The sequence below is a fragment of the Saccoglossus kowalevskii genome, chromosome 8 (assembly GCF_978046115.1).
Source record: "Saccoglossus kowalevskii chromosome 8, keSacKowa6.1, whole genome shotgun sequence".
Lineage (NCBI taxonomy): Eukaryota > Metazoa > Hemichordata > Enteropneusta > Harrimaniidae > Saccoglossus > Saccoglossus kowalevskii.
In genome coordinates, this window is record NC_140648.1 from 454584 (window position 1) to 742941 (window position 288358).

At 36.1% G+C, this 288358-nt stretch overlaps 6 protein-coding genes and 1 long non-coding RNA gene across 9 annotated transcripts; 2 read left to right on the plus strand and 5 right to left on the minus strand.

The window, feature by feature from the left end:
* Positions 1-30672: 30672 nt before the first annotated feature.
* On the minus strand, positions 30673-84757 carry LOC102809310 (uncharacterized). Of its 3 annotated transcripts, none has more exons than XM_085502002.1 (6): positions 84666-84757; positions 52874-53005; positions 45676-45762; positions 38644-38734; positions 38277-38411; positions 30673-36446 (listed from the first exon to the last, which is right to left on the minus strand). In XM_085502002.1, exons 2-6 carry the CDS (start codon positions 52994-52996, stop codon positions 36010-36012), a joined length of 873 nt encoding a protein of 290 aa, XP_085358128.1. In that variant the 5' UTR covers positions 52997-53005; positions 84666-84757; the 3' UTR covers positions 30673-36009. The 3 variants fall into 3 exon arrangements, with proteins under 3 accessions (XP_085358128.1, XP_085358127.1, XP_085358129.1); XM_085502001.1 differs by having other exon boundaries at positions 84570-84734; XM_085502003.1 differs by lacking the exon at positions 84666-84757 and adding an exon at positions 60215-60357.
* A 4430-nt stretch (positions 84758-89187) lies between these two features.
* LOC102809421 (serine/threonine-protein kinase SMG1-like) lies at positions 89188-217925 on the plus strand. Its single transcript, XM_085502004.1, has 70 exons — positions 89188-89700; positions 98326-98462; positions 99250-99308; positions 99456-99615; positions 102173-102269; positions 102763-102839; positions 103434-103506; positions 104725-104822; positions 115113-115204; positions 115329-115413; positions 115594-115666; positions 116038-116189; positions 116515-116616; positions 116762-116838; positions 116967-117162; positions 117283-117413; positions 117623-117784; positions 118401-118516; positions 119906-119999; positions 120392-120493; positions 122495-122686; positions 122848-122956; positions 123693-123813; positions 125918-126001; positions 126188-126306; positions 126625-126789; positions 127116-127270; positions 128011-128269; positions 128683-128822; positions 131550-131777; positions 133097-133247; positions 136757-136889; positions 137233-137808; positions 138176-138329; positions 138831-138996; positions 140841-141029; positions 141419-141608; positions 142044-142214; positions 142559-142859; positions 143476-143590; positions 143985-144155; positions 144256-144390; positions 144998-145194; positions 147988-148144; positions 149832-149921; positions 150073-150173; positions 150376-150529; positions 150691-150810; positions 151117-151391; positions 155299-155472; positions 160227-160399; positions 168323-168495; positions 169984-170069; positions 170445-170671; positions 172841-172939; positions 173364-173482; positions 174896-174970; positions 175272-175457; positions 177796-178168; positions 181928-182109; positions 182397-182647; positions 191575-191917; positions 198563-198687; positions 198952-199156; positions 201552-201768; positions 203603-203684; positions 204064-204152; positions 208031-208207; positions 211614-211777; positions 213935-217925. The coding sequence occupies exons 1-70, from the start codon at positions 89325-89327 to the stop codon at positions 214010-214012; spliced, it is 11175 nt and encodes a 3724-aa protein (XP_085358130.1). The 5' UTR covers positions 89188-89324; the 3' UTR covers positions 214013-217925.
* On the minus strand, positions 91082-92324 carry LOC144359411 (uncharacterized). The gene is made up of 2 exons (XR_013422008.2): positions 91953-92324; positions 91082-91336 (listed from the first exon to the last, which is right to left on the minus strand). It is a non-coding gene; the product is annotated as an uncharacterized LOC144359411 (long non-coding RNA).
* Positions 217926-218741: 816 nt separating the features above from the next.
* Positions 218742-225814, minus strand: LOC100370273 (uncharacterized). Its single transcript, XM_002738624.4, has 5 exons — positions 225722-225814; positions 225227-225567; positions 222409-222558; positions 222093-222294; positions 218742-221696 (listed from the first exon to the last, which is right to left on the minus strand). The coding sequence occupies exons 2-5, from the start codon at positions 225461-225463 to the stop codon at positions 221587-221589; spliced, it is 699 nt and encodes a 232-aa protein (XP_002738670.1). The 5' UTR covers positions 225464-225567; positions 225722-225814; the 3' UTR covers positions 218742-221586.
* A 2964-nt stretch (positions 225815-228778) lies between these two features.
* Positions 228779-232802, plus strand: LOC144359414 (uncharacterized). Its single transcript, XM_078012560.2, has one exon. The coding sequence runs from the start codon at positions 229232-229234 to the stop codon at positions 230249-230251; it is 1020 nt and encodes a 339-aa protein (XP_077868686.1). The 5' UTR covers positions 228779-229231; the 3' UTR covers positions 230252-232802.
* A 27565-nt stretch (positions 232803-260367) lies between these two features.
* On the minus strand, positions 260368-261450 carry LOC102808602 (5-hydroxytryptamine receptor 4-like). The gene has a single exon (XM_006814447.1). It carries the CDS (start codon positions 261448-261450, stop codon positions 260368-260370), a length of 1083 nt encoding a protein of 360 aa, XP_006814510.1.
* A 25431-nt stretch (positions 261451-286881) lies between these two features.
* Positions 286882-287964, minus strand: LOC146739205 (5-hydroxytryptamine receptor 4-like). Its single transcript, XM_085502630.1, has one exon. The coding sequence runs from the start codon at positions 287962-287964 to the stop codon at positions 286882-286884; it is 1083 nt and encodes a 360-aa protein (XP_085358756.1).
* Positions 287965-288358: the final 394 nt, after the last annotated feature.

Here is a 288358-nt window from a genome sequence, read left to right on the forward strand (position 1 = left end):
TCAATTTGACAGGCACTGCCAAGTCATTTCTATTTAATTAAAATAAACCCTATCTATGCATTGTGGTACTATTATTACAATAACAAACTCGCAACAACTCTATATTGAATGAGAATTAAGCTGCGAGATAGCACACTATTGAGCGTAAAATAATGATATATAGTATTTGTATTTGTTAGGTGTTTTAATTCGTGGTTATATCTCTTATTTTGGCTTGTTTTATTGACAAAATCCAGGACCAGAACATGAATGTGCCCGTATCACATGAAACACGGCGTACCAAGCCAATCGTAAACAAATTTGTAAAGCTGATGCTTCATGTAATGTTATTTGGCCTTATTTGTTTGAGTTTGTTTGTATTGTTAATATGCCTTTATTTGTATGTCACATACTCCCCAACACCAGAATAGTTTAACGCCAAAAATGAAACGCAATAGAGTGGTACTCTATCATCACAATGTACACCAATAATGTAATGCAATATCCGAATATCAGGGCAATGGTATTCTATATAAAACATATCGCCAAAGTAGAGTATACCACTTGATATTGCACAATTATAACATATATGCACAAGCTATGAATTGAACAATAATGCCTTTGGCAGGGTTTATCACTCTTATCAGAATTATTTTCCCATTGATTTTAGCAAAATGAGAAAAGCAAAATGAAACTGCAATGCCACGTCCCTCCCCTCTGAAGGCTGGTACACCAGATATCCAAAAACAATGAGTTTGTGTCCATTTAATTGTTGGGCAAAACTATATTACATTTTGATCAATTTGGTTTTCAACGGCAAGTACTAAATGCATTGTATTATTAAATAATACACACATGTTCACTGCCTAAAATGATGTAAATAAAGCCACAATTGGATGAAAAGTCTGCATCTCAAACTCCTTTGTACAGGAAAAAAATGTGCTTCCTTGTCATTTTGTTATGGAATATTGTCTGTTGTCGATGGAACTGTGAAAACGTTTTATTTTTTTCAAACTGGTAAATATCTGACATTCTTACCTAAGGCACCAAACTGTTTACATAATACATGTAGTTTGGTTAATTTTGACAGGTGTTAAAGGATGCCCTCAAGTGCGAATAATTAGTCTGAAATAACTGTACTTGAACAAGGTTACACAGACACATTTGTCCAGGCCATGGGCTGATGTATATGAATATATACAGATTATTAATATGTAGTCTGACTCTTAACACTGAAGAGAAATAAATATATTTTTTGTTAGCTGCATGGACGATGCATTTAATACTAATATTTCCGTCTTGAAAACTAGAGGTTGTAATGACCGTAGATGCAAATTGCATGTGACTTTGTGGTAGTTGCGTCCTCGGAATTATATTTGAGCGTGCACTTGTACAAAACAGCAGAATAAAAAAAGCGTTCGAAATTTGGACAAGATTTCCGACAAGTAGGCAAGTACTAGGTCACGGTAATCGTTCTCCCGACCTCCCACCGTTAGACACTTAGGAAAAAACGATATTATTTCGAAAGAAGAGTGCTTTTGCTTTTTTTTTTTATACCTGGTTTGCCATAATGCCCGGCGCTATTTACCCGTAATTTGTGAATTTCACATAAGTGTCCGATAGTTTGGGTCAGGGAGTTGTCTGCATTTGTGTTAGTTAGTAATACGTATATGAAAGATGTACAGCCACAAGACTGCCAGGCTTTACGCCGAGAGACTGACCCCAAACCAAAAAAAAAACAGTTTGTTATACTCAAATTATTAGTTTGTTTACGTTAGTGTATGTTTATATAAAAATCCCTGAGTGAGTACGATTAAGATATCATATTATATCAGAAGTACATTACTTGGGGTTTGCAACGCACATAGTACCTAAACTTTTGTCGTTTAGTTTTAGGAGTCGGGAAGAACACATCAATCTTGGGTATTTATGGGGAACTGGGAAAATACCCACTCGACGTATTCATCAAAAAACAATTAATTAAATATTTCAACAGAGTAATGAATACATCGAATGAATTGGTAAGGAAGGCAGCAATTATGAACAAACAATTAAACAGCAAATGGTACAGTGCCATAACTACACTGTTAACTGAAATAAACCAACCATAATATATCGAAACAACAACTATACGGAACGACAGAGAAACCAAGAAATTAGGTTTGGAAATTGAAAAAATATATAAATTATACTGGAAAAGGGAAATTAACATAGGGACTGATGACAACCAAAATAACAATAACAGAAGGAATAAACTCAGAACGTACAAAAATTGCAAAAATGAATTATAAACTTCACGAATATGAGTGACTACAACAAATTTTTAAAATTAATGGGTGATACAAACCTGAATGTACAAATACCAGTTGCCCAATTTATCAAAAATAACTCGAACCTTAGACAGCAACATCTTCTGGCAAATTCAACATAAATACTTTTCTCCTTTAATACCTTTTTTCTCATTTCCATCTTTCAGTGATTTACTGTTTATTGCTTTTTTATTATTATCTCATCTATTTTTTTTTCAATATTATTACCTACATATATCAATTGTTTTTTGGTAATTGTAGTTTGTTGATTTTTTAAAAACCATTGTTGTGCTTTAGACAGTAATTCTTGTAAAATTTGTATGTTTTATATATGTGTTTTAGCAGTTAGTGTAACCATTTTAATTCCTTCTGAGGAATTTTAAGTGTTTCAATAAACCTATGAGTATGGTGACATCATGTCAAGATCCCATTCAAGTCTCATCTCGTAGATAGCGAGACGGATGCTACTATCTTCTGACATAACATAGGCGGTTTGTAATAAAACTTGTATTACCATATTCATAGCGAAAAAATGTAATACGTCGAAAATGTACAGAAAATATAGTTCTCGTAATCCGTCATATCGTGAGCAGCTATTTTGATCCACCTGGATATCCCAGTATCCTAGTTACCTCGGGCATGCGCATTCGCATTTTTCTGAGTTGGAACGCTTATGCGAGAGCGAGATTGTGACGGGATCTTGGTATCCTGTCACCGTAGTTGCAAACCCCAAGTAATGTACCTCTGATTGTATTAATATAAACATGTATATGTAGCAACCATCTCACATCTCTATGCCGTGAAAGCTAGCATATGAGGCTCATAAGCTACACATACTCACTAGGCCAAGTCAAATGAATCATTTAGGACATCAATTGTATACATATATACATCACGTGACCCGAATATATCCATCGATGATCATGATCAAGCTTTTGATATAATCTTTGTTTTTATAAACTATTTATAGTTCAGATTGGCATACTATAAAGATAACACACTTCGATTTCGCTATTCGTTATCGAACACTGCAGTCTATATATAGACTCGGTAATTGATATAATGATAAGATAAACACGTTATCCTGTCTCTACGAGATGCCCTTTTACCCACATATATACAAGGCTGGAAAATATATATGGAACGAGGTCGGCCATTTATAAATGAATAAAGTTTTTTTTTCTAAATGTCTTTATATTTTTATCGGGATGAGTGGAATCCGAGTCATTTAAATATTTTGTATTGTGTTTACACCAATTAAATGTGTTGAAAGCGGTGCGTAATCTAAACATATGAACAATGTGATCCGGTTAGTGGAATCTTGATTTTGTACTGTGTCAATAATTGAGTGTAGGAAAGTTCATTTCTATCTATTGACGATGTGTTGATGAATATCTTAACTACAGATATAAGTGGCACAAGTAAGGTTTGGGATTCAGTGAACCGAACGGTTGCATTGTCTCATGGTTACTTTATCTTATTTAGTCAGTATTTATTGAATTTAAGATAATTAAATTACCCTCATACTACCATGTCCTGTAAAAGGGCTACATACTCTGAAATAGGGGACAGCATAGACTGTCGACAGACGAGGGACAGCACAACTCAAGCATATACACGCGCATTTGGACCACGAAAACCGATGGTATTTTCGACAAGAACAGGCACAGGAATAGTTCACGGGACTGACAGTTTTACTCCTTCTTTCGAAGGAGTTTGACAGGTGGGCACAATTGTACTCTATTCGATTGTGCAGCCGACTAAAGGAGTCGAACCCACAGTCTCCCTGATGTTGAGCGAACACATTATGCCCGGGTCGTAATGCCTGGGCCATTAAGCAACACATTACTGAGAACCGCCTGGAAAACTTCCACATTCGTTGTCTCCGACGTATTGGCATCACGTGGCAGGACAGGGTCACTGACGTCGCAGTGCTGGAGAAAGCTGGCTTTCTCAGTATGCATCTCTTGCTCTGTCAGCGCCGTTTGCGATGGATTGGACATGTACACAGAGTGGATGACGGCCGTATACCAAATGGTGTCATGTACGGCGAGCTGGCTTCAGGCCGGTGACCAACAGGACGTCCAGTTCTGTGTTTTAAGGAAGTCTGCAAGCGTGACTTGAAACTGACAGGCATCTATCCAAATTCTTGGGAATCGCTTGCGGACGATCGCAGTGGTTGGAGACAGGCAGTGAAAGGCGAGGAAAAGAGAAAGCAACAGTTGGAGGAGAGAAGAGCAAGAAGGAAAGACAGGCAGCAGAACCAAGTTTAAAGTCCACCTTCAAACTATGTGTGCGGCAACTGCGGCAGAGACTGTCACGCAAGGATCGCGCTGCTGAGTCACACCCGCCCCCTGGGCGCCCGCCGCTGCTCGCAACAAGAGTGAGCGAGCGACTCACTGGACGCAAATCCATCGTCTCCCGAGACGGAAGGATGTCTACTACTGGCATACTGCCAAGATTTGTCGCCGACAGTTCCGACATCGCGACAGTGACGAATAGTCGCAATTGCACACAGATTTATTCTAATATGCATATGTTAGCTCATTCATGTTTGAATGATATTTTGTCAGCGAGAGTCTTGTTCAGAGGAGACGTACTCTAGTGCCTGGTCTTCAGTGGCGGATCCGGGGGGGGCATGCCCCCCCCCCCCCCAAACGCATGACCATTTATATTATCTGGATTACGCATAGCTTCTCTGCGATTTACGCTCCGTAAATTTTAAGCGAAGCTTGGAACCCCCCCCCCCCCCAATACATTTTGTTGGATCCGCCCCTGCTCAGATCCATATATACATCAACCCAGAAATTAAACAAGGTTAAACGGAGATTTAACACGGAATAGAAGAGGGCGCACATTCCTTAGTGAAACCTGTTGGCTTACATGTGCTTCTATTAGAGATGCTCTTCTAATAGAGCAAATACGGTAATAAACAGTGATGACAGAAATGGTATAAATATGGGTATAGATTCTGCCACTATCCGGGTATAAAAATGGTCACACGTTTGAGCACTCAGGGGCACCTCCCTACCCAGCTATGTATCAACTGCCCCCGCCGACGAGGTTTTCGGTGCATCAAGGTGTGTATTCAGGCTTAAAGCGGGTCGTGACCGTGATACGCTTTATATGTAATGCCTCTCCAATTAACGACACCCGTAGTACAAATCACGTGGATTAATGTACATATTGTGACCATCCTTTAACTCGTACATCAAGATGTACAGCCAGAAAGTGACGTCAGGTGTTTCGAAATGTGTGTGTACATCTCAACTTGAATCCACACACGATATATTCATGAGTGAGACTGGTGCATTCATAGTTTGTTTTGTCTACAGTCTCATCTGTCAAAAATCTCTCTGATTTAATAGGTCTCTTTAAAAGGCGGTGTCCATATTGGACTCATAGCGACGTATACAACGCGTGTAAAATACATTGTTTGTTTACATGAAATTCGAACACGCGCTGCGCGACGACCACCGCCCCTTAAAATTGCACTCTGAGATTAATCATACAGCTTCATTGGGGATATTAGGACTATTATATGAAGTATGTGATGGTACCAATCAGCGTGAATTCCATTTGATTGATTGTTCAAATTTCATTAATCTTGTCAGACAAAATCTGACCGTGCGAACAGCAAAATATGATGTCCGTCAGGTTGTTCTCTTGAGATATCTGATAATATAATGTAACCATGGAAACCGCCTATACACTTTTAAATAGCATTCCGACGTGCTTAGAGTCGGAAAAAAAAACTCACCATCTCAGATTGCAAATTCAAGAACTCTGCTTATTGCTAGAGGCCTTAGCATAGTGAATGTGATGTATACCCTATATGCAATTTATAAATGATCATGAATGTATAATTGAAATCATCTCTTCCGCTATATAGTCCGGTAGAAAGCCCGTGAATGAAATTCAAGATATTAGAATATCTAGGTACAAAGCAGAATAATCTGAGGTTCAATTCGACATACTTAGAATAGAACTAAAATTAATAGGATTGTTAACCATCATTTGTGTTTATGAAGAACTTTTTTTTTTTTTTACAGTTTATCGTATTAGTCAGTGATGAACATATGTGCATTCAAGTGACACAGTTCATTAAAAAGAGCTTCCTCGCTCGTCATCAGACCCTGAACTAAGTCAAATTTGATTTTTTAATTTTTTTTGAGTGGTTGTTCTTTTCATTTTCAAGTGCTTAATTCAAGTGCTTATATTGTTGTTTGCTCGCTGACATTACTGTTCCTCTTTGGAATGCACAAGTGTTTCTTAATAAATAACTATTGCCCGAATAGAGAAATAAATGTAACCCTTACAGGAGCAAGAATTATTCCAATTGAATACTTGTTGATAAACATGTTCTACAAACTCTACATAATATGCTGTCAAGTACAAATCTTAATTCTAAACATTTTCAAAATATTTAAAACTGACATTACCTAGAAAGTTGTCTTCGTCTTGTCTGTATATATGCCCTGCATGTGTATGTGCTGCATTCGGGATGAAGAGTTGGCCTCGCCAAGTTGGACTCTAATTTATAGACGATGCGGTGTAGGGACATCTGCTGATTCGAGGCGATAACACCGATGAATTGAGCCAATCAGGGAAAGCCTTATGTCAGTTCAAATTGCACTGACGCATGATATGCATAATCTGGTGATTCGTAAATCTCATCATCGCACGAGTTTACAGAATTGTGGTTTTTCAAATAATCAATCATGTAAGGGAGATTGAACTCTGGCTCAGAGAATTATTTGCGTTTCTAGTCGTATTTTATGCTTTAATGTCATCCTGTCTTGCCCATATTTGGAAATTCGTTTGAATACAATGCACCCTGCTTTCTAGTGTTGATGGTTAGTTAGAATGACGTAAGAAGATAATTAAGATATTTAACACTTATAAAGTAATGATATTCTGAAATAAACAATAAATACATGTATAACATTTTATTGTGAGGAATTATACAAATTTAATTAGTTAACTTGTCTTGGCAACTGATGTATTAAGTCTGAGCGTTGCCTCTAAATCCACTGTTGTACATTTCTGAGTGAACAAGTATTGTATTACAAAGTTGAAAAATGATGGAATATTGTTATCAGTCAAGTATATCAGGATGAGCAAACTGGCGTGTGATGGCTCGTGATCACGCATGACCCTGAGAGCACTAGAGACGTCGCCATGGTCGCCTCATGCTAGTACGAGTAATCGGGCGTGAGCTGGACATTTACACTCCATCAACGAGCGTCTTCCACGCTGTCCAACCATCACCTGTACGTGGACGAAATTCAGTCAATTTAAATAGGTAATATTTATTGTGGAGAATTGCAACTCCTTGTAGAATCATTTGTTCTGAATAGTTCTATTTAGTGAAATAAATATATAATTGATTCTAGTAATATACCCCCTTGTAAACAAAAATCGCTTGGATACAAAATGTCTGGGAAAATAACAATTGTAATTTCTTAACTTTATGTGTATGTATTAAATTGGTATATTGCATATACAGAACATAGCATTTGTGATGAACATCTCGTCATGTGACTATGATGCACGTATTGATCTGCTTTGTAACATACTAACATAATATATTGTTTTATATTATGTTCTAATAATAAAACGATAATAATTATAACCACAAAGTGTACACTGTATATTTTTAATTTCATTCATGTTGAACACATGCAAGACTTTAATTACCGAATTTATAACAAAACTAACAAGCGGTTTGACACAGATTATAAAGTATGCATACGATAAGGATGCCATTATCAATCAGATAAATCCACATATCTGCACTGGCGTGTGACTCATCTTTGATACTTGCATACATGGGCGCAATAGAGATGTACATGCGTCCATGCTGTGACTGAGCATTCAACAATTTCAAGGGAAATCGAAGACGAGCTTTTTCAGTGAATTTATGACAAGAAATACCAAAACGAACAACAGCACTCCGCCCCTTGACCTACTTATATTTGAAGATGTCTGTGCCCAGTCAATACGTTGGCTGGCTGAATCAATATTTGTCAGTGAACTTTAAACTACATTTGTTGCCAATAAACTGGTCAGAATAACAACATGCAGATGCAAGACGTGTAGTGTAAGAGAGTGTGGATGGCCGCTCGAATGGTTCGCGTTTATAGGCATTTCAGTCTACGCAATTTGGTTGACTTCAGCTTCTATAATAAGGTAGAGACCCAATATTTACCGAATTCTTAAAAACGCGAGCAGCCCTTGTCATTCAGGTGACACAGTTCATTCTCGCGCAAGAGGAAATCACCACCGACATTTATCAGTGAAGCAGATACATCCAACAACAACAACATCAACATCAATTCAGCCCTTTGACACATTCGTATTACCCATGGATGTATCACAGATGTCCATGGTTCAGCCACTAGTTACAATGGGTATGTCAGTGAAATGCAAACCTCATTGCAAGTAGATGTACATAACGACAAACATCAAAAAACAAAAAGATCATTTTGGCACCTTGACCTATACTACCCATGAAGTTATCAAAGATGTTTTCAACCAATAAAGCAATAGACAGATGACATTTGTCAATGAACTTTAAACTAAATCATAAGACAAACATTATCTAATCGTCGGCCCAGTTTATCAAGGAACGTACTAGAAATGTGGATGGTCGAACCAAGAAACAGAATTTGTCAGTGAACTTATATATAGAACGTAATCGTGGTCAAAACATGTACTAGACCATGAATTAAATTCATAATTAATAAAGCAGTGAATTTCATTACAGTTTAGATGATAAAATAAATGTATGCTTGCGATAACTAATTAAAGGATCATTAGCTGTAACGTTCAAAATGACGAAATAATTTTCTGTTTAACTGCAAATTGTATGAAAATGAAAGAAACCAGCTAAACACCGAGTCAAAAGATGAACAATAAGATAGTAGCCATACTATAGATCAATACTCCCAGAGTGGACAATAAGATATTAGTCATAATATATATCAATACTAACAGAGTAAACAATAGGATAGTAGTCATAATATATATCAATACTCCTAGAGTGAACAATAGGATAGTAGTCATAATATATATCAATACTCCTAGAGTGAACAATAGGATAGTAGTCATAATATATATCAATACTAACAGAGTAAGCAATAAGACAGTAGCCATAATATATATCAATACTCCCAGAGTGGACAATAAGATAGTAGTCATAATATAAATCAATATTCCCAGAGTGAACAATAAGATAGTAGTCATAATATATATCAATACTTTCAGAGTGGACAATAAGATATTAGTCATAATATATATCAATACTCCCAGAGTGGACAATAAGATAGTAGTCATAATATAAATCAATACTCCCAGAGTGAACAATAAGATAGTAGTCATAATATAAATCAATACTAACAGAGTAAACAATAAGACAGTAGCCATAATATATATCAATACTCCCAGAGTGGACAATAAGATAGTAGTCATAATATAAATCAATATTCCCGAGTGAACAATAAGATAGTAGTCATAATATATATCACTACTCACAGAATGGACAATAAGATAGTAGTCATAATATATATCAAATCTCCCAGAGTGAACAATAAGATATTAGTCATAATATCAATCAATATTCCCGAGTGAACAATAGGATAGTAGACATAATATAAATCAATACTCACAGAATGAACAATAAGATAGTAGTCATAATATAAATCAATATTCTCGAGTGAACAATAAGATAGTAGTCATAATATAAATCAATATTCCCGAGTGAACAATAAGATAGTACTAGTAGTCATAATATAAATCAATATTCCCAAGTGAACAATAAGATAGTAGTCATAATATATATCAATACTCTCAGAGTGGACAATAAGATAGTAGTCATAATATAAATCAATATTCCCAGAGTGGACAATAAGATATTAGTCATAATATAAATCAATATTCCCAAGTGAACAATAAGATAGTAGTCATAATATAAATCAATACTCCCAGAGTGAACAATAAGATAGTAGTCATAATATATATCAATACTTTCAGAGTGAACAATAAGATATTAGTCATAATATAAATCAATATTCCCAGAGTGGACAATAAGATATTAGTCATAATATAAATCAATATTCTCGAGTGAACAATAAGATAGTAGTCATAATATAAATCAATACTCACAGAATGAACAATAAGATATTAGTCATAATATAAATCAATATTCTCGAGTGAACAATAAGATAGTAGTCATAATATAAATCAATACTCTCAGAGTGAACAATAAGATATTAGTCATAATATAAATCAATATTCTCGAGTGAACAATAAGATAGTAGTCATAATATAAATCAATACTCACAGAATGAACAATAAGATAGTAGTCATAATATAAATCAATATTCCCAGAGTGAACAATAAGATATTAGTCATAATATAAATCAATATTCTCGAGTGAACAATAAGATAGTAGTCATAATATAAATCAATACTCACAGAATGAACAATAAGATAGTAGTCATAATATAAATCAATACTCTCAGAGTGAACAATAAGATATTAGTCATAATATAAATCAATATTCCCGAGTGAACAATAAGATAGTAGTCATAATATAAATCAATACTCACAGAATAAACAATAAGATAGTAGTCATAATATAAATCAATATTCTCGAGTGAACAATAAGATAGTAGTCATAATATAAATCAATATTCCCGAGTGAACAATAAGATAGTAGTCATAATATAAATCAATACTCACAGAATGAACAATAAGATAGTAGTCATAATATAAATCAATATTCTCGAGTGAACAATAAGATAGTAGTCATAATATAAATCAATATTCCCGAGTGAACAATAAGATAGTAGTCATAATATAAATCAATACTCACATAATGAACAATAAGATAGTAGTCATAATATAAATCAATATTCTCGAGTGAACAATAAGATAGTAGTCATAATATAAATCAATATTCCCGAGTGAACAATAAGATTGTAGTCATAATATAAATCAATATTCTCGAGTGAACAATAAGATATTAGTCATAATATAAATCAATATTCCCGAGTGAACAATAAGATATTAGTCATAAAATAAATCAATATTCTCGAGTGAACAATAAGATATTAGTCATAATATAAATCAATGCTCTCTGAGTCGACAATAACATATTGGAGAGATCTCAGTGAAGCACAAATACATTTTTATTTATTTTTCATTTACTTGGAATAAATCTATTTGTATATAAATGTATTTGTTTTTGAAACAGTACGACCCACAGAGTCGAGTAAATGGCACGACGACACTGGATACTTGTTCATCGATCACTCCATATAAAGGCGATAGCTGAGTAAACACACCTTGCCTGGCGACGATGCTATTTCTTATGGAATCATATGACTCATATCATGACAATCACGCCACATTGCGTCGTCTTTACGAGTGTTCGATCATTTTATTGAAAAAAGCACCGTATGCATATGCAATTTTAACACACACACTGTTTGGCGGTTTTCTTGTTGAACGTGTTTCGTACACCCTTTGTAGCCTTGGCATATCGTGTCGAAATCATGCAGGGGTGATTCGGGTCAAAGTTGAGAATGGACTTTTAATTGGATTTCACGTTTTTTGCGCATTGCGTTGTATGCTAATCTGTGGACATGGTGATGGTAACACAATATATTTTCCTCCATGCGTACCAAGCTGAAATAATATCGTGTAAAATTCAAGAACTCCTGGAAAATATCGAGTTTTGGCTTACATGTATACATGTTTTCGTATTTCTGAAGAAACTTTGTCTGTTTATATGGACGAAAACAATGCTACATGGATCTTGTATATACGTCGTACACGAGGTTTACATAACAAGCTGGGTCTCCCGGGAAGGTGTTCTCAAGTTTTTATCATCTTCTACCCTGTACGGACATCTCCAGATATAGGGGTTATGACCGTACAGAAGAGTTGAATCCTACATCAGTTTAATTCGTGCTGATGCACACTAATTGTTAACATGGTGATATTTAATGTTGAACTACAAAAATATAAAGGGGGATCACAGGTTAAGCAAATTTGTCTTTTGGACAGTACGTTTTTGCGAGAAGCACGGCCCATTTTGTTAAACGTTATACTTTGGCGTGTAATGTGTTTTGTCTTTCGTGTGCCGTAAATTAATATATTGAACATTTAAATACAGCCAAGTGAACCAAGTGTTAGAAGGATTATTTTTTCATCGTTATTTGTCGTGAAACTGATTCGGTTAATTATTTCACAAAAGTAATAATAATGATGTAAATAAGACCGTTATCAGTCAAGTATCATCACGATAAACGATTCGGCGTGTGATGGCGTGTGAGTGATTTATTACGTAGGCCTGACACTGGAGATATTGTCATGATCCTGTGTGACCTGGGACACTTCTATGGCTTCAAACTATTATCTGTATATGCACAATTCATTTCAATCTAATTTAGCATAGGGAATAAGCATTTTATGTTGGAGATGCGACTAGTAAGGTTTCTATTGAATAGTTAATTACTTGAAGAGATTTATATTGCAAGTTGTTTGAACTGACTAGTTTAAGCTGCTCATATAGCTCTGTAAAGGGTTATTTTCTTATCTGTGCTGAGTGTTAAAATGCCCCTCATGATGAAATGGGGTTGTTTAAAAGCGAAAATGTACATAATGGTTTCTCCCTTTTTACCGTGACCAATATTATCTTAATGAATTTATAATAAGAATTGTTCTCTTCATCTAAATTCTACTCAAATTTGGTGTGGTGTGAGTTTTAAATGTTGTATTAAATGTTTTGCATTTTATATTTATATTATATTTATTATTATTCATTTACCTGGCCTGGTTTTAAAGTGTGTAAAAAGGGAACATAATGCCTTGTTGTGGTGAATTACATCTGTGTGTAGATTATGACAAAACTCAAAATAGTTGCATCTATTACCCATTCCATACAAATAATAGTAAACTGAGGGGAGGCAAGGGGGTAGCTGGTACGGTTTTACGGGAAATAAAAAGGGCTTTTTACAATTTACAAGGAAAAAAAGACGTTTTTTTTACAGTTTACAATGTTAAAAAATGGAACATTGAATGGTCCAAAGAGCTCTCCGACTCAAATGCTCCGCCATTGCTGCGCCGTGTGTAGAGACGCATGCGCATATTATCCTCGTAATGCTCTTCATTCGGTTAGAGGGTCTTTTACGTCTTGGACATTCAATTTTGTAGTGAATTGTGTCATCTAGTCGTTTTACAGTTTCTGAAATGTAATTTCCCTAGATTTTTTTTACGATTTTTTTATTTGGATGTAAATTCTTGTACGTACCGAGAAAAATGACACATTTTTACAGTGTACGAAAAAAATATTTGATTGATTATGTTGTACGTCTAGCCTGTGATTACAGAATTACGGAATATATTTTTTCTATTTACGTTGTACGAACAAAAAAATATTGCAATTACGTTGAACGAAAATAACCCTTGCCCCCCTAAACTAATGGACATTTGGCGTGTGTGTGAGTCTTAAAGCCAAGTCGTGTTATAACAATTTCACTTGGCATAGGCTTTCAACATTTGCCTGGAATTGGTTGCACAGATTTCACCTCCACTGTCAGTTTGTGAACGCGATATTGTTGGGCTTAGAAATATAGCATGCTCGTCAGATTATTACACCTCATCCTTTATGGTGTTGGGACAGTTTCACATGGTTACGAAATCAAAATCGAATCATTTCATATATTAGGAGAATGCATAGCAGACTGACCGTTAACGGCGGTGAAGCAATTTTGCCGTGTCCTATAAAACCAATTGGCCTCTAAGGCACTTAGTAAAATGACATGCTCGTTTGTGTATTCAAACATATCATGCCAAACGTTTTTTACTACCTCCCCAAAGTAGAAAAAATGAATAGTCCTTAACTGAACATTTGCCACCTCCCCTCCAAAAATTATGTTACATTCCCCCTCCTTTCACATCTTTTTGAAAGTTTCCTATATCTGAAATTCCTGTGTGGTATCTCTGCTCTCCAAAATTGCTGTCTGTGACTCAGTTACAGTTAGATTTGAATTCATGTACAGTTTTTGTTATATATGAAACGCCTGATATGCTTATTATAGTTTCGAATTACATAAGAATAAAAACTTTAAAACTAGTTCCGGACACATAGTGCATTTTTAAAACAGAAGCGATATTCATGTTTGGGACCACATGACAGGGATGTGCGGCCATCACCCTATCAAATGGCAATTTTAATGTGCTATCCTGGCGTCAACCAGGCTAGGCCGAACCCGGGGTCGAACACAAGCACCGGCGGACCTTAATCAAGGTTCCCCCAAAGTCTCATTCGTTAGTAAATAAATCGCGGCCAGTGGAATTGGCCTTTCTATTGAGTTAGTGGTACACTCACCCAGGGTAGGGAACGACCCTTTTTGATGTTCAGTCTAAGGTAGGGTTTGAACTTGGGATACCGATCATAAGTCTGATGCGACAATCACTATGCCACCAATGATAGAGAACTAAAAATGCTATGAGAAAATGGACCAGGTCATGGAACGGTAACCATCGAAGAGATGGCAAAAAACTGTAAATAAGTATCTGACAGAAACATCAAGAATCAGACGCACTGTGCGTCTCTGTAACCGAAATAGTATTGACAAAGCTTCAAACTGAACAACAGTATGAAAAATGGGGAAAATAATAGAGTTGTAGCATGTAATTCTGGTAGGAATTGGCAAATATTTGCAAGTAATGCAAGATTAGCACTAACATTTCTACAAACTTACTTAAAGTGGTCCTTCCAACTAAGATTTGTATCCACAATAACACCGAGCATTTTTTTCAGACGTTGAGTGGTTTCTCATTAATTGTGACACTGAGAAAAAAACTGACTGTTTTATATGAACGAAAGCATGTCTAAGTGCCGTATACAGGCTTGATTAAACGTGTAGAATCTCCCTGGTGGGTCTTCTTAAGTTTGATACTAATTTATTATCTTCTACCCTGTACAGACATCTCCAGATATAGGGATGATGACCGCACTGATTTCCTACATCTATTGAAATGTTACTGATTGACACTAATTAATTTGGTGCCTTGTACAACAGAATGACTTTTCGTACTAAATTAACAATTAGCCAATAAAATTCAAAGTTCAAAGGTTGAAGACCGAGTACACCCCAGGTCATCAAATTATTGAGGGCGTGTGGTTAAAATGGGTCAAACAATCTTTTTCTTAGAAAGTACATTTGGTCGAGAGAAAAAAGAAGAAACACAATCAATCTCGTCGCTTGCTAGAAGTTGTTAAATTGGTATGTATGTTTGTTTGTTTGGTCTTTTAATGTGCTGTTGTACATTTAAATACAACTAAGTGAAAGTGGCAGTAGGATTATTTCTTCATCATTAGCATTTACCGTGAGATTAATTTGAGTGTTTTTAACAAAGTCAAGTAATGAATGAAATTGTTATCGGTCAAGTATCGTCACGATAAGCAGTATGTCGTGCGATGGCGTGATGATGCCTCGTCACGTAAGGGTGACTCGGTGAACTTTTAACGCTGTCCAACTATTACCTTTACATACATATTCACCTTCAATGTAATATCCAATAGCTCACAGCAGAAAAGCACAATTATCTGCAAAGCTATGTTGCCGAGGGTTTCAGTGGTTTTTCTTAAAATGGTTAATTGCTGGAAGGAATTCAATACATTTAATGTGTAGATGAAAATTAAAGATATGAATATACCCCTCTGAATAAAAGAATTACCATCTCTCAAAAAGATAATACTACACCCCCCACTTCCCATATAATTTTGGGGGCTGTTCGTTCCTGAAGATTCCTGTGTGCTACCCATGATCTCCAGAATTTCTGTAATTTCCCAGTGAGAAAAAACAAAATGCACGCGTTTTCTTTGATTACACGTCAGTGCATTTTTATCTATGTACAACACCATATACCAACAACGCCAGCCAATATTGAATATATTATTATTATTATAGTTCTGATTGGCATAGTAATGAAATAAAACATATTTTACATCTCGCTATATGTTCATCGACCACATTGCGCAGTTTTGCGAACCCGATGTCAAACCAATCGTAATGAAGTGATAGCTGAATAAACAGAAGTTGGCTTACGAAGATGATATTTGTTACTAAATATATGTACTTAGCCTATATTTATTTCTGATTATTGACATAGAGTCTGTATACATGGTGCTATTTGTTATGAAATCATACCGCTCATATAATGAAAATCACGTGACATTGTGTCGTATTTACGAGTGTCGATCACACCACTTTTGCGTGCATGATAGTGTTAACACGAGATTATTTTACCTCTATGTGTACCAGCCTTAAAATATCATCTTGTATCACCTGGTGTTATAGCTTGCTTTCTAGGCCGATGTCATGGGAAAATCTCGATTTTTTGTTCGGACTAAAACTATTAAACGTATTTATTAATTGCAAGGCCAGTCCTTTGTTTTAATCGTATTTCTGAACTAATTTATCATTTTCTGCTCTCCACGGACATCTCCAGATATAGGGGGTTATGACCGTATTGATGAGCTGAACCCTACATCAGTCTAACCTGGTGCATCAGTTAACATGGTGATATTTTATGTTGAATTGCAAATAACCAAAGATTGCAGATTTTGTATTTTCCAGAGCATCTAGTCTCAAATTTGTTTTACTTTAGTATGTGATTGTGTGTTTAGTATTTCGAATGCCATAAATTAATATATTGGACATTTAAATACAACCATGTGAATCACTATATGTGGAAGTGATAGGTTTATTTTAATCGTCGTAATTTATCGTGAGTCTAATTAGGTTGTATTCCTTAATAGAAATAGTAAATATGTAAATGAGACTGTTATCAGTCAAGTATCATCACGATAAACAGTATGGCGCGTGATGGCGCGTGATGGTGTGAGTGCTTTATCATGTAGGCCGGACGCACTAGAGATGTCGCCATTATCCCAATTGACCTAGAGCATTTTTAACGCTAACTATTACTTGCACAATATTGTACATTTATTTGGGGTAGAGTGCATTCATTCATTGTGTAGATTTCACATAGTAAAGTTTTCCAGTCAAACAAATATGCTGTTATAGCTTTCTAAACTCACTTTTGAAGGACAATACTTAACAAAGTTAAAGTCGTCATCGTCAGCCCTTGAAAAAAGTGTGCCTTCTAAAAAAGTCGAATAAAGCTATTCTGTTTTTCAACAATCATTAAAACATGATTGCAGGCAATTCCATTTACACTTTTGAAAATTCATGATGTAACTGAAAATGGTCCTGATATTATAGATGATTTCAAACACCATACAACCAAAGTAGTCATGACAACAACAACTTACCTAAGCGATATGCACGTGTATTAATCATCGCCTCCTAAAATTTGGAGTGACCATATTAAATTGGATGCTGGAATTGTAAAAAATATATCTGCTATGGTTGCCATATTGAGAATTGTCTACTCTATACAAACATGGTTCATATCATGTAATGGTGCTTACTTACGTACTGACTTGGTTAGCACCTCGGCTACATCGGTCTCGGGACCCCCCCCCCACTCCCTATATTTAGGGGGGGCCTATGCTTGTTCCCTAATTTTTTTGACCCGCCCTATCTAGGGAAAAGAAGAAAATTTAACCCCCCCCTTTCACGGGCTTTTCCGATGAATTTCACCCCCTATCTAGGGAACTTTTCAGTCTAGAACTCCTTTTAAACCCCCTTTTTTGTATATCTCGGGAAGTGTTTTGAAATACACCCCCTATTTTGAGAATCTCTGGAAAACAAGCAAAAAATACCCCCTTTTCTACGATTTTCTCGGGAAAATGTTCCCGAGACAGATCGTCAAAAAGTACCCTCTTTTCCGAGAAAATGGGAACGCGCATGCGGCCCCCTATGGATCCTGAGGGGGGGCGGGCGGGAAAAACAGTGATTTTTACCCAAATTTGGCGTTTAGTTATTCCTAAGCTACTCCGTGGTGAACAGGAAATATATGAGCTGTGTATCTGGATGATTTAGTACCGTGAAAAGGTGTGTACTAGCTTTATTGCTGTGATGTTGGTTCACGTGATTTTAAAGTTGGTGTCGGAATGTATACAAGATGGCGTCGCCCATTGTCTACATGTGTGGTTACTGATGTGGCTGAGCTCGCTCTTGTTAATGCTATCGGCGACGTAGAATTAAATCCAGGCCCTCCAAAAAAGTTTAAAAGAAGGATAACAAACTATAAAAGAAACTATGACTTTACGCAGTTCATCGGTATCTACCCGTCATGAACTTGACGACACCTTCGACAGCAATGGTGCTATTGTCCGTGAAAACCGTGATGTCATTTGTGAAGCCAATGCCCCCCCCCCACTCCCTATATTTAGAGGGGCTATGCTTGTTCCCTCATTTTTGTGACCCCCCCTATCTAGGTAAAAGAAGAAAATTTAACCCCCCTTTTCACGGGCTTTTCCGATGAATTTCACCCCCTATCTAGGGAACTTTTCAGTCTAGAACTCCTTTTAAACCCCCTTTTTTGTATATCTCGGGAAGTGTTTTGAAATACACCCCCTATTTTGAGAATCTCGGGAAAACAAGCAAAAAATACCCCCTTTTCTACGATTTTCTCGGGAAAATGTTCCCGAGACAGATCGTCAAAAAGTACCCTCTTTCCCGAGAAAATGGGAACGCGCATGCGGCCCCCTATGGATCCTGAGTGGGGGGGGGGGTAGCCAATGGTGGAACATTTACCTTACCGGATGTCATGGGTGAGATACGTAACCTGAGACATGAAATTACAGATAATATAACAAAAATGAATGATGGGATTAAGATTCTATCCAACGAAGTAATAGATGTGAGTAGCAAAGTGAATAACAATAGTGAACAGGTGTCATATTTACTGGGAGAGAACAAAAGACTCAGTGATCATTCGAGCTGGTTGGAATCGGAGCTTGATAAAATGAAGGCGCAAATGAAACGTAATAACCTTATTTTCTACGGAATAGAGCAAAGCAGCAAAGAAACGTGGGATGACACAGAGAAAGAGGTAAAAAAATTTCTTCAGGAGAAATTACGTATTGCAAACAATGAAATTGAATTCCAACGTGTCCATCGTCCGACGTATTCACGTACACAACCTCAGCCTATTATAGCAAATCTTCTCCGATATAAACAACGTATGATGGTCATCCGGGATGCAAGTAAGTTGAAGGGCACTAGTTTCCGTATTGGTGAAGATTATACGCTAATGGTGAGAGAGATTCGGAGGAAATTAGGAAAGCATGCTGATGAAGCAAGAGATTCGGGCAAAGCAGTGAAGTTTTTATATGATAAGATTAAAATTGATGATGAAATATTTATTTATGATGAAAATAAAGATACCATTCGTCCATTGCGTGTACGAAAGGAGAGAGAAGAACGAAATGGTGACAGATAAGACATTGGCCAAGGCCAAAACCAATATAACAATTCTGAGCAAGTAAATACATTTTTCAACAAAATATTTAGCTCCAGTTTATCTTTTTTAGCTTGGAATGTAATTGGGCTTCTTGAAAAGCTGGATAATGTAGAATTCTGCCAATACTTTGAGTCATTTGATATAGTGTGTTTTACTGAAACAATGTGACATAAAGTTAGATGGGTTTAAAAATATAAATATATTGGGTGTAAAAGATAACATTTACGGGAGAGCTTCAGGTGGGTTGTCAATGTTTTTTTCGTGAAAACAATGCTTGTAATTTTGATGTGAAATGTCTTTCCAGTCAAACACACAATATATGTTTGTGATTGTTAGCAAGTAATAACCAACCTATATTATTTATAGATAATGCTTATAGACCACCAGCGGGATCACGTTATGCTGATAAAGATTTCTTTGACACATTGGAAACAGAATTATTGTTTTACACTTCAAAATACAATTGTCAGTCAGTTATACTGGGTGATTTTAATGAGAGAACAGGTAATGAACAAGGTGGTATTGACTTAGATACTACTTACTTGCCAATTGGAAATATTGAAAGTAATGCGGAAAAAATAACTCGTATGTCAATGAACAACAAACTGAACTCGTATGGATTAGAATTACTTGATTTTTGTTCCACAACTGGGCTTTATATTGTAAATGGAAGTCTATATAAGAATAGAGGGAGTGAAAATTTTACATTCATTTCTGAGACTGGATTAAGTGTAAATGACTATGTTCTTGCAAGCACACAGTTTTTGGGAAAGATTACTGATTTTACAGTGGGATCACGTATTGAATCAGACCATATGCCAATAGAATTTATAGTAGCTTTTCAGAATGTTAATGGCAACAAAGAAGTACATCTTGCTACTCAACAACACAATATACCCGGTAAACTTAGATGGGATCAGGGCAAAAAACAGATTTCTATTCAGAGTCCATGAAAGTATTGAGCAGAGTGATGTGGCTAGCGTCAGTTTCCTTAAATGACATAATGTACTCCTGCTGTAATCATATGAAAGTTGATGTAACAATAACACAAAAAGAAAAAGTGATAACACATGGTTTGACAGGGAATGTGGTAAAATGAAAAACGAAGTCTACCCGGCCCTTAATCATTTTAGAAACTGTAGAATACGGCCAAAATTGGAATTCTATTTAGAACTGAAAAAAGAGATACAAAAGTTTGATTAATTAAGGAGTAAAAGTTAGCTTATTACCCAACATAACGCTAGGCAATTTTGGCCAAAACTACAGTGATAAAACAGAGAGTATATCAAATAATATTACACAAAATGAATGGTTTGATTATTTTAGCAAGTTTTTTTTAAAAAAGGTATTCTAGATGTGTTTCAGTTTTAATTTTGATAAAATTATGAGCCCAATGACTTTACAAAAGTAATAACTCTTCATTAACAAAAAAGGGAAAATTCACGAAAATAACTCTACCGCATCCTTCATCCAGAAATTACAACAGATGAGAGTATGGCAGACTTCCATTCATTGGTCCAAGAATATGTAAATGAATTGAATTTTGATGACTTGGATGATATTAACTTGGACTGTAGTGATTTAAACTGTCATATATCTATGGAAGAAATAAGAAAACATGTCACAAAAATGAAAAATAATAAAACGCCTGGTCAGGATGGAATACCGGTTGAATTTTGGAAACACGCCCCACAGGAAATATATAATATGTTACATACATGGACAGCGGTTTATTTCCCGTGGAATGGGCGTTAGGATTAATAACTCCCGCGTATAAGAAAAGGTCTAAAGGTGAACTGGGAAATTATCGTAGTATTATGCTATCACATACTATTAGTAAATTGTACACAAGTATTTTGACAGATAGACTTTCGGCATGGATCATTGAAGCACAAAGTGGCTTTCGGAAGGGAAGGAGTACCATGGATAATGTATTTGTTCTGTCCACACAGTCACTAATTGACAAATATGTATTTCATTTAAAAAGCCGTCTATACTGTGCATTTATAGACTACGAAAAAGCTTTTGACCGGGTTCATCATTATTCCCTGTTCTATAAATTAGCCAAGGCTGGTATAAAAGGAAGACTCTTATCATCCCTATTCTCAATGCATACACATGTTCAAGCTGCTGTCAAAACACCAATGGGGGTCACAGAATTTTTCAAAATAAACGTAGGTTTGCAACAAGGGTCAGTTATATCACCACTATTATTCTGTTTTTATGTTAACAATATTGAAAATGCACTTTCACAAGGGGTTGAGACTGTTGTATATTCCAATACTTTGAAACTAATGTATTTACTTTATGCAGAAGATCTCACGCTTTTTAGCAGTTCTCCTATTGGTTTACAGCGTTTGTTAGAAAAATTCACGATTGTGACTCTGAGAGATATAAGGCGGGTGCCACATGTGGAGCAGGATGTGCTCACTCTTTTCGAAACACCTGACATCACCTCTTGGCTTGTGCCTTGAGGACCATGTATCTCTCTCACCGATTTGACAGTGTGTTGTTTGTTTTGTTTGTGTGTCCCCTGTGTGTTCTCGGATTTGTAAATATTGCCTTTTGACATTGATTGTTTGGATTATAGTTGGGTATTGTTGCTTTGATTTTTTTAGATAGATTGGCTGATTATTGTAGTAGATGGAGATTGAATGTTAATCCGAATAAATCTAAAATTATTGTATTTCAGAAGGGAAGGAGATTAACACAAGTTTTGGAAAGGAGGAGAAATAGGAGTTGTCTCAAAGTACAATTATCTTGGTGCAATTTTCTGTAGTTCGGGTATCTGGTACCAAGCACAAAAACATATTGCAGATCAGGCAAGGAAAGCTTTATATTCCCTACAAAATATGCTTTATAAATTTGGGGTTACAACCACGTATTGCATTTAAAGTTTTTGATTGTAAAATTCTCTCAGTTCTCCTATATGGCAGCGCAATTTGGGTAGTTCATAAATGTAATGATATTGAAAAAAATCACCATAAATTTTGTAAATTTATTCTGGGGTAAATTTGAAAGCCACAGGGGTGGGGTAGACACCAAATACATAATTTTTTTTTGTATATTGAAGTGTGATGTAATAAATACAATGCACAGATTGTAATTAATCGTATATTAAAGTGTGATGTAATAAATACAATGCACAGATTTTAATTAATCGTATATTGAAGTGTGATGTAATAAATACAATGCACAGATTTTAATTAATCGTATATTGAAGTGTGATGTAATAAATACAATTTCATTCTGTAGGGATTGCGGACGTTAAACCATAATATTTAATAAAATCTGACTTGATATTGAATTTAGTCTGGAACTGATTGAATGACAAAACCTCCCCATTCTCATCAGTCAAATCACTTACGTACTTAACCCCGTGGTCAAACCACTTGCGGTAAAATATCGATTTTCCATCAATAAGTACGTACTTATTGTTCCATATTATATGCATCCCTGGCTTAGGTTCGGCAATCTTTTGTGATTTTTGGAACTCTGACCAGTGACTAAGAATTTCACGATAAAAAATAGGTATCTTGACTGAGAGCGAGTCAATCGAATATTTACAATTCATAAGCAAGGCCAGCCCTCCCAATTTATTAAAATAATGGTTTGGAAAATTAGACCATGATGACTGTGATTCTAATATTCTGTTTATCCATGTTAATTTTAATGCTTTATTCATTAGTTCAAGATCTAAACAGTTAACGCCACCTTGAGAAAAGTGGCCAAGCATGGTATTGTTCTTAATATGTTTTTTCCTTTCCACAGAAAGTTAAATAGATATGCGCCTGCTTCCTTAATACCATTAACTGGTACGGGTATACTATTCATAATGTAAATTAACTGTGAGGCTCCGAAGCATTTGCCCAGTAATGCTTTGCCTTGAAGGGTTAAATCTCTCGATTTCCATATCTGAAGTTTATCTTTCATTTTTTTAATTTTTGTCCAAAAATTTTTCATTTTCGTATTAATGTGACCTACATACACCCCAAGTACCCTAACGGAACCCAAAGATGGCGATAAGCCCTGTGGAAGCACCCATCCCTCATTCTGATCGCCTACTAGAATTAGTTCTGTCTTCTCTAAGTTTAAAGTCAAACCGGACTGATTACTAAAATCAGATAAGATGTTTAGGGAAATCTGAATGGATGAGCTGTCTTTAAGTATGAATGTCGTATCGTCTGCATAAGCAGATATTTTTCGCTGGTATCCAGAGGGTAATGTAATACCCCTAATACGTTCATTATTTCTAATATGAATTAAAAGTAGTTCTATCGAAACAACAAATAGAGCAGTGGACAAAGGACATCCTTGTCTGACCCCTCTGTGAACCTCAAACCACCCAGTGCTGGCACCTTTGTTCAAAACGCAACTTTGAATGTTTGTATAGAATGTGTGTACCCATTTTATTAATGAAGGCCCGAAATTAAATGCGTCTAAGGCTTTATACATAAATGACCATTCTAATGAATCGAATGCTTTAGTATTGTCTAGAAATAATAGTGCACCTTGGTTACCAGTTTCCTCGCACCATTCAATAATGTCACAAATTAGACGAATATTATCTGTAATACGTCTGCCTTTTATAAAGGCGGACTGATCTTCATGGATAATAATAGGTAATACTTTCTTTAGTCTTGCTGCTATACAGCGGCTTGCAAGCTTATAATCTGTATTTAGTAGTGAGATTGGTCTCCAGTTATGTACATGAAGTGGGTCTTTTTCGGGCTTTGGCAATAACGTAATCACAGCTTGTCTTTGTGTTGCGGAGAGAGAGACATTGTTGTATGCATAATTTATGCACGCCAGAAGACAATCACTGATATTTTTCCAAAATCGCAAATAGAATTCAGGCGGAATTCCATCACAGCCGGGGGTTTTATTCTTAGGACTACTTTTAAGAGCTTCAAATAACTCGTCTTTAGTAATTTCTCCTTCGCAGATATTTGATTGCTCATGATTGAGGCTTGGAATATGAGCAGTTTCAAGGAAGCTATAACTATTCTCATTAATTTCCAAATTTCGTTTGGAATATAAATTCTCGTAAAAATCTTGCAAGGTGTTCAATATTTCTTTGGAGTCTGTAATATCAGTTTCCCCATCCTTAAGTTTGTCAATGGACTTCTTTTTATAATTATTTTTTTCTAGGTTTAGGAAATATTTATTGCTCTTTTCTCCACATTGATACCAATTTACCCGTGACCGAATAATAGACCCCTGTATTTGTTGCGCAATCAACTTTTCCAGTTCATTTTTCACTTGCTCATATTGCAGCAAATTGTATTGATCAAGGGTTTCATCAATACGCTCTTCCAGTTGTTGTAATTTTCTATTTAAGTTGTTCTTGTTGTTACGCAGATTCCTTTGCTTGTTTTTACTATAAATAATGGTTTTCTCCCTGATTTTGAATTTTAAATATTCGAATGTTTGTTGAGCATTGTAACACAAACAGTTACACTCTCTCTGTACTTCAATGATCAAAGCATCAATTTGCACGACATAAATTTCATCGTTTAAAAGGCTATTATTAAACTTCCAAAATCCGGGACCTCTTCCACAATCAGGAATTTCAAAGGTTATAAGGATCATGCTATGGTCAGTACGAATGCTTGGCATAATATTACAACTTTTGACCGAGTTTTGTAACCGTTCGGGGACCAAAAAGTAATCTAATCGTGAACCCGAATTTCCACGCCTCCGAGTAAACTGATAATTTGATGGGTTAAATTTTCTATACAAATCAAGTAATGTCAAATCATTCATCAAGCTGTAAATTGTTCTTCTAGCAGGCCCTTTATTATCGATTCCGCTACCGTATTTATCTATAATCGGGTCGAGGGGGACATTAAAATCTCCTGCAGTAATGCAGTTAGAGTGAGGAAAGTTAACTTTAATTTCGTGACTAAGCTTAGTAAAAAAAAAATTCTGGTCTGTAGTTGCATTTGGAGCATAAATATTTGCAATAACGAACGTGTAATCCCCCTTGGACAACTCTAAAAGGATGTATCTACCTTGTAAATCTCTGCCAATATTCAGATCACTAGATTTGTTTATCAGAACGGTGGCACCAGCCCTGTGGGCTGAACCATGACATAAAAACAACTCGCCTCCCCAATCAGATTTCCAAACTTTTTCGACACATTGACTTGAATAAGTTTCCTGTAATAAAACAATATGTGCTTTTTGTTTACGTAAAAATTGAAATATTTCTTTCCGTTTATACTTTTCCCTAATACCTCTAACATTTAAAGACACTATTTTGACCTTTGACATAATACACACACAGAAAAAACAAAACGATCAATAGCAAAATAAGTAAAAAAAAAATTGATTAAGCAAAACAACCGTAAACGATTGCAGACGAAATACAGTGTTGAATGGGCTTAAGGGCCTCGAAAAGCTTTAACCTGCTAGTTTTATTTCAATACTGGATGTTTTGGTGCCATTTTTTCATAATTGCCTTAAATTCCCATTACCATGAACCAATATTGTCATTTAGACAAGCACTATGCAAATTAGGCGTTCAGATACATGCTTAATAGTTATATATTGTAGAATAAAGATTAATGAAACAATATATATATATATATATATATATATATATATATATATATATATATATATATATATATATATATAATAAATAACTCATTAATACTCATGATGTATATTAATTCATACAGTTAAGGATACACATGTAGAAATATGACCACTCAGACCAATTTCCATCTTTGATTCACCGCTATCTTCTAGATTCAGTTGGCATACATTTATTAACATTTAAATAATTCGTTTTTGGTTGAGAATGTATAAAAGTAGACCTCCGAGAAACTGTTAAAGATTGTTATCAACACCAGTATACTCGGGCAAACCAGGGGTTAAATTGTTGGGCACTGTACGTCAAAAACTTGTTAAATAAATATGGTTTTGGTGAAGTATGGGTAAAAAAACAGGTGGCTAACTATGACCTTTTTCTCTATGAATTTAAACTGCGAAGTTTTGATATTTCTGTGCAAGAATGGTTTACTGGGTTTGCTGTGTATCCCAAAAATGCGTACATACTGTAAATTTAAATATAATATGACATGTGAAAAGTATTTAGAATGTTACTTATAGAAGGTCACTGTCTTGTTTTAGAATTTCTACACATGACCTAAATATTGAGACTGGTAGAGGGACGGCGGTTCCACTGGAACTGAGGTTTTGTCCATTTTGTTATAATCAAATTGAAAATGAATATCATATGCTTCTAATTTGCCAACAATATGCCAATCTTAGGCTAAAATATATTCCACACTTTTTCTCCAGCAGCAGAATGGAAATTTATTTCCTTAATTAATTCAAGTAATTTAAATACATTAGTTGGGTACAGGAGCATATAGAAGTTTATAATTAAAATTGTTTTTCATAAGAAACATGAAACCATCATAAATGGCCTTATAAACAGCCTTTTACTTCATAGTGGGGTGGGTGCAGTAAAGCTGTGATTATTTTTATTACTTTCTGACCATCTAGTTTGCCATTTACCATGTTCATATAAACAAAAGCTCCAGCCAATATCAGATTTGACTACTTGTTTCAAGCTATGGCACTTGGAAATGAGTGTTGTGACATGTGGCAAATGTCCTGGGTAATAAGATTGGCTAAATTTCAACTAGAAACAGGTAAACCAGTATACCTGTATGTACGAAGCCAGTGAATGTTATTCAAGCCAAAGAAATTGCATCTATTTAAATAAATACACATGGACAGAGAATATTTTCTTGGAGCACTAAATGTGACAATTGCCCTACTGTCTGTGATAAATATACCACACCAGCTACATAGGAGCTGGGTAGGTAGTGAAGAAAAACATTGACTGAAGCCTTGCAGACAGTAGGGCATAATATACACATAATTTTTTAAAAACACACACGTCATTTTAATATACATATAATTTTTAAAACAGACACGTCATTTTAATATACACATAATTTTTTAAAAACACACACGTCATTTTAAAACACACACGTCATTTTAATATACACATAATTTTTAAAACAAACATGTCATTTTAATATACACATATTTTTTTAAAAACACACGTCATTTTAAAACACACACGTCATTTTAATACACACATCATTTTTAACACACACACTTCATTTTTTAAACATACACAATTTTTAAAACACACATATTTTTTTAAAATACACACGCCATTTAAAATACACACATCATTTTTTAATGCACATACATTTAATGGACACATACACACATCAGTCATTTTAAAACACACACCATTTAAACGCACAGTCACGCCGTTTTTAAAATGCACACATCATTTTAAAACACACACACCACGACCTCCAATACGTACGTAATTTTGAATTATTAGTATGTTTTCTTCTAGTATACACAAAATAATAAATTTACATTCCGCGCCTCGTAAATACATGTTATTGTTTTAAAGATGTGCAAGACGAGGCTGACACTTGTAAACAATACAATACAACAACTTAAGCATCGTGGGCAGGATTTCAAAAATCGCAGGCGAAACAAAAGCGATGCTGGCCCACGGTGCCTGAAAGGCTCAAGAACAACACTGTACATATAACCAGCACATTTGCAAATCAAGATTGGCAGAAAGTTGTACGGGATTCCACCTTCGATTTTGTCTATTGATGAATATGACGCACAAAGTGAAATTTAACTTGCGTTCATGAAAATCAGAAAGGGTCCTGCTTTTTCGTCAAACTGAAAAAATGGCTGCGTCACTCTTGTAACTGCGCATGCGTACTCCCCATACTCACATACATTTGATGTTTTTAGTTGCTGTATCTGCTCAAATAACATCCATCATGACATATTAAAACATTATATACTAAAACTCGCAAATTTTAAGACCTTCCAAATATTACCAGTATTTTTGCGACAGAATACGTTATCGCAATATGCAAATTAAGCTACTCACCCAAGTGAAATATTTGTTAGGAATTTCAAAGACCACTAAGTTATAAATTAATTAATGCAATAATTAGCTAATTAATATGCATGGAATTGCACCAAAATCTAATCAGCACATCTACTCATCATATATTAGCTGTGTGCAAAATTTCATTTGAATTGAAATTGTAGATCTTGAGTTATCAGTGGAACAAATTTTAGTCACAGAGTCACAGACACCGGTAACACATAAGCTCCGTTTCACATGAGCTAAAAATCGTATGAACACTGGTTCAAACACGATCTATCTGAACTCAGCGGATATTATGCATTGAATTACCTATATTCATGGGCAAATGACAATGCGCACAATATATCTTTTATATTGCTGAATCTTTCAATGTCATAATTTGTTCGTGGTACAGTCCAAAACACTCAAAAGTGTGGGTTAATATTCTTGTAAATAGCAATCTGGCTGGCACCTTCGAGTTTACTTTGACCAAAATAGTGGGTTTATATCTGTAATGCAGTGGAATTACAAAACTTGCTGAATATAGCAGATAAATTTGCAAAACAATGGAAACTAAGTTTTAACAAAACTTAATCTCAAATAATGTACTTTGGTAAGAAAATGCATAAAAAAGGCACACTTTGGAAATTAGGATTTTTTTTATTAGAAGAAACAAACACATATAAATATTTAGGCATTATTATTTCTAAAAATCTTAAAGACCATGCACAGTTCACTGAAGAAAGGGATAAAACTAATAGCGTATTGTAAATCAATTATAAATCAACATAATACCGGGGTAGTTATAATAGGTTTGAATATGGTGATGTATTGTGGCACAATATAATAATGCCATCTATTAGCTATGGGTGTGGTGTATGGTTTTTGGAAAGTAAGGAAGACATAAATAAGTTGAAGAACCTACAATACCAATTTGGCAAATTTCTTTTCAAAGTGAATAGAAATGTTGCAGACACAGCTGTATTAGGAGATTTAGGATGGGCAGATTTAGGCTATATTCTTGATAAATTTAGGATACAGTACTTAAATAGATTACAACATATGGACAATAGCAGGTGGACCAAAGTTGTTTTTATAGAGTTACATAAATCCCAGGAAAATAACTTTAAGCTTATCTGGAATTGGCCAAAATATATGAACAAAATTCTTGTTTCTGATGGATTAGATCATGTTTATGACTGAAACACAAACTAATGAAAAGTGGATCAAAAGCTTTCATAAAATAAGTGAAGAGAATGAACTGAAACATTTTACAGATAAAATAAATAACATGAAATCCCTTGAACACTATTGTTGGATCAAAAGAAATAACAAAAAAGAAAATTATATTAAGGATCCCTATGATCATTATGGCATATCATTAATGTTTATGTTTAGGTCTAACTCACTGGATTTAGAAGGTAAATTACAAAGGGAATGGCATTTGTAAGTTGTTACATGGTGGCATAGAAGATGTATATAATTTCCTATTTTTATGCAATGCAACATTCCCCTTAAGAAATATATTTTACTATGATTTGATCAAAATAGTCTTGAATATCGATGAAGGCTAAACACTAACAAATTGCCTTCTCTCAGAGGGGGGGGGGGGTGAATTTCAAGTTGATTTTGGTGACATTCCATGGAATATGAATTATGAGTTGGGGGACATTGTTTTTAAAGAGGTACGAAAATTTCTTAAACATCTTTGTAAACACAGAAATGAAAGTAATGTGAATTCACCATGAGATCTATTGTCAATTTTATTTTTATTCAGTCTCAGATATGTATGAATTTTTTTATTTTTTTTTTTATTTTGTTGCCGTCCCGAAGGCTCAATATTATTATTATTATTATATTAGGGACATGTTTTAAATATGGGCACCAACATGAAATTTATTTAAGGGTATCTCACTTGAAATTCATCTCAAGATGCAACACCTGAACGCATCGCCTGAACTCAAAGACCGTGAAGAGACTGCAGGCTCCAGGTTTGTGGTAATAATACTGATATTTATTGTAATCTCATCCAAATCATGATATCCCACAAAATACAAATAAATTTATCAAATTGACAAACATAATAATACTTTATTAATATCACAAACTAAAACAAGTCATTGAAAATGACACAGTCCCAGTTAAATTTTTGAAAGTTCTCTTCGTGCTCGTCATATTAAAGCGGAAGGGTTGTTGCGAGCGTGTCCTTGAAACTTGAGTTTCAAGTGGCGTATACAACAGATTGTTTATTTACATCAAAACATGTGTTCCTTGTAGTAGTAATATGGCCAAAAATAAAAACAGCCATTATTCGGCCATCTTTGATCTGATTATGAAACACACTGATATGTATGATGTATGTGCCAAATACAAATAAAAATGGTGCATAAATTGTGGAAATATAGTAGTAAGGCCAAAAAGTCAGATGGCTGTCAATCGGCCATCCTTGACCAGATTTTGAAACATTGTCATGGACATGCATCCTAACATGTATAAAGTACATGTATGTGTCAAATTTGAATGAAAACTGACAGAGCACATCCAAGATACTGCATAAAAAAACAAAAAACAAGATGCCTGCCAGTCGACCATCTTTGATCAAATTGCGAAATAAATCGTCATGGACATGTATCCTAACATGTATAATCTATGTACCAGGTTTGAATGACAACTGACAAAGCATGTCCAAAATACAACATTTTCAAAAAACAAGATGGCTGCTAGTCGTCCATTTTGAATCAAATTGCTAAACCACTGCATGTGCATATGTCCCACATAAAGTACTAGGCACATGCAAATAATGAACGGAATCGGTCCACAGGATTCTGAAATATGACTCTGGACAGACTGACGTACGGACGGACAGACAGACTCAGGAACTCACGGACGGTCGGGACATGTATCCTAACATGTATGATCTATGTACTAAATTTGAATGAAAACTGACAAAGCATGTCCAAAATACAACATTTTCAAAAAACAAGATGGCTGCTAGTTGGCCATTTTGAATCGAATTGCTAAACCACTCCATGTGCATATGTCCCACATAAAGTACTAGGCACATGCAAAGAATGAACAGAATCGGTCCAAGGGATTCTGAGATATGACTACGGACGAACGCACAGACGGAGACCGAATTACACGTCCCCGTTTTCAGACTTCGACCGAACGGGGACTAATTATGCAGACTTTGTATTATTTACATTTAGTCCCTTTTAATTATAATCAACAGATTTTTAGGTCTAACATGGCTGTCAATTACTGGATAGTTAAATTTAAATCATGAAACAACTAGACATGTATAAGACAAGACATGTCAAACATCTAATCCCGAAACAACTTGATGCGTATATGTATACCCAATATGACAAGTGTTTGACGTATTTCGATGCAGCATGCACACACCAAATTACACTCAAATTACAAGTTACACATTCTGTAATCTTACCTGAAAAATGAAACTCAAAAATCCTTGATGCCACTAGCAATATCATTTATTCAAAAACAACAATTTGCATAAATAGACAATCTATCTTTGTGCATGCATACTAACAGGGTTCTCCATGTATATCTATGACTTGTATGACGTGAAGTGCATAATATACAAATGCAACATACAATGGTGTAAATGCCAGTATATATTCATGTACTGAACACTGGGAAACAACACATCTTGTAAACATGTCAGCCTGACTTCTTTATATGCCCTCTACAAAATAAAACATCACAATAAACATTTTATATATTTGCAAAAGAATTGATTTTAAAATAAGTAGCAAACAGGAAATGATGGCCATTTGGTTCAAAATTAACAAAGAATTCAAGAAAAATACATAACACAGTCCCTCATCAGTTTAAATTTAAAAGTATATTGAAGAGCATGTGCAGATTCTTTGCATGGCCCATGATATAGATTTACGCAAGGTGAATGCAGTCACTTAAAATGTGGCACAGATTAAAGGCTTTTGCAAATTGTTTAGTTATGTACCAAATTTGAAAAAAATCAATCAATGAATTACTGAAATTCAGTAAAGGCTTGATTTTTTATTACCATGACTACAATATCTTAAATCAGAATTTAAAATAAATAATTGTCAGTGCGTGGCATGATGAATGCAATCAGAGCAAGCATGCAAGAGATATGGCCATGAAACTGCATTCGTCAAAAAGGCCACTGGTCGGCCATTTTAAATCAAACACGCAAAACAAAATGATGTGCATCAAGATCCCATGTTGTCAAATAATCAAGACCCAGTACTAGCATGGATGAAAATGATTTTGATGCATTTTTGGATGTATAACGGCCGCCAGCTGACCATCTTGAATTGGCTTGTGAAATAAGTATCATGCATATGCATGACATAATGTATGATGTATGGGTATGTGAAATTTATACTTCATTGCCAATGTCAGATATATGGATCTGGAAGCATATTAATTAAAACAAAATGGCCGCCAGCTCTGCAAAACAAAATGACATACATCAAGGTCGCAAGTTGTCCTGTCCAAAATGGCAGAAATGATGAATTTTGATGCATTTTTTAAATGCTAAAATGGCTGCCATTTGGCCATCTTGAATGAAAGCATATAACAAATGAACAAGCATTATGTATTCAAACATGTATTGTGTATGTGTGACCCTGATCAGTCCAGGATACAGATATAGACAGATGTGTTCACAGAGGTGAATCTGTAAGTTCCCGTTTTAGTCATCATACATAAAATTATGACAGCCAAAATTCTAAAGATATTTGATGAAAGTGACCCTGAATAATATGATCGCTGCTTTGAATATATAGTGTCTGTTTAAGAATATAGACTATTATATATCAATATATACAGAATATTTATCTGATGCTATTCATACAATTAATTACTATATTTTGTTATTTGAATACCAGCATGTCTTAATGTGGCACAAAATATAACTTACTCTGAGGATTGGTTGTTTGTGGCGCTGTTGTAAGATACGAAAACACATGGTGAAATACGAAGCGTTCCTTTCGCTTTCCTATATGCAACTCATATTGAACGTAATCGAAAAACAAATAATGTTTTCCCGTAGACTTGCAACTCCTCATTCAATAAGTCACTGAGCTCACGAATACAACAAAAATGGGAGGGGGGAGGGGTTATAACCAGTTTGCCTCAGTTTTTCACAACTTGAATAGCAATATGTTTTCAACCAGAGATATTTTACAAAAATATGATACAAAGATACAATTAATTATATTTTAATTATAATTGACTTTGTGTATGGAAGAGGAGAACAAAGTAACATGGCTATCCAGAATTAACATGTTCAGTAGAAAAACTGGAGTACACAAATATTTGATTAAAACTGTACATTCCTGCTGAATTCCCATTAGTCAATGTTGATCAACCTCTCCCCCTTCATCCACATGGTTGCTAAGTAACCGGAGTACCAGACACTTGTCTATTTTTGATGATTAGTGTAAACCACTTAATTTTTACTGAGTTCAGGAAAATTGCAGAAATTTTGAAATCCTTATTATACAGCTTATATTTTGTAGGATGTGTCTATTGCATGAATTTGACAAATAATTTTATAGTGCAAAATTGGAGTTATGCAATTGAACACCACCTTCCTCTTTTTCTTTTCTTGACTACTGCAACAAAGGATTTATTAGGTAAAGGTGTGACAGGTGATGAAGATGGTTTCTTATAAAACACACATTTCTCAAAATTGTAAATGCAAATGAGTGACAGAAATATTTACTATTTGCGTCTGGCTGATTTGGCTAGTATCCTTGAAAATTCAAAGAGTGTATATTATATGATTTTTTCCACCTTCAATAGGTCAATACTCCCCCAATAAGTCAATAACATTGCTGCCTTTAACAGATCAATAACATTGCTGCCTTTAACAAATCAATAACCTTGCTGCCTTTAACAGATCAATAACCTTGCTGCCTTTAATAGGTCAATAACCTTACTGCCTTTAAGGTAGAGATGCAGTTTACCTGACAGGTATTTTAATTAGTTAATTAGGAAACCAAGATGACCTCCCTTGTCCACAAAACTATATATTTTCAGAAAGCTTATTGTATGAATTTTAAAATTTTGTAAGTATTTTTTTTTTATGGACACTGTAGTTTGAAATATGCACAAAAATGTGCTTTTTTGGTCAAAAGTGATTTAAAAAAAATTAGCTTCTAAACCATGCTTCTGTTTCCTGTCAAAATTGGTTAACGGGTACACATTTTTACTATGAAGTAAATGCTGTCTTGAAAACTGTCTACTAGTTGTCAATTTTGCAGGGCAGCAGCTCAAATTTTACTACTTCAAGTTTATGCATAAATTAACACCTAGGCTAGTTGTCTGAATGATTGTTGTAACACTATTCAACAAGAAACAATGCTCCCACAGCGTTTTGAAGATAAACACATTGTCAATCATTTGTGAAAATTTCAAAACAAAAGGTCAAAGCGTCAAGGAGCTATTTTTTTTTAAAGTTCTGGGATGTGTACTAAAAAGAAGCTAAGATAATTGCTAATTTGCATAACAATTCACTCAGTAAGAAGTTTGCTAATGCTCATAATTAAAATGGCTGTAAAAGTTCCAAATTTAAATGTATCATCGTTTTGTAAAAAGTTAAATATAGTGCATAATATGGAGATTCCGTCATTTCTCTTTTTCACCATGTTTCTTTTTTATTATTTATGTACAGCCTTGCTAAATCTTGCTAAGCATTCAAAAGAGAGAATGTTTGCACCTGTTTTCTATATTTTAAAATCGTTTTTTGAGTATGTTCCACTATTCAAAATTCTACAAAATTTTAACAGTCTATAGCCAACCATTTTTAAATAAAAAGCAAAAAAAAAAATGTCACTCCCAAGTGCCCACAAACCTGCATCTCTACCTTAATAGGTTAATACTCTCTTCCATTTCTGTTTCCCAATCAAATCTTTCCAAGCATTCATGACATTCTCTGAGATGCATACAATTTTTTCAATGGCGAGAAACCAACATTTTGCTTATATATATATATATAATCTAAATCTTAAAAAATAAACTAGGTGAAACACATACACAATTTGTAGCTTCTACAGCATTCAGCCAACATCAAGCGAGATCTTGAGAGCCACACAGCTTTCTCAACAATTGCACATGGACCACCTAGAATTCATATAATAATATGAGTTGTGCTCCTAATAGAGTTTATAAATTTAGTTCTTTACAAACTTTTACGAGTAAAATATAAAACAATCTATGGAATGGAAAATAAAAATACATTAAATTGATACTGGACGATTATTCTTTCATCTAAAACAACTCAAATTTAAATACTGTAACAGTTGTTGTTGACTATGTATTTCCTGCAGTCACTATACTAATACCTTCTAGTTGTTGTAAAGTTGTGTTTTCAATACTTGCTTCTTGTTGACATGTATCAGTCCTCTCAAATCTCACATCAATCTTGCGACTTTCAAGTTGCTCATTTACTTTTTCGACTTCTTCTTCTTCGTTATCACCACGTGAGCAACATTCCTCCCTTGCTTCATCCATTACAAATTCAAATTTGAATTCTGCATCTGCAGGTTTGAAAACCACTTTGCCATCATTGTGACTCTCCCCATTTGTTGCTATGACAACAGTCTCTTCATCTTTTTTCTCCTCACCAAGATCTTTGAAGCAAGGGGTGACTGGATTTATTGATTTCTGTTGTGATGATGCTTTCTTGAAAAACTGTCCTTTTTTTTCTACTTCCTCTCCAGCAGGAAAGACTGAAGCATTTTTCATCGCTGAAAGAAGTCAAATATTATGCACAAGAAATTATTTAACTTGTGAGATGAAACAGTGAAATGCATTGAAAGACGTACATGTAGTATGTTCTATGCCCAACCACCAGATGAACTCACCAGTGAATGCAATAGAATTTCGAACTATGTAAGTTTCAATATATTGAGACAACCCAGTGTCAGTTACAACCAAGTCACCTATGCTTAATAATCACCAGGTTAATTCACCACTGAATTCAACAGTATGCATTATGTAAGTTTCAATGCATTGATATGACATAGTGTCAGTCAGATACAACCATGAACATCTCTGCTTAATCACCTGTCAATTCAACAGCATGCATTATGTAAGTTTCAATGCATTGATATGACATAGTGTCAGTCAGATACACCATGAACATCTCTGCTTAATCACCTGTCAATTCAACAGCATGCATTATGTAAGTTTCAATGCATTGATATGACATAGTGTCAGTCAGATACAACCATGAACATCTCTGCTTAATCACCTGTCAATTCAACAGCATGCATTATGTAAGTTTCAATGCATTGATATGACATAGTGTCAGTCAGATACAACCATGAACATCTCTGCTTAATCACCTGTCAATTCAACAGCATGCATTATGTAAGTTTCAATGCATTGATATGACATAGTGTCAGTCAGATACAACCATGAACATCTCTGCTTAATCACCTGTCAATTCAACAGCATGCATTATGTAAGTTTCAATGCATTGATATGACATAGTGTCAGTCAGATACAACCATGAACATCTCTGCTTAATCACCTGTCAAGTCAACAGCATGCATTATGTAAGTTTCAATGCATTGATATGACATAGTGTCAGTCAGATACAACCATGAACATCTCTGCTTAATCACCTGTCAATTCAACAGCATGCATTATGTAAGTTTCAATGCATTGATATGACATAGTGTTAGTCAGATACAACCATGAACATCTCTGCTTAATCACCTGTCAAGTCAACAGCATGCATTATGTAAGTTTCAATGCATTGATATGACATAGTGTCAGTCAGATACAACCATGAACATCTCTGCTTAATCACCTGTCAAGTCAACAGCATGCATTATGTAAGTTTCAATGCATTGATATGACATAGTGTCAGTCAGATACAACCATGAACATCTCTGCTTAATCACCTGTCAATTCAACAACATGCATGTCCTAACTATGTAAGTTTCAATGCATTGAGATAATTCAGTGAGAGATACAACCAAATTGACCTACAGACCTATATACATACAACTGTCCAAGTTTATAAAACTACTTATGGGCAGCACTGTCATAATAGATCAATAGCTTGTTTTGATTTCCTATGAGACATGCATATACAACCCTATTAGTCTGCACATTGGTATGACAGTAACGCACACCACTAAACTGTGATTTGCAATTTATTAATATTTATTATATATTATATTAATATTTAACCTAAATTTGCGAAGCTGAGGGTTATAGAAAGAGGTATAACAGTAATCTGTACCATACCTTACCCACAATCAAGTAACAATTTGTATGATAGTTATTTCTACTACTTTTCTACTACCAATTAAAACACAACCCTATATAGAGTGGCCATTTAATCAAGTTTAATTACATTTTAATTACATTAGATTCTCATATAGAATTGCAATTTAATTGAGTTTGATTAAATTACATTCCTATATAAGAGTGCAATTTAATTTAAAATTGTAAATCACTTTGTGGTGGTGGTTGACATTACCGCCAGTGTGAGCACACTGAATTATTATTATCATCACAATCAGAAATTGGTTCAATTTTCTAAATATTGCATAAAAGTTCACCTGCAGCAAGTTTCTTTTTTTCATCTTGCATCTTCACCCTGTAATCGCCAAATGATGAGTGCATCACTTGTCTCTTCTTGGCCATTGGTGCTCTTGATGACTTTAATGTCTTTAATATCCTTTCTGAATCTTGTTCTGAATAAAAAGTAGATTTTGTTTTGAACACAGCTTTTACCAGACAAGAGCATAGGAACGACTAAGTTTATTCTGTTAACCAACAGCTACTTATCAAATTCCCTATACAATGTCACCCACAACAGCTTGGATTATACTTGTAAACCCATTCCAAAGAGTACAACTACAATGTACTTACACACATATATATATATATCCATACTAATATAAGACATACAAATTGACATCTTACTTTGTTTCTGGGTTGCTTTAGGATTTACAAGACCTACTTCCAGTTGCTCTATACACCAACATAACTCTCTCTGGAACTTCTCAGCAACAGACTACAAGACAATGACAGAGCAAAAGGAGTGAATATGGAAACCTTTTGCCACCACTGCAATATCCATACATTACATCACCATCAGTGTAATATCCAGATATTAAATCACCATCAGTGTAATATCCAGATATTAAATCACCATCAGTGTAATATCCAGATATTACAGCACCATCAGTGTAATATCCATATATTACATCACCATCAGTGTAATATCCAGATATTACATCACCATCAGTGCAATATCTAGATATTACATCACCATCAGTGCAATATCCAGATATTACATCACCATCAGTGTAATATCCAGATATTACAGCACCATCAGTGCAATATCTAGATATTACATCACCATCAGTGCAATATCCAGATATTACAGCACCATCAGTGTAATATCCATATATTACATCACCATCAGTGTAATATCCAGATATTACATCACCATCAGTGCAATATCTAGATATTACATCACCATCAGTGCAATATCCAGATATTACAGCACCATCAGTGCAATATCTAGATATTACATCACCATCAGTGTAATATCCAGATATTACATCACCATCAGTGCAATATTTAGATATTACAGCACCATCAGTGCAATATCTAGATATTACAGCACCATCAGTGCAATATCTAGATATTACATCACCAACAGTGCAATATCCAGATATTACATCACCATCAGTGTAATATCCAGATATTACATCACCATCAGTGTAATATCCAGATATTACATCACCATCAGTGCAATATCTAGATATTACATCACCATCAGTGCAATATCTAGATATTACAGCACCATCAGTGCAATATCTAGATATTACATCACCAACAGTGCAATATCCAGATATTACATCACCATCAGTGTAATATCCAGATATTACATCACCAACAGTGCAATATCCAGATATTACAGCACCATCAGTGTAATATCCAAATATTACAGCACCATCAGTGCAATATCTAGATATTACATCACCATCAGTGTAATATCCAGATATTACAGCACCATCAGTGCAATATCCAGATATTACAGCACCATCAGTGTAATATCCAGATATTACAGCACCATCAGTGTAATATCCATATATTACATCACCATCAGTGTAATATCCAGATATTACAGCACCATCAGTGTAATATCCATATATTACATCACCATCAGTGTAATATCCAGATATTACATCACCATCAGTGCAATATCTAGATATTACATCACCATCAGTGCAATATCCAGATATTACATCACCATCAGTGTAATATCCAGATATTACAGCACCATCAGTGCAATATCTAGATATTACATCACCATCAGTGCAATATCCAGATATTACAGCACCATCAGTGTAATATCCATATATTACATCACCATCAGTGTAATATCCAGATATTACATCACCATCAGTGCAATATCTAGATATTACATCACCATCAGTGCAATATCCAGATATTACAGCACCATCAGTGCAATATCTAGATATTACATCACCATCAGTGTAATATCCAGATATTACATCACCATCAGTGCAATATTTAGATATTACAGCACCATCAGTGCAATATCTAGATATTACATCACCATCAGTGTAATATCCAGATATTACAGCACCATCAGTGCAATATCTAGATATTACATCACCAACAGTGCAATATCCAGATATTACATCACCATCAGTGTAATATCCAGATATTACATCACCATCAGTGTAATATCCAGATATTACATCACCATCAGTGCAATATCTAGATATTACATCACCATCAGTGCAATATCTAGATATTACAGCACCATCAGTGCAATATCTAGATATTACATCACCAACAGTGCAATATCCAGATATTACATCACCATCAGTGTAATATCCAGATATTACATCACCAACAGTGCAATATCTAGATATTACATCACCATCAGTGCAATATCTAGATATTACATCACCAACAGTGCAATATCCAGATATTACATCACCATCAGTGTAATATCCAGATATTACATCACCAACAGTGCAATATCCAGATATTACAGCACCATCAGTGTAATATCCAGATATTACAGCACCATCAGTGCAATATCTAGATATTACATCACCATCAGTGTAATATCCAGATATTACATCACCATCAGTGCAATATCTAGATATTACATCACCAACAGTGCAATATCCAGATATTACATCACCATCAGTGTAATATCCAGATATTACATCACCATCAGTGTAATATCCAGATATTACATCACCATCAGTGTAATATCCAGATATTACATCACCATCAGTGCAATATCTAGATATTACATCACCAACAGTGCAATATCCAGATATTACATCACCATCAGTGTAATATCCAGATATTACATCACCATCAGTGTAATATCCAGATATTACATCACCATCAGTGCAATATCTAGATATTACATCACCATCAGTGCAATATCTAGATATTACAGCACCATCAGTGCAATATCTAGATATTACATCACCAACAGTGCAATATCCAGATATTACATCACCATCAGTGTAATATCCAGATATTACATCACCAACAGTGCAATATCCAGATATTACAGCACCATCAGTGTAATATCCAGATATTACAGCACCATCAGTGCAATATCTAGATATTACATCACCATCAGTGTAATATCCAGATATTACAGCACCATCAGTGCAATATCCAGATATTACAGCACCATCAGTGTAATATCCAGATATTACAGCACCATCAGTGTAATATCCATATATTACATCACCATCAGTGTAATATCCAGATATTACAGCACCATCAGTGCAATATCTAGATATTACATCACCATCAGTGTAATATCCAGATATTACAGCACCATCAGTGCAATATCCAGATATTACAGCACCATCAGTGCAATATCTAGATATTACATCACCAACAGTGCAATATCCAGATATTACATCACCATAAGTGCAATATCCAGATATTACATCACCATCAGTGCAATATCCAGATATTACATCACCAACAGTGCAATATCCAGATATTACATCACCATCAGTGCAATATCCAGATATTACATCACCAACAGTGCAATATCCAGATATTACATCACCATCAGTGCAATATCCAGTGGTCGGATTTCGTACCGTGTCACATTCACTGTGTTGTAATAAATATTCATAAGCTGATTATGTAAATGAGTGTCAACAATCAAAACAAAACACATGTAAACATTAATATCAATACAATCATCAAAAACTATAAACTCCATGTTCAATTGGCAAAGGAGGGAGGTCCAGAATGTTATTTTCTTTACTTGTTACCAAACGCTTCAGCGTGGTATTAAGAGTTTGTTTTCAGGGGTGGGTGATACCAAGGTGGGAAATGGATGCACATATGGGGTTAATTCCTTGAATTGCAATATAGAGGGTTCAGGCTGAAATACAATATATAGTGTTTTCATGTTTCGTCTGATATTTCTGTGGTATTCTGCTGCTGTAAGTAATGCACGATTTGTTCCGAAATTCAGTATATTGTGTGTATTCCAGGGTTATTCGTTTTTTGCTGAAAACACCCCTATTTTTTAGTGGCAGAGTCGAATAGTCTCACTCCCACTGGGAAATCTGCATTGTTGCTTGAATGTGAGCTAATTAAACACATTTTCCAGACCGGCGAAAGAGTATGCAACAGCCAATTTTAATAGCCTGTCACATGATTTTACTCTGAATGTCAACATGAAAAGAGGCTAGTCCATTTTACGCAGGAGTAATAAGTAGAATATGTGATGGATAGTATCAACAGAGATGTGTATAGTGAAAAGTAATATCTATCCTTCATTTGCATCTCTGAGCATTTCTGTTTTAGTATATTGGTTTGAAAATGTTGAACTTGCATGATTTGCAATGTGTTTTATTTACTGGGACTCCCCTATTGATCGAATCACGGGTTTGAACGAGAACGGCACATCACGTGATTCGTTTGAATACAATACTGATGGCAAACATGCCGTGTTACTGCGGTACTCCACTGACTGGATGACTTACTAGTACTGCATGCTACAACTTCGCTTGTGATGTTGCTTGTTAGCCATGGATTATATGAATCTTGATTACCAGTCAAATGTTGCTCATTTGACGTTGGTAATTTTTATTTGGAACTGAGTAACTTCCTGGTACTTCGTACTATGATAAAAATCAGTCAACATACATCAAGTTCTCTCAATCGTAGTATTCCATGTGATGTACACCTAATATGCCAAAAATGTTGCTGAACGATTTGAACTGAATAAAAATAGCAGACGAAAATTTGTTTACAAAATAAAAATACTTCGGTTGCCAATGAAAACTGGTAAAAAACAAGCAATATGTTTTCGGCTGTTATCATGGAAGGACATGAACGTCTGTTTATAACTAAAACCGGGCACCTTATACGAGGTTCGCAAAATAACATGGCAGTCATTAGAAGTCACTTTATTTTATTGTTAGGACGTATTCAGCCGTTAAATGTATTATTTCCAACCGTTTTGCGATAGTATTTTCTAGATTGGAGGCAGCATTTACATTTTATTCAAAGTTCAAAGCTGCGTTGGGATTACGTTGACAGTGGTAACAATGTCGGCGCCGGTGATATCTTACCAGTGCGCAACGTAGCCAAAATAAAAGGCATGATCATTTGGGCACTGCTATTACAAGACTGGTAGGAGGCAATAAATTTGGCAAAAGTATTCAAAAAACAGATTTTGGCTGTTGCCATGGTAGCGGTGGGTCAGGATTGTTTTTCCAATTAGTGATGGTACGACCTGCCTGTCAAGTATGAACAAAATCAGCCAAGCCAAAAAAAATCACAGAAGAGTTAAAAAGCCATTCCTGCTGAACAGTTACTCTAACTTCGGGGTCAACTTTCTCATTAATGAAAAAAGATATCAAAAATTCAAATAGTAACTTTTTGCCCACACTCAAGCCGAGTACAATGAGCTATGTCTGAGGTGTTGTATCACAGGGAGTTGGACAAACTTATGTATTTTAATAAATTATTGAATAATAAAATGTTATATAACTTTTTTTTTACCCCCCCTCCCCTTCCTGGTATCTATTTCAAGTATTTTTGTCAGGTTTAAATCGTTCACCAGCATTTTTGGCATGTTAGATGTACATTACATAGAATACTAGGATTGGGAGAACTTAATGTTTATTGAACACCTGGAAACTGAGTTTTATAAATCTTGAAGGGCTCTCAGAAGATCCACCAGCAGCCTGGACCCGCAGTAAAATTAGCAATTACTATGAAGCCGCAACCCATCAACATCGAGATATCAGGAGGTTTTTGCTGGCGACGTTGCGGCGTTACTCAGTTCCTCCAAATAAAGATTACCAACGCCAAATTAGCAAAATTTAACCGGTAACCAAGACTCAGTCTATCCACGACCAGCAAGCAACATCACAAACGAGGTTGTAGTGTGCAGCTCACGAGTCAGCGACGACCGATTTCAACGAAAGTCATTCCGTCAGTGGAGTACCGCAGTTGCACGGCATGTTTGCCAATGTACAGATCTGTGGAGGAACTTTTAACTTCAACATCAACCGTGTATCGTCGTCGCCCAGTTTAAGTTCTGGTTCTGTAGTGGTCCCAACTAAAGGGCGACAGTCGTCGTGTCACGTCCTGTTCGATATGGGACTCATAGCGATGTATACAACGCGTGTAAAATACATTGTTTATTTACATGAAATTCGAACACGCGCTGCGCTACGACCACTGCGCTTAAACATCCACGAGTTATTTATTCGGACAATGACTCAAATTAGACGTCTGATTATTTTATTTTCACACGTACAGCGACACGCGTTCTACACTGACAAGCGTTGCTAGGTCGCAGCACTGTCTTGGAGCATATTAATGGGCAATTGGGTTCCCCGATCTAAATTTCTATCCCGGTTTGTTCCACGTTCTTTTTTTAATATGAAATAATCAAATATGGGACATATGTATAATAACAGAACACCACACCCTCCCCATGGCTTCGCTCGTGAAAGTACGGCAGCAGGATACACCGCATCACTCGTGAAAATAACTTCAGAAATCACGGGGAGGGTATCATAATACTTCATTATCACTGAAAACATTTTTCCCTGAAATAAATTCCAGTGAATATGCCATTTCACTCATACTCTATTGAGACACAGCGCAGTGAAAATTGGATTCACATGTAATGCTTGAAAACATGTCAGCAAAAATAAATAAGTGAAATTCTACGTGACTTCATAATAGTTGGAAATGAACACATTACACTCGACCCTACCACTCCAGAAACAATGTAAACTACACCCCAAAACATCCTTTCACCCACAGTTACTACCGTGTTTCACCAGTGTATTCTATTTGACGTCAGGAGAAATTGAAATATTAAACAAATTAATTATAATTTCAGCCTCTAGTTGACCACTGATTAAATAAACTACCTCGTCTTTATGTCAACTTGCAGTTATTCGTTTCCTACATCAGTGACTTCAAAATATATGTTTCAATCCCAGGAATTTCACTCGCTGTTAATTGCATGGGAGTGCCAGTCTTTAATGAATTTCTATTGTCATGTCAATTTCTTGCGATTACTCGGAACATTAAGCTGTAACCACATACCGCCTAGGTGCTGTAATTAAATCCTGGTGTAAGCACCATATGAACTATGAACTATGCATGTGAAGCCAGCTGTGGGGTATATTCAATCCTATAGATTTCTCATTGTTTGGTAACTATTTGCTGCAAATGCAACAAAAATCGATATAAAAAATATTACCCACACAGTATTCTACAGGTTACTTGTTTCTCCTTGAACTTCACTCAGACCTGTATTCTACACATGCATTATTCTACACATAATATGTATCAAACTGTTCAGCCATTTCAGAGAAAACTTTTATTTCATTTACAAATCACCAGTTCCCCCCCCCCCCTCCTTCCTAGTGAGAAGTTACCTCTTACCTCTTCTTCACTGCTTGGTTGGTGATCTTCTTCATTTTCATTCTCCTGTCCAACCATATAGCGCTGTCTTTCTCTTTCAGAAGCCTCCTATAACAAAGATACCAATGATAGCACTGTCACTGTGACCGTGTCAAGAAATTACATGTATTACACTCTTTTAGAATACTGTGAGCAGTACAGCGCATTGGTTGATCAATACAATATCAATGTTAATTTGACCATAGATACACCTCTGTCAATTACTTAGTATAAAGCATTAAATTGAAAACTGAATGTTTGACTGGTAAATAAATGTATACAAAAATATTACCGTACTTCCCCGAGTATAAGCCCAGAGGCCTGAACATGTAAAATCAGGAAAATTAGGGGGTGGGCTTATACTCGAGGACCACCTCAGAAAATATAATTTTTTGGGGGACTTAAATTTGTAACCCTCCTCCCAACCTCGAAAAATCATCAAAATTACATTTTTCTTTCACAGCACCAGTCTCGTAGAAATATTACGTCTTTTTGATTTCCACGACACTTTTTACAATGAAGAAACAAATATGTTCATAAAAATACACACATTTTATTACAATACGGTTTACATACCGTCTGAATTTACAGTGCAAAAATGGGTAGGGTCTGTGGGAAAACTGTTGAAGGTCAGATCTTTATCATTATCTTCGTTGTGGAATGTTTTTGATCACTTGCACTCTCTCAATACAAAGCAGTTTCTGCCATGGTGTTTTTCATCATGATTTGACCTGAACAACTTCTTTTGACCTAACAGGTCATGTCTTTTTTTAAACAATCAAAATGCTGTGTCGTACAGACGAAGTTTCCCGATTATTGACGAAGTAATTTTTTGAACGCAATGTGGAAGTGAATTACCGCGATGTTAAAATGCGATCTTATTTCGACATAAAAACGGTGATTTTTTTCGCTAAAGCTGTTGATTTGCAATTTTCGAAAAGTAAACTGAGGGTAGAGGAAATATTTAAACATTTCACGGTTGCCAACACGTCATGTCGAAGAATTAGGCAAGGGTTCTCCGAACCCGCCTATTCACATAGTTCATACCCACCATAGACTCCAGTCAGTCAAAATGACTATTTTGAACTGTAGGCATTAATCAGCGATTCTGCCGGTGACAGAGAGATAGAATCCAGGTCAGGGGAAGCCCCATGACCTCAAGATTCTTTTACCCCTTACGTCACGAACCCACGTGACCGAGGCCACCTGGCAGTGCCACAGGACCTGCCGTCCATCACTCTGGTTCCTTTCTTTCCGCCTCAAGGACTTAGACCAACGCGACGGAAAGAGTGGGGAGGTTGTGGGGGGGAGGACCCGGAGTCTATGGTGGGTATGAACTATGTGAATAGGCGGGTTCGGAGAACCCTCACCTAAATTCACTATGTTCAATTACCCACCATAGACTCCGGTCAGTCAAAATGACTATTTTGAGTCAGACACCGAAGTGCTAGTGGAACAGACAATCTGCCCGCATAAATGCCGAGACTGACTTATCGCCTATGCGCAGAGGCCTCTGCGGTCGTTCGGGCTGGGTCAGCAACGCTACGACGGGGCCTAACCTGAAGAGACCCTGCTCAATAGATTGGGTGTTTCTTAGGTAGTAGTTGATGAAGACGTTCTGGGTTCTCCAGAAGCCTGCCCTCAGAATGTGTTTGAGGGGGTCACCTGACGCTAGCGCTAGTAAGTTAGCAATCGCACGGACCTCATGTTCTCGTACTTGGTGTCTCTGCAAGGTCTGTGTTGAGGAGGATAGTGTATTATAGACCTCCAGTACAGTCGCAGTAATCCACCTGGAGACGGAAGTCGGGGAAGCCGGCTTATCATGTTTGCCAGGGCCGTAACAACTCAGCGCTCGGACCGGGCAGAGAAGCAATTCCTCCTGATCCTCCGGACCGACAATATTTGCCAGCCGGGGGAGGACGATCGGTTGAGGATCGTGTCCTGGGATTTGGTTCTTGGCGAGACACCCGATTTGTGTCTTTAGTACAACTTGATTGTCCATAAAAGCGGCACAACTGTCCGCGAAGGACAGTGTGCGCCTAGCTCTGACCGGCGCCTACCTGAGGCGAGGGCCAGTAGGAAGACTATTTTCCACGTCAAAAATTTGAGTGGTGTTGATTGGAGAGGCTCAAAGGGCGGTCTGCTTAGAGCAGACAACACAGCCGACGAGTCCCAGTTGGGCGGCTCCCTTGTATGGTCTTGACGTCTGGAAAGCAGTAAATAGTCTCCTAATAATAGGACAATCGGCTAGTCTTGTTCCCATACATTCTGAGTGGTGGGGGACAAGACCGACCTGTAGCCAACGCTCGCTCAGATAAGGCTTTCGTATGTGCGGGTCTACTGAGAGCCTCTATCATGTAAGTGATACCTGCTGGGCTCGTTGGTAGTGCGCCGTCTGGTTGGGACGGCAGGTCCGGTAAGTCCGAAAGCACTGCTGGCGCTTCGACTAGCATTTCCAACAGAAGTGGAAACTAGGCCTTGCTTGGCCAATTGGGTGCAACCCATGATAATATGCGGGTGTGCACCTGTCAAAGTTTTCTCCGGTGCCCGGTGAACTAGCGGGAAGGGAGGAAAGGCGTACACAACTAAGTGGGTCCACGGGGCTAGCAAAGTGACCCTGGCCCAGGCTCCTGGAATCAGCAGGAGTGCTACGTACATCGGGAGCTTGGTGTTCCGGGGTGCGGCAAAACGGTCCAACCTTGGATCGTCCCACAGCCGAAACAGCCTGGAGTCTACCCACTGGGGTATCAGTCACTCCGTGTTCTGGAGACGGAGCCGCCCTGAAAGGGCGTCGCCAGACTGTTCCTCACCCCTGGAAGGTGGTGTGCGGTTAGCTCCACATTGTATTCCAGGCACCAAAGGAGGATTTTGCCCCGCTAGGCCTGACAACGATGGGGAATGCGTCCCCCTCCTTCTTTAAGGAGACCACTGCTGCGTTGCCTGTGCGGAGCAGGACTCTGTGGTCTCGAACTACGGGTAGAAAGCGTGGCAGTGCTAAGTACACTGCTCTCAGTTCGAGCCGGTTGATATGGTAGTCTCGAAACTAATGTGGGGGCCATATCCTTGGGCTTGTTGGCCCAATAGATGCGCTCCCCAACCCTGGGGGGAGGTATCTGTTACCAGATTCATACCTGCGGCGAGCGGGTCCAAGGGGCTCCCCTGTTCGAGGTTGGCCAGTGACGACCACCAGGACAGGGCTTCCTTCACTATAACAAGCGTTATACCGGGCGGCTGCGTAGTGCGGCCTGGGGAACGACCCTTCGAACCGAGGTCATCATTTCGATGATCCGTATTAGTTCACGGAGGGACACAGAGGGAAAGCTGACTAGGCATTCGGCTAGGCTGCTTAGCGCTAAGCAATAAGCTTGAAATAGCTAAGCCAAGCTTACCTCTGTGTCAAAACTCCATGCCCAGGGACACCAACTGCGTGTTGGTTCGAGGTGGGACTTATTTACTAACGAGCCCAACTGGTGAAGTAAATCCCGTGTTAGCCTGACGCGTTTGGCTATTACCCCTTGCCCGGGTTGTTGGTAACCGGAAGCCTGGGTACGGATTGAGGTGTACCGACATCTGGTGAAGCAGCAGCACTACCTGTTTCATCACTCTAGTGAACACGTATGGCGCTGTGCCTAACCCGAACGGGGGGCACCCAAAATTCGAAAACTTGACCCAGCTGGGCGATTCGAAGGAGGTGGCAACTCGCTGGGTGCATCCGTACGTGCAGGTAGGCCCCGCTTAAGTCTAGCGGGGCTAGCCAGTCAAAACGGTGGATGAAGAGAAGAACCCTGAATGGTGTCTCCATGTGGAACCGATCGAGGAGCACGTACTGATTCAGTCTGCCTAGGTCCAAAACTGGACGCCTGCCACTTGTAGATTTGGTACTACGAACACATTTCTGTAGAAGCCTGGCTTTAGTTCCGGCTGATGTACCCTGTGTATGGCGTCTTTCCCCAGCAAACTGCTACTTCCTGTCTGATTGCTTCCGCCTTGCGGGAGTCCCCTGGCAGTGCCCAACAGGGGAGACACTGACGGGGGGGAAATGGAGATTTCAGCGGTATCCCGTAAACGGATGTCACCACCTGGGAAGGTCCAGGGGTCGGTCACTCGCCGTCTCCAAACCGGACTACACCGGCGCAATCTGTGTACGACAGGAATATGTGTCCATGTGTTCGGCAGTTGCGAGGGGGGGGGGGTGCGCTCCCTTCCCCATGAGGTGAGTTCCCCAAGGCCTGAAGTAGTCACTAAGTTGTGATCTGGCCATTCACCAAACACGTGCCCCCCTCCGTTGCAGAGGTGAGCGTCAAACATGCCTCCCCTGCTGTCGGGTAGATGTCCGCCCAGGGAGGGTGAGGAGCCACCACCTGGCTCTTACCCCCCTGGGGGCGCGCCACTACCCTCCCCTCCCATGGAAGGGTATAAGCGCTTGCCTCCTGGCTGACTCTGGCTAGCGGACGACACCCTAGGGCATTGTGTTTTCTGTGCTTGGGGTGACCTCTGTTTGCCCATGGCAGGACCAACTGGCTAGCGGATTCGATCTGAACCCTCTGGTTCATTGCACTCCGAAGCTCCGAGACTGTACCCACCATTCTCTGAACAAAGAGGGTGGAGGATGTCCAGTCTGCGTCACTGAGGTGGGGACGTACTCGGCTCGGGTAGCGTTTGGTCCAGTGGGAAGTGTTGCCTAATGTTATCCCCACCCGGGGGCCTTAAGCATTACATCCTCCGCGGCTGACCAACGCCGCCCATCAACACCGTTTGCGTGCTCTGCGCCCCACTCCGCACTCAGGCGGATGGGGTTGCTTTGGATCCCGACGCCTGTGATCCCATAAGCATTGAAGCAACCTTGGGTGGTCACTTTAGGATCAAGGGTGGGGGTATATACATTGTATCACTGGGATCGATGATACTCCGCCTCACCCCAAAAGCGTGGCTCACCGAGTCATACAGATGGAAGATTATGAAGAACCGCCCAGAGTACCGGCTGTATCCGTCGCGAGCGAACTGCATCTCCTTTCACTTTAAATATGTGAGAGGGAGCGTGTTCGACTGTGCGTCTCATGACAGGGTCGGTTCCCTCTGGGGACGCCTGTGGGTCGGTAAGAAAGGAGTCAAAACCCACAACGGGGACCGGACACAAGGAAAAATTCGTTACCGCTGTACCGTGTGAAAGTAGGGGGGGGGTCAACGTGTGCCCTGCCCTGAAAGCCCTGCCCCGAGATCGGAGACTTGGCTGCCAGCACCCCGTTGGCATTCAGTGCCCGAGGATCCAGAGAAGGGCCGGTGCAATTAGCCTGAGCCTCGGCCACCCCCCAAAATAGTGGTAGAGCCGTGCCTGGGAACGGGGGTTCCCCGGAAGAGACGTGTTTGAATGCAAACATGCTTTCGTGTCTCTTCCTGCTTGCCCACCGAGGGGACACAGTGGAGACAGCTCGCTCCGACTGCGTCTGATCTACCCGGCCTGCCAAGGACGCAATTGCCCCGACAGTCCTTCGACCAAAGCCCTCAACTCGGAGGCAAACCCGGCGCCGTGCGAGGAAAGGTCCACAAAGAGACCCGCAACGGGCCCCATAGGAGGAAAGCCCCCAGGGGCACAGCCTCGCTGCAGTCGGTAAAATCGGGTAAAACACCGCCTGAAAAAACTGACTGTGAGGATGCCCTCCGATCAGCGGGGGAGGCCGAGAAAAATATCGGTACCTCCACCGTCGGGCCTCTTACTCGACGTCCCGGTACATGAAGTACCGGTAGCCGAGCGTGAGGACTTTCCACTCATGCAAAACATGCAACTCACTTTAACCGATTTGTTTACTGGACGCGCGATCTTGCTGTGACGCGGTCAGTCTAAGCGATTTTGATGGCTCTGAAAGAAAATCTCAGGCCTCAGAACTCCAGTGAAAAAAACACGCTTCCACGCAAAAACCCCGAAACCTGCACATAGCTACGACAAAGTATCTCGGATGCGGGTTCTATGCTGGTAAATTCTGAATATAACCACTGCACGGTTGACTCGAAACACAAGGAGACCGGAAAGAAAACGGCAGCGAGCCCTGGTGCTGTCATTACATCTATATATTGATAAATACATTGAAAATAAAAGACGACATGCATGAGGGAAACAAATTACAGTTGTAAAAGGTGCCGCCACGAAAACCAACTGGTTGCGTAGTGGCGCCGGATTTTAATTTCTTTGTTGTGAAAAATACTACACACAAAGGGGAAAACGACACAAGGGTAAAAATGACAAGGAAAACTTATCCTACCAGCTACAATGTCGGATGCAGTGCAGCGGCAACAACCTAAGCTATAAATCCGGACAGGAAAAAAAAAGCAGGCGATCCAGCAGTGCTCGCTAGATTTCATCTCCACTCGAGGCGGAGAGAAATTAAGAGTGATGGACGATTACCTGTGGCGCTGCCAGGTGGCCTCGGTCATGTGGGTTTGTGACGTAGGGGGTAAAAGAATCTTGAGATCATGGGGCTTCCCCTGACCTGGATTCTATCTCTTCGTCACCGGCAGAATAGCTGATTAATGTCTACAGTTCAAAATAGTAATTTTGACTGACCGGAGTCTATGGTGGGTAATTGAACGTAGTGAATTAGTTTGCTCATTCACGAAGGTCTCAATGGACACGATTATTCGGAAAAGTAAAACGATGTTCAACGACCATTTTTGGCGTTTCTAAAACCACTACTCAAAGGGAATATGGATTAATTACTTCAGTATTGCAACATCGGGATTCATCGTGAGTAAATAACAGAATAGAATAGAAAAGGTGCGAACCATGTTCTGTACATTCGCCGGCCATGCACTCTGAAATTTTTTCTCGTAAAAGCAGGAACCAAACTACCGTACCAATCACGATTATTATGCAATGAAATACACTTTTTACTTGCATATTTTAATAAATGTCGTCAACGCCCGAAAAAAAACCTCTGGGCCGTAATCGGGGATGCGCTCATCTTGTTAAATGTCTAAAAACAGAGGGTGGGCTTATACTCGGGGAGGGGCTTATACTTGGGGAAGTACGGTATTTATATTATATAACAAGTTATAGTTGTAACATTGTAAATTCTTTAAATAGGTTTATACATTTCAGGAATGTCCAAGATAAAGGTGAGGATGCATTAATGCATGCATGGACGGATGCACGTAGATCACAGAGTCATTATGCAGTGCAACTTACTTGCTGTAGTTTAGTTTGTACTATTCTTTTAGTTTTAGCTGCTTCTCGTCGTCGTTGATTTCTTTTCTGCGTTTCAGATCTTGTTTTGCTCATCTCATGAGCCACTCGCCAAATGGGATTCATAATGGGTACCTAAATAATACAAATGGGATACATAAGGCATAGCATAAAAAAGAAAAGGTACAAATGGGATTCAAAATTCTTAGCTGAAATAAAAAAAGGTACAGACGAGATTGAAAATACTTAGCTGAAATAAAACATAGCAAAACTATTGAAACCTTGCCCGCAAGGGAATAGTTGATACAACTGGTTAAGTTGAGAATAAGAATTGCCTAAATTCTTGAAATAGTGAAATTTTATAACATAATTTTGATTTCTTACTACCAAATATCACTCTAAGCTATACATTTGGGGGAGGGGTGTTGATTTTGTGATGTTTTGCTTCCATTGATTTTGTTTAGCTTTCTCTGTGTCTCTATTTTATTCCCCAAATTTGAAAAACGTTTCAACTGTATAACAAAGTATGGTGGTAATACTTGATTGGTCACATTTTTTAACGCTGTCATGAACTTCGTTAAATAAATAATTAGGTACTTTTAATGTATTTCTGTAACCATGCTGCACTATTAAAATAGTTGTTACCCAAATACATCTGGATTATAAATGATTCCCATTCACATAACAAACAAGAAGGTGTTTTATTTTTTCTGCATTATGGGTTTTTGATTTGGTAAGAATGTAGCAAATACTGGAGTATGTATTAATACTTGTATAATAACATTTTGATAACATGTAAGTCCAAGGTTTGGTAAACCAGCATCAGGGAGTCTATTTATAACATCTATCCAATCAGTACTCACAATATTCATTTGATACAGGTAAAACTGATTTAGTAATTGCATTACATTTGAAGATACTTCACTTTGACTTGTTAGTCTGTTAAGTTTGTTTATTTATTTATTATCAACCTGAATGATATCATTTAAAAATGGATATGCACCGATATTCTAAGGCCTGTTATAAAATGGTTAAAAGGCTGGACTCGGCAGGGAGGGTTACGTGGGCAACAAAGATCAGAGAGTTACTGTATCGATATGGTTTTGGAATTGTGTGGATTGAACAACAAGTTGGAGACAGCAAAGTTTTCTTAGGTTTATTTCACGAAAGGTTATGTAATTGTTATCGTCAAGAATGGTTGGCAGCGATTGGTCAATCAGGTAGATTGCGTTGTTATGTTAACTTCAAGTTTTTGTTATGGCCAGAATTGTATTTATCATGTATTATGACCTTGAAGTTTAAATTTGCTTTGGCGAGACTTCGGTGTTCAAGTCATAAATTGACAATGGAGACAGGAAGGCATAGTAATCCAATAATTCCTCTCCCGCTGAGAATTTGTCTTTATTGTCAAAGTATAGAAAGATCAGTGGTTGAAGATGAATTTTATTCTATTTTGTCCATTGTATGAGCATTGTAGAGCTGACTTGATTCCTTGCATTTCAGGGTCTACAACCAATGAAAAATGTGTTGGTCTATTAAAATCACTAAACCCGGAACACAATATAAACTTTCAGTGTATGTACATAACTTTTTCAAAATCAATGACAACTTTCTGTCAATTTTGAACGAACAGTGATGTATTTGTTTAATTTTGTATTATAATGATTGATGTGATAGGCGGAGGCCCTGACATTTAAATAAATTATTATTATTATTGGAATGACACTTATATAATTGTGCAAAGTTAACTCAATAGTCTGGATATTAGCAAATACCGCTCAGTTAACAACTACTATATATGCCAACTTATAGTATAATTATCTTATGTGACTTAATAGGATATAACTGATTGTACAGTAATAACTTTAGAAAACTGATTGCAATGAAGAATACTGAATATGCTTTACAGCAACTTATAGTATAATTATCTTATGTGACTTAATAGGATATAACTGATTGTACAGTAATAACTTTAGAAAACTTATTGCACTGAAGAATACTGAATATGCTTTACAGCAACTTATAGTATAATTATCTTATGTGACTTAATAGGATATAACCCATTGTACAGTAATAACTTTAGAAAACTTATTGCACTGAAGAGTACTGAATATGCTTTACAGCAACTTATAGTATAATTATCTTATGTGACTTAATAGGATATAACCCATTGTACAGTAATAACTTTAGAAAACTTATTGCACTGAAGAGTACTGAATATGCTTTACAGCAACTTATAGTATAATTATCTTATGTGACTTAATAGGATATAACTGATTGTACAGTAATAACTTTAGAAAACTTATTGCACTGAAGAATACTGAATATGCTTTACAGCAACTTATAGTATAATTATCTTATGTGACTTAATAGGATATAACCCATTGTACAGTAATAACTTTAGAAAACTTATTGCACTGAAGAATACTGAATATGCTTTATAGCAACTTATAGTATAATTATTTTATGTGAACTCTAGGATATAACTTATTGTACATGTACAGTAGCAACTTTACAAAACTTATTGCACTTAGTTTGTAACTCACTGAACAATGAGGACTGCTTACACACATTCTTTTAGTTTACTTAGTTTGTTAAACCACAGTCGTGAGGGACTGTGGTTAAACATTATCACGGTTCACAGTCCCTCTGATAGAGGGACTGTGCACGGTATAAGATAGTATTCTACTGTTTGTACTGATGACAGTACCAAGCTCAAGCAATTGTTGATAACTGACGTATAAATAGAAGGCATCTTCTAATAATGAACTCCAGATGGCCCTGATTATAATAAGATGGAAAAACATACTCAAGTCACACAATGGAAATGAAATGACACACATAGTTGTACAAAGTTAACCCAATGCAGCTATTTGAGAAGATTACTGCTCACAGTATAAACTGACAAATGTGTTTGAAAATATACTTTGACCAGATCTAATTACCATACAGTGACTTCACACAAAGGTCAAATATTAACTAGAGTAAAAACAAAGGCGTTTTTCTATAATGAACTTAAGATGGCACTGGTCCCAATAAGATGAAAATGTATACATAATCACATAACAATGGAAAATTCCAAAGGATTTCAAAACAACTATTACACCATGGATTTTCTCATTAAATCCTGATACAGATTAGGATGATTGAATTTCAAAATATTAAAGTTACTTTTCTTTAACTTAAAAAAGCTTTCACAACAATTACGTTTTAACTGAAAAAATAATTACTACATACATGTATCTCATTAATTATGCATGTAAAGTGCACCAATATTAAAGTGCCTGTGCAATGCCCACCCTCACGTTTCCCATTTTAGATCTGTGTCCCACTGAAAAGGGTAGTTATTGATTTTTTTGCTGAAAATGATTACTCGTATCCAAGTAAATTTGGGATATTTCTCGTGTTGTAGCCACGCCCACCTATCATGAAACGGTCGACTGTTTCCGGATTTCCGACTCTCGCCGAAAGTGCACCACCAAATGACAAAAGTGAGAGGAAGTCATACCCCTGAGCCGTAATAACACTGGTCGTTCAGTATACTTTTAAACGATATACATTTTTCGGTCGGCGTTTTTTCTTTTTTTTTGTCTATTTTTTTTTTGAGAGAGAGACAGTTTTTAGATGCTTTTTTGTGTTGTGGGCAGTTGCAGTGAAACGTATAGCCATAGTGTATGTATTCACACGTTTCTAATCGATCCGAAGGTGCGACATCACTTAACCTTAGATTCATTCAACTGTCCTCGTCCATAAAAAAAACGACTAGGTTTAAAGAGAAACGCCGACAACGTAAACCTGGCGCAACACTTTTGAAAGAAATAGATTCTGGACCAGCCCATGATCACCGAGGCGGATTTCAGAAGAGAGAGAGACGTCCGGCAAGTGTTTCAAATGAGTTGACTTTTTTGCGATCGTGATTAGCAATAATTTTGACAGTGACACGAAAACGAAGCGTCGGACAAACAGGAAATTACATTTTCATTTTCGAAGGCTAAAAGTTTCTGAATTGTTTGGTGATTGGTGTTGAATGTCGAATTCACACCACTGTTCTTTTTTACCTCCATGCTTGCAGCTTGATCTGCGTAATAATTTATGAAATAAGAATCCGGGATTGGTCAATGTGTTTCCACCAAATAAAGTGTTAATACGATGTTATAATTATGACAATCACGCCATGGATCAAGCTAACTCGAATCCAGTCTGAATTTATCTGTATGTGTGTCGATCTCGATTATTTTTGTTATCCAATTAAACGCCGCTTTTAACGCACTTGCCCTCGCCGTGACCCTACGCGTTCTCCTATTTCAACAAAATGTCAATTCATTTCCACGCGGCTGTCATTTGTCGTTTTTTTAATTATTTTATAGTGATCACTATAGTCTAATGTTTAGAATGTCAAAATATGTTCTCTTTTATTTTAATTTTGAAAGTTTTACACAGACGATCGATGAAATAAAACAGTGTAGTGACGTGCCTAGTGACCTGCTAAATAACGAGATAATTCCGACGTCAATTTCTATTTTGTCCAGCAACAGTGTACAAATGTGCGCTGGTGTCGGTGACGATCACGGTGACCAGCTACACCAGAACGGACATATTTCGCATCTAACTCAATCTCATGCAACAAAAATTGATACTATGTGTTCATTATGGTCCATTCTTCCTCGACGAACAAGTACATAAGTGACAATATAGTCAAAGACGAGAAAACTGCACAAGAAATTTGCCTTATTTACACGTATCGGCAATGCAAGCTGCCATGCGACTTCCCCTTCTGACGTCACAAGGGGAATTTCTGTATGCAAATGAGAAGCTAATGAGGAGCCTCGTTTTAAAATATACAAAAATAAAGTTTAAAACACATTTTTTCACTTAAAAACGTAATTCATGCTTAGAAACATAAAAATTAATAATATTTATGTATCAATTGATAATTTTAGGCGTGAAAATAGCAGCCATTTCACAGGCACTTTAAACTTGGTTATCCTTACACCTTTGTTTATAACATATACTTAGCTGAAATAACAATAGGTACACATGGGATTCATACTGCATAACTGATAAAACATTAAGTACAAATGAGATTCATAATGGCAAGGTGAAATAACAATAATAAGTACTTGGTAAATGATTTATGACAATGCAACACAGCATGTGATTGTCCTTGGATACATGTGAGTTTAAAAAATACACTGTCAACAATAAACCTAATCAATAAACTGTAATTATCAGCTGTCATTTTCTCATCATACAGACAACTCAGTACTGACACAATTGTTATAGTGATACTCACTTCATAATTAAATAGATTTTGCTCACAGTCATAAAATATTTATACATGTATTATGCCCAGATTTCAGATTTCAGTGAAGTGAAGCATTAAATTGTGGAAGTCACTGTACAGTATTGACAAAATGACAGTATATAAAATATCTAACTTTTATCTCTAGAACAACGAACATGTCAATTTTTCATTTCACTCTTTTTTTTCAGTTTAAAAACTTATTAACATCTAATATGACAATAAACATCCGTGTCAGTTCAGACAGCTGAAAGACAACAATATAACCAGTAATTCCACACATGTAGAAAGAAGTTTTGCAATTTTCAATATTTATTATGGGTATTTCTAAAATGGTATGGCAGCAAATGTTATTCTAATATTAGATAATCCATGTCATGTACAATGTACATGTATGTACGTGCTCTCACAGATTCAATGATCATATCACACATCATATTTACTTGATTCAAAGAGCATCTCCAATACAAATGCACATATAAAACCCAAACCATTTGTTTTGCTGAGATTTTTAAAGTTGTATTTCTATATTTTGTTGAAGACCCTTGAAATAAAACAAGCCATGCACGACACGGTTCCTGTTAGTTATCAAACTTAAGATATATAGTTTTGTTTATAGTAATATAGTTGGAAAATACTAGTAAACACGTCAGCTAGATGAATCCAGAGGCTGATGCTTGATTATGATGATTTTTTTAACATTGAAATGATGACATTGAGTCATCTTGTGACTTGAGATATTTGGAGATATTGCTTAGGAACAGCATTAATTAAAACAAAATGGCCACTGGGCGGCCATTTCAAATACATCTGTATATCTATAACATGATGTATAATGAATATATAAAATTTGAACATAATCATGTCAGAAATACGGCTCTAAAACTGCATTCATTAAAACAAAATGGCCACCAGTCAGCCATTTTGAATCTGATTTGAAAAATAAAATGACATGCAACAAGGTCCCATAATGTTCAATGTATATACCAAGTTTGAACAAAATCCATCCCTAAATTCTAGATTTTGATGATTTTTAAGCAAAAAAAGGTTGCCATTCGGTCATTTTGAATCAGATACTACAAACCAATACCGTATTACCCCGGGCACGCGCCCAGGGGCCTGAACGTACAAAATCGGGAAAACTTGGGGGTGGGCGCTTACCCGAGGACCACCCCAAAAAAGATTTTAAAAAGTTGTTTTTGTGATCGTATGATAAGGTCAAATAAAGGAATGCTTTCGTACACTTTGTACACATACTTATTTCTTGATTTATGCAAGGTTTCAATAAACGTGAGCACTCGGTCAAGATCTGTGGGAACACTATGACACAGGGTCGAATTTCAAGAATAAAACTTGTTTTATGTCAGCGAATGAAGTTGTATTACTCACTGAAATTGACTACAAACTATGGTAAATATTGTAATCAATGCACGGTTACATTTTTAGTAACCGTGATCAGCGCAAGTCGAAACGGCCGGAAAAAACTACCGCTTGTAATCCAAGAAGGCGATGACCTCATTAGCATAATTTTGTTCACGCACGTATTGATACATCGCATCGTAATTACTGAAGAATAGCAGACAGGGTTATGAAACAAAAAAAACTTTTATTACTGATGTGAAATGTTTACAAACTATTGTGAATACATAAACATATCCAAATGGCGATACATGAAAAACAGACTGAAAATAAACTCTGGTCGACCTCATTAACATGATTTATTCACGCACCCACACACAAGACAAAATTATGATGCAACAAGTTCCCATCGTCGGCATGCCTCATTATGGTTATCGTAATGGACTTGAGGTCGGCAAAATGTGTTTTTCTTCAACGACAGAAAAATAATCCACATGACCGTAATGCCATAGCTGTGATGAGGGATGGAAAGAAAGTAGCAATGTCTCAAAAGTGCTAGCTCCCGTTCACAGTCAGCTGGCATCGGTGTCGCTGGGTGTATATGATAGAGGGAAGTTGTGCAACCAAATTTGCAGAGTTTGCAGTTTTTCGCCGATAAAAAAATAACTAAGACAAAAACTCACGGTTTTTCAGCATTTTTGTAATAAAGACATTATCCTCTATCAATAATCCGCCCCAAATAGAAACATTTCCACTAATTCTTGTGTTTTTTCGACGTTTTTCGAAAAACATGCGATTAGGCTGCGAAAGTAGAACATTCCGGAGGGGGTGAAACGGAAGAGCCAAACTTAACGCGTAAAAATAGAACGCGTATTTTGACCTCTACGTGGCCAACCAATGGCTGGACACGGATACGTTTTTGGTCGTTGCCAAAGAGCCCCGCGTCCATCGCCTGGCGATGCTCTTCCAATGAGTTTTTACGTAAAAACACAAACAAAACGGCCCTTTTCAGGGCCACCACACACTCCAAAAAGAGAACTACCGTAACGAACACACTATTTAAATAAATCAAACGCGTTCGTTTTTGACAAATACAACTTTATTGTTGACCTAATTCTTGGCTAAAAATAACCCTGGGCGTTTAACCGAGGATGTCCCCAACATGTAACTTTTGTGAAAACAGAGGGGTGGGCGCTTGCCCAGGGAGGGGCGCGTGTCCGGGGTAATACGGTATATCTGTATAGCTATGACATGATCTATAATGAAAATATAAAATTTCAACATAATCAGTCAAAGCATTGCAGAGATATGGAGCTAGAACTGCATTCAGTAAAACAAAATGGCCACCAGTTTTGTATGTACCAAGTTTGAACAAAATCGATCCATAAATTCTTGATTTTGATGATTTTTTAGCACAAAAATGGGTGCCATTCAGCCATCTTGAATCAGATCGTGAAAAAATTTGATGTGCATATGTAAAATATTATTTATGATGTATGTCTGAAGTTTGAATGTACTCGATTTAGGCATGTCTAAGATATAGGTCCGGACGCACACACAGATGCACAGAGGTCAATCCATAATAAATTAGGCCATGAACCAAATTCAGTAGCTACAGTTATGCAATGTGGAAGTCTGATTAATTGTAAACTCTACAACTACATGGTATTCTCATTTGCTAACAGAATCTAATGGTTCAATGTGTTTATGGTACAGGGTTTGAATGTAAGCAGAGCAGCATAGTATGAACATATCGTACTCGACCACGTTAGCGCCCAGGGACCCATAAAATCAGGATTTTTTAGGGGTGGGCGTTTACCATAGCACCCCCTTGGAAAAGTGTGCAAATGACAATTTTAATTCACCGTGTGACAGATTGAGGGGGAATATTACGTCTTTGAGAGAAAATAAAATAAAACAGAAATGGTCAAATATGCACATATTATTACAATAATAATTAGGTACCACCCGAATTTACGAGATTAAAAATATTAGAGTCTGTTGGAACACATTCAAAGGCAAAATCTTCATCATTATCGCCACTGACGAATGGGAATTCCCAAAGACTTTCTGGTAATGCAATGCAGAAGTGAATTATCAATGTCGAAGTACGATCTGTTGGAATTGATTTTGGTGAATAAACATGGTGGTTTTTTTTAAATGGTAACTAGCAATTTTTTATAGGTAAATTGAATATGGCATGAAATATTTACCGCATTTTACTTTTATTAACAGGTCATTGTCAAAGCGTAGTTTACACACGGTTACCGTGGTCTATGCATTCACAACATATTTACAGCGGTCGATATCAACACTGTATCATGATATATAAAAACAATTACCAGTATTCGTTAAGCAATGATCAAAGACCAACTTTTAATTTTAAGGGGTGGTTGCTTTGCTGATTGTGACCCTGAATATAAAAATTGCGCAAAAGTGGGGGTGGGCGCTAACGCGGCCTAGTACGGTAACTACAATCACAACATGACTTTAGGAGTGATGTGTGTCAGATGTTTGTTGGTTTTATCAGTTGACTAATTTTCTATGTAGATAACCTGAAATCCCATTAGTTTATACATTGTTTTGAATCCAGCTTCAGGTGCACTGTCCCTTAGGAGTAGAATCCAATAATTACGAAGAAACTAATTAAAAGTCTTATGGGCAATTCCTCACGACGAATTCCTAATTTGTGATTAGGTCATCTGCGACTCGTACGTCTGCGAATATACTTGACAGGACACCTTAAGATGCTAAAAACACAGGTTTTGGCACCTTAAAATGCTAAAAATGCTAAAAATACTAGAAATGGCAGCCAAAGATGCTAAAAATCCTAGATATTATACCATAAAATGCTAAAAATACTAGATATGGCATCCTAAAATGCTAAAAATACTAGATATGGCATCCTAAGATGCTAAAAATACTAGATATGGCATCCTAAGATGCTAAAAATACTAGATATGGCACCCTAAGATGCTAAAAATACTAGATATGGCACCCTAAGATGCTAAAAATACTAGATATGGCACTCTAAATGCTAAAAATACTAGATATGGCACCCTAAATGCTAAAAATACTAGATATGGCATCCTAAATGCTAGAAATACTAGATATGGCATCCTAAGATGCTGAAAATACTAGATATGGCACCCTAAATGCTAGAAATACTAGATATGGCATCCTAAGATGCTGAAAATACTACATGTAGTTATGGCACCCTAAATGCTAGAAATACTAAATACGATACCAGAAAATGCTAGAAATACTAGATATGGCACCCTAAGATGCTAAAAATACTAGATATGGCACTCTAAGATGCTAAAAATACTAGATATGGCACCCTAAATGCTAAAAATACTAGATATGGCACCCTAAATGCTAGAAATACTAGATATGGCATCCTAAATGCTAGAAATACTAGTTATGGCACCCTAAATGCTAGAAATACTAAATACGATACCAGAAAATGCTAGAAATACTAGATATGGCACCCTAAGATGCTAAAAATCCTAGATATGGTACCATAAAATGCTAGAAATACTAGATATGGCACCCGAAAATGCTAAAAATACTAGATATGGCATCCTAAGATGCTAAAAATACTAGATACGGTACCATAAAATGCTAGAAATACTAGTTATGGCACCCTAAAATGCTAGTTATGGCACCCTAAGATGCTAAAAATACTAGTTATGGCACCCTAGGATGCTAAAAATACTAGACATGGCATCCTAAAATGCTAAAAATATTAGATATGGCATCCTAAAATGCTAAAAATACTAGTTATGGCACCCTAAGATGCTACTAGATATGGCACCCTAAGATGCTAAAAATACTAGATATGGCACTCTAAATGCTAGAAATACTACATGTAAATACGGTACCATAAAATGCTAGAAATACTAGATATGGCACCCTAAGATGCTAGAAATACTAGATATGATACCATAAAATGCTAGAAATACTAGATATGGCACCCTAAGATGCTAGAAATACTAGATATGATACCATAAAATGCTAGAAATACTAGATATGGCACCCTAAGATGCTAGAAATACTAGATATGATACCATAAAATGCTAGAAATACTAGATATGGCACTCTAACATCTCGCACATATATATGTAGAACAAAGTGTACTTTCACCCATTATTGGTTGGCAAGTCATCCATTATTGTTAAAATGTCATGGCCTCTACCCTAATGCTTGTCAGGTATGAAAGTCATTTTCATTTGTTATGTGGTGTATCAATACTTTAATTGTAAAAATATGGCCACAGGATACAACACAATTATTACTCATGAAAATAACTTCTATACCAAACCAACATCAGAAGAAGGCCATGGCATTCTGTTATAATTACATTTTGTGATTTACTGCAGTACATGGTTATAAAAATAAGCTTTAATGACGTGTATTTCAATGCAAGGTGTTAATTGTTTTTCAGGATGGAAGTCATGGTTGAGCAGTTCCTACCCTTACAGCCATTAAATGGCATTCAAAACATGCTGAGCAGGCAAAAAATAGCCACCAATTGATCAATCTTTGATCATATGACATGCATCAATACTGGGTTGGGTTGGGTTGGCGACATACAATTGTTTATGTCTTAAATATGATCATGACATTGAATTAGGCAGAGGATTTTCAACCCACCAATTCACCTAGTCCACCATAGACTCCAGTCAGTCAAAATGACTATTTAGAACTGTAGGCATCAATCACGATTCAGCTAATGACGGAGAGAGAAATCTAAGTCAAAGGAAGCCCCATGACCTCATAGATTTTCTTCCATGTCACGTAACACGTGACTGAGGCAAAGAGGTCAGCGCCATCTTGCACCATCTTCACTCCCTTGTTTTCTTCGTATACGAAAACTGAAGCCAATCAAGGCTACGGAAAGTGGGGTGGTTGGGAAGGACCGAAAGTCTATGGCGGATATGAACTAGGTGAATTGACAGGTATGAACTAGGTGAATTGGCAGGTTGAAAACCCTCTGCCTAAATTCACTACGTTCAATTACCTACCATAGACTCCAGTCAGTCAAAATGACTATTTTGAACTGTAGGCAGAGTGAGATGCAGTGAGGTGGCAGGTTTCTGAGCAAAACAGAAAATAAAAGAATACTCGAAAGGATAAAATTACTTATAACTACCACCTACATGTACCTACGACCAGTGAAAAACGGTGTTGTACCTTACCTTACCTTGCCCCATTATAATAGTGTACTGCTGATCAGGTGATGGGGTCAGCATTGCCTGAGGACGCTAGACCCAAACCCAATTTCTAGGGGTAACTAGCATTCCAAAAGAAGAGGCCGAAACAGTTCTGCATGAGCAGGGTTCTCCCCAGAAAAAATGCATAGCGCCGGGGCTAATTTGCATAATAATTTGCATATCATTTACATATCTTTTCTTCATTGATTAACAGAACTTATTTACAATTATGAATATTAGTGAGCTCAGTCACAGGGCAAATATTTTTTTTAATGGAATCAACACATTATGTTTCACAATTTAGAAGAGTTTGAAACATTCTCGAAATACAAATGCTGCAGACTAAAAACAAATACATTATTGTTGCAATTTAATTGTTTTGTAAAACGTTGAAGGAAACGCATTCAAAACGTTAAGCCAGATTTATGTTTACGAATCTCATAATTTTATTCACTCCAAAAACATTCTCCTTCAAAAAATCGATCACGTAATTAATTGACGTATTGTTGTAATTTATTATTCGTACCATCAACTTCTAAAACGTTTACAATTACAGTAATGAGCGAACAAATAAAGCTTCAAAACGATCATCAAAGTTACGACGTGACATAACTTACTTGGCCATGTTATACACCAGTTATAGCAATAATTCCTCAACAAATTTTACTTCTTTTTTTTTGATATGAAATGTAAGTAAAATCCGACTTATTTTTATCGGGAGCGATTATTTTTGATCACTTGATCCTTCGGTAAAAGAAAACAGACCCGCCATGATGTTTGTGAAACATTAGCATGTGTCCTTTGACCCGATGGGTCAAGAATTCCATTAACCAATCAAAATGCCGCATGGTAATGCCGGTAGAACCCGAAGTTTTCCGAATGGTAGTGATCATAAAAATTACATTGCGGAAGTAAAGCGATGTCGTAGCACGATGTGTTGGCATTGATTTCAATTGAAAACTGCATGACAGCTTTCGAAAGAGGTGATTTGCAATTTTTAAAAGGTAAATTAGGTCTTGAAAGAAGAGTTTTTACATGATTCGAAATGATAACAGTTCAAATGTATTTTACCAAATCACGCAATAAACACGTTTTTTTCTTGAGTAGCGTGAACTGATCGTGAACTCCGATTTGACCATGTTATATCGAGATGGAATTGATTTTGAAATAATTTTAGCTTTCAATCTAAAGACTGTCTATCGCAGAAAGTATTTACTTACAAACAAAGAGGTGCTAATTCCACAAATTTGACTAGCCGCTACGTATCGTGCGACTAGGTCTATTGTTTATAAATTATAATCCACGACTGGCAGGATGCGTGTCGGTCGGTACGTAATTATACCAACAATCAGACAATAGTCCTCGTCGGAAGCATTTCCGTGGTGGTCACTAATTTTGAGTAACGGTCGGCGCCGACCGGCGTGGCGAACAAAGCTTTTTCACATCTGATATTGGCATGTCAAATATGAAATCAAGCGCCGAGGTGGGAACACATAGCGCCGAGGTCCCAAGTGAAGCGCCGAGATTCACAGGTATAGCGCCGCGGACCTCGGCGCTAAAAAGCCCTGGGGAGAACCCTGATGAGGGCATAGGCCGAAAACAAGATCTGGGATGTCCAAGGAGCACTGACGGGAAAAACTTCTAAGCACAAATCTGTAGCCGAGACTGCTCTATTGCCTATGCGCAGGGATCCCTGTGGTCGTTCGGGCTGGGTCAACAATCAAAGTTTTATCCCCAACAGCGGGACACACCCTAAAAAGACCTTTCTCAATGGATTATGTGTCTCTTAGGCAATAATCGATAAAGAAGTTTTGCGTTCTCCAAGGGCCTGCCCTCAGAACATATTCAAGGGTGGCACCTTACACAAGAACTAATGAGTTTACGATCACACGAACCTTATGCGCTTGTACTCTGAGTCTGTCGACCCTGTGCTGAGGACGCCAATCGGTCATAAACCTCAAACACTGTCAAAGTGATCCACCTAGAAATAGAAGTTGGGGAAGCTGGTCTGTTCTGCTTACCCTGGCCATATCACATAAACATGTGCTTGTTGCCCTGCTTCGACTCCCTAGTATGTCTCTCATAGCAACTCTAAGCTCGAATCGGGCATAGAAGCAACTCCTCCTGATCATCCGGACCAACAATATTGGCCAAACGGGGCTGACAATTGGCTGTGTATCGTGTCTTTAGCACAGCTTGATTGTCCATAAGGTGACACAATCGTTCGAAAGGGACAGAGCCCCTAACTCAGAATAACGTCTACCAGAGGCGAGAACTACAATGTAGTAGCTAGTTTTCCACATCAAATATTTCAGTGGTGCAGTTTCCAGTGGTTCAAAGGGTGGTCCGCTTAGAGCTGGCTAGTCTTGTCCTCAAAGGGTTCTCAATGGCGGGTGACAATGCTCGCACCAATGATAACCAATGATTGCTGCGTAGGATAAACCTAACTCGTCAAGCAGATGGACAGTTGGGCGCAGCCAGTTGGGTACCACCAGTGTCAAGATGCAGGTGTGCTTCTGTCGGGATTTCTCCAGTACCCGGTAAATCAGCGGGAAAGGAGGAAAGGCATATGCGTTCGCAAGCAGCTGCACAGTGCAGCTTGACTTGGGGAACTACCCTGTGAACTGACGTCATCCCAATGATGCGCGTCAGTTCGAGAGACACAGAGGGTACCCTGACTAGATGTTCGACTAGACTGCTTATTTACTAGAATGCCTAATTGGTGTAGTAAATCCTGTGTTAGCTTTACCTGCTCAGCCAACAACCCCTTGTTTTGGTTGTGTAGCAACCAGTCGTCTAGGTACGGGTTGATGTGTACTGACGACTGATGCAGCAGCACCACCACCTGTTTCAACACGTATATAGCTGTGCATAACCAGAAGGGGAGCATCCCAAATTTGAAAACATGGCCCAAAAGGGCGAGTCGGAGGAGTCAATGACTCGCTAGGTGCATCGGTATGTGCTGGTAAGCATCACTTAAATCGACTAACCAATCGAACTGTGCACGAAGAGTAAAACAGTGCTTGGCGTCTTAATGTGGAACCGATTGAGGAGCACATACTAATTTAGCTTGGACACCGGCCACCTGTAGCTTTGGAAACTGCAAACATGTGCGAATACAGGACCTACTGCTGAGTCTTCTACAATGTGTATAGCACCTTTGTGAGCTAACTGTCTACCTCCTGTCCCCCCCCCACCCCACCCCATTGAGGCACTGCCGAGGGATCTCCTCAAGGAGAGGAAAAGATAGCAGCAAAGTTTTGTAACCATGCATCACCACTTGGAATGTCCAGGGGTTGGTTACCCGCTGCTTCGACGCCAAAATACACCAGCTCAATCTGTGTGTGACATATGTGGCCATGGGTTTAGTGGTTCTACATTGGGGGCAAACTCTCCTAAGCCAAGGCGTAAGAGTCCAAAAATTCAGACTCTGCCCCCCCCGTCGAACACTTGCCCGTTCCCCTAGTCCCAGACAGATGCATCAACCTTGCTTCCCCGCGACCTTTGAGAGAATCCAAGGAAGGAAAGAATCCACCACCTGGTCCCTTCTTCCAAAGAGTAGGGGCGCTTGCCTGTTTGAACATTTCATGAAGACTAACCAGCGCTGGGTTTCCGCGAGCGAACGGTCTCAACGTGTAAAATGCGCCAATTCTACTATCTTGGTGGTGACTAGACTCCGTTCTTCGTACAACGAGCGCCGACATTCATTACGAACATAACTGCAAGTCGTATGAACATAACAGTGAGCCGCAGGCACCATGCACCCACACTTTCCGTTAGTCTACTAGTTGTCAAGTATAATATTTGTACCTTTTTGAAATGCATTTTGTATCTTTTATGATAATATATCTTGCATGCATGAATCGATTAAATAAGATAACTATTTTGGTATTCTATGTATTGAAACAGGGAATGCCGTATTACGTTGGGAAGTTGTGTATCTACAACATTATTAATATATTAATATAAAATTATTAACAGTTGGGCGCAGCCAGTTGGGTACCACCAGTGTCAAGATGCAGGTGTGCTTCTGTCGGGATTTCTCCAGTACCCGGTAAATCAGCGGGAAAGGAGGAAAGGCATATGCGTTCGCAAGCAGCTGCACAGTGCAGCTTGACTTGGGGAACTACCCTGTGAACTGACGTCATCCCAATGATGCGCGTCAGTTCGAGAGACACAGAGGGTACCCTGACTAGATGTTCGACTAGACTGCTTATTTACTAGAATGCCTAATTGGTGTAGTAAATCCTGTGTTAGCTTTACCTGCTCAGCCAACAACCCCTTGTTTTGGTTGTGTAGCAACCAGTCGTCTAGGTACGGGTTGATGTGTACTGACGACTGATGCAGCAGCACCACCACCTGTTTCAACACGTATATAGCTGTGCATAACCAGAAGGGGAGCATCCCGAATTTGAAAACATGGCCCAAAAGGGCGAGTCGGAGGAGTCAATGACTCGCTGGGTGCATCGGTATGTGCTGGTAAGCATCACTTAAATCGACTAACCAATCGAACTGTGCACGAAGAGTAAAACAGTGCTTGGCGTCTTAATGTGGAACCCATTGAGGAGCACATACTAATTTAGCTTGGACACCGGCCACCTGTAGCTTTGGAAACTGCAAACATGTGCGAATACAGGACCTACTGCTGAGTCTTCTACAATGTGTATAGCACCTTTGTGAGCTAACTGTCTACCTCCTGTACCCCCCCACCCCACCCCATTGAGGCACTGCCGAGGGATCTCCTCAAGGAGAGGAAAAGATAGCAGCAAAGTTTTGTAACCATGCATCACCACTTGGAATGTCCAGGGGTTGGTTACCCGCTGTTTCGACGCCAAAATACACCAGCTCAATCTGTGTGTGACATATGTGGCCATGGGTTTAGTGGTTCTACATTGGGGGCAAACTCTCCTAAGCCAAGGCGTAAGAGTCCAAAAATTCAGACTCTGCCCCCCCCCCCCCCCCCCCCCGTCGAACACTTGCACGTTCCCCTAGTCCCAGACAGATGCATCAACCTTGCTTCCCCGCGACCTTTGAGAGAATCCAAGGAAGGAAAGAATCCACCACCTGGTCCCTTCTTCCAAAGAGTAGGGGCGCTTGCCTGTTTGAACATTTCATGAAGACTAACCAGCGCTGGGTTTCCGCGAGCGAACGGTCTCAACGTGTAAAATGCGCCAATTCTACTATCTTGGTGGTGACTAGACTCCGTTCTTCGTACAACGAGCGCCGACATTCATTACGAACATAACTGCAAGTCGTATGAACATAACAGTGAGCCGCAGGCACCATGCACCCACACTTTCCGTTAGTCTACTAGTTGTCAAGTATAATATTTGTACCTTTTTGAAATGCATTTTGTATCTTTTATGATAATATATCTTGCATGCATGAATCGATTAAATAAGATAACTATTTTGGTATTCTATGTATTGAAACAGGGAATGCCGTATTACGTTGGGAAGTTGTGTATCTACAACATTATTAATACATGTATATCAGCAAGATGTATATATTTATTTCCCTTGTTTTGGGAGTGATTAATGATATTTGTAATGCATTTGTATTCCGTGATTAATTAAATTTCTTTTCTTTGTTTGTTTGTTAGTTTTCTCTAGTATGCTGTGTTGGTATGTTTGTATTCCCAAACATATTGCTGAACTGGTCACAACCACTCTATACAATTAGAGATATAAACAATTAATTTGGTCTGGAAAAAGAACTCCACAACACGAGTGATATTTGGAACCCAACATTTAGGCATTTGTATAATTTACCCAAATATTTAAATCAACCTTGTGACACACCCTTTGAACACGAACGTCACTTCCTGGGGTGCTTTCTCCTGTTTGCCGGCCAAGAGGTGTCTGCAGTCGAGGGAACACACTCCTGCTGCAGCTTGTTCACCCGGCCTGAAAGGAACAAAATTTGTCCTGACAGGCCCTCGAACATCGCCCGAATCTCGGAGACAAGCCCAGTACTCGGCAAGAACGGATCCACAACAGGCCCCATAGAAGCACTTGGCTCCAGGGGCAGGGCCTCGCCGTTGCCGGCACAATCGTTTTTTGGGGGGCACGACCCAGGAGGTGAGGAGCTCTTCTTGGAGTGCTTTCCTTCCTTCTAGTCCATTTTAACTACACTAAGAATTGAACGCAATTACAGTTGAAACTAACACAATGAAGCCCAACAAAAGAGGTCAAATGCATCATCTGAGTTAAATTTTGTATGCGGTATAAAAAGAACATGAGGCCTCTAATAAGAAAAATTTTATACTACAAGACATCACGTCTTACTGTTACTAACGGTCACACAAGGAGTACCTCAGAAAACTAATTCGAAAAACTGCTGACTGAGCTGCACTGTTTTGCTGCGATGCACCTCGGTGTGAAGAAAATAGGGAAGTGAAGATGGGGCAAGATGGCACTGGCCTTTTTGCTTCGGTCAAGTGTTACGCAGCGTGGAAGAAAATCTATGAGGTCTGGGGCTTCCCCTGACCTTGATTTCTCTCTCCATCATTGGCTGAATTGCAGATTAATGCCTACAGTTCAAAATAGTCATTTTGACTGATTGGAGTCTACGGTGGGTAATTGAATGTGGTGAATTGACATGCAATGTGTGGTCATATGAAAAACAATTCTCAAGTTCTAGTCAACAATCTGTCAAAGGAGGGATTTGAATACACCATATATTATGTGACATACTGTAAAATATTTTATTTTCGCTGAAGTAATGATTCAGTGAAAATAAATTCCAGGGAATATACCTTTTTTCCCATATTTTACATTCAACTTGTCAAAAATCAGGGAAAATAAAAAAACACCTACATCTTTTCAGCGAAAATTAATTCTAGCTAAAATAAAATATTATATCTGGCAATATTACACCATTTAAATATTTTCCCTCAGAGAATCTTAATATACCGGTAATCATTTGTATTTTTCCTGAATTTTATGCATTAATATTCAACAGAAGGAAATTACATGAAATGTAATACATGTATACAGATAATACATAATTCTATACCACATAGAAGCAAATTGGGTGCCAAAGAACAAACAAATATGACAATATTACAGGTCTTGAAGTTCTGGATTCCCAGTTTCAACATTTATAAAAATGCCTTAGGCTGATTGAATTGTGAAGGTTAATTATATCAGATTAATTAGAAGGACATAAAGGCATTCATGTCAGGCATTAACCTTTTCACCACCAGTTCCCTCTTTTTATAAAAAGTTCACAAAATAGTTTATAGTCTACACTTTTCTTTAGAAGAATGGAACAAAAGTAGCCAAATTGTTAAAGTAAGTAAAACTGAAAACTGGCTAAAATTGTGTCTGTTGGCTTCAAAATTAGGGTTCATTTCTAGAAATCTTCAAGAATACAAGAAAAAAGTATAGAAAAATGTTGGCGAGAAAGTCTGGTGGTGAAAAGGTTAAAGACACAGACTACATACAATTCCAAGTGATGTTATCAACATCAAAGATTCATTTCCCAACATACACATTAACATGAAATACATGCATTTTTTGTAACCATTTTAATTCCTCATGGGGAATTTTATGTGTCGCAATAACACTCAAGTGAAAATGGTGGTTTTGATATTAATGCATTGTATAACTCTAAAACAGGTACTGCTTTATCTGAGCCTTGACATAATACAGTAAACACATTAATTATTCAATAGGTTTGTTATTTTCGTTGATGAGTGAAATCTGATACATTAAATCCATGTGAACATGAAAAATTACAATTCAAAACTAAATGTTTAACTGGAAAATGTGTGAAATTAAGTTCCAGTGAAAATTAGGTATGTGCATGCATTTTTCATAGGTCATACCATTTAAATTCCATTTCGGAAGATCACATGTACATGAATAATGATGTTAAATAAATGATTACAGTAGACTATGCAACTATTACAGTATAGCTATAAATATTTTGAGGCCTGAGTGGAGGTAAGCTTGTCGGCGATGAAATATTAATTATATTTAGAAATATATGTATGATCAGTTGCAAAGCTAATGGTATATGTTTAGTAATTAGTAATTAGTTGGTTGCATATCAAATTTAAGGTAGCGAGAATGGTTTGATGACGTTTTTGAATAAAGCATTTTCTGTCTATTGTCTTATTCAGAGTCGTAATTTAGCATATATAATTCATAAGCCTAAGTATAGAGGGTCAAGTTCGCATAAACTGGACAACCATTGTTTATATAATTACCATGTGACAACAAAAATGGCAAACCTTGTAAAAATGACTAAATCCATAATTGTGACAGCACACTGCAGAATTTCCGGGTGAAATTTGCGCCATGCATTGTTCGTAATCATTGAAATGTGTCCCCGATAAGCAAAAGACATATTCTTCTGAATTTTACGCAGGTTTGTGTTTTTGTCTCTTAATTATTTCATACTTGGCACCTTTAACAGACTCTATGACAAAGCATTTTCTTATCTTGTGAACGATAAGTTCGAGTTTGAATGTCCTAGCCTAAACGAACTTTGACAAAATGAACAAAATGAACAAATCTGAGAGAGGTCCACATGTAGTACCTATATATGTAATATCAAAGCAATCAGACTTGTGGTTTTTAACAAGAAGTCGAAAATATCACTTTTTACCAAAAATAACAAAAATATTCACCAAAATTAGAGAATTGAAGATATCATTATAAAATGAATAAATCTGAGAGAGGTCCACATGTAGTATCTATATATGTAGTATCAAAGCAATTGGACTTGCGGTTTTTAACAAGAAGTCGAAAATATCACTTTTTACCCAAAATGATAAAAATATTCACCAAAATTAGAGAATTAAAGATATCATTACAAAATGAACAAATCTGAGAGAGGTCCACATGTAGTACCTATATATATATAATATCAAAGCAATTGCACTTGCGGTTTTCAACAAGAAGTCGAAAATATCACTTTTTACCAAAAATGACAAAAATATTCACCGAAATTAGAGAATTGAAGATATCAACATGAAATGAACAAACCTAAGAGAGGTCTACCCAAGGTACATATACACCAAGTATCAAAGCATTCAGGCTTGTAGTTTTCAAGAAGAAGTCAAAAAAGTAAAACATTGACATGGACGACAGACGACGACGACGGACAATCACTTATATGATAAGCTCTGCTCGACAAAGTCAACAGCGGAGCTAAAAATGAACAATATGTATAGTATCAAGCAATGGGACTTGCTGTTTTCAACAAGAATTCAAAAATATCACTTTTTACCAAAAATTACAAAAATATTCATCAAAATTAGAGAATTTAAAGATATCATTACAAAATGAACAAATCTGAGAGAGGTCTACATGTAGTACCTATATATATAATATCAAAGCAATTGGACTTACGCTTTTTTTTTTAACAAGAATTCGAAAATATTACTTTTTACCAAAAATGACAAAAATATTCACCAAAATTAGAGAATTGAAGATATCATTACAAAATGAACAAATCTGAGAGAGGTCCACATGTAGTACCTATATATGTAATATCAAAGCAATTGGACTTGCGGTTTTTAACAGGAAGTCAAAAAATATCACTTTTTACCAAAAATGACAAAAATATTCACCAAAATTAGAGAATTGAAGATATCAACATGAAATGAACAAACCTAAGAGAGGTCTACCCAAGGTACATATACATCAAGTATCAGAGAATTCAGGCTTGTAGTTTTCAAGAAGAAGTCGAAAAAGTAAAACATTGACACGGACGACGACGGACAACCACTCATATGATAAGCTCCGCTTGACAAAGTCGACAGCGGAGCTAAAAAAAAGGCAGCAAATGTCAGTTGCCCATGCCATGAGAGCTGGCCACAGAACCAAAACAATCTGTCAGCCTTTGCCGCCCACAGCATCGATATGATTTGACATTGCATAGAAACACTAAATGCAGCTATCCCGGCCAGCAATCGAATCATCAATTTTCATGAATGATGTAACTGGTATTTCCACCTATTTGCTTAGTGGTCCGTAAGTGAATGTTGTCAAGTTCGAGAGTGTGTTTCAATGTACAGCGACGTGAGCATTTTGCTTACCATACATTACCCACAGATAGTAATTGTTGAGTGATAAAGTTACAAGTCGGTAGGCTGGTTGGCGATCTGCTCCGCTCAAAAACAAGCAACATGTTTTTGGCTGTTTCCATGGTGTGACATAAACGTGAAGCTAACGTCGGTTTATAACTAATGCAAAGTTTGCAAACACCATTCAGTCTTTAGAAGTCACTTAGTTTATTACTAGGACCACAGTCACTCTACTAGTAGAGTGACTGTGCTCGGACATATTCTGCTGTTACATTTTTTATTTCCAACCGTTTTGCGATAGCATTTTCTAGAATGAAGCGTTTCCTGTAAATGCTGGAAAGCGAAATAACAAAATGGTAAATATTTACCTAAATTGCAGTGTGTTGACCTTCATAATAATATACTTCATAATGCAAAACACTAATCACGGTGAGTTATTTAAATATACGACTCCTAATCGAAAAATATGACCACAGTCCAGAATTTCAGACGGATATTAAGCAACCTAAGAGCATATCAGAAGCATTTACTCTCAAATATAAAAAAGAACTGCAGTCAAAAGTCAAGAATGCTAGCAAATAAAGGACTCTGTTCCACAATCCTTTGTGCGCGTTATTACGGACACGCGCAAAAAACTGTACCACGCTTGTAAAATCTGGGTCAAATATACAGTACGCTACTATCTTGCCACAGATTGTTTAGCAGTGGAGTGTTCGGTGACCATTGAATTAGCCCGTGATTCATATTTTATGTGTATTAATTTATTCATCAATTTTCGTGACTGACAGTACTGCCCAAATTTTAGTCAAAAAAACGCAACTGGTGAAACGGAAGAGCATAGCCAGGCGATGGACGCAGGGCTCTTTGGCAACGACCGCATAGAGGTCAAAATACGCGTTCTATTTTTACACGTTAAATTTGGCTCTTCCGTTTCGCCCCCTCCGGAATGTTCAACTTTCGCAGCCTAATCGCAGGTTTTTCGAAAAACGTTGAAAAAACACAAGAATTAGTAGAAATGTTCCTGTTTTGGGCGGATTATTGATGGAGAATAATGTCTTTATTACAAAAATGCTGAAAAACCGTGAGTTGTTGCCTTAGTTATCTTTTTATTGGCGAAAAACTGCGAACTCGGCAAATTTGATTGCACAACTTCCCTTTATCATATACACCCAGCGACACCAATGCCAGCTGACTGTGTACAGAACTGGTAGGAGGTAATACATTTGGGGCGAAAGTATTCAAAAATCAGTTTGTGGATGTTGCAATGACAGTGGTGGGCCAGGATTGTTTTCCAATTAGTGACGGCACGGCCTACCTGTGAAGTATGCACAAAACCAGCCGAGCCGAAAAAATCACAGAGGAGTTAAAAGCCGTTGTTGGTGAAAAGTTACCCCAACTTTGGGGTCAAATTTCTCGGTAATGAAAACAGATATCAAAAATTCAAATAGTAACTTTGTGCCCACACTCAAGCTGAGTAGAATGAGCTATGTCTGAAGTGTTTTATCCAAAATTTGTAGGAGGAGATACATTTGGCGCAAAGCTATCCAAAAATCAGTTTTTTGGCTGTTGCTATGGCAACGGTGGACCAAACTTTTTTTCCAGATTTTTCCTAATAACTAGGGTGAAGGTGTGACCTACCTGCCAAGTTTGAACGAAATCGGCCAAGCCAAAAAAATCACAGAAGAAATCATACGTGAAAACACAGGAAATGTACACACACAGACACACACACAAAACGACAAAAGTGATTATAAGGGCAATTCTAGCGGAGCGGATCGCCAATTATTGTTGCTACATTTTGGGCTTGAACATGTTCTATATTCACCCAAAACAACAACGACCCTGAAACAAAAGTAACTGTTCGATCTAAATGACCTGCGTCTATGAAAATCAAGTCTTATCTCCCTTTGTTTCTGATCGAGAGAAGGTCAGCGCCAATCTACCATGATTGTTTGCTTATCATCAATTCACAAAGGTCAAAAACATTTTCAAACGTGAATTTAACGACGAACGTTTTTGAAACGAATCAATGTTCTGGTTATCTCTGGTTCGACTGCAGTCTTTGGACTCTAAAACGCAATTTAATGCACGCGAGTTTCCCAACAAAGGTTTAAATGTTTTAGTTGTCTGTGGTGTGGCACTGGTGTGGAAAGCTGTCAAATAAAATGGCGACAACCTTCGAACACATTGTTATGCTAATTTGATTTCCGGCATGTTAGTTGACAAAGAAATGAAAGATTTCTTGAATTTTCTCGGCGATAGCAACGTGAATTTGAACCAAAATGTTATCGGCAAGACTCAGAATGCGACAGTGACAGCCACTGAAACGTAATTGAAGGGAAATGAACAAAAAAGCAAAAAAAAGCAAAAATTACTTTTTCCAGTGGCGTAAAATGGAGGCATATACCATTTTGACTCTTGAGCGGAATGGAAATCAGTTGATTTGAGGGTATCACAATAAGCGAGGGAGCAAATCGTTTTCATGCTACGAAAAATGGAGACCTTGAACATATTTTTTGGACTTTAGTACAACCTCATTTTTGTTTGATTACCTAACGTTTTTAGGTTCATGTGCTGCAAGTTACAAAGCACATACCTAAGCGGCTGTCCCTCAGCAAATTTCAAAGCAAAGGCATTTTCAATGTCGAAATCGTGAAACTCTCCCTTTTTACGCAAACTGGGAAGTTCGAAGTACAGGACGACGAAGCTTAGATATCTAAGAACCAACACATACGAAAAATTATATCTCAAAAGTGAATATTCGTGGTGTATTTTAAGTCTAAACGGGCCGGAAGTGGGAATTTGTTAGTACTCTAAATATCCAAACATATTTTAGTATAAGTAGTAATCAGTAAAAAAGTTATATTTCTCCCAATAACTTTATTTATTTATTTACTTATTGACTCTTATACAATTCCCGGAGGGAAAGAAAATGGTCACAAAGTACAAGAAAAAAAATATAAAAACAATGTACTAAATAACAAAAAACAATCACTAAATTACTAAATACCGGTAATACAAAATCTCCATAATACTAAATAATATAAAATTACTAAATTGACAGAAGGCATTAGGATGTCAAGTAAGACCCTGCTTCCTGACTTCAAAGCTTTTACTTATGAACTGTGCTACTGGTATAATAATGTTTTCATTCTGTAACAATTCAATGAATTTTTTTTCTGCAGGTTTATTTTCAAATGATGGGATCACCGACAGATAACCATCATTAACCACAAATGCAAATGTATAAAATTAGCATATGATTTATAAGCCTTTCATTTTCTCTGTCCTTTTGACAGTCTGAGTTTGTCATAAAAAGGTTATCACCTAATAATATCAATTATTCATAGAGCTGGTTGTTATGAATGATGTCATGGATGAAATGAGTGAATAAGTGATATTAGGTGATAACCTTATACTTCATTTTTGTCTTACAAAAAGTCAATAACAATTTTGAGACACAAGAACCATATGTTTCAAATCAATCTGGTTAATAGTTTGATTTCGGATAATCATCCAATAATAGTGACAGTCATAACATTAAAATCTTAGGATTACATCACTGATCTCATGTTTGTTGGATCATAACAACATGTTTCCTAAAAATTATACTTTTTAAAAAAAAACACTGTAAACTGAGTTGATGATTTTTGAAGGTGGTCAAGAGGACAAAATGTTGACTTTAGAACCCCATGAAAATTTTCACTACAGCAGTGTGTTACGCAACTCATGAAATTCACAAAAATTGCTCAAAAGATAGAGTTCAGATCCTAGATTAGGAGTTAGTATGGGAAAACACAGAGGCAGAAACAGGTAATCAAGTGTGACATGATGCACACAGTGATATATACTGTAAATTGGATCGTTATCAGCCTGTCATGCCACAAATTATTTCTCAACAACTCACCATGGCAATGATTTAAATATTACTAACAATAATGAACTACACATGTTACATTCCAAAATAACTATTGGACAGCTAGCTGTGTGAAGGAACAAACTGATGTCATTTATATTGACAGTTTATAAGAATTTGTCATTTGTAATTTGTGTATGAATTATTTACTTGGAAAACGATTGTAGATATATAACAAATTTTATGATTAAACCTGCCCTGATATTATATGATCTTATGTACTAACTGATCACAAAACAAAATGTATGTATGTGTGATTATAATTGACCTCTACATATCTGATAAAAGGATTTGAATGCACACACACACACACAGAGATAGAACTAAAATTAAATTTCTTAAAATCATATACTGCATAACATTTTTTTATAATAAAAAAAAAGACTTTTTCAAAGAAACATAATTGCCGCATAAATTATGTAATTATTCATTGTAAGTTCTAATAGATGTATGGTATTATTGAACAAAATTGTATTGGTTGTATTTGTACCTCAAGCTGGTTGTCCATATTGAATATGATGACAACCACCGTCTATCACTATTACATGTTTCACTTGTTAGTATTTTACCATTACTAACATATTCATTAACTAATTTCAACTAGATATCTGCCTGTTCCTTCAGGATAAATGTTTAGATTTTAAACTTATATGTAATTAGAGATTTGCTTTTACAATCGCATCCCCAACATATTCAGGATAAATGTTTAGATTTTAAACTTATGTGTAATTAGAGATTTGCTTTTACAATCGCATCCCCAACACATTCAGGATAAATGTTTAGATTTTAAACTTATGTGTAATTAGAGATTTGCTTTTACAGTCGCATCCCCAACACATTCAGGATAAATGTTTAGATTTTAAACTTATGTGTAATTAGAGATTTGCTTTTACAATCGCATCCCCAACACATTCAAGATAAATGTTTAGATTTTAAACTTATGTGTAATTAGAGATTTGCTTTTACAATCGCATCCCCAACACATTCAGGATAAATGTTTAGATTTTAAACTTATGTGTAATTAGAGATTTGCTTTTACAATCGCATCCCCAACACATCCAGGATAAATGTTTAGATTTTAAACTTATGTGTAATTAGAGATTTGCTTTTACAATCGCATCCCCAACACATTCAGGATAAATGTTTAGATTTTAAACTTGTGTATAATTAGAGATTTGCTTTCACAATCGCATTCCCAACACATTCAGAGTTCTGAAATGAAATCACAATTTGTTTTTTGATTCACAAAATAGTGTCATCCACCACAACTTGGTCGAAATTGTTGCAATAATTCTTGGAAAGGTAATTGCAATGTTATTTTTACTCCTTAAAATCTGATAATGACATTTAGAACATTTTTTTTTTACCTTACCTTTTATTACTTTCAGCCAAAAATAAATTTGTAATTTCATTACGGTGTAATAAAACTGTATTATTATTATATTATTATTATTATTTAGAATGCATCAGTTTTAGAAATTTTAGGAAGTGAAGGAAGTGACAGCATTTACTAACCATTAAGTGCATGAGTGAAATTCATACAAATGTGCTGTCGGTTTTGTCATAGGCACACCTCTGTCATTTATGTAAATGCAAACATGGTACATTGAATAGAAAAAAATAGGATACATATACATGTATATATAACTGTGCAAAGAGGAATGATGTTTAAAGAACTGAAAATAGAGGGATATTACCCCCGGTAAAAAAACAAGGCATTTCCTTTGTTGCAATGTACTTCTGCATGAATTAATTACGCTAATTGGCATTCACCCACTTAGGGTGCATTTTCTTTAACTTCATGTTTATTCCTAAACTCTTGCTAGTCACATAAATTGATATAATAAAAAAAAATAAAAATAATTTTAACATGCGGGTTATACTGTATATATTCATTTTGCACATAGCATGGATCATATACTGAGCTATATGGAGGTATTCACCTTAATTTATTTCAAAAACTGAGACAAAGTCTGCTGTTTGGCCATCATTCACATATTTTTACTGCCTCAAAGGAACATTAAACAAATACTATGACTAGCACACTCGTGGAGATTATAAAAGACAGGAAATAAACAAGATAGGGTTACTAGTCATTAGAATACATCAAAATCGAGTATACATAGAACCATGGAACTATAAACCCCAGGAAGAACAACAAAACTAAGAGGATTAAAAAAACCTTTGTCTTAGTTTATCTTACAGTGCTTTCGCTTTTGTTTCCACAACATTAGTCATACTCCATGTTAGTTGCCGCCGATACGCCCTTATCAACCACTTTGCTGGAAACAGAAAACTTGAAAAAAAAATTTTCATATCTGCGCAGTAAAATATTTCATTCACTACGCATGCGCAAACAAGTCGGTCTGCAGGGTGACCTTCAGTGTACCGGAAATCATGCAACGGGTTGGAGTTTTAGCGAGTTTTCATAATTTTCAATGTCATTTTTAGATTACTTCTTGTTTTTTTCAACCCTCGAAAAACTAAGGTTGCGAAAGTTTGCGAAACATGGGGTTTCGTATGCTGTTTGTTGTCGAGATATCCCGACTTATTTCGTGTTTCCCTTCGATCGCCAGAAGTGGCAATGTGTTTTTTTTTCACGTTGAATGTCGCTCATTTATCAGTATTTTTGTCTTGGCGCCATTGTTTTTTATGCTATAACCGAAACAACTCAATCATGTGATCTCCCGAAGTCACCCGATTGACTCCGAAAATGACCGATAGTCGGAGATAAACGATCAATTGCGTAAATCGGCTTATTTTTTAATGCGACGAAATACACAGTCAAAATAAACATTCGACATCGCGGCAACTATCATAGTTCAAAGGAAACGAAGTGGTTGTTCTTCCTGGGGTTTATAGTTCCATGATAGAACCAACAAAAATTCAAGATGTAACCAAACCATGCGACGCATCGAAATTATTTTATTTTTTTTGTCAAATTTAGGCATACATGCTACATGCCAAATATCAATTTGATTGGTTAAAGCACTCATGAGAAACATATTTTTTTGCCATTTTTGCTGAAACAAATCAGAACGATAACAATATGGGTCCCTAAAGATTGCTCTTTCAACAAAAGTTCAAAACAAAAAAAAGAAGAAGAAAATTAATTGGGGAACAAAATAATATTTAGACATACTCTCAGGAAAAAAAATCCTTGCCATAGAGGTGTGAAAAATAAATATGCAATTAACCAATTACCGGTACTTCCCCCAAATTTCAAATTGATCAACCCCTAAGTATCCTCACATTATTGTCTGAATCAAATTTGTTTGTGAATACTTAATAACATAGTACTGTGTGATGTCATTTGTGACATGATAACACAATTAAAGGAAGCTCCATGCTTCAGTAGCCTGGGAAACAAGACTACTGTTCCACTAGGTATGCTCTCTCCACTATAGGCACAGCAAGCAGGCAATGGTTAGCTTCCCAGACTCTCTTTTTATAGAGTGTTCATCTCATTTTCGTAAAAGAAGTGAGATGCATCATGGGAGTAGTGCCATTAATTAATTATTAAAGTTGTGTTAATTTTAGATCCACATATTAGATTTTTTTGAATTATTTTATGAGTACAATCAGAAACAGATAAATCTAAAACTATCACAGGCTGGACATTTTTAGTAACCCTAATAACCTAAAAGCAAAGGGCAAGACTTAAAGAATCCTTACTTCATTGATGCATGCACAGCTATAGTGCAAAGCAATTATCTTCAATAATTCAGTGTCAATACTGTGTAATGACCTGTTCTCTGCTATGCATTCTACATATCAAGGTCAACTCTAGATTGCCTTGAATATAGAGCACTCTCAGCTACAACAAATGCTATCATACATAAAGAAAAAAACAATTTGTGTAATAATATTATCAGTGATAAGTAATTTACCTAAATATGTATATGCCAAAGTGATGAAAAAATTAGATTATAATTAATGTGCTTTTCATAGATGCGATGAAAAAAACATGGTTACTTTGAAGGTGATACATTTTTACTTATTGCTCACATGTAAACATCATATCAGATGTAATTCGAGGTGCATTTTGTGAATATTGAATCAGCAATACTGGACAGTCTGAGTAAAAATTCACCAATTTTAATATCAGTAATTTCTCTAAATTACATGTTATCTAATAATATCTTGTTTTTGATTCTTTGTGTCTGTATTATTTGTACCCAAATTAATTACAACATGAACAAGAACAGAGGAATGAGGTTGATGACACCAGAAATAATCTTTAGATTTTTTTGTAGACTGTCATGATACACATACCCCTCGGAATTTGTTGATGCTAACAATTCTAAATTTACGAATACTACTGGTAATATTTTTTTTTTATTTCTTTGTTTCTAAGCAATTCTATTCCCTCAAGGCAATAAAAGAATAACAAGGAGTCCCTGTATGGTACATGTGAGTGAATATGTTACAAAGCAGTGATTGGCTAAAAGTCCACTGACCGAAACATGACCTGGGTCACAAGACTGTATTTGGCAATTTTACCCGTAGCTCCTCAGGCAAGAACCCTCTACTTTTCAACCATTTTAGCACTGACATTGTCAAAAACTGCTACAAAATTTTGTTTTGAATGACATTCTTAGTGTTTATTAATGTGTCCAAGTCCGTTATTATCTGTGATTTGGTGGGGTTTACCAAAACAGGGAGGTTGGGGTCTATGCACATGGCTGCATTTTAGTTGTGTAATTTTGTTTCACAAGTTTTTGTTGTATCATTTATCACATATGATCATAGTTATGTATCATATTATCGATTTTAGCATGGAAGGTAAAAAGAGAGGAGATAGGACGACTTTTAATTCGATTTATTTCTTTTGTTTCAAGCTGACAATATCGCCTTATTGCTATTGTTTATATTTCATTTTACCCCGTCACCATTACTGCTTATTTACTCAGCGAAATGGGATGAACTCACATTTTTCGTGACTGAAAAAAAATCACCGTCACAAGCGGATGATACGCTGCTCGGTCTCTGCACGTAAACTTGTTCCATTTTTAAAGACGAAAAAACTACACGCTCGATTGTCTCCCGAAGTATTTAAAAAGCTCAAGTGGGACTTTATGTCAGGCACTTTCGAGTAAGCTTTGTCTTGTTTGTATGCGGTGATATGCGATGGGGAAAAAAACAAGATTTTTTCGCAATAGTTTCGCCATTTTGTTACTGCCTCGACACAACAAATATACTTATAAATACGTTGTGTGTGTGATCATATGGAAGGTGGTGCGATGTTAGAACCCTGGTGTGATCACGAACAGTTATTGTTGTGTCAGTTTTCTGATATGAGCATATAAATACATATTTTTTATTTCATTTTAACGATTTTTACAGGTATTGTCCGCGATTGAAATACTCAAATAGGGAAAGATGTTGGGTTATGGTTATGTTGCTGTCTTGCTTGTTGTCATGTTTGAATTGAGCCGACCCGAATATTAATTATTCACGTAATCGCATTACGGAATTGTTTACCAAGTGAATAAATCGAAACGATCATCGAACAAGGGAGAACAATAGCGTCCTATCTCCTCTCTTTTTACCTTCCATGGTTTTAGTATCATACACACAATTCTACTTGGTGAGTAGTGTTATTGGGTAAACACAGTAGCATATTGTAACACTGTTAGTATATGTGAATTAAAGTGAAACTGTATCAGCGTTAGGTCAACAATATATGAAGTTACTGTTGACCACAGTGTCACGAACCATTATAAATACATTATTCACCATAAATATGGTCATGCTGAAGTAACGACTCCGTGTCAGGTCAATGTCATCATGTTATTGTCAGTGTCTAACGCACATATGTGACGGCCGTTATTTCAATGCACTATGAGCAATAATAATTAACTTACTTTGACTAACAGCGCAAATACCGGAACACAATTTCGTCAACCTGATCAATATGCAGCCATTTTGAGAAGAAATCAGAAATGAACTATTTAACTTACTGGAAATAGTGCTAATATACTCCTTAGGCTTATGGAACTAAACAATATAAAAACTGTTCTGTGTGCGTGTATAAGGGACTGGTCATTTCCCCCCAACTGGGATGCCGGGAAAAACAGGGGGGGGCAAGCTATTTTGAAATAGGGGATTTTCCGTACAATTGCGAGATCTCGCGAGATGTATGAAAAACGCGCGTCGAACGTCTACCGCAAAAATCGAACGATTTGATTTTGAACTAGAATTTCTTTCAATCTGATTAAAATCTGATGTAGTGTACGGGCTTTAATTATTTTGACTATAAACTTATTTTAATTTTATTTTTTATTATATTTTTTATTAATGCCCTTTTATTTTATTATTTTACTTTGATTTTGAGATTTTTTTTTTAATTCCGCCCGGCCGATCTTCGACAGAGGAATATTGCTTCCGAATACCCTTACTTAATCAAAATTGCCTATCATCAAACTATGGACAGCACATTATTAAGCATGGAAATGTCCCTCAAAATACTTCGCGTTTGTCGAATCCCACGCGATGTTTGACGCCACTACGACGCTATGACCCTGCTATGACCTTTGTTTGTCCTGTGTTTACGTTCGATTTCACGCATATTCTCGCAGTGAACGGAAAATGGTCTAATGGAGGTGCCTTTTTACCATTGCCTGGGAGGGGGCAATCAATTTTGTCATGTGCAGAAAAAATACAGAGTTTAAACAGACACAATAATTACATTAATGATTATTGTACAGTTTTTATTGCACAAAAATATACAAGTTCATTAACTTTCTTTTAACATTTTCAAAATTCAAACTTTTATTTTTATAATATAAAATGTATTGTATTTTTAAAATGCTAATAAACAACCAATGCATGCACTCAAATAGTTTTCTTCTGTGAATAACTCAACTCATCATAATGTATAAGTTTGAATAAATAAATTTACCAGCTGTCTCATAACAGAACCATAAAAAAATTGTTTTTTTTTTAAATAACATTTTCTTGTAATATTACCATCTGTGCAATGTATATATTTTACTTTTGTCTCAACTGAATTTTCGGTTTTTACTTTTTTATTATCGTGATTTTATTCTTTATTGTAATTTTATCCATATCTCAACAATGGTTAATTCGTATTTTGTAACAGTTTCGTGTGCTTCACATGTTCATTTTGACTTAAATAGCTTTTTGGGGTTCATCAATGCCGTCCCTGGAATCTTACCGATATCGATTTAGTCGCAATTACCATTAATTCACTTAAAAAACTTTGGGTGAAATAGTAATTAGTATAAACAGTAATTAGTAAGTAATTAGTACTTACAGTATGTCACTAAAGCAGTATAACAAAAATGCATGATGCAAAGCCCATTCTATGTTTAAATGTTCATTTAATTATTTATCTAATTCAATCGAAAAAAGCTACATAATTCTGAAAAAAAAAAGATATAGTATTACATGTAGCTCAAAACTAAGAAGAGAAAATGGGATTTTCCACCCGACAATAACTACCGACTGTTAGTTATCTGAATCTATGTCTACGGGCAACAGGTCAGCAAAAATTCCCAAGTTTGTTTTTTGTTTATGTTTGTTTATTTTATTATATCATACAATATAAATACATAAAAAAATACAAAACAATTTAGATCTGTACTTATAAAACAGTATATGTTGATTTGTGTTTATTACCTACTTCAAGTTCATTTGTCAATTGCATGCTGGGAATAGTTTACCAAGTATACAGGGTGATTTATTATTAAAAATTCTAACTGTTTATTTGTTTACAATTTTTGAATATTTGAGATATCTCACAAATATTTGAAAACAAATCTTGTATTAATTTTATGTTCTATTTTCAATGGGAGTATGCTAATTCTGAACTGAGATAAAAAAAGACCGCTTACTTCTGGTTAGACCGTGTAGAAGACACTTTTCTTTTCCGTAATTGTTTTTTCGAATGATAGTAAGTCAATCTATTAGCATATAATTTGTTTAAAATGTCATGTACCACCAAGATCAATGTTCGGGTTAGTAAATTTGTCAATCATTCTTATTTCAGAGAACAGTTTTAACACATTTTGCTACAGTTCTAGGTTTGTAATGAACCAGTAAAGCACATCTGTGGTGAGTCCACTGGCAGGTAAGTCCACAATCTCTATTCCACAACCTCAAATTATTACGCCTGGTGTGTGGGTAATGTCACGAGTACGAGTGTTCAAATATCATTCTGGTCTAATATCCAGTAGCCACAGAAGCTCATCACGTGCAGTACCAAGTGCAATGCGCCCTCCAGCCATCGAGTCGAACCAGTCGGTGATGACGCAACATACAACGAGCATGACCCCCCCTTCTGTTAGCATTTCAAATTCAATTCTGTACAATGACAGGATTCAGTGTATATAATTTTGAACGAAATTTTACTTAAATTTAATATATGATTTAAAACTGTGTTTTCATAGTGCTAGTAACAAATCCTTTTACGAAGTTAGGTCATAACTTTCCAGTGGAAAGTTATTATGCTGGCAAACACCTATAGGGATGAGATCGAAAATTTGTTACGTTTCTTTCGTTAAACGTCCATTGTGTAAGGTTGGTTTTTACTTGATTGCGATATTAATTAACCATTAACAAAAAGGTTGAGATTTCCGCTGTGATTTTTGACCAGAGGCAATACAGAAGGCCATAAATAACTGTTATTCATATATTTTTTCCGTTATATACAATAGAAGGTTACATACAATAATGCATTGTAAATATGTGCAGTATTCTGCTCAGTAGAAAAAATGTGGTTTTATGATGTGACAGAAGCTGGTAAATGTAATGGGTCTATAAGTGACTTTAATTATTTCGACACTGTTTCACATCCAATGGAAACAAATTTAAAGCGGTACAAGGAGGCAGTACTTAAAAAAAGTAAAACTATATTTCTTTCAAGCTACAAAGCTTATCTATTTTCAATACACGCCCTGCTGTGGCTATAAGAATAAGTCCAACCTCATCAAATTTCGTTTACAATGTTATTTGACTTATCCATCGCAAATTTTATAACTACATACACAACATAATAATATAATTTCGAGCGTTTCATCTGACTAGTCCCGTTACGCCCTCTGACGGCCCAAGTGGATTCTTCAAGTCGAGAAAGTACAGGTACTGTGGTATTTGTTTTAGGGTGTATGGTAATAGTTTTATTGCCACCCATTATCCCGTCCCACGTTATACACATAGTTAGTTTGACCGATGTACTATAATTAGAAATAATATCCCTAGACTAAAATAAATCGTCATAAATACTAGTATACTATGATGGTCGGAAGAGTAATCAATCGATTCTACTATATACTGTAGTATGTAAGTGACCACGTTGTTTTGAAATTAAGATAAAGGCCTGTAAACATACGAACAATTTTATTTTTGAAAAATTGTACTTCTGGTCAATATAATTTTTCGAGAGCCGGGTTGTAAAAAGTGACAAAATATGATATTTTGCTTTAACAATGCGTTCTATAGCAATTTTTGAATAATATTCGGAACAATATTCTTAAAATACAGTATTGTAACACATAACAAAACTTATTAACTTGTTGAACTTGAACTTGTTACGCATATCACCTGGAAATAAAGCTCTGTGATTGGACATACATGCACGATAAATCAATGAACTTGTTCATAAACTTGATTATATGTTATTGAGTAATCTTACAATGAGAATAAGCAATTGGAATGAGGCACAGACTCACAAATGTTTGAACTAGCTGAAAATTGCTGAAATTATTTTGTTTTGAGCATATATTCCCTATTAACATTATATATCCCTGGCCAGAATCAGGGTTCGAAATTAAATTATAAACTTAGCGGTCCATGCTAACCACTCAGTAATGTTATTGGTAGTCAAAATATCAAAATGGTAACATGTTTATTTTTGATATTATTCAGTATTAGAAATTAATATCCGTCCGCACGTCCAAGAGTAATTGCCAATTAATTATATTGTCTGCTGGTAATCGGTTGATATTATCACTTTTCTGTCGTATTCCAGCTGAGCTAGGCCTTATGTCACCAACGCATCGAGCCAAAATATGGCGTATCGTTCCCCAACGTGTCTATTTCCAGTGTACGTGGGTCGGTGGCTCGTGTATTATTTTCGGCGTTGGCTGACTGACCCAGGACTCGACTCCTATCCTCGGGGGCGGAGCTACGTCACAAGACGTTCCACGTTGCTACGACGCGCACCACTGTACATGCATTTCTATGGGCTCTGTGCGCTGCTGTGGAACGCTGGTCGAGCCGGTGAAAATTCGAGAAAACAACACAAACTCAACTTTGAAGTAATCCTGAACAACCAAATTTATATATGTTACACAAGTAGGGCTAATCTTGTTACACTGTTCAGAGGAGTCTCAACAATCATCCCAAAGTACCGTTTTCTGCGAGTTTTGGGCATTTATTTTCACCGCCGAGGGTTGCCAGGCGGTGAAAATGCCCGGATGTCCGCCCCCCCCCCCCGAGGATACATGTCACCACACGTACACCAGAGGGCGCTAATAAACCGAAACTTGAAAATTCATAAAATTCAAAATGGCGACTTGTAGTTTATTGTATTGCTCGCGGAGCTCGTGATTCAGACTTCGTTGAGTCGAAAGAAATGAGTTGTTTCATCGAAGGTGATGAGCGAGAGACTCTCCAGTAGCCGACCAAGGCGACCAAGAAGGGATAGAGCATCAAAAGAACCAACTGAAGCAAAAATCGAGGGCAAAAGGGATAAAACGTCAACGGGCAGTGTAGTTTTCCAGCCGTCGCAACAGCATGGTCGTCCCCGTCGAGTTAGACGGGAAAGAGAAAGAAAACCAAGTCTACCAGGTGACAAGCACAATTCCCCGAGAGATGCTACGACAGACAAAAAAGAACATAGACGCGGAAGCAACGATAAATCTGACCATTCTTCGACAGCGGAACTTTTGCTCGGAAAAAGCTTGATTCAATATGGTAGCAGGGGATTTTCCCGTGATGTCAACACAACAAGAGACATGAGACAAAATCATGGTAATTTTCTGATATTTCTAACACCTCTTGTCATTTTGCAGCAGCTGTTCTCATTTTCGCTAACCGAATTTGTTATTGTGTTGTCCAGAGCATAGCTAAATTCTATGTCAGAGTTTACTAAGAATCACTGGCTGTCTGCCAGTCTAGTCAGTGGGTTTATCATTTTAAAGTTGTACAAATTTGTTTTTTTACTTCAAATTTCCGATTTGTTTGTGGATCTATATCTATGCGCCGTGACCCAGTAGATAAGAACGCGGTTTGTTTTAGTCTCGGATCACTGAAAAGTGGTCTAACTTCCATTGCATTGAATTATTGTTTACCAACCGCAAAACTATGCGCTCATCCAGTAACGTAAGTTGGGTATAGGTCAAAGTTCGACGAAGGCTTCTACTTCTGTAATCGTTTGGAGTGTCTAATTTGGGGTACAGTTTTTGCTGACCCTTGCTCTTAGCATGGAACTATAAACCCCAGGAAGAACAACAAAACTAAGAGGATTAAAAAAACCTTTGTCTTAGTTTATCTTACAGTGCTTTCGCTTTTGTTTCCACAACATTAGTCATACTCCATGTTAGTTGCTGCCGATACGCCCGCATCAACCGCTTTGCTGGAAACGGAAAACTTGAAAAAAAAATTTCATATCTGCGCAGTAAAATATTTCGTTCACTACACATGCGCAAACAAGTCGGTCTGCAGGGTGACCTTCAGTGTACCGGAAATCATGCAACGGGGCGGCGTTTTAGCGAGTTTTCATAATTTTCAATGTCGTTTTTAGATTACTTCTTGTTTTTTTTCAACCCTTGAAAAAGGTTGCGCAAGTTTATGAAACATGAGGTTTGGTATGTTGTTTGTTGTCGAGATATCCCGACTTATTCCATGTTTCCCTTCGATCGCCAGAAGTGGCAATGTGTTTTTTTTCCCCGTTGAATGTCGCTCATTTATCAGTGTTTTTGTCTTGGCGCCATTGTTTTTTTTATGCTATAACCGAAACAACTTGATCACGTGATCTCCCGAAGTCGCACGATTGACTCCGAAAATGACCGATAGTCGGAGATAAACGTTCATTTGCGTAAATCGGCTTATTTTTTAATGCCACGAAATAAACAGTCAAAATAAACATTCGACATAGCGGCAACTATCATAGTTCAAAGGAAACAAAGTGGTTGTTCTTCCTTGGGTTTATAGTTTCATGCTCTTAGTGACCTCTGCTGTGGCCTACATGTACTAAGAATACATACACAACTGCTCTATATAATGAGCATTTAAGCAGTGTTCTCCCCAGGCTCAGAGGCAAGCATGGCGGTCTAATTTGCATGCTAATTTGCATACTAATTTGCATATTTTTCAGGATTCACTTGCACAAAAACAAACATACAAGACAGTATTAAAATGTATGAGAGACTTTATTTAAATTACATAATACATTACATAATATACCATAATTTGACAAGATCGTCATTTAATGTGAACTGTTCCATAAAACTTAGTCTAAACTACTCCTTCTGACTTTGTTGTGCTCCAAACATTGGCTGCCTTACTGTAGTTAAACTCGTCATAGACGTGCACGGGACTTTGTTCCATAAAGAAGATCCACTCTTTGCAATCATGTTGTGCTTTGAGCATTAACTGCACAACATTCCTAGTGGGAAAAAATGAAAAATAATAAAAAAAACAACAATGAGGATTGAGGTTCAAATAAATGTAAACATAACGATTGAATTGTGCCACGATCGGGAACCCAGTGTCGTATGGATAGCATTTCGTCTGCAAAACATGTTGTTTACATGTTGGTTTTGTCAGGTCAACGACAAGGAGACTCAGGAATTTCGGGGGAAAAACATGAGGTCACTATTCAATTAAAATTAAAACGTAACGATAGAATTATGTATACAAATCGGGATTCCATCGATCATAGTGCGTGATGATAGCAGCTGTCGTTCGCAAGACGTTGACAGGCCGCCATCTTGGAAATACCTACACAGGTCAACATGTGACCGGAAGATTACAAAATTCGATTTTTTTTTTGCTTGGACAAATTATAACATACGCGTACCCATTAATCTATGACGATATCCATAAATAATCTAAAAAAAGTTGACAGTAACGAGTGATGTTTTTTTTTCATGTCGTGTCTATACCAGCCTCGTGTCTAAGATGTTGATTGAAATCGGTGTAGGCCTACCATGTTCGGTGTTCTTACGATCGGCAAAACATACACACACTGGCATTTTATTTCTAAAATTACGAAATCTTACCTGAACAATTGACCTTAACCAGGGAAATGTCTTTTTCCACGACTCATCAAAACCAGCCTCACGCCGTTTCCGTGTTTCTACACGCTTCCGTTTCTGTGCTGTGCTAGCGGTGATTGTACGTTTTAGCCGGGCGGCATCACCTTTTTTTCCTTTACATGTTTTGTCATATAGCATCTCGGTGTTTGCAACTTGAGTGACAATTTGTTCCCCATTGACAGCGTCTGTACTTCACACGTGTTTAACAATGGGACTGTTTAATTTGTCCCAGCAAGTTCAAACCGCCGTGGCGTAGACGGTGATAATTTATGCAGTGCTACGTGTGAGCGGGTCAAATGGACGTAAACAATGCATCCTATTAGCATGGCGGTGAAGTTGTAAGCATGGCGGTCCGAGCCCAAGCATGGCGGTGCCGCCATGCTTTGTTCTATGTGGGGAGAACACTGTTAAGGTAATCTCCCCTCAAATGCTTGCGTAGGTTGTAGTGAGGATCTTCCATGATTTCCCCAATTCGCGTTACTTACAATGTGACTATATGGAAATTGGGGTGTAAAACATGTTTTATTAGGAGAAAACCGACAGAATCCATCACCTCTAAAGGTCAACTCAGCTGTCATTCTGGGTTCTTCAAATTTCTGTGGTCTTGTTTTTCTTATGTAATTATCATTGTTTATAATCCCCAAATAAACAATGATAACATTTTTGTTGAATTTTGACTTACATAAATTTTCCTACAACAACATAAAAGATCTCATAATATTTTGTTCACACCAGTGTCTTTCATAAGATGCGTAAATATGGTGGCCACTGAATTATGTACATGTGGAGAGTTTTCTAGTGATAACAAATGTTAAACTGTGAAAAGTACAATATGCTTTTAGATTAGATTTTCGGCCAAGGGATTTCAACTAAGCTTTGCTGACAATACAATTTAAAATACATATGAAGCCCTACAAGAATGCATAATTTACTGCTGTGAAAGACAGGAGATGAATAGAGTTTTAATCCATTATGATAAACACCACACCAACTATGATAAGGATCACTGATAACGTAGGGAGTGGAGTGTAATAGAATTAAGACAAATTTTGATTTTAAAATTCTTTATTGAAAATTAACACAAGTTATTCCAACTCCCTGTATTCTTGTATATGTTTTGAATGGGTTGGGGAATGTTGCTAGCCCTGACAAAGTAAGAAATGTGCTTTTGTTTGTGTCTGGTCCAGTGTTCTCCCCAGGATGTCAACAGCGTGGCGGTCCCGCCACAGTGCTTCAATTTTCCGCCACACCGGTCTGACACCGCCACGGTGATTAGCAAGACCGCCACAGTGCTTTTTTCATTGGGGATCTCGTCACGCTGGTTGTGATATTGTTATAGTATTATACTAACTTACCGACCGACACGCGTCCTGCCAGTCGTGGATAATAATTTGTAAACAATAGACATAGTCGCACGATGTGGTAGCGACTTTAAACAATACAAGTCAATTTATTAAAATTACCATCTCTTTGTTTGTAAGTAAATACTTTCTGACGATAGACGCAGTCTTTAGATTGAAAGCTAAGATTCTTTAAAAATCAATTCCACCCCGATGTAACATGGGCAAAACGGAGTTCGCGATCAGTTTACGCTACTCAAGAAAAAACAATTTGTTTATTGCGTGATTGGGTAAAATACATTTCAACTGTTATCATCGTGAATCATGTAAAAACTCTTCTTTCAAGACTTCTTTTACCTTTTAAAAATTGCTAATCACCTCTTTCGAAAACCATCATGCAGTTTTCATCTGCAATCCATACCAAGACATCGTGCTACGACATCGCTTTACCTTCGCAATATAATTTTTATGATCACTACCATTCGGAAAACTTCGGGTTCTATCGGCATTACCATGCGGCACTCTGATTGGTTAATGGCGTTTTTGTCCCATCGGGTCAAAGGACACATGCCGGTCAACTAATGCGTCACAACTATCATGGCGGGTCTGTGATTTTCACCGAAGTGACCAAGTGATCAAAAATAATTGCTCCCGATAAAACTAATTCAAATTTTACGTTTTTTTCATATAAAAAAAGAAGTAACATTTTTTGCATGGCATCATGACCTAATAAGAGGAATTATTTATATAATCGGTGTATAACATCGCGAAGTAAGTTATGGCACGTCGTAACTTTGATGATTGTTTAGAAGTGTTATTTGTTCGTTCATAACTGTAAATGTAAATGTTGTAGAAGCTGATGGTCGAAATAATAACCAGCAATCCGTCAAATAACGTGGTCGATTTTTTGAAGGAGAATTTTGGTAGTAAATAAGATCATGAACGTCGTGAACATAATCCTGGCTGAAACGTTTCAAATGAGTTTCATTTAACCTTTTACAATTTGTTTGTTTCTTTTCAGTCGGCAGCACTTGCAATTCGAGAATATTTCATTTTTAAATTCAAACTCTTCTAAATTGTGAAACGTAATATTTTGACTCCAATAAAAAAAATATTTGCACTGTGACGGAGCTCATTAATATTACAAAGTGCCCAAAATAAAGCAAATAAATATCTGCCACTTTGTTTTTGAAAATATGTTGTTCATTGTGTTGGTGTAAATGTGCTTTGGTCAATTTCTATTATTATGTAAATGATATGCAAATTAGGTCGCCACAGTGGTTTAAATTCCTGAGGAAAACACTGCTGGTCTAATGTGCATCTGCACTGTAATTATGTATGACTATGTAAATGAGCAGTCTCTGTAAAACACTTTGAGTAATTGACTGGGAGGCATTTGGTAAGCAGTCTTCTCAGATTTGTGTTTTTTAGCTCCGCTGTCGACTTTGTCGAGCGGAGCTTATCATATGAGTGATTGTCCGTCGTCGTCCGTGTCAATGTTTTACTTTTTCGACTTCTTCTTGAAAACTACAAGCCTGAATGCTTTGATACTTCGTGTGTATGTACCTTGGGTAGACCTCTCTCAGATTTGTTCATTTGATGATATCTTCAATTCTCTAATTTTGGTGAATATTTTTGTCATTTTTGGTAAAAAGTGATATTTTCAACTTCTTGTTAAAAACCGCAAGTCCAATTGCTTTGATATTATATATATTGGTACTATACATGTAGACCTCTCTCACATTTGTTCATTTTGTAATGATATCTTCAATTCTCTCATTTTGGTGAATATTTTTGTCATTTGTGGTAAAAAATGATATTTTCGACTTCTTGTTAAAAACCAAAAGTCCAATTGCTTTGATATTACATATATAGGTACTACATGTGTATCTCTCTCAGATTTGTTCATTTTGTGATGATGTCTTCAATTCTCTAATTTTGGTGAATATTTTTGTAATTTTTGGTAAAAAGTGATATTTTTGACTTCTTGTTAAAAACCAATAGTTCAATTGCTTTGATATTACGTATATAGATACTACATGTAGACTTTTCTCAGATTTGTTCATTTCGTGATGATATCTTCGATTCTTTAATTTTGGTGAATATTTTTGTCATTTTTGGTAAAAAGTAATATTTTCGACTTCTTGTTAAAAACTGTAAGTCCGATTGCTTTGATATTACATATATAGGTACTACATGTGGACCTCTCTCAGATTTGTTCATTTCGTGATGATATCTTCGATTCTTTAATTTTGGTGAATATTTTTGTCATTTTTGGTAAAAAGTAATATTTTCGACTTCTTGTTAAAAACTGTAAGTCCGATTGCTTTGATATTACATATATAGGTACTACATGTGGACCTCTCTCAGATTTGTTCATTTTGTGATGATATCTTCAATTCTTTAATTTTGGTGAATATTTTTGTCATTTTTTGTAGAAAATGATATTTTCGACTTCTTGTTAAAAACTGTAAGTTCGAATGCTTTGATACTATACATATTGTTCATTTTCTAATGATGTCTTCAGTTCTTTAATTGAAATGTGCATTGCTAACAGCGGAGCTATCTCAGCCGATAGGCTGTTTGTTTTGCTTTGTTGAAAGTTTACAGCCGTTCTGAGAATTATTCAGTCACTTTGCAATATATGTTGGAACTTAGCAAAACACTTGGGTCTTTTCCAATCTGGACTTGATGGCGCCGTTGTATTGGCACGCCCACGATTGGAATCATTCCATTATCTTGCAAGTATGAGTAAAACGACGTTTTCAAAATGACACGCGTTGGTTATATGTTGTATATGCATTCAAAGCGTTATTTTAAATTGTTTTAACCATCTGAGTCCACCTGACATTACAAAACAACTCCCGAGTGTTGAGTAACCCCAGATATTAATGAACTCGTCGTTGGCGGGAAGGCTCAAAGTAAAGTTTCCTAGCGGAACGCGCTGCAGTTTCGCGACAGTTTTGGGTCAAACTAAAAGTTGTGTTTACATTACTGGTGCTGTGAGTACGTCAGGGATACACAGACAGAAAACTTGATTATAATGGTTTGATGGATTTTGTCAAATCAAAAGTGCCTTCCTTGATCGAATCACTTTTTCAACTGCAGTTTGAAAATGTCGGAATATAACGACCGTTATTATGTCTAGTCCATTTTTGTAACAGGTACAACTGACTAAAATGAGCGAGGGGTTGACAAATTTGTGACAGATTTAAGCAACATCCAACTTGTGATTTTCAAAATTACTGAAAATAATTCAATGATTACAACATAATTATAAAAAATAAAGAATGGTTGCTGTGAACGCACACCAGAAAATACTTACAATTCACCAAGCCGACAACCCCTATGAAATAGTAATCCCAAACCACGCGCCCGTCACTCAAGTGGCGCCGACAAGTCTAGATTTGGGCAAAGACCAAAGTGTTTTGCAAAGTTGCAAGTCATTTTGCTAACTAACTGTCCGAATAATTCTCAGAACGGCTGTAATAAAATACAAATTGGAACGCTATTTTTGTTTAGCTATGTAATACATCAAAACATGAGTCTCGGAGAGAAAATGGAATTCTTTGTGTGAATCTCACTTGCATCCATGTTGATTTTAATATTTGCCAGAAAATTTTTGCTATATACTTTACTTGTGCAATATTTCAAACATCAGTGCGCTATACCACAAGGCAGTAAAAGTTTGCAAATAGACAAACCATAGACTTGGTATCGCAAGAATGAAATACTCTGAAATAATAGCTGCGTTAACACACACAGCTCCTTAGCATGGGCTAAGAGATCAAAATTGTTAGCTAGTACTAAGAAAACATGTGTAAACACTAATAGTAAGGGCTAAGAAACAGTAAATACAAGTTTTCAAAATCCGGTTTAGACCCTTAGTACAAGCTTAGCATGTTTAAATTTTACTCTTCTCGTATTCTCATAATTCTCATACAATCAGAAGCAAAACTAGTCCAAATATATTCATTGTATCTGGAAGATGAATTGACCTGATTGAGACATATCTTACTGTTCATAGTTAATGAGAAGTCTAAATTAATATTCAATTATGATGTGGTCAACAACATTCAAGTTAAGGCATTTTTATTTTAAGTATTTTTCAAGTTTTTAACTACCCGGTACTATTTGTGTAAGAAAATAGTTATTGACTGTAAATACATTTTTTTACAAAAAAATAAAAACATTAAATAAATACTACCACCCCAGTACTTTGTTTATCACTGCTTGAATGATGTTAATGCGAGTGTTGTGTTGTGTACATTGGCGGTAATACAAAAATACAGTGCCCGGAGGCAAAATTAAAATAAATAATGAACGAAATTTTCATGCAGCTACCTCCGCGAATTAAGCGAACATTTTTCTGTTCTACAGTATATCTCAATCATGTTCATTTTCTTTCTTTGTATAATAATCACTTGAATATAAAATCTTGATTTAAGGAATGCCATGAAAATTCTTGAGTTATTTTTTAAAACAAATCACAAGGCAATTACAAAAAAGAGAGGGACATGCAACTCTTTGAAAGAAAAGGGAATGGGTACTGCATCCATGCAACTTGGTTGAGATTGTCACCCAAGAGATGATACATCCTTCCAATAAGTCATATATGTACCACTTTTTGCATATAATCACTTCTATGACCTAGAATAGACGTTTACTGTACTTGCTCTACCAGAAGTGTATTTTAAATATAAAAGTGCACATAAACCAAAAATCACATTTATTTGCTCCATAGACACACCTGGGCCAACTACCTAAAGCATGCACTCCTTATAGGGGTGAAAACGATACTGTTTGATTGTAAAGTCATTCATCATGTGGATTAAAGCAAATATCCACTAGTTAATAATTAATAGCTAGTTGGTGAGACCAAAGAGAGAATTTGGTATTAATCCAATACCCTTTTGAAACATGGTTATGAAATCTACTTACGTTTGTGTACCTGCTTAAACTAATCTTAATAAAGTATATATATTTTCTCTGATCAGAACGAAGTTTATTATTTAATGACGATTCTCAGCTATCATCTCTCGTTCGACGAATTACTCGAGAAGAAGATCGTGATCGGCGACTTGTTGCCGTCAGACAACTGAGAGAATATCTATATCAAGCTGAGAATAACAAGGTAAATAAAAAAATGGCCTCTCTTTGTCTCTTATACAGCAATAAGTGTAGTACAATTCAATCTTTTGTTTTGTGATATATTAAGTCTTTATACAGTTAACAAACATGATTGAAAAGAAGTATTAATTTTTAGCGCAATTCAATTCTCAGTTTTGTATTTCTGCAAGTCTCAGAAATATTGGGCCATCAAACTATCATTCATGAATTATCTAATGTTTTGGATTTGAATAACTATAGATGGCTTATTTTAGAATTGACATTGCTTGGCTGCACTCGCTCTGGTATTCATCATTTTCAGGGTGGTTCAATGTGTATATGAAGGGTCTATTTAAAACTGATCAAAGGTTGGAATAATTGATTATCATTCACATCAAGTTGGGCAACCATAGTTACAATCCCACTATTGTTAAATTAAACATGTATAGATGAGTTAACAGTTTGTTGGTTTTAAATTCTACAAAATTTTGCCTTAATATTTCTATATAAATATTTCTTCTTACACTTTTCAATTCATAATTTGTAAAAAACGCAATATCAATGAATAAATTATTTTTTGTTGATATATCAATTCCTTACTTCATACTTAATAGTAAATCATACTTTATTGGTAATGTGATCTTGTCTGTAATTTATATTCTATTATGCAAAGTGAGTATTGCAGTGTCTGAGTCATCACTCGGTGCCAAAATTGTTCCACATTTAGTAGTATAACAGCTTGTTAATCCCCAAATGCTTCATGCCTTGCTCACATGTGCTTATATATTTTATTGTACATTTTCTACTTTCAGACTATTTTGAAAGTTGCTGACAGCTTATTAATTGCTTTGCAAGATGTATTTTATGAAAGGTATGTGTATTTATCTATTGGTGATATTTTCTATGACTTTACAATGACTTTACAATCAATCATGTTATATCAGCATCTTACAGAATGTACCAGATAAATTCTTACATAGCTTGTCAACTATCTCGCTTGAATTCTTATCTAATCCAGAGCTTTGAGTGATTTAAAGAAAGAAATTGCTGCTTGTATTGGAATAATTGGCAGCATATTCAGTTATGATGCACAGCGCTATTTTCAGTGGTTATTTGGTAAACTAAGCAATGCATCCGCTGACGAGACTAAAGGACTCTACCTTACTTCACTAGCACAGGTAAGATTGCCATTCATGATATGTTTATGTACAGTATACCGTAAAAACTCCAAAATTTCGACCCCTCTAAAAAATCGGCCGCCTAGTTATTTGCCGGGATTCGGTGTTGTATTTGTCTCCAAATTTTCGACTCCACTAAAAATTGCTGGCTCATTCTTATTCGAAAAATGCGACCAGCTTTGGTTTTCCCCCAAACGAAAAAAACACACGATGTGAGCATCCAAACAGGACTTTCCCCGAAGGCATGAATCCGGGTTTCTGATTGAATGAGAGATTTTTATTTTATTGGTAACGAAAGTATATTTTAACCGAAGTTTCAAATAAAAACGAACACAACACACATCTTCTACATAGAAGCAAATGATCATGGTTGCAAAATTCGGTCATGCTGCGTTTCTGAATTGTTGATTATAATAATTTAACATTGTGTACAGTGATAACAGCTCATTGTCAAAACGAAGCTTACCCGTTCACGCTAGTCACGATAAAAATCATACTCTTGACTAGACATCAATAACTATGGTAAAACTTAGACTATTTTAGCCGTCAGGAATGATTGAAATGTCCGAAAAATGACTCCAAAATACACCTTAAAAGTCCCATTTTATTTTCTTAAATCCCATTTTATTTTTTAATCCAAGGACGAATTTACGGCAGAATCTGGTCCCTCAAATAAGGGATACGTGAGCTTTGATTCTAACCGGATACATTGCACTGGGTCGGGGAGATAGTTTGCTAAACTTCCATGTATCTTTTGTCCAATGGGTATCTGTACTTCGATTATTCGCAAGTTTTCCTAGGTAGTGCGAGACAGCTTTGTCTTTTGACCTATTAGTTTTGACCTCTTCTCCGCGTCTTGATGTTTTGTTTTCCTTGTCATAATACTCACTGATTGATGACTTTGTTTTGATTTTGAGTTGTTTAGCCTACAACTCGGCCACAACCGTTGCTTTTACTGTGAAACATGGGGAAGTTTACGTCAATTGACGAACATTGCATTTTTTAAAAACTAACAAAGCACACTGTCTATTATCTCCATTTTTTTCATTTGCTGATTTCTATTATGAAAAATTCGACCGCCTGAAAATGCACCTTAATTTTGACTCTAAAAAAACGTCACATTTCCAACACAAATTATTTAAAACAGGTCGAAATTTTGAAGTTTTTACGGTTAGGTTACTTTTGCTAGCATGTTAATTTAGCTTCCATAATCTGTAATTTCACTAATTCAAGATGTAGCTGATTTAAAAGAAAATAAATTCTGACAATGATATTTGTTGGAGCTTTAGTTGAATTAATATTCTGTTAATTTGTGCATCCAGTCATGTTTGCTAAAATGGAATGTAGCAGTAAAGTAAAGCAGTACCGGATTCTGCTGTAAATTTGCCCATCTGAAAAATCGCTCTGGGCGATTTCATGGCTGGTGGGCCGTTATTTGGGGTTCAAATTTTCAAAAAAATTATCATCAAATATTTTTAGGGGGCTTATATTTTCATTGAAAAATCCTCCTAAGCCGATTTTCAACGCCGGCAGTTGGACCACCCAAAACGAAAGAAACTATTACAGAAGCTAATCTAAAATTTTATACATTTTTTTCTTGTTGGATTAAAAAGTAGACAGCGCATCTTTCTCCCAAAAAATCACAAATACAATTATATTGTTTCATTTGATTAGTAAAAGGCGTTTCAAATAAAAACGAACTGCATTGCTTAGTAGCAAATGATCACGGTATCGCAATCCGGTCATGCTGCGTTTTACAATTGTTGATTATTACCTAGTAATGATTATAATAACGTGCAAAAAATAAATTCATTGAATTGTTATGAATTGCAAATAAATTTCAACTTGTTTTATCGTAAGCGAATGATTCTGATCGCATTTTCAGCGCTCGATGCTGTAGAAATGAATATCTACCATGTTTGACCTGAGACTGTGTTCTTTGACCTGACAGGTCAAATCGATGATTAACCAATGAAAACGATGGATGATGCCAACGTGTTCAAATTACCATAGCTCATTTAAATATGTTAATGTTATTAAATGCAGCACGGAAGAGATTTGTCGATGTTGTTGTACGATCTTTTGGCTTGGATTTTGATGGAAAAGCGGCATGATTTGTTTTTAAATAAAAAAAAATAGTTGCTTTCAAAAGATAAACTGAGCATTTGAAGAATAATTTAAGATTGTTTACAGCGATAACAGCTCATTGTCGAAACAAAACTAACCCATTCATGCTAGTCGCAATAAACATCAATAATCTTGAATAGGCGTCAATGACTTCGGCGAAATTTTTAGGCCTCAAAAAAGATTAAAATAACACCTTAAAAAAACTGTCGAAAAATTGCCCTGGCGCGGTTTCTTGGTCTCAATTTATTTTTTTTAAAAACCAGAACTGCCGTTTAACGGCCCTGGGCGAATTTACGGCAGAATCCGGTAAGTACCAAGGTAGTCTGTATTTATGTACAAGATTTGAGTGAGAATGGATTCTTATGCATATGAATATTGTGTTTTATTGCTAATGGTTACTCATGTTTGTCATGTTTTTTTTCCCTGGCAGTCATTAACAGAGGATAGAGAGATTTTAGGGTTTGCCTCTGCTATTCCATATGTAATGACACATTTACAAACACTGTTGGAGAATGTAGATACCCCAGGTAAGCATGATTTAAATGTACTGAATATGCACCATATTTGTGTAATGTGGCAGTGTCATGCTGGTACAACCAAAATGTACATCTATGTGCTTCTGATAGAGCCAGTAAACTACATGTAATATATAGTTGTCAAAAAATCAATATTTGATTTGCAGTTATATATGTCTTCTATAACATATCAACAAAGTTATTAGACCATGTGCTGAAATGTGTATGCTAGCAGACAGATAACAATTGTTATATATGTCTTCTATAACATATCAACAAAGTTATTAGACCATGTGCTGAAATGTGTATGCTAGCAGACAGATAACAATTGTTATATATGTCTTCTATAACATATCAACAAAGTTATTAGACCATGTGCTGAAATGTGTATGCTAGCAGACAGATAACAATTGTTAGTGTTTTTATATTTTGTGTCTTTGTATATTGCATTTAGCGATTTAAGAAAAAGACAATTGTTCACTATCATATTTGCTTGTTTTATTAGATTTGCTAATTGCAACAGTCGACAACATTTGCTATGTGGCTGAAGTTTATCCATCCATATTTAGACAGCATTTCAGAGTAAGTTTTAGGATGCAATAGGATTCCCACAGTCGTTTTACATGTCCCTAACATGGCTTTGGTATTTTTAAGGCCTTAAAAAGGTCTAAAATACAATAAATATTTTGATAAAAAAACACAACAGATATTGTGTATTTCATACAGGACAATCTCTGATATCGTGAGTAAAACTGTGCGATGTCACATGTTTGTCATGTGAAAACTTTGATAATAACTGTGCCTGTGGGACAAAATACAGATGAATTTACAATGGGAAAATATCTGATATCGGGATTAGATTTTACTGTTGGATCACAGTAAGGGGGCCTGCACATTCTATGTATGATAAATTATATTTTCACAACTCAAAACCGGTTTGCTCACTTTATGACTGTTTTTACTGTGTATTACTTGTTTGCTTCAGACTGTTTGGATCAAGTAAGATTTTGAGTTATAAATAATATAATACATTTTAATTGCATATTCATTGATTTACTTTTTCCCCCCAAATTGAGTCTTAACAAAGCCTAAAATTTGATGAGTGAGGTCTTGCAGAAACATGCATTATCAAATAATCTTTGTTATCGTTATAAAAAAATGGTTATTTCTTCACAGGACACTGTAGACATATTAGTTGGGTGGCACATCGATACAAGTCAGAAAACATCTCTTACACGCTATACTGCAGGTAATAACACACAGTTGTAACCAGAGCCTTTGATGTCTCAATTGTATGAATTATATAAAATTGCATTTGAAAAATATTTTTAAGTGATACTAACATTGTTGCAAGGGAAGAAAAAATGGAAAAACAAGTTGTGATTGCGAAATTCCTTAAAAGTTGCATACTTCACTAGTATTACTGTGTTCAATATTGTATTATTTATATCTTGACATTTCCTAGTGTCCTTTAAAAGCTAGAAAGGTAATCCTAGCCCAGGAGAGGCATAGATATTGTTAAATTATGCAAGCATATAATCTGCTCAAGGACCATAAACCACCACAATATGCAATGATACTCTAGGATACTCTATGATTAGTGTCTCTGCTGTGGAATTGTAAAATGCCAATAGGCTGTCATGCATGTTCTTCTTTCTATTGTCTGAATAATGTATTACTGAACTAACTGATGCACGACCAGGATTTCAATATACATGGTTATTGAGTGTTGTTGTTCAGATGTTGAAAATTTTTTGCTGTAATTAATATATTATTCAGTGTTGTTTCTCAGATGTTATTGTTCGTCTTCCCTGTTTAGCCCAACACTCCATGGGCTTATGGATTGGGTCCTGTCTTTCGTCTGTATGTCTGTGGACCAATTTTTTCTGAAACTTGGTACATTCTTGATACTTGGTGGTTAACATATGCTCCAGATTTGTTTAGTCCCCGTTCGGATGCAGTTCGAAAACGAGGACTTATGGATTGACCTCTGTGCCTGTGTGTGCGTGCGTGTGTCTTAGAGATGCCTGGACCTGTATCTTAGACATGCCTGGACCAATTACATTCAAACTTCACACATACATAATAAATAATATTATACATATGCACATCAATTTGTTTCACGATCTGATTCAAGATGGCCGAATGGCAGCGTTATGATGACAGATGTATAATAATATTGGAGACTCATACATGTGAAGTTTTCTTTTAGTTCAATATATTTAGTTCACAGTGTAGAACTGGAGCATATAAATACTGACATTTCATATGTTGTATACTACGGTAAAGTAAGAGAACAGAAGTGGCTGTGACATTCTCAATGGCTTGTTACATTGATGTTAACAATTAACATAATTTTTTGCAAACATGAGATATATGATTTTGCTAACTCAGTTTTATATTGCCGCATTTCCTGTGTAACCTTGCAGGCTCATGATATTAATTTATGTATATTTTGGTTTTATAGAAACACTGATCAGTTTTCATGACTACTGGATTACTGACTTGGCCTTTTCAACCACATTACTCGCACAGTTTCTGGAAGACATGGAAGCCTATGCCGAGGTATTTACCAATATATATCTTTCTTTGTGGTCTTTGGGGCATTATTCACATTAACTCCGTTGTTAACAATATGGACAGAGCAGAGCTACTCATAAATTTATGATTGTTCATCATAGTCAACTTCCTCTTAAAAATCCATCAGCCATAGGACTTTGATACTTTAGGTGTTTCTTTCTTAGTTTGAATCGTTTTGTGACTTTAATACTTTAATTTCTAATTTTTAGTGAATGCTGCATTAATTTTACATGCTGCAGTTACATTGTTACTGTATTCATTTTACATGCTATTACATGATTAATGCATTGCATGGTTACTACATTCATACTACATGGTTACTGTATTCACATTACATGCTGTTACATGGTTACTGCATTCATGCTACATGCTGCACTTACATGGTTACTGTTTTCATATTACATGCTGTTACATGGTTACTACATTCATGTTACATGGTTACTGCATTCATACTACATGCTGTTACATGGTTACTGCATTCATACTACATGCTGTTACATGGTTACTGCATTCATACTACATGCTGTTACATGGTTACTGCATTCATACTACATGCCGCACTTACATGGTTACTACATTCATACTACATGCTGCACTTACATGGTTACTACATTCATACTACATGCTGCAATTACATAGTTACTGTAATAATATTACATGGTTACTGTAATATTACATGCTGTTATTTGGTTACTGTAATCGTATTACATGCTGTTACATCGTTACTTCATTCATACTACATGCTGCACTTATATGGTTGCTGTATTTATATTACATGCTGTTACATGGTTACTGTAATATTACATGCTGTTACATGGTTACTTCATTCATACTACATGCTGGCGGGCAGGGAAAGCAGCGTGGTGGCCTGCACACAAATTGAATGCTGGGGAGATCACTGTATTACATGCTTTTATATATTTACTACATTCATACTACATGCTGCTGTTACATGGGTACTGTAATTATATTACATGCTGCACTTACATGGTTACTTCATTCATACTACATGCTGCACTTACATGGTTACTGTATTTATATTACATGCTGTTACATGGTCACTATATTACATGATGTTACATGGTTACTGCAATATTACATGATTACTTCATTCATACTACATGCTGCACTTACATGGTTTACTTCATTCATACTACATGCTGCACTTACATGGTTACTTCATTCATACTACATGCTGCACTTACATAGATGCTGTTACATGGTTACTACATTCATACTACATGCTGCACTTACATGGTTACTGTATTATATTACATGCTGTTACATGGTCACTGTATTTATATTACATGCTGTTACATGGTTACTGTAATATTACATGCTGTTACTTGGTTAGTGTATTACATGCTGCAATTACATGGTTGCTGTATTCATATTACATGCTGTTACATGGTTACTTCATTCATACATGCTGCACTTGCTCACTGTATTTATATTACATGCTGCACTTACATGGTTACTTCATTCATACTACATGCTGCACTCACATGGTTACTGTATTTATATTACATGCTGCACTTACATGGTTACTACATTCATACTACATGCTGCACTTACATAGATGCTGTTACATGGTTACTACATTCATACTACATGCTGCACTTACATGGTTACTGTATTATATTACATGCTGTTACATGGTCACTGTATTTATATCACATGCTGTTACATGGTTACTGTAATATTACATGCTGTTACTTGGTTAGTGTATTACATGCTGCAATTACATGGTTGCTGTATTCATATTACATGCTGTTACATGGTTACTGCATTCATACTACATGCTGTTACATGGTTACTGCATTCATACTACATGCCGCACTTACATGGTTACTACATTCATACTGCATGCTGCGCTTACATGGTTACTGTAATATTACATGCTGTTACATGGTTACTGTAATATTACATGCTGTTATTTGGTTACTGTAATCGTATTACATGCTGTTACATCGTTACTTCATTCATACTACATGCTGCACTTATATGGTTGCTGTATTTATATTACATGCTGTTACATGGTTACTGTAATATTACATGCTGTTACATGGTTACTTCATTCATACTACATGCTGGCGGGCAGGGAAAGCAGCGTGGTGGCCTGCACACAAATTGAATGCTGGGGAGATCACTGTATTACATGCTTTTATATAGTTACTACATTCATACTACATGCTGCTGTTACATGGGTACTGTAATTATATTACATGCTGCACTTACATGGTTACTTCATTCATACTACATGCTGCACTTACATGGTTACTGTATTTATATTACATGCTGTTACATGGTCACTATATTACATGATATTACATGGTTACTGCAATATTACATGGTTACTTCATTCATACTACATGCTGCACTTACATGGTTTACTTCATTCATACTACATGCTGCACTTACATGGTTTACTTCATTCATACTACATGCTGCACTTACATGGTTTACTTCATTCATACTACATGCTGCACTTACATGGTTACTTCATTCATACTACATGCTGCACTCACATGGTTACTGTATTTATATTACATGCTGCACTTACATGGTTACTGTAATATTACATGCTGTTACATAGTTACTTCATTCATACTACATGCTTCACTTACATGGGTACTGTATTTATATTACATGCTGTTACATGGTTACTATATTTATATTGCATGCTGTTACATGGTTACTGTATTTATACTACATGCTGCACTTACATGGTTGCTTGTATTCATATGACATGCTGTTACATGGTCACTGTATTTATATTACATGTTACATGGTTACTGCAATATTACATGCTATTACATGGTTACTGCATTTATACTACATGCTGCACTTACATGGTTGCTTGTATTCATATTACATGCTATTACATGGTTACTGCATTCATACTACATGCTGCACTTACATGGTTGCTTGTATTCATATTACATGCTGTTACATGGTTACTGCATTCGTACTACATGCTGCACTTACATGGTTGCTTGTATTCATATTACATGCTGTTACATGGTTACTGCATTCATACTACATGCTGTTACATAGTTACTGCATGCATACTACATGCTGCACTCACATGGTTACTGTATTTATATTACATTTTGCACTTACATGGTTACTGTATTTATATTACATGCTGTTACATGGTTACTTCATTCATACTACATGCTGGCAGGCAGGGAAAGCAGCATGGTGGCCTGCACACAAATTGAATGCTGGGGAGATCACTGTAACACATGCTTTTACATAGTTACTACATTCATATTACATGCTGCTTCATGGTTACCACATTCATACTACATGCTGTACTTACATAGTTACTCTTCATATTGCATGCTGTTATATGGTTACTTCATTCATACTACATGCTGCACTTACATGGTTACTGTATTTATATTACATGCTGCAATTACATGGTTGCTGTATTCATATTACATGCTGCAATTACATGGTTGCTGTATTCATATTACATGCTGCAATTACATGGTTACTACATTCATCAGGGATTGCGTTAACGCGGAATTACGCGTCCGGGAAGCATAGTTTTTCTGTGGGACGCATGAATTTTTCAACTGGTGAGTCCCTGGGACGCATCCGGTGAGCACACGTCTCGGTCGTATTATGATAGGTCTAAAGGCATTGTGTGCGTTTGCGATGCCATTGTCCCGCATACAAAGTTCATAGAGCTTTTAAATTCACGTACAATATTGTGCCATTGTCTTCAAAAACACCTATTAGCATCTACATTTCACAATGGAAAGTGTGAAGTCCCGTCTGAAGTACGGCGAGACAGTCAATACTGAGACCTGCTAATTTAACCGCCTAAAACTTACAATGTCACCCAGGGTAATTTTTCTCCAAAAAATTACTTTAACGAACCTGGTACGTGAAATAAACTTTATTTTCCTAATTTTATTGGTAACGAAATTATATTCTAAACAAAGTAAAAACGATCACAACTGCCGAGCAACAAATGATCACGGTTGCGCAATCCAGTCATGCTGAGTTTCACAATTGATTATTACTCAGTAGTGATTATAATAACGTTTAAAAAAAAAACAAATTTGTTGAATTGTAATGAAATGCAAATAAAATTCAACTTCGTTTCGTCGTAAGCAAATAATTCCGGTCGCAAATTAACGCTCGATGCTGTCGAGTATCCGCCATGTTCCTTGTCTTGCATGGTTGACCTAATACTAGTAGGTCAAATCTCCAATTAACCAATAAAAATGCTGGATAACGCCAACGTGTTCAAATTACCATAGCTCATTTAAATATGTTAATGTTATTTAACACAACGCGGAAGAGATTTGCCGATGTTGTAGTACGATCATTTGGCTTGGATTTTTACGGGAAAACGGCATGATTTTTTTTTTCAAATCAAAAAATAGTTGTTTTCAAAAGATAAACTAAGCGTTTGAAGACTAATTTAACATAATTTACAGTGACAACAACTCGAACCGAAACGAAGTTTGCGCACTCACGCTAGTCACAAAAAACGTACTCTTGAAATTGAATAAAAACTTAACTCTATTTTAGGCGTCAGGAAGGATTGAAATGACGGCAAAATATTTAAATAACAAATATTAAATAAAATCTGCCGAAAAATCGCCGATTTCTTGGTCCCATTTAATTTTTTTTTTAAACCATAACTGCCCAGATGCGAATTTACTGCAGAATTTGGTACTACTGAGTACTAGTATGTACAAATTTTGGGTGTATTGTTTTCTGGGGGCAATATTAATCGAAACAATGAACTATTTAATTATATAACACAAGTGACTTTGGGAAAAAAATAATCACTTTTCTAGAAGCCATGGATCGATTCGTTATTTGCAAGATCGCCTCCCCGGCAGGTTCCATGTGGCAATGCCTTTTCTTGTCAGAATCGTATTAAGTCTAAGTTAAGTGTGATACCAGCTCATTTATCTTGGCTTATGAAGAACTTGAAGGTAAACCCAGTAATGATTTAAAATTTTTACAAGCAGCATTACATTTTAATAACAGTAAAAATAGAAGTAAACCATGTAAATAATGCAGATTGCTGACATGTAAAGGCTGGAATGAACATGTAAATAAAGTACAATATAAATGTGATTAATGCCTGTTTATGTTTATTGTGTAATAGTTCGTGCAAAAAACTATTTTAGAAAAATAAAGTGCGGTAGCGGCAGGGACCCCACATATTTTTAAGGGACCCACACATTTTATAAGGGGTGGGTCCCAGGGACTCCACATTATCGAACACTAATGCAACCCCTGATTCATACTACATGGTTACTCATCATATTGCATACTGTTACATGGTTACTTCATTCATACTACATGCTGCATTTACATGGTTACTGCAATATTACATGCTGTTATATGGTTACTGCAATATTACATGCTGTTACATGGTTGCTGTATTCATATTACATGCTGTTATATGGTTACTTCATTCATACTACATGCTGCACTTACATGGTTACTGTATTTATAGTACATGCTGTTACATGGTTGCTGTATTTATATTACATGCTGTATCATGGTTACTTCATTCATACTACATGCTGCACTTACATGGTTACTACATTCATACTACATGCTGCACTTACATGGTCACTGTATTTATATTACATACTGTTACATGGTTACTGTATTTATATTACATGCTTTTACATGGTTACTGTAATCATATTACATGCTGTTACATGGTTACTTCATTCATACTACATGCTGTTACATGGTTACTGTATTTATGTTACTGCATTCATACTACACACTACATTTATATCACATGCTGCAGTTACACGATTACTGTATTCATATTGCATGCTGTTACATGGTTACTGTTTGCATATTATATTCATATTACATATTGCAGTTGAATGGTTACTACATTCATATTACTTGCTGCAGTTATTGTGTTACTGCATTCATATTACATCCTGCAGGGTTACTACATTGATGTTACTTATAGCAGTTATTAAATGCTTATTCTAAAACCAACATAAGGATTTGTGTTCACTGTCTTACTCAAGGTGCCCCAGTACATTGCTATACGACTCCTATTCCTGTTGAATGACATGAATAAATAACTTACACATTTGTGACCAATCAACGTGACACGTTCAATTTCGGTCCAAATGCTTTGATACTTGGTATGTAGGCACATTGGGTGGACCTCTCTCAGATTTGTTCATTTCGTGATATCTTCATTTCTCTAATTTTGATGAATATTTTTGTCATTTTTGATAAAAAATAATATTTTTGACTTCTCCTTGAAAACTGCTTGTCCAATTGCTTTGATATTGTATATGTAGGTACATCAGGTAGACCTCTGTCAGATTTGTTGATTTTGTGACAATATCTTCAATTCTCTAATTTTGATGAATATTTTTGTCATTTTTGGTAAAAAAATTGTATTTTCAACTTCTCCTTGAAAACAGCTTGTCCAATTTCTTTGATATTGTATATGTACGTATATCAGGTGGACCTCTGTCAGATTTGGTAATTTCATGACGATATCTTCAAATCTCTAATGTTAGTGAACATTTGTGTAATTTTTCGTAAAAATGTTATTTTCAACTCGTTGAAAACTTCTAACCTTATTGCTTTGTAAATTTATTTGTAGGTACCTTGGGTGGATCTCAGTCAGATTTGTTAATTTCATGATGATATCTTAAATTCTCTATTTTAACAAATATTTTCGTCATTTTTCATGAAAAAACATATTTTTGACTTGTACTTCAAAACCAGTAGTCCAAATTCTTTGATACTTGTACACATGCAGCTTGGTTAGACCTCTATTAGATTTGTCCATTTCATAAAGACGACGCATGGCGTAAATTTCACCAGGAAATTCATCAGTGTGCTCTTGCAATTGCGGATTTATTCATTTTTACAAGATTCGCCATTTTTTGTTGTTACATGGTACTTATGTAAACAATGACTGTCCAGTTTTCGCGAACTTGTCTCTCTATACTTATGTTTTTTAATCATATACGCTAAATTACTGTTCTGAATGAAACAACAGACAGAGAATGATTTACTTAAAAACGTCATCAAACCCTTCTTGCTACCTTGAGGTCACACCATGGTAAAATTGTGAAGGCATATAATATAACCTTTATGGAAGCTTTTGCCACCCTCAGTCAGCTAACACACCCTCAGTCAGCTAACACACCCTCAGTCAGCTAACACACCCTCAGTCAGCTAACACACCCTCAGTCAGCTAACACACCCTCAGTCAGCTAACACACCCTCAGTCAGCTAACACACCCTCAGTCAGCTAACACACCCTCAGTCAGCTAACACACCCTCAGTCAGCTAACACACCCTCAGTCAGCTAACACACCCTCAGTCAGCTAACACACCCTCAGTCAGCTAACACACCCTCACAATTTCTGGAGCTTCCGTCGCGCGACCTCAGGCCCCAAAAGCTTTGTTTCCATAAAGACTAATGTTTTCGCAGTCCGAAAACGGGGACTTATGTTTTGACCTCTGTGCGTCCATGCTTCCGTGCTTGCGCGAGTCCGGACCTGTATCTTAGAAATGCCTGGACCAATCACAATCAAACTTCATACATACATCTTACATGATATTATTTTGTTCAAACTTGGTATATACGTTGGGCATTATAGGACCTTGATGCAGATCATTTTGTTTTTCAGATAAAATTCAAAATGGCTGACTGGCGGCCATTTTGTTTTAATAAATGTGGTTCTAGTGCCTTATCTCTGACTTGCTGTAACTGATTATGTTCAAATTTTAAATATTCATTTATATACATTATGTCATAGATATACCGATATATTGGTTTGACGATCCTATTAAAAATGGTCGAATAGTGGCCATTTTTGTGCTAGAAAATCATCAAATATCAAGCATTTCTGGTATTTATGGATGGATTTTGTTCAAACTTGGTACATAGATTAGACATTACGGGTTCCTGATGCACGTTATTTTATTTTTTAGATCGGATTCAGAATGGCTGACTAGTGGCCATTTTGTTTTAATGAATGGGCTTCTAGAGACATATCTCTGACATGCTTCGACTGACTATGTTCAAATTTTATATATTCATTATACATGTATTCAAAATGGCTGATTTTGTTTTAATTAATGCTGTTCCAGAGCAATATCTCTCAATACTTTTTTGACGATCAGATACAAATGTCAATCATTTAAATGTTAAACAATCATCATAATCATATTCCTGACATGTTTATATTCCAGCTATATTATTTAGTCCCCGTCCGAAAACGAGGACTTATGTTTTGACCTCCGTCTGTCCGTCCGTCCGTCCGTCCGTCCGTCCGTCCATCCGTCCATCCGTCCGTCTGTCCGTCCGTCCGTCCGTCCGTCCGTCCGTCTGTCCGTCCGTCCGTCCGTCCGTCCGTCTGTCCGTCCGTCCATCCGTCCATCCGTCCAGACCTGTATCTTAGAAATGCCTGGACCAATCACAATCAAACTACACACATACATCATACATGATATTATACATATGCACGTCAATTGGTTTGACGATCCTCTTCAAGATGGCCGAATGGTGGCCATTTTTGTGCCAAAAAAATATCAAGCGTTTCTGGCATTTATGGATGGATTTTGTTCAAACTTGGTACATACATTAGACATTATGGGTTTCTGATGCATGTCATTTTATTTTTCAGATTGGATTCAAAATGGCTGACTGGCGGCCATTTTGTTTTAATGATTGGGCTTCTAGAGCCATATCTCTTAAATGCTTTGACTTATTATATTTAAATATTATATATTCGTTGTACATCATGTTATATATATACATGTATTCAAAATGGCTGATTTTGAATGCTGTTCGAGAGCAATATCTCTCAATATGGACAAGTACTTGTTTGACAATCAGATACAAATGTCAATCATTTTAATGTTAAAAAATCATATTCCTGACATGGTTATATTCCAGCTATATTACTATAAACAAAATTATATATCTTAAATTTGATAACTAACGGGGACTGTGCCATGCATGGCTTGTTATAAACTAAACTATATATCTTAAATTTGATAACTAACGGGGACTGTGGCATTCATGGCTTGTTCTATGAGGGACATTGAGATTTATATAGACATGTCATATTATTTGAGGAATATGAATAATTTTTTTTTTTATGTAATATAATCATAACTATTTAGCCCTGTTGACATTATAAATGGAGGAGTGGAGGTGTTCATGTTGATGATTGTAAATTGATATATCCTAAAAAATCAGTTTTATAAAAATGACTATGGATTGAAATTGCCAAAGGACGAGTCATACAACTTAGATGCCCCACTTTAAGGATTAACAGTTTTAATCACCAAGTGGATAAACATTTTAGAAATTATAATTAATTTTGTTGCTTTCTTACTATTGCAATGCAAACCTCAGGGGATGAAAACTGATGTATTGTGAATGCTAATAACCCCCCCCCCCCCACACATACACACATGTGGATAGTCTATAAATCAACCAAGCCTGTCATAGATAACTAACTGTATGTGTTTGTATTTTCACAATTGTCAGCCTCTTGGGGTTGGTTGATGAGAATGTGCACTTTAATATATATGTCATATTTTCACTTAATTTTTGTTTTCTCTGTATAAGGTGTCTGTATGTCTTGTACCACTTGTTCGTGTAAACCTCTTCAAGGCGATAATTTAAACATAAATTATGTTTTTTTTTTATTTTTAAATTCTTTTTGTTAATTTTAGACCATTGGCTTATTTTATAAAAGGTGACTTTGGTGTTCAAAGGATTACTAAAATGAATTATATTCCCAATTTAAAATACTCCTTCCAATGAAAAATGCAGATGATTTAATTAATCTTTTCCACAAGTCAATTCTTTTGAGGATAGAACCAACTTCACACAAATCTGACAGATGGGGAAAATACCCAGGAAGCATCACCATGGCAACCATAGTGATAGGCTGAAGTGATCTTGGAGCCCTAGCAAACTAGGCAACAAATAATAAATCTAGTGAATGGCTCTGCCATGCACCCCATCCTTAAAACATTTGATACAATTTTAGGCATTAGATGTAAGCTTTTATGTGTTTAAGTGTAGCACCACAAATTTTCTTTTCTTGACCAGACTGGTTGATTTTATGTAAATAATAGATGTTAAAATTATGATGAAAGCATATGAATAAAATCATGAGGCTAACACTGTGTGTATTTTAACAGATATACTATATTAATCACAGTGCTTCAACAAACTATATGAAATTGATAAAGGTACTAAGTCTTTGTGAATTGCAGGATCTAAGTCAAGATGGTCATATCACCCGTGAGGACGAAGAAGAGATCCCATCTACTGAAGTGTGCGAGTCAAAGATAACTGCTTTAATAAGGTAAATAATGCAAGGAGGTGTGTGTAACTTTATAGGGAAGAGAAGTTTGGTTTGTTCAGCACCTTGCAATAGTTTGAAAAATAATTAAGCAATAATATGTGATTATGTTTTTCTTTGTTTTCAGTGTATTTGCCACAGTTGTGACTGCTTTAGGGGACAGTTTCAGTCCGGTGAACACAGCAACCATATCACATACTTATATCACAAAGGTTAGTACTAATATGAGGTTTCCAAAGAACAGTTACCTATACTAGTGTATTACTCAGGCAGTAGCTTCTAATATGGAAAGAGAGTGGCATGAAGGAGGATTGTATCCATGGAAATAATCTATAATTTTATGCCACTGTGAGGGGCAAAAGCATTTATAATATTTATTAATAACTTATCAGGTTTTGCAAAGAATAATAAAGTGTGTTCAAGTTTCAAGCCAGAAGCAAGTATTTGAAGATATTTTTATAGCAGGTGAGCAAAAATACTGAATAAATTGTACAAGACTTGCAGTAACTGGTGCCTTGTATCATTGTCTTACAGAGAATGTTTTTCCTAGGGCTGATCATGACATATTGCAAATCAAATAGCTCATCAAGAATGTTTGATTTACCCAACGGTTATTTTCAAGTAATGTAAGTGTCCGGCAGGTGTTGCACTCATTGCCCCTCTATGCGCTGTGCACAATATTATCTCCACTATCCTGCAGAGATTTATTAAACACAATTGTGGATTACTATTTATGATATTATATGTTGAGTATTTAAAGTCATGAGTTAGTGAAAACTTTATTTGAATGGTAATTTTATTATGATGATGGTTATAATTGTGTTGTTTGATTTCAGCCAATGTCTGTTTAGAAGCAATATGCCATTGTCTGCACTCTCATCTTGCCAAATGTTTTGATGGCGTGTTGAAATATGCGTTGGACCAAGTGGATGGCAAGTGGCAACTGACCAAACCACATGCTGAGTCATTACTTTGTTTATTATTTAAGGTAAAACGAAACATGCTGTTTTGTTTTTTCACTGCATTACCAAGGATTTATTTGAGTCGTGCACTTATGTGCTGCCGTACAACATGATATATAAAAACAATATATTTTTCCCTGTCAAAACTTCCTGACAATGTGTATGGACACCAAATATACTAAAAATACACCGTTAAAACGACGCAGAAACCTTCCGATATGGCATCGCTCTGCTCCCTCGCCTGTGTGTGCTCCCTCTTCTTAATTTTTTCTAGAAAAACCCCTGATCACCTTTCATCAACTTACAATTGTTTGTATCTTTAATTTCTATCCCTCATTTTCTTTCTAACAGATTGTGGATAATGTGAACACAAATCTCCCTTCTAGTTTTATTGAGCATTTCCTTGGCCCTAATTCTGTATATCTGCAACTGAGATTCCTTGCTGATGAAGAGGTAGGTGCCCCTGAATCTGTATATTCTAAGAAAAGATTATTACCATTGAATGATAAAACCTTACTGTTTTTCTTGTACAATTAAGTATTCTACATATTTTTTACATTCTGCTGTTAATTGTGATTTCTCTGTTTCATCTTGTTAGATCCTTGGTTTGTTGATGAGCATTTATCACAGTTTACTGGGAATGAAAAATATTCCCTTGCTTGAATCTTCATATAAGTGAGTAATAAGCTTTACATTAAAAGACTAAAGTAGTCAATTATACTGTTATTTTTAGTCAATATTTAAATATGATGTAAACAATTACCTGAATCTGAATTTTCCTATGTTCGTTTTTACCTTTCTAGTTTGGTTTTGAGTGATTTAGAGATAGCTTACAGAAGGTTACTAGAAAACAGTGGTAGCAGTGTACAGTGTAAGCTGGTAGATGGGGAGAATCCCTTTAAAGATAGTCACTTCAATGTTGAAAATGCAGAAGCTGCTGTGGTATTTGATGTGTGTGCACTGTCTGAGATTGGCAGCTCCAAAAATACTATTATTGGGGTAAGAAGATTTCTGTGTACCGGGTATTATTTACTAGTTCTTTTGGTGACAGATTGCATTGTAATTTTTCAACATAGGAGGCATGGTAAATAGCTTTAACACTTTATAATTCTATTTAAGATGTGGGCTATATCTCCCAGTATATTTGAATTATTTACAAAGCATCTGAGTGTATGTAGTTGGAAGCTGGCTATATATTATCCAAGTGTCCAGTATGCAATAATGCAAGCTCTCTATGCTCACTGCTTTAGGTAAGACGATTAATCATTATTTCCTTATAACCGTATATATGTCAATAACATGAATTCTGGACTAGATTATACATCAGAAAAATAAAACTAATAATGATGCTTGAAATAGAAGAACTTGTGCCTTTCTTATCATCATCCCTACAGTACTGTACTCTCTTCATTCCATTCTCCAGTCAGAAGAGTCACTTGTTAATATTTTCTCTTTGTAGGCATGGTCATTTTATTTCTAGTAGTGTTGGTAGCAATCAGCCAGCTATTATTGAAGGCACTGTGTTGAGTTCAGTTACTCCAACTACCAGCACTTACTTTCCAACAATCTTAACTATACTTGTTAATATATTGTCGCATACAACATCACCTCAAGATATCAAGTAAGCTTTACTGTAACATGATCAGCTTATCTTTTGATTTTTTAGCTCCGCGCTGGACAAATTCGACATTACATTCATATTACTGATTGTCCGTTGTCGTCAACTTTACAATTTCAACTTCTTCTTCTTCTTTGAAACCGCAAGTACCTTGGATGGTTCTTTCTCAGATTTGTACATTTCATGTCAAAATCTCAAATTCTCTATTTTTGGTGAATATTTTTGTAATTATTGGTAAAAAGTGATATTTTCGAATTCTTGTTGAAAACAGTAAGTCCGATTGCTTTGATACTATACATATTGTTCATTTTCTAATGATATCTTCAGTTCTATAATTGTAATGTGCATTGCTAACAGCGGAGGTATCTCAGCCGACAGGCTGCTTGTTTATTGTGTGCATCACAATGTAATCAAAACTACATATATCATTAGAGCAAAGTTTATGGGAATATGCTGTTTGGCATATGTAAAACAAAAATTCATTTTGTGAGAATAGTTTCTCTAGTCTTGAAAGAAATAACTTTCAAATTACATACCATAGGATTAGCAATTATCCTTTCATGCAAAGCTGTTTATTTTTGTATTACAAGTAAAATTACTATTCACTCTTTATTTGTAGGATTCTTGGTTTGACATGGCTACAGAATATTATAGAGAAGGTTGTCCCCTGCGACCGTGAAATTGTGTATGCATGTCCTGAATTCCAGTCATCTATCTCAACATTGTTGGATCTTGGTAAGTCTTCAGTTAGTCATGTCTGTGAAATATGTTAAATTGAAATTATTTGGCAATGTCAAAACACAGTAAAATTCATTATTTCACTTTCAAATTCGTGAATTTTAAAACCTGGTATAAAAATGCTGTGAAAGTAACATTATTGTAAAAACTCCTAATCTTCATTCATTCACACTCACCTACCATGTTCTTAGTCATTTGAGAATTACAAAATCCATTAAATTATGACCTGTCATCAGAGTTTCAAAATTGTATTCTTTTATTGTTCTAACCTGTAATGCATTGAACAAAAAGCACACCATCATTCACAATATATAATTTTTTTCACCAGCCTACAATTCAAGATATGGCAGAACCTATGGTAAAAGCGTTATAATACTGACAAAATGGCTATTATCTACTAAACCATCATTTCCCCCAAAATTATGCTGGTGACCCCCCCACTTTTTTTTATGTCAATATCCTTATATTGCCTGGGAGCACAATTTATTGTGAAATGAATGAATCTATTTGCATTGAGTAGGTTTCTACCTTTAATCAAATTAAGTTACCATCTCTGTGATCAAAGCCAGACTGCTTCAACCAGTGATGATTGAACCAAAACGTGAACTTCAAACTTTTACTTATGGCATAAACATAACTACCAGTACATGCATGTGCAAGAAAATTAAAGCTTGAGACAATGCATGGATTGTAAAATTTTCTCAATAAATGCAGATAGAATGCATCGTCAGGTTGAAAAGTCTTCAGTAAGCAGCAGGTGTCATGTTGTTGGTGCCATCTTCCAGTCACCACCACCATATATGGATGACTTGATAGTTGAATAATGTAAAATACTTTATATTACTATTAGCTGGAATCAATTTTCTCAGAAAAGATCTTTTGGGTGTTTTCAATGAATATAGCGAAAACAAAATTACAAGCAAAAAGAGTTTATTTTACAGTACACGTCTTTGCTTGCATAACTACTTGACCCTGTGTCAATGTATTGTGCATGGTCTAAGCTTGCCAGAAGCTCACATTTTAAATTTCTGGATAAAGGCTATTCTAATGATGACTTTGTATCATAATTTGTTACCTAGTTATCTGAATGTCGGTTTGAACTGACATGCAAAATAATGGTTCATTCAAATCAAAGTGTTAATTCATAATAATTAACTGTTAGTGGCATGTGTGACATTAGCAGACAGGACGTTTGCATACATTGTATAATGGGTGGGTCATTCAAATTACATTTCCTATGATGCACTGGTACAATTTCAGGATTGTGAAGTCGCTGTTTAACGTTGAACATTAACAGCAATCTTTATTAGGTTTTATTGTTGATTTCACTTTCATAATTCAATAATCTGTCTGTGGCCTTTACAGTGTCTGCTTTTTTTGTTTCAGCCACTAGCCCGGACATCATAATAAGTTTACGGTGTTGTAAATGTCTTGAGTTGACTGTCACATCTAATCATCTATCACATCAACTGTTGAAAAGGTAAGCACTCATTCCCATCACTGCATTGGTGTTATAATATAAATATTACATGTAATATTTGCTCACATGCTATTTACTTTAATTATAATGTGCATTTTGATTGAATCTACCTTTGATAGAATACATAGAAGTGTAAGTGTGAGATTCTAGTTGTATACCTGTTTCCACCTTGGTAACCCATACCATCCCCTATTCGATATTGGCTATAAAGTTTCCTGTTACTGTTTTGCAGTCTTGCTGTCATTGAGTCTCACAGAACATGAATTTTCTTCCAATCCATTGGGATGCTGCCAAATTTATGTCTTTATCCTATATTGCAAATGTCTCGTGCAGTATCATTTTACTGCCTACAGAGACTTTGGTGTTTAGTAGATGTTTTTTTTTTTTGGCAGGTTGGTTGATGTTTGTAAAGTAAAGATGACTTGTACTAATACTAAAGTTTCTGCTGCATATACAGCCATGTTGAAGACCCTGCCGACTGATTTACTTACAAGGTACATATTGTGTTCAGTGAATTCATCTAATGATACAGTGTCTGGTGACTCTTCATTGATACTGTTTTCCAAAGTGAGGTCACAGGATGTAGTTTCCCTCTTTCTGTATTACTAAAATTTTGTACAATAACAGGAATAACTTGATATTTGTAAACCAAATGTGAATTTTAAAAATAAAATTAATATAATTAAAATTTTTTAATTTAACTGGATATTTTATTATTATTATTATTTTATTTCCATTTCTCTAAAGAAATATACCCCACTAACCTGGGGGAACAGGTTACAATGCGAAAGTTACAGGCGTGTCTTTAATCGTCTCAATAAAATAAAGTATTATATATATATATATACACATACACACACATATACAACTCATCTATTGGAGAACTCACACTAACAAATTATATCTAATCTGAAAAGCTGTGTATACAAATCTTGCAATAATTTGGATGATATCATGGTTATCCTGAGAAAAAATATATGTAAGTTTACGGATAGGCGAAAGGAACTCGAATTGTGGTTCAATGCGGTTAATTCGATCAAAAAGCGGTTTTCGAATATGGTTATATGCTGGACAAACTACCAAAAAATGAGTTTCATCTTCAACAGCATCTATACATATTTGGCAGGTTCTATTTTCCACCGGAGTTCCATAATATCTACCAGTCTCAATGTGTAACTTATGATTAGAGCACCAGAGTTTAGTTAAAGCTTGTCTGTACAGGGGAACACGAATGATATCCAAATAATTCTCATAAAAAATATTTATTTTAAATTGGCGAAACGTTCGTAACTTATTTCTACTGTTTGGGGATCTACGAACATCGTCAAATAAAGCATCTTTCCAACTTTTGAAATAACAATCTCTCTCTTTCTTTCCAATTAACAACGTTGTTTCATCGGTAATTTGGGAGATAAACCTATTCTCCCAAACAGTATGCATATTGTGTTTAATTAATAATTTCTTAATAGCTAAAGCAAAACATGGCTTTCCTATCTGTGCCATTTTTTCAGACTCTCTATAGGCTTTGTAAATTAGTCGATTAGATGACATTTACAGAATATGTTTCCAAAATTTAATACGGATTAGATTTCTGCCAATACTAAGTGGATATCGTCCGAGTTCACCCATAACTGCACTGTTGGTTGTATTTTGCCCCACACCTAATATATATTTACACCACTTTAACTGAACATCTTCAATTGGTTTACAATACCGATTTCCTATAACTGCCGCTCCATAGTTTAAAATTGGTTTCATTTTCGAGTCAAATATTTTTTGAAGTAATTTTGGTGAAATCTTGTTACCAATTCCTTTCCTGACCGCGTACGCTGCCTTTGAAGCTTTTCCGGCCAAAATTGCACATGCCTACTTAAATGAACTATTTTCGACAAAGACAACGCCTCGATATGTATAATTTACAACAATATCAATTTGATTTCCAAATAATTTAAAATCCAAGTTATCGTCATCGAAGTCAACAATATCCTTATTGAAAATAATAATTTCAGTTTTAGTGGTGTTTACAAACATTTTCCACGTATAACAATAAAATTGAAATCTGGCAAGTAACAACTGTAAACCCGAAGCACTATCAGATACAATAACGGTGTCGTCGGCATACATAAGACATGTTAGTGGACAATCATCCAATTCAACCACAATAAATGGTGCTTTATTCAAAGCCATTTCTAAATCATTTAGAAAAAATGCAAATAAAATTGGGCTTAATATGCCCCCTTGTTGTATCCCAATCTCAGATGTAAATGTTTTTGTGTAACCATGCGGTAATTTTACACAATATTTAACCACACTGTACATACTCTGCATAAGATTGACTATTTTACATCTAAAGCCTACTCTAACAAGCTTTAAAAATAAACTAGCTCGGTCAACATAGTCAAATGCTTTATTTGAATGTGCTCATGCTGGCAATATTGGAACTTTGTCATGGTGAGTGTCGTCCAATAGTTTACACTTGGGTTATCTTATTTCAGATGTGGTGATCTCTCCTTGATTGGCAACAAACAGCAAAGCAGTTCATCGTCACCAAATCCATCTGGCATTGACATTATCCAGGCCATGAGATTAGCCTGTCGCAGTCACATGTCCAAGTCACCAACTGGCTCTTTCCATTCTCACAGCTTTAGATCCATCATGGGGTTTGTGTTGAAAGGTGTGGCACCTGGGTAAGTATTATCCACCACCTGCCTTGTTCCTGTTCGTTGTAATTCACACCAATATGATTCTGTGAAGTACAGACATGCTGCATATGATATTAAAGCTACTTACTTGGTTAACAACTAAACACAAGAATTCATCTTTACTGAACACTGACTTACTTTTTCAGACAACTTGAGGGTAATCCTTGGCTGGAAAGGTTATACTACAGTTGCCAGAGACATGATAAACAAAATGGTGATGGAAGAAAGAAAGATGATAGTATGTTCACTGAGATGGTAAGATAAATAAATATGTTTGTTTTGCCCTGTTACAATCTCTGCCTCACCCACAACCAAGCTATGGTGCCATCTTGACAGTAACTTTGAATTGCGTCATAAGAATCATGGTGATAAGGAACTACTTTACTGTTATTTGATTAGTACGTTATTGCACCCAAGTATATCTTATTTGTTGACAATCTAAAATATTTTGATGTCTCATGATGATGGACTTTGAAATGCCTATCAGCCAGTTTTTGAAAAAAAAATATACTGTGATCAGAAACTGAATTTGTTAAAAATTACACAAAATTTGATTCAAAGAGTCGATTTAAAAAACACTGAAATCTCTGTAAACTGAACATTACTGTAACTGTAAATTTGTTTTGTACATCTAAGTAGCAATATTGTCAGCTAATTGGCAGTTGTGTTGCAATCTGCATTAGCTCTAAATCTGATAACGATATACTGACTTCCTGAAAGAAAACATTGTTAGAAACACAGATGTATTGTCAGCCAATGAGCTGATATTACTGGCTATGTGTATGTAGGTGAACAAATTCAATGCCACAGTATGTAAGTTTTGAGATGGGTTTTAAACAGTTTACCAAATATGACACCATCACTGATTACTTCAATATGTGTCATAATTTCATATATTGTGTCCTATGAAATATGTAGCATAACGGAAATATTTCAAGTTTTTATTCCATTCTGTGAAAATGACCTGATTTTATCTCCCTCCCTGTGACAGGTGGTTGGTAATGATCCTCTATCATGGTTTTGGGCTACGTGTGAATCAGCTTTGTTCTGTGTCTTGTCTAAACTTAGAACACCACTGGGAAAACCACAGGAAACGTTCCAGAATATAGAAAGTAAGATTAACTCGCTCTATCTCCACACAAAAATGAAATTTTAATATTATGAGGTATGTATGAAGACATACAAAGAAGACATCGAGCGTCGATGTGACGGCGTACTGTCTGAGTGCATACTTTTCATTTCCTCATAATAACCTTATTATTATACATCTTTTCCTCCTAAGGATACATCATGGGAATGCCGAAATCCAAAAAGTTTAAAACAGATTCATTTTTTTTAACTTCTTTATGTTGAGTCCGGTCAAACCCTGGGGGCTGCCATGTTTTTATTATTAGAGGACATTCACGCTCATAATCGCTCCATATTTGGAATTCGCATTTCCTAATATGGTAGGATGAAATTACCCAGTGCAATACCACAAAATTATGCACGCTGTATCTTATGGCATTACGGTAACAGATGTATACCGTAAAAACTCAATCAATTCGGCCATGTAAAAATAAATTTTTTGGGGGGTGGGCCAATTGATTGAATAAATATAGAAAATATGTTTCCGAAGTGGTCGATTTGTTTGAATAATTTTTCAACGTTTTAAAACTGAGTTCGAAGTGTGTATCACCGGTAACTGAATAAATATATCGTTTTCCCGAGATTAGAGTAAAGGTGTAGTACTAGTCTGAGACTTGACCCAATTTTAAAACAAACTACGAGCGCGTTCAAGAAATCTGACGCAACCAGGCCACCTGCTGTTTTGTTGCCGTGGAGACGACAGTTTTATGTCACGCTCCCCGTAAATGTAAACAAACATGGTAACGTGAAAAACTGAATAAATATATCTTTTGCGGGATTGGAGTAAAGGTGTAAAGGTGTTGTCCGGTACATAGAAGCAGGTACAGCTGGGACCTCGGCAGTTGCCTTAGTAAAAAATGAATCGATTCGAGACATGCCTAGCGAGCGACAAAATAAGTACTTGTGGGAAAACTAAAAGTGAGTGTTTTTCCCCAAAGAAATCGCCACTTTTATAGCATGATACTCTGACCAGCCACAACATTATCGCATATTCTTTTGAAATTACCGTAAAGGATGTACATCAGTCAGTACTCAGTCTGACGTACAATGTCGAAATGATAGGCCCAGGATTCACACCTCACGTCGTCTCGTCTGCCACTTTACCGTAACCACGCACCGCTACTGAAACCGCTTCTATGAGAGCGCAGTCTTCACTTCACGGTCATGTTTTTTTACCCACAGTTAAAACAAAACAAAAAATCCACCCGACTTTTAAACGAACAACGTTGCAAGAGGAAGTTTAGAACATAACTGGGACGACTGTGTCGAAACAATCCAGCCGGTGATTTTATTTGGGTCAACCAAAAAAAAGAAGATATTTTGACGTGCTGCGTGACTGTGTAAACAAAACCATGTCCAATAAAAATGACGCTTTCACGCTACACATTGGCGACTTTGTATCGACTTACTGGAAATGCCGAAGACGATACAATTTGCAAGTCGGCATTAATTAATTTTTTACCCCGTTAACATTAATAATCTACTTGACTTTTAAACAAACAACTCTGCAGGACAATGTTTCGAACATTACTGAAACGACTGTGCTGAAACAATCCAGCAGATAATTTTATTTGGGTCAACCGAAAAAAAGAAGATATTTTGACGTGCTGCGTGACTGTGTAAACAAAACTACGTCCAATAATAATGACGCTTTCACGTAACACATTTGCGACTTTGTATGACTTGCGTGAAATTCCAAAGACGAGAGTCAAGTGTGAAAATATACCTTTGTTGAGAGAGTGACGTAAAAATCGGGCGGTGTCATCACCGGGCGAACTAATTGAATACAAACAATAGACTGACTGGACAGATGGCCGAACTAAACGGATACATTTTAAAATTAACCATGACGCAAAAAATAGGTGGCCGAACTATTTGAGTGGCCGAATTGATTGAGCTTTTACGGTAATAATGATTATATATTTCTAATGTCAGTGCTTCGATCAAATTGTGAATGCACTATGAATTGTTGAATATGCTGCTGCATTATGAACACAATGTTGTTTGCAACTGTTGTTACATCAGTATTATGTTTTCTAAATTGCCTATAGCTTTAATTACATGCATGGTATTTAATATTTCTTATAGGCACTTTGAGAGCATTTGCAGCAGAAACCAAGTTGGAGGATCCTAAGTCACCACCTGTTGTCTTGACAACCAAGGATAACACAGGTATGTTGTCTGGCAATGAGCTTTGCATACGTTGATCAGTTTGCACTAATTGTTATTTTATGATTAATAAATAAACTACTAATCCACATGACTTCAATATTTCAACTGTTTTTTCTAAAATACAGTTCACTTCTGGATCATACATTCATTAACTGATTTCTTGTGTTCTGCTTTTGTTATTGACAGTATCTTATTATAAAACTCAGCTGAGACCAGTGTTATTGTTACAGTTCCTTGAACATCTTGAGAAACACATGTACAATGCCTATGAGGGTTGTGTCGTGGCATTGCCAACTTTACCAAAGGTCTGTATGCTCAGTGGAAAGAGAGACAATTTTCAGCTGTCAATCAATATTGCTGTATTAACACTTTGGCGTATATGACCATCTTACTGTAAATATTTGAAGTAAACAAGTTAAAGTCAAATGTGTGGCATAAATATTAGTCAACAAAACATAAAAATGTTTGATTTTTCATTGCATATGATACCTATGTGTACTTATCCTGTAAGTATAACCTGACAGTCAAACACTTCTTGTAAACCTTTCTTTCATGTATATTAGACTAGTGTTTTTTTTTTAATAGCTACCCCAAATTATTGTTTTATTGGTTCTTTATTGCAGGTTGTAAAAACATTTTTCCGCACCAACCGTGCTACATGCCAGGAATGGTTGACACGTATACGTCTATCAGCAATGACAGTAGCAATACACTGTGGTCAGCCTGCTGTTGCAGTTAGGCATGCGTTTCAACTATTACAAGATATGAAAAACAACAACAATACTTCAGTGAGTATATGTTGATTGCTGTGTGCCATCTTATGTTGCGAATCTTGTCAATTCTGTCAAGACAATTTGAAAACTTATAGCGAGTAATAATTGCAGTATGGCTGTATTCAATTATTTTGACTCTAAATGTTCATGGTTTGTAAATTGTTACGGAAGACTTCCCACATATTTCTAACTATTCATTCATATTTCACGTTCCAAATCAATGAGAAATATATTGTAATTGTCGGAATGCAGTGTCTCAGTTTATTTCTGTGAAAATTGATGCGAGTGTGTTCAACATTTTGTTTTATATTTTGACTTATATTTTGACTTTCTTGCTTTAGGGTACTGAATTTGAACATGCAATTTTGATAGTAGTTCAAGCTATGTGTCAATTGCATAGTCCAGAGGCCATACAAGGTATCCAGGTGTGGTGTAAAGATATTGTGGGTAGAAATCTACCATGGATTGGAGCAGTTGCTCATCAAGCAGCTGGAAGGTTTGTTAATTACATCTGTATGTGATATTCTAAATGTCTGTTCTTGTGGTGATTGGAAAATTTATTTGTTATGTGACCCATGTCCTGTATAGGTTGTTGCATTGTGTCTTCATTTGTTCACATTTTCTCTAACCAGCATGTCTAATATCAAATGTCTTCTGTGACAATGTGCCTATAAGTGTTTTTTTTAACAAGGGGGGCACATATGTGCATATTAAACAGAAATATAAATGAACAACACCATTATTTTATCTTCAGATGTGAAGAAAATTTGCAGATTCGTACCTGTACAAAAATAGTGAAAAACAATTATATACAGTGCCTAACAATGTACTTTCATTCTAAAAGAGTTTTTAATGATGAAATGGGTTTTTATTGTGGTCTATGGGAACTGCTGGTAAATTGCCATTTTATGCATATTATTCAAAAAACAGATTGACAGTGAAGTTAATAAGTCTACTTACTGTTGACTGATACTAATAATTATAGACAGATTTAGACACAAAATATGCGCTAAAATATGTGCACATGTCAAAATATTGTCACTGCTATATGCGCTAAAATATGTGCACATGTCAAAATATTGTCACTGCTATATGCGCTAAAATATGTGCACTTGTCAAAATAGTACGAGCAGCATTCTACCTTAACAGCATGTTTAATATTATGGACAAGGTTGCAAAAGTTACACCATGTTTTCGCAATGATTTTTTTTTTACAAAACTATATTTTTCATGTAGGTACGAAGCAGCTGCTGGGGAATACATATCAGGGTTACAGAAGTACTTAGGTCTGGAATCCATTCCAAATTACCCTGTTAATTCATCAATGAACAGGTCCAGCATGAAAAAATTTGGCACTAGTACGCCGCCGAACAGTCCCAAAGTTAAGAAGCTATCCACTGAGGTTACCAATGGAAACTCTGTTACACCTAAGAAAACATTGTTACATAAAACGCCAGATCCAGATCCTCTTGCAACTGAGTTCATCATCAATCAGGTTAGTAATATGTGTTGTAAAAGAGACACAGTTGTCATATTTGATGTATACAATGCATGTTCTAGAAAAGAGCATGCGACAGTGTTACCATATAACATGTCTAGTGTAGAAATCATTATTTGAGAATGTACAATGCATATGTAAAAGACTCCTTGAAGATGTGTTGCATGACGACTCTGCACTTCTTTAATTGAAGTGTCAGAGAAGAAACTCTAATTTTTTGTTTTTTGAGGAGCAAGGGCGAAATTCTATTTAAATTATGAATGAAATTTAGAAGTGAGTGTTGCACTTATCTCCCTACTGTTGTTGAACACTGATTATCTCAACACTAACATTTCATTTCAACTTATAATTTTTTTTATCTGCTTTTATTGTTGTTGATAAATGTATTCCTGTATTGTTTTCAATTGCAGGTGGTGGATTGCTACGTTGAGTTATGTCAATGGTCGGAGGTTGAAAAATGGCAGGATAGTGTGCAAAGAATGCGATCTGAAAATGTTAATATGAATATACAGAAAGCATTTACCATTCATACAGATATGAATTATATAAAGTGAGTGCAATTCGGTAAATGTTTTATTGCTACAAGTGTTTATGTTTTATTGATATGGAAACGTCAACAATTCTGTGATAATAACTGTGACTTCCATCTCAATGGCCTCAGCTCCCTGAAATCACCATACTGTAATGTACTTTATTTTCGCTTGGAATTAATTTCCGCTATTTTCGCTGAGGGGATGATTCCGTGAAAATAAAATCCAGCGAATATACTTTTTTTCCTATATTTCACATTAAACTCATCAAAAATCAGTGAAAATATATTCCATACGAAACGCCCAAAAAGCCCTTTCAGTGAAAATTAATTCCAGCGAAAATAAAGTATTCCGCAGTAACTCTCATTTTAATGACCCTCGTTCTCTGTAATCACTGTATTAACTCTCATTTCGGTGACGCTCGTTCACTGTAATCACCCTAACTCTCATTTCAATGAGCCAGTTCTCTGTAATCACTGTAACTCTCATTTTAATGACCTCAGTTCTCTGTAATCACTGTAACTCTCATTTTAATGACCCCAGTTCTCTGTAATCACTGTAACTCTCATTTTAATGACCCCAGTTTACTGTAATTACAGTGACTTCCATCTTGATGGCCCCAGTATATTTGTTGAAGCAAGCAATCTGCACTTGTTAGTCCCCGTTCGGACGCAGTCCGAAAACGGGGACTTATGTTTTGCCCTGTGTGCGTCCGTGCTTCCGTCCGTGCGTCCGTCCGTGCGTCCGTGATCACCTGTATCTCGAACATGCATGGACCGATTAAGTTCAAACTTCACTCATACATCACACATTATATGGGACATATGCACATGCATTTTTTTCATGATCCGATTAACGATAGCCGAATAGCGGCCATTTTAAGGCCGAAAATGCATCAAAATCGCACATTTTCACCATTCCAGACCCGGATCTCAGTTATGCATGGACGGATTTTGTTCAAATTTGGTACATACATTAAACATAATAGGACCTTGATGCACGTCATTTTTTTTTTGGATCGGGTTCGAAATGGCCGACTGGCGGCCATTTTGTTTTAAAGAATTCAGTTCTGGATCCGTATCTGAGACATGCTTGGATTGATCGAGTTCAAACTTCACACACACAAGGTACATCATGTCACAAATATGTATGTGCATTTGTTTCATGATCTCATTAACGATAGCCAAATGGCGGCCACTTTAAGGCCGAAAATGCATTGAAATCGCACATTTTCACCATTCCGGACCCGGATCTCAGTTATGCATGGACGGATTTCATTCAAATTTGGTACATACATTAAACATAATAGGACCTTGATGCACGTCATTTTTTTTTTCGGATCAAGTTCGAAATAGCCGACTGGCGGCCATTTTGTTTTAAAGAATTCAGTTCTGGATCCGTATCCGAGACATGTCTGGATTGATCAAGTTCAAACTTCACACACACAAGGTACATCATGTCACAAATATGTATGTGCATTTGTTTCATGATCTCATTAACGACAGCCAAATGGGGGCCACTTTAAGGCCGAAAATGCATTGAAATCACACATTTTCACCATTCCGGACCCGGATCTCAGTTATGCATGGACGGATTTCATTCAAATTTGGTACATACATTAAACATAATAGGACCTTGATGCACGTCATTTTTTTTTCGGATCAAGTTCGAAATAGCCGACTGGCGGCCATTTTGTTTTAAAGAATTCAGTTCTGGATCCGTATCCGAGACATGTCTGGATTGATCAAGTTCAAACTTCACACACACAAGGTACATCATGTCACAAATATGTATGTGCATTTGTTTCATGATCTCATTAACGACAGCCAAATGGGGGCCACTTTAAGGCCGAAAATGCATTGAAATCACACATTTTCACCATTCCGGACCCAGATCTCAGTTATGCATGGACGGATTTCATTCAAATTTGTTACATACATTAAACATAATAGGACCTTGATGCACGTCATTTTTTTTTCGGATCAAGTTCGAAATAGCCGACTGGCGGCCATTTTGTTTTAAAGAATTCAGTTCTGGATCCGTATCCGAGACATGTCTGGATTGATCAAGTTCAAACTTCACACACACAAGGTACATCATGTCACAAATATGTATGTGCATTTGTTTCATGATCTCATTAACGATAGCCAAATGGGGGCCGCTTTAAGGCCGAAAATGCATTGAAATCGCACATTTTCACCATTCCGGACCCGTATCTCAGTTATGCATGGATGGATTTTGTTCAAATTTGGTACATACATTAAACATAATAGGACCTTGATGCACGTCTTTTTTTTTCGGATCAAGTTCGAAATGGCCGACTGGCGGCCATTTTGTTAAAGAATTCAGTTCTGGATCCGTATCCAAGACATGTCTGGATTGATCAAGTTCAAACTTCACACACACATGGTACATCATGTCACAAATAGATATGTGCATTTGTTTCATGATCTGCTTAACAATAGCGGAATGATGGCTATTTTAAGGCCGAAAATGCATCAAAATCACGTATTTTCACAATTCCAGAACCGGATCTCAGTCATGCATGGATGGATTTTGTTCAGATTTAGCACAATGTGTTGTACATATGCAGGTGCATTTCGGTCATGATCTGCTTTGAATGTATATGTCACTCAAATATGAACGGAACGGGGACGTGTCATTGACAATGACTTGTGGTGATTTGATTTAAATTTGAATTCACAATGACTGTGAATTAATGCAGTTTATTTCATTTCTATTCTCAGAGCGCTGTTAAGTTTTGAGGAGCATCAATTTAGCAGTGTAGCTGATCACCTAGAATTGATACCTGGTGGATCTTTGGATAATTTGGATGATTCCAGTCTGAGTGATGTTTCCGAGAACTTGTCATGGGATCCAAGAGAACTGCAACGACATGGTGACTTGCAGATCATGAGAACAATCACCCATTTTCAAAAACTCTTTGAAAGTGATGATGACAATAATTTAGAAATGTAAGTTGAATACTTGCCATGCTATGCCATTTTTATCTTCACAGCTTTATTTTGGCAACTTGAGATTTGAATAAGTGATTTTCCATTCATTGTGAGATGTGTGAAAAGCGTGGCCGCAAAAATCGAAAAATTAAATTTTGCATTTGAATTTTTCATAACTCACTGTTGAAATGCCAATTATAGAGAGGAGAATATTATTTTGGGATACCCTTACTTCAACATTTTTCATTCAAATTTAGTACATAGATCATACATGTCCCGACCGTTCGTGAGTTCCTGAGTCTGTCTGTCCGTCCGTCCGTGTGTCCGTCTGTCTGTGCGTCAGTCTGTCCAGAGTCGTATTTCAGAATCCTGTGAACCGATTCCACTCATTCTTTGCATGTGTCTAGTACCTTATGTGGGATATATGCACATGCAGTGGTTTAGCGATTTGATTCAAAATGGCCGACTGGCAGCCATCTTGTTTTTTGAAAATGTTGTATTTTGGACATGCTCTGTCAGTTGTCATTCAAACTTGGTACATAGATTATACACGTTAGGATACATGTCCATGACGATTTATTTCGCAATTGGATCAAAGATGGTCGACTGTCAGGCATTTTGTTTGATTTTTTGTATGCGGTATCTTGGACGTGCTCTGTCAGTTTTCATTCAAATTTGGCACATACATGTACTTTATACATGTTAGGATGCATGTCCATGACAATTTGTTTCAAAATCTGGTTAAGGATGGCCGTTTGACAGCTATCTGACTTTTTGGCCTTACTGCTATATTTCCACAATTTATGTATCATTTTCATTTGTATTTGGCACATACATCATACATATCAGTGTGTTTCATAATCAGATCAAAGATGGCCGAAAAACGTCTGTTTTTATTTTTGGCTATATTACTACTACACGGAACACATGTTTTGATGTAAATAAACAATCTGTTGTATACGCCACTTGGAACTCAAGTTTCAAGGACACGCTCGCGACAACCCTCCGCTTTAATATGACAAGCACAAAGAGAACTTTCACAAATTTAACCGGGACTGTGTCATTTTCAATGACTTGTTTTCATGGAAACCCTACTCTGCCAGCCACATTAAATTGAAAGTTGGTCAGAATACATACAACAGAGGTCCATAATTCAAAACCTATATTTTTCATAACAGGCAAACAACTAGACATCATTTTCCTGTATCAAAGTGAGGAATATATAAATAATTAGTAAGGGTTAGGTAATTCTTAAACAGTTGTCACCTTTATGCCTGTTACAATCTTAAGTTAACTATTCTTAGATTTCAAGTCACAACTATCCTGTTATTTTTTAGGTTTTCATTCAGCAGTGTTTTGGAGAAGACCAGTAAAATATCTGACACCTGTCTGCGTGTTTGCAGCATGGAATGGCCGTGTAATTTATCACCCAGTCATGTTATAATATCACAGACTATCAATGCCTTTGTCAACAATGAGAATGGAAAGGTAAATGTCCAGTATCTTACCTTTGCAAAGAACAGTCTGGTTGTGCTACACTGGAAGGGTGCTGTACACAACTTGTACTTACATGTATACGCCAGTCAATTAATACCTGACCCCACCAGAATCAAAAGAATCTAGCTTATTGCAATTTATATTGCTGGTCAAATAACGTCTACATTCATACTTCTGGGAAAGTCCAGCTGGTAACATCTTGGTAACAAGAAGCAAAGTCTCAACCTGAATCTTTTCAGCAGCTACCGACCAATGGCAATCTGTTTATCGGGCAAATCACAGTTCTGAAACTGCACTTTTACGTGTTCGTAATAACATTATGCTGGCTTTAAACAATAACAAAGATGTAATTTTTTTCATGCTGTATTTATAAGCCGCATTTGGCACGCTAGATCACACAATTTTACTTAACAGGCTCAAGTCACGGTTTGGGATGCACGGTAAAGTTTATGATTGGTTAGAATCGTATCTCTTTGATTGTTGCCAGCGTGTAGAAATGGAATCCATATTTTCTATATTAATTAGACTTAGCTTAGGGGTCCCACAGGGTTCAGTATTGAGACCTGAAATTCTTTTTAGTTTGTATACAGCGCCCTTTGAAGATATTATATGAAAACATATATATATATATGTATATACATATATGCTCTACGCTGATGACACCCAAATTTATGTAATGTGTGACAAATATAGTAATTCGTTATCTTCATTAGAATCTTGTGTAGATGGTTTTCGTAGAACGACGATGTTCAATCACTTAATATTAAATGACAATGAAACAGAATTTATCAATTTCACGTCCTGTTATCAGAAAGACACTCAGAAGCTAAGATCCCTAAGAGTTGGCACATATAAAATCGCTCTAGTAGATTCAGTAAAAAAAACAATAATTTCAACTCTATATGTGAAGCTACATTTTTTGCGTTGTACAGAATTGGAAATGTCCGGACTCTTTTATCGAGTGAATATACGGAAAAACTTGTATGCACATTTGTAACATTCGACTCGACTACTAAAACTCACTCCTATATGGCATACCACAACATCGGTGCAGAATGCTACAGCTCGTCTCATCAATCGCTCTAGAAAATCTGACTACATCACACCACTACTCAAAACTCTTCGCTGGCTTTGTGTTGAGTATTGTATTAAGTACAAACTATGTCTTATCACTTTTAAGATTATCCAAGACAAATGTCCAGACTATCTTACAGCGCGCACAAGATATTTACATACACCTAACTGGTAGGTAACTACCGAGGGACTTTGCAACATCGTCAGACACTTCCCTAGACACTCCAATGACCGTTGTAGACGCAATAAAGTTACATACCCACTCAAGTGACAGTTAATCAAAATACCGGACGCGGAATACCTTTGATGTTTGGCCATGAGAAACGAGGAGTAGTTGGACTATTCCATTGCTTTGTAGGAACAAAAATCATTGCTGTGTAACACTTGAGAGAAATATAATAAGAACTAAAACTGGAAATGAATATCAACAAGAAATGATAAATATAAATTCTTTTGATTTGTAGTTTGTTGAGATGTTGTCAATGGATTTATATTAATAATAATAGCGTTGCAAGTGTCCCGTTTCTCGCATTATGGCTGGTCCCATTGCCAGTTTGCCAGAACACTCATCGTCCAGTCAATCTTTCTCTGCAATTTTCTACTTCGTTTCACCTCCACATGCACTGCCACCATAACCAGTTTCAAATATCTATCAGATCGCAGACAAAATTCGATAAACTTAACAATTTCGACAACCGCCGCTACTTCTTTCAAAGCGTATCCAACCAATGCCTTGAACCGTTGCCGTCACTAGTCCAACTTCCTTCGTCGTCGATCATTCGCAAGAGGCAAATAAGCTCCATCTCAGTGTCTTTGTCTAAACGCTTTAACATAATAGCAATAATTGTTCAAAATCAGAAACTGTATTCAAAACAAGGAAAATTTAGGTAATTTTATTATATGTTAGGGGCGTTTTTTTGTATCAATTAGGTTTATTATTTTCGTGAAACGTTCAAAATAAAATGTATTAAATGAACGAGCATATGTATGCATGAAATAATAAAGTGTCCGATATCAACAATGATTAAAACATGATTGTTTGTTGAATGTTTGACCATCTGAAGCCCTGGTCCGTTGTTTTGATTAATTGTCACGTAGGCGTGTATGTAACTTTATTGCGTCTACAACGTTCGTTGGAGCATTTAGAAAAGTGTCTGGGGATGTTGCAAAGTCACTCAGTAATTACCTACCGAGTGCAGGAGTTAGGTGTAAATATCTTGCGCTCGCTGTAAATCCATTGTGACATCATATAAACCGCCACACACTCTCAGGTCATCGGTGAACAGTCAGCTACAGCGTCAATATAACCATTACAACTAAGAAAACATGGTCAGTGGGCATTTTCGATTATTGCCTCAATCTTGTGGAACGATCTTCCTCTGTTGATAGGTTCATGCTCATCAACAGCTACTTTTAAGAGTCACTTGAAAACGTTCCTTTATAACCAATGTTATTAATCCAATCTTATTGTCATTTTAACTACATTTGTTGTTGTCTGTTGTTTAGCCACTTGTGAATTTTTTTAATTATAAAATTTTTTTTTAATCCCATATTTATTGCAACTGTGTACAGCGCTCTCAGACGCAGTGTAGTGCGCTATATAAATAATAATAATAACAAGCCATGCATGGCACAGTCCTTGTTACTTATCAAACACTGAAATGATTGACATTCAGTCAACTTGTATCTAATCGTCAAACGAGTACTTGTCCATATTGAGAGATATTGCTGTGGAACAGCATTAATTAAAATAAAATAGCCACTCATTGCAAGTCAGCCATTTTGAATGAGATTTGAGGAATAAAATGTCTAATGTATGTACCAAGTTTGAACAAAATCCATCCTTAAACAACCAAGATCCAGTTTCCACAATGCCAGAAATGCTTTATTTTTGACGATTTTTTAGCAACTTGGCCATTTTGAATCAGATAGTCAAACTAATATATCTGTATATCCATGACAGGATCTGTAATGCATATATAAAATTTGAACATAATCAGTCAAAGCATGACAGAGATATGTCACTAAAACTGCATTTATTTAAACAAAATGGCCCCAGTCAGCCATTTTAAATCTGATCTGAAAAACAGAATGCCATGCATCAAGGTCCCATAATGTTCAACGTATGCACCAAGTTTGAACAAAACCCATCCATAAATGCTTGATTTAGATGATTTTTCAGCACAAAAATGGTCGCAATTTTTTCATTTTGAATCGGATCGTGAAACAAATTGATGTGCATAAGTATATGCAGACGCATGGAAGCACAGAGGTCAAACCATCAGTCTTTGTTTTCAGGCTGTGTCCAAGCAGAGACTAATAATAAGCACCTAGTTTTGTTTGGTACCAGGGTTCCATTCCATTCCATTCCACTCTGGCTTACCCCCATAGTATCCATGTAATGCTGAGTATCCTTTATTTTGTAGGAATCCTTCTTGCCAGCAGTATCTAAGAATTTACAACTGGATCCCGATCATCATGATGTTGGCATTTATAACAGATTGCTGAGACTGTCCAAGTATCTGCACTATTTCCATAAACGTCTAACTGATTCACCTAGTAAGTATTCACATCATTTCTTGACCAACACTAAGTTTAGAGACTTCTCGTTAAAGTCGATAAATCTACCTTATATAAATCTAAATACTATCTTATATTCACTTGAATTTGGATCTGAATATGAGGAAATAACAAAAAATACTGGCTGCATGCATCTTTTACTCGTACACCTGAGTAGCATTACATCATTTGTACAGTTCTGGTTCAGCTGCATAGTTTTGATTGTCTGCAGCAACACCTGTAGAAACAACTTGTTTCTTTAAATTGTACTTAGAGTGATATTTAATGTAATGTGTTCAGAAGTTTAACAGTAGATTTTTTTTTTCAGTTCAAACTGCTCTAGATGCTGAGATGTTTGCATTGCAAATGGCAAGTTGTAGACTGGCACGCAAACAGGGAAACATTCAGTTAGCCCAAGATTTACTCATGGACAAGTTTTCACAACTGAATGGTAATGAAGAAACAGATATTGAGTTTGGTGTGGAAGGTGAGGATGCAGGAAATAGCACAAACCCCATGCTTACTGCTCTCAGTACTGTCTTCAAAAAGGGTATCATTGACGTTCAGGTGCAAAAGCTTGAAAGAGAGACTGCCAAACTTCTCAACAGCATGGGTAGTATCAGTGAGTCGCAGGAAGTCCTCAGTACATGTGTTGTGAGGCACAGCAGTCTCCTATATTCTGGAGTCGGTGAATTATGTCTTGGTAAAGGAGAACTGAATGCCAAATCACTGCTGTCATTGTTTAAATGGATTCAGGGTGACTGGAAGTCTAGCAGTGTACATCTGAAGCTTCCAAAAGGCTCTGATTTAGTTGAGAAGTCCAAGTTGACTGAAAACCTTGTAAGTTTGATGGACATGGAACACCATGGTTGCCAGCTTGGTTTGGGAGTTAGTGTGGAAACAAGTTCTGGATTAGAAAGTAAGTCTTCCATAGTTTTTTAAAATTTTTACATTAGAACTTAATTAGGACTCTCTCTTTTGTGATACTGTGGGATGTATTCTGAGAATCTGAATCATTTCAAATCTTATTATTTAGCAGTCTAATGAATGTAACTAATCACAATGCATAAATACATGTTGAGCTGCACAGAAGATATTACCGTATATTTCTTTTTAGACAGTTTTACATTGTGTCACTATAAGTGAATTAGTATCTTGCCAATATTTTTTTTTTATTCCTGTTTTATACAAGTATTTTCACACTATTACTATTTTATTTTATTATTCCTTATATATTTTATTATTATTATGTCTTGTGACATGCTTATGATATTCACCACCTGTAGGTGTTGGCAGTAGCCCGGCTATAGGAGAGGTGGATGCTGTCTGTGGTAGACTCTTGCATCTGAGCACAATGCAGGCACCAGATCTTGCCAAGGCATGGTCAGCATTAGCCAACTGGTGTTACAAATGGGGTAGAAAAGCTGTGGATATTGCTAGGTGAGCTCTGATTACATTCAAGCACATTAAGAACGAACAATTTAAATAAGTTCATTTAATTTGTATATTATAGAACAGACAAATCTTTCTTTCTCTTGTAGATTGCCTTTATTTTTTATGCATGTATGCTTCGGAAATCATAATAGCTGCAATGGGCTCATCTTATGTTTGTACTGTTGGGTACATTGAATAAATTATCCCTTTCGTTGTGAACCATCAACCCTTACACAGTGTAGAAAGCCCACAGTGCCATCAAAATTAACCTTGAGCTTAATTTCTGCATAATTACAATGTAGAAGAAAGAGGAATTTGGTTTCATGTTTTTCAATTTAAGAAATTTATATGTTGTGGAAACAAATAGTGTGATGACCTGTGTTTTATCCATCCCATGGGACCCATTCAAAGGCAAATGCAGTGATACTTATGACTGCAGTATTTAAACCTGTCACAATTTAATCAACAGGTGATGACTTTGGTAAACACATGTTATTGTTTTTTCAGCTCTGATGGTGGAGTTAAGCTATCTGAAGAGGAAAAGTCAAATGTGTTGGCTGTTCTTCCAGTCGGGCTAACAAATGACGAAACTGACAGCATCTTGTCTGTACTAAGTCAAGCTCACTGCAGTGCTAGTGGTATACAAGATGAAGATATCACAGAACAAGTACAGGTATGTACTACCGGTATTTCAAAATACAACCAATTAATACGTGTATTAACTAGCAACTATAGCTGCAGTCCTGTTTCAGTACACGTTTTGCTGCTGTGGAAAACTGATTAGTCGCATCAAAATCCAACAAAATTTAAACATGTATGTGGATATGTGATTTGTATAGTTAACATGCAACAGAAAACCCATTCACATCATTCAAACCACAACTGAGCATGCGCAACATTCATCACATCAGGTCATTTTATGTTTTCAAACATATTGTAGTGGTTGTCCCAATTAGTAACCACTTCAGGGTTCTCCACGAGGGGTTTTTACAGGGCGCCGCGCCCTGTTATCTGAAATTGGCGCCCTGTTTAAATTGTCAGCGCCCTGTTATATTTCCTGTGTGCCCTGCATGGTTCCATACAAAGAATTGTTTACAAAACAGGCCAACACTCATTGTCTTCCGAAGATGATTCATCGTGCTCAGGGTAACTGGTTCATTGTTTTAAGGTGCAACTGTGAAAATTCCGGTTTGTTATCGTAGCAGGTCACCGTGAGGTGATAACACCACCAAACAAAAAGTTACAAGTTTTTTCAACACGATTAAAAATGAACATGTGGCCCAGAAAAGTGCATTACCGTACCCATATTTTTACTGCCAGGGTGATGTCAAATATATAAAATCATTATCGGTAAAACCATTCGTTAAACATAAGGTCTATGGTTAAAACCAAGTTCACGCCGTGACTAGGTAGCGGCAACATCGTCACCGCCGAGTGGAACAAAGGCAGCAACCGGGCAGCTATGCACTTGCATGATCGGTAAACGACCAGCGCAGCCGACGTACCATCACAGACATTGCTGATCACCAAGAAGTCCACATGAATGCTTGCTTGAACATGTAAATGTTTACATTTAAATGTCACTATTTAAAGTTGAATTTTTTTTAAATCACGATTTAAAAACCCCGGTAAAACGGCCATGCTTTCAACTCGCATCATAAGAGGAAGAAATAAATTTACTTGTGTTCTTTTGGAACAAATATTCTGATTGGTTGTTTTTCGCGTCAATGCGTGGCTTTGGCCAATCAAAAGCATCGTTACATAGTATCAGGGTGCACACAGTAAAATGAACTGTTTCCGGGTCATAGCTGTTTTCAACGAAGCAGACATTAACAAACTTTCGATTCGAATGAAAATTATTCTTTTAAATATGTTTTTATACCTAATTCTATTATTTTTGATAGTAACTGTTAACTGCAGATCGAAAATCTTCTATTGTGTACATTTTATTTCGTTCGATCACCTTGGTTTTTGGTGCCATTCATGCAAGTTTTTTAATGAACCAATTACGAACGTTTGTGCGACATACATTTTATTTTGCTTCGTCCAAATAAATATAAATCATAAATATAAATTTTTGCTAATAATTAAAGCATGTATGTATCTATTTGGGAAATTAAATTAACAAACTTGTTACGTTTTTTTCTGGACGCGATCATTACTTGTAAACAACTGATGTCGCCGCTTGAGGAATCGTGCAGCTAAAATCAGCTGATTGTACGTGCTGACGTTTACTTAATAATAGCTCTTCAAAATTCCTATTCATTTTGTAATAAATATATATTATGCATATGTAATAATATGTAGATTAATAGATTTTTTGGTTTCCATTTTTCAACATCCTTGCCAACAATGCACATTACAAATGTGCCACGCCCACTTCACATTGGTGCGCCCTGTTTAATTTTCAAACCATGGAGAACCCTGCACTTCATATCTGTTTGTCTTGTGACATTTCAAACATTGCTATTAAATAATGTATGTGAGATTGACAATGACATGTACAACTCTTCATAGTCTGCCTATGATGATGGCACTGAGACAACTCGGAAACAACTACTGAATGTATGTCCGGCATTACAAACAGCTGATTTGAAAGTTGTAGACGTATTATTAGACATATGGAAAGGCGTTTGCAGGAGGATTTTCAGTCACTATGAATTGGCTGCAAAGAGTTATTTCACATACTTGAAACTTCGTGGTCAGGTATGTTAAAATCTTAAATATAAAATCTTCAATATTCTTTACAGCAATTTGATTACCATGTTATGTACATGAAAGACAAACTATTGAGGAACGTCTGGCTTTAATATGTTGTACTTTTTGTCAACTTCTCAGGGTTTACATTGTTTATTTTGATATCTGGCCAGGCATGCCGTAAGGTCTCTTGTGCATGTAATCTTGCATATGAACTGTCCCTTGCTAAATAAGTTCAACACACCTCATCTTACAAAATTTGTGATTTGATGCAATTTAATAATCTTTCACATTCAATATTGACATAATATTTTCGTCACTTTATTCTGAACATTTGTTTATTACAATCTGTCATTGCTTCAGAAGTTATTATTCATTCACTTCTCTTCTTGGAGCAGGATACTGGGATCAATGCATCAGGTATCTCTCAAAGTGAAAGCAACGGAGATAACATTACATTGAGTAGCCATGAAGATGCAAACACAACAGCAACTTTACGATTACTCAGGTTACTCGTGAAACATGCTGGAGAATTGAGAGATGTCTTGGAGAATGGTCTTGCTAACACTCCAACAGGACCCTGGAAAGGTAAGAGTTTTAATGGCACAACATAGACACCATGGGCCACTATTGTCTAGCGTTGTTGTATCGGAGGAGCTTCTGTGAGTCTAGAATCAACATAAATCCTACCATCGTTTATTTTATGAATTATAAATAATGATAATTACGAAAGGGAAACAAGAATAATCGCGAGTGATAAATTGATCTTTAGTGGAAGCTACAACTGTTGTCTGTTTCTCCTAATAAACACATTTTAAACCACAATTTCAACATGGATACATTGCCCATATGTTCATAAATATGAATCAGTGAAATCATGAAAGAACCTACATGATAATCTACAAGTATCTGAGGCGTTTACCTAAAATGCTCATCATATAAGTCATTCAAGTCCCTTGAAATTGAAGATTGTGTACAGATACATAGTTACATGTCTAAATATCTTGTGTCTCACCTTTTCAGGAATTATCCCGCAACTGTTTTCTCGCTTGAACCACCCTGAAGCCTATGTGAGACAGAGTATATCTGATTTATTGTGTAGAGTTGGACAGGATTCACCTCATCTCATTATATATCCTGCTGTCATTGGCTGTGCTCCAGTTATCACTGATAAAAGGGATAATTCAAAAGAGGGTGAGCAAAACAAAATGACACATTTTTAATGTCAAGTGAACAGTATGCTAAGTACACTTCAGATTTGTTTCCTGCTGACTTTTAACAAGACCACATGCACTACTATTTTAAAATGAGCTGATATGTTTGACTTTATCATTGGTTGTGATTCCAAAAGAAAAAAAAATTGAACATTCAAATGGAATATGGTTGTTAATTGTATACATTTAGTGTTTTACAAGCTTTGATAATGTTGTAAACTACTTTGATTTCATTAGAACTGCTAAATTTAATATTTCTTTAGTATCTTTCGAACATGCTTTGACATTCCTTCAAAGTTCATAATAAATGTGTTTGTTAAAAAGGTATGCTGAACAAAATTCTCTTGGTATCACCGTCTAAACAAGAAGAAGAAGATGAAATTGAGGAGACTGAAAAGGAGTTGGAAGATGATGAAAATGATGGTGATGATGATGATGAGGATGACAATGATAACCGCACTATGTTGCAGAATGCATTTGGATATATCCTGGATAATCTTGGTAAATTCAACCCTATGCTGGTCTCTCAAGTGCAAGTCTTAGTACAAGAATTAAGACGAATCACTCTGTTGTGGGAAGAGTTATGGTTAGGAACGCTGAATCAACACCACATAGATGTATCTTTGTAAGTGTTTTTGTGTATTAGTCTCATATAAACTGGGACTATCAATGTGGGTTTTGTAGATCTGTCTGCTGTTTGATCCAAAAAACTGGGATTTAAGTACATCATCAACTGTTATTTAGGCATGCTGTTTTTGTGTCCCTCAATTTTCAAGGATTTTTAACTCATTTCGCAAGTATATTGCAGTGAGATCTGATACTTTACAAAGCATGTTACTGGCTTCTAGCACTATGTCAGTAAAAATCTACATGACAGGAATAATGCATAGTCATTTGCTTGTTAAAATCTATTCATCATCACCTACATGTTTATTTCAGACATGCCTAGACTGATTAAATTTGAATCTTACATGTCACGCATAAACAAATACATTGATTGCATGATTTGGTTGAAAATTTGGTTTAGTGCTAAAATTGATCATTGCTGTAATTTTATGATTGGACCTTGGTGTGTGTGGATGATTTTTGACTTTGTACACACCTAGAAAAATTGCTTGTGCCTTATCTTCCATATTTCTTGACTGATTGTATACACATATAATTTTACAATGTCAACATACATGACTTCTTGTTGAATCAGGATTACTGATAGTAATTGTGTTGTTTTGATATTGACATAGACGAAGAGTACCACAGTTGGAGGATGAGATTAAAAGAGTACTTTCTAATAACACTTTGACTAAAGAAGAGAAAATGGCTATTATCCGAGAGAAACATAATGCAATACTCAAACCAGTAAGTTATTTGATGTTAGTAGTGAATAAGCCTGGATTGGGTTTCGTCTGTGTATCTGTAACGCTTTCTCAGAAGTTCATAAACCGATTTTTCCGCAGACTTAGTACATAGCTGATACATGATGGTATGTGCTGGCCAATTATGTTCAAACTTATTGATAACTGAGACAAATTCATCATTTTTTGTGATTGATCCAAAATGGCTATGACATTTTCCAATGCTTCTTATACCTCATGTTCAAGATTGTCATGTTGATTAACCTGAACACGTGGTGGTTATGTTGTGTTTATTTATTCGGTATAATAATAAAAAAATTATTCACATGAAATAAAAGTTGGTGTATTGAATTTATGATTTACTGATATTCATATATTGTTGTTTTTGTTTCCATTAGACTGTATACGCTTTGGAACAGGTCCAGGCAATCACAAGCCAGCCAGCTGACACTCCCAATGAAAAGTGGTTTCAAGATAACTATACAGAGACTATTAATAAATCCATGGAGTCACTGAAGAACCCTAGCCATCCAGCCAATCCCCTCGGCAGTTGGAATAAATTTAAACAGGTAAAAATCTCTGGAATTGTTAAAATCAAATCTATTCCTAATTCTCACTTGAAATACAATAGTTCTTGACTGGTGGTGCACTGCTTTTGTTATTTTCTAGTTGCATCATTCACTACAACAGAGAGCTAGTAAAAGAGCTACTCACCTGCTGCAGATGGATGAAATTAGCCCCAGATTAGCACAGATGAAATCTACTGTCATCTCAATGCCAGGCTTGACTGCACAAACACATCAGGTATGTCATTTATGTACATCTCAATGTCACTGGTTGACCACAACTTACTAACATGAACTGCTTCTTGATTATTACTCAGTTTGATATATAGTGAGTGCCACATATCTCTTCCTGGTTTTATGTCTTGAGTGAAGTTCGTATATCATCTTGCACTGATTTGACTGATTGTGATGGCATAGGATGTTATTTCTTCGTGTTTGTTTGCCACACATCATAATTCTATAAGATCAGTAATCTGTGAAAAGATTGTACATGTACTTTATAGATACATGTATTACTGTTGAATTGCCACCTATATACCAAACTCACTAGTGCCAGTAGCAACATGTGTTTACATATTATGTAGTTTATGAACAATCACATTATTGTGAAAAAATTTTTGAGGAGAAATAACTGGGCATATAACCTGAAATGTGCATTTAAATTGGTTGAATGAGAACGAGATGGTCATTTGCACCAGTGAACCATAGAGGGTGCTATTCATCAAATGAATTACCGGATAATGTTATGTCTCGTGTATAGCAAAGAAAAAACCTTTGAATGTGAAATATGCTATAATAAAAGTATAAAAATGTTAATAAATACTTTTTAATTTTTTTATTGACAGGTGGTGACAATAGAATCGTTTTCCACAAGTGTAACAATATTACCAACTAAAACTAAACCAAAGAAGTTGGTGTTCATTGGATCTGATGGTCAGAAGTACACATATCTCTTCAAAGGATTGGAAGATCTACATTTAGATGAGAGAATAATGCAGTTTCTTACCATTGTGAATAATATGTTTGCAAGAGCTAATAAGAGGTATGTACAGTACAGTTCTCGCGGAAGCTTTGGCTTTTGTGGCATCATTGTCGCCTACGCATGGCTTCATTGTCGCCTCAGCATCGCATCATTGTGGCATCAGCTTCGCGTCATTGAAAATTGAAGCTGTGTTCGCCTCGCTATTTTGTGGCATCATCGTGGCCTCAGCTTCGCAGTTTCATGGCATCAACATGGCATCAGCTTCAATTTATTGTGACATGAGTATGACCTCATTATTTGCACGCAGAAGGGCAGTAGACAAAACATGTACAGAAGTTCGATATGTAATCGATTTGAAATTCAAGGCGAATAAAATAATATGATCAAAAGTAAAATGACATTTTAAAAAGATATCTTGTTTAATTATTTTAGTGTTGCGAGTATTGGGCACCAAAAACTTTGCGAAGTACATTACAATCGGCAAGGTGACGAGTTTCATATTGACTGGAAGGAAAATCGTGATAAATTCAAATCACACGATGCAATTTGCAATTTGCTGTATACGAAGTGAAACTGTTCTTGTTATAAAATTTACCTTTTTTCGCTCATTTTATTTGCTGCTAGAAGAGCAGATTCAGATTCCTCATTTCGGTGGTATTTTTCTGTGTTTCGTTTAGTTTTAGCCGAATCCGACCCCATGCCCGGACTACTAAAACATGCAACACACACGTACGCCGCCTGGTGCGTCGGCATCGTCGCCAGTCATCTTGATACAAAGTTCCAAAACAAGTGCGTACATTTCCAACATATGATTGGATGGTTGTGGTGGCGTCGGTCTGGTAAAATTTGACAACCAATTCTCAAAATTAAGTCACGATCAGTGATCTGAGCTCGATCTATACGTACTTTAAAAGTATTCTCACAAACATATTTTCGAATGAAAACGAGCCACATGCTCTGTAAAAAATCGAATAGCACTTGACATACAGAAATAATTTTTTGGGCTTCAGAAAAAAAACGTGTCCATTTAGTGTGGCCGTAAATATTTGGTCACCAGCCGATGAACAATTTGAAAATCATGATTCACACGGAAGTCCTTCGATACTGAAAATCATCGACCCCAGTCTGGTTTACCTTATTTCCCAACTTGCAAAACTGATTTGTATCTCAGCCCTGTTTTTTTTTTTTTTCTTTTTTTTGAACTGAGGTAAAATCCCATCCGTTTGTCAAAATATACCGATGTTTTTCAGTGAATAATTGCGAAGCCTGTCACAGCACAAAAAAAACTTTGTGAATTGACGATGGAGATTGGATGGTACGACGACCCTTCAATTTGCGTTAAATATGTTTTGTTACAACATCATTGATTGGCTGAGAGTCACCTGATCGGAGCACGATCTGGGTCACAGAACCATATAAGTCCGTATTATCAACAGGACTTTGCGAGAAAACCACACCCACATTTTCAACCATTTTAGCGCGGAAGTTGCCAACAAATGTCGAAAAAAATAAATTCGAATAAAATAAAGCTAGCGATTCGTAAAACTGGTTAATAATATATCCCCCGATGCTCTTCGATTTTTTTTATTTCAAGGTGAGAAATGGATACTTGTAGTTGAAGTTCCATCGATTTCAAGGCGACTATTTAACCGCGACAACTCTACGCTCTGTTGTAGTTTCGCGAGGTAAAACAAAAATACAATAAATAGTACTTGTTTAATTATTTGGTTGTACAGCCCGCAAATTACGGGACATGATCCCCATGAATTGCGATAAATAAATGCTGATTGTGTTGAATGACGGACGTCGGGACCGTTTGGAGAAACAAATTACGGTCGGTAGACATTTCAAACAAATGAAATTATTAACGAAAGACGAGATTTTTCTAGGTATTTACGATCATACGGTCATACCAAATATATACAAAATTGACAAATACACAAAGAGGTGTAATAGTAGGTCATTTTTATTTTAGCCTTAGAAATATTTTCTTTCACTCAGTCCACGTCCATGCGTGGGAATTCTATTTAGCTTCATGGTCCTTCGGCTTGTCTTCTGCTTGGGGGGAAACAACAATAATTATACAAATCGTAAACTCAACACAATCAGGAAAAGAAACCCAGACAACCATGTTGTACTTCAGTTGAATACATTTTGTAGCAGTGCGTCACGTCGGAATATTGTCTAAAATAAAATATTCAATCCCAGCCAAATCTAGGTCAAAGGGTCAGATTGCGTGCATATAATTATAGATAGTTAAAACAAAAAGTATTTGAACTTTTGACGGTTGTTCAACATCTATACACGGTTACTAAACTTCTTTGTTTGATGAAGCGATGCTGATGCCACATTGTCGCCATAATGAGGCCACAATGAAGCGAAGCGATAATCGCCTAACTTTTTAATGTCGCGACATTGAAGCGATGCTGAAGCCATAACAATGCCATAATGATGCGATGCTAAAGCGAAGGTGAAGCTGAAGTGAAGCCAAAGCTTCCGCGAGAACTGTACTGTATTATGTTTGTTAAGCTGTTCAATCTAGGCACCACCACCATGTGTGTGGACCATCCCAGGGCTCTGACCTAGAATTTAACTTGTAATTGAACATAATAGAGGTACACCAATGAGCTTCACAATGTATCTAGTAGCTTAGACTCAAAATTAAGTTTATAGCAGATGAAAGTATTTAAATAGTTCTAAATGAGAAGGGCATAATGATCATTTTCACTGGATTTAAAGTGGGCATGTCAAAACCTATATAATTGTTACAATAATATGTAACAATGTTTCTGTATTACTAAAAATGATTTGTTCATTTTTGGCAAGATTCCAATAGTTTCTCTATATTTTCAGACTTGAGGTTGCACAGTACCATGCTAGACATTACTCTGTAACTCCACTGGGACCACGATCCGGGCTTATACAGTGGGTAGATGGTGCTACTCCACTATTTGGATTATACAAGAGATGGCAACAAAGAGAGGCTGCAGCAGCTGCCATGAAAGCACAGGTAATACAGCTTGAATATTTTAGGTACATTGCTCGCTGTCATGCTTGATGTAAACAATGTATTTAAAACTGTATTTGATATATTTTATTAGTCCCCGTTTGGACGAAGTCCGAAAACGGGGACTTATAATTCGGTCTCCGTGCGTCCGTGCGTCCATGTGTCCGTGCGTCCGTCCAGAGTCATATCTCAGAGTCCCTTGGACCGATGGACCGACCGTCCGTGAGTTCCTGAGTCTGTCTGTCCGACCGTCCGTGTGTCCGTCTGTCCGTCTGTCCGTGCGTCAGTCTATCCAACGTCATATTTCAGAATCCTGTGGACCGATTCCGTTCATTCTTTGCATGTGCCTAGTACCTTATGTGGGACATGTGCACATGCAGTGGTTTAGCGATTCGATTCAAAATGGCCGACTGGCAGCCATCTTGTTTTTTGAAAATGTTGTATTTTGGACATGCTTTGTCAGTTTTCATTCAAACTTGGTACATAGATTATACATGTTAGGATACATGTCCATGATGATTTATTTCACAATTGGATCAAAGATGGCTGACTGGCAGCCATCTTGTTTTTTTTAAAATGTCGTATTTTGGACATGCTTTGTCAGTTTTCATTCAAATTTACTACATAGATCATACATGTTAGGATACATGTCCCCGACCGTCCATGAGTTCCTGAGTCTGTCCGTCCGACCGTCCGTTCGTGTGTCAGTCTGTCCCTGCGTCAGTCTATCCAACGTCATATTTCAGAATCCTGTGGACCGATTCCGTTCATTCTTTGCATGTGCCTAGTACCTTATGTGGGACATATGCACATGCAGTGGTTTAGCGATTCCATTCAAAATGGCCGACTGGCAGCCATCTTGTTTTTTGAAAATGTTGTATTTTGGACATGCTTTGTCAGTTGTCATTCAAACTTGGTACATAGATTATACATGTTAGGATACATGTCCATGATGGATCAAAGATGGTCGACTGGCAGGCATCTTGTTTTTGTTTTTTTATGCGGTATCTTGGACGTGCTCTGTCAGTTTTCATTCAAATTTGGCACATACATGTACTTTATACATGTTAGGATGCATATCCATGACAATTTGTTTCAAAATCTGGTCAAGGATGGCCGATTGACAGCCATCTGACTTTTTGGCCTTACTACTATATTTCCACAATTTATGTACCATTTTCATTCGTATTTGGCACATACATCATACATATCAGTGTGTTTCATAATCAGATCAAAGATGGCTGAATAACGGCTGTTTTTATTTTGGCCATATTACTATGACACGAAACACGTGTTTTGATGTAAATAAACAATCTGTTGTATACGCCACTTGGAACTCAAGTTTCAAGGACACGCTCGCGACAACCCCTCCGCTTTAATATGACGAGCACAAAGAGAACTTAACGGGGACTGTGTTATTTTCAATGACTTGTTTATAGCAGCTTAAGGCACATCTAATGCAGCCTCCCTAAAAATTTGATAAGAACCAAAGTTTTTTTGAATGAACAATAAATGGTTTTACAGTATGTCACGTTGTAGTATGACAGGTGCCACATGTTCCATCTAGGGCTGCTAGGCATTTTATACTGCAATAACAGTCATGTTTTGGTTTTAACACTAAACAAATAATGCTTGTTATCTGTTGAGATGAGAATTCTAACATTTGAAATGCACACATTTCTTATGATAGGGAAGCAGTAACACAGCAGTGCAGCCAGCACCAATATTAAGACCCAGTGAAGTGTACTACAGTAAGATGACCCCTGCTCTCAAAGAAAAAGTAAGTTTGAACAGTCAACATTCCTAATATTGAGAGATTTGAGCTACATGTCACCAAGTGTTCAATCTTAGTGATTCATGTGGCTGTGTTTGTGGGGTATGGCACGGCACATAATGGATCAAAATCATAACCTTTTATTGTTGTTTTGCAGGGAATAACCGATTTATCATCACGCAAGGAATGGCCATTAAGTGTTATGAGACAAGTACTGCAGGACATCATGGAGGAAACACCAAGTGATCTTTTATCAAGGTATGTCATGTATTTATGTTTGTCGATGTTTTGCAGTTGACATTTTGTTACTTTTAATATTTATTTTGAATTTCACTTATTTCTGATTCAAAATGCCCTGTTAACTGACCGCATTAACAGTAAAAAAAAATTCAACAGCGTTCAGCACCATGTGATAATTTGATCCCAGTGTACTGCTACTCATTGTGTGTTATGTTTGCAGGGAGCTATGGTGTTCTTGTAGTGGTGCATCTGAATGGTGGCAGATAAGCCAGAGTTATGCAAGGTCTACTGCCGTCATGTCAATGATTGGATATATCATAGGTTTAGGTGATAGACATTTAGATAACGTAATGGTAGATCTTCTTACAGGGGAGGTGAGTCAGGCTACAAGATATAATGCGATTATCTGTATACAAGAGTGACTATGTCTTAATTTGTGCTGTTATAACCAGCAAAATGATAATTGGTCAACCAGGCTAATTTATATTGAAAGAAATTCCAGTACCAACTATGTATATTTTTCATTTATTTGTAGGTTGTTCATATTGATTATAATGTTTGTTTTGAGAAAGGCCGAAATTTGAGAGTGCCTGAGAAAGTTCCGTTCCGAATGACTCCCAATATACAGACAGCATTAGGAGTTACTGGTGTAGAGGTAAGCGCAGCTGGTCTTCTGTGTCATCATCATCATCATCTACCATGGTTTTATCAGTGATTCACAACATCCCAACATGCATAGAGATGAAGTAGATATGGTCATTGACTTATTAGTAGAGAATCTATGAATGACCCTTTAAATTTTTATGCATTTTTCTAAAATTTAATACTGAAAAATAATTTCTGAAGATATGAAAAACATTCTTCATATTATTTTTTTTGGTGAAATGTGAAAAAGATTACTTTGTTCACAAAGTGTTCATTGTTGAAAAACATTCTTTGATTGACATGCTTTCTCTTTCAGGGTGTCTTTCGCTTGTCTTGTGAGCAAGTTTTGAAAACAATGCGAAAGGGGCGAGAGACTTTGTTGACTTTGCTAGAAGCATTTGTTTATGATCCACTGGTGGACTGGACAACAGGTAATGAAGCAGGATTTGCCAGTGCTTTCTACGGTGGTGGACAGCTCAATCCAGCCATCACTGAGGGCAGACAGAGTAAAGAACAAATGGAAAGAGAAATCACAAGGAGTTTATTTTCATCAAGAGTTGCTGAAATGAAGAAAATGTGGTTTAAAAACCGGTCAGTAGCAAATATTTTTGTTTAGACAATGCATATTTAGTATGATTATTCAGACTTGTATTACTTGTATGTATGTTTTATTATTGCTGAGGAAGGGTTGAACCCAAAACATTCTGTTTTTTTTTTTAGTTCCAGCCTCCGCTGTCGACTTTGTCGAGCGGAGCTTATCATATGAGTGATTGTCCGTCGTCGTCCGTGTCAATGTTTTACTTTTTCGACTTCTTCTTGAAAACTACAAGCCTGAATGCTTTGACACTTGGTGTATATGTACCTTGGGTAGACCTCTCTTAGATTTGTTCATTTCATGATGATATCTTCAATTCTCTAATTTTGGTGAATATTTTTGCCATTTTTGGTAAAAAGTGATATTTTCAACTACTTGTTAAAAACCGCAAGTCCAATTGCTTTGATATTACATATATAGGTACTACATGTGGACCTCACTGAGATTTGTTCATTTTGTAATGATATCTTTAATTCTCTAATGTTGGTGAATATTTTTGTCATTTTTGGTAAAAAGTGATATTTACGACTTCTTGTTGAAAACCGCAAGTCTGATTGTTTTGATACTATACATATTGTTCATTTTCTAATGATATCTTCAGTTCTTTAATTGGAATGTGCATTGCTAACAGCGGGGCTATCTCAGCCGAGAGGCTGCTTGTTATTCTCCATAATAGTGCGTTTTTATTCCCAGCTAGTCGGTTTTATTGTTTCACATTTTATTACAATGCGATTTACATACCGTCTCAATTTACGGTGTAATAATGGGTAGGGTTCGTGGGGAAACAGTCAAAGTCAAGATCTTTATCATTTTTGTTTTGGGATGTTTTCGGTCTTACGCAAACTCTCGACGCAAAGCAATTTTCACCATAAAGTTTTTCAGCACGATTTGACCTGAAACCACTTCCTTTGACCTAACAGGTCATGTCTTTCATTAACCAATCAAAATGCTGTGTCGTAATGACGAAATTTTCCAATTATTATCAATAATTTTTTTTAACGCAATGCGGAAGTGAATTACCACAATGTTAAAATGGGATCTGTAGCACTGATTTTGATGAAAAAACGGTTATTTTTTACCTAAAAACTGGCAATTTGCAATTTCCGAAAGGTAAACCACGGTTAATAGTAACCGTGGGGAAACTGAGTATATTTATAAACACCTTTCATGGTTAACAGGTCACATCGTTCACACCCCTTTCACGATAGACTCAAAGTATTAAGTAAAACCATGTCCAATAACCAGGTACACAACTTGACGATGACATTTTTGGCTACTAACAATTCTAAAATTTCAGCCCCTCATTATTTGCCAGGTTTCAGTATTTTATTGGCCTCTAAATTTTCGTCTTCACTGAAAATTGCCGACTTGTTCTTCTTTGAAAATTTCGACCAGTTTCGGTTTTTCGTCAAGCGAAAAAAAAATCGGTATGGGCGTCCAAACGAGACTACTTTCGTTTCTGGTTTCTGATTGACTGAGAGATTTTTATTTTATTGGTAACGAAAGTATATTATAAACGAACTTTCAAATAGAAACGAACACAACTGCATTGTGTAGTAGCAAAAGATCATGGATGCGAAATCCGGTCATGCTGTGTTTCACAATTGTTGATTATTACTCAGTAGTGATTATAATAATATACAAAAAATAAATTCGTTGAATTGTCATGAAATGCAAATAAAATTCAACTTAGTTTCATCGTAAGCGAACAATTCTGGTCGCATATAAACGCTCAATGCTGTAAGATATCCGCCATGTTCTCTTAGGTCAAATAGGTCAAATCGCTAATTAACCAATCAAAAAGCTGGATGATGTCAACGTATTCAAATTACCATAGCTCATTTAAATATGTTAATGTTATTGAACGCAACACGAAAGAGACTTCCTGATGTTGTAGTTAGATCTTTTGGCTTGGATTTTGATGGGAAAACGGCATGATTTTTTTAAATCAAAGAATTAGTTGTTTTCCAAAAATAAACTGAGCCTTTGAAGAATAATTTAACATTGTTTACAGTGATAACAGCTCATTGTCAAAACAAAGCTTACCCATTCACGCTAGTCACAATAAACATACTCTTGAATAGACGTCAATTACTACAGTAAAACTTACTCTATTTTAGGCGTCAGGAATGATTGAAATGTCCGAAAAATGACGCCAAAATACACCTTAAAAGTCCCATTTTATTTTATTTTTAATCCCATTTTATTTATTTTTTAATCAAAACTGCCGTTTAACGGCCCAGGGCGAATTTACGGCAGAATCTGGTCCCTCAAATAAGGGACACGTGAGCTTTGATTCTAACCGGACATATTGCACAGGAGATACAAACTGTCCCAGTTGCTAAACTTCCATGTATCTTTTGTCCAATGGGTACCTGTACTTTGAACATTCGCAAGTTTTCCTAGGTGGTGTGAAACAGCTTTGTTCGGAACTGGACGAAATTTCCATGAAAAATAAATCGCAGAGAGAGGTAACTTGATATATTCAACAACTCTTTTGACCTATTAGTTTTGTGCTGACCTCTTCTCCGCGTCTTGATGTTTTGTTTTTCTTTTCATAATACTTACTGATTGATGACTTTGTTTTGATTTTGAGTTGTTTAGCCTACAACCTTCGCTTTTACCGTGAAAGATGCGGAAGTTTACGTCAATTTGACAGACATTTTTTTAGAACTAACTAAGCACACTGTCTATCATCCCCATTTTTTTCATTTGCTGATTTCTATTCTGAAAAATTCGACCGTCTGAAAATGCACCTTAATTTTGACAGATTTTCAACACCAATTATTTAACATCGGTCGAAATTTTTGAGTTTTCATGGTAGTCAAAGAAATATGGATTACTTCAGTATTGCAACATCAGGGTTCATCCTGAGTAAATGACAGAGTAAAAAGGATGCGAACCATGTTGTGAACATACGTCACGCACTCTGAAGTTAATGTGAGTTTTCTCATAAAAGCACGAACCAAACTACCATACCAATCACAATATCACGATTATTATAAAATAAAACCCACTTTTTACACACATATTTAAAATATCGTCGCCGCCAGGTAAAAACACTCTGGTCTTATAATCGCGATTGCCCTCAACTCGATAAATGTCTAAAAATAGAGGGATGGGCTTATACTCGGGGAGGGGCTTATGAGCGGGGAAGTACGGTACTTTAACGTAATTGGGCTTTCACTGTTAGAATACTGTGGTTCAAATGCATAATGTTGCATCCCAAGTTCTAAAAAGCACATTGTGCATATAAAAGTTGAGTTTATACTAGTGGTACACAATGCTGGGCAGCAGGAATGTCTATGTGTACAATGGTGTATAAGAATGTGATTACATACTAAATTGTCATAGCTTTGAAAAGTACCCAGATGTTAAATATGTTCGTTCGTTATTTACCCCCCTCCATGAATGGCCTCCATGGGATTTAATTGTAAGTATTTCAAATGCCTCTCCAAGCTACAGTTAAAACAAAATTAAACCACTGCAATTTTATTTCAAATACAGTTTACAATATACACAACTATAAATAAGTCCGCATTGAGGTTCGCTTTAAGTCAATGAATCAAATTACGATGTCAAAAAAAATAGTCATGCGGCATGTAACTAGAGTGGAATTGACTAATTGGGCATTTGAACACAGTAGTCAACACACGTCATTTGGTCACCTGTAATCAGTCACGGTGGCAATGTCTGGAAAATCAAGTTGTATGCACTTATATGCATGTCTCTTATCATGCCAGTGCCTACTACACTGCCTTTTAAATACTAATCTGAGTTATCAGAGCAGCAGCTACTCGGCTAAATGGTATATGGATTAAGAAATTTTGATGTTCAATTCTTTGTTTGCCCCCATTAATGATTACTGATATATATATTCACAAACTACTCTGTATTTCATAGGGATGATATAGTATCGTCACTGACAAAGCTACAAGAGAGTCTGAAGATATACACAAAAACACAAAATGACTGTAAAGACATTGCCAAGCTTGGTAATGAGCTGAATGTACAAAGAACCACACTGGATGCTGCTCTAAAAGATAAACAACATAGTATACACACTCTGCATAAAAGGTAAAACTTGTACTGTGTAGTTTGAGTAGTTTATCTAGCTGTTCATTATTAGGTGGGGTTAGTTGACGAATGGATGGATGAGGCAGGTATGCTGCCTGGGGTAGGTCCCCTCTCATATTCAAATTGTTCATGTATTCAGTTCAAATGTCTTGAGTCCTATTTTTGCAACCTTTTTTGGAACGTTTAAAGTGCCTGTGCAATGCCCACCCACTCGCTTCCCATTTTAGATCTGTGCCCCACTGAAATGGGAAATTATTGATTTTTTTGCTGAAAATGATTACTCATATCCAAGTAAATTTGAGATATTTCTCGTGCTGTAGCCACGCCCACCTATCCTGAAACGGTCGACTGTTTCCGGATTTCCGACTCTCGCCGAAAGTGCGCCACCAAATGCAAAAATATGAGAGGAAACCATACCTCTGGGCCGTACTTTTATATCACTGTCATTCAATGTACAACTGTACTTTTAAACGATATACATTTTTTAATCGGTGTTTCTTTTGTCTATTTTTTTTTTTTTTTGAGAGCGAATTTTTAGAAATTGTTTTCACAACAAACTTTTATGATGGTTAAACGTTGTGTTGTGGGCGGTTGCAGCAATGCGTGTAGTCATAGTGTAAGTATTTCCACGTTTCCAATCGATCCGAAGGTGCGAAATCGGTGGACGAAAGCCGTGAAAATAACCAGAAAAGGTTGGGGTGGACTTCTTCCTAACAGTGTCATATGCAGTGTCCACTTCATCTCAGATTCTTTTTTTTTTTGAAAAACTGTCCATGACAAAACAGCTAGGTTTTAACGAGAAACGCCGACAATACAAAACGTTTTCGAAAAAATAGATTCCGGACCAGCCCATGATCACTGAGACGAATTTCAGAAGGGAGAGAGACGTAGAGTACGTGTTTCAAATGATTTTATTTTATTTGCGATCCTGATTATCGCTTTATAGAGACCACCCGTGTTATGTAAAAGGTAGCAGTAATTTTGATAATGACACGAAAACGAAGCGTCGGACAAACAGGAAATTACGCAGCCCTCAGGCTGTTTTCATTTTCGCAGGCTAAAAGTGTTGCCTTTACTTGCAGCTTGATCGGCGTAATAATTTACGGAATAAGAATCCGAGCTTGAGCTGTCAATGTATTTTTTTAATATGATGTCATAATCATGAAAATCACGCTAAATCCACTCTGAATTTGTCTGTATGTGAGTCGCTCTCAATTATTTTTGTTATCCAATTAAACGCCGCCATTCACGCACTTGTCCCCCTCATGACCCGACGCAATCACCCATTACAATGCGGCAGTCATTTATTTAGTAACTGTGTTTTGTCGTGTTTTTTTTTAAAAATTATTTCTCTATTTTATAAATCAATAGTGTCTCGTAACCTGCTAAATAACAAGACAATTCAGTTGTCAAATTTGATTTTGTCCAATGCCGGAGTCCAGCGACAGTGTACAAACGTGCTCCGGTGACGGTGACGACTATGGTGACTAGCTACACCAGACCGGACATATTTCGCATCTGACTCAACCCCATGCAACAAACTTGATACTATGTGTTCATTATAGTCCATTCTTCCTCGACGAACAAGTACATAAGTGACAATTCAGTCAAAGACGAGAAAACAGCACAAGAAATTTGCCTTATTTACACGTATCGGCAATGCAAGCTGCCCAGCGACTTCCCCTTCTGACGTCACAAGGGGAATTTCTGTATGCAAATGAGAAGCTAATGAGGAGCCTCGTTTTAAAATACACAAAAATAAAGTTTCCGTAGACTGAGTTTAAAACACACTTTTTCACTTAAAAAAAATTATTTATGCTTAGAAACATAAAAATTAATAATATTTATGTATCAATGGATAATTTTAGCTGTGAAATTAGCAGCCATTTCACAGGCACTTTAAAATGACTGTGAATTCAGCTAATATGCCAATTTTGCAGAGATGTCCTGCTATTTTGTGCCTTGTTTTTAATGTACAGTACAGTTCTCGCGGAAGCTTTGGCTTTTGTGGCCTCATTGTCGCATACGCATGGCTTCATTGTCGCCTCAGCATCGCATCATTGTGGCATCAGCTTCGCGTCATTGAAAATTGAAGCTGTGTTCGCCTCTCTTATTTTGTGGCATCATCGTGGCCTCAGCTTCGCAGTCTCATGGCATCAACATGGCATCAGCTTCAAAGTATTGTGACATGAGTATGACCTCATTATTTTCACATGGAAAGGCAGTAGAGAAAAACACATGTACAGAAGTTCGATATGTAATCAATTTGAAATTCAAAGCGGTAAGGGGAATAAAATAATATGACCAAGAGTAAAATGACATTTTAAAAAGATATCTTGTTTAATTATTTAATGTTGCGAGTATTGGGTACCAAATGTGAAGTACATTGCAATCTGCAAGGTGACGAGTGTCATATTGACTGCAAGGAAAAACGTGATAAATTTAAATCACACGATGCAATCGTCGTTCGGAAACAACATAATTTGCTATACGAAATGAAACTGTTCTTGTTATAAAATTACCTTATTTTCGTTAATTTTATTTGCTGGTAAGAGAACAGATTCAGATTCCTCATTTTGGTGGTATTTTTCTGTGTTTCGTTTAGTTTTAGCCGAATCCGATCCCATGCCTGGACTACTAATACATGCCAAACACGCGAACGCCGCCTGGTGCGTCGGCGTCGTCGCCTGCCATCTTGATACAAAGTTCCAAAACAAGTGCGTACATTTCCAACTATGATTGGATGGTTGTGGTGGCGTCGGTCTGGTAAAATTTTACATCCAATTTTCAAAATTAAGTCACGATCAGTGACCTGAGCTCGATCTATACGTACTTTAAAAGTATTCTCACAAAAAAATATTTTTGAATAAAAAGGAGCCACAGACCTGGTAACAAATCGAATAGCACTTGACATGCAGAAATAATTTATTGGGCTTCAGAAAAAAAGTGTTCATTTAGTTGTAGCCGTAAATATTTGGTGACCAGTCGATGAACAATTTGAAACTCATTTACACACGGAAGTCCTTCGATACTGAATATCATCGACCCCAATCTGGTTTACCTTATTTCCCAACTTGCAAAACTGATTTGTATCTCAGCCCAGTTTTTCTTTTTTCTTTTTTTGAACCGTGGCCAAATCCCAGCCGTTTGTCAAAATATACCGATGTTTTTCAGTGAATGATTGTGAAGCCTGTCACAGCACAGTGAATCGACGCCGGAGATTGGACAGTACGACGACCCTTCAATTAGCGTCAAATGTGCTTTGTTACAACATCACTGATTTGCTGAAAGTCGCCTGATCGGAGCACGACCTGGGTCACAGAACCATATTTGTCCGTATTATCAACGGGACTTTGCGAGAGAACCACACCCACATTTTCAACCATTTTTAGCGCGGAAGTTGCCAACAAATGTCGAAAAACTCGTGAATTTTATGGATTTGAATAAAATAAAGCTAGCGATTGGTAAGACTGGGTAATAATATATCCCCCGATGCTCTTCGATTTTTTTAAATTTTATTTCAAGGCGAGAAATGGATAATTGAAGTTCCATCGATTTCAAGGCAACTGTTTCGCCGCGACAACTCTACGCTGTGTTGTAGTTTCACGAGGTAAAAAAATATATATAATAAATAGTACTTGTTTAATTATTTGGTTTTACAGCCCGCAAATTACGGGACATGATTCCCATGAATTACGATAAATAAATGCTGATTGTGTTGAATAATGGACGTCGGGGCCGTTTGGAGAAACCAACGGGCATCGATATTCCAAACAAATTATTGGGACACGGTCGGTAGACATTTTAAACAAATGAAATTATTAACGAAAGACAAGATTTTTCCAGATATTTACGAACATACTGTCACACCAAATACATGCAAAATTGACAAATACACAAAGAGATATTAGGTTTTATTTTAGCCTTAGAAATATTTTCTTTCACTCAGTCCATGCGTGTGACTTCTATTTAGCTTCATGGTCCTTTGGCTTGTGTTCTCCTTGGGGGAAATAACAATAATTATACAAATCGTAAACTCAACACAGTCAGGAAAACAAACTCAGACAACCATGTCGTACTTCTGTTGAAATACATTATGTAGCAGTGCGTCACGTCAGAATATTGTTTAAAATAAAATAGTCAATCCCAGCCAAATCTAGGTCAAAGGGTCAGATTGCGTGCATATAATTATAGATAGTTAAAACAAAAAGTATTTGAACTTTTGACAGTTGTTCAACATCTATGCACGGTTACTAAACTAGTAACCATGATCTATGAAAACCAGAAAATTGTTAGTAGTCCAAAGTTTTGCACAGTCGAAAATAAAGCGGAAATTCAACAAGCGATCGCAAAGGCGCGCGATTGAAAAGCGGAAGCGGGCGAGAGGTTGGGCGAAATGAGTTCTGTACTTCTTTGTTTGATGAAGCGATGCTGATGCCACATTGTCGCCATAATGAGGCCACAATGAAGCGAAGCGATAACCGCTTAACTTTTTAATGTCGCGACATTGATGCGATGCTGAAGCCATAACAATGCCATAATGATGCGATGCTGAAGCGAAGGTGAAGCTGAAGTGAAGCCAAAGCTTCCGCGAGAACTGTACTGTATCGGTATGTGTCCTCTGTGGGTAGACTACCGGTACCGTTCATGTATTTAACAAGACACCTGAGTCTATAGGGCACTTGTCTTTCAAACTGTAGATGTTGTAAGTTTCCCTACCAAATAATGAGTCTTGTGTTGAAATGTCTTTGCAGATATGGAGACCATTCTAAAGTAGTAGCTGCTCAAACAAGTATACAGCAGAGTATACAGGAGAAGTTGAATGAATGTGATTTATGGAATAGCCAGCATGTGAAGGCATTAGATGCTGTCAGAGGATCTCATATTGCTTCTATGTGTACTGAAATTGCCAAGTCGTTAGACTTTGGTGAGTAGCATTTAATAGTATGTGTATTGGGATAGTGAAGCCCATGTTTTGAAGATTAATTTCCTAAATCTTTTTTAAATTGGTAGTAAGTAGTCTTACGACTTAAGCTAACTTACTGGGATTTACTGTTTACTGGGATTGCTGTATTATTATACTCTATGAGTAATGTTATTAATCTCCTATTCAGAAAAACTATGTTTGTTATATGGATTATTGTTTTAAAGTTACACTCTGAGTTGATACTTGTAGGTGTAATATGAGGTTATTACGAGGATAAAGACAGTACAGCGAAAGTATTGACCAACACGTAGCGTAACCAGTGTTCGAAATTAACTGAAAATCATAAAAGGCCCGAAGGACCTATGTCAAATTGAAACTGTAGGTCCTTCTAGCTAACTGTAGGTCCTGATATTTAACAAACAAAGACTAAACGGATAATAAAAGCTTGCAATTGCAAAACCTTTATTTACTAATTAATCAGATATATTATCTGCAGCCTCAAACAGGTCATCATCATTTCTTTCATCGTCACTAAACTCATCAAAATCTTCAGAAAAAACACTGTCACGATCACTAGCCGACTCTGAATCTGACATGCATTTTGCATCGTGTTCACAATCATTGGCGTCAGCCTCAGCTTCTACAAGGATCAATTCTGCTGCACGATCCTCGACAAGGCCGGCAATACATCACCTTGTTGTTGTTGTCAAAAAGTAACCAGTCTTTGAACTCCGCCTGCCAGCTAATTTGGAATGTGCGTGGTTTACGCCTAGACCGTTCGTATTGTGGCTGTTTGTCACGCTTTTCTTGTGTAGTTTTCAGCGTGTTTGATGCAAATCAAAGATGGCGGAACATAAAATGTAAGCGCGAATTCTATTGGTTTGAATCGGAGGCTTGATCGGCCTACAACCAATCAGATCGTTTGTTACAGTTCCCACGTTTGGCGCATTTCGCGATCATTCGGCAAGCTTGAATTATGACTCGTATGCCCAGGTCGATGAGTGATGCCATTTGTTGATCAAACGTGCAAGAAAACGCAATTTTGAAACAATTCTGAAGTTACTATCGATATTTATTGACTCTCATGTGCGAAGCACAAAATGGGAGTCTTTGCAGTTAGTGTGTCTGTATGTGTGTATGTGTGTGTGTATGTGTGTATGTGTGTCCGACTGTTCCACTGCTATCTCAAGAACCATACATCGGTTTTTGATGAAACTTGGTGCATAGATGCTCTGGGCCAATGCGCAGATTTGATTAGGTTTTGGTAAAAATCCATGCTCGTTAATTACCTAATTTGCATGATAATTAGCTAATTTTTAGCTGTTCTATGACTGTTCCACTGATATCTAAAGAACCACTCATTGGATTTTGATGAAACTTGGTACATAGATGCTCTGAACATATGCGCAGATTTGATTAATTTTTGGTAAAAATCCGTGCATATTAATTACCTAATTTGCATGATAATTAGCTATTTTTTAGTGGTTCCATGACTGTTCCACTGATATCTAAACAACCACTCATTGGATTTTGATGAAACTTGGTACATAGATGCTCTGAACTAATGCTAGGTTTTGATTAGTTTTTGGTAATAATCCGTGGATACTAATTACCTAATTTGCATAATGATTAGTCAATTTTCGGTTTTTCCACTGATATCTCAAGTACTAATCATCACATTTCAATGAAACTTGGTACATAGATGTCATACGACACTGCACAGACCTGATAGTTTTTATGGTAATATCAGTACATATTAATTACCTAATTTGCATAATTAATTAATTTTCAGCATTTGATATAAGTAGTTAGCATTACATTTCAATGAAACTTGGTACTTACATACTCAAGGACTATGCAGAGATTGATTGTTTTCGATAAATATTTGTGCATATTAATCACCTAATTTGCATAATTAGTTAATTTTCAGCTTTTCCACGGGTATCTCAAGTACTAATCATCGCATTTCAATGAAACTTGGTACATAGATCCTTTAGGACTATGCAGAGACCTGATTAGTTTTAGGGTAAATAATTGTGCATATTAATTACCTAATTTGCATAATTAATTTTCAGCTTTTTTACTGATATCTAAAGTACTAATCATCATATTTCAATGAATCTAGAATTATGCAGACCCAATTAGTTTCCGGTAAATATTTGTGCATATTAATCACCTAATTTGCATAATTAACCAACTTTCACACTGATATCTCAGGTACTATACATCACATATCAATGAATGTACATGGATGCTGTAGGACAATAGACAGACCTGAATAATTGTGGGTTAAAATCTGTACATATTAATTACCTAATTTGCATAATTAACCAATTTTAATCTTTCACACTGATATCTAAAGTAACGTAAAAACTCCAAAATTTCGACTGGTTTTAAATAATTTGTGTTAGAAATGTGACGTGTTTTTAGAGTCAAAATTAAGGTGCATTTTCGGACGGTCGAATTTTTCAGAATAGAAATCAGCAAAAAAAAATGGGGATGATAGACAGTGTGCTTCATTAGTTTTTAAAAAATGCAATGTCCGTCAATTGACGTAAACTTCCTCATGTTTCACGGTAAAAGCAAAGGTCGTGGCCGAGTTGTAACTCAAAATCTAAACAAAGTCATCAATCAGTGAGTATTATGACAAGCAAAACAAAACATCAAGACGCGGAGAAGAGGTCAGCACAAAACTAATAGGTCAAAAGACAAAGCTGTCTCGCACTACCTAGGAAAACTTGCGAATGTTCGAAGTACAGGTACCCATTGGACAAAAGATACATGGAAGTTTAGCAAACGATCTCCCCGACCCAGTGCAATGTATCCGGTTAGAATCAAAGCTCACGTGTCCCTTATTTGAGCACCGTACCGGTGATTTGAGGGACCAAATTCTGCCGTAAATTTGCCCTTGGATTAAAAAATATAATGGGATTTAAGAAAATAAAATGGGACTTTTAAGGTGTATTTTGGCGTCATTTTTCGGACATTTCAATCAATCCTGCCGGCTAAAATAGAGTCTAAGTTTTACCGTAGTCATTGACGTCTGTCTATTCAAGAGTACACGTGTATGATTGTTATCGTGACTAGCGTGAGCGGGTAAGCTTCCTTTCGAGAATGAGCTGTTATCACTGTGAACAATGTTAAATTATTCTTCAGATGACCAGTTTATTTTTTAAAAACAACTAATTTTTTTATTTAAAAAAAATCATGCCGTTTTCGCATCATCCAGCTTTTTGATTGGTTAATTAGCGATTTGACCTATTTGACCTAAGAGAACATGGCGGATATCCTACAGCATCAAACGTTTATACGAGACCGGAATCATTCGCTTACGATGAAACTAAGTTGACTTTTATTTGTATTTCATAACCATTCAACAAATTTATTTTGTGTACATTATTATAATCACTACTGAGTACAGTAATAATCAACAATTCAGAAACGCAGCATGCCGAGATTTTTGTGTTCGTTTTTATTTGAAACTTCGTTTATTTAGAATATATTTTCGTTACCAATAAAATAAAAATCTCTCAGTCAATCAGAAACCCGGATTCATGCCTTTGAGGAAGGTCCCGTTTGAACGCTCACATCGGTTTTTTTTTCGTTTGGGGGAAAACTAAAACTGGTTGCAATTTTCGAATAAGAATGAGTCGGCAATTTTTAGTGGAGTCGAAAATTTGGAGGTAAATAAAACACCGAAACCCGGCAAATAAATAGGCGGTCAAATTTTTAGAGGGGTCGAAATTTTGGAGTTTTCACGGTGCTAATTATTCCATTTCAATGAAACTTAGTACAAAGATGCTCTAGGACAATGTACAAACCTAATTAGTTTGGGGTAAAAATCTGTTCATATTAATTCCCTAATAAGCATAATAATTCATAATTTTTTGGTTCTAATCACATTTCAATTAAACTTGGAGACATAGATTTTCTGTTACATTGCGCAGACCTCATTAGTTTTACACTCAAATCTGGTCATATTAATTTTCTGATTTGCATAATTAGTTTTCAGCTAAGTAATTTCGAATTATATTTAATGTGTCTCCAATACTCTCAGCACATGGGAGTTCTTTCTAAGCTTTCTTTGATTATATATTTGGTCTTACAATCATACTAAATAATGGAACGCTTTTTTTTAATTATAAATTTATGGTCGGTCACAAGGACTGATGGTTTTTCACAGCTCTAGGCCCTTTACACCCACTGTCGGCGTGAGGCCGACGGATTGACGTTAATTTCGAACACTGAGCGTAACGGCACGCTGTAACTTATGGCGTTACGATGACAAATGTATAATAACGACTATTATGTAACATAAGATGGTGTGGCAAATGTGTAATATTCATTCAAAATTTAACAATTTCCAGCTCTTCTGAATATTGGCTGATTATCGCAATTTCTCATTTGATTTTCTTTTCCTCACTTTTTTGCTTTTGTTAGGGGCCCAAGCCCGTAGTGCTAGGCCCCTGTTATAATCGTTCGTTTTTTCCTTCTTTCTTCTGTAATTTTTTTCGTTTTTTTTGAGAAAACTGCTAAACAGAATAGTCTGATATTCTCCAAACTTGTAGTCTTTAATGTAAACTGGTGCATAAGACTTTTAGAATTTTGATTGGTTAATTGGTTTGGCAGCCATATGTGATTATTTGCTGCATTGCATCTTTATATGGAACTCTTTCAGAAAGTTCTAAAAGATTTCAGATCTGTCACTTGGTTCGGCTGCCATCTTGGATTTTCATCAAAATTGACCAACAGTTTTGGCATTTGTATCTCAAAGGTGCTTCAACTGATCTACTGGTTATTGTGCACATAACTTAGGGACCACGTCAAAAGATCAATGTCGGATAAAAAACTTATTTCCTTTAGTTTGGGGGTGGGGGTTTTGACCTCAAAAAGTTTCCATCCTACAAAAACGATTTTATTTTTTAATGAAGTTAAAATAATCTTGGAGTGTTTGTAGTTCTTTTTTTTTCTATCCAATCATTAACCGAAAAGGAAAAACACACACATCCAAGACGAGAAAATGGTTTGGTTCGAGTGTGAATCTGTGCGTCAAAAATGAGGTGCATTTATAAAATCTGTTTACACCCACCCGACAACCAACTGCTATGCAATACTACTGTCCAATTATCAATTTGTATTTAATGGTGAATGTAGTCTGACGCCATGACCAATATTTATCAATTAAGTTTCAGTGGGGGGTAGGGGGGTTTGGAAAAAAACTAAAGGAATTAAGTTTTTTATCGGACATCGATCTTTTGACGTCGTCCCTTATCTGGGCATAGCTTCATGTGAGAAAAATAATATAATTTTGATCTGTCACATGTTTGGCCGCCATCTTGGATTTTGTGAAAACGGAACTTGTGCAACTACATGTGTTGGTCCGATTTGGCTAAAAAAATGTATGTGCATTCTACTCTTGAGGTACATTCTTCCACCCAAATGGAACATAGCTCGGTCATGTTGTTGTGCGCTCATGGGGTGGGGGATTCTAACCTCAGTAATATGAATAACTGCTATATGTCAATCACTGTTGTAGTTAGGAAGACTACACCTGCATTATTACGGTGTCGTTAAATAAGAGATTTGTCTAAAATAACAGATGACCATATATGGTCATGTGAACTCATTAATATTCATAGCAGTCATATCTGAAATACTTGCAGAACGGGACACGCAACCACGGCAATAATGAAGGCATCAAACAAAACATGTACAATACCGTATTTATCCGGGTAAGAGCCCAGGGTCCTGAACATGGAAAATTGCCAAAAAATAGGGGTGGGCGTTTGCCTGGATATCCCCTGCAAAAAGAAACGAAAAATCGCGAAAATCGACAACACGCAGATCAAACTGTGACAGGGAATAGAACGGTAAATAAAAACACGCAAGAGAAATAAATGAACAATATGCAACATTAGAAGTAAAACAAAAATAATGTATTGTTTATAATGTGACAAATAAACCAGAAATAATACAAATTGACAGTGAAGAATCATTCGAATTTAGGATTTCCCTGCCGACAAATGCTTGAACTCAAAATGAACTAAAATGTCACAGGTTAAACTGTGTAAAATTACTTCTGGTTTTGACAAATACCGGATCAACAGTCATACACGAACAATAATAATTTACGAATTTACATAGTGAAAATTACAAAAGTTCATAGTTGTTCGAAAAAAATTCTTAGATCTTTATTTTGTAGTGCGTTCATGGCCATCTTCATCAAAGTCAAAACCCTCAAAGTCCAAGTCGGCGTCACTGTCATCGTCAAACAAGATCCCTACAGCTTTGTCCTAAAGTTTGTCGATGTCGTTGCACACAATTTTGACTTGGCACTTTTAATCCACGGATTTCGTTGTCTTTGCACTTTTAATTCATGTCCAATAACAATAAAGAGACAAGAAAAATAGGCTTGCGGCAGACGTGCTGCAATGGCACAAGCTGCTTTTGTTTACAGTCTGTCAATCATGTTTGACCTTTAAGCATCTGTTTCTGATTGGCTAAGAATGACATCACTAGTAGTGTTTCATCACAGAGGTCAACATTGCTCATCAATCGTGGTGTAAGTTATCATTGAGCAAGTTCTGGCTATTGGAATGTCTCGCTATATGGATATTGTGGTATTCTTGGGTGGACCCGTAGCAAAAGCACGCATACACGGTACAATGACAGGACACAAACATGACCAAGGCTTATAGAATACTGACCACATTTTATTGAATTACATTTCTTTTATAGCAGCGCATGCCAGATGTACTGGCATACCAGGTGTACATTAATTATCATATCAATAGTGTGTACAAATCACTACAGATATTGCGATGGGCTTGTAATAGGAAAAAAATTGTTTCTCCAACGACAGAAGAATAATTTTCATGACAGAAATGCAATAGCTGTGATGAAAGATGGTAAAAAAATTGGAAGTCTTTTGCGTGACATTGCAAAATTGCTGGCCCCAGTTATGGATTCGCAAGCTGCTACCAAATATTTTATAAAGCCAAAACAACATGCTTTCAACCACTCTCCCAGGTACAGGTTGCTACAATATTGCAACATTGGTTTCATTGTCGACGACGCTAAAGCCGAACGAGTGCAACACTTGCTTCGCGGCTCTCGCAGCTTGAATCGTTTCTATAAGGAAACACAAACCAAACAGCCCTTTTCAGGGCCACGACATATTTCAAAAAGAGAACTTCCGTTTCTGCTTTAGTATACATTTTTGTTGACTCGCTGGCTGTTATGTTTCTGAAAAATAATCTTGAAAAAATAAAATAATGTAAACAGTGGTGAACACGCTGCTCTATTTACAATGTATGTCACAGCTATTTCGCATTCCTTGTTTTACCGCAATTGACATTTATTTTTCAATTTCTTTTATCAAAATCACAACAGACTGCAAAGAAGTCAACTGTTAATACAATGAACAAAAAAAGGTTTTTGTTATTTTATTTTATTACAGGTGTAGAAAAAAACACCTGGGCGTTTGACCTCAGATCCTTATTTTATCAAAAGGTGGGGGGGGGGGGGCGTTTATCCGATAAATACGGTATATGATCATGAATATGCATAAGCACATTGCTCATTATATATTCTTAAAAAAACATATTTTGAAAACTAAACCAGGTAAATACATCAAACTAACTGTATTTCAACCTCATGGTACAGATCATTCAAACTACCCTAATGGCAATCCAGTGACATCATTAATTATGAAACAGAATCCTGTTAGCTTGGGGCCCGCTTATGCCGCTTGCGGCTTTAATTTTGGTTCAACACTAATCCTAATGTTTCCTGTAGTAATGTTCATATACCATCAAAGAAGTCTTGACATGGTTCAAAAATACTTGAAATACTTGAAAGAATTGTACAATCAGAAGAAAAAGCTGTTTTGTAATGAAGTATTTTCTGATTATTATTTGGCAGGTGTTGCAAGCTATGTACATGCTACTGAGTTCTTACAGAATGCAGGCCAGGCACAGACTGTGATACAATGTGAACAAGTAGAAAGTGAACTGTCTAATCTCATTCACCAAAGACAGCAAATGTTGAGAGGGTGTTTAGAAGTATTACATAGCTATAGTACTATTGCTTCCCAGGTTAGTACCAGCATTCATATTATGTACATTGTTCAATTTTTGATACAAGTTTGTAATTTAGTGATTTAACGACATTTACAAAAGTCAAACCATTGGAATGACTGCTACAAAATGTTGAACTGCCTCATTAAATTAAGTGGCCTAGTGTACTCTGCCTAATGCTATACTTGCTTTTTTAGCTCCGCTGACGACAAAGTCGACAACACGGAGCTCACTGATTGTCCGGCCTATGTAGTATGTCGTCTGTCGTCAACTTTTTTACCTTTTTAGCTCCGCTGTCGACGAAGTCAGGCGAAGCTTGTAGTATTACTGATTGTCCATTGTTGTCGTCAACTTTACATTTTCAACTTCTTCTTAAAAACCACAAACTGTTGAGCTGTGAAACTTTCTAGGAAGGTACCTTGGGTAGTTCTCTCTCACATTTGTTCATTTCGTGTCGATATGTTTAATTGTCTTATTTATAGCCAATATTTTTGTCATTTTTGGTCAAAAATGCTATTTTCGACTTCTTCTTGAAAACTGCTTGCCCAAATGCTTTGATACTAGGTATGTAGGTATCTTGGGTGGATCTCTCTCAGATTTATTCATTTTGTGATGATATCTTAAATTCTCCAATTTTATTTTTGTCATTTTTGGTAAAAAGTGATATTTTCGACTTCTTGTTAAAAACTGCAAGTCCGATTGCTTAGATATTACATATGTAAGTACTACATGTTGACCTCTCTCAGATTTGTTCATTTTGTGATGATATCTTCAATTCTCTAATTTTGATGAACATTTTTGTCATTTTTGGTACATAGTAATATTTTTGACTTGTTAAAACGACAAGTCTGATTGCTTTGATACTACTGGTATACATATAGGTACCTCAGGTAGCCCTCTCTCAGATTTGTTCATTTCATGATGATATCTTAAATTCTCCAATTTTATTTTTGTCATTTTTGGTAAAAAGTGATATTTTCGACTTTTTGTTAAAAACCGCAAGTCCAATTGCTTTGATACTGTACATATTGTTTATTTTCTAATGATATCTTCAGTTCTCTAATTTTGATGAATATTTTTGTCAATTTTAGTACATAGTGATATTTTCGACTTCTTGTTAAAACGACAAATAATGAAATGTGCTTTGCAAACAGCGGAGCTATCTCAGTCGAGAGCCTGTTTGTTATGCATGATATTTACAATTGAAAATGTTTATAACATATGCATATTTATTGATTGATGTGTTTCAAATTGACTAAGATCTGTACTTAGATTGACCATGGTATTGGTTGACTGAATGAATTTGTAATGAGGTTACATTTTGCTTCTTATATATAAAATATATCGTCTAAACTCTGGTAACTAGGTCATCCTTGTGTTTAGATCAAATAGATGGTAGGCGCTATGTAGCAAGGACATTTTTGCTAAATTGTAATGTAATATGTTTATCCATGAATTCCTTGAAATACTCCCTGACTGACATTATTTTTTTTTTACTCCATGTAGTTTCCAAGTTCCTATGTGAATCAGAATAGATGTTATGACTGGCAGAATTGGTTACAGGAACTGGTTTGTAACTTCACATCAGAAATGTAAGTCAGTCTCTGAATGAACACTACTTTATTTTATATTGATATAATCATTTCATTCCTCAGTAAACCCCCTATGTCCATGTCTCCAAATATCTCCACTATATTCTGTTGACATACATACTACATGTGGCTCTTTCCTGTTCTCTAGCATCCCCACCTAAAACATGTTTCCCCCATTTATCTTTTGTCTTGTTCTGTGATGCCACAAATTACAGAAGGTAAACAATTGTTGTCATCATTATTGTTATCATCATTAACAATTTGGCCTCTGTAACCCATTATTTGCCATCCAATAAATCTGTATTTGTATGCATTGAATGAATAATCTAATTTTGGTTTTAAATTATTCTCAATATGAAGCAATGTCTGTTTCAGGTGTAAGTCGGTGTTTGCGATGTTTGAAGAGAAGTATGGGAGTGGCAACAAACCTGATAAAATAAAGAGAGTGTTTGCCACGGAACTCAAACTACAGAAGATCCTCTCTGATGACAACATAGCGTTAATGAAAGTGATAGAGAGACGGGCACAGGACAATACAGAGACATCTATTCTCACTGCTGGTGTCAAAGAAACAGCTGCTTCTGTAAAGAAATTTGTCAAAGGTATGTGGTTTTCACTAAATGTTCTGAAGATAGTGATTCTTCACAGTTTTCATGATCAGGATCAAACATATTGTTCTGCTGGGAATCTTCCTTTTTGGCCATACAACTATATCTTAGTACCCATGTGTAGTCTCATTACCGTATTTGTCTTCAGTTAAGCACCACCTTCAAGTGCCGCGAAAACATCGTATTTTACACCCCAATAAATCGCCAGGCAGAGTTGAAATTTTGCCACGCATGATCGTGAATTGTGCGCCGGCGGATCGACTACCGGTTACTGCTACTGTACGATTGGTTTTTATGCAAAATATTTTTTTTTTCCTAAAAATTTTTTAGAAATTAGAAATGTCTCTTTGGTCTACTGTAGAAGTAGAAAATATTCGTGTGGTTTTTAATTTAGCGAATTTCGCAGTAAGTCCATAAACATGAAATTAAAACTACGCGAAAATGTTTTGTTTCAAATGAGCTGTTATCACAGTAAACAATGTTAAATTATTCTTTAAATGCTCAGTTTAACTTTCCAGAAATAACCAATTTCTTGATTTGAAAAAAAAATGATGCCGTTTTCCCACCAAAATCAAAGCCAAAAAATCGCGAACAATGGCGACGTGTTGACGTACATTATTTAAATGAGCTATGGTAATTTGATCACGTTGGCATCATCCAGCATTTTGATTGGTTAATTAACGACTTGACCTATCAGGTCAACTCCTACACAGGAAGTATGGCGGATATCGTATCGCATCAAGTGTTTACATGCGACCGAAATCATTCCCTTACGATGAAATTAAGTTGAATTTTACTTGCATTTTATTTTTTGTACGTTATTATAATTACCACTAAGCGATGCATTTGTGTTTGTTTTATTTTTCTGTTGATCATACGGCAAACTGTGAATGTTTTCTAAAGGATGATACTTTTTGTATAACTTTCTAGACTGTCTGAAAACAGGTCATTTACTTAGTATTTAAAATAAAGGCTACAGTGACTAAGCGTCAGACTGTAATGTAAAATATTGCCAATAATGTATTACCAGAATGGACCAAGAACAATGGCTTGAAACACAGTTACTGGTACTAGAACTTGAAGTGCTTAAAATAAGCGCCGTTTGAAACAAAGTTTCCCAAATTTAACCACAAATAAGCACCAGTATGAAATGAAAGTGTAACAAAGTGGCACCTAATTGAAGACAAATACTGTATGTCACATTCATTATAATACACACCTATGTTTATTTGTAGGATTATCTTCCAAAGATTGAATTAAATGTTCCTAGTCAAAAAAATCAAAATAATGAATCAAAAAAATTACATGTATCAATTAGTATAACATGAATGAGTCTGATGGCAAATAAATTCATGAATGGCAAGATTTCCTCCTGAGATACATAATAGCTTGTACAATAGATCATGACTATACGAGTGTGAGTAAACTTTAACTGACAATCCAAGTTTGTATATTCTCAAACATACAATGTATGTTAGTCATTTGGTACTTGTTTGACTTGTGCTTCTTTTTCGTTAAATTTTGAATTTATTTCCTGCCATGAAAACATTGTTAGAAAGAGTGTCATTGGGTAACACAATAAAAGTTAAGCGGGCTCAGGATCATAATACTGGAGACGTGCACCTAACTTGAGTTTGAATACAAAAATTAAAAATAGAAATATCAAGTTTGTGACGATATACTAGATTGCAGATTTAGAAATCATTTAATAAATCATTTGATTTTTGACACGATTAGATTAGTCTATTATTCAGTCTCAATTACTGATTATACACTGCAATTCATTCAGAAATAAAGGACCCTGGTCTTATGACCAGTGAGTTCATATCCGATTTGATTGCATATATGTATACTATGCATGTAGTTATACATGTCCATAACAATTTAATTTGTGAATAGATAAAAGACAACAGACCTGCAGCCATCTTTCTTTTTGGCCATATTACTTTTCCCTTTTCCCTCTTCCCCTAATTGCTCTGTGTAATTCTGTAAACATAATTTTGGAGTTTGACACAATTTTTTCTGCTCTTGAAATTTGTGAGAATTTGTCTTGTGAGATTTGTAGTGGTAAATTTAGTGATGCAGTTTGAATGTGCTACTACAGTATATGCTACTAAATGAAAACAATATAACTACCATACATTTATGTATGTTTTATTTCAGAAAATGGAGTAAGTGGTGTTACAAGTCTGACATCCGTAACAGTGACTGCATTATGTGCTTTGAATAGAAGGGCCTTAATGATGGAAGGAGCAGCTTCTGGTATGGTACTCTCTTCTCATATTGTTACAGGCTGCTCTGAGAATAAGGATGTACAAAGTATAAATTGCATTCTTTGATGATATTGGGGTTTGGAACTATTTTCTGACACATTTGAAGGAGTGAATATTACAGTAAATGCTGTAGCCATAATTATAAAGCATTTGCAAATAAAATTCCTCAAAAAATAAATAGCAAGCCAAAATGAGCGACAACATTGACATTTATATCATCTCAAATATATCACAAAACATGATTCAGCCTAGAATATCATTTGCGAGTGATCATAGCAATGTCCAGTAATTGATCTCATTTTAGTCGCAATAAGACATGTTTATGGCATGCTATAGTGAGAGCACTGAATATTCCCCTTACCAGAGATTCATAATTTCTGCTTTATTAAAAGAATGTTGTCTGACTTTTCTAGGTGCTGGTGATCGTTTGATGGATTTGACTTCCAGAGATGGTAGTTGGTTTCTAGAAGAATTGTGCAGCATGAGTGGCAATGTGTCTCACCTGGTTGGTCTATTGCAAGAACATCCTCTGGTTAGTCAAATCACTTCTAACCATGTTGTAGTAGGCTGTCATAGTTAAGGATGTATACTAAACAATTTCAAAGCAGTACAATGTATTGATACAATGATAGCAAACATAACACTGTAAAGTGACTATGACTATTATATTAGTTACTGTTTGGTTAATCTGATTATTCCAGCAATAGATCAACATGTAGTTATGTCAATGCAAAGCTAAATCCTAACACTCGTTTGTTCTGCTTTGTTTGCTAATCAGTTTTTTGTTAGCTCCGCTGTCGACTTTGTCGAGCGAAGCTTATCATATGAGTGATTGTCCGTCGTCATCGTCCGTGTCAATGTTTTACTTTTTCGACTTCTTCTTGAAAACTACAAGCCTGAATGCTTTGATACTTGGTGTATATGTACCTTGGGTAGACCTCTCTGAGGTTTGTTCATTTCATGTTGATATCTTCAATTCCCTAATTTTGGTGATATTTTTGTCATTTTTGGTAAAAAGTGATATTTTCGACTTCTTGTTAAAAACCGCAAGTGCAATTGCTTTGATATTACATATATAGGTACTACATGTGGACCTCTCTCAGATTTGTTCATTTTGTAATGATATCTTTAATTCTCTAATTTTGGTGAATATTTTTGTCATTTTTGGTAAAAAGTGATATTTTCGACTTCTTGTTAAAAACCGCAAGTCCAATTGCTTTGATACTACATATATAGGTACTACATGTGGACCTCTCTCAGATTTGTTCATTTCGTGATGATATCTTCAATTCTCTAATTTTGGTGAATATTTTTGTAATTTTTGGTAAAAAGTGATATTTTCGACTTCTTGTTAAAAACCAAAAGTTCAATTGCTTTGATATTACATATATAGATACTACATGTAGACCTTTCTCAGATTTGTTCATTTTGTGATGATATCTTCAGTTCTCTAATTTTGGTGAATATTTTTGTCATTTTTGGTAAAAAGTGATATTTTCGACTTCTTGTTGAAAACTGTAAGTCCGATTGCTTTGATATTACATATATAGGTACTACATGTGGACCTCTCTCAGATTTGTTTGTTTTGTGATGATATCTTCAATTCTCTATTTATTTTGGTGAATATTTTTGTAATTTTTGGTAAAAAGTGATATTTTCGACTTCTTGTTAAAAACTGTAAGTCCGATTGCTTTGATACTATTCATATTGTTCATTTTCTAATGATGTCTTCAGTTCTTTAATTGAAATGTGCATTGCTAACAGCGGAGCTATCTCAGCCGATAGGCTGCTTGTTTATTCTGCTTTGCAAATATGCATTGACTTGACTGAAACATCACTGGTTGGAAACCATTATTTTGCATTTTTGCTTTTTTTCGGGGTTATTTTAATTTCTTCAATTTTTTTTAATGAGTAACTTATTTCTTTTCTGCTTGGTTTGTTCTAGATTCCAATGTCTGAAGATGTTCAGCATATTATAAATACAGTGAAATATGCCAACAAGGTATACATTGCATTGCAGGTAAGGCTATCCTACATGTCATTCTTATGTTTAACCAGAGATAATGGCAATTGGTAATCTTACCACTGTGTATGCAGCCTGCAGACTGGTGTCTTTTCTGGATCAGATTTGTTAAACTTGTGTGTGTTTGTTTAGTTGGTCATGATATATTCCTGTTCAGAGTGCACTATCATTTTTAAAATATGTTGACTATGTGCACCAAGGCTGGAACACCATGATGCTGTAGTATACAGTTAACAAAATTCAAGTTTTATTGCAATACTGAATAAATGAATGAAATGGTGACTATTGTTTTGTCTAGGAGCTGAATACTAATTTCCGTAGTATCATATTGCCTGAAGCAGTGAAAACCATTCAATGTGAGGAGGCAACAGTATTGACATGCATCAGTGCTTTGGAAGATATATGTGTGGATTATGGATTACCATTAGAAGGAATATTACAGCAACTTGAATTAAATCTCCAGAATTTAACATTGGGAATGGATGTAAGTGCCATACAGGAAGTAGTGTCCTCAACTCTTCAAGCAGTGTCCTCAGGCAGTGTCCCATAGTAAACTCCTCATGCAGTGTCCCATAGTAAACTCCTCAGGCAGTGTCCCATAGTAAACTCCTCATGCAGTGTCCCATAGTAAACTCCTCAGGCAGTGTCCCATAGTAAACTCCTCAGGCAGTGTCCCATAGTAAACTCCTCAGGCAGTGTCCCATAGTAAACTCCTCAGGCAGTGTCCCATGGTGAACTCCTCAGGCAGTGTCCCATAGTAAACTCCTCATGCAGTGTCCCATAGTAAACTCCTCAGGCAGTGTCCCATAGTAAACTCCTCAGGCAGTGTCCCATAGTAAACTCCTCAGGCAGTGTCCCATAGTAAACTCCTCAGGCAGTGTCCCATAGTAAACTCCTCAGGCAGTGTCCCATGGTGAACTCCTCAGGCAGTATCCCATGGTGAACTCCTCAGGCAGTATCCCATGGTAAACTCCTCAGGCAGTGTCCCATGGTAAACTCCTCAGGCAGTGTCCCATGGTAAACTCCTCAGGCAGTGTCCCATAGTAAACTCCTCAGGCAGTGTCCCATAGTAAACTCCTCAGGCAGTGTCCCATAGTAAACTCCTCAGGCAGTGTCCCATGGTAAACTCCTCAGGCAGTGTCCCATGGTAAACTCCTCAGGCAGTGTCCCATGGTAAACTCCTCAGGCAGTGTCCCATGGTAAACTCCTCAAGCAGTGTCCCATAGTAAACTCTTCAAGCAGTGTCCCATAGTAAACTCTTCAAGCAGTGTCCCATAGTAAATTCCTCAAGCAGTGTCCCATTGTAAACGTCTCAAGCAGTGTTCCATAGTAAACTCCTCAAGCAGTGTTCCATAGTAAACTCCTCAAGCAGTGTCCCATAGTAAACTCCTCAAGCAGTGTCCCATAGTAAACTCCTCAAGCAGTGTCCCATAGTAGACTCCTCAAGCAGTGTCCCATAGTAGACTCCTCAAGCAGTGTTCCATAGTAAATTCTTGTGCAGTGCCCCATAGTAAACTTTTCAAGCAGTGTTCCATAGTAAATTCCTCAAGCAATGCCCCATAGTAAACTCTTCAAGCAGTGTCCCATAGTAAACTCTTCAAGCAGTGTCCCATACAAAACTCCTCAAGCAGTGTTCCATAGTAAACTCCTCAAGCAGTGTCCCATAGTAAATTCCTCAAGCAGTGTCCCATAGTAAACTCCTCAAGCAGTGTCCCATAGTAAACTCCTCAGGCAGTGTCCCATAGTAAACTCCTCAAGCAGTGTCCCATAGTAAACTCCTCAAGCAGTGTCCCATAGTAAACTCCTCAAGCAGTGTCCCATAGTAAACTCCTGAAGCAGTGTTCCATAGTAAATTCTTGTGCAGTGCCCCATAGTAAACTTTTCAAGCAGTGTTCCATAGTAAATTCCTCAAGCAGTGTTCCATAGTAAACTCTTCAAGCAGTGTTCCATAGTAAACTCTTCAAGCAGTGTCCCATAGAAAACTCTTCAAGCAGTGTTCCATAGTAAATTCCTCAAGCAGTTCCCCATAGTAAACTCTTCAAGCAGTGTCCCATAGTAAACTCTTCAAGCAGTGTCCCATAGTAAACTCCTCAAGCAGTGTCCCATAGAAAACTCTTCAAGCAGTGTTCCATAGTAAATTCCTCAAGCAGTTCCCCATAGTAAACTCTTCAAGCAGTGTCCCATAGTAAACTCTTCAAGCAGTGTCCCATAGTAAACTCTTCAAGCAGTTCCCCATAGTAAACTCTTCAAGCAGTGTCCCATAGTAAACTCCTCAAGCAGTGTCCCATAGTAAACTCTTCAAGCAGTGTCCCATAGAAAACTCTTCAAGCAGTGTCCCATAGTAAATTCCTCAAGCAGTGTCCCATAGTAAACTCCTCAAGCAGTGTCCTATAGTAAACTCCTCAAGCAGTGTCCCATAGTAAACTCTTCAAGCAGTGTCCCATAGTAAATTCCTCAAGCAGTGTCCCATAGTAAACTCCTCAAGCAGTGTCCCCTTTTAAACTTCTCAAGCAGTGTCCCCATAGAAAACTTCTCAAGCAGTGTCCGCATAGAAAACTTCTCAAGCAGTGTCCCCATAGAAAACTTCTCAAGCAGTGTCCCATGGAAAACTTCTCAAGCAGTGTCCTAAGAAAACTTCTCAAGCAGTGTCCCGTAGTAAACTTCTCAAGCAGTGTCCCATAGAAAACTTCTCAAGCAGTGTTTCTAAATTTCTTTATCAAAGCATCTCAGGTAATGCCCTTCAAATAATCATTAAGCGGTGTCCCAATGAAACTTCTCAAGCAGTGTTTCATAAATCCTTTTTTTTATATATATAATAATAGGTTAACTATGCAATATGTGAAGTGATCAATTTACTACGAGACAAGTTCCAACATATAATCATGCCAATGTCTTCCACCAAGACAGAGGTATCAACAGCAGATATGACTGCAGGACAGATGTTACTGTCAGGTTTCAATGGTCTTTTCACTCAACTGGATTCTATATTCTATGAGTTACTAGACTCATTCAATCAGCTGAACATTGCTACACAGTGGAACAAAGTTGATGTGATCAGGGAAGCCAGATCATTGCAGTGTTACATCTTCACAGATGCTACTCGGCAGATCTTGACAGATATCTTCTTTATTAAGCGGTTACAGGCCATCCAGGATTTCTTCACCTTGTGTAAACAATACACCATGAGTTTCAAAGGTAAACAAATATTTACTGTCAAGATTCTAAACAGTATTGAACTGTTCCTCATCCAACCGCATCAGAAAAATACTAATTTGTTTTTAAACATAAAAGTCTGTAATCAGGGACAAAAACATAAAAGTCTGTAATCAGGGACAAAAACATAAAATTCACTGAATTTTTCCCAAAGGTCATCTGTCTAAAGGACAATGGTCAATTAACACATACTGTAAATTACTTTATTTTCATTTGAATTAATTTTTGCTATTTTTTCCAAAAGATTGAAAATAAAATCTAGTGAAAATAGCCTGATGATTTACAGTACACATTTCGCCCAACCTCCCGCCCGCTTCCGGATTTCGATCGCTTTTTTTTTCGCTCGCTTTGTTCAATTCGACCGCGTAATTTCCGCTTTTTTTCGACCGCGCAAATCCGGAAGTATCCGCTCGCGCAATCGCTCGCCTGACAGCGCAACCGCCCGCATTTACAGTTCATTACCTACTGTTTCATGTACAAGTGTGTCATTTTTGTTGTTATGATGTTAATCAAAAATTTATAGAACGACCGTTGAAAAAATACGGTGGATCACACGGCCGTATAAAATTGGTAATAATACATAAGCGTAGTAATAATGTCCACCATAAACAAGATCGAACCAAACATGTGAAATCAAATACGACACTGACACAGACACAACTAATATGAAATAAAACCATTCAATTTTTGGTGGAGAGCGAAAATTGTCTACTGTAGAGTACGGTATTCATTGAGTAACCGTGTGTAGGGTGACGGTTGTCATGCACGCATGGTTTGGGTTTAACACGGGTCAAGTTGTAGTTATGTAAATCTATGGCACCTATAACAATTGAAGAATATCTGCAGGAATAGTAAGACTGAAAAAAACGACCAATCGATTGTTATAGAATGACAGTAGTGTACAATTTGTCAAACAAATACAATACTTGCAAATGTAATGTCGGCCAGCGCCCACCTTACTTGTCCGAAGTTGTCGAAGCCGACATCAATGGAGATCGCGTTTTTTAACTAGGCGGCTGGCAAGCGGACTAACACGTTACATAAACTTGTTGAATTACAATTATGGTTTTTATTTTTGCGCCCAATGTCTCGTTATAAAATAGAAGATTCAAATTTTGCAGGGTATTCAGTTTTTTGCGAACTCTGGGCGAAATACTTTCATGAGCTGTACGTAGTTCACTTACAGCCAAAACAAAGTCAGCTTGGACATTAAGTTGTGAGTCGCGACAAAACAAACGCTGCCAGTGATAGAGTACATGAATAAAAAAACAAAATAAACGCAATCAAAGGCGTCGACCACACGCTTTTGAAATAAATAGAACGCGTTGCTAAGAGGAATCGCACCTGCGTCTCGACGACGTCTCTGGTCATGAGCAGGGTTTGCCGCGACTTAGAACAATCAAAAGTTAAAAAGGAATCAGTGTCGGGGAAACATTCACAACGTTTGCATGAAAAATCCCACGTGAAAGCGTTTTTTTTTTCTGTTACAAACACTATGGTACCTGAATCCCGATTAATTCATAAATATGAATCGGTAAGGGTCAATTTCCTGCGATCCTTCAAGATTAAATTTGCCTCCGAAAATCTTTCTAATGATGACCTGGAAGATTGCCATGATTGAGTGCCACCAATTCTGTTCTAAGATTTATTCAGTATAATAATACAAATGTTCACCCCAACAGAGGTGGACAAACAGTTTTAGCAACCCGAAGAGCTCATTGTCAACCGAGGCGAAGCACTACGATAAAGACTTTCCGTTCCCAATAAATAATAAAAAAACTTCTCGGTCCCGACATTATGAAATTCTTTCGTTTTGGGGGAAAAACCCTGGAAAAATAACTGATTTTGACAAGATAATTTAGAAATTGATATTAGGAATAATTCATAACGAAATGTATTCCATATGTACCCATAATTTTTTTTCATAATTACTGATTACACACGAATATTACAAAAAACAAAAAAAATTCACAATGTCTTTATTATCATAGCGTTGTTGGTAATAGTTGAAAATGATACATCAACGTGAACCTGCTAATATGAGATCGAAGGAGTCTCTGTTTTCAACAGCCGTATACATCTAAAACTGCATCATCGCTAAGTTTCCTTGGTGGACCACGAGATCTGTTCCTTGTTTGCACGTTATCATGTTCACACAATCGCAGACATTATTTGTAAGGGTGCCCTTTGAAATGGCACATTTTCTCGATGTTTTAGCGAGTACTCCGCGGGTATATGGCTTGTTCTCACATCAGCATAATTTTCCTCGAGTTCACTCATCGCTTTCCCACATGCACTTCTCGTACTTTGCTGCTAACTTTTTTTGCACTCTAATATGTTGTTGTTTTTGTCTTTCTAAACATCGAGTTTATTTTTGACATCCAACGAGATCGCTTGAATTTTGAATTTGATGACGGTTCGAATTTATCCACTTTTACAGTGATCAACATTGCGTTCGAGTAGAGTTACTAGTAATTACAAGCCTGATTTACATTTTTCTTGCGGTGTTTTTCGTCAATGTATTAAATATAAGTGCTTTGGGAAATAACATAATTATATTGCGCGAGTGAAAGGGTTTGGTGAGACTGTCACAACACGTTTTATTTATTTCCAACGCGCGTGGTCGGCGCCTCTGATTGCGTTTATTTTGTATTTTTTTGTTTTCAAAATGTATAACTGGCTGCGCTTGTTTTGTTTTCCTCAACAAATTAACTGTTCCGGGATCTTTTTCATTTTTCGTCCGGCTGCTGCCAATCCAATAATTCGTCGCCGCATGTACTCAGACAAGCGATTAATCGTCACAGTCATTATACTAGTAGTTTAAGTCCAATTGATTTGTAGAAATTCAGCTATGCGATAATTATATGTGCAGTTTTGTTTTGCGCACACAGACACGAACAAAAGTTAACCAATAGATTTTCTGAGCTAGAGCATTCGTATTACTTATGCAAATTGAGTAAGGGTCATAGTGTGAGTTGCGTTCGCAAATAAAGTGTCAAATTATTTTGAGCGCCGCTCGGAATAAATTTAGTCAAAATCACACACAGAAACATACACACAACACACAAATACTAGTACTCAATACATATCGCGATTGACCAGTTATATAGATGCTTGAACTACACACACTAGGACGTAAATACAGGTCACAGTTCGACTTGCCATGGAACTATAAACCGGGGTTTATAGTTCCATGGACTTGCGTAGCAAATGTTACAATGTGTCAAGTGATTTGAAGGCGTCTTTGTTTCAAAACAGAGAAGCAATAGGCGTTGTGTTTTGAATCGTCATTAAAACTTAAATTTATTACGAATACAAACTTAAGTTTATACATACAATGTACGATCATTGTTACTCCAGCGGTCGATTGGCAAGCGGACGATGTTTCAGAAGCCAGCCATAGCAGGAGCGAGCGAGCGAACAAAAGCAAGCGAGCGAGCGAACAAAAGCGAACGCGAGCGAGCGGAAAAAAAGCGGTCGGTTTCCGGTCGGAAAGGAGCGAGCGGTCGAAAATTAAGCGATAAGCGGTCGGGAAAAAAAGTGATAAAAGCGGGAGGTTGGGCGGAATGAGTACTGTACATTCAACTTATCAAAAATCAGTAAATATTAACTTCATAAAAAAACCAGCCAAAATATTTTCAGTATTTTACAGTACTATGGAATGCAAGGAATTTTTGGGTTGTAATGAATCTTCAAACATATATTTGAAACCAACCAATGAAATACATTATTTCACTACAGATGATTGTAACCATACATATTCCATGCATAATGGTTGCAATACTATAATGATGAATGGTCAGTCAACATCCATACATAGCCTATCTGCAGGCAGTGTACAAGATATGACAGTTAATATGTATAGAGATGGTGATTTATCCAAACCTATCAAAAGGTTTATTGCAGACTTTGTCAGAGGACAGGTAAGCTCTCTCGGTCAGATGTAACATTTATCAGGCCATTCACATAAAATAAAACACTGCGACACTGTGCTGTGGCCCTTATGTGTCCTACATTGTACATGTGACCTAAGGTTTTAATTATGGCTGAATTAAACCTGACAACAGTGACATGACATATGTCTTAAATAAATATTTTATACTTTTATATCTTGAGCATTATATTATCTCGCAGTTTCCAATATTTTCTTGTTATAATTGTTCATTTTGTGATTGTTTTCAAACTTGTACATGTATATTTATTTGTGCAGCTGACTGGCTTACCATCTCAAGCGTTGGGTTATACCATCTGTCTGTACATTGAAGGGTTAGGATTGGATGTTGTGGCCGAAGTTAACTCTAAAGACATTGGTGTTGATTGTAAAGTATCCATTGAGGAGATGTGTAAGAAGTCTGTGGATACATGTATACAGAAGTCTATCTTTTCACCTGGACATCTTAGCCAGGCTAGTGCACTAACCAGCTCACATGATACATCCTGGAAGAAACAAGACTTGGCTAGGTACGTAATTTAGTTGGTCTCTTTACTGGTTACTAATTTAGGTTCCATTTGTCTGTCTGAAGCTATTTCTAAGACATGCATTTACCGATTTCTTTCAAACTTGGTACATTGTACAAAGACAATAAATGATGTCAGACATATTTTGTTTTGTGATGTTATCAAATTTGGCTGATTGGCATTTATTTTGGTGATAAAGTCATTAAAGCCTAAAACTTGAATATGTCTGTGACTGAGATGACTGCTCCGAATTCAATCAAACTTTATTCACACTGATACTGGTAATACATATTGGGTTCCAAGTGCCAATTATTTGTTAAGATCTGATTTCAGTTGGCCGATTGATGGTCATGTTGTTTTCATTATTTCTCTGTATATGGACAACATTACTGTCTTTCAAACCTTTACTTGTAAATTTAATCTCAGTGACCTCGCTTGATATAATGTCGTTTGCTGTGACTTGTTGATGTTAACACGACTTCTAAGTATAGGTGATTTAAAACCTCCCTGAGGTCTGGTCAGTTTTTCAGCTGTGGCCGGTTAATTGTTATTGAGGTATTATATTATACCAGTATATTGATGGTGTTAATCCATTGATTTGATTGGTCCAAACACAAAATTTGCATATGCAATCCATGGTATATTGGCTGATAATGCACGGCTAAACCAAGTGGCCCTGGAACATGAATTGACTACAGGTTTAATATGGAAATACATAAAATCGGTATTATTTGATTTTTAGGGAAATATAGTGGTTGAATTTTGGAAGAATATTGAAAAAAATACTGAATTAAAAACATCTGAAAAGTTATATAACTATAATATTGCTTTTTGTTAATGGTGGGATCCAAGTTGTGAGCGTCGGTCGTTGGGTGATTGTCGTTCGCCACACAAACCTAAACCACCGTCCCTCAACACCGTGAGGTGCCTTACACGAACGTCAGAATGCTATGTTCTCAGTGTTGTTACTTTGAGATGGATTGCGAACTTCCAACAAAGAAAACATGATCTTTAAGTACAAGATATAATTGAGGGATTTAATGACATAAAAATGCAAAAAACTATGAGTCACAGGCAAAAATGTATGCCACCAATAACAACCGGTGTCCGGTAGCGGCAGTGCACCTGGGTAATTGCCATCTGTTTCAAAAAACACGGGACAATGCAGGATTCGACGACGATATATGGTATTGTAATTCTCCACTATGGGTAAATAAATTACAGGAGATGATGAAGGTAATTTCGAAAGCTACAGATTTGTGCTGAGTGTACACCAACCACTGTATTAGAGCGACGGCGTGCAAAGTCTTTCGGCCGGAGTTGAGACAAGGCATATCATGTACGTGTCACAAAAACGATGCGAAAATCCGATCTTACACCATCAAACTTACCCCAGAACAACGACAAAACTTGTCAGTCATACTGTCACAAAACTTTGGTTATACCAAAGGTATCCAGGTCAGATGTTGGAACTGAGGTCGCTGTGCCGGTCGCCGTACATGATACACCGCGTCCCGCCGCGTCTCAAATTTCGGTAGAACCAAGTACCGCTGAACGTCAAATATCCACAGTTACAAGTAGTATGATGAGTCACAAAACCTGTTTATTTCACAACTGTACTTTCAATGGGCAAATTACAGTCCAAATTGTACAAAAACCGGAATTAAAACGTGGAAAATCCGTTGTTTAAATGATCCAAACTGTACACGACCCTGTATTTCAAATCGCGTTGTGCGTCAGTAAAAGGTCAGAAAGGTCATCCTTTGTTATGCTAATTTGTGTGTTTACGCTGCTCTATTCAACGTGGATATGTTTCTTTTTCATGTGGAATAAAAATTAGTTTGTATTAGTTTTTAGTAGATGAAAGTAAACTCTTTTTTTACTAGTTTTATCGAATTGTCAATATACTGGTATAATATAATAGCAATAACCCCCGCCGAAGTTGGGTATACCACTTGATATTGCACAATTCACTCCATATATGCACGAGCCGCATATATGTCGTGAATTGTGCAATATCTCGTGGTATTACCCGCCGAAATTACCCGCCTTCGGCGGGGGTTATTGCTTAAATGTTTAATATTAGCTCCGCTGTCGACTTTGTCGAGCGGAGCTTATCATATGAGTGATTGTCCGTCGTCGTCCGTGTCAATGTTTTACTTTTTAGACTTCTTCTTGAAAACTACAAGCCTGAATGCTTTGATACTTCGTGTATATGTACCTTGGGTAGACCTTAGATTTGTTCATTTCATCATGATATTTTCAATTCTCTGATTTTGGTGAATATTTTTGTAATTTTTGGTAAAAAATTATATTTTTGTCTTCTTGTTAAAAACCGCAAGTCCAATTGCTTTGATATTGCATATAAAGATACTACATGTGGACCTCTCTCAGATTTGTTCATTTTGTAATGATATCTTTAATTCTCTAATTTTAGTGAATATCTTTATCATTTTTGGTAAAAAATTATATTTTTGTCTTCTTGTTAAAAACCACAAGTCTGATTGCTTTGATATTGCATATATAGATACTACATGTGGACCTCTCTCAGATTTGTTCATTTTGTAATGATATCTTCAATTCTCTAATTTTGGTGAATATTTTTGTATTTTTTGGTAAAAAATGATATTTTCGACTTCTTGTTAAAAACCGCAAGTCCAATTGCTTTGATATTACATATATAGGTACTACATGTGGACCTCTCTCAGATTTGTTCATTTTGTAATGATATCTTTAATTCTCTAATTTTAGTGAATATCTTTATCATTTTTGGTAAAAAATTATATTTTCGACTTCTTGTTAAAAACCGCAAGTCGGATTGCTTTGATATTACATATATAGGTACTACATGTAGATCTCTCTCAGATTTGTTTATTTTGTAATGATATCTTTAATTCTCTAATTTTGGTGAATATTTTTGTATTTTTTGGTAAAAATTGATATTTTCGACTTCTTGTTAAAAACCGCAAGTCGGATTGCTTTGATATTACATATATAGGTACTACATGTAGATCTCTCTCAGATTTGTTTATTTTGTAATGATATCTTTAATTCTCTAATTTTGGTGAATATTTTTGGATTTTTTGGTAAAAAGTGATATTTTCGACTTCTTGTTAAAAACCGCAAGTCCAACTGCTTTGATATTACATATATAGGTACTACATGTGGACCTCTCTCAGATTTGTTCATTTTGTAATGATATCTTTAATTCTCTAATTTTAGTGAATATCTTTATCATTTTTGGTAAAAAATTATATTGTTGTCTTCTTGTTAAAAACCACAAGTCTGATTGCTTTGATATTACATATATAGATACTACATGTGGACCTCTCTCAGATTTGTTCATTTTGTAATGATATCTTCAATTCTCTAATTTTGGTGAATATTTTTGTATTTTTTGGTAAAAAATGATATTTTCGACTTCTTGTTAAAAACCGCAAGTCCAATTGCTTTGATATTACATATATAGGTACTACATGTGGACCTCTCTCAGATTTGTTCATTTTGTAATGATATCTTTAATTCTCTAATTTTAGTGAATATCTTTATCATTTTTGGTAAAAAATTATATTTTCGACTTCTTGTTAAAAACCGCAAGTCGGATTGCTTTGATATTACATATATAGGTACTACATGTAGATCTCTCTCAGATTTGTTTATTTTGTAATGATATCTTTAATTCTCTAATTTTGGTGAATATTTTTGTATTTTTTGGTAAAAAATGATATTTTCGACTTCTTGTTAAAAACCGCAAGTCGGATTGCTTTGATATTACATATATAGGAACTACATGTAGAAGGTCAGTAAAAGGTCAGAAAGGTCATCCTTTGTTATGCTAATTTGTGTGTTTACGCTGCTCTATTCAACGTGGATATGTTTCTTTTTCATGTGGAATAAAAATTAGTTTGTATTAGTTTTTAGTAGATGAAAGTAAACTCTTTTTTTACTAGTTTTATCGAATTGTCAATATACTGGTATAATATAATAGCAATAACCCCCGCCGAAGTTGGGTATACCACTTGATATTGCACAATTCACTCCATATATGCACGAGCCGCATATATGTCGTGAATTGTGCAATATCTCGTGGTATTACCCGCCGAAATTACCCGCCTTCGGCGGGGGTTATTGCTTAAATGTTTAATATTAGCTCCGCTGTCGACTTTGTCGAGCGGAGCTTATCATATGAGTGATTGTCCGTCGTCGTCCGTGTCAATGTTTTACTTTTTAGACTTCTTCTTGAAAACTACAAGCCTGAATGCTTTGATACTTCGTGTATATGTACCTTGGGTAGACCTTAGATTTGTTCATTTCATCATGATATTTTCAATTCTCTGATTTTGGTGAATATTTTTGTAATTTTTGGTAAAAAATTATATTTTTGTCTTCTTGTTAAAAACCGCAAGTCCAATTGCTTTGATATTGCATATAAAGATACTACATGTGGACCTCTCTCAGATTTGTTCATTTTGTAATGATATCTTTAATTCTCTAATTTTAGTGAATATCTTTATCATTTTTGGTAAAAAATTATATTTTTGTCTTCTTGTTAAAAACCACAAGTCTGATTGCTTTGATATTACATATATAGATACTACATGTGGACCTCTCTCAGATTTGTTCATTTTGTAATGATATCTTCAATTCTCTAATTTTGGTGAATATTTTTGTATTTTTTGGTAAAAAATGATATTTTCGACTTCTTGTTAAAAACCGCAAGTCCAATTGCTTTGATATTACATATATAGGTACTACATGTGGACCTCTCTCAGATTTGTTCATTTTGTAATGATATCTTTAATTCTCTAATTTTAGTGAATATCTTTATCATTTTTGGTAAAAAATTATATTTTCGACTTCTTGTTAAAAACCGCAAGTCGGATTGCTTTGATATTACATATATAGGTACTACATGTAGATCTCTCTCAGATTTGTTTATTTTGTAATGATATCTTTAATTCTCTAATTTTGGTGAATATTTTTGTATTTTTTGGTAAAAATTGATATTTTCGACTTCTTGTTAAAAACCGCAAGTCGGATTGCTTTGATATTACATATATAGGTACTACATGTAGATCTCTCTCAGATTTGTTTATTTTGTAATGATATCTTTAATTCTCTAATTTTGGTGAATATTTTTGTATTTTTTGGTAAAAAGTGATATTTTCGACTTCTTGTTAAAAACCGCAAGTCCAACTGCTTTGATATTACATATATAGGTACTACATGTGGACCTCTCTCAGATTTGTTCATTTTGTAATGATATCTTTAATTCTCTAATTTTAGTGAATATCTTTATCATTTTTGGTAAAAAATTATATTTTTGTCTTCTTGTTAAAAACCACAAGTCTGATTGCTTTGATATTACATATATAGATACTACATGTGGACCTCTCTCAGATTTGTTCATTTTGTAATGATATCGTTAATTCTCTAATTTTAGTGAATATCTTTATCATTTTTGGTAAAAAATTATATTTTTGTCTTCTTGTTAAAAACCACAAGTCTGATTGCTTTGATATTACATATATAGATACTACATGTGGACCTCTCTCAGATTTGTTTATTTTGTAATGATATCTTTAATTCTCTAATTTTGGTGAATATTTTTGTATTTTTTGGTAAAAATTGATATTTTCGACTTCTTGTTAAAAACCGCAAGTCGGATTGCTTTGATATTACATATATAGGTACTACATGTAGATCTCTCTCAGATTTGTTTATTTTGTAATGATATCTTTAATTCTCTAATTTTGGTGAATATTTTTGTATTTTTTGGTAAAAAGTGATATTTTCGACTTCTTGTTAAAAACCGCAAGTCCAACTGCTTTGATATTACATATATAGGTACTACATGTGGACCTCTCTCAGATTTGTTCATTTTGTAATGATATCTTTAATTCTCTAATTTTAGTGAATATCTTTATCATTTTTGGTAAAAAATTATATTTTTGTCTTCTTGTTAAAAACCACAAGTCCAATTGCTTTGATATTGCATATAAAGATACTACATGTGGACCTCTCTCAGATTTGTTCATTTTGTAATGATATCTTTAATTCTCTAATTTTAGTGAATATCTTTATCATTTTTGGTAAAAAATTATATTTTTGTCTTCTTGTTAAAAACCACAAGTCTGATTGCTTTGATATTACATATATAGATACTACATGTGGACCTCTCTCAGATTTGTTCATTTTGTAATGATATCTTCAATTCTCTAATTTTGGTGAATATTTTTGTATTTTTTGGTAAAAAATGATATTTTCGACTTCTTGTTAAAAACCGCAAGTCCAATTGCTTTGATATTACATATATAGGTACTACATGTGGACCTCTCTCAGATTTGTTCATTTTGTAATGATATCTTTAATTCTCTAATTTTAGTGAATATCTTTATCATTTTTGGTAAAAAATTATATTTTCGACTTCTTGTTAAAAACCGCAAGTCGGATTGCTTTGATATTACATATATAGGTACTACATGTAGATCTCTCTCAGATTTGTTTATTTTGTAATGATATCTTTAATTCTCTAATTTTGGTGAATATTTTTGTATTTTTTGGTAAAAATTGATATTTTCGACTTCTTGTTAAAAACCGCAAGTCGGATTGCTTTGATATTACATATATAGGTACTACATGTAGATCTCTCTCAGATTTGTTTATTTTGTAATGATATCTTTAATTCTCTAATTTTGGTGAATATTTTTGTATTTTTTGGTAAAAAGTGATATTTTCGACTTCTTGTTAAAAACCGCAAGTCCAACTGCTTTGATATTACATATATAGGTACTACATGTGGACCTCTCTCAGATTTGTTCATTTTGTAATGATATCTTTAATTCTCTAATTTTAGTGAATATCTTTATCATTTTTGGTAAAAAATTATATTTTTGTCTTCTTGTTAAAAACCACAAGTCTGATTGCTTTGATATTACATATATAGATACTACATGTGGACCTCTCTCAGATTTGTTCATTTTGTAATGATATCTTCAATTCTCTAATTTTGGTGAATATTTTTGTATTTTTTGGTAAAAAATGATATTTTTGACTTCTTGTTAAAAACCGCAAGTCCAATTGCTTTGATATTACATATATAGGTACTACATGTGGACCTCTCTCAGATTTGTTCATTTTGTAATGATATCTTTAATTCTCTAATTTTAGTGAATATCTTTATCATTTTTGGTAAAAAATTATATTTTCGACTTCTTGTTAAAAACCGCAAGTCGGATTGCTTTGATATTACATATATAGGTACTACATGTAGATCTCTCTCAGATTTGTTTATTTTGTAATGATATCTTTAATTCTCTAATTTTGGTGAATATTTTTGTATTTTTTGGTAAAAAATGATATTTTCGACTTCTTGTTAAAAAACCGCAAGTCGGATTGCTTTGATATTACATATATAGGAACTACATGTAGATCTCTCTCAGATTTGTTTATTTTGTAATGATATCTTTAATTCTCTAATTTTGGTGAATATTTTTGTATTTTTTGGTAAAAAGTGATATTTTCGACTTCTTGTTAAAAACCGCAAGTCCAATTGCTTTGATATTACATATATAGGTACTACATGTGGACCTCTCTCAGATTTGTTCATTTTGTAATGATATCTTTAATTCTCTAATTTTAGTGAATATCTTTATCATTTTTGGTAAAAAATTATATTTTTGTCTTCTTGTTAAAAACCACAAGTCTGATTGCTTTGATATTACATATATAGATACTACATGTGGACCTCTCTCAGATTTGTTCATTTTGTAATGATATCTTTAATTCTCTAATTTTGGTGAATATTTTTGTATTTTTAGCTCCGCTGTCGACTTTGTCGAGCGGAGCTTATCATATGAGTGATTGTCCGTCGTCGTCGTCCGTGTCAATGTTTTACTTTTTCGACTTCTTCTTGAAAACTACAAGCCTGAATGCTTTGATACTTGGTGTATATGTACCTTGGGTAGACCTCTCTTAGGTTTGTTCATTTCATGTTGATATCTTCAATTCTCTAATTTTGGTGAATATTTTTGTAATTTTTGGTAAAAAGTGATATTTTCGACTTCTTCTTAAAAACCAATAGTTCAATTGCTTTGATATTACGTATATAGATACTACATGTAGACTTTTCTCAGATTTGTCCATTTCGTGATGATATCTTCAATTCTTTAATTTTGGTGAATATTTTTGTCATTTTTGTTAAAACGTGATATTTTCGACTTCTTGTTAAAAACTGTAAGTCCGATTGCTTTGATATTACATATATAGGTACTACATGTGGACCTCTCTCAGATTTGTTCATTTTGTGGTGATATCTTAAATTCTCTAATTTTGGTGAATATTTTTGTCATTTTTGGTAGAAAGTGTTATTTTCGACTTCTTGTTAAAAACTGTAAGTCCGATTGCTTTGATACTATACATATTGTTCATTTTCTAATGATGTCTTCAGTTCTTTAATTGAAATGTGCATTGCTAACAGCGGAGCTATCTCAGCCGATAGGCTGCTTGTTTACAACAGTTTATTAACAGATGTTACTGTAGTGAATACATTTTAAATAATAAATCATACTGAATTACTAAAAATGGTATTTTTATAATGTGAGAATGATTCTGTTGCATAGCAGTGATACTGAAACAAACGCAGGCCCTGGTAATATACAATACAAATGAATGCAGTTTCTTGAGTATGTATACATGTATGAGACAGTTTGGTTGCACTTGTGTACTGGGAGATTTTGGACATGGGTCAATGGAAGTTTTCAGTTATCAGTATAATACTAGATTATGGGAAATCTCTTTATGATGAATTGTACCCACATAGAGTAAATATTAATTCACCTGTTTGCAGATGTATTTTTTTAGCTTGAGTATTTTATAATCAAATGACGAGGAATGTGACATTCATGTCTTGTTTATTATTTGTTTGACAGGCGTCTGGATATCAAGATAGCCACCATGCAGTCCAGTGTACAGAGAGCCCAGCTACAGTTGGCCAGATATCAATGGTTATATGAAGATGTGCTATTGCAGAGTGGTCATCATACCAGTCCCATTATCACACCAACCAGATCCAGTGTAATGTCAGACCTGCGTAAACGTGTTCAAAGGTTGACATCATTAGAGACCACACTGACTGGAGTTATTGAGAAATACACGGCATTGGAGAGTAGTGTGTCACAGAGACTGAAATGGGCGGCTGGTGCTAACCCTTCTCTTAACCCTGTCATGCAGAATATTGAAGAAGCTGCTGAGAAGAGAAATAACTTCTTAACAGTAAGCATGCTACCTGGGTTTCTGTTTTATGTCTGTACTAATATAGCACCATCTTAGATGCCACAGGTGATAGTTTCAGTTTCCGTCTTTGTGTTAAAACTCTCATAATGCAGCAGATCCTGCACTTTGTACGATGAAATCAACATCAGCTGAAAAGAAATATACTATAAAAACTTCAATTACATCTATTCCACACAAAGAAACTATGTTGTGTTATAAAAAACACATATCTATATTTATCAAGTCTATACATGTAGGTGGTCTTTGTCCATTATTAATAGTAACCCTTCACCTAGCACAGAAATCAGACACACTATCCTTTGACATGTTCACAAAAATATATAACTGAGTTTACCTTTGCTCCATAATTTTTCTATCTATGGTGATAGAGAGAGACTGGCTTCGGCCCAAACTACAGACATTATTGCAAGATAAATGAATGGAATGGCCTACTAGAATAAATAATACAGTTTGTTTTTTTAGTCCCAGTTTGAACTCAGTCCGAAAAAGGGGACTTATGGATTATAGATACTTATAGATACCTATATCAAACTTCACACATACATTGTACATCATACATAATATTATACATATGCACATCAATTTGTTTCGCGATCTGATTCAAGATGACTGAATGACGGCCATTTTTGTGCCGGAAAAATCATTAAAATCAAGCATTTATGGATAGATTTTGTTCAAACTTGGTGCATACGTTGGACATTATGGGACCTTGATGCACATCATTTTTTTTCAGATTGGATTTACAATGGCCGAATGGCAACCATTTTTGTGCTGAAAAATCATCAAAATCAAGCATTTATGAATGGATTTTGTTTAAACTTGGTATATACACGAGACATTATAGGTCCCTGATGCACGTCATTTAATTTTTAGTCCCCGTTCGGACGAAGTCCAAAAACAGGGACTTATAATTCGGTCTCCGTCTGTGCGTCCGTTCGGAGTCATATCTCGATTCCGTTCATTCGTTGCATGTGCCTAATACTTTATGTGGGACATATGCACATGCAGTGGTTTAGCGATTCGATTCAAAATGGCTGACTGGCAGCCATCTTGTTTTTTGAAAATGTTGTATTTTGGACATGCTTTGTCAGTTTTCATTCAAACTTGGTACATAGATTATACATGTTAGGATACATGTCCATAACGATTTATTTCACAATTGGATCAAAGATGGCCGACTAGCAGCCATCTTGTTTTTTGAAAATGTTGTATTTTGGACATGCTTTGTCAGTTTTCATTCAAATTTAGTACATACATCATACATGTTAGGATACATGTTCCCGACTGTTCGTGAGTTCCTGAGTCTGTCCGTCCGTCCGTGTTGGGATAGGATACATGTCCATGACGATTTATTTCGTAATTGGATCAAAGATGGTCGACTGGCAGGCATCTTGTTTTTTGTTTTTTTTATGCGGTATCTTGGACGTGCTCTGTCAGTTTTCATTCAAATTTGGCACATACATATACTTTATACATGTTAGGATGCATGTCCATGACAATTTGTTTCAAAATGTGGTCAAGGGTGGCCGATTGACAGCCATCTGACTTTTTGGCCTTACTACTATATTTCCACAATTTATGTACCATTTTCATTTGTATTTGGCACATACATCATACATATTAGTGTGTTTCATAATCAGATCAAAGATGGCCGAATAACGGCTGTTTTTATTTTTGGCCATATTACTACTACACGGAACACATGTTTTGATGTAAATAAACAATCTGTTGTATACGTCACTTGGAACTCAAGTTTCAAGGACATGCTCACGACAACCCCTCCACTTTAATATGACGAGCACAAAGAGAACTTTCAAAAGTTTTACGGGGACTGTGTCATTTTCAATGACTTGTGTTTTAACTATATTACTATAAACAAATTTGTATATCTTAAGTTTGATAACTAACGGGGACTGAGCCATGCATTGCTGTGGTATATTTGTATATCTTAAGTTTGATAACTAATGGGGACTGTGCCATGCATTGCTGTGGTATATTTGTATATCTTAAGTTTGATAACTAATGGGGACTGAGCCAGGCATTGCTGTGGTATATTTGTATATCTTAAGTTTGATAACTAATGGGGACTGTGCCATGCATTGCTGTGGTATATTTGTATATCTTAAGTTTGATAACTAATGGGGACTGAGCCATGCATTGCTGTGGTATATTTGTATATCTTAAGTTTGATAACTAATGGGGACTGTGCCATGCATTGCTGTGGTATATTTGTATATCTTAAGTTTGATAACTAATGGGGACTGAGCCAGGCATTGCTGTGGTATATTTGTACATCTTAAGTTTGATAACTAATGGGGACTGAGCCAGGCATTGCTGTGGTATATTTGTATATCTTAAGTTTGATAACTAATGGGGACTGAGCCAGGCATTGCTGTGGTATATTTGTATATCTTAAGTTTGATAACTAACGGGGACTGAGCCAGGCATTGCTGTGGTATATTTGTATATCTTAAGTTTGATAACTAATGGGGACTGAGCCATGCATTGCTGTGGTATATTTGTATATCTTAAGTTTGATAACTAATGGGGACTGAGCCAGGCATTGCTGTGGTATATTTGTATATCTTAAGTTTGATAACTAATGGGGACTGAGCCAGGCATTGCTGTGGTATATTTGTATATCTTAAGTTTGATAACTAATGGGGACTGTGCCATGCATTGCTGTGGTATATTTGTATATCTTAAGTTTGATAACTAATGGGGACTGAGCCAGGCATTGATATGGTATATTTGTATATCTTAAGTTTGATAACTAACGGTGACTGAGCCATGCATTGATATGGTATATTTGTATATCTTAAGTTTGATAACTAATGGGGACTGAGCCAGGCATTGCTGTGGTATATTTGTATATCTTAAGTTTGATAACTAATGGGGACTGAGCCAGGCATTGCTGTGGTATATTTGTATATCTTAAGTTTGATAACTAATGGGGACTGTGCCATGCATTGCTGTGGTATATTTGTATATCTTAAGTTTGATAACTAATGGGGACTGAGCCAGGCATTGATATGGTATATTTGTATATCTTAAGTTTGATAACTAACGGTGACTGAGCCATGCATTGATATGGTATATTTGTATATCTTAAGTTTGATAACTAATGGGGACTGAGCCAGGCATTGCTGTGGTATATTTGTATATCTTAAGTTTGATAACTAATGGGGACTGAGCCAGGCATTGCTGTGGTATATTTGTATATCTTAAGTTTGATAACTAATGGGGACTGAGCCAGGCATTGCTGTGGTATATTTGTATATCTTAAGTTTGATAACTAATGGGGACTGAGCCATGCATTGCTGTGGTATATTTGTATATCTTAAGTTTGATAACTAATGGGGACTGAGCCATGCATTGCTGTGGTATATTTGTATATCTTAAGTTTGATAACTAATGGGGACTGAGCCAGGCATTGCTGTGGTATATTTGTATATCTTAAGTTTGATAACTAATGGGGACTGTGCCATGCATTGCTGTGGTATATTTGTATATCTTAAGTTTGATAACTAATGGGGACTGAGCCAGGCATTGCTGTGGTATATTTGTATATCTTAAGTTTGATAACTAATGGGGACTGTGCCATGCATTGCTGTGGTATATTTGTATATCTTAAGTTTGATAACTAACGGTGACTGAGCCAGGCATTGATATGGTATATTTGTATATCTTAAGTTTGATAACTAACGGTGACTGAGCCAGGCATTGATATGGTATATTTGTATATCTTAAGTTTGATAACTAATGGGGACTGAGCCAGGCATTGCTGTGGTATATTTGTATATCTTAAGTTTGATAACTAATGGGGACTGAGCCAGGCATTGCTGTGGTATATTTGTATATCTTAAGTTTGATAACTAATGGGGACTGAGCCAGGCATTGCTGTGGTATATTTGTATATCTTAAGTTTGATAACTAATGGGGACTGAGCCAGGCATTGCTGTGGTATATTTGTATATCTTAAGTTTGATAACTAACGGGGACTGAGCCAGGCATTGCTGTGGTATATTTGTATATCTTAAGTTTGATAACTAATGGGGACTGAGCCAGGCATTGCTGTGGTATATTTGTATATCTTAAGTTTGATAACTAATGGGGACTGTGCCATGCATTGCTGTGGTATATTTGTATATCTTAAGTTTGATAACTAACGGGGACTGAGCCAGGCATTGCTGTGGTATATTTGTATATCTTAAGTTTGATAACTAATGGGGACTGAGCCAGGCATTGCTGTGGTATATTTGTATATCTTAAGTTTGATAACTAACGGGGACTGTGCCATGCATTGCTGTGGTATATTTGTATATCTTAAGTTTGATAACTAATGGGGACTGAGCCAGGCATTGCTGTGGTATATTTGTATATCTTAAGTTTGATAACTAATGGGGACTGAGCCAGGCATTGCTGTGGTATATTTGTATATCTTAAGTTTGATAACTAATGGGGACTGAGCCATGCATTGCTGTGGTATATTTGTATATCTTAAGTTTGATAACTAATGGGGACTGAGCCATGCATTGCTGTGGTATATTTGTATATCTTAAGTTTGATAACTAATGGGGACTGAGCCAGGCATGGCTGTGGTATATTTGTATATCTTAAGTTTGATAACTAATGGGGACTGTGCCATGCATTGCTGTGGTATATTTGTATATCTTAAGTTTGATAACTAATGGGGACTGAGCCAGGCATTGCTGTGGTATATTTGTATATCTTAAGTTTGATAACTAATGGGGACTGTGCCATGCATTGCTGTGGTATATTTGTATATCTTAAGTTTGATAACTAACGGTGACTGAGCCAGGCATTGATATGGTATATTTGTATATCTTAAGTTTGATAACTAACGGGGACTGAGCCATGCATTGCTGTGGTATATTTGTATATCTTAAGTTTGATAACTAACGGGGACTGTGCCATGCATTGCTGTGGTATATTTGTATATCTTAAGTTTGATAACTAATGGGGACTGAGCCATGCATTGCTGTGGTATATTTGTATATCTTAAGTTTGATAACTAATGGGGACTGAGCCAGGCATTGCTGTGGTATATTTGTATATCTTAAGTTTGATAACTAATGGGGACTGAGCCAGGCATTGCTGTGGTATATTTGTATATCTTAAGTTTGATAACTAATGGGGACTGAGCCATGCATTGCTGTGGTATATTTGTATATCTTAAGTTTGATAACTAATGGGGACTGTGCCATGCATTGCTGTGGTATATTTGTATATCTTAAGTTTGATAACTAATGGGGACTGTGCCATGCATTGCTGTGGTATATTTGTATATCTTAAGTTTGATAACTAATGGGGACTGAGCCAGGCATTGCTGTGGTATATTTGTATATCTTAAGTTTGATAACTAACGGGGACTGTGCCATGCATTGCTGTGGTATATTTGTATATCTTAAGTTTGATAACTAATGGGGACTGAGCCAGGCATTGCTGTGGTATATTTGTATATCTTAAGTTTGATAACTAATGGGGACTGTGCCATGCATTGCTGTGGTATATTTGTATATCTTAAGTTTGATAACTAATGGGGACTGAGCCATGCATTGCTGTGGTATATTTGTATATCTTAAGTTTGATAACTAATGGGGACTGTGCCATGCATTGCTGTGGTATATTTGTATATCTTAAGTTTGATAACTAATGGGGACTGAGCCAGGCATTGCTGTGGTATATTTGTATATCTTAAGTTTGATAACTAATGGGGACTGAGCCAGGCATTGCTGTGGTATATTTGTATATCTTAAGTTTGATAACTAATGGGGACTGAGCCAGGCATTGCTGTGGTATATTTGTATATCTTAAGTTTGATAACTAACGGGGACTGAGCCAGGCATTGCTGTGGTATATTTGTATATCTTAAGTTTGATAACTAACGGTGACTGAGCCAGGCATTGATATGGTATATTTGTATATCTTAAGTTTGATAACTAACGGGGACTGAGCCATGCATTGCTGTGGTATATTTGTATATCTTAAGTTTGATAACTAACGGGGACTGTGCCATGCATTGCTGTGGTATATTTGTATATCTTAAGTTTGATAACTAATGGGGACTGAGCCATGCATTGCTGTGGTATATTTGTATATCTTAAGTTTGATAACTAATGGGGACTGAGCCAGGCATTGCTGTGGTATATTTGTATATCTTAAGTTTGATAACTAATGGGGACTGAGCCAGGCATTGCTGTGGTATATTTGTATATCTTAAGTTTGATAACTAATGGGGACTGAGCCATGCATTGCTGTGGTATATTTGTATATCTTAAGTTTGATAACTAATGGGGACTGTGCCATGCATTGCTGTGGTATATTTGTATATCTTAAGTTTGATAACTAATGGGGACTGTGCCATGCATTGCTGTGGTATATTTGTATATCTTAAGTTTGATAACTAATGGGGACTGAGCCAGGCATTGCTGTGGTATATTTGTATATCTTAAGTTTGATAACTAATGGGGACTGTGCCATGCATTGCTGTGGTATATTTGTATATCTTAAGTTTGATAACTAATGGGGACTGAGCCATGCATTGCTGTGGTATATTTGTATTCCAATAATGTTAATGTCAATTATCAATACTCATTGCAGATGAATGGAAAACGAAGCAGTGATGTGACATCTTTATGTAATGCTATTCTGCATTTTGAAGCACTTCGTACTAGAACACAGGAAGCCATCAATGCTGACACCAATTTTATAGCATTGTTAAGAAGGTATGGTACACTGTGATTACGAATGTAATGAACACAGTAAGACACTGTATTTGCAGCACACAGAGTTATTATGACCATAGAAGCATTGTCTTTGATGCATGTCATGTGATACTCACAGAACAAATATGTATTTGCTCTTTCTAGAAATCTGAATTTGCTCTATTAAAAGTATTTTAGTGTAATGAGCTACCTGTCTACAATGTGTATTATTGGTATTATTTAAAGCCAACAACAATTACATTGCATTTGTAATTCTTTCATCAGGTGTGAAGAAAGTTGTAACTTGGCTGAGTCATGTAATAGTACAGTATCCAAAATAGAACAAAGTTTCATCAAGTTGAAACCACCAAGAGATGATACACCAATTGATGAAACCTGGATGAAGGCATTGCTGGAAGTTATACAGAAAGAAGCCAAGAACAAGAAGTATCTTCTGAAGCAGAAAGAGGCACATTGCAGGCATAAAAAGGTTAGCTTAACACTTCCTTACCGGTATTGTGGATATCAATGTATATTCAGTAGAACGTTGATTATCCGAATGCCTATTATCCGAAATGTTCAGTTATCCGAACCTACTGTGTGTCCCCCAAAATTTGTATGCATGTCTGGCTGTGTTCCGTATAATACAAAAGTCAACTGTGAACAATAAATATTACAGTCGTCTTGTGTGATTTCCTGGTGCAACACTTTCAATAAAGCTATTATCAACATGTAATCCGACGTCTTTCACATGTGCGTTCATTGTTTACAGTGTCTGGGCAAACAATGAGACGATTTACAGTATCCAATAATTTTCTAAATTTAGACAAGCCTATTACGTCACACCAGTGTTCCACTGTAAATAAAAAGTGTCCTAAAAACACACAAACTTCATCAAATGTCTTCTTCACTGTTTACAGTCAGATCTTTAACTTTACCAAGTTGTAAGTCACTGCAGTTCAGATACGTTTCCTGGGAAAACTGTACAGGGTTCCACTGCCGTCAAAGAAACGCGCCCATGAGCCGATCCCATGTTTTGTTCGATTTTTAATTTTAATGTCCAGTATCAGAAGTCACAACCTTTTCGGAATAAAAAAAGAAAGAAAATAACTTCTGGGATGTCTTGTCACAGAAGGCGGCGCCAGTTTAATCGTGCAGTGAAAAAGAAGAGTGACGAAACGACAACCCCTTGGTGTGCCTCTTTGATGGTTTATCAGCAGACAACGGCAATCAATGACCACAGTCGGCGGGCCGTTTGATGGTTCACTGCATCGAAGTGTTCATGTCCGATGATCACAGTAGCCAACCTGGATTTTTACAACAATTTATTCTGTCAATCATTCTAGGTGTTAAACGCTTTGCTGAATCCAAAAAAATCGGGACATCATGCAACAGTTTACAGTGTTCTCCACAAATAAAATTTAAAGAGGGGTGCTAATTTGCATATAATTAGCATACCAATTAAACATTTCAAAGAAAATTCTTTGCACTTTCATATTTACATCAACCTTAAATACTGTGTACAAGTACTATATTAATGTTCTTGAATTATTTTGATGAATAAATTAAACCACTTGATGTAAAAAAAATATCAACTTTGACAAATGAAGAAGTAACAAGCAATTGGACCAATAAATTGTTGTTGGTTCTTCCGGGACTTGTGAAACAGCTGTTCACCGAAAACAAAAGAGGGCGCTGAAGATAAATAGAGGGGCGCTACAAATTGAAGAGGGGCGCAAATAAATTAAAGAGGGGCGCTGTGCCCCTCTTAAACCCCTCGTGGAGAACACTGGTTTACCATTCGAAAATCCACGAGCAATCTGGTAACATCGATCTCTACACAGGGAATACGAAGCGACCTTTCATCTGTTTACTTTATCAGCGTCTTTATCTAGCGTTTGCATGGCTACCCTAGTGAAACGCAAACGCAGTGTGCTTGATTTGAACACGAAGCTGTCTATTATAAATCGACTAGAAGGTGGCAAAACCGCAAGCAATCTATCTACCGAGTATGGTGTTGGTAAATCAACGATATCCGATATCAAGGCAAAACAAAAGCTGCTGGATTTTTCCAGTGCAGTGCAGTGAATTCAAGTGCAGGACTGAAACGAAAGATAATGAAAATAGCCAATGACGATTGTTTAGAGAAATCCGTCTTCACTTGGTTTTCCAAAGAAAAAAGCAAAGGAACTTTATTATCGCTACATTTTACGGACATTTTGAAATGATTAAACAAAAATGTTTTTAATGACGTACTCTACATGTGCTGTTGTTTGAATTCATTACAGTCATGTGCGTTGGAATTTGTGTGTACGTGAGCCTGTAAATTTGACCCCGGCCACATAAGATGGCAACTGTTTGCGTAACCAAACAAAAAGCATGTCCCCCTAACTGTACAGATAATCGACGTTCTACTGTAGTATTGCTATTGTCTTGCTTGCCAGCTATATGTGACTTCTTTTTCATAAACATCTGCTGGGCCTGTTCCTAGGCAAATTCAAGTTCATCACCAGAATATACAGTAACTGTCAACTGCTATGTACATTTATGTGATTAGAGCCCGTGCAACTGCTTGTGTTCAGTGACTGGGTTATAATGTAATAATTTTTATGTGGAGAATATTGGAAACCTTGGCAAAAAGTTAATGAAATGAAAGTTTTGTTAATTTCCACAAGAATTCACTTTCTTTTCTTTAGAAGGGTTGTGCAATGTCCAGTGATTATCAATTTGCCCCCAACCCAAAACAAAGAATATCTTACCGTTACTTGTATTACGTTATACTTTTGTTTTTTTGTTCATTTTTACCCCCCACAAGTGTAACTGATAAATATGTTAACTCCAAAAAATTCATGAAAATGACTGTATGTGTGCATGCAATATTTCAGGATGCTCTGAAAACCCAGTTTAGCACTGTGAAAGGAATTATCACTACGCACCATAAACTTATATCGGAAGTGAAACATATGCTGAAATCAATGGCCAGGGAAGAAGAAGCACTGACCCCCAATGACAATGTGTCCATAGGTCAAGTCAAAAGATTCACCACACGGTATAAGCTGTTTTCTGAGGCATTTGCTAACATGTTAAAGAAAGTGCAGGAATGTAAGTTTTATTTCATTCTTTCATAACAACGTAAACAAACTTTTGTGGTTCACTGGGGCACCATTACCTTTGACCTGATTCCATTAACTAATAAAAGGTCTAGACACTTATTCATTCCCACTGAGTTGTCAGCTGTCATGTTGACCCAAAAACATGATGAATTTTCATTCTTTCTTATACTTGTGTGATGTATGAAAAGGATGCGTAGGTGGTGAAAAAGACACAGGGATATTAACTCTTATCTGGTCAATGTGTAAAGCTACATGTAGTTGGCAGAATAGGGTTAAAGTGTAACTGAATTGGGACAATTGACTTTTTTTGTGTGCAAAATTTATTTATAAACAACATTATGAAAAAAAATCAAGTGAAAAGGGTATATAAATTGGGTAAACAGTCAATGATATTCCGAAATCGCACCACGCCCCCCTCTCCCATCACCTTCGAGTTTTTTCGGCATTACGAGTGTAACCGAAATGGCGCCACCAACGGGAGCATAAAGCATGAGCTAGCTAGCAGACAGGATTGTTTATCATTTTCCATACGCACGCGTTTCGTAAACATATACAACGAGTTACCAAGATCGAGAATTCTTACGAGTTACCATCATATACAACGAGTTACCACGATCGTTTTCATGGGGAAACGCTGTGTTGTTGGCGGGTGTAGTAACACACACGGCGATCGCGTAAGTCTTTATGGGTTCCCAAAAGATTCGAATTTATGACATCAGTGGACCAAAGCCGTCAAGAACACCAGGAAACATTGGGATGGACCTTCTCCATATACCGTTATTTGCAGTGTCCATTTTACGCCCGAATCATTTGTTGATCCACCATCTGGATTCGTTATGAATTATTTGGGTTTTGGGAATAACTGTGTAAATAACCAGAAGAATAATATTTTCCATGTAGAATATGAATATTAATTTGCTTGAAAAGTTTAGAATGTATTCATGTTATTATGCCAGAGTCGAAATAACTAGATCGATCGTGGAACAACAACAACAAAACACAAAATGGCGATTGGAAAATGTAAGCACTGGACGCATTCACCGTTCACGTACTTTGTGTCTTTACATGATTTCTTCAGAAGATCAAGAAACTGAAAATTGCACACTGATATGTGTTTAGAATTTGGATGAACAAAAGACAGAAACTGGAAACCAAGCCGGTCACGATGTTCAAACTCTGTGTCACGGTCATTTTGGGAAGGTACACGATCACCCACATCGCGTACTTTTTTTGCAGGTTCAAACCTGTATGGGCCAATTTGTCCCTGGCACTCTAAAACAAAATCGTGACATCTCTCATTGTCATCATACTCTTCGATTTCATAACTCTCGTCAGACGATAACATAGATTCCGTGTCGCTTTCCGAGCACTGCATACGTATAGCGGCCATTGTGAGACGATGACAAGTTCCCCCCGTGACGTCACAAAGTACCCTTGTATGCTAATTAGGTACTCTAGTTGGAGCCTCGCTCTGAGTCGACCAAGAAACTGAACGTGGGCGTGTCCTTATCCAGAACATTATTATTGATCGTTTACTTAATTTATGTACATTTTTCACTTGATTTTTTTTCATAATGTTTTTATAAATAAATTTTGCACACAAAAAAAGTCAATTGTCCCAATTCAGTTACACTTTAAGTATACATGTACTGGTATGTAGATAAATATTGAAACATATTCCATATATGAATACCTTCACCAAGCACCTGTGTGTCCCAGAGTTTTCAGTGACATAGCAGTGTTTTGTTACTTGTGCCAATCGGAATGGTGAATTCAAGATATTGACATACCAGTTTAATGCGATGATGCTGTTAATATTTCAGTGTGTATTTCTGAAGAAGAGCCCGACACCAACACAGATGAACTGGCAAATATTATGTTGGATCTATCTGATCAGGCTAAAGGGTAAGTGTGTTTATCTGATGAATTTAAGAGGTGTGCTTTATTTAATGGTTGTAAAACTATTGCGTGATTCATCTTCTAAGAGTATATATAGTTTATATTAAAGCGTCTTACTGAGCATAGTTGCTGAAACTATCCTGGAAAAAGCACTGGTCATTAGAGATTAAATTCATAATTGTTACTGAAGGATAGGGTATTGACCTAAGGACACAATGTCAGGGTTCCAACATCAGAACATGTGGTGCTGATCTGATGCTGTTAGACGGATAGTATATTGAGATGTCCTGCCTTTCTATTGTGTAAATTCTCTATGTCTGCACTGATACCCTATATATAAAATATGTTTTTGAAATGCAGTCCCTCCGCCCCTTTTTTTTTACAGTTTTTGTGAAGATTTGATTGCTCTTGCAACCCCTATTCAGGCCAAGAAGAGTGACAGTGACTCTGCTCAACAACCAAGCTTTGCAACAGGTAAATGCTGGATTCTTCTACCTTCTCTCTGTCTCTCTCTCTCCTCAGTTACTTGAAGGTCTGGATTTTTAGTTATAATTCAGGTTTTGTCCATTTTCCGTCTCCAACATTTTCTCAGAAATTCTACAGCAGGTATCAGTGAAACTTGGCAGGTTGATGAACAAGTGTATTCCGAGTATGCACGTAATTTTTTTTCCAGATCTGAAAATCCCAAGTGGGTCTTTTTCACGATTTTTATCAAAAATTACCTCTCCCGGCAACATTGACAGAACGTCTGCGCATGCTCAGAATAAATTAATTACTGTAAATTACTTTATTTTTGCTTGCAACATTTTTTTGCTATTTTCGCTGAAGGAATGTTTCAGTTAAAATAAAATCCAGCGAATATTCCCTTTTTCCTATATTTTACAGTCAAACTTGTCAAAAATCAATGAAAATAAATTCAATACAAAAAACAGCCAGAAAAAGTATTTTCAGCGAATGATAATTCCAGCTGAAATAAAATATTTTACAGTAGATTAGATCTGTGAGTAACGCTACATCACATGATTTCTTCATTGCGTGCAATTTATTATAGTACTGTTTATACATGTATTCTGTTCGGCTCAGTGGTCTTATTCACTAGTTACTAGAAGAACTAGTAACCTTATTTGATTTCAAGAACTTCAAGAAGGCGGCATAAGAGACGTGTTTGCAAAGGTAAGTTCTCCAGTTTCTACAAAATTGAATGTATTTTGGGGTGCCAATGGTGTACATTCCGTGACGTACGTACGGACGTGAATATTATGATTGCCAGCTTTATATTCTTGTGAAAAGCCAAAAAAAAAAAACAATTGTCTCCAATCTACGAAACTAGTTTGTAAATTGTATACCCTGTCAAATTATTGTACACGGACGATTAATTCATGGGGACATAGTTTCAAGTAAAATCGTTATCCGGTCTTTTGCTTGTGTCGCGATTTCCGAAATATCCACAACTCGGGGGGGGGGGGGTGTCCCTGTGTCGATCAACTTATTCATTATATAATAGTAGGTTGCCTATGATTATATTCGTATTTTTATGTTGTGAGCATTAAACTGTTATTTGTAATGAAGATTTTGTCGATCTCGTGCGATTCAACATGGCCGATGTGCAGTGACAACACGTGTATGGACGGTCGATCGAGTAGTCTGCAACGACCATGAAATCGCCCGGCGTTTTTTCGGCATTTTTTTATAGTTTTTTTTAAAAATATTTTAGATACTTCATTCACTCCTGGCGTCTAAAAGAGTCTAATTTATATTGTACCATAGTAGTCATCGACACATATTGTGAATAGCCCGAATGGGTAAGCTTCGTTTCGAAGCTGTTATTTCTGCGAACAACGTTAAATTATTCTTTGTATTTTGAAAACAACTAATATTTTGATTAAAAAAATCATGCCGTTTTCCCCGTCAAAATCAAAGCATAAAGATCTTGCCAGAACATCGGTAAATCTACTACCGCGTTGCGTTCACCACGAGGTCACTGAACCGTCATTAACATATTTAAATGAGCCACGTGTAAATGAGAACATGGCGGATATCGTATCTCTTTGAACATTTACATTCGACCGAATTCGTTTACGATGAAACTAAGTTGAATATTACTTCCAATTTATATAAATTCAACGAATTAAATTTTTGTGCGTTTTTGTAATCATTACTGAATAATAATCAACAATTGCAATACTTCGAAAACAAGTAAGTTATTCACTTGCGAAACACAGAATGACCAGATTGTGCTACCGTGATCATTCGCTACCGGTACTAACGACTAAGCAATGTATTCGTGTTTGTATTTATTCGAAACTTCTTTTAGAACATACTTTACTTTTCGTTATCAACAAGATTATAAAAAAAAATTTTGGGGGGGATTCAATTCCAACATTTCGCGATGCCTATGAACCAAAGGCCTTTCACTCTTCTCTGAGTGTGACACCTAAACCAGAGGTTTTATGGTGTATAAACTGCCACTAAATGAAAATGCTGTTGAACCTTATTAAAATTTATAAGTACATGTTATTATGCATTTCATTATGAAAACTGACTAAATTAAATGTGATCTTATTTTTAATTATGATTATGATTTATATCGGTAATGACGTTTTCATCCAATATTAATTGTGCAATTGTTAAAATGCCTACCTACACATTTATTGTTTTTGTTTCTGTTGCCCTGAAATAGACATTTGTAAAGAAAAAAAAAAAGTAAAAAAATCATGCTTGATTAAAATTAAAAAAAAAAAAGATGTAGTCATGTAGCCCCTTCCTGTTACCTGTTTTCAACTTCTTCCAAAGTAAAACTGGTGAAGCCATGTAATTGCCATACAATCATCATTTGTGGGAAAACTTGTATGTTATTGAAAATCTTTATTTTGTTGTCTGTGAATTAATATAATATTTGAAATGGCGTAATGGTGCAAAATATTCTCAAACAATCGGTCTTCTGATGACACTACACTGCACATTTATGCACAGTCAGTATCCCAATGCACAATCACAGCTTACTAAGTGATGATGGTGGTTGAAATGGAAAACTGAATACAAAAATCCAGTAATATCTCAAACGAATTTCCGTCTGCTGTGAATGCATGTTTCGTTGCATCAAATAAATAACCCAATTTTATGATAGAAGCTTGCAATCTTGTGCCATACAGGGTCAAGTGATTGAGCAATAACAAATGTGATTTTATGTATTAGGTCATTGAATGTATCCAAAAACATGGTACCAATGATCTGAAATTTCAGGAGTGCTCGCTGAAGGTTTATCAATCCTGCGTATTGTCTTGTTCTTTTTCAATCCTGCATTTCAGTTACTAGAATTCATACTAAAAAAATAGTTTCTGTTTTTCTTCTAATAATTCGGCCACTTTCAAAAACAAACATTTTTCCATGGTCGAAATTCAAGAAGAATACAAAACTACTGTGATTTCATAGCGATACCTGTAGGGCCATTGTCAATTAGTTCACCTGATCAACACAGCGTTATACATAGGACTGATATTGAATCACGGAGAGTAAAATCTTGTGATACTAATCTCTAGAACCAACTCAGATTGATACATATGTCTTATGAACCCACATGTGTATATCTTTGACTATACTCATTTTAAACTTTTTTTTTTTTACAGTGGTGCTGTGAACTGAATTTTTGTCTGGGTTCCTACAACATGGAGTGTCAGGGACTTTATTGAAATGTTGTACACAAATTTCATAAAATCCTGAATATATCTAGAAGTCAAAATTAAATGGTTTACAGTATTTTATACCCATTAATAATTGAATTGCAATAATATCACTGCACTAAAAGACTTCAAACAATTATTGTTACTTCTCCATTGAAGGTTATGAGCAGACCAACCTTTACTTGCTCTGAAAACATAGCTTTTACAATTGTTTAAATTAACAGATGTTGTTCTATGTACAATGAATACATTTTAAATAATAAACCTTACTGTGTTAATAACAAATTGTATTTGACAACATGAGAATGATTCTGATGCCCAGGTCAAACAAACCCAGGTCCTGGTAATATACTCAGACCTGATTAACAAAGAAGTCATGTACATCAAGGTTCACTCAGATTTATGAATGCAGTTTCTTGAGAAAGTATACATGTATGACAAATAGTTTTGTTGCACTTGTGTACTCTGAGATTCTGAACATGGGTCAGTGGAAGTTTTTAGTTGTCAGGACAAAACTAGATCATCGAAAATCACTTTATGATGAGTTGTAACCACAAAGAACACATATTTATTCACCTGTTTGCAGATTTTCTTTGTACAACTTTATAATCAAATAACGAGGACTGTGACATTTCATGTCTTGTTAATTTATGTTCTGACATTTTTTTTAAGCTCTTAAAAGTCACAAAGATAAAGAGAATGCTGTTGATGATAACAAAGAGAACCATGATAAGAACAGCATTAGTACTAGTACTAATGTGAACAGAGCTATATCACCAAGCAGGCCACCACTTTTACAACAAAAAGCTGCTGAATCTGCCACTCCACCAACCTCTAAATCTGCTACTGGTAAGTGTCTGCTACCGGTACTCTTGACTTTCATTCAGTGATTGTTGACATTTGGTGAAGTTGAAAAGTTCACTCAGAAAATAGTAATCACTTGCTGATATATAACCTTACTCATGACCCACCACTAAATTCCTGAACACCGACCAGCAGAAACACTCTCATAAGTTATAATTGTTTGCTGCTATAACTCAACTGAACTTAATGAATTGCATCCTGTCATTCTGTCCAATCAAACAGCTGACAGTTGACACCAATTAAGAACTAAGATGCACTTGCACTACTTTTTGAATTGATAATGTCAGAAATGTAGGGAATTTGTGTACATTGCTACTCTGCTTGCTGGTGGATTACCTTATAATTATTCAAACCAGTGACAGCCTTAGAGATGACCTAACACAAAGCCTGCTTTCATTGTTTCTTCATCATCCATCTGTCCATTCACATCTGTATCTTAACATGCCTGGGCTCATCCTTATTTCAAACTTCACACATAATTCTTGGAACAAATATGTACTTGCATATATTTCGTTAACTGATTCATGATGGCTGAATGGCGGCTATTTTAGTGCCAATGCTCTGGGCCAATGCGCAGATTTGATTAGGTTTTGGTAAAAATCTGATATCTAAAGAACCACTCATTGGATTTTGATGAAACTTGGCACATAGATGCTCTGAACTAATGCGCAGTTTTGGGTGAAAATCTGTGCAATATTAATTACGTAATTTGCATAATGATTACCAGTAATCAATTTTTGGCTTTTCCACTGATATCTCAAGTACCGGTAGTAATCATCACATTTCAATAAAACTTGGTACATAGATATCATAGGACACTGCACAGACCTGACAGTTTTTAGGGTAATATCAGTACATATTAATTACCTAATTTGCATAATTAATTAATTTTCAGCTTTTGATATTTCAAGTAGTATTCATCACATTTCAATGAAACTTGGTACATAGATGTCATATGACACTGCACAGACCTGATAGGTTTTAGGGTAATATCAGTACATATAAATTACCTAATTTGCATAATTAATTAATTTTCAGCTTTTGATATTTCAAGTAATAATCATCAAATTTCAATGAAACTTGATACATAGTTACTTAAAGACTGTGCAGAGACCTGATTAGTTTTGGGGTAAATATTTGTGCATATTAATCACATTATTAGCATAATTAGTTAATTTTCAGCTTTTCACCTGATAACTCAAGTACCGTTAAAGTCCTAATATAAACCGCATACGTAATAGTAACCGCACCCCCAATTCCGGCTTCGGGGTTAAAGAGTTCTTAACAAAAATTGAAAACTTGAAAAGTACCTATTATTAACCGCACCCCCAATTCAACAAGACCGTGACTGACTTCATTGTTTCAACCAGCTGTTCCAAAACGGCATTGTTCCTAATCCTATTCATTTGTTTCGACAACATGCCTAAAAATATTCACACCTATTTATTGTTCAGCGGTGATAAGATGTCAGACAGGCAATGAAACTGCTTTTGTTCTGGCGGCGACCTCTGTCAATGCTCTTTCTGAATACGTCTGTGTTTTGTAAGTTTTAGACAATGAGCTTTTATCACCGTAAAAGTATTAAACTGAGCATTGAAGAATAATTTATCTTTCGAAAACAAATAATTTCTTGATTTAAAAAAAAAATCATGCCGTTTTCCCATGGAAATCAAAGGCAAAAGATTGCACTACATTATCGGTAAATCTCTTCCGTGTTGCGTTCACCATGAGGTCGCTGAACTGTCATTAACATATTTAAAAGAGCTATGTAATTTGACACGTGGGCATCATCCAGCATTTTGATTGGTTAATTAGCGACTTGACCTGTCCGGTCAATGATGCGTCACGTGAGCATTCAAAAACATGGCAGATATCGTATCGGCTGTTTACATGTGACTGAAATCATTCGCTTACGGGGAAACTAAGTTGAATTTTACTTGCATTTTATAACAATTCAACGTTATTGTAATCACTGCTAAATAATAATCACCAATATCAACACTTCGAAAACAAGTAAGTTATTCACTTGTGACCCGCAGCATGGCCGGATCGAGCTATCGTTATGTGATCATTTGCTACTAAGCAGTGCATTCGTGTTTTTATTTGAAACTTCTGTTAGAATATACTTTTCGTTACATTAAAAATACTGAGTACTTTTTGTATCATGTGGAATTTTTTTTTTTGATTGACTGTAATTTTTCAACATTTCGTAACGCCTATTTTAGAACCAAAATAAGGCCTTTCACTCTTCCCCGACGCCTATTCAAGAGATTGTACGATGTATTGTTTGTTTTGTGCATGTGTTGTGGACAAAAAATGACCACGCCCATTTAGTGATTGCAGTATGTACGTAATAGAAACCGCACCCCGAACTTGAGCTTTTGATCCCAATTTTTAAATTGATACATTGTAATATAAACCGCGGTTTATAATAGGACTTTAACGGTACTGATCATCATATTTCAATGAGACTTGCTACATAGATCTTCTAGGACTATGCAGAGACCTGATTAGTTTTAGGGTAAATAATTCTGGATATTAATTACCTAATTTGCATAATTAGTTAATTTTTTCCATAAATGTTCAACTGATATATTAAGAACCACTAAATGGATTTTATTGAAACTTTTATAGAGTATTCGTCATCACATTTCAATGAACCTAGGACTATGCAGGGATCCAATTAGTTTTTGGTAAATATTTATGCTTATTAATCAGGTAATTAAAATAATTAACACTGATATCTCAATTACTGATCATCACATTTGAATAAAATTTGGTACATAAAGGCTCTAGAACAATAGACAGGCCCGATTAATTTTGGGTTGAAATTTGTTCATATTAATTCTCTAATAATAATTCATAGTGTTTTTGTTCTAATCACATTTCAATGAAACTTGGTATATAGATATTACATTACACAGGCCTTATTAGTTTTACACTCAAATTTGTTACCTGATTTACATAATTAGTTTTCAGCTATTCCATCAATATCTTAAGTACAAGTAATTTTTAATTAATTTTTAAAATGTCTTCAATACTCTCAGCACACGGGAGTTCTTTCTAAGTTTTCTTTGATTCCTGATTTGTAGAAATCAAAATACTTGTTTCTCAACTTATCTCGTTAGATTCAAGATAGTAAGTGTTTATCGGTAAAATAATTGCTTTATTTTATTATCACTTGCATGCCAGCTGACTGTGTGTGCATTGTAAAATGCTTCTTTGATCATATTCAAAATGGCTGACTGGTGGCTACTGGTATTTTGTTTTAAAAAATGCTGTTCAGAGATACATCTCTGACATGTTTTTCACAAGACATGTTTACATATTCACCACTGTATGAACTTGCACTTAAAACAGATGTCATGTCATGTTTTTTTTTTGCTTTTAGTTGCAACTCAAGCTAAGGCTTCATTATCAGTTATGAGAGATCCACGTACAGGTAAAGCAATCCAGATGCGTAATTCATATGCTGTTAGTGTGTGGCGTAAAGTTAAAGCCAAGTTAGATGGGCGTGATCCAGAAACTAGTAAAAGATTATCAGTGGCAGAACAGGTAAACAAATACTTTTACAAAATATTATATCCTCATTTAATTGAAACTATCCAGTCACCATTAAATTGGGGCTGTGTAGTTATACTGTATAATTCTCTGGATTTAAAAAGATGATTGGACATTGAAATCAAGGTCTCATGACATTGCCCTCTAGCTATGTCAGGATTTGATACCTATTTTATTAAATCTTAACAATTATAATTACAATTATAATTATAAATATAGCTGCATAGCAGCGATGACGGGTTTCGAGCCTGCGTGGGTCATGACAAATTGCACTTGCTCGATGTGATTATTTGACGAACGTTTCATGTCTAGAATGCAAGATAGCAGACAAACTACACAACATATGGATTTGATTTCACAGGAATATGATAAACTTAATGCAAGGACAAATAGTTCATGAGTTATAGAACTTTTTCTCTTTTACTAAATCCAAGATGGCTGCCAAAGGAAGCCATTTTTAAAAATCTACTTCAGTAACTTTGTAGAGCTATCAACAGAGATACTATATGCTAAATTGCTTTTCAAACAAGCAAGCAGTTTTTAACAAGATATTTTTTTGAGATTTTTTGAATTTTTGTGATAAATTCAACATGGCCGCCAAAACCACTTGAATCATGGGAAATATTTCCATGAACACATAATCATCTCATTGAGCGGATGTTGTATGCCAAGTTTTGTTTAAATCTGGCAAATTGTTCACAAGTTATAGCGTGCTTTCACTTTTTACTAAATCCAACATGGCTGCCAAAGGAAGCCATTTTTCGAAAATCTGCTTCAGTAACTTTGTAGAGCTATCGACAGAGATACTATATGCTGAATTGCTTTTCAAACAAGGAAGCAGTTTTTAACAAGATAATTTTTTGAGGTTTTTTGAATTTTTGTGATAAATTCAACATGGCCGCCAAAACCACTTGAATCATGGGAAATATTTCCATGAACGCATAATCATCTCATTGAGCGGATGTTGTATGCCAAGTTTTGTTTAAATCTGGCAAATCGTTCATAAGTTATAGTGTACTTTCACTTTTTACTAAATCCAAGATGGCTGCCAAAAGAAGCCATTTTTCGAAAATCTGCTACAGTTACTTTGTAGAGCTATCAACAGAGATACTATATGCTAAATTGATTGTCAAACAAACAAGCAGTTTTTAAGAAGATAATTTTTTGAGGTTTTTTGCAATTTTTTGATAAATTCAATATGGCCGCCAAAACCACTTGAATCATGGGAAATATTTTTATGAACACATAATCATCTTATTGAAGGGATGTTGTATGCCAACTTTGGTTTAAATCTAGCAAATTGTTCATGAGTTATAGCGTACTTTCACTTTTTATTAAATCCAAGATGGCTGCCAAAGGAAGCCATTTTTCAAAAATCTGCGTCAGTCACTTTGTAGGGCTATGGCCATAGGTGCTGCAAAGCAAATGTATAATCACATGAATGAGCCATTTTTGAGAAGAAGATTTTAAAAGTTTTTTGTCAATTTTCGGAAAATCCAATATGGCGGCCAAGGTCACAAGACCGCTAAAGATTTTTTTGCTGATATTTGCTAGACATGAGCTAATGATGCCACACAAAAAAACCGGAAGTTCCTAGACCCTCAGAAAGTGGTGCAATTGAGCACTTCCGGTTTGTGTTCTACCCAAGATGGCGGCCAGGTCATGTGACCTACATGGCTGGTTTTGGGGTATGAACCACAACTCATGGCCCTTTATCAGCATGCAGAATAGCAAATCAATCGCAGCATTATTTTTCAAGTTACAGTGGTTACAAAAAACGGCGGAAAAATAATAATAAGCAAAGCAATTACAATAGGGTTTCGACCCATAGGGCTCGAAACCCTAAATACAACATCCATCTAGTATGGTGCTACATGGTCTGCTTTTTAACATTTTGAGCACGAAAGTTTTTTCACATTTCACAAAATAAATTTTGTTAATAATTTTGACTATGCCAAACAAAGCCATTACAGGAAATTGGCCAGTTTATTACATGACTGCAAATTGTGTTGTAAATGTTATTTACATATCATTCACACTTTCACAACACTCAGCGCAAGGCAGTCAACTAGTAAAAATGTTTAACCAAATGTGTGGCCAGAAAAAAGCCCTGGTACTAGCAATAATATTCTATTCCTTTCTCCCTTACAGGTTGACTTTGTCATCCGTGATGCTACCAATTTTGATAATTTAGCACAGCTCTATGAAGGTTGGACTGCTTGGGTATGAAAATATAGTACGACCTGCTCTAAAAAGGGAGCAAGATCAAAGTTCCTCACTATATAAAAAGCAACAAGGAAAAACAAGGCCATTCGCCTAGAACAAGGTTCCTTGAGAAACAAAAAACGCTCTGTCAGTCATAACTGTTGACTATAACAGTGCAAGACAGACCAGTACACCAATTAATATAATACAAAAGAAGACCAGATATCCAATCAAACAAAAGACAACCACCAAAACCAAGAGAGTCATGATGTCCCAGGTAGAGGGAGGTAGCCAGGGTACATCTTTGATTCTTGACGATGGCCTAGAAGATACTGTTCAGCGGTACCATGGCTTGGTTTCCACATTCCCATGTTTATGAATACTACATCTACATAACCAATCAAAACTAGTTGACTAAATTACTGAGATTAGAAAAAGGGAGAAAAGAAATTGTATTCGTTACAGGGAATGATAAAGTCTTTTGACAATTTTTTTTTTATTATTATTATTATTACTTTTCTGCAGTTTATAACAAAATGGATACATCATCACACACACACTGCAGTACTGACAGCAAGTAGATAGCTGTACAAAGGGTTAAATCATTTTGTTCTGTGATTATAAGGTAAAAAAAATGACATCGTTACAACATAAAAAAAAAACTTTATTAGCCACATATGCACGATCTAAATCTTGGCACTCTTAAAATAAAAATTATTCAAAATCTACAAAAAATAAAATAATGTTGTATTTTTTATTTGCTCTGGTTGAGCCATAAATAGATGACAAATGAGATGAAAGATGGGTTAGAACCATACACGTAGAAACTGCTTGAGGTTTGTGGCTATGATAATTGACTCTGACAACAATAGTTTTTTGTAATTGTGACTTTAGCATTTCCATGTCCCTAGTATTCCAGAAATAATAAGACTTTTATTAGTGATATTATTATCCATTATGGGGTTTATTGTATAAGTAGACAGTTGAGTATTCCGAGTTACTCCCCCTTTCTGTTGATTTAATGTATACATTATCCTATTATGAGCGTAGATTGCACTTTAGATATTGTTATTAATTTTCTTTCTGCAAACACTATCATTGTAATCGTTTTTACTGACGTCTTATTAGGTAGGGCTCATCTATACCGTATATACACCAAGATATATATTAGTACTTTGTGACATAAGACTAAACATTGCACTTATCTTTCATTATTCAAAATATTGATTTAAGATATTGTTGTTGATTAGTGTGCACCCACTGTACTGCACATAGATGGATATAGTTTTTTCAACTTTCCAGCAATCAACAAGTGTTAAATTCAGTGCATAATTATTACTGACTATCACAATGACATGCAATAAGGTCTTAGATGTGTGTCAGTGAAGTGTTGAACCCCTTATACTTTATATATATTTCTAGCACAGTTGTACAGGTATATATACAGTCTAATGTTGGAGGGTTTAATGAATTTTGAATTCCGAACAAGTTGAACATGTCTATTACCATGTTATTTTGATAATATTCTTGTATGCACAACTATACACATTACAGGTCATCATCTCAAAAGTGTGAATTCAGTTTTATTTGATTTTATTGTATGGCTTACATTAACACCCCCCCCCCCCACCACCACCACCACCACTCCATCGTCTAACAAGGCATACCCGGTAGTACTGCATACCTCTGTTTGTCCCCAAATTCTACAGTAAATCAAAAATGAACCAGGATTTTTTTTTATATGGAGGTGGATAGGTTGAAAGTGTACTAAATAATTAGTTTTGCACAGTCAGTTGTTTCTATTGAAAATGAATTTGACTGACACTCTGTTTACATGAAGATGCCATTCCTAACTACTAGTGGTATACCTGGTAATAGCTATACTGCTATCAAAGAAAGTAGTCCTGTCAATGTATTGTTACTGTGATACCAACAAGTGGGCTGTGTGCATTGCCTAGCTCATTCGAAGAGTTGAGTCGAGACTGTTGAAAACTAACACTATCCACGTTTATGTCGTTGGTATGACAGTAATAGCTTTCAGACGTTACATATTTTTTTTTATTGGCCAGTTTGATTGGTTTTCAGTTTTGGAGCTTTGCCAACTGTATGTCCAGCACATTACAACAGATGTTGGCTACACGGTCTTGAACGTTACAAAACGGAGGAGTTTAAGATGAGAAGTAACATCTGTGAAATTATCAATTTGTTTACAGTCACATGATATCTCTGAAACTGTATTGATTTATACCAATTTTTCTTGGCCTAAAAGTCATCTGTCCCTGACCTCTATCAGCTAATGTAAATGGGGTTTCAGTCATATGTATTGCACTATTAACCATTGTTTTTTAATTCTTCCACTGTATAAGATGTATGTAGAATCAGCTGTAAGTCTAGATTAAGGTGATATACAGAAGTTCCATGTGTCTTGTTCCAATATCAAGTGATACTATGTGTGTTATATTTTATTACATTTAAACGTTAATCATTGTAGGTGCAATTTCAGTCAAAGGTTATCTTTTAATAACACCATGGAACTATAAATCATCTTATGTAGAAACAATTTTACTGATGTCTTGAGAAGCACACGTCTACTTCAGTCGTGGCGCTGTTTCCCTAATCAGTTCTTTGAAATACTGTAAAATACTTTATTTTCGCTTGGAATTAATTTGAACATAAAAGCCAGCGAACATGCCTTTTTTCCTATATTTTACAGTCAACGAAAACATCCATAATGTCTTTTCAGCAAAAATTAATTCCAGCTAAAATAAAGTATTTTACAGTAAGCACATTCACAGATTGGGTTACATGTCATTTGCTAAGATCCAAAAAAAATTACCGGTAGATTTATTTCTGGTCCGCATGCACTTAAGTTCCAAAGTCCATGCTTGGATTTTTTTTTATTTGAAACAAAGAAAAAAAAAAGATGTATGTGCCTGCCGTTGGTGGTGCAATATCTTGTTGACGCATGCATAGACCAACTTGAACTTTTCTTGATGTTTCATTAAAAAAAAAAGATGTATGTGCCTGCCGTTGGTGGTGCAATATCTTGTTGACGCATGCATAGACCAACTTGAACTTTTCTTGATGTTTCATTAAAAAAAAAAGATGTATGTGCCTGCCGTTGGTGGTGCAATATCTTGTTGACGCATGCATAGACCAACTTGAACTTTTCTTGATGTTTCATTAAAAAAAAAAGATGTATGTGCCTGCCGTTGGTGGTGCAATATCTTGTTGACGCATGCATAGACCAACTTGAACTTTTCTTGATGTTTCATTAAAAAAAAAAAGATGTATGTGCCTGCCGTTGGTGGTGCAATATCTTGTTGACGCATGCATAGACCAACTTGAACTTTTCTTGATGTTTCATTAAAAAAAAAAGATGTATGTGCCTGCCGTTGGTGGTGCAATATCTTGTTGACGCATGCATAGACCAACTTGAACTTTTCTTGATGTTTCATTAAAAAAAAAAGATGTATGTGCCTGCCGTTGGTGGTGCAATATCTTGTTGACGCATGCATAGACCAACTTGAACTTTTCTTGATGTTTCATTAAAAAAAAAAGATGTATGTGCCTGCCGTTGGTGGTGCAATATCTTGTTGACGCATGCATAGACCAACTTGAACTTTTCTTGATGTTTCATTAAAAAAAAAAGATGTATGTGCCTGCCGTTGGTGGTGCAATATCTTGTTGACGCATGCATAGACCAACTTGAACTTTTCTTGATGTTTCATTAAAAAAAAAAAGATGTATGTGCCTGCCGTTGGTGGTGCAATATCTTGTTGACGCATGCATAGACCAACTTGAACTTTTCTTGATGTTTCATTAAAAAAAAAAGATGTATGTGCCTGCCGTTGGTGGTGCAATATCTTGTTGACGCATGCATAGACCAACTTGAACTTTTCTTGATGTTTCATTAAAAAAAAAAGCTTCACAACAACATGCTTGCAAGTTTTTTTTGTTTACATTCGCACAAATCGACTTTCTTGATGTTTCATATAAAAAAAACCCACAAAACCCCCTCACTGAATCGGTTTTTTTTTTTTAAAGAAACTTTGGACCAGAAACGGATCTGTTTTTTGTTTTTTTTGACCTAATAAAGCATAATGTGTTCATCTATTACATGTAGGTAGGGTCATTTTACCATTACATGTGAACTAACTCAGATGGGTATGAATTATCTTATTGCATGTTAATATCTACTAAATGTAAGGTGAGCTCCATCAGGATTTTTTGTTTTGCTTCAGGCATGTTAGAACTGTATTTCAATCTGCTTAATATTATTGAAACCTACTATAATCATTCTTTAGTCAAATGTGTGGCACATTGCGACTTGCACAAGACACTTTGTCTTTACATTATTAACTGCCTGCTTTCTATCAAAGACCTCAACTTCAACAGTATACAAACAAATTATAATTGTCTGATACCAAGTTGTATTTCTCTGTTAAGTATCCCATTTCTGTGATGGGGTCACCGGTGAATTTAGTCTATTTGTCCAGATCTAAATAGTTTACCTGGCAATGCACCTATTCTAGTGTAGTGGTCATGACACCAGTTCCATTTAATTGTATTTTAATATTAAACATAGTACCTTCAAATTCTGTTCTAGTTTTTATGTTTCTATTGTGATTCTTAAAAATGTAATGTTTTTTTTTTTTAAGTTTTGTGATTTTAGTGTTGTATTCTCTTATTACCCCTGAAAAAAAATTAATAAATGTACATGTAGTTCGTACAGAAAAAAAAAAAGGACTAGTTGTATTTATTTTGTTCTGACAATGTTTATTTATAAAGTCGTACAAAAATACATTAAACAGTTATACAACTTTTGCAATAATAAGACATTCTTGCATAGTAAGACTGTTTTTTTATTTAGACAGTCAATCTGTTCATATTGTCATGATTGATAAAAGACTGTAGATTAGCAATCTTTGTCTCCTCACTCAAAACCACTCTAGCTGTAAATTACAGCGATCACCAAAATAAACTGATTAGGCTCCTGGACGCAACCATTTTAACAAAGGTTACTCTCGTACAGTGAAAACTGTTCACATGGCGAGTTGATGTGATTTATGGATTTGAATTCAAAGTCGTATTTGAGTGACAGTACTGCGTGAAAAATGACATTGAATCCTTTGAGTTTAAGTTCTCCATTTGGAGCATGCTGGTCAAAAATATTCCTGGTAGTGGGACTTTCAATATGCAAGTTAATTGTTCTCAAATTCCAACTGTTGAAGGCAATGTTGCGAAGGAGATAATGGTATTTCTGATCAGTTATTTTCAGCGCCTGCTGTAACAATGGTTGACATGATTTACAATACTAGTCAAAACAGAAATGTGGGTTTATCGTATACTTAATTTAAAATTATTTCAGAATAAACAATTATTAACTTTTTTCTTAAAATGTGAATTTTAGATACTTCAAACTGCATATCGATGAAAATCAATTTTAATGTGTAATCTTTGCATACATGTCTCAATTTCAACTGATTTCTGTTATTTTTATTATCTGTGGATTCTGACAGCGAAATTGAAACTTTCATTAACAAGTCATTGTTAATGACACAGTCCCCGTCCAAAATTTTTTGATCTGATGAAGTCATTGAGAATAGATTGAAACCATTAATATGAAGTGGATTTGTAAAAAAATTATGATTTAGTGCTTTTACATGAGAATTAGACATAGGGCAGTCATATTGAGTCAAATTACAAAAATAATGTTCATGTTGATGTATCTATCTATCTGGTATACTGTCTTTGTACAAAATTTAAACAGAAACGCTCATTGCATTCATGCAAAAGTAGGCATGGGTACCATGAAAAACAAAATGACCGCCAGTCGGCCATATTTGTTCGAATCACGGAAAAAATATGACGTGCACCTATAACCCAATGTGTATGATCACCATACCAACTTTGATCCAAATCGGCCTAGTCATATATGAGAAACAGCTCCAGACATGTAAAAATGACGATTTAGCACTTTTACATGAAAATTGGGCGTCAGTCAGCCATATTGAATCGAATCGCAAAAATCATGTTGGTGCAGATGTATCTCTTGGTATACTATCTTTGTACAAAATTTAAAGAGAAATATTCATTGCATTCAAGATAAAGTAGCATGGGTACCATGAAAAACAAGATGGCTGCCAGTCGGCCATATTTGTTCGAATCATGAAAAAAACATGACGTGCACCTACAACCCAATATGTATGATCATCATACCAACTTTGATCCAAATCGGCTCAGTCATCTCCGAGAAACTGCTGCAGACACGTTTAGGTATCAGAAATAGCAAATTTTACATCCAAAATGACCGCCAGTGAATCATTTTTGCTTCGATCATAAAGTAACTTGACGCGCATATGTAAGACATTATGGATTGTCTTCATGTAAAGTTTGAATGAAATCCGTCAATGGGTGTCCGAGATATAGCTCTGGACGTACGAACGGAACAAACCCAAATTAATAGTCCCCGTTTTCGGACTTCGTCCGAACAGGGACTAAAAACCAACATGTTGATTAATAGCATGCGCATCATGCAATCTGATTGGTTGAATTGGCCTATCCATGTAAAAATATTTTTTAGCAGATATATTTAGAAATTCCGAATAGAAAAGTTTTTAGTTCCCTGGTTGAATACTCCACTCACAATAGAAGGGTTGATTTTGATTTGATATCAACTTGTAGAATAGATATTTATGAATGTTATCTCCAGGGATATCTTACAATATTAGTACGGATACCAAGGTGTTAGTGAACATCCATAAAAACATCTACATTCTGTGACATGTGCCGCACAACACCTGAAACGCTGCTGAACCTTCGTTGGCAAACAAAATTATTTATATAAAACCATTTTCAATTGTAAATGGGTTTGTCAATTTACAAATACTTTTGATCCATTCTACTCGTTCCAGATACCAATTCTTCAAATGGAAGACTAGTATTATTTTTTTAAAAAAAAAAGCAAAATACAGAATATCATAAAAAAAAAACATGCTTTTACACAAACTTTGGCCATGCTGCATTCACAAAAACAAGCACACAACAAATCCATAATCTTTATCCTGTAACTCTTGCATTATCATTCAAAATATACACCTATTTATATCAAAATTGAAAACAGCATGACAGGAAAATATAGAGAGATCTGTGGAAAGTATTAAATAAGATTGGATGGAATATATTTAAATGACATACTGGCGGCGGATCCAGAAATTCGGTAAGGGGGGGCGTGCTCCCATTGACGTGCCAAAGTCCGCGCACCTCTGGTGGGCTGGATTTGTCAAATGATTTGTAAATTTGTTTTCTTTGCACGCCTCCCCCTAAATCCACGCGTGCAAGTACTGTTTAAATACTGGGACGGAATTAAAAAAAACAGGATGCCACATATATATTTGCCCAACATGATCCAATGTGAATTAGTTCGAACTCATTGAAGTGCCACAGTCATTGCAATGCAGCATGTTCTATGTGGATCTGGTATGGCAAATGTTGACACGTGGTGGAACCACCCTCCTGATTTCCGGCAGTGTTAGGAAAAGAAAATATTTATTGTAGCTAAAAAGAAAGTGTCATTTATTATTTGAAAACAGATGTTAACCCAAAACAAAGTAGTCATGGTTATCTCTTCTATAACCATTGTATAAAACTCTATTTCCTGATATCCTGTGGTGATCTTGAGGTATCTCAGGTCCTATTCGCCGACCTATAAATACAATATTAGAGTGTATGAGTGAACGATGATGCACAGAGCAATGGAAGCATAATTGCAGTTTTTTCACTACTGGAATAAACTTGTCAATGGAAATCATTTTAACTTTACATTAACTCATAATAACATAAGAGACCAAATTGAATGTCTGTTTGGTTGTTTCCAGTTAATATATGAATAAAAATATAACGCATTGGTATTAATTTAGTGTTTATCAGTTTGTAATATTGAGGCAATGCTGTACATTTGATAGCTCAACAAACATTTTGAAATCCAAGATTTTTTTATTTGCCAATGGAAAATCAGTTATTTTTTTAATGTAACTCTCAATAAATTATTATTGTTATGTAATTATGGTTAAAGAGTCTCAAAGTCATATTTTATGCTTACCATTGATAATATTATGTCTGATGTGAGCTGGGGTTGGTCTAGCTTCTCCTGGTCCCCTTTGCATTCCTAATCTATCATGTACATCAGTATATGAACTCCAGTAATTAGGTTGCCAATTTCTTCTTACAAGTACATCCTGCATATCAGCACCTCGCATATTAAATGATCGGTTGACTAAAGATGGGTAATGAGTTTCGTTGGGCTGTGAGATAAACAAATATTTACAATTGAAATAGCAAACAGTACAATTTTGCAGTGATTTGCACTTAAAATATGGTTGATTGGTTAAAAGACTTATTATTTTATCAGGACTTACATGTGTGGTTTCCTTTGACAGGTAATTTCCACCATAGTGTGTATTATAAAACTTCTGTCTGGTTATACCGATGTCAAAATGTGAGGAATGCAGAGATGGGCATGGCAATGGGCGCACTGCAGGACTGACTGACTTACTGCCACCAAATGCCTGAAAACAAAAATTTAGATTATTAGATCAGTCTGTAATGCATTCACTAATAATTTTCTCAGCAGGTTGAATTGAGCAGCATTTTCTTTATTATTATTATTGATATTTCATTATTGTTATGTAATATTCTATTCTATCCTTTCTGACAGTATAAGTTGTGTAATAATAATAAAGATATGATTATCACTGTGCATACAGGTAGGTACTCTCAGCATACCTGTTGCCGGTTGTGAAGAATTAGAAGTTGTATGCGAAAACAAATTCTATTTTTCTTAAAATTAATTGTTTAAGTTGAAATAATTAGTATATAAAACCACACAATCAAGCTGGTGTGTAATCTCTCTAGACATTCATATTTGAGGTAACCACCAGGTGTGTGACTCGTAAAGTGTTTAATATTACATTGTTCTTTGTTTATCAGATAATTCAATATACATTGCAACATACCCCAAACTTAATGTTAATTTGCACAGAAAGAAATTCTGGAAAACAAATCCTGCAGGGATTGATTAAAAAAACAAAAACAAATCTGCAAGACTAAATCTTAGAGAAAAAAATATATTTCACATAGTGTAAAAAAGAACAAAACTGAGTGAAGGAAAACAAATTTTACACAAATTGTTCTGTTGTTGCCTATCCCAGAGTTTCTAATGGTCCATTCCAGGGTCAGACAGGGGTCAATTTATACAATTACCGTATATCTCACTCACTCACTTGCAAAAAGTAGCTGTCATGTTTAAAATGTAAGTGGTTAAAATACAATGATAAAAGAGCCATACTTTTAATACAATTTCAGTGATTGAATGTAATAGCATAACCCAAACCTATGTACAATGTCTTGGTTTCTGGATTCTTTGAGTTTGAACAAATTTACAATTGGAAGCAAAGTCCATATTGTTCTTAGTTACAAAGAAATGTCTTTGTCAACAAAGCATTCAACTTTATGTTCCATTAATCTAGACCACTCAAAACCGAGTATGAACACAGCTTGACCATATATTAATAATAACATTAAGCTTACATCTTGGATGAACTAAATGCTATATAGTTATCAGAAACACAATTTACTTCTAAATCAAATAGGACAACACATTGATTATAGCTTGATACTGAGTACAGTTGCTAAGTGAAAATACAATGCTAACTTTTTTCAATTGGCAAATAGTATTGAACCAATGCGGAAAACCATGCATGTTGACAGTGTTTTGTACTAGGTAATTTCATTGCAAACTACGATATACATTTACATTTTGTAAGAGTAGAGGTAATAAAATAAAAAGATTTTGTTTCTCATCGTAAGAAAATGGGCAATGAAACAGTTTTATTTTATTTATTTTTTGTATTAAGATTAATCAATACTACAACAAGATACAAGTTCAACAATTAAAATGTAATAAATAATTCTTTCAAATATATGTATCACAGGTATATTTTGATCCACAAAACCTCTGAAACAAACATTCCACTTTACTTGGTGCACTCAACTAATATTTGAAATTGAAAAAAAAATTGTTTGAGGTGCTGGTTTGTCGGCCTAATATAGTTTACTCCTTAATAAGAATCACTGTAGAATTAAATTTTGTGATCAAATTGCATGTAATGTAATTTTGCAGGTATTATGTTTCACGGTCACATCAGACTAATCAAAACAAAGAATGACAGATCTTTAGTATGAAATTTAGCTTTACTACACTGACCAGGCATGTGTAGCTATTGCTGCAACTATCAATTTTTTTTTCTAAGATTTTCTGCGTCATAAGTGACAATTTGTAATGGCCACTGCCAAAATGTGGACAGTTAAAAGCATAGCATATACACTATATACCAACGTTGTACATTATATCACTTGCAAGTGAAAAAAGATGGCCACAAGGTTGCATCCAGGTTTACAGAGAATCTATTGAAATCCAGTTTTGTCAAGCAATTACGGTACAAGATGACAACCTACGAAATGTCAAATGTCAAACGCCACCTTAAGAGGCTAAACCTCTCTCTCTGACAGACTCTACTCACCTATTTCCCATAATAGTGTATGGAGAGTGTCATAATTTTCCATGGTCACCATTATGTGACCGATTTCAACAAAATGCGACTATTCGACTTTTAGTTTTTACATTGCATTAGCTTTGTGTAGGGTCACTTTGTCCATTCAATTGTGTCTAATACAATATTTCGGTAAGATTTGGTCATCCTTATGTGGTTACTAACATGTAAACAAAAAAATCTCAGCTATTGTTGCTTTAAACACTAAGTCATCAAACTATGATTAAGCAAGACAACATTTTCTTGTGTTTTTAATTTTGAGATTTTTGTTTATTCACAAAATTGAAAACATGTGAATGTTTAATGAGCAACATTCAGAAATTCTATATTTCTAAACTACCCACAATTAAATTTACAGTTGGTGGGTTGACTACTGCTCAACTCACTTTCCTTATTACTGTATTTTTATTACATGGCATAAACTATAGAAAATGCAAAACGTGGGATACCGTTAGTACACCAAAATAGAATTTATCAATCACATATATTTTTAATCAGATATCACATAGTAGGTGTCTAAGACCGCTATCCAGGCACATTGACTTAAAATGGGCCTATTCTGGCAGCACATATCTCCCAGGAACAGTGCCCACCACCAGGCAAACGTAACGATTTTAAAACTCACCGAAAACGATGACGTCAAATAATCCATTTTTGGTGGTTGTTTATCGAACGTCAATGTTGTTCGGTGCATCTGACGAGTACCTTTCGGTGGTCTGTCAGGCGATATAGGCGTTTTCCTGTCTTTGAAAGCGACATCACTAATCACAGTAATATCTTTAGCTCGATTTGTCAGAATAGTTGACGTCGAGTGACCTTGTCCACGGCTACGGGACGACGAGGTGGCAGACGACGAGGCCATGTTGTTGGTGTCCTGTTAACTGGATCGCAGATGAATGTGTGGCAGACCGCACGGCACGGCACGTTACGTTACTAGCAGGTAGTCATCCCGATAACTTAGAATTTCTAAAAAAAAAAAAAAAACCCCGGTCACGAATGTGTACACGAACAGTTCAAAGTATACTATTTACAAACATTTTAGTTGATAGCTGCTTGTGTCACGCATTACTCAGTAAACAAAGAAATTAATCCGCCAAGAGGGCTGAAAAATAGAACTAACATGAATACTGTTATCATAAGGCAAAATTATTAACGCTGTGTTCAGTGTGTATGTCAAGGTGTCCCTTTGTATGAATTAACACCAATTACAAGGCGACACCAGCTTTTATGTCAAATCTTCGTTTATTCCTACTTGACGCATTGATTTCAGTGTCGTCATGACAACATAGAAAGTAGTACATAGTGCCGTAAACAAATGAGCAGTCGCAAAGCAACGACGTAAACTTGACGAACATATCGTCGCAAACCACCTGTTTTATCGATTATGGCTACAATCTAGCTGTGGAATCATGGCGCTATGTTGCCGACCGCATTATTTACGTAACTGACTCTGGCCGTTCGACATACAACAACAAAATTGAAAAGAAGACGTCCAAATGAAATGGTTAGGGCGAAATTCGAATGTAGGTGGCACCAAAGAGCCACGGAACCGTTAACCGCAGATAGGCTACAATCATGATGATAATATATTTGTAGTTTGGCCTAGGGGTATTCAAAAAAAGTAAATGACACTATTGCTCAGTAAATATTTATATTACTAAAAAAAAAGTATATAATTTGAATGACAACATTATTAAAAGAGCACCGCCCAGAGGTGGCGGCACGAAATTTTGCACGTGGGCGGGGGTCTGCTTACCAGCCTTACGCCAAAGACGCGACCTTTAAACATTTTTAAATACAGACCATCTGAAACGCTATTTCCTGCATTTTGAGGGGCAAATTTTGCTGACACAAAGCTTTCAGCTTGATTTTGAAGGGGCGACGCCCTCAACATTTGTTACGAGGGACGACCTCTTCTGCCCCCTGTCCCGCCGCCACTACCGCCACCGGTATAGAATGTACATCTGTTCGTTTTTACACCGACAGTGAAAATCCTGTTTAATGAATAGAATTCTATACTAGAATAGTAAAGAACAATTTGTGTATGTGATTGTTTATTTTATTATTATTAGTTTTTATTAACATAGGGCGCCCTCTAAATTCATAACATGATGTATATGATATCGTTTGGAATGGGAGCTCAACCTTACGCTTAGCCCCGAGTACAGTCCTGTAGGTTGGCCTCCTTCCGCTGATCATCCGGCCGAATGATCAGCGGAAGGAGGCCAACCTACAGGACTGTACTCAGGGCTACCTTACGCTATAACTGCGGGAGATTGCACAATCTTTCAGCGCAATGTGTTAGGTAAAGTAAACACGATATAACACACAGTACGTGGTCATGACCTAGGAACTCGTGACTTGTAATCTTTAATCGTCTGTTTATCAGCTCTGACGCAAAATTTCGCATCGGACTAAGATTTTAAAAATGTAGAAGGAATAATCATATAAAACAACGCCACAGCTGGGCAAGTCTGTGGTATCCATACAAATCACGTGGTACGTCGCGCCCTCTAGTGACAATGCTTTTCTGAAACGTATAATGGTATTAGGGGTGACGTATGCAGATCAGATTCTGGTCCCCGGCCGTCCATCAATATTTGAAACAAATTACTATTGTTGCTTATTTATAAATTTGCTATAAGTATAACCAGAGGTACATTACTTGGGGTTTGTAACTACGGTCACATGATACCAAGATCCCGTCACAATCTCGCTCTCGCATAAGCGTTCAAACTCAGAAAAATGCGAATGCGCATGCCCGAGGTAACTAGGATACTGGGATGTCCAGGTGGATCAAAATAGCTGCCCACGATATGACGGATTACGAGAACTATATTTTCTGTACATTTTCGATGTATTACATTTTTCACTATGATAGTGGCAAGAAAAGTTTTATTTTTTCATTACAAACCTTGAACATTGATATATGTCATGTCAGAAGGTCGTAGCCTCAGTCTCGCTATCTACGAGAAGAGACATGAATGGGATCTTGACATGATGTCACCATACAGTACTATGCGAGTTGCAAACCCCAAGTAATGTACCTCTGGTATAACCTAAATGTCAGAGTTGTTTATCTGCATTGTTTGCACTCACCTACGTCACAACAGCGTGTCGTCGTTAGAGGGCGTAACTTAAAGGAGCAGTATAATGGGAACGCTCTGCATCTTGATGATTTCCTACCATTTTATGTTGCATAATAGCATTACGGGAATTACCCGCCCATATATGATATTGGCACACACCGTGTTTCAACGCCAGTCAAGATGGGCATTTAATTAACGAGTCGAAATTGTTATTAATCAATTGTAATGGTTCCTTTGAGATTGATGATTCGATAGTGGTCGATTGTCGGGAGAAGTTTTTCGTCTTTGATATTATTTTTGTCTTTTTGGCGAAAATGGGTATAAATAATAAAGGTGTACTATTTCCGGCAAGTGTGATTTTGGACAAACCATCCACACAGACAATCGGCGTACAAAAACAGACGTGGCGTATCTAAGTCACCTGACCACCGACTCAGTAAGAGTTAGTACTGCGATTACCCCCAACCGTATGTCATTAAATATCACAGCAAACCGAATATAAAGGCATCAAATGTGGAATTCACAATAAGTATTTTATGCGCGTTTTGTGATTTGTTGCTCTATAAGAGAAAAGGGAAACGCTAAGCCATTATACAGCTTTATTACCAAGGACAAATACGTCATTTCCGGAAACGACGTTTCTGCTTACAATTTATTTAGTAGCATGTGCAGCATTATTGTAGATAACAATAGACTTTATTGTACAGGAATTCGGCTAGGTTGAGTCTGGGGATTGTGCATAATAATATTAATCATATATGCTATTCGACCCCAAAACATAAATCATTGTATCCAACCCAAGGAGTACAGCTATTCCATCCTACTGAATCGTCGACAAATTCGCTCACCGGGCTACGGTCGTGTCGCACGTTTAGAATATTATTTAGTTCTTCTTTTAATCAAGACTTACGGATTGGAGTTTTAATACTCGTCTGACCTTTTTGCTTCGGGTGACTTCACCAAGACCAAACCGGTGCACGTTTGCGTATAGTTTCCTACGTCATCTATGTACACAGTAACCATACTACGTGAATGGTAGCACCGGTAGGGGGTATAATAGTCAGCGACCGAGCTGACAACTTGCCAGCTGCGGAATACTTCACCCAGGATACCTAATCACAGGTACTGTTGTGGCATACAACGATGCATACCAGTTGAATTCATCGTAGTGCGATTGGTAAATGCCGAATTGGGCTAATTGGACTATATGATACCGAGTCGGTTTTTCAGTAGCTCAACAATGCTTGCTCACCGGACGTTAGCGGCACATAGCCTGAAACTTTAGCTGTGTTTTAGTTTTATAAACAGCGATAGCATATTATACGTGCTCAGTGAAGTATACGATAGCATAAACCAAAGGTTGTGATACAGTCGGGCGTCGTGGACGTGTTGCTGTTTATAAATGGCAGTTACCCCGACAGCGCCTATAATTTGATTGTCATTCGCTGTGTTTTCGGCGCGAACACTTCAGACTGTTTAAATACGCGTGATCCTGATAACACTGACAGATACGTTCGACTACGGTCGGTCACACAACAGACATGGCAATGTCGTTACCTACTGTACCCTCCGAATTTCAGCTGTTTCAGAAAGCACAGTCTTTGGGAATCGTCCAAAAGGAGGCGACTAACTTGGTTGGACAAAGCTCGCATCCCAGAGTGTCAACAAGTACCAAAGTTGAAGATTCCGTAAGCCCGATCGCAAGCAAACCACCGAGTGACAAAATAGTCAGAAACTATAAACTGAAGTTGCCAATAATACAGCATCCGTTTCGTGATCGTCCTGCAATCATATCTCGTTCTTTGCGTCCAGAATTGTCTGGAATTGGGACGATTTCGCTTAATACGTCCGTTATGCCGAAAGTATATTCGTCGCCCGACTACAGCGATGGACAATACGACGCGGAACCTCCGCGTAATTACATGTCCCATACCATCTCATGTGAGCGAAGCCATTCTAAAACAGTGGAACTGTTGCGGCTACCTACAATGAGGTCGAAAACAAACATGGAATACTTATTTAAGAAGAAGAAGAAGAAAGAGCAAGACAAGAAGAGAAACAAACACGTAAATCACTTGGACATCACCAACAGCGCTCCAGAATTTATTCTACCGAAAGAAATAACCACACGCAACCGTGGGATAGTTGAACAGCCTGAAGGAAACAAGAAACAGAACAACGATGAAGTGAACACGCCTTATAAGCCAGAAGGCTCCGCGATTACCACAACACAGAAGAGACCAAAATTTAATTTTCTACACGGGCCTGTAGACTTTTACACTGGAAAATATCCTTTAATTATTTTAGACCGAGAAATGCGAAAAAAACAACGAGCAGTTTTCAAAACACTTGGGATGAAGTCGAACTTCTCCAGGGAATGGCAAGTAGGAAGCGACGAGCTTACACGGTCGAAAACCGAACTACTGCCCGTCGAATCCTCGGTAGAGCATTGCAAAGAAAGGTATAAGACCGTGAATAATGTGTCGGACTGGATCGGCGGCTTACAATGTAAACAGAAGAAGCTACACAATAGGAAATTCCTGCCACCGAATACATCTTAAGCTGTGTCCATTACATTTTAATTGTGTTTTGAAGCTAATCACGTTTTGTGCTGCTTGCTTTTTATCTTAAGCTGGCGTTGACCCGTGTTAATACAACTTCGGCCGGGTAATTTTGTGTTACGCTCACTTTGGAAGTGCACACTTGTAAAACTTACGATACAGTAATATCGTGTCACCGTGTCGACACTTATTTGAATGTCTACTATAGTAACTATACTGGCTAGGCTTTGGCGTCGTCGACTTTTAAAATATGTCTTTGTCCAGAGTTCCGGACTGTTGCTTAGATTGTTTAGCACATCATAATCGAAGAATCGCGAATATGTGAACCTTCCATTCTCATCGAATAACTGACGGTCCCAGTGATCTTCGGGTCTAGAGACGGTATCAAGGAATTAATTAGGCGATAAATAGGCAAACAAAAATATCGCTTTCGCTCAGTCACAATGCCTCGTTTAAGTATGAAAGCAATCAAATGAAAATTTCTTGTTTGGACTGAACTTTATGTGGAGGTTGTTTTACGATCATTTGCCGGTAGTTAAGTTATTGATCTTGTTTTTGAAATGTACATAAAGGGACAGGGCATCCAGAAAGAAACATTTCACCTTGGTGATCCTATTCCGGTCACTGGTTTTATCAGACCACTTGCATCCCGTACGTAGACTAACAATCAACAATGTGTCAATAAGCAGAGTGCCTGCAATTATACGAAGTTCATACTATATTAATGAGTACGTTTTCACCGTTATTTCACAGGAAGCCCAGCAACTATGATCAACTGTATTATTAGTTGCTCTTTCACATTTCGCTGAAGCCTTGCCTATATTTTACCTATATCTGCAGAATAAATCAAGAAAACTACACAAATTGACTCAATTTACGAATAATTAACGGTTTGCCCGAACGAACGGCACAGTTGGAAGCGTGGCCTGTTCAGCGTTTTGTCAAAAACCAATCAAAAGACTAGTTACGAACCACATCGAGGTCACGACTCGGTTATCGGTAAAATGTAGGTAAGTCTTTGGCGAAATTTGTAGGAGCAACTAATATTCTTCAACCTGGTATTTTTTTTAGATTTTATTTTTTATTCTTTTCGTCTGTTTTTTCGAGTTTAAAAAATGTGTGCTGGCTGCAGCCTTCATCCCTTGTCTATTTCTTACACTAGATACCAGCCGATACCCCCCCCCCCCCGCTCATAGAGACTGCGTATTATAGTTGATTTAAGTTCCTGGGCTCCCTGTGGTTATTTATACTACACTCAGCAGAAGAGCGTACCTGATACCGAGGGTCGAACACTTGACCAACATTGTATCTATCTATCAACACTGACATGAACACGTTCGTCACCAAATAGTTCAAGTACACCTTTCCATTCCCTAGACGACCTTGGCGTAGTATATTTCGATTAGTGACAATATAGCGATGATTAAAAGCACTGACTGATCAGTTGACCGTGTTTATGATGGATTGAAGCATATAATACGCTATCCCGCTCTTAAAAAAAACACAAAAACATCTGCGTCCGTTTGTCAAGTGGATTTATAAATAACTACTTTTAATTTTACTTAATTTGCATGTTTAATACTAGATCAATGTTCAAATAAGATGAACAACATTTTCTTTTAAGAGCGAGGGCACAGAGAAGATATATTACAACAATTTCCTTCAATCATGCGACGATATTGTCTGAAAGAATGTTGTGTACCAGTCATAATAAAACGAGCTGTCATTCTATTCACATCTACACGGCTATAATTCTAAATTCATTTCAAGTGGTAATTCTACTAGGATAAAAATAATATACAATTTATGAGTTCGTTACGACCAGTCACGTGTCACTATGCTAATTCTTGCGTCACGATCAGTTACGTGCGCATTTCCCCTGCTCCGATGAGCATTTGCTTGACATATTGTTATCGCACTATAATTTCTTTTCTTTTTTTATTTGAGGTATTGGTAGAAAGTACAGGTCGGGTAGGTCGGTGTTTTTTTTTGGGGGGGGGTCACTAATTTTCGTGCAAGTGTTGAGGGGATGGTTACAGTAATCTGTGTAGGCATAAGGGGGAGGGTCGCAATTTTGTGTGCAATTCAAGCCTCATGACACCACAGTAAACGTAGCCGAGATTTTATGCACAGTCTGGTTGTCTGTATTGCTTCAACACACACCTGTTCTTATTGCTCATTCAGCAGTTGTATTTACATTGAATGACATGTTAAAAACTTAACTAATATTCAGAGCTATAATGAGGACCCACTGTCTGATTATTCTAATAATGAACCATCAGAAAGTGGAAATGAACTTGAAAGTTTCCAGCCGGTACTATACACCAGATCTGGGAGAAAAAAGTTACAGTTTAGCGACAAGCAATTCACCAATGGGGAAAATAATATTTATGTACGAGTACTCAGTGCTGGATTAAAACACATAGATTTATTGTAGTGTAATATTGTGATATAATATGTGTTTACAATACCAATAGCCACTGTTTGTTTATATGTATTTCAGCAGATTGTAATTAACATGAAAATGCAACTTTTACACATTACTTAATAACCTGAGTATGAATAATATTTGATCTAGCAGTGGTGTGTCTAGCAACTGTCTACTATAAAGGTACAACCGGTTACCTATGGTTCTCCTTTCTCATTCCACTGCAATGTTTGGCTACAAGGCAGACCTTTCTTCCTCACCCACCCTTCACTTCACTTGGCTTTCTTTGTTATAAATTTGATCTTTTTTTAGTGTAGGTTGTATAGTATAATTGTAGAATTTTTTGATCATGAATGTATTTACCCCAAGCTAGGGGAAACCTTTTTTGGTATCGTGGCTGTGCTGGCATGCAGCCACAAGCTTACGTATTTAACAATTCATTGTGAATGACATAGTCCCCGTTGGAATTAGGGGAAATGTTATTCATGCCAAAAATAAAGTTGCGGACCAAAAGTATAGTTAGTAATCTAGAGTGAATTAATGGCTGAGCCCTTATCAACAGAAATTAAAAAGTTAAAAAGGGCAATAAATAAAAAACATAAATTGTTTTCAAAAATGGTTAGATGTAATTATAATCCGGACAGCGTGGCTAAATATAAACGCTATAGAAATTATGTGACGAATGCTCTAAGAGATGCCAAACGTAATTTCTATTCAGAACAGTTTCTTGAATATAATGGGAAAACCGATAAAACCTGGAAAATAATAAATGAAATATTAGGAAGAAGACATTCAAAAACAAAATTACCGGACCACATTGATGTCCATTACCCCGGTAGCAACGTTACGACTACACTGAATGACCAAGATGCAATAGACTATTTTCCGTTCACTGCGAGAATCACGCGTTATGCGTGAAATCGAACGTAAAAACAGGACAAACAAAGGTCATAGCGTCTTAGTCGCGTCAAACATCGCGTGGGATTCGACAAACGCAAAAGTATTTCGGGGACATTTCCATGCTCAATAATGTGCTGTCCACATTTGATGATAGACAATTTCGATTAAGTAAGGGTATTCGGAAGCAATATTTGTCGAAGATCTGCCGGTCAATGTAAGCTACGAAATAAAGAAATTCTAGTTCAAAATCAAATCGTTCGATTTTTGCGGCAGACGTTCGACGCGCGTCTTTCATGCATCTCGCGAGATCTCGCAATATTACAGGAAAATCACCTATTGTGAATGGGTTCAATAACTTATTTACCAGAGTTGGGGTGAACCTTGCAAACGAAATCCCACCACGTACATCCGACATTTACAATGCACATGTGACAAATTCATTTTTCTTGCGTGGTACCACAGCTCATGAAGTGTCAGATATATTGAGAGGGTTAAATAAAAAGAAGGCAGTTGGTGATGATCAAATAAGTGCTAAGCTACTCATGCATGCAGCGGAGTATATTTCTAAGCCCTTCTCTCACATTATAAATCTTTCATTCTCTTCAGGTTCGTTTCCAAATGCTCTTAAAATAGCAAAGGTTACCCCTATCTTCAAAAAGGGAACTCCTTTTGACTCTGGTAATTATAGACCTGTCTCAGTACTGCCCCAATTAAGTAAATTATTCGAGAAAATAATCAACAAACAATTAACTGTTTATTTGAATAAATTCTGAATCAATATATTTTATTCCAAGCAGTACGGCTTTAGAGAAAAAATTAGTACAAAACTCTCTGTTATAGACCTAGCACAAAAGATATTAGATGAAATTGATCAAGGGAAAGTAGTTCTTGGAGTTTTCTTAGATCTTAGAAAGGCGTTCGACACTGTTAATCACTCAATTTTACTTAGAAAAATTATCTAGATATGGTATTCGAGGCCTACCTTTGGACTTGATCGAGAGCTATTTACAAAAAAGGGAACAACATGTAAGTTTGAATGGTGTAACATCAGACTCGCTTCCAATAATCTACGATGTTCCGCAAGGGTCTGTACTTGGTCCTACTTTGTTTCTTCTTTATGTTAATGATATAGCATTATCATCCACGTACTTTGACATTCGTCTGTTTGCAGACGACACCAGTCTATTTCATACATTTCAATCTGGGAACAGTATTAATCTACACTATGTTAATGAAAAGATAAATCAAAATTAATAGATAGTGTAATTCATTTTGTTTTTTGAGGAATCAGACTAGATTAGCCAACGGCTATTTCTGGTTCCTATTTTACCTATTTATAATTGATTCTTGTTTTGTAAACTACAAGTGTACATTATTAGGTAAAATAAAATATTTGATTGATTGATTGAAATTAGATGTATTAAATTACTCTTTCAAAATCAAAATATATGGTCAGAAATTAAACAGGATTCATGCATTTTTTGTATCCATACTGAATTTCCTTTGGTTGGGCTCATGAACAGGGATATAGTAGTATAGTCAAAAAGCAAGCTTACAGGCAGTCAACCATCTTTGATCCGATTGTGAAACTAATTGTCATGGACATGTATCATAACATGTATAATTTGAAGAGAAAAAAAACATGTCAACAATACATTTTAAAAAACAAGATGACTGCCAGTCAGACATATTGGATTGAATCAGTAAACCACTGCACGTGCATATGTCTGAGTAAAGTACTAAGCACATGCAAAGAATGAACCGATTTGGTCCACAGGATTCCGCTGAATTATGACCAAACTTATATCTTGGTATCGTGTGCATTTTTATAGGTTTATTGTTTAAGTTTGTTTTAAATCATATATCTTATTCCATTCAACATCACACTGATTCAAGAGAAAAATACACTGAACATGATTTGGTGAATACGATTCCTTTTTTCATTAACATATTTATGTGCGGTGGGCAAGTCTTCCAACAAGCTTTAGATAAAAGGTTTCTCGATAATTTTGCAATTATTACTAGAATTAGTTAGACCAGTAATATTTGACTGAAGCTCAGTGTTGTTATATAAAAAAGAGTATATTTCTAGAGTATGTAATAAGAACACTGAGTGGTGGTATTGAACATGTGTATTTTATAGAATTTACCAGTAAAATTGTGTATGTATCACCCTAATGTGGTACAAACACAGCATCATACATTCTTCTCGTCTCAATGAGAGCTGGGCTAAATGATTGAAGTAGAAAAGTTGTAAGCTGTGTAGTAGAACATCAATTAGTATGTATGTGTAGTTTTAATACATGTACTATCTTTACACTTAGAAGGAGGGAGGGTTACAATCTGTCGCGACTTTCAAAAAATACCAGCTACCCCCTGTACTTTTTGTCCATTCCCTTAGTAACATTTTGCTTGCAGAATCCAGCCCACCCGCGATAAAAATAGTGGTAAACTCCAAATTACTAATAGTACCATATGGAATGGTTGCATATATAGTTTCGCCATCCATCCCAACATATTGTGTTTTAGAATAGAGTGAATTAGTCACGTCCTATACTGCGTCTGTTAAGGGATAAATATTAGAAAACATTCAATATTTCTTTCTAAGACAAATAACTCGTTAATAATCTAAAGATTAGTGTTTCACGTTTATGGTGGTTGCATTTTGGACCCCGGTGTGTTTTATTTAATGCCGATTAAACAAATGACAGCAAGGTTCGGTAGTGTGTCCACTCAAAGTTCCTCTATTACATAGGTTGTACTTCTGTTGATTATGAAAGTATAGTACATATACCGGGTAACACATAAAGCTTCTATTTTTGTACTGAAATGTCTATTCAATTTTTTTTTATCTCTAATATTTTATTCGCAACATTGAATCTTTGAAATGTACTACCTGTATGTAATAATTAAATGATATTGTCCGGATTTAAGACATTTATTCAAAAGCATAAATAAAATATTCTTGTTTCAAGAATTTTACATTTAATGCAGTACTTCTCATTCTTGAATTACAATTTATTATTACAATCCTATAAGAACTTAGGAGGCCAGAAAATTCTGTTTTTTAGGCCTATTTTTTGCTTCTACCAGGAATACTTGAATTTTTATTAATTTAATTAAAAGAGCTAAATTCGTCGAGTATTTTATTAAATTTTAAAAGAAATCTGACGAAAACCTTTCTAGATTTAGTAAGGAGAGTAACATATATTAACGAAAAATTGCCTTGGTATGTTTTTAAAATTGCAATTGTGCCCAATGATGTGAAAAATACTGCACGAATTAGTATTGAGACAATAAAAATTATGATAAACTTTGTTGATGGTCACTTTTATAAAACTTTTATAGTTATCAATGTATGCAGATTTTGTGTCACTTTTTTAACAAAAAGTAACTCGGTAACCATACGTTTTTATTTAGAATTTAGCAATAATATAATGATTGCAAACTACATAGAAAGTCACTGGTAGCATAGTGGTTTTCGCATCAGACTCATGATCGGTAGACCCAAGTTCAAATCCTACCTTAGGCTGAACATCAAAGGGTCGACACCTACCCTGGATGAGTGTGCTATAGACTCAATGGGAAGGCCAATTCCACTGGCCGAGATTCATTCATTCACTAACGAATGCGACTTTGGGGAACCTTGGTTAAGGTCCGCAGGTGCTTGAGTTCGACAGAGCCTGGTTGACGCCAGGATAGCGCATTAAAAAAATGCCATTTGACAGAGAGATGGCTACACAGTCCTGTCATGTAGTCCCAAACATGAATATGACTTCGGCGGCAAAATGCACTATGTGTCAGCACTATCACTTGCAATTTGCACATACAAAAAAATGTCAGAAGAGACAACAGTGACACTCAATGTCCAGAACTGTCGCCTGGCACAAAAAATATATAAAAAAAACTACATGAAAAGTTTTATGAAAATCTGGAGCCTGCTACCTTAATAAGTTGCTGTACACATTTGATGATGGTCAATTTCGATGAAGTAAGGGTATTCAGATGCAATATTCTCCTGTCACAGATCGATGTGAGCTACAAAATAAATAAATTCGAGTTTAAAATCAAATCGTTCGATTTTTGCGGCAGACGTTCGGCGCGCGTCTTTCATGCAACTCGCGAGATCTCGCAGTTGAACTGAAAATCACCTATTATAGAATACAGGGAAAATCATATTCACATTTAAACAGCAAATAAAATAATAGTTCCACAGCACGCCTAACTTTATTAGCGAACAATTACAGAAAGTGTTGCTGTCACGAGGCGCTTACTCACGCGTATACGCGACAGAGGGTTATCCCCACGTGTATCAGAGGGAAGGGCAACCATTTAATTAAATTTGATTATTTAGTTTAACTGTGCAGTTAATGGGCATGTTCTTAACCAGTGTCACAAATAAAAATGGGTTATTCGTGTGAAAGATTAACGATAGGCGCTGGGATTCAACAAGGCATTCAGTTGTTTGTAGCATTCCGAATTGTGTACCAAGCAAGCAACGCCCAATACAAATACACTTATCTTTTTATTCGGTGATATTTTCAACAAATTACTGTCTATTGGTTCGTGTTTCTGAATACACAACCAAGCTTTAATCCAAGTGGTATAAACGAACAGGAATCAATAGGTTGGATTGTATTATATACGAGTGTGTCCAACAACACTTCACATTTGAACTGGTGTTGACAATTCGTGTTAAAAAAGCCTTAACATCTAAGATATTAGTGACAATTCATTACATAAGATAATATAATATAATATAAGGTTAATATAGGTTTGTATAGAATGGGGGCATATTGTGACGCTTAAAGCGCGGTGGTCGTCGCGCAGCGCGTGTTCGAATTTCAGGTAAATAAACAATGTATTTTACACCCGTTGTGTACGTCGCTATGAGTCCCATATCGAACAGGGCGTGGCGCGACGACTACCGCCCTCTAAATGTCGTGCTGTTGTCACGTAGGTCGCTAACGACAGTTTTTGGGTCTATCTTTTCAATACTAGGTACCTTCTTGTGAATAAAACCAGCTCATTCCAATAACTACACACAGCTCAAGAGGTCCAGTCTATAATGTATGCTCTGGACAGAGCTGGTCATCCACGCTTCAAAAACTCCTTCTCTTTATGTCAACTACCAGCGAAAAAATACAATATGTTACAATATAGAAGACACTGACATAAATCCCGCCCTCTAAAGTTGTACTAGTCAATAACATAGTAATGACCATATTCCCAACATTAACCCAACCGTAGACACTTCCGTTGACATTATTAATAACACAAGATGTCATTCTAAGGGACGACGTCAAAAGATCGAGGTCGGATGAAAAACCTATTTTCTTTAGTTTGGGGGTGGGGGGTTTTGACCTCAACAAGTTTCCATCCTACAAAAACGATTTTATTTTTTAATGAAGTCAAAAAAATCTTGGAGTATTTGTAGTTCGTTTTTTTTCTATCCAATCATGGACAGAAATAACCGAAAAGGGAAAAAACAGAAAAATGGTTTGGTTCGACTGTAATTCTGCGTCAAATGAGGTGCATTTGTAAATTTTTTTACACCCACCCGACAACCAACTGCTATGCAATACTACTGTCCGATTATCAATTTGTATTTAATGGTTAATGTAGTCTAACACCATGACCAATATTTATCAATTAAGTTTCAGTGGGGGGTAGGGGGGTTTGGAAAAAAACTAAAGGAATTAAGTTTTTTATCCGACATCGATCTTTTGACGTCGTCCCTAAATGATTTATGGATTTGTTATTGATATATAACCTTACAACTGGTTTCAAAGAACTCTACGCATGCACGAGCATATCTTAGTACTGAGCCGACGAAATATAATGAGTTCACTGTAGGATCAACCCGTATTGATACATTCACACAATGACGTCAATAACCCAGATACATACTCAGACATACACATTAGTTTCAAGTTTGTTCACAACTTAATTCTGTCGGTATATGGTACTTTTATGTTTTCGCAACTTGAATGCACGTATTAGATTTTAAAATTTTCACTACGCAATTCACTTGGTATAGGGTACTTTTACCTGTTTTACCGATGTTTTTTTCTAGTTTCATTTACGCGTGACCGATATCGCTTATTACTGGCGTAAAATCGTCACACATAACGGAATATCTTGGCGTAGTTGATTGTGTACTCGTGTTTGGATTCCTGCACATCAAACAGACTAGTGTTAAGATGTTGTTAAGACACAACATTTTACTTTGCCCATAAAAAGGTGTATACACAAGTAAGCTGTTGTGATACGAGTACACTGGAAATATCCATCGATAATACACTGTTATCATATATAACGGAATGACATTACAACTTTGATTTTAAAATTAAATTAAATTGTATCATCCCCTTCCGGGTAATACAAGTTTAATAAATTTGATGCATTACAAATGTTATGACATCCGGCTGTTATCAATGCTATTGCTCCCTCGAGTTACCAAGATCACCGTGTATAAAATCTTCGCATACAGCTATCAGGTCAAATTAAGGTTACTACGCTATTTTGAATCCCATTATAAAATCTCGATAATATCGTGCTGCTATTGCCCACTGACTCCCACATGCCGTTATTTATATTTAATGCAGCTAGACATATCCTTTTAAATCTAATGGATTATTTACAAATATCTAAAGCGTAAATAATTGAATAAATCTCTTTATTAGAATATATGTAATGCCAAAAATGACATACATAATTTTATATGTATGTTTTACTACAATGTAAATTGTATCACGCCCCATGGTTTATGTAATATATTAGCCATACGAAATAATTGATTGCTAATAATGGATTTTCAAGAAATGTATATTATGGTGTCAGTAGACAGTACACACATGTTTACTAGTTTAACATTTAGCAATACGTGGAAATGTATCATATATGAATAATTGCCGTAAAAAGCAATTATTTGTAAGTAATGTTAATTGGTATTAGTTTGTTACATATATTATGGAAAAGTCATAAAATATGACATAAATTAACGCACAAACGGCATTCCTTATTTTTGTCACGTGTCACGTTTTTCGCAAATGTCAAATCGTGTATATCTGTGTGTGGCGGGAAATTGCTTTATACTAAATTTGGAACGACTACACCAGTAAACAATATTTAATATTTGGATAGCATCGATTATTATTAATAGTATTGATTGCGAAAGGACGCCGTAAATAGGACATATGCCCGCCCTCAGCGGTAACATATGCTGCCACTTTCTACACATTTACTATAAATTGAAGTGTATCGTTTAATTCTTTGTATTTTTCTAAAATCATATAGTTTGCATTGTAGTTTAAAAACGACGCCTCATCGATATATAATTCCTGTGGCAGGACAACAATACCCCCTGAAAGTAATCCGACGTATAAATGTTAGGGGTCATGCGTGAAACTCCAGGATATGATTACATACGTGACAAATAGTATTATAATCTCGCATTCAGAAGATAAGATATGTTTTACCAACGTGTGGTGTATGAAATAGAGAAGTACAGTTTTCAGGAACTACAAGATACGCAGAGAAATACCTACGATCATCTGACCATTTTAAAAGGAGAGATACCACAAAATGTGACAATGTACATTTAAAGAATAATAAATCAGTGCGTTACATTTAACTCACTGTACTGATTGTATTATGCACCGTAAATACCATTAGGAGTGAATACTGACAGCGCCACGACAGGTAATTGCAATGACCAATATGAAACTGAAAGGCACCTAGAAAAAAAAATGACCGTAATTATTGGGGAGTGTCGCATACGACTTATTTACCACTTCCGTGTCACTGAGAATGTTCTAGAACCGTACTGTGTCTGGGTGGAATATTCTAGATTTTTTTAGAAACTGGTTGAATAGGTAATAGAACACTGTAGGAGGCTCATTATGTATGCTGATGTAATGGTCTATTTATAGACAGTGTGGGTATATATAGGGGAGTTGTTCAGCACTGAGTCAGATCGGAGATCTCGTTGAATTGTATTGGAGTTTAAGTATCTAGTTATTGGAGTAGTGGAGTTTTACCGCGTTATTGTACTTGATGTTTGCAGAGTATAATAATACCATTACCAGTTGAAACCTCATCTGTTGGCTCCGTGTTCGTATGTTATCATCTCCGCCAGGGAAGTCTTTCTGTTACTGTTGCCATTTTGGTATTTGAACCATCACACCTGTACTATACCAATTACGGTAATATTACGTTGCGTGTGACAGGGAGCCATGTGCCAAAAATAATTCATATGCTTGAAATAATATATATGGTAATTTCGATGAATATGAAATAAATTATAATACACTTAATGCGTCTTCGTTAAACTAAGAACACATTTCTGCCTTGTGTATTTCATATAATTGTCCCATGATTGTTGAATTCCGATCCAGTTGTAATGAGAGTTTTGCAAATAGTGCAGAACTTAATTCCAGTACGTGTTCTGTGTAATAACGCCATGGTCGATTACGCTACAGTACATAATAATTTACATTGGCTCAGGCAAAATCCCCCCCCCATTATAGATATATATTTATAAGAAGTCAGATATTATACAACACGTATCTAGACAAATCGAAATTAAAAGGGGGAATTCGGATCTAAACAAATTGTCAGAATATTTGGCACTTTGTCGCTCAAACTAAGGAAATAAATATCTTTGCGAGAACAACTTTTCAAATATTTAAGAAAAAAAATGGATGATAGGGAGTATTCTAGCCGTTGGTGGGCCCTCAGTTCATTAAAACATGAGCAAGAAAGAGGGAAATTGGCATATATACAAGAAGTGATTTCTAAAACACATATATACAAGAAGTGATTTCTAAAAATGGCGAAGACTTTAACTTTATTCACCGGCAATATATCATTGCAGTATAAGGAAATAACATTTCGGTGACTCGTTTATCATTTGGTCCCACACTTTCTATTCTCATATTTCAAGCTGTGCGTTGAACAAAGACGCTGTCTGCAGGGTAGTTTGATATTAATCGTAAAAAGGCTGATCCATTATTCACGACAAAGCGAAAACGAAACATTATAAGACCGAAGGTATGAAAAATAGTTTTAATTTTAAACAGCTATGATTTTGAACATTTGTTGGTTTAATATAACCACGTAAAGATGATGATATTTACTATATGGGGGAAGCCATCTTGAAAACAGCTTGAAAATAGGGCTTCATTTTCAATAGATGGCGCCTGAACATTTTTTTCATTTGCAAGTGATTTAATGTACAACGTTGGCATATAGCGTATATGCTATCTTTCAGTGTTCACATTTCGGCAATGAACGTTGCGAATTGGCACTAATGACGCAGGAAATGTTTTGTTCAAAATAAAAACCAACTATTGCCGCTTTAAAAAGAAAATCAGATAATATGAATGAAATGTGTTTATCATTTTTTTCATTTTATTTCATATCACTTAACTTACAGCTCACATCTGTAATCTGCAATGCATTGAATATAAGTGATTAAGTTGAGAGCATTACAAATTGTGCAGGTACCAATCCTAATAAGTTTACGAGATAGTGAATCAGTGTGCTATACCTGCATGCTGATATTGTTTCTCGCTATGATGTGCTATTTTTGATGGCGATTAGCGAGTGCTTTACGTGAAGTAAAACATGTTCACTCTTCGAAACCAGACACAACTTATTGGCCACGTGGCCTTTGGTTCATAAATCTGTCTTTTGCTAATTTGACGTTTACAATTTTTAATTTCTCTTTCTTCGCGCATATTCGTCAAATCGGGGTGCAGTTAGTAATTAGCCTAATTATCATTTTGAGAACCACATCTGATTTTACATACAATAATATTATAGTATTCGCAATGCAGCACACATAATACATTGCAGCACTACAATTATAAACACTTAAAATAAATAAGTATAGAAAGTGTATCGTGATAGGCCAATCAAAGCAATAGGCCATTGGTCCAAAGAGCAAATACAATTTTATAGTATTAAATGTATACAATGGTAACGGTGAAATACATTCAAGCTCAGTTTTCAAAACTAGCTAACTAGTTTAAATGTGTTGTAAGCGCAAAACCATACAGTGATACGGTGATAACGAGGGCAAATAGCCATAAAATGATATTCGTCCTCAATATACAATTCATCACTTCATTCACAAAATCTATTATCAAGGGGGACATTTTCATGTCTTCCCTTTTCAATAATAAAGTAATAAAAATTGTGAGAAAAACAACGTAACCTTGATAACAATTTTGATAATAAATTTAAAAACATGAATTCAAGACAAATATGAATTCAAGACAACTGTGACAAGAACTGAGTTTGAGGAATGAAGCAATTCTCTGTGTGAATTGTGAAAAACACTCTTTATATACTAGACTATATAGTTTTCGGTTCACCAATGTCGTTACACTTAGAACTAATGCGAATCTTTTACGAGTTATAGCTGTATATCCCTTTCTATGGGAGGATTGTTCAGAATGGGGATAATCAGTTTTTGAAAATTAGTTTTATTCTCATTTAGTAAGACATTTTGTTGAATTTGCTGCCAGGTTTTTATATGATTGTTGCGCTGTGTATTGTCCGTTTTCATGATACTGAGGAACACATTAGGAGTGAATTTTAATAACAATCACCCGCGACCAATGATCTAAGCGTAAATATACACAGTATACTCTATCACGAGTCAAGATTTTTATGGGAATACTACATACCGGCATTAGTAAATAATGAGTTGAATATTTAGTTTTAACGATTTAATATATAATGTTATACTATTCAAATATCAATTTGTTTTCATCAATGTGTATGTCGTATTTTATAACTGATTTTATAATAGTGCAAACCCTAAGATGTGATACTGGATAGAAATATAGTAGTGTCTCAGATTGCTATGTCAATGCCAGTTATATTCAACTTTTACCGATACCTGTCACAATACAAACTGTGTTATCAAAACACTTATCTAAATATTTGTATGCATTATAAACTGGGATCGCATGTATTATAAATCAAACCACCCGAAGATGTTCATGTTTTGTGCTTTTTTACATTTTAAATGTCAGCTCATTACCTAACGCAGAGAATACAATATCAATATTTACGTTTTGGATTGAATGACTGTATTATGAATCCATTGAAAGTACTTATCACACTTGCAACAACGATTTTCTTCACACAGTTTACGAGGTGGAGCCATATGGGTCCTCCAAAACCACATTTATGCTGATGTCATCAAACGGGAGGTAGAAAATGACGAGTCCGGACACTCAAAGTGAACATACTACAACAATTGTCTTAACACTCTACAGTACGATAGTTGGTTAGTTTCACGCACAATCATTATGATTACTTCGATTGTATCTCTAACATTTCCTGTAATATTGTGTGTGTTACTTTTAACTCATTTCTGTTATATTTTGTGTGAAGTTTGTGTTTTTTATGTGTTGAGTGGTACGTCAATGTAAAATAGGAGGATATAAAACGTTTTTTTGTTAATGTTAATTTTAATGAATATTTCTGAAAATCAACAACAAATAAAAAAAAATGATAGGGTTACACGTGGTTACTGTGTCCCCTCACATCCCGGCAATCTTGGTACTGTAAAACTTTAATTTATTTCCACTAGCATTTAATTTCACTGCTTTAATGTTTTAATTGTATGGATCCCCTACGAAGCACATTGGTTATTATTAATCCGTTGCGATATTCGTATTAATAGCCATATTTTAATAACACAGTTTAAAGCTTTTTACAGAATCAATTTTTTCATAAAATATCCTGATTTTGTTAAGTAATAATTTATATTTAATATTTTTCTTTTCAATTTGAAAAGATTTTAGCATACCTGAAAATATTTTCTATGAAACTATGAAAGGAAATGTGGGGACATTGATATGTATATTTCAATAAAAAACGATCAATTTTAAATCAGTTTTCTTAATAAAAATATCTTTATTTTGCAATATAACAAGTATTTGTGGGTTATAGTGCGAATATATGAAGAAATGTAGTTTTGTGTAATCTCTGACAAATAAATAAATAAAAAATAATTAATCGAAAAATAACATAATGAAATAACCACATGTCGAAAATGATTTCTCCTATTTATAGTTTTATTGTAAAATTATACCTTTCATTTGATATATCATATGATGATTTTTCAGTAGATTGCGTCATTGGTTGTCTAAATATGTAAATTAGGCATAGGACATCCAACTTTTTTCAAACTTAACATAATTCTTCCATTAAATGACATCATAGGCTACCTGAAATGACGTCATATGCTACCCGAAATGACGTCATATGCTACCTGAAAGTACTTCATACCTAAAAAAAACCAAGGTAGCACCATTAATACTATGTAGTTATTGGGCTAAATATGAACTTGTACGTTAACCTCAAAATATTTTGATTTGTCTCTACATTTCATATTTTATGTAATACGATTTTATTGGATAAGATCAATACTCCTTATTCTCCCAGGATAATCAAATTACAAATTAACAAAGTAATGTCACACCATACAAGCTATTTCCTTTGAAGTTCAGTCATCCTAGTAATCTGCCATTCTTACCTTGGGTATACGGCAATTGCAAATAATTTATCAAAATGCTTATCTTTATGAATATCCGTGATGCCCATCAACGCGTATAAGACATCGATTGATAGTAATACCAATAAATAATAGCCATTGAATATTTTTGTTGAACTAATAATATTTATAAATCCTAAAATCAATTATCTCGTATTTATAAGTGTGTCAACACAAGTATTACCATAGCAGCTGGCACAATTCATTCGTGATGTACATTATCCCAGGGGATATGATACTCATCGTTTTCATTTTACATGAATGGATGGTTAACAAATCTATCCGTGTATGGATACACCGGATCGGTACACGGAAACGGCGAAAATATACTATAATGAAAGTTAAATAAACAATATTGAGCTCAGGCAGAAGTGAAGCCCGAGTGAATGTATTTTTTTGCAAATCGCCCGTAGATGAAAAATAGTCCCATCCGTTTTGTATTTGATCATGTAATGGCAACCTCTTGACAAATTGGTTAAATTATTTCATTGTCAAATTCAATACGGTGAGTGAGTGAAAGCAAACAACGGCAAAACCTTGTTTGATGGATCGTACCTTCATCGTACAATATACACTATTTATCGATATTAACACGTTTGAAGGGTAGAACTCTAATAACTTTCGACATGGGCGTCTGTGGATTTGATATTTTAATTATCATATTCGTAGACACACTCCTCAAGCGCAGATATATTTCTAGTAGATCAATTTGGTAGCTCAGGATCTGCCAGAGATTAATATTTAACACTTTGCATGTTTTCTGTTAATCTTGGATAAAATACATTATTTAAATTAAAAACGTGTATTTTAATCATAACAGTAGTTTTTTATTAATTGAAAAATGTTTGTTAATCAAAACATGTTTTGGTGCAATTAAGCACATTGTACACACAAAAATACACCTTTGGAAGATGGTGTGTTTTATTAAAGTGTTTATTGACATTTATAGATTAATGCAGCGAGCAATACTAACAACCCAAGTGAACAAATCTACTTCCCTGGAGATGATATCCATGCTAACAGTAACCACACACCAATCATTTGCTAATATAGAGTTGATTGATTTTGAAGATGTTATTGTTGTTAGGGATTGTTTCTACAATTTCATGAAATGTTCGAATTTTAGTAAACAATCTTAATTAGTTCTACATAAGTCAAAGCTTTAATTTGTTTCAAATAAAAACGCTTATATGCAATGTTTATAATTGTAAACACAAATTATATACAATGTCTTTCTTCTGAAACGTATTAATAATCGAATTAACTATTAATATAAATTATGTTTTCCGAGGACTATGAAAAAGGTCCTCGGAAAGTGTGTATGTCCTCGGAAGTAGCTATACATCTGTATTTTTGTCCTCGCAAGATATAGCAATCCAAGTACACACACACACACACACACACACACACACACACACACACAGATAAGCTGGTATGTCAGGTCGAGGTGGGAGTTTATTTATTTAATTGTATTATTTTGATTTAACAATATGTCACAAAATGGCGGAAAAGCGGCCGTGGTGGTCGCCACTTTATGAACAAAACGAAATAAAATGACAATTGCGACTGAGTTCAAGGCAAGCTGCACAGACTATATTTATCTCTAATAATCATCAACAAGAACATGAAAAATACAACATGTAATTTATGTCACCAAGCAATGGTTTACAACCTTGGTGTGGGGTCACGAATCATTACAATGGTTTAAGTACTAAAAGACTTAACAATAAAGTGATACACTTATCTAGAGTTCTTGGCGATGCATGTCTTTTATAATAATAAGCGATATTGTCTCTCGATACACGAAGCAGTACGCATCAACGCGGAACGACTGGTGAACGTCCAATACACGCATACACGCGAAAGCAGGTAAACAATGGAGACGGCACACGACCATGAACAATCAACACGATGACACAACACGCGGCAGCGAGTAATCCACAATGATGACACGCGACATGATGTCAACAATGTTTTGTCCGAACAAAGCACGCACACTTGGGACCACAAATAACCCGTTTTCGTTACAGAATCGCCGAAAGTCTGCGTTCGCGAATACCACAAAGCGATATTTAATTACTGCGGTTATTTATCCGTCTTCAACTCACTTCCTAACCAACCAACTCGGGCTTTACGGCTATTTCCCTGGAAGTACACAGCGATATGTCTCAAGTAAACCACGCCGGGAAACGATGACCTGGCCCTTTCCCGGTATGACATAAATTAGGGACTTGCCCATGAAATAACTATCAGGGGTAAATTCTTCTACTCTCGGGTTCTCCACACGTGCCAGGGGGGGGGGATCTCGTCTCGTCTCTCTATCGCGTCCCCTTGAGGTACGGGATCAGGAAAGTCACTTAAGAGCTTTACAGTCAAATAAGACACACACAACGAAATACGTTTCAACTCTCGTCTTAGTCGGTCTTTTGAGCACGCTATAAGACACAGCGCCCTGGGAAAAAGTCCCCAAGACTATCGCAAGGCTGACCCAAGACTCTCCCAAGACTGGACTCTCGACTGCATCTATCGTAGAGTACTTGCCAAGACCAACTCAAACTCTCTTTATTCATTTTCAAAACTCTAAACAATTACAAAGCAGTAAAAAGACTCTAGGGCGTAACCTTCAATCATAAAGCCAATCACACTAAGTACTGGATACGTCATATCTTTTGATTAATCGTTCACTACATTAATAACTACAGATACCAACTGTCAGAAATCGTAGTAAGAATAGCGACGGTTATCTCGTAATTAGTTCCAAATCACTGAGCCAAGTTCCATCCAAAACTTCAAATAGGCCTAAACAATGACAGACATAACACAGCAATTCAGCTAATAATCAACTAATTAAGTCGATTAACAGAAACGCGTAAACAAATTCATGACATAACACACCTGTATTAGTCGTCTGGCACTCCCTGTAATCCAACGCTGTGTCTATGAAGAACTGTCCCATGTAAAAGTGTTGTTCCCGGACAAATGAAACTCAAAGACTTCTCACAAACTGCCTCGCCTTTTGCGTGATACTCGTACCCCTGGTGTGCTCTCTCAATCACTACTCATGTGACCTCCGAAGATACCCGAGGTCGAGCTCACATGTGATAAAAACGATCGCGGTCACGGTGACAACAATACCAGAAATTTTGTCATGTCAACCTAGTTTCATTCGGAGTTTCATATAAATGTATAAAGTTACATAAATGATTAAATCTATTTCTGACAACAAATCCTTCCCTCAGAAAGTGCTTGTCCACTTTCTAAACCCAAAATAGATTTCCAGTGTTTATTACTGCCTACTTAAATAGTCTGTCGCTACATTTTCTGAACCCTTTATGGCCTCAATCCTGAATTTATACCTTTAGAGAAATAACGACCATCTTAAGAGTCTACCACTCTCGCCTTTATTAGTGTGCATATAGTGTGTCAGTCCTGCCCTCTTAATTCTACTAAACAAATCTGTTAGAAGCTCTACATGCCTTTCCCAGTTATCTGTATGTCCAAGGATGTCATCTACGTAGTGTTCAACATCATTGCATCCATGTAGAAGCTTCCACATCATTCTATTGAATGAAGCCCCGGAATTGATCATGCCGAATGGCATTTTTCTGCACTGGTAACTACCTGAGTCAGTAGAACAGGCAGTCAGGTGCCTGGCACTCAATTCTACTGGAATCTGCCAGTAGCCTTTGCTAAGGTCTATCTTGGTGAAATACTTGTCATGACGGAGTCCAGAGAGGGTGTCCTCAATGTTACCCATAGGCTCAGTATCAAACTTAGTCACTGTGTTCAGGCGACGAAAGTCAATACAAAATCTGTTGGACCCATCCTTTTTCTTGACCATTACTACCGGAGAATTGTATTCTGATTGTGATGGTTCAATTACGCATGCACGAAGCATTTTCTGAACTTCTTGCTCCATCTCAGTTCTCTTAGCATATGGTATTGGGTATGGCTTTACCCTGATGGGCTGGTTAGTAGTGAGGTCTATCTTATGTGTCCCTAGGTGTGTTGTACCGGGATTCTCTGAGAAAATATCACGGTATTTGTATATCAGATCAGTAACTTGACTGTCTCCTTTGTGTCTCCGTCAAATCCTTGCCGATTTTTACATCTTGATAGGTTTCTCTGCCTCTAATATCCCCAAGTTCAAGTAGATTCTCGTCATCTACCACCCCTAAGTCATCTGCCGTCTCTGCCTCAATGACTGCAACACCTGCCGCCTTTTGGCTAGGTTTGCTATCCGTCACCTTCATCACCTCTTCTCGTTCATGATATTGTCGCAAAAGATTGGCATGATATACTTTGAGCTTGCCGTTGACATTAACTTGGTAATCCATAGAATTTATTACCTGTACCACCTCATAAGGTCCTTTCCACTGCAACAATAATTTGTTGTGATCGGTTGGTAAGAGTATAGTGACTTTTTGTCCAACTTGGAATGTTCGATTTTTGTTTCATTTATCATAATGGTGTTTGTACTTGCCTTGGGCCTCAAACAGGCTGTCTCGGGCTAACTGACATGTTTCTTTTAGCCTACTGCGAAGGTCGAGAACGTACTGGTATGTGTTCCGCACTTCTGGTGTATCTTGTTCTGTCCACAGTTCTTTCACGAGCTGCATTGGACCCTTCACAGTATGCCCATATAGTAGCTTGAATGGTGCAAGGCCAGTACTGGACTGTGGGACTGTAGGCAAACAAAACGGCCGACAGGTATCTGTCCCAGTCATTAGGTCTCTCTTGGCACATTTTCCGGACCATGCCTTTCAACACACCATTAATTCGCTCTCATAGGCCATTGCATTTTGGATTGTATGGGCTAGTGAATAATTGTTTAACTGATACCAATCTACAAACCTCCCTCATTAAATCGGATGTAAATAGTGTCCCACGATCACTCAGTATTTCTGTTGGGAATCCAACCCGACAGAATATCTCCAACAGTGCCTCAGCCACTCTTTCAGTCTCAATCTTTGGTAATGCTTCAGGGTATTTTGTTGCAAAGTCCACCACGACTAGGATGTATCTATTCCCTTTGTCCGATATAGGGCTTATTGGGCCAATTAGGTTTATGGCCACCCGGTGAAATGGCTCATCAATTATTGGCATTACACCAAGGTATTGTCTTTTGGCAAATGTCACATGATCTGCAAAACTGAGTAACATCCGCGGTGACTCCAGGCCAGTGAAAACTTGTAGTTATTCGATCTAGGGTTTTCTTCATGCCCAGGTGCCCGCCTACCAAAGACTCGTGTGCCAGCATCATCAGTTGATTTCTAAGCTTAGTTGGTACGACAATTTGTTTTACTTCTGTGAACATGTGCCCTCTTGGTTTATGGTATATGCGATACAGCACACCTTTTCTCACCTCCATCTCATACTTTCCCCGCCCTTTGGTTTTTATCATCTTGCTTTCATGAGCTGCCTCCCATAATTTACTAAGCGACAAATCTTCTATCTGGGCGCTTTTTAGCTCTTCTAATTCAATGGCATCCACTCTGATTTTCGGAACATTCAGTGCTTTGATAGGATGTTTTTCTTGCTCAGCTTGTGCCCTGGTAGTTACTGCAGATAATGCGGCTCTCTCACCTTTTGGGCACCACTTTTCATCTGGCACCAATTTGACCTCGGGAATGCTTCCTATAATCAAATCATAAATGGGTTCTCTCATGCACATTGCCTTGACTTCTCCCGTATAATACGGAGTGTCTACATGAACATTTGCAATTGGGAATCTTCGCACAGTGCCATCAATCAGTGTACATAAATGTTCATCACCAGTTAGTTGAGCATCACTCACAAGACTCTGCTTAATGGCTACGCCACTGCATCCTGTATCCCTCAACACTCTCACCAATGTTTTATTCGCATATCCCTGACATACAGGCAGCCCATGGTCTGTATCCGGCTGTCGATGCTGATCACATGCACCAGTAACTAGAGGTACACTTGTTCCATTTGCCAGTTTCAACCTTCCATTTTCTACACACTCTAACAGTGAATCATGGGGAGACAGGTTTGAATGTTCATTAAGGGTACTGTCTTGGTTTTGCAGTTGTGGGATGATGGCTGCCATCTTATTTCTTTCTGGGCATTTCACTGCAAAGTGGCCTTCCTTGTGGCAAATAAAACACGTCTTTTTCTTCCCATTTGCATCCATAGGCTTCCGTTGAGAATTACATTTTGGTTTCGTGTTTATTTTGTTCACGCTACCCTGGTTACCTTTTGTTAGCTGGGAAATGCTATCCCCATGAGCTTCCACATACTGCTCGGCTAAACATGTCATTTCTGCAACACTCTTAGGTACTCTTTCTTTCAGGAACAGGGCAAGTTCAGGGGAGCATACATGTAAAAAAAATTCCCGTATCAACAAATCTACTAGTCCTTCAAACGTTTCATCTATACCTGTCATTCCAATCCATCTTGAAAGGAGTCGATTGAGCCGTGCAATAAACTGGAACACTGTATCATCCTTTTCAGGTTTGCTTTCTCTGAATTTCTTGTGAAATCCCTCTTCGGTTAGCTCATACCTTTTCAGCAGCGCCTTCTTTAGAAGATCGTAGTCATCCATCGCATCAGGTGGCATACTGGCATAAACCTCCAGTTCCTTGCCTGCTAATAGTGGACTCAGACTAACCACCCATGTGTTAGTTGACCAACCCTGTATATTTGCAACTCAGACTTAAATTCCAAAATTTGTATTTCCCTCTCGTTTTCTTCTCTCTTGATCTGTGCAAGTCTCTCTGTATCCTCTCGCTGTATCTGTGCCTATTCGTTTTTTATTTTCAGTTCTATTTCAGTTAATCTGATCTGTCTTTCCTCCTCTTCCCTTCTGAGGGCACTTTGCTTTTCTTCTTCCTTTCTTTTTCTATTTTCCACCTCCAGTAGTTTTTGGTCTGCTCTCTTCTGAGAACGTTCCTCTCTCTCAATGACCTGCTGCTCACGCTTCTCAACGAATTCTATAAGAGACTCACCAGACAGTTCCGCCCTTCCTCCTAATTTCACCCATTTTTCGTAGTCCATGTTGTAAATTATGCCACGTTTTTTCGATTCTGTACAATAACCTGACAAATTGACCTACCAATATTTACAACGTGCTCCTTAGAGACGAGCTCCAAAACTGGCGGTTGCCAATGAACTCAAGTCGCGAAGGGTCTAAATAATGAAAGAAAGAATTTATCCCAGTCCTCACAAACTAACTTAAAGTGAATCCTGGTCTCGGCACCAGTTGTCACAAAATGGCGGAAAGGCGGCCGTGGTTGTCGCCACTTTATGAACAAAAAGAAATAAAATGACAATTGCGACTGAGTTCAAGGCAAGCTGCACAGACTATATTTATCTCTAATAATCATCAACAAGAACATGAAAAATACAACATGTAATTTATGTCACCAAGCAATGGTTTACAACCTTGGTGTGGGGTCACGAATCATTACAATGGTTTAAGCACTAAAAGACTTAACAATAAAGTGATACACTTATCTAGAGTTCTTGGCGATGTATGTCTTAATATAAAAATAACTTTCACTCTGCTTTGATAACGGCAATTTTGTATGTTTGTAGCCGGGGTTTGAAGTTGTGGTCACTTTCGTTTATAGAAATGTCGTTCCTAATAACTTACTGGTTATGTAAAGCCACATTATTCCGACACTGGGGCCATTTACAATAAGGGTGAACATTTTATTATACACTGCCCAAGCGTGGAATATTGCGGATACGTCTGCTCGCTGTCTGGTTCCTGTATCATGCAAAATCAATCATTGTGGAGCAGATTAATATTGGAAACTGGACGACGGGTGCCATATATGTATTGATTCTCCCACACATATAAAAATGAATGTGAAGTATTTATAATTACTTACCACGCATCTCTCATCCCATCTACATGCAACAGAAAACAATTGTCCGCATTATTTTATGCAATATCTAATTTACTGACAGTAGTCTCTTATTTAAAAAAACTCAAATTATCAAAACTGTGATATTCACGTTATAACAGAGTTCCTCCTCAGAGTGTGCTCCTCTGTGCTTTCTTTTGTGAATTAGAAAGGTATGACGTGATTTATTTACATATAATTATAGATATTCCAAGCGCGATACTGCGTTATGGTGATATCAATTATAGTAAGTAAGTGAATTAAAGCTTTATTTAAAGATTGTAAACCAGTTTCGAAACATATATGCAAATAGAATTATATTAATATAAATATAAATATATAAAATACGATATTGATACAGTATAATTATGATTTTGACGACACCAAAGCATATACCTATTAAAATACAGAAATAAAAGAAATTAAAAAAATTGTTTGGTAAATCAATATAATATAAATTTTATCAAATACATTTCCTGTTTATCTGCTTCCTCAACATAACTATGTAATTTGAATGTATATCCTTGATTTCCAACACGAATATTGGCTGACGTCACAATGTTATACATTTAAATGCCTTAAAATGACGTGATACGGACATTAAGAGCCAGCCAAGAAAGTTGGTAATGTGTAATTATCAAAAATTACAGCTCATGAAGTCAGTGTAGCAATATGCTAACGTCCTAAAATATTAACAATCATTTCAACTGTTCACGTACTGTGTGTTAATATTCATGGGAACTTTATATGTATAATCCAACTGTCACCTCCGTTTATTATATATATTTCCAAGTATTACTATTGGTTTTACAGCTAGATTAAAGTTTAGGAATCATTAAGCGGATTTCCATTTTATGAGGAGAATTGACTTCTATCATCAATGAAATGTAATCTTTATTTCACGTGAACGGCCGTCATTGTTTGTTCATCATATAATGGCTGGCATATAATATCATGGTCATTTCCCAAGGATCGCCATCGTTCAATAAAATAACACTAATCCAATATATGTCTGCAATTCTCGTATAATTCTGTTTAGCCGCGGGAACAATATTGCATCTATCCTTGATACTGTTGTAGGGATGAAGGAATTTAAATGATAATAAACTTCTTATTTTGGATAACTTATACTTATATGTAATAATATAAGGTTATTACGAGAATAATAAGTATGGACAATGTTGGTCGATGCGCGGCGTATTGTCTGAGTACATACTTTGGAGGTATTCTTGTAATAGCCTTATTATTATACATCTTTTCCATCCAAGGATACATCATGGGAATGTCGAAATCAAAAAAGTTTAGAACAGAATCAGCGAACTTCCTTGTGTGGAGTCCGGTCAAACCCCGATGGCAGCCATGTTTGTTTTTATTATTAGAGGACGCTTAAGCGCGTATTCATTCTATATTTGGAATTCGCATTTTCTTATATGGTAGGATGAAATACCCCGTAAAATACCATTGACGCTGCAGGTCGGCGTTCTTAAAATTACGGCACGCTGTAGCTTATGGCTTTATGGTCATGTGGTTCCATTTTTTATTCACAATCAAGAGGCATTTCATCATCGGATTGGCTGAGGTGGTGTAGTTTGGTTACCAGTGTAAATAACTTCCATAAATCAAACGACTTACAGGTCGAGACGTGGCCAACACCATGGAAACTACATGTGAATAAATGATTCAAATTGTACAACTTGGATGAAATCAATTCAAGACTTATATACAACATTTTGATTTACAAAGGAAATCATGCGAACATTAACAAGAAAATTGCAGAACAAATTAAATTAAAAAGATTAAAAAAATGAAAAAATCTCATGCTACACTCTATCATTCCAGACACAGTAATCAAAATATTCAATTTAGTATTTTGCATAATTTTTTTGCTATAAATTATTGGTTAAAATGTGGAAAATTAGAGACGATGACTGAGGAGTATTCAGAGACAATTGCACACTTGTTCTGTTGGTGTAGGGAGTCAAAACGCTTCTGGTAAGATTTTCAAATCTGATGGTTGGTTATTTATTTATTTATTTATTTATTTATTTATTTATTTATTTATTTATTTATTTATTTATTTATATAAATAAAATACAAGACAAACACGAAAAAAAAAAAAAACATAAAAGAAAAAACATATATGTTCAAAGTAGCTGATCTAATAAACTCCAATATAATTTCCTATGGCTAAATAATTACATAAACTTACAAAAGATGGCTTTATATTCTTGTATCTACAATTTACAATATATTTTTTTTATCAGCAGTAAAAGGTAATTGAAACAAAGAATGCAGCAATCTGAATTTAAATTAGAATCATGTACATTATATCCCAAGATGACATCTTTTGATGAAAAACTACTGAAATATTACAATTATTATCAAGGGCCAATTCAAGATCGCGACGCGCTGTGGAGATGTGAATACAATTATCAAACAAATGAAGCAGTGTTTCAGGAAAATTGTTACAAAAAGTACACTTATCACTATCGACTATATTTTTAAAAATCTGTTTGTAATGGTAATTCTATTAATCAGTCTGTATTGAAAATTTCTGAGTAATACATCATCAGTAATAATGAAAGGTAGATAATAATATTAATAATAATATTCAAAATTTAGATTTGTGCAAAATAATCTCTCCCACATTTCAACACAGGTTTGAGTTGTTAGGTTTAACCTATACACAACCTATACCCACGATTGCTGAGTAAGCTCTTTTAATATGGAACAGGGTGAATTTATTTTCATTATCCCTGCTATTCAAGGAAACAAACCAATTTCCAGGAATAGCATCAATAAGACCAACATATTTCAAAAATTGATTTGATGATATGTTATATTTGTCTGAGAAAGTTTTAAAGGTGAGGAAATTGCCACTATCATCCAGTACATCAGAAAGAAATACAATACCACTTTGGTACTAACCTCTATAGAATATAGTTCGCTTATTAATTAAGATATCTGGATTAAACCAAATGCATTGCTTTGAGTAAGGGATTGTACATGTAATTCTTTTAGACCAACTCAGAAAAGCGTGGTACCAAAAAGAGTTTAACTTTATTTAGCCTTTTTTCAGCAAAGTCGACGGATTGTTTCTGACTGAAAATTTTAAATCATGAGCAATCCATACAAGTATAATCTTGAAATAGCCGTTTTCAAGTACTTTCGTCATATTGGCTAGATGACAGCTTATCTACCCAGGAAACATGAAGCGATTCAAAAAATGATGGTAAATGAGTTAGGCTCAAACCGCCATTGTGGTATTCACAACACAATCGAAGTCTTCTAATTTTGTCTTGTTTGCTTATTCCAAATGAATTCATAAAAAGCGTCCATAACAGACTTTGTCTGTTTTTTCTGGCATCGGGAGGCAACACAGATAATATGTGTACCATTTTCGACAACGCCAATGTCTTCACTACTGTCACCTTGCCACATAATGTCAAAGGTCTCTAAGCCCAGTTATCGTCAAAATAATTTTTTCACACAGAATTAAATCCACGTCAAAATGTACACCTAATAATGTAAAAGGCTTGTCGGACTAATTTAAATTCAATTGCGGAAACATAGTTTCTCCAAGTTTTGATCCTATCCAAATTACTCTTGATTTATCATGATTTATCTGGAGACCTGAAATGTATGCAAAGTGTTCAAGTATCAGAAATAAATTGTTTAGAGACAATTCTGAATCATCAAGAAAGGTAAATGTGTCATCTGCGTATTGACCTAAAAGAATTTCTTGTGTCCATAAGGTCACCCCACTAATGTCAGAGCAATGACGTATTTTGTGGCAAGCGACTCAACACAAAGAATAAAAAGATATGGAGATAGAGGGTTGCGGGTCATCTTGTCTCACTTCCCCATGTAATTGAAACAAATCCGACAAATTACCATTGTTAATTACGCAACTTGAGGAATAAAAGCTTTCAATCCACTTTCTGAATGATTCCCCAAAGTTTAGAAAATCTAGCGTTTTGCCAATAAAATTCCAATAAAGCGTATCAAACGCTTTTGTAAAATCAAGCTGAACAAGCATGCCCGGCATATCTTTTACAATGGATCCAATACTAAGCAACACTTTCCTCATTCTACCTGTTCAAACACCTGATGCAATTTGATACTCTGTATTTAACAGTGAGATAGAGCGCCACTTTTTAAAGAAAAATCTATCTTTATCAGATTTTGGGATACAAGTAATTATACCACGGCCATGTGCTTCCGACAATGATCCCGAAGTATATGCTTCGTTTAATGAATTTAAAACAAACTGCCTAATGTCAGACCAAAAAAACTTATAAAACTCTGCACTGTCCTCATTTGTCCCGTAAATACAAACCAAAGTGAAGCGCTTTTCATGAATCGTAAGATAGAGTAAAACATATCTGCCATCATATGCAACTTTTGTTTATGAAGAATATATTGAAAATTATTATTGAATAAAATGGCAACACTATTACTGTTACTGGAACCCATACAAAAGAAAGCAGGAACCCCCTATTTCAACCACCACATGCAAACATCCCGTGCAATGGGTATACTGTAAACAAATAATCGACGCAGTCAGTGACTACTGCCATGGTAACATTTTACATCAAGGATTTGTTTCTCAGGAATGCTTTAACCGATCAAGTGAATATTTGGTAGGTAGCATATATGCCCATAAAATGTTAATCAGTCACATGTTTTGACCGCCATCTTGAATTTTCTTCACAACTGGCAACAATTTATAGCATTCGTTACTAAAGAGTGCCTCAACCGATTAACTTGATATTCTGTATGTAGATCGTTTAGCTTTAAATTTTAGAAAATAATTAAATCAAAAATTTAGCCACAAATTGGAGCGTTTGTGTTTTATTGATCAACTTGTTGTTTTCATGTAAATCACGAATGCTTTAAGCGACCAAACTAATTGTGTTACCTCTCCCAGCCTTCCTATTACATCTCGTGTCTCCAAGGCTATATTCTATGCCCCTTCTCTTCTCTTAAATTCTCGGCCAAGCTTCGTAACCGTCTATAACTTTAAGCGATTTGCTGATGATTTACCACTCAAATAACTCGTTATGCACACGTGAAACATAATGTACATGGCCATAGACTCATTATCAATGATAATAAAACTATAAAAAACTTTCCACAGACTAGAATAAAACTAATACCAAACTAGAACATTTATAGAAAGTTAAATTGAAACCTCTCTTTCTAATTTGCCAAACTTCGACATACATTCATTGATTGTACAACACAAAAACAGAAATATAAACAATAATATAAACAGATAAATACAATATTTATACAATATAAATACAATTTTGACGTCACCGAAACATATGCCTATTAAGATACAGAAATAAATTCAACCAATCGTAAATCAATATCAAAATGGTATTAAATACATAGAACCGAGCCTCCTGACTTTGAACATTATTTGGCCAGTAACACGATTTGTTACTGTAATGTCTGCAACCAGATTGCGTGTACTGATGAAATGTACATCCTTGATTGCCAACAGGATATTGGAGACAGCCGCACGTCACATATACATTTGAATACCTTCAAAATATTAATACGGATATTAATTGAGAGCCAGCCAAGACTATTATATAGGTTCACACTAAATAGTTCAGTTTATTACTGGACATCCCATATGATCTTGCAAACCTTTTTATAGCACGCCGTATTCCCAGCAAACGACCTTTACTGCAGTTCACCTAAATAGCACAGGAAAATTAATACCGAACCTAAACCAGAATACTCAATGTGTATACGAGGTGCGTTCCGAAACTGCGTATCTCATCGAATAAATACGCCTGTTTATCTCTACTTTCTTCGTAATAAGTTTGTTACAGAATCACTTATAATTATGAACAATGTATTCACAACCTTCGTAAACACAATGGTAAATACAATACTTGATGTCAGACCAATGGTAAAATCAAGAAAATCAGATGCACTCGTTCACAGATTATTATGACGACTACGACTACGATTATGACGATGACAAAATCCACATTACCATGGCGCTGAGCCGACAGTATATTTTGGCTTCACATAGCCCACATCAAATGCCGCGTTACAATAGAGCTATTACGATACAAACTCAGGTACAGCAACAATTTATGAACTACAGTGACAAAGGCCGAAAGTAGATACATATCGCTATACTAGTGTGTTCAAACCATATCCTGTTAATTTATTAATATAAAGAAACGAAAATTGATTGCTCGTTCAAAAATGTGTTCTTATTAAATACATCATTAAAAAGTGATTAGATGCGTATAAAAAATGATCGATACCTTATCAATACGTGCTCATACATTCGGACATCTTTAATACACTACATCGTCCAAAATACCCTTTCTGGAATCTTTCGAAATCTAAACGTGACAATACAGTAAAACACGTGACGAAATTCCCCGTCATTCCAGACGTAAATCAATGGATTTACGTCACTATTAAGCAAGGGCAAAATCTTACAAATCCGACGGATTGGCAACGGCGATATGGTACGTGTCGGATCCAGTAAGTTAACCAGCACCAAAGGACCGTATGATAAACAAAACAGAATAACTAGCAATACAGATATCTTAGCCATTTTGATCTCTTTTGATGGAATTGGTTTGGTTTTTTTTCTTGGCGGCGTTGGAGGTGGTGTAATGCCTGTTGGTTCGGAATCCATGTGTTGCAATTGTTGTACGTGTACCGTACTTACAGTTGGCCTCACCTTTTTGGAGTTAAGGCGAACGTGCCGGAAAATACCAATATAGCAGATGATCATAATTATGATGGGCCCAGGGAAACATACCATAGACATTATTTTAACGTACGTTGGTGTGGTTTGGAATGAATAGTCCATATCACACATGTTCAAATCGATGTTGTATCCTCGTTGACCAATGCCAATGATGGTTAGAAATGCTGGAAAGCTGAATGACCCAATCCATATAGTTATAGACCAGATGTACAGTTTTCTTCCTCCGTACATTTTTCGGTAAAACGCAATTGGTTTAGTAATGACAAAGTATCTGTTAAGCGCAATTGCGGAAAGAAAAAAAGCCGTCGCCATGAGTAGCGAATGCGTCGTCGAGCTGATGATGGTACACAGTACAGACGAAAATGGCCAATAATCACGTACCACTGCTCGTAGGGTAAATGGTATCACAAACCCACTAATTATGAAATCCGTAATGGCGAGATGAGCTATCAATATTTTAGCCTTGGTTTGAAGCTTTCTCGACAGACGCACGGCAACTATTACGAGTAAGTTACCGCTAATACCCATTGCTGAACCTATAGAAAGCAAAATGGCTTCGATATATCGTTCCAGGGCTGATACTGAAGACGGGAGTTTGACGGTTTGGTCTTCTGTGTTGTTAGCAAAACCGCCATCATCCATCCATGGAGCAGACAGATTCGTCATCATGTTCGTACTTTCCCATACACTACAGAGAATAACCGTTCGCTGTTACAGTTTTGTTATTAAATATAAAACACAGGCCAGTAAATTATAATGAACTGGATAAGTAACCATGACAATTACATACAGAAAAAATCAAATGGTTTTTGCGTTGTACGCCCTCTATAGTGCAATCGTGGTAACTGACATTCTCAGCGTTTATCATTTTCTGCACAGTATTATAAGGACTTCTACGTACTGCAAATAAATTATCGACTGCATTTTACCGGGATATAAAGTTTCATCTTAGAAATGTTTCGTTATACGTAGTAAACTAATTCATTTAGTTATTTCATGTATAATTTTATCATCTAAATACGAACAATTAAAGAAAATTTATTAGGATTTCTTTCAGGAAACATAATGTTGCAGGCATTTAAATTGAAAAAAAGTCGATGGGGTGTTTATCTGCACGACACCATATAGGACATAGAATACAGTTCATAGTAGTAACATTGACATAATGTAAACTGCTAACATGTAAGTCAATATGCAATGAAACAGTATCCAAAGGTCTGAACTCTATATATAACTGGACTGAAATTGTCGGGGCAGTGTATAACTTAACCTCGCCTTCGGGTTTGTATTAACCTGTAATTGATTTTTTTATAAGGCCTGGGCAATATATACACTCGTCATATGATACTGTGAAATCAGCGGTCTCATATAGTTTTAGCTGCAGCAATGTTTTGCGATATTTGATATTCAGCCGATATGTATTGACCCGTGATTAAAATAGCGACATACAGTGTGCAACTGAAAATCCATAGATTTTGGTAAGGAACTAACGCAAAAAAAATAGATAAGATTTTATTCACAAATTCCATTATCATTTTTGTTTTTAGGCATAATGTTTGGACAATATATCGATGTTTGTGTGACGGTTAAATGCCGTTCTTCTTTGTCACCTAGGCCACACGGGATGGGATTCTCAATTGTCAATAGTTTCTCGGGATAACCGTTTGTTCTCTCCAACAATTTCACCGACACAATAAGTTGGTTCAGTTCACTGTTTGTCTACTAACGGAGCGATGGTCAAGACTCAAATTGTTATACTTCATTGCGTTCACATTCGCTGGAACTACCGTTTAGAGAAGTTGGGCAGGGGGGACGGATCGCTTGTAAAAAAAGCATATTACATTTTTACAGAAAAGTTCCATTTACAGTAAAAAATAGGTTTTTACACTTTACAGATAAAACAAATACCCAATTACATTTTACATTTTTATATGTATGTGATAAATTGTGTTTAAGAATCAAACAATATCGAACATTGAATAATTCTCTGTTATACCCGTTCAACTGCTACCGTTGAATTACTGTTGTACACCATGATTAATCTCAGCACATGAAATGCATTACACCTGCGCTCATAAAGGCACTGATAGAGGGCGTTTTCCTGCAAGCATTTCAGTGCAACATTCTTCCGCTGCCACAAATCTTCTGGGTATGTGTGACCCGCATGCACGAATCAAGTCAGAAATTATTGTTACACGTTAACGTACGATATTAGTTCCGGTGTGATATACTTCCCGATGTTCTACTAAGAACAATGCTTGACGAGGACACTTGCACAACGTGTAGATATTAATGCCAACATATCATTGTAAAAGTCGAAATATTTTGGACTGTCCTGTTTACTTCGAACGTAAATGGCACATTACTTTAGCAGATAAGCATAGTAAAACTGATGCACATGATCACGTCATTTAGAATCAAGTTATTAAAATAAGTATTATAGTGACAAATAAAAGTCTGGTGCCAAAACAGTGTGTTTAAAGATAAAATAATAGAAATATACTATACATGACGAAACAAGGATAATCATGGTTTGTTGTAAGTCATTTTGATAAAATAATATTGAATGTACATACTCAGCCAAACACCATTTGCGTAGCAATGGGAACATGTCGAATACGTTGTTGTATTGCTTGATTAGGATTGACTGGCTATATATATAATAATTTTATACTTTTACCTTATTTTATTGACAACCATTGATTATAACATGTTTTTTTTATTTACGACTAGAATACTAGTATTTAACTTTTTAGCTCCGCTGTCATCGAGGGTGCCACAGCAACAAAGCTGATCACATTATACTAATTAACTGTAATTCGTCCGACCGTCAACAATTGCCGTTAAAAAAGCCTTAACATCTAAGATATTAGTGACAATTTATTACATAAGATAATATAATATAAGGTTAATATAGGTTTGTATAGAATGGGGGCATATTGTGACGCTTAAAGCGCGGTGGTCGTCGCGCAGCGCGTGTTCGAATTTCAGGTAAATAAACAATGTATTTTACACCCGTTGTGTACGTCGCTATGAGTCCCATATCGAACAGGGCGTGGCGCGACGACTACCGCCCTCTAAATGTCGTGCTGTTGTCACGTAGGTCGCTAACGACAGTTTTTGGGTCTATCTTTTCAATACTAGGTACCTTCTTGTGAATAAAACCAGCTCATTCCAATAACTACACACAGCTCAAGAGGTCCAGTCTATAATGTATGCTCTGGACAGAGCTGGTCATCCACGCTTCAAAAACTCCTTCTCTTTATGTCAACTACCAGCGAAAAAATACAATATGTTACAATATAGAAGACACTGACATAAATCCCGCCCTCTAAAGTTGTACTAGTCAATAACATAGTAATGACCATATTCCCAACATTAACCCAACCGTAGACACTTCCGTTGACATTATTAATAACACAAGATGTCATTCTAAGGGACGACGTCAAAAGATCGAGGTCGGATGAAAAACCTATTTTCTTTAGTTTGGGGGTGGGGGGTTTTGACCTCAAAAAGTTTCCATCCTACAAAAACGATTTTATTTTTTAATGAAGTCAAAAAAATCTTGGAGTATTTGTAGTTCGTTTTTTTTCTATCCAATCATGGACAGAAATAACCGAAAAGGGAAAAAACAGAAAAATGGTTTGGTTCGACTGTAATTCTGCGTCAAATGAGGTGCATTTGTAAAAATGTTTACACCCACCCGACAACCAACTGCTATGCAATACTACTGTCCGATTATCAATTTGTATTTAATGGTTAATGTAGTCTAACACCATGACCAATATTTATCAATTAAGTTTCAGTGGGGGGTAGGGGGGTTTGGAAAAAAACTAAAGGAATTAAGTTTTTTATCCGACATCGATCTTTTGACGTCGTCCCTAAATGATTTATGGATTTGTTATTGATATATAACCTTACAACTGGTTTCAAAGAACTCTGCGCATGCACGAGCATATCTTAGTACTGAGCCGACGAAATATAATGAGTTCACTGTAGGATCAACCCGTTTTGATACATTCTGATGACAGCGCACAAGTCAAACAATGACGTCAATAACCCAGATACATACTCAGACATATACATTAGTTTCAAGTTTGTTCACAACTTAATTCTGTCGGTATATGGTACTTTTATGTTTTCGCAACTTGAATACACGTATTAGATTTTAAAATTTTCACTACGCAATTCACTTGGTATAGGGTACTTTTACCTGTTTTACCGATGTTTTTTTCTAGTTTCATTTACGCGTGACCGATATCGCTTATTACTGGCGTAAAATCGTCACACATAACGGAATATCTTGGCGTAGTTGATTGTGTACTCGTGTTTGGATTCCTGCACATCAAACAGACTAGTGTTAAGATGTTGTTAAGACACAACATTTTACTTTGCCCATAAAAAGGTGTATACACAAGTAAGCTGTTGTGATACGAGTACACTGGAAATATCCATCGATAATACACTGTTATCATATATAACGGAATGACATTACAACTTTGATTTTAAAATTAAATTAAATTGTATCATCCCCTTCCGGGTAATACAAGTTTAATGAATTTGATGCATTACAAATGTTATGACATCCGGCTGTTATCAACGCTATTGCTCCCTCGAGTTACCAAGATCACCGTGTATAAAATCTTCGCATACAGCTATCAGGTCAAATTAAGGTTACTACGCTATTTTGAATCCCATTATAAAATCTCGATAATATCGTGCTGCTATTGCCCACTGACTCCCACATGCCGTTATTTATATTTAATGCAGCTAGACATATCCTTTTAAATCTAATGGATTATTTACAAATATCTAAAGCGTAAATAATTGAATAAATCTCTTTATTAGAATATATGTAATGCCAAAAATGACATACATAATTTTATATGTATGTTTTACTACAATGTAAATTGTATCACGCCCCATGGTTTATGTAATATATTAGCCATACGAAATAATTGATTGCTAATAATGGATTTTCAAGAAATGTATATTATGGTGTCAGTAGACAGTACACACATGTTTACTAGTTTAACATTTAGCAATACGTGGAAATGTATCATATATGAATAATTGCCGTAAAAAGCAATTATTTGTAAGTAATGTTAATTGGTATTAGTTTGTTACATATATTATGGAAAAGTCATAAAATATGACATAAATTAACGCACAAACGGCATTCCTTATTTTTGTCACGTGTCACGTTTTTCGCAAATGTCAAATCGTGTATATCTGTGTGTGGCGGGAAATTGCTTTATACTAAATTTGGAACGACTACACCAGTAAACAATATTTAATATTTGGATAGCATCGATTATTATTAATAGTATTGATTGCGAAAGGACGCCGTAAATAGGACATATGCCCGCCCTCAGCGGTAACATATGCTGCCACTTTCTACACATTTACTATAAATTGAAGTGTATCGTTTAATTCTTTGTATTTTTCTAAAATCATATAGTTTGCATTGTAGTTTAAAAACGACGCCTCATCGATATATAATTCATGTGGCAGGACAACAATACCCCCTGAAAGTAATCCGACGTATAAATGTTAGGGGTCATGCGTGAAACTCCAGGATATGATTACATACGTGACAAATAGTATTATAATCTCGCATTCAGAAGATAAGATATGTTTTACCAACGTGTGGTGTATGAAATAGAGAAGTACAGTTTTCAGAAACTACAAGATACACAGAGAAATACCTACGATCATCTGATCATTTTAAAAGGAGAGATACCACAAAATGTGACAATGTACATTTAAAGAATAATACATCAGTGCGTTACATTTAACTCACTGTACTGATTGTATTATGCACCGTAAATACCATTAGGAGTGAATACTGACAGCGCCACGACAGGTAATTGCAATGACCAATATGAAACTGAAAGGCACCTAGAAAAAAAATGACCGTAATTATTGGGGAGTGTCGCATACGACTTATTTACCACTTCCGTGTCACTGAGAATGTTCTAGAACCGTACTGTGTCTGGGTGGAATATTCTAGATTTTTTTAGAAACTGGTTGAATAGGTAATAGAACACTGTAGGAGGCAATAGAAGGTAATGGAACATTCTAGAAATTTATAGTAAATTCCAGACTCATTATGTATGCTGATGTAATGGTCTATTTATAGACAGTGTGGGTATATATAGGGGAGTTGTTCAGCACTGAGTCAGATCGGAGATCTCGTTGAATTGTATTGGAGTTTAAGTATCTAGTTATTGGAGTAGTGGAGTTTTACCGCGTTATTGTACTTGATGTTTGCAGAGTATAATAATACCATTACCAGTTGAAACCTCATCTGTTGGCTCCGTGTTCGTATGTTATCATCTCCGCCAGGGAAGTCTTTCTGTTACTGTTGCCATTTTGGTATTTGAACCATCACACCTGTACTATACCAATTACGGTAATATTACGTTGCGTGTGACAGGGAGCCATGTGCCAAAAATAATTCATATGCTTGAAATAATATATATGGTAATTTCGATGAATATGAAATAAATTATAATACACTTAATGCGTCTTCGTTAAACTAAGAACACATTTCTGCCTTGTGTATTTCATATAATTGTCCCATGATTGTTGAATTCCGATCCAGTTGTAATGAGAGTTTTGCAAATAGTGCAGAACTTAATTCCAGTACGTGTTCTGTGTAATAACGCCATGGTCGATTACGCTACAGTACATAGTTATTTAAATTGGCTTAGGCAACCCCCCCCCCCATTATAGATATATATTTATAAGAAGTCAGATATTATACAACACGTATCTAGACAAATCGAAATTAGAATGGGGAATTCGGATCTAAACAAATTGTCAGAATATTTGGCACTTTGTCGCTCAAACTAAGGAAATAAATATCTTTGCGAGAACAACTTTTCAAATATTTAAGAAAAAAATGGATGATAGGGAGTATTCTAGCCGTTGGTGGGCCCTCAGTTCATTAAAACATGAGCAAGAAAGAGGGAAATTGGCATATATACAAGAAGTGATTTCTAAAACACATATATACAAGAAGTGATTTCTAAAAATGGCGAAGACTTTAACTTTATTCACCGGCAATATATCATTGCAGTATAAGGAAATAACATTTCGGTGACTCATTTATCATTTGGTCCCACACTTTCTATTCTCATATTTCAAGCTGTGCGTTGAACAAAGACGCTGTCTGCAGGGTAGTTTGATATTAATCGTGAAATTAAAAAGGCTGATCCATTATTCACGACAAAGCGAAAACGAAACATTATAATACCGAAGGTATGAAAAATATTTTTTGTTTTAAAACAGCTATGATTTTGAACATTTGTTGGTTTAATATAACCACGTAAAGATGATGATATTTACTATATGGGGGAAGCCATCTTGAAAACAGCTTGAAAATAGGGCTTCATTTTCAATAGATGGCGCCTGAACATTTTTTTCATTTGCAAGTGATTTAATGTACAACGTTGGCATATAGCGTATATGCTATCTTTCAGTGTTCACATTTCGGCAATGAACGTTGCGAATTGGCACTAATGACGCAGGAAATGTTTTGTTCAAAATAAAAACCAACTATTGCCGCTTTAAAAAGAAAATCAGATAATATGATTGAAATGTGTTTTTCATTTTTTTCATTTTATTTCATATCACTTAACTTACAACTCACATCTGTAATCTGCAATGCATTGAATATAAGTGATTAAGTTGAGAGCATTACAAATTGTGCAGGTACCAATCCTAATAAGTTTACGAGATAGTGAATCAGTGTGCTATACCTGCATGCTGATATTGTTTCTCGCTATGATGTGCTATTTTTGATGGCGATTAGCGAGTGCTTTACGTGAAGTAAGACATGTTCACTCTTCGAAACCAGACACAACTTATTGGCCACGTGGCCTTTGGTTCATAAATCTGTCTTTTGCTAATTTGACGTTTACAATTTTTAATTTCTCTTTCTTTGCGCATATTCGTCAAATCGGGGTGCAGTTAGTAATTAGCCTAATTATCATTTTGAGAACCACATCTGATTTTACATACAATAATATTATAGTATTCGCAATGCAGCACACATAATACATTGCAGCACTACAATTATAAACACTTAAAATAAATAAGTATAGAAAGTGTATCGTGATAGGCCAATCAAAGCAATAGGCCATTGGTCCAAAGAGCAAATACAATTTTATAGTATTAAATGTATACAATGGTAACGGTGAAATACATTCAAGCTCAGTTTTCAAAACTAGCTAACTGGTTTAAATGTGTTGTAAGCACAAAACCATACAGTGATACGGTGATAACGAGGGCAAATAGTCATAAAATGATATTCGTCCTCAATATACAATTCATCACTTCATTCACAAAATCTATTATCAAGGGGGACATTTTCATGTCTTCCCTTTTCAATAATAAAATAATAAAAATTGTGAGAAAAACAACGTAACCTTGATAACAATTTTGATAATAAATTTAAAAACATGAATTCAAGACAAATATGAATTCAAGACAACTGTGACAAGAACTGAGTTTGAGGAATGAAGCAATTCTCTGTGTGAATTGTGAAAAACACTCTTTATATACTAGACTATATAGTTTTCGGTTCACCAATGTCGTTACACTTAGAACTAATGCGAATCTTTTACGAGTTATAGCTGTATATCCCTTTCTATGGGAGGATTGTTCAGAATGGGGATAATCAGTTTTTGAAAATTAGTTTTATTCTCATTTAGTAAGACATTTTGTTGAATTTGCTGCCAGGTTTTTATATGATTGTTGCGCTGTGTATTGTCCGTTTTCATGATACTGAGGAACACATTAGGAGTGAATTTTAATAACAATCACCCGCGACCAATGATCTGAGCGTAAATATACACAGTATACTCTATCACGAGTCAAGATTTTTATGGGAATACTACATACCGGCATTAGTAAATATTGAGTTGAATATTTAGTTTTAACGATTTAATATATAATGTTATACTATTCAAATATCAATTTGTTTTCATCAATGTGTATGTCGTATTTTATAACTGATTTTATAATAGTGCAAACCCTAAGATGTGATACTGGATAGAAATATAGTAGTGTCTCAGATTGCTATGTCAATGCCAATTATATTCAACTTTTACCGATACCTGTCACAATACAAACTGTGTTATCAAACACTTATCTAAATATTTGTATGCATTATAAACTGGGATCGCATGTATTATAAATCAAACCACCCGAAGATGTTCATGTTTTGTGCTTTTTTACATTTTAAATATCAGCTCATTACCTAACGCAGAGAATACAATATCAATATTTACGTTTTGGATTGAATGACTGTATTATGAATCCATTGAAAGTACTTATCACACTTGCAACAACGATTTTCTTCACACAGTTTACGAGGTGGAGCCATATGGGTCCTCCAAAACCACATTTATGCTGATGTCATCAAACGGGAGGTAGAAAATGACGAGTCCGGACACTCAAAGTGAACATACTACAACAATTGTCTTAACACTCTACAGTACGATAGTTGGTTAGTTTCACGCACAATCATTATGATTACTTCGATTGTATCTCTAACATTTCCTGTAATATTGTGTGTGTTACTTTTAACTCATTTCTGTTATATTTTGTGTGAAGTTTGTGTTTTTTATGTGTTGAGTGGTACGTCAATGTAAAATAGGAGGATATAAAACGTTTTTTTGTTAATGTTAATTTTAATGAATATTTCTGAAAATCAACAACAAATAAAAAAAAAATGATAGGGTTACACGTGGTTACTGTGTCCCCTCACATCCCGGCAATCTTGGTACTGTAAAAGTTTAATTTATTTCCACTAGCATTTAATTTCACTGCTTTAATGTTTTAATTGTATGGTTCCCCTACGAAGCACATTGGTTATTATTAATCCGTTGCGATATTCGTATTAATAGCCATATTTTAATAACACAGTTTAAAGCTTTTTACAGAATCAATTTTTTCATAAAATATCCTGATTTTGTTAAGTAATAATTTATATTTAATATTTTTCTTTTCAATTTGAAAAGATTTTAGCATACCTGAAAATATTTTCTATGAAACTATGAAAGGAAATGTGGGGACATTGATATGTAAATTTCAATTTTAAATCAGTTTTCTTAATAAAAATATCTTTATTTTGCAATATAACAAGTATTTGTGGGTTATAGTGCGAATATATGAAGAAATGTAGTTTTGTGTAATCTCTGACAAATAAATAAATAAAAAATAATTAATCGAAAAATAACATAATGAAATAACCACATGTCGAAAATGATTTCTCCTATTTATAGTTTTATTGTAAAATTATACCTTTCATTTGATATATCATATGATGATTTTTCAGTAGATTGCGTCATTGGTTGTCTAAATATGTAAATTAGGCATAGGACATCCAACTTTTTTCAAACTTAACATAATTCTTCCATTAAATGACATCATAGGCTACCTGAAATGACGTCATATGCTACCCGAAATGACGTCATATGCTACCTGAAAGTACTTCATACCTAAAAAAAACCAAGGTAGCACCATTAATACTATGTAGTTATTGGGCTAAATATGAACTTGTACGTTAACCTCAAAATATTTTGATTTCTCTCTACATTTCATATTTTATGTAATACGATTTTATTGGATAAGATCAATACTCCTTATTCTCCCAGGATAATCAAATTACAAATTAACAAAGTAATGTCACACCATACAAGCTATTTCCTTTGAAGTTCAGTCATCCTAGTAATCTGCCATTCTTACCTTGGGTATACGGCAATTGCAAATAATTTATCAAAATGCTTATCTTTATGAATATCCGTGATGCCCATCAACGCGTATAAGACATCGATTGATAGTAATACCAATAAATAATAGCCATTGAATATTTTTGTTGAACTAATAATATTTATAAATCCTAAAATCAATTATCTCGTATTTATAAGTGTGTCAACACAAGTATTACCATAGCAGCTGGCACAATTCATTCGTGATGTACATTATCCCAGGGGATATGATACTCATCGTTTTCATTTTACATGAATGGATGGTTAACAAATCTATCCGTGTATGGATACACCGGATCGGTACACGGAAACGGCGAAAATATACTATAATGAAAGTTAAATAAACAATATTGAGCTCAGGCAGAAGTATGAACACAGCCCGAGTGAATGTATTTTTTTGCAAATCGCCCGTAGATGAAAAATAGTCCCATCCGTTTTGTATTTGATCATGTAATGGCAACCTCTTGACAAATTGGTTAAATTATTTCATTGTCAAATTCAATACGGTGAGTGAGTGAAAGCAAACAACGGCAAAACCTTGTTTGATGGATCGTACCTTCATCGTACAATATACACTATTTATCGATATTAACACGTTTGAAGGGTAGAACTCTAATAACTTTCGACATGGGCGTCTGTGGATTTGATATTTTAATTATCATATTCGTAGACACACTCCTCAAGCGCAGATATATTTCTAGTAGATCAATTTGGTAGCTCAGGATCTGCCAGAGATTAATATTTAACACTTTGCATGTTTTCTGTTAATCTTGGATAAAATACATTATTTAAATTAAAAACGTGTATTTTAATCATAACAGTAGTTTTTTATTAATTGAAAAATGTTTGTTAATCAAAACATGTTTTGGTGCAATTAAGCACATTGTACACACAAAAATACACCTTTGGAAGATGGTGTGTTTTATTAAAGTGTTTATTGACATTTATAGATTAATGCAGCCAGCAATACTAACAACCCAAGTGAACACATCTACTTCCCTGGAGATGATATCCATGCTAACAGTAACCACACACCAATCATTTGCTAATATAGAGTTGATTGATTTTGAAGATGTTATTGTTGTTAGGGATTGTTTCTACAATTTCATGAAATGTTCGAATTTTAGTAAACAATCTTAATTAGTTCTACATAAGTCAAAGCTTTAATTTGTTTCAAATAAAAACGCTTATATGCAATGTTTATAATTGTAAACACAAATTATATACAATGTCTTTCTTCTGAAACGTAATACACAAAATTGAAATAACATTCTCAACTATAGATCTTTATACAATAACCCTATAGGGTAATTTGCAAGTCCAAGAACATAAACTATACCTGACATAGACTTTACGACACACAATCCAGCCTCAAGACGCTATATTCTGGAATGGTCAGGCATTGTATCATTATATATTGAAACTGGGAATTTCGTATCATGTATAAGATTCCGCTGGCAGTCAACCACGGAATGCACACACACACACACACACACACACACACACGCACACGCACACGCACACGCACACGCACACGCACACGCACACGCACACGCACACGCACACGCACACGCACACGCACACGCACACGCACACGCACACGCACGCACGCACGCACGCACGCACGCACGCACGCACGCACGCACGCACGCACGCACGCACGCACGCACGCACGCACGCACGCACGCACGCACGCACGCAATGGAGAATTGCATTTTAATTAAGTTTAATTAAACAAGAGTTGAATATCCCGTGACTGAACATAGAAATGTTTGCGAAGCTTAGGTTTAGTATCGGGGTAAGGTATGGTACAATTATATTAATATTAATATAACGTGAACCATACCTTCCCCCGATACTAAACCTAAGCTACGCAAAACGTATTAATAATCGAATTAACTATTAATATAAATTATGTTTTCCGAGGACTATGAAAAAGGTCCTCGGAAAGTGTGTATGTCCTCGGAAGTAGCTATATATCTGTATTTTTGTCCTCGCAAGATATAGCAATCCAAGTACACACACACACACACACACACACAGATAAGCTGGTATGTCAGGTCGAGGTGGGAGTTTATTTATTTAATTGTATTATTTTGATTTAACAATATGTCACAAAATGGCGGAAAAGCGGCCGTGGTGGTCGCCACTTTATGAACAAAACGAAATAAAATGACAATTGCGACTGAGTTCAAGGCAAGCTGCACAGACTATATTTATCTCTAATAATCATCAACAAGAACATGAAAAATACAACATGTAATTTATGTCACCAAGCAATGGTTTACAACCTTGGTGTGGGGTCACGAATCATTACAATGGTTTAAGTACTAAAAGACTTAACAATAAAGTGATACACTTATCTAGAGTTCTTGGCGATGCATGTCTTTTATAATAATAAGCGATATTGTCTCTCGATACACGAAGCAGTACGCATCAACGCGGAACGACTGGTGAACGTCCAATACACGCATACACGCGAAAGCAGGTAAACAATGGAGACGGCACACGACCATGAACAATCAACACGATGACACAACACGCGGCACGCGACAGCGAGTAATCCACAATGATGACACGCGACACGATGTCAACAATGTTTTGTCCGAACAAAGCACGCACACTTGGGACCACAAATAACCCGTTTTCGTTACAGAATCGCCGAAAGTCTGCGTTCGCGAATACCACAAAGCGATATTTAATTACTGCGGTTATTTATCCGTCTTCAACTCACTTCCTAACCAACCAACTCGGGCTTTACGGCTATTTCCCTGGAAGTACACAGCGATATGTCTCAAGTAAACCACGCCGGGAAACGATGACCTGGCCCTTTCCCGGTATGACATAAATTAGGGACTTGCCCATGAAATAACTATCAGGGGTAAATTCTTCTACTCTCGGGTTCTCCACACGTGCCAGGGGGGGGGGATCTCGTCTCGTCTCTCTATCGCGTCCCCTTGAGGTACGGGATCAGGAAAGTCACTTAAGAGCTTTACAGTCAAATAAGACACACACAACGAAATATGTTTCAACTCTCGTCTTAGTCGGTCTTTTGAGCACGCTATAAGACACAGCGCCCTGGGAAAAAGTCCCCAAGACTATCGCAAGGCTGACCCAAGACTCTCCCAAGACTGGACTCTCGACTGCATCTATCATAGAGTACTTGCCAAGACCAACTCAAACTCTCTTTATTCATTTTCAAAACTCTAAACAATTACAAAGCAGTAAAAAGACTCTAGGGCGTAACCTTCAATCATAAAGCCAATCACACTAAGTACTGGATACGTCATATCTTTTGATTAATCGTTCACTACATTAATAACTACAGATACCAACTGTCAGAAATCGTAGTAAGAATAGCGACGGTTATCTCGTAATTAGTTCCAAATCACTGAGCCAAGTTCCATCCAAAACTTCAAATAGGCCTAAACAATGACAGACATAACACAGCAATTCAGCTAATAATCAACTAATTAAGTCGATTAACAGAAACGCGTAAACAAATTCATGACATAACACACCTGTATTAGTCGTCTGGCACTCCCTGTAATCCAACGCTGTGTCTATGAAGAACTGTCCCATGTAAAAGTGTTGTTCCCGGACAAATGAAACTCAAAGACTTCTCACAAACTGCCTCGCCTTTTGCGTGATACTCGTACCCCTGGTGTGCTCTCTCAATCACTACTCATGTGACCTCCGAAGATACCCGAGGTCGAGCTCACATGTGATAAAAACGATCGCGGTCACGGTGACAACAATACCAGAAATTTTGTCATGTCAACCTAGTTTCATTCGGAGTTTCATATAAATGTATAAAGTTACATAAATGATTAAATCTATTTCTGACAACAAATCCTTCCCTCAGAAAGTGCTTGTCCACTTTCTAAACCCAAAATAGATTTCCAGTGTTTATTACTGCCTACTTAAATAGTCTGTCGCTACATTTTCTGAACCCTTTATGGCCTCAATCCTGAATTTATACCTTTAGAGAAATAACGACCATCTTAAGAGTCTACCACTCTCGCCTTTATTAGTGTGCATATAGTGTGTCAGTCCTGCCCTCTTAATTCTACTAAACAAATCTGTTAGAAGCTCTACATGCCTTTCCCAGTTATCTGTATGTCCAAGGATGTCATCTACGTAGTGTTCAACATCATTGCATCCATGTAGAAGCTTCCACATCATTCTATTGAATGAAGCCCCGGAATTGATCATGCCGAATGGCATTTTTCTGCACTGGTAACTACCTGAGTCAGTAGAACAGGCAGTCAGGTGCCTGGCACTCAATTCTACTGGAATCTGCCAGTAGCCTTTGCTAAGGTCTATCTTGGTGAAATACTTGTCATGACGGAGTCCAGAGAGGGTGTCCTCAATGTTACCCATAGGCTCAGTATCAAACTTAGTCACTGTGTTCAGGCGACGAAAGTCAATACAAAATCTGTTGGACCCATCCTTTTTCTTGACCATTACTACCGGAGAATTGTATTCTGATTGTGATGGTTCAATTACGCATGCACGAAGCATTTTCTGAACTTCTTGCTCCATCTCAGTTCTCTTAGCATATGGTATTGGGTATGGCTTTACCCTGATGGGCTGGTTAGTAGTGAGGTCTATCTTATGTGTCCCTAGGTGTGTTGTACCGGGATTCTCTGAGAAAATATCACGGTATTTGTATATCAGATCAGTAACTTGACTGTCTCCTTTGTGTCTCCGTCAAATCCTTGCCGATTTTTACATCTTGATAGGTTTCTCTGCCTCTAATATCCCCAAGTTCAAGTAGATTCTCGTCATCTACCACCCCTAAGTCATCTGCCGTCTCTGCCTCAATGACTGCAACACCTGCCGCCTTTTGGCTAGGTTTGCTATCCGTCACCTTCATCACCTCTTCTCGTTCATGATATTGTCGCAAAAGATTGGCATGATATACTTTGAGCTTGCCGTTGACATTAACTTGGTAATCCATAGAATTTATTACCTGTACCACCTCATAAGGTCCTTTCCACTGCAACAATAATTTGTTGTGATCGGTTGGTAAGAGTATAGTGACTTTTTGTCCAACTTGGAATGTTCGATTTTTGTTTCATTTATCATAATGGTGTTTGTACTTGCCTTGGGCCTCAAACAGGCTGTATCGGGCTAACTGACATGTTTCTTTTAGCCTACTGCGAAGGTCGAGAACGTACTGGTATGTGTTCCGCACTTCTGGTGTATCTTGTTCTGTCCACAGTTCTTTCACGAGCTGCATTGGACCCTTCACAGTATGCCCATATAGTAGCTTGAATGGTGCAAGGCCAGTACTGGACTGTGGGACTGTAGGCAAACAAAACGGCCGACAGGTATCTGTCCCAGTCATTAGGTCTCTCTTGGCACATTTTCCGGACCATGCCTTTCAACACACCATTAATTCGCTCTCATAGGCCATTGCATTTTGGATTGTATGGGCTAGTGAATAATTGTTTAACTGATACCAATCTACAAACCTCCCTCATTAAATCGGATGTAAATAGTGTCCCACGATCACTCAGTATTTCTGTTGGGAATCCAACCCGACAGAATATCTCCAACAGTGCCTCAGCCACTCTTTCAGTCTCAATCATTGGTAATGCTTCAGGGTATTTTGTTGCAAAGTCCACCACGACTAGGATGTATCTATTCCCTTTGTCCGATATAGGGCTTATTGGGCCAATTAGGTTTATGGCCACCCGGTGAAATGGCTCATCAATTATTGGCATTACACCAAGGTATTGTCTTTTGGCAAATGTCACATGATCTGCAAAACTGAGTAACATCCGCGGTGACTCCAGGCCAGTGAAAACTTGTAGTTATTCGATCTAGGGTTTTCTTCATGCCCAGGTGCCCGCCTACCAAAGACTCGTGTGCCAGCATCATCAGTTGATTTCTAAGCTTAGTTGGTACGACAATTTGTTTTACCTCTGTGAACATGTGCCCCCTTGGTTTATGGTATATGCGATACAGCACACCTTTTCTCACCTCCATCTCATACTTTCCCCGCTTTTTGGTTTTCATCATCTTGCTTTCATGGGCTGTCTTCCATAATTTACTAAGCGACAAATCTTCTATCTGGGCGCTTTTTAGCTCTTCTAATTCAATGGCATCCACTCTGATTTTCGGAACATTCAGTGCTTTGATAGGATGTTTTTCTTGCTCAGCTTGTGCCCTGGTAGTTACTGCAGATAATGCGGCTCTCTCACCTTTTGGGCACCACTTTTCATCTGGCACCAATTTGACCTCGGGAATGCTTCCTATAATCAAATCATAAATGGGTTCTCTCATGCACATTGCCTTGACTTCTCCCGTATAATACGGAGTGTCTACATGAACATTTGCAATTGGGAATCTTCGCACAGTGCCATCAATCAGTGTACATAAATGTTCATCACCAGTTAGTTGAGCATCACTCACAAGACTCTGCTTAATGGCTACGCCACTGCATCCTGTATCCCTCAACACTCTCACCAATGTTTTATTCGCATATCTCTGACATACAGGCAGCCCATGGTCTGTATCCGGCTGTCGATGCTGATCACATGCACCAGTAACTAGAGGTACACTTGTTCCATTTGCCAGTTTCAACCTTCCATTTTCTACACACTCTAACAGTGAATCATGGGGAGACAGGTTTGAATGTTCATTAAGGGTACTGTCTTGGTTTTGCAGTTGTGGGATGATGGCTGCCATCTTATTTCTTTCTGGGCATTTCACTGCAAAGTGGCCTTCCTTGTGGCAAATAAAACACGTCTTTTTCTTCCCATTTGCATCCATAGGCTTCCGTTGAGAATTACATTTTGGTTTCGTGTTTATTTTGTTCACGCTACCCTGGTTACCTTTTGTTAGCTGGGAAATGCTATCCCCATGAGCTTCCACATACTGCTCGGCTAAACATGTCATTTCTGCAACACTCTTAGGTACTCTTTCTTTCAGGAACAGGGCAAGTTCAGGGGAGCATACATGTAAAAAAATTTCCCGTATCAACAAATCTACTAGTCCTTCAAACGTTTCATCTATACCTGTCATTCCAATCCATCTTGAAAGGAGTCGATTGAGCCGTGCAATAAACTGGAACACTGTATCATCCTTTTCAGGTTTGCTTTCTCTGAATTTCTTGTGAAATCCCTCTTCGGTTAGCTCATACCTTTTCAGCAGCGCCTTCTTTAGAAGATCGTAGTCATCCATCGCATCAGGTGGCATACTGGCATAAACCTCCAGTTCCTTGCCTGCTAATAGTGGACTCAGACTAACCACCCATGTGTTAGTTGACCAACCCTGTATATTTGCAACTCAGACTTAAATTCCAAAATTTGTATTTCCCTCTCGTTTTCTTCTCTCTTGATCTGTGCAAGTCTCTCTGTATCCTCTCGCTGTATCTGTGCCTATTCGTTTTTTATTTTCAGTTCTATTTCAGTTAATCTGATCTGTCTCCTCTTCCCTTCTGAGGGCACTTTGCTTTTCTTCTTCCTTTCTTTTTCTATTTTCCACCTCCAGTAGTTTTTGGTCTGCTCTCTTCTGAGAACGTTCCTCTCTCTCAATGACCTGCTGCTCACGCTTCTCAACGAATTCTATAAGAGACTCACCAGACAGTTCCGCCCTTCCTCCTAATTTCACCCATTTTTCGTAGTCCATGTTGTAAATTATGCCACGTTTTTTCGATTCTGTACAATAACCTGACAAATTGACCTACCAATATTTACAACGTGCGCCTTAGAGACGAGCTCCAAAACTGGCGGTTGCCAATGAACTCAAGTCGCGAAGGGTCTAAATAATGAAAGAAAGAATTTATCCCAACTTTATGAACAAAACGAAATAAAATGACAATTGCGACTGAGTTCAAGGCAAGCTGCACAGACTATATTTATCTCTAATAATCATCAACAAGAACATGAAAAATACAACATGTAATTTATGTCACCAAGCAATGGTTTACAACCTTGGTGTGGGGTCACGAATCATTACAATGGTTTAAGCACTAAAAGACTTAACAATAAAGTGATACACTTATCTAGAGTTCTTGGCGATGTATGTCTTAATATAAAAATAACTTTCACTCTGCTTTGATAACGGCAATTTTGTATGTTTGTAGCCGGGGTTTGAAGTTGTGGTCACTTTCGTTTATAGAAATGTCGTTCCTAATAACTTACTGGTTATGTAAAGCCACATTATTCCGACACTGGGGCCATTTACAATAAGGGTGAACATTTTATTATACACTGCCCAAGCGTGGAATATTGCGGATACGTCTGCTCGCTGTCTGGTTCCTGTATCATGCAACATCAATCATTGTGGAGCAGATTAATATTGGAAACTGGACGACGGGTGCAATGAACTCAAGTCGCGAAGGGTCTAAATAATGAAAGAAAGAATTTATCCCAACTTTATGAACAAAACGAAATAAAATGACAATTGCGACTGAGTTCAAGGCAAGCTGCACAGACTATATTTATCTCTAATAATCATCAACAAGAACATGACAAATACAACATGTAATTTATGTCACCAAGCAATGGTTTACAACCTTGGTGTGGGGTCACGAATCATTACAATGGTTTAAGCACTAAAAGACTTAACAATAAAGTGATACACTTATCTAGAGTTCTTGGCGATGTATGTCTTAATATAAAAATAACTTTCACTCTGCTTTGATAACGGCAATTTTGTATGTTTGTAGCCGGGGTTTGAAGTTGTGGTCACTTTCGTTTATAGAAATGTCGTTCCTAATAACTTACTGGTTATGTAAAGCCATATTATTCCGACACTGGGGCCATTTACAATAAGGGTGAACATTTTATTATACACTGCCCAAGCGTGGAATATTGCGGATACGTCTGCTCGCTGTCTGGTTCCTGTATCATGCAAAATCAATCATTGTGGAGCAGATTAATATTGGAAACTGGACGACGGGTGCCATATATGTATTGATTCTCCCACACATATAAAAATGAATGTGAAGTATTTATAATTACTTACCACGCATCTCTCATCCCATCTACATGCAACAGAAAACAATTGTCCGCATTATTTTATGCAATATCTAATTTACTGACAGTAGTCTCTTATTTAAAAAACTCAAATTATCAAAACTGTGATATTCACGTTATAACAGAGTTCCTCCTCAGAGTGTGCTCCTCTGTGCTTTCTTTTGTGAATTAGAAAGGTATGACGTGATTTATTTACATATAATTATAGATATTCCAAGCGCGATACTGCGTTATGGTGATATCAATTATAGTAAGTAAGTGAATTAAAGCTTTATTTAAAGATTGTAAACCAGTTTCGAAACATATATGCAAATAGAATTATATTAATATAAATATAAATATATAAAATACGATATTGATACAGTATAATTATGATTTTGACGACACCAAAGCATATACCTATTAAAATACAGAAATAAAAGAAATTAAAAAAATTGTTTGGTAAATCAATATAATATAAATTTTATCAAATACATTTCCTGTTTATCTGCTTCCTCAACATAACTATGTAATTTGAATGTATATCCTTGATTTCCAACACGAATATTGGCTGACGTCACAATGTTATACATTTAAATGCCTTAAAATGACGTGATACGGACATTAAGAGCCAGCCAAGAAAGTTGGTAATGTGTAATTATCAAAAATTACAGCTCATGAAGTCAGTGTAGCAATATGCTAACGTCCTAAAATATTAACAATCATTTCAACTGTTCACGTACTGTGTGTTAATATTCATGGGAACTTTATATGTATAATCCAACTGTCACCTCCGTTTATTATATATATTTCCAAGTATTACTATTGGTTTTACAGCTAGATTAAAGTTTAGGAATCATTAAGCGGATTTCCATTTTATGAGGAGAATTGACTTCTATCATCAATGAAATGTAATCTTTATTTCACGTGAACGGCCGTCATTGTTTGTTCATCATATAATGGCTGGCATATAATATCATGGTCATTTCCCAAGGATCGCCATCGTTCAATAAAATAACACTAATCCAATATATGTCTGCAATTCTCGTATAATTCTGTTTAGCCGCGGGAACAATATTGCATCTATCCTTGATACTGTTGTAGGGATGAAGGAATTTAAATGATAATAAACTTCTTATTTTGGATAACTTATACTTATATGTAATAATATAAGGTTATTACGAGAATAATAAGTATGGACAATGTTGGTCGATGCGCGGCGTATTGTCTGAGTACATACTTTGGAGGTATTCTTGTAATAGCCTTATTATTATACATCTTTTCCATCCAAGGATACATCATGGGAATGTCGAAATCAAAAAAGTTTAGAACAGAATCAGCGAACTTCCTTGTGTGGAGTCCGGTCAAACCCCGATGGCAGCCATGTTTGTTTTTATTATTAGAGGACGCTTAAGCGCGTATTCATTCTATATTTGGAATTCGCATTTTCTTATATGGTAGGATGAAATACCCCGTAAAATACCATTGACGCTGCAGGTCGGCGTTCTTAAAATTACGGCACGCTGTAGCTTATGGCTTTATGGTCATGTGGTTCCATTTTTTATTCACAATCAAGAGGCATTTCATCATCGGATTGGCTGAGGTGGTGTAGTTTGGTTACCAGTGTAAATAACTTCCATAAATCAAACGACTTACAGGTCGAGACGTGGCCAACACCATGGAAACTACATGTGAATAAATGATTCAAATTGTACAACTTGGATGAAATCAATTCAAGACTTATATACAACATTTTGATTTACAAAGGAAATCATGCGAACATTAACAAGAAAATTGCAGAACAAATTAAATTAAAAAGATTAAAAAAATGAAAAAATCTCATGCTACACTCTATCATTCCAGACACAGTAATCAAAATATTCAATTTAGTATTTTGCATAATTTTTTTGCTATAAATTATTGGTTAAAATGTGGAAAATTAGAGACGATGACTGAGGAGTATTCAGAGACAATTGCACACTTGTTCTGTTGGTGTAGGGAGTCAAAACGCTTCTGGTAAGATTTTCAAATCTGATGGTTGGTTATTTATTTATTTATTTATTTATTTATTTATTTATTTATTTATTTATATAAATAAAATACAAGACAAACACGAAAAAAAAAAAAACATAAAAGAAAAAACATATATGTTCAAAGTAGCTGATCTAATAAACTCCAATATAATTTCCTATGGCTAAATAATTACATAAATTTACAAAAGATGGCTTTATATTCTTGTATCTACAATTTACAATATATTTTTTTTATCAGCAGTAAAAGGTAATTGAAACAAAGAATGCAGCAATCTGAATTTAAATTAGAATCATGTACATTATATCCCAAGATGACATCTTTTGATGAAAAACTACTGAAATATTACAATTATTATCAAGGGCCAATTCAAGATCGCGACGCGCTGTGGAGACGTGAATACAATTATAAAACAAATGAAGCAGTGTTTCAGGAAAATTGTTACAAAAAGTACATTTATCATTATCGACTATATTTTTAAAAATCTGTTTGTAATGGTAATTCTATTAATCAGTCTGTATTGAAAATTTCTGAGTAATACATCATCAGTAATAATGAAAGGTAGATAATAATATTAATAATAATATTCAAAATTTAGATTTGTGCAAAATAATCTCTCCCACATTTCAACACAGGTTTGAGTTGTTAGGTTTAACCTATACACAACCTATACCCACGATTGCTGAGTAAGCTCTTTTAATATGGAACAGGGTGAATTTATTTTCATTATCCCTGCTATTCAAGGAAACAAACCAATTTCCAGGAATAGCATCAATAAGACCAACATATTTCAAAAATTGATTTGATGATATGTTATATTTGTCTGAGAAAGTTTTAAAGGTGAGGAAATTGCCACTATCATCCAGTACATCAGAAAGAAATACAATACCACTTTGGTACTAACCTCTATAGAATATAGTTCGCTTATTAATTAAGATATCTGGATTAAACCAAATGCATTGCTTTGAGTAAGGGATTGTACATGTAATTCTTTTAGACCAACTCAGAAAAGCGTGGTACCAAAAAGAGTTTAACTTTATTTAGCCTTTTTTCAGCAAAGTCGACGGATTGTTTCTGACTGAAAATTTTAAATCATGAGCAATCCATACAAGTATAATCTTGAAATTGCCGTTTTCAAGTACTTTCGTCATATTGGCTAGATGACAGCTTATCTACCCAGGAAACATGAAGCGATTCAAAAAATGATGGTAAATGAGTTAGGCTCAAACCGCCATTGTGGTATTCACAACACAATCGAAGTCTTCTAATTTTGTCTTGTTTGTTTATTCCAAATGAATTCATAAAAAGCGTCCATAACAGACTTTGTCTGTTTTTTCTGGCATCGGGAGGCAACACAGATAATATGTGTACCATTTTCGACAACGCCAATGTCTTCACTACTGTCACCTTGCCACATAATGTCAAAGGTCTCTAAGCCCAGTTATCGTCAAAATAATTTTTTCACACAGAATTAAATCCACGTCAAAATGTACACCTAATAATGTAAAAGGCTTGTCGGACTAATTTAAATTCAATTGCGGAAACATAGTTTCTCCAAGTTTTGATCCTATCCAAATTACTCTTGATTTATCATGATTTATCTGGAGACCTGAAATGTATGCAAAGTGTTCAAGTATCAGAAATAAATTGTTTAGAGACAATTCTGAATCATCAAGAAAGGTAAATGTGTCATCTGCGTATTGACCTAAAAGAATTTCTTGTGTCCATAAGGTCACCCCACTAATGTCAGAGCAATGACGTATTTTGTGGCAAGCGACTCAACACAAAGAATAAAAAGATATGGAGATAGAGGGTTGCGGGTCATCTTGTCTCACTTCCCCATGTAATTGAAACAAATCCGACAAATTACCATTGTTAATTACGCAACTTGAGGAATAAAAGCTTTCAATCCACTTTCTGAATGATTCCCCAAAGTTTAGAAAATCTAGCGTTTTGCCAATAAAATTCCAATAAAGCGTATCAAACGCTTTTGTAAAATCAAGCTGAACAAGCATGCCCGGCATATCTTTTACAATGGATCCAATACTAAGCAACACTTTCCTCATTCTACCTGTTCAAACACCTGATGCAATTTGATACTCTGTATTTAACAGTGAGATAGAGCGCCACTTTTTAAAGAAAGATCTATCTTTATCAGATTTTGGGATACAAGTAATTATACCACGGCCATGTGCTTCCGACAATGATCCCGAAGTATATGCTTCGTTTAATGAATTTAAAACAAACTGCCTAATGTCAGACCAAAAAAACTTATAAAACTCTGCACTGTCCTCATTTGTCCCGTAAATACAAACCAGAGTGAAGCGCTTTTCATGAATCGTAAGATAGAGTAAAACATATCTGCCATCATATGCAACTTTTGTTTATGAAGAATATATTGAAAATTATTATTGAATAAAATGGCAACACTATTACTGTTACTGGAACCCATACAAAAGAAAGCAGGAACCCCCTATTTCAACCACCACATGCAAACATCCCGTGCAATGGGTATACTGTAAACAAATAATCGACGCAGTCAGTGACTACTGCCATGGTAACATTTTACATCAAGGATTTGTTTCTCAGGAATGCTTTAACCGATCAAGTGAATATTTGGTAGGTAGCATATATGCCCATAAAATGTTAATCAGTCACATGTTTTGACCGCCATCTTGAATTTTCTTCACAACTGGCAACAATTTATAGCATTCGTTACTAAAGAGTGCCTCAACCGATTAACTTGATATTCTGTATGTAGATCGTTTAGCTTTAAATTTTAGAAAATAATTAAATCAAAAATTTAGCCACAAGTTGGAGCGTTTGTGTTTTATTGATCAACTTGTTGTTTTCATGTAAATCACGAATGCTTTAAGCGACCAAACTAATTGTGTTACCTCTCCCAGCCTTCCTATTACATCTCGTGTCTCCAAGGCTATATTCTATGCCCCTTCTCTTCTCTTAAATTCTCGGCCAAGCTTCGTAACCGTCTATAACTTTAAGCGATTTGCTGATGATTTACCACTCAAATAACTCGTTATGCACACGTGAAACATAATGTACATGGCCATAGACTCATTATCAATGATAATAAAACTATAAAAAACTTTCCACAGACTAGAATAAAACTAATACCAAACTAGAACATTTATAGAAAGTTAAATTGAAACCTCTCTTTCTAATTTGCCAAACTTCGACATACATTCATTGATTGTACAACACAAAAACAGAAATATAAACAATAATATAAACAGATAAATACAATATTTATACAATATAAATACAATTTTGACGTCACCGAAACATATGCCTATTAAGATACAGAAATAAATTCAACCAATCGTAAATCAATATCAAAATGGTATTAAATACATAGAACCGAGCCTCCTGACTTTGAACATTATTTGGCCAGTAACACGATTTGTTACTGTAATGTCTGCAACCAGATTGCGTGTACTGATGAAATGTACATCCTTGATTGCCAACAGGATATTGGAGACAGCCGCACGTCACATATACATTTGAATACCTTCAAAATATTAATACGGATATTAATTGAGAGCCAGCCAAGACTATTATATAGGTTCACACTAAATAGTTCAGTTTATTACTGGACATCCCATATGATCTTGCAAACCTTTTTATAGCACGCCGTATTCCCAGCAAACGACCTTTACTGCAGTTCACCTAAATAGCACAGGAAAATTAATACCGAACCTAAACCAGAATACTCAATGTGTATACGAGGTGCGTTCCGAAACTGCGTATCTCATCGAATAAATACGCCTGTTTATCTCTACTTTCTTCGTAATAAGTTTGTTACAGAATCACTTATAATTATGAACAATGTATTCACAACCTTCGTAAACACAATGGTAAATACAATACTTGATGTCAGACCAATGGTAAAATCAAGAAAATCAGATGCACTCGTTCACAGATTATTATGACGACTACGACTACGATTATGACGATGACAAAATCCACATTACCATGGCGCTGAGCCGACAGTATATTTTGGCTTCACATAGCCCACATCAAATGCCGCGTTACAATAGAGCTATTACGATACAAACTCAGGTACAGCAACAATTTATGAACTACAGTGACAAAGGCCGAAAGTAGATACATATCGCTATACTAGTGTGTTCAAACCATATCCTGTTAATTTATTAATATAAAGAAACGAAAATTGATTGCTCGTTCAAAAATGTGTTCTTATTAAATACATCATTAAAAAGTGATTAGATGCGTATAAAAAATGATCGATACCTTATCAATACGTGCTCATACATTCGGACATCTTTAATACACTACATCGTCCAAAATACCCTTTCTGGAATCTTTCGAAATCTAAACGTGACAATACAGTAAAACACGTGACGAAATTCCCCGTCATTCCAGACGTAAATCAATGGATTTACGTCACTATTAAGCAAGGGCAAAATCTTACAAATCCGACGGATTGGCAACGGCGATATGGTACGTGTCGGATCCAGTAAGTTAACCAGCACCAAAGGACCGTATGATAAACAAAACAGAATAACTAGCAATACAGATATCTTAGCCATTTTGATCTCTTTTGATGGAATTGGTTTGGTTTTTTTTCTTGGCGGCGTTGGAGGTGGTGTAATGCCTGTTGGTTCGGAATCCATGTGTTGCAATTGTTGTACGTGTACCGTACTTACAGTTGGCCTCACCTTTTTGGAGTTAAGGCGAACGTGCCGGAAAATACCAATATAGCAGATGATCATAATTATGATGGGCCCAGGGAAACATACCATAGACATTATTTTAACGTACGTTGGTGTGGTTTGGAATGAATAGTCCATATCACACATGTTCAAATCGATGTTGTATCCTCGTTGACCAATGCCAATGATGGTTAGAAATGCTGGAAAGCTGAATGACCCAATCCATATAGTTATAGACCAGATGTACAGTTTTCTTTCTCCGTACATTTTTCGGTAAAACGCAATTGGTTTAGTAATGACAAAGTATCTGTTAAGCGCAATTGCGGAAAGAAAAAAAGCCGTCGCCATGAGTAGCGAATGCGTCGTCGAGCTGATGATGGTACACAGTACAGACGAAAATGGCCAATAATCACGTACCGCTGCTCGTAGGGTAAATGGTATCACAAACCCACTAATTATGAAATCCGTAATGGCGAGATGAGCTATCAATATTTTAGCCTTGGTTTGAAGCTTTCTCGACAGACGCACGGCAACTATTACGAGTAAGTTACCGCTAATACCCATTGCTGAACCTATAGAAAGCAAAATGGCTTCGATATATCGTTCCAGGGCTGATACTGAAGACGGGAGTTTGACGGTTTGGTCTTCTGTGTTGTTAGCAAAACCGCCATCATCCATCCATGGAGCAGACAGATTCGTCATCATGTTCGTACTTTCCCATACACTACAGAGAATAACCGTTCGCTGTTACAGTTTTGTTATTAAATATAAAACACAGGCCAGTAAATTATAATGAACTGGATAAGTAACCATGACAATTACATACAGAAAAAATCAAATGGTTTTTGCGTTGTACGCCCTCTATAGTGCAATCGTGGTAACTGACATTCTCAGCGTTTATCATTTTCTGCACAGTATTATAAGGACTTCTACGTACTGCAAATAAATTATCGACTGCATTTTACCGGGATATAAAGTTTCATCTTAGAAATGTTTCGTTATACGTAGTAAACTAATTCATTTAGTTATTTCATGTATAATTTTATCATCTAAATACGAACAATTAAAGAAAATTTATTAGGATTTCTTTCAGGAA

What these genes read in the sequence shown, in the direction of transcription:
- LOC102809310 (XM_085502002.1), bottom strand. Translation starts at nt 52,996, where the DNA reads ATGAATCCCATTTGGCGAGTGGCTCATGAGATGAGCAAAACAAGATCT. An exon ending in TACAAACTAAACTACAGCAA is followed by an intron (nt 45,763 to 52,873) that starts GTAAGTTGCACT and finishes TCTTTGTTATAG; the next exon opens with GAGGCTTCTGAAAGAGAAAG. An exon ending in AACCAAGCAGTGAAGAAGAG is followed by an intron (nt 38,735 to 45,675) that starts GTAAGAGGTAAC and finishes ATTGTCTTGTAG; the next exon opens with TCTGTTGCTGAGAAGTTCCA.
- LOC102809421 (XM_085502004.1), top strand. Translation starts at nt 89,325, where the DNA reads ATGAGCGAGAGACTCTCCAGTAGCCGACCAAGGCGACCAAGAAGGGAT. An exon ending in TATTTAGACAGCATTTCAGA is followed by an intron (nt 102,840 to 103,433) that starts GTAAGTTTTAGG and finishes ATTTCTTCACAG; the next exon opens with GACACTGTAGACATATTAGT. An exon ending in TCAACAATGAGAATGGAAAG is followed by an intron (nt 133,248 to 136,756) that starts GTAAATGTCCAG and finishes TTTATTTTGTAG; the next exon opens with GAATCCTTCTTGCCAGCAGT.
- LOC100370273 (XM_002738624.4), bottom strand. Translation starts at nt 225,463, where the DNA reads ATGGCCTCGTCGTCTGCCACCTCGTCGTCCCGTAGCCGTGGACAAGGT. An exon ending in TGTCAAAGGAAACCACACAT is followed by an intron (nt 222,295 to 222,408) that starts GTAAGTCCTGAT and finishes TTTATCTCACAG; the next exon opens with CCCAACGAAACTCATTACCC. An exon ending in CAGACATAATATTATCAATG is followed by an intron (nt 221,697 to 222,092) that starts GTAAGCATAAAA and finishes TTGTATTTATAG; the next exon opens with GTCGGCGAATAGGACCTGAG.
- LOC144359414 (XM_078012560.2), top strand. Translation starts at nt 229,232, where the DNA reads ATGGCAATGTCGTTACCTACTGTACCCTCCGAATTTCAGCTGTTTCAG.
- LOC102808602 (XM_006814447.1), bottom strand. Translation starts at nt 261,450, where the DNA reads ATGACGAATCTGTCTGCTCCATGGATGGATGATGGCGGTTTTGCTAAC.
- LOC146739205 (XM_085502630.1), bottom strand. Translation starts at nt 287,964, where the DNA reads ATGACGAATCTGTCTGCTCCATGGATGGATGATGGCGGTTTTGCTAAC.